General features: G+C 35.6%; 1 protein-coding gene and 1 pseudogene across 3 annotated transcripts; one reads left to right on the top strand and one right to left on the bottom strand.

Moving 5' to 3' along the window:
• Nucleotides 1-51,976: 51,976 nt before the first annotated feature.
• On the bottom strand, nt 51,977-270,253 carry LOC150105075 (endoplasmic reticulum lectin 1-like). Of its 3 annotated transcripts, none has more exons than XM_090396132.1 (15): nt 270,090-270,253; nt 258,855-259,135; nt 230,342-230,431; nt 218,443-218,526; nt 198,246-198,323; nt 184,116-184,173; nt 163,741-163,784; nt 152,467-152,690; nt 145,036-145,156; nt 107,562-107,696; nt 100,161-100,220; nt 95,595-95,695; nt 90,578-90,655; nt 76,539-76,617; nt 51,977-52,666 (listed from the first exon to the last, which is right to left on the bottom strand). In XM_090396132.1, exons 2-15 carry the CDS (start codon nt 259,026-259,028, stop codon nt 52,589-52,591), a joined length of 1,404 nt encoding a protein of 467 aa, XP_090252258.1. In that variant the 5' UTR covers nt 259,029-259,135; nt 270,090-270,253; the 3' UTR covers nt 51,977-52,588. The 3 variants fall into 3 exon arrangements, with proteins under 3 accessions (XP_090252258.1, XP_090252260.1, XP_090252259.1); XM_090396134.1 differs by lacking the exon at nt 270,090-270,253 and adding an exon at nt 269,939-270,016; XM_090396133.1 differs by lacking the exon at nt 270,090-270,253 and adding an exon at nt 269,870-269,953.
• Nucleotides 254,804-254,967, top strand: LOC150105076 (U2 spliceosomal RNA; annotated as a pseudogene).
• Nucleotides 270,254-271,055: the final 802 nt, after the last annotated feature.

Genomic DNA, 271,055 nt, shown 5'->3' with positions numbered 1-271,055 from the left:
AAAACACCTAAACCAAATTATTTTTCCTTTGTCAAGATTTTTTTTTCTTATTAAGAAAATGTATCCAATTTTTATAATTATGTATATTAACCACACTACCATCCATAAGGTGCTTAGATATCAATCAAAACATGGATACAGAATGTAAGTTGGTTGATTGATATATTTCATTCAACTTGGCTGGTTAGGTGATTAATGAAAAGTTAATATAGTATTTAATTTAAAATTACTTTAACCGTTACTGTCTACATTTTTAAATGCAATGAATAATTATGATATTTGAAGTTAATTTAAAATTTATTTAAGAAAAAAAAATTAAAATGCACTATTTTAGTTTTTTTATCATACAATTAATTGTGATAATATAGTCATATAAAATTTTATAATGCAATAACCTCACTGCCACTATAATATATTTTGAATCAGAATTTTTCTAATGAACTTTTTGTTTCCTAATCTCTGAAGCAGTCTTGAAGTTTCTAGGTTTTACAGATAGTTCAAGACAATCACCTTTATTTGGCCAACATTATCTTATTTGTTGCTAATTTAAATATCCTCTTAAGTTTCTCATATTAGTAATGTAAGCTTATATCTGAAACTACCTCCATTGTTCTAATACAATTTTTGTACTAAGACTATAATATGAAGGGAGGCAAAATATAATATTTTTTTGCATCAATATCAGTATCAAGGCAATTTTTTTCATACAGTAATAAGTAGGGGGGGGGGTTTCAAAAGTAATACCTCTATTGTGATAGTTTTTCACCCCAAAAAAGTGATATCAGTGCAAAATAAAACATAAAATATCTTTTTTTTAAAGTCTCTACTTTATTTTCACTTTATACACTATTTCTCATCACAGTTTCCCTTCTTTTCAATACACTGCATAACAAGTTTTTAAAAGCATCAGTAAAATTCCTCAGGTTTTGCTGATGTTTTTTCTCAGATTTTTGTTTTTGTTTGTTTATTTCAAACATTTTCTCACCTTTGACCTGTACATCATTTTTAAAATGATATACAGGTCAAATGATGAACTCTTAAAATATGTTTTTAATTTTGGAAATAAGCAGAAAGTTGACAGAGAGACAGGTCTAGGCTAGGGAAGATACGAATCTTCAAATCTAATCATTGTTGAACAGTCTCCCTACAATCTAGAAATGGGTATTCATTTCTGGGTTGTAGGGAGATGGATACCTATTTCTGGTACCCATTTGTCAAGGGTATCAAATTTGGAAATGAAAATAAGGTCAAAGCAGAGTGAGAAAATTAAAATACAATCTGAAGGATTTTACTAAAATGGCATTGAAAAACTTGTTATTCAGTGGAGAAAATGTACTGAAAGGGAGCAAGATTATGTTGAGAAATAGTGTATGAAAATGTAGGGACTTAATTTTTTTTTTTTAGTTCACTGATATCTCTCTCTTTTGGGCAGGGAACTATCATATAACAAGGACAAATATAATGATGAGAACAATGCTCTTTTAATGAGCAATGTTTTGGTTCTTTGTTTTCTGTAATTTGTAGAGAAAAGCAATATTTTATATATTCAACTTGTAAAAATGTAGCCCTATTACTTTAAAATTCCAACATCTTTATTACAATTTGTTTTGCATATTATAGTTTTGTGGGAAGAACCTCATATTTTCATTATTTTCATAATAATAAAATTACTTTTAGATTTAACCTGGAAGAATCAATGGGCAGACTTCCATTCTAGTAATCTGTTTTCATTAAGACTGTCACTTAACAAAAGCCTGAATGGTACTCATCTGAAGGCAGAAATTATATTGGGACCTCCATGGAGGTCTAATGATGATAATAATAATAAATTTTAACCTCACAATGAAGAAATCTTAATGTTTTGATTGGGGTTTTGTCAAAACTTAAATCTCAATGATCATTCAATTTCACTTCAGTTATTATTTTATTTTATTATTACTGCATGGTGCTTTCATACGCCCAGGACTATGGTGGAAGTGCCACTCGGCCCACTCCATTAATATTATGTCTCATGTGGCGTGGCTATTCCACATTGCACTAATCTCATATAACCACCTAACTGATACTGTAAATATATTTTGGTTTGTTACTATACCTGTTTTCTAGCTTGTTTGGTGGGATTAAAAACCAAGTTTCTGGGTGGGGAAACCCCTACTTCCCATCTAAATGAGACTGACTAATCATTTGAAAAAGCCCTTATAAAAATTCTTTACATTCCAGATGGGACTAATCTATAAAAGTACCTGTGGCATAATAATCAAATATAAAAATAACATGATAACCACAGTAATAAACTCTAATGAAAAGAACAAATATTTCATACTGAAATTAATAATACAATGTTAGTGGAAACAACAAGCATAAAAAAGAACAATACAAGGCAGTGGCGCACTGAGGATTTAATCTTGGAGGGGGGCTGGGCGCTCAGGAATTAACCTGGGGAGGGAGGAGTTGAGTAGACGATTTGCGAATACACATTACGTATCACATACGACCTATGACTGAGCATCTGCAGTGATCACTAATTCATAAGTAGTATAGAAATAGAAGACACGACACAACATACATAAAAAAATGAATTTTAATTAGGAAAAGATTTTTGGAAAATTTTCTAGTGTTTTTTTCCTTTTCTTTGGGAGGTGCCCGGGCCCCTTGGCCCCCCCTCTGGGTGCGCCACTGATACAAGGTAAACACAACAATCAGTTTTACCAAATAAAAACAGTTGGCATGTGCTAGAGAAATCATATCAAGAAATTAATTTTCATATATTTACATAAGATGAGAATCTCACCAAATATTGGGAGAGAGAGAGAGAGAGAGACAATCATTCTGAGTTACAGCTTTGCAAAGTGGCCAGTGTAAAAGGACTTTGCAAAAGTCCTTTTATATTCTGGCCTAACCTCTGCATTCTGCTTCTATGGAGAAGACTAGCTTCATCCTACAGGATACTGTTTAGTATCAATGCTATGCAGTGCAGACTTTTGAGGTTTCAGGTAGTGGAACATAGGAGCCAATTATGTGTTAGAGTCATAACCATTTAATTACATAAAGTTTTGATAGCAGTTCTTGTTGTAAGCCTAAAGGAGAGGAGCAAACAGTAATATTAGGAGCAAAGTCAAGAGTTCCACATCTGTGGAATTCTTGATGAATGATGTGGATTGTCCAGCATGTGCAGTTAATAGATGTTAATCAGCATTTATTGAAAATTTACGTTTAATGGTGGATATATACATCAAAAGTCTACTCATTACACTGCCCAAAAATTGGTGTCAAGTCATTAATTAATAGAGCACATAATGTTTGCCCCTCTCTTTCTTAGGCTTTTTGTTGAAAGTTTTCTCACTTGGTTATACTATAAATTAAAGATGCCAAGAAATCATATTCCCTTCCCATAGTGCATAGCATTATGGGAAGGACCACTACCCAGACTGGTTTAAACCTTTATTGAGGTCTCATCAGTGGAAGCCAGATCCAGAGGGTTGAAACCGGTCTGGGTTTCATTAAATGTTAAATGACCCTTCCCATAATGCTATGCATTGTGGGAAGGGTCATTACCCAGACCTTTCACTATATAAGTGAAGGGAAGTCTCCAAAAACTCAGGCGATTTCCCAGCTCACTCTAAACTCAGCAAGTGCAAGTGACCTGAAGGATCATTTTATTCAGCAGTGGTTCTACTAAGTGGCAGGCCTACCCTGCCACAGAGAGGAAACCCCCAGTGGTGGCTCTGCTCAATGGTAGGCTCACCCCCACCACTGAATAGAGCCATGACCTCAGTAGTGACCCCACTCAGAGACAGGCAAAGGCCCACTCCCAGGGAAAATCATTCACATCTCAGTGCAGCAACCACTTCTGTACAAAAGCACACCAGTGGGAGCCAGACCCAGAAGTGATACCAAGATACCAAGGTTGAAGTAATGCAGAAGTCATATTTCCATATACAAGTAGCCAAAAGGTGTCACACCTTATTACTAAAATACTCTGGATTAGAGATAGATGATGAAGTTTTTCCACTTGGTTATGAGATAAATTAACGATACTGAGAAATTATATTCTTGGTTTAATTCTTTATCCAAGTGTAAGCAAACAAAGTTTGTTCCTAAAGTAACTTCAGGACTGGGCCACTTGTATATAGAGGCTAATGACTTCACATCGCTTGCCTTAGCATCCCATAATGCAAAGCACATATCTTTACAGACATGGATATTGCTATGCATTGTGGGAAGGGTCACTACCCAGAGTGTTTTTGATCTTCATTGAGGTCTCATAATGCATAGCAATATACATGTCTGTAAAGATATGTGTTTTGCATTATGGGATGCTAAAGAAAGTGATGTGAAGTCATTAGCTTCTATGTAACAGTTGTCCAGTTGTGAAGTTACTTCATGTACAAACTTTGTTTGCTTACACTTGGATAACAGATTAAATCAAGAATATAATTTCTTGGCATCTTTAATTTTTTAGGCTTATGACAAGTATATCAAAATTTTAATGGAGTTGACACTGGGGAGTTCTTTCGCTTGGTTGAACAGCAGGAAGGAGTGATGACAAGGGGCCATCCCTGGAAGTTACTAAAGGAAACTGTGAGCAAGAGGTTGAGGTGTGGTTTCTTTGCATGGAGGGTGGTTGAACCATGGAATGCATTGCCTGATAGAGTGGTGAGAGCGAGAACAGTCAATGAGTTCAAGGAGTGGTATGATAGACGGTGTTTCCTAGGAGGGACCTCCTATGATGAGTCTTGATAGACTTTGTGTTTCTTAGGAAGGACCTCCCGCGATGAGTCTTTTGACTACATGAAGGCCTGAATAATAATAATAAATAGTTACACTCCTCATCAAATCCAACAGATAATTGACTCTTATGTTCTAACACCTAAGGATTCTTCACTAGACATCAGGATTCCAATCCCATATATTTCTGTCGTCTCTAAATCTATCAATAAAATTCTGAAGAAATTTCACATTTAATCCCACATATTTTCTTATCAACAAACTTCTGTTATGATTTACAGAACATAAAACTATACCAAATTCTTTGTGAATGTAATTTGACATACTTTGGTCAAACAGGCTGTTCTGTGGAGAAAAGGATTAATGAACATCAAATACTACATTGAATACATGAAACCTCCAATGTTTGTTCTGGCACTGCCAAATTAGATACTAAATGCAGTATCCTGTAGAAAAAGCCTCATCTTCTCCATAGAAGCGGTTTTAAACATGAATAACTAAGAAAGTTGTGAAGCCATTTTACATCCACCTAACCTGACTCGGAATAATTCTCTCTCTCTCTCTCTCTCTCCTAAAAGTGTGAGAGACTCTCATCTCATGTAAATATAGGTTTTTTTTTTAATATTATTTCTCTAGCACATGGCAATTGTTTTTGTTTTTAATTGGTCAACTGATTATTATATTTACTTAGCATTCCCATTCTATTAAGTGCTTGTTCTTTTTACATGTTGACAATGTACTGTTAATTTCAGTATGAAATATCTTGTGCTTTTCATTAATTTATTGCTGTGGATATCATTATTTTTGTGGTGATTCAAATCTGGTTCTTTCTGTTATGAAATGTGACCAACTAAGCTACAAACATCAGTGTGATGTACTGTTTTCATGGCAATGGCAGGTGGAAATCTGGACATTTAGTTCTCAATTGCAGACTTTTCTTTGCCTCACACCATTAATTAAACAAAAGCAGCAGCAATTGCATGATCTTGCTTGCTGCTCAATCCACTGAGATTAACAGCACAAAAAATGCAATATATATATATATATATATATATATACATATATATACACGAGGATCTTAACTTTTACCTTTGTCTCTTTACATTACATTCAAAATACAGTTCATATTTTTTCATATGACCAATGATGTTTTTTTTTTTTTTTTACTTGTATCACAAATGTAATTAAAAAAAAGAAAAAACAACAGCATTTAGAATAGCTAATGTTTCCAATAATGAACTAATACACAAACAAATTTCTGCACACCGTTTTAATATTCCACATGCTCTTGTTAATATCACCCAAATGAAGTCCTAACTGCAATTTTGGACACTAATGCAGGGATTATTATTATTATTATTATTATTACGGGCAACTCCAGGGAGTCATTAGACTCATCGAGGGAGGCCCCGAATCATATTCATCACAACTATTCGACATTCATACAGTATCTATCATACCTCGCCTTAAACTCATTCACGGTCACAGCATCTACCACAGACTCTGGGAGCGCATTCCACTCATTCACCACTCTAAAAGTAAAGAACCCAGCTCTAACACCTTTACTAACCACACTTTTTCCCAGTTTCCATGGATGTCCCCTAGTCCTCCCACAACCAGCCCTGTTCTCAAAAATATCTTCTGAATTAATTTTATAGAAACCCTTCAGTAATTTGAATGTCTCAATCATATCTCCCCTCCTCCGCCTATCAACCAATTTTTGCAACCCACAAATCCTCAACCTGTTCTCATAAGGTTCATTCCACAGACCTGCTATCATCTTGGTCACTCGCCTCTGGATCCTCTCCACCTCCTCCCCATCAAGAGATATCAATTCCTGTATTATGAGAAGTACTAAAATACATTGAGCACTTCCCAGTTATTGCTATGCAGAATGATTTAATACAGATTAACACTGATCCATATATGTTAAAATTATTTCATAAAGTGAAGCATATGAAATATCAATTATGGTTGAAACAACTGAGGTGCTATGAGGGTAATATATTCCACCTGTTAATTAAGTGTTCTTTTGACCAGTTTATCTATTTTGAGGGATGAAAACCCCCTGCCATCTCCTTATGAGGTTGGCTAACTCATCAACTGATGAGTTTTTTCCCCAGTATTTTCAGGACTGGGGCAACTCGTGGTAAAGATGGTATGACCTCACATCACTTGTCTTAGTATCCCATAATGTAAAGCACATCTCCTTGTGGACATGTATAAAGGTTCTTCACAGCCTACAAGATTTGAACCCAAATCTTTCCTACCAAAGGGTACTACTGATACTAAGCTATGCAGGGTGGTTAAGGATTTTTATTTTTATTAATTTTATATCTTATTAATTCTACACATCTTAAAGGTTTCTATAGGGTTAATATAAGGAAACATTTCAGCACTTGGCTAGAGGGGACAGAACAAGAGGTCATGCCTGGAAGATGGGCAAAAGTGTGGTTATTAAGGGTATAAGGACTAGATTTTCACTTGGAGAGTGGTGAATGAATGAATGGAATGGGTTGCCCAAGCCAGATGTGAGTGCTTTGTCTGTTAACAGTTTCAAGGAGGGATATGATAGATATTGTGTTAATCGTTTGGGCCTCCCATTATGATTTTAGGACTCCATTGAGGTGCCCATGCAATAATAATATTTTTGTATATTTATTTATTTTTCACATAATCTAGAACATTCTTTTTGAGTAAATTCAGGTCTCATGCTAGATGATAAAATTCATCTCATTGCCTTTTCTTCTCTAGCTCTTTTTATGCCATTTTTGGTTATAGGACTCTTATATTGTTTATATCTTTTTCTGTTGAAGAATTCTTGACACCAACATTCTCCAACCCATCTCCACTAGGTCATCCTTCTGTACAGGTATTTTGTCTTACTTCATATGGATACTGCAGGGCAATTGTCCATTGGTCACTTTTCATCTGCGCAATATGTCTTGCCCGTTTCTATTTTAATTTCAAAATATTCTCCTTTATATCAAAAAGTACCTCTGTTTATCTTCATTCTTAGTTTTATAGTTTTGATGTTGAAAGTTTTTCCACTTGGTTATAATATAAATTAAAGATACAAGAAATTATATACTTCATTTAATCCTTTATCCAAGTGTAAGCAAACAAAGTTTGTGCCTGAAGTATTTTCAGGACTGTGGCAACTCGTGGTAAAGATGGTATGACCTCACATCACTTGTCTTAGTATCCCATAATGTAAAGCACATCTCCTTGTGGACATGTATAATGTTATGCATTATGGGAAGGGTCACTACCCAAACCAGTTTCAACCTTTATTGAGGTCTCATCAGTGGGAGCCAGACCCAGAAGTGATACCAAGGTTGAAGTAATGCCAAAGTCATATTTCCTTATACAAGTTGCAAAAGGTGTCACGTTTTATTATTAAATTACTTTGGAATAGAGATAGTTAGCTGCTGAAAGTTTTTGCACTTGGTTATACTATAAATTAAAGATACCAAGAAAGTTTCTTTACACTTGGATAAAGGATTAAACGAAGTATATAATTTCTTGGTATCTTTAATTTAATCATGGGTGGGAACTACATAAAAAAATATATATATCTGTGAACCTAATGTCATAACTGGGAGGATACACTGGTTGAAAAAGTTTGGCTCTATTTTCAGATTTTATTTTGCTACAGAGGAGTTTTTTCAGTTTTCCAAAAAAAAGTCCCATACCTAGCTGTATCTTTTTAATTCCTCACAAATACTTCTTTTTCCAGATGTAAAAGTTCTTCTGAGGTATACACATTTTTGTATATACTAGGGGGGGGCTATGCCCCCTAGCACCCAACCTCCCATGCTCTGGACTGGTAGGCCAGTTCTCCTTGAATTCTGATGACTTGAATTTTGAAGACATCGACATTCAGGGTAACCCCTGAGTGTTGAGTCTTCAAAAGGGGAGCAAAGTGACAGCAGATGACTCAAAAGGGGAGCCCCCCCCCCAAGTTCCGAACTGGTAGGCCAGTTCTCCTTGAATTATGACTCAAATTTTGAAGACTCGACACTCAGGGTAGCCCCTGAGTTTCAAAACGTTTCAAAAAATGTGACATAAAAAGGCTTATCATTTTATATATATAGGGCAGATATGTATTGTATGACATTTTTACTGTCGAATCTTCTTTTGTTATCTGGAGTTTTCTTCAATATAATCCTGCTTTATTTGATACTGTATTTAGTTTATTCATCATTTCTTCTAGCTCTATTTTTTTGTTTGCTATTTCTATTACTACAATATCATCAATAATTTACTTCTTTTTCCATTGTTATTAATTCTGCTGTCACTTTGATCTAAATTCACTTAGGGCATATTCTAACACCGCATTGAATAATTTGGATAAAATAGTATACTCCTTTTTGTAAGGATTGCTTTGCTCATATATTTTGTTTTTAGCTATATACAATTTTGGCATAATCCAAGTTTCTTGATTGCTATTAGAAATTATAATTTTTCATCTGAATCAAAAGCTTTTTTATGGTATATTAAATAATAAACCTAAGTATGACAGTGTTATATTCTTTGTCTTTTTCTTCTTCTCTTCAAGGATTAGGCATTTGCCTGTTCTGGCTTCACTGGTATTCCTTTCTCTCTCCCTCTCTCTCTGGTCTGTATCTATCCACCTCTTTTGGTAGCCAGTATCTTTCCATTCTTTGCATTTTTCTCTTAGTTAATTCAGTGTCCGCCAGTCAATTGTGCTAAACCCTTTTCTGAAGAGAGCTTGTTCCTTAGGCTGAGATCTAATAATTTGGTTATTCTGTTTATTATTTTAATAAATACTTTTGACAGCAAGCTTAAAGGACTGCTATTTTCTGTCTTATGTTCCAGTCATTTATGAAATATTTCAGCATTTCTATTGTAATTCCATCTTCTCCTGGTGCATTTCATTATTTTTCATACTTTCATTGCTTCTTCCATTTCAAACTTTTACATTTCAGGGATACTCTTTCTGTTCTTTTGACTTCCATGTAATGCTTTCAACCGTGCTTGTGGTTATACAATTCTAAAATATACTGTCTACCCTTTATAATCAGCCATAATATCTTGTCCAGTTTCATTTCCTAACATTATTCTTATTTCCTATTGTGAGATTGTTACACAGTACTTTCATGTTTTTATTATTTTCCATATTTTCTTGTATTATTTTATCTTCTCATCTCATTCTTTCATATATTTCCTGATTAGTTCTATTGTATTTCTTTTTTCTCCTCTACAATTTTTATTATTTTTTTTTAAACCAATAGATTTGTTTTCTTTCACTTTTTTTTAATTTTTAATCTATATCTTTTGCAATCTTAAGTACACTTTCTATAATAATTAAATTAAGACTTTTCTGTATATTATCTATTTGTAGATTACTGTTTTCATTCTTCGAGGTTTCTATAAACATTTTTTTTCCCTTTGCAATTTCTTCCTAATATAATATGATATGATAATAGTGATGAGCTGAGCAGAGATATAAGATTCCTGCTTGAGGTAGTATGAAAGAAGACACAGAGAGGAAAGATAGTGTACATGTTGCCTAGGTATGATTGTGAGGAGCTGAGCAGAAGAGCAGTCATATTGAATAACATAATAGCTAGAATGTGTCAGAAGAGAGGATTTGAATATGTGGATGCTTGGACAGCATTTGAGGACAGAGAGGAACGGTATGCGAGAGACCGCTTGCATTTGAATGAGGAAGGATGTAGGCATCTAGAGAGATTGCTGTTCTGAACGAGTCAGTGTGTCAATACAGAGAAACTAGAATGCTCAGTGTGTGTGGTACCAGGGGTGGCCTCTTGTGGGAATGGGTACTTGGGAGAAGGGGGGGGATGACATGAGATAACTCTGAGCCCAGTGGAGTAATGAAGAGATAGTATTAAGTATAGAAACGGTGGCATTTTTATGCTTTATACTAATGCCAGGAGTATCCGGAATAAAGGAGAGGAATTAGTGGCGCTGATAGCATCAGCCTGGCCAAAGATTATTGGGATCACTGAGACATAGTTGACAGAAGAGGATATAATAACAGGAATAGAAGTAGCAGGGTACAGCATTTTTCGGCAGGATAGGAAGGGAACGCGGATAGGAAGGGAACGAATAAGTGACAACTTATGTCCTCTAAGAGTGGAGGCTTCGGAAGGCAGTGACACTTATGATTTTGAAAGCATATGGTGTGAGGCGGGCAATATGGGATATTTAGTGGGGTGTTGCTACAAACCAAGGAGCAGAGGGTGGGGACCAGGAGATGTTTAGACAGTTGAGCTTGGCAAGTGCAAGAAGAATGATTGTTATGGGAAATTTTAACTACAACAGTATAAATTGTAGCAATAAGAGAATGGAATTTCTAGAATTCTTGAGGGACAAATGGAATTTCTAGAATAATAGAGGGAACAAGAGGTTCCAGAGTTTTGGATTTGGTCATAGCATCAGAAGAGTTGAAAATAACTGAGATGACATCTCTCCCACCAGTTGGAGAGAGTGACCATGTGGTTTTGACTTGGAAGATGAATAGACATGCAGGAGTATCAAAGAGATGGGAACGTATGTAGAATTATAAGGCAGTGATTATAATAGTCTTAGACATCAAATTGGACATCAAACATCAAACTTTTAAACTGTTGAGAGGTGGTTAGAGGGTTGATACAGGGAGTTGTTTCACTTGGTTGAACAGTGGGAAGGAGTGATGACAAGGGGCCATCCCTGGCTGGGAAAATTGTGAAGGAATATTTGTTAGCAGCAAGAGTAAGCTGTATTCCACAAGTGAAGAAGAGGGCACAATTTGGTGTAAAGTGGATAACAAACAATATTAAACAGAAAGTGCATGAGAAAAAGAGGCTATGGAAGAGATATAAGGAGACAGGTGAAGAGCAGATGCATGAAGAATATAAGACACAGGCCAGGAGAGTGACTAGTATGGTAAGGAAGGCAAAACTGGACTATGAGAAGAGACTGGCCCAAAGAAAATTCTAGGGAATTTTTTAGATATGTGGCCAGTAGGACGAGAAATGACATTGTGGGATAGAAATGGGAATAGAGTGACTGATGCAGAGGACATAGTGGAATTGTTCAATGAACACTTTGTTCATTGAACAAATGAGAGTCAACTTGGATTTGTTAAGGGTTGCTCTTGTTTTAGTAATATGCTAGCCTTTTATAATATAATAAAGTTACAAGAGCAGTAGATGAGGGAAAGGCATATACTGCTATTTTCTTGGATTTAGTGAAGGCATTCGACAGGTGCCACATAATAAGCTAATATTTATGTTGTAGCACGAGTTTGGATGTCAGGTTGGTCAACTGGATTTAGGATTGGCTGTCCGATAGGTATCAGAGTGTTGTGTATGGTGGGGCAGCTTCAAGAAGTCAGAAGGTTACAAGTGGGGTCCCACAGGGCTCAGTACTGGGAGCTATATTGTTTAACCTTTATATCAATGACATTGTCAGTGGATTGCAGGGGGATATTCAGTTGTTTGCAGATGATGTGAAGCTGGGAAGGGTTATTAGTATTAGTGCAAACGTGGTAACCCTGCAAGAGGATTTGAATAAGCTAGACAGATGGGCAAATGAATGGGGGGTGTCAGTTTAATGCAGCAAAATGTAAGGTCTCGAGGTTTGGAAACATCGATGGGATGCTGCATACTCTATTGGAGGAGTTGTACTGGAGGAAGTAGGGGAGACAAGAGATCTGGGATGGATGATTGATAGAAACCTAAAATTCAATGGACATATTGCAAAGGTGGTGAAGGTAACCCAATGGATTGCTGCAATACTGAGAAGGATGCTGACCTGCAGAGATAAAAGCATTATCATTCTGTTGTATTAAGAGTCTGATAAGACCACACTTAGACTATTGTTCTCAGATTTGGTCCCCAGAATTTGAAAGGGATAAATTAAATGTGGAGAGGGTATAAAGGCAGATAACAAAGACAGTTTCAGGATTGTACAATGTTAGTTATGAGGATCAGATGAGGGAATGTGGACTGCAGAGTTTGGTAGATAGAAGGAGAGCTGATATGATTGAGACTTTTAAACTGCTGAGAGGAGATAAAAGCATTATCATTCTGTTGTATTAAGAGCCTGACAAGACCACACTTAGACTATTGTTCTCAGATTTGGTCCCCAGAATTTGAAAGGGATAAATTAAATGTGGAGAGGGTATAAAGGCAGATAACAAAGACAGTTTCAGGATTGTACAATGTTAGTTATGAGGATCAGATGAGGGAATGTGGACTGCAGAGTTTGGTAGATAGAAGGAGAGCTGATATGATTGAGACTTTTAAACTGCTGAGAGGTGGTTAGAGGGTTGAAATGGGGAGTTGTTTCACTTGGTTGAACAGCGGGAAGGAGTGATGACAAGGAGCCATCCACGGAAGTTATGAAAGGAAGCTGTGAGCAAGAGGGTGAGGAGTGCTTTTTTTGCATGGAGGGTGGTTGAACCATGGAATGCATTGCCTGATAGAGTGGTGAGAGCGAGAACGGTCAGTGAGTTTAAAGAGTGGTATGATTGACTTTGTTTCGTAGGAAGGACCTCATGCAGTGAGTCTTTTGACTCCATGGAGGCCTAAATAATAATAATTGTTTTGTGTCCTCTGACTAATCTGTGATCAGTTCATATGTTTATTTGATTGATGACTAAAACTTCTATAAATATTCTTACATGAGACAATAATATAGTCTGTTTCAGTTGTTGCTTGTCCATTTGGACTTAAAACATACCTATTTTCAGTTTTGTCTTTTCTTATAAAATATATTCATAGCATTATTCAACTGGTTCTTCATCATAAAATTTAAAATTTCTTCTTTCATTTTGTTTTGTTTTTCTATTCCATTTTTTCCCTATACATTTTACATTCTAATTTTTCCTAGTCATACATTAAAATCATCTAACTATTATGTACGCTGTAGGTCTTGTTATGTTGTATTGGAAACTATATCACAGAATTCTTCTACTTCTTCATAACTGCTGATCAGTGCATATATTTGTATGATTTTAAAGGTTTTCCTTTTCTGATGTTTGTACTATTATATATGCTATCTAATCAGAATTTCTGCATATTTAGCAACCTTGCTTGTTAAGTTTTGTTTATAAGGAAGCCTACTCTTCTCTAGTTGACATCTTGTCCTTTCCAGTAAAATATATATTTCATGATTTTAGTGTTATACATTCTAATTTTTCTTTTCTTCTCAAGTAGTGGCGGCTCGTCCATAAGGGCTGCAGCCTCCCCAGTATAAAACGAAAGTTCCTGTTTTATTATTGCCGTTCTTAAATGTTTATATATATTTATCTAAAAACTTATTTTCTTGTTTGTAATACAATACCACTCAATAGTATTTTATATAATTTATTTTGTAGCAACAGTTGTATTTTGCGATAGTCAATGTGCAGGCTAAGGCTAGTATACTCAATTCTGGAGCTGCATTCAATGCAGACTGCACCTAACCGCTACCTAGTGTGTGTGTGTGTGTGTGTGTGTGTTCGGGGGGGGGGGGGGGGTAATGCGTGATTTACGTGAAATTTAGGCTAGTAGCATTGCAGCTCAAGATACATTGCTACTCACATGCACAAATTTAATATCATTATCATAGGTAAATATTGTGCATTTACTAGCTTTTATTTATATCTTTATAGAAAAGAACAAAAGAAAAGAATTCTGTTTGCAAAATATAAAATTTTCATGCCTGGAACTGCAGAAAAACTTGAAATTAAAGCTTTGGGGTGTCTTACACCTGATTTAAACATTTCTCAGGCCTCAAAAAGTAGAGCACGGAGTTATGTGCAAAAATTTAATTCTGATATTTATAACAAGCATAATTGGTTAACAGGTTGTACAGAGAAAAACGCTTTTTGTTTTCTCTGTACAATGTGATTCATCATGGATAAAAACATGAGTAACAGATGTAAAACATTTAAGTGAAAAAATTAAAAAACATGAGAAATGTGCTGAACATTTAAAAAATGTGTGTAATCTTGGAATGTTAAAGACAGTTAATATTAAAACGCAATTAAGTGAAGCTTATAGGCAAGAAATAAATAAACATAATGAAAACGTGAAAAAGAATCGTGATATTTTGTCTGAAATTATAGAATGTATAGTGTTTTGCAGTAAATTTGAACTACCTATACGGCGACATGACGAAACCAAACATAATTTTATTGCTACAGCCCCCACCACTACAAATTCTTACAAGCCGCCACTGCATCCCATTTCATTTTGTTTATTTTATATTCCAGTTCTTCTACCTTTTCATTATCTGCAACAATCACAAAGTTTTTTTGCCGTTGCTTTTATTTTCTAGGTTCAAACTAGGTTCTTCAGAGATTTCAAAGCCCAACCATGCCAGAGAGTGTAGGCTCATTCTTATAGCTTGCATATTCATGGTTTTAATTGGGGGAGGGGGGGGGAATTCATCTTTTCTCTCATGATGACACATTGGCTTGCGAGAAGATTAACAGTAGCCCATTTAACTAGAGCTGGGGAATGCCTAATTGATATTTTCACACTTGCCATCCAAAAAGGATAGATAACCTGCCTCTGTTCCTATTCAGCCTACACTGCTCTGAGTAACCACGTGAGCTCTATAGTTAGCTGTCTCCACCATAAAGGGGAAGGAGAATAATAGATGTTATTGGCAGGCTGCTCATCCAGAGTACTAGTGCACCCAGTCAGAATCGTCAGTCTGGTTCCTGAGTATCATCCTATCTGGCCTCGTTAACAGAATATATAACCACTAGTTATAGCTCAATACATCTGTGAAACATACAAGCTCCCCCCTAATCATATCAGGATAAGAGTTCTACAAAGGGGCTTATTTTTTCTGTTTATCACCAAAACTGCAGGTAACACAGAGGTCGATCATGATGACTGAAGTTTAGTGATTCATGCTGCTATGAAGAAGATAATTGAATCTCAGCACTCACAAAAACAGAACATTTTTTCATTTTTTCTTACAACTTCAAAAAAGAAAAGACTATGTGAAGTGAAATATGATATGCTATATAACTCATTGCCTAGTTAATCTAAAAAAAATTGTTCCCCCTCCCCCTGCACAAACAAAGTAATTAATAAAATGCAGCTGAGGCATTATTAGCCATGGTAACCTATAAATAAAATAAAAACAAATGTTAAAAAAGTGAGATGTTGTTATTTAAATAGCCGCAAGAACTGGAGAGAAAAAAAAAAGTCACACTAATCATAGGACTTCCTCTGGTGGCTAACTATGGAATGTCTAAGAGAGAGAAAGGAAGGAATGGTTAACAGAGGACAAATTACAAAGAACATTTATAGTGCAAGAAATAGTACATTCAAGAGTCTACAACTCGGCTACACTGCTATTAACTTACGTGTATCATTGATCCTGAGTGCTTGAATAACATTATAAAGAATGAGTCCAACATGGTATATCATTATGAAGATTAGAAATGACTGGGAACAAAAGAGTGGATGCCAATAAAATGTTGCCAATTGATGCTCTGCACTGAAGATAGAAAAAGAGTTGATCCATTCAGTGTCACCCGTGTTCTAAAATATTGAGAAAGAATGAAACCTAGAAATAATTATGTAAGGAGCCTGATTTAGGTAGCCTGTTGCAAAGATAGAGATGACAACAACACAGGGTTAGTGTGCATTAGATTTGATCACCTACCTTTCAAGGAGACAAAGACACAAGGCACATATGTAAATAATGAAATTAACACTCCTTTTATGCAATGATAACTATGAGGGCAAATTGAGAGAATAAGTGCTCAGACAAATACAGAAATATTTCACAGGATAGATAGTAGGAGGGGTAAGAATAAAGAATAAGAACATTACTGAAGTTGGATAAAAACTTATCAGTAAGGAATGGGCTGAGTTTGTAGGAATTTTTCCAAAGGAATTAAAAGCTATGAAGCCAGTGCAATTATGTCTGTTAACTTAAGTGTTCTCTGGCTAGCTTGCTTATTAATCAGATAACAGACATATACAGAAATTTTTCTTGGGACATATCTCATGCCAGCCTGGTTGGCCGAGTAGTTAGCATATCTGCTCTCCAGCCAAAAGGCTGTGGGTTCGAATCCTGCCGTGGGCATGGATGTTTGTAATTGTCTGTGAAAATACTAGTGGTGGTGTACAGTAGATGCCATTGGTGTAGATGATGATAGTAGTTGTGACTGGTTGTAGTTGGTGGAGATAGGGAGTTGTGCTCTCCCTCAATGAGTCTTTGGACTTGCTGGAGGTGTAAGAATAAGTGCCATTCCTGAAGGATGGATAGACATTCTGTCAGCAAGAGAAGGTTAGAATTACAGCCTAAGAAGTCTGTGAATGTAGCCAGGTTATCATGACACTTGTTAACTGTGTATTCTCCAGCAGGTTTACATGTTTTGCAGTGTGAAAAACTTACATTTTCAGGAGAGGAATCAACCTTACTATGAAACTAATCCATCTTCAGTTGAAAATCCCCGATAAATGTTCCTCCTCCTGTTTCAAATAGGATTTGAACTTAAGTCTTTCTAACCAAAGGACAAATATCACAACACATGCAATTATATTATAGGAGCAAGGTGTACAGAGTAGATGTTTTTCATGGTGATTAGTGTAATGCATTAACTCTTAATATACAACTAGTAACCTGGATGGCTGAGCAGACAGCATCTCCACTATCTAGCCTATGGATCATATGAAATATGAATCCTGCTGTGGCAAGGATATCTGTATCACACTCTGAGATCATGTTTGATTTCTAGAGCAGGGCTCTTTTCTGACCTTAACCTATCCCAAGGTATTAATGTACACAATCTTTTGTGGGTGGTATTATCATTTAAAAAAAAAATATATATATATATACATACATATATATATATTAAGGATACCAAGTAATTTTATAAACTTGGTTTTTTATTATATATATATATATATATATATATATATATATATATATATATATATATATATATATATATATATATATATATATATATATATATATATATATTATATATATATATATATATATATATATATATATATTATATATATATATATATTATATATATATATATATATATATATATATATAATAAGCCTGATTTCATGAAGGTTAATGAATAAATTTATATTACAAGGCTGCTTTGATTTGGGCAGTGGAGTGACATAGGACAGTGGTATATCTTCATTCACTAATGTAAAAAAAAAAAAAAAAAAAAAATCCCAATTACAAATGGAAACCGCTTGGATGGCCACTTACAGTGATGGGGAAAAAAATAAAAATAAAAATAAAAAATAAAAAAATATATATATATATATAGTGCATTTATGAAGCTCTGCATTATAAAAAGGGCAATGTTTTAAATTTTGTCTGTCTTTATTTTGGATCATAATTAAAAGTAAAAAGTTGCATATTAAAGTATACTCAAAAATATTCACATATATATTTAATTGGCAATCATTTAGAGAAGCTAAATCAGGAAACCTAATTTCAATGTTAATAATATTAATAGAAGATGAACTGGTGCATTACTTTAGCAAATATCTTTGAATGTCGATTTTGCTGGAAAACCAGAATTTCTGTGGTTTTATGTTTTTCCTGGTAAGAATAAGATGGTTAATATATAAATACAAAAGCATTTAACTCCAATATTACTTGGATATCAGATCCAAATGAGATACTATAAGCACATAACACCACATTAAAAACTATTTTTCAAGCTATATACTGCTGATCAGCTTTGAACATATTATTAACAGAATTCCATAAAATGAATGAATGCAGGAGAACCTACTTTAAAATCATTCATTTTTTTTTTTTTTTTTTACTTATTCCAATTATCTAACTCTGCTAATCACTCCTCTGTTCACAATGTTCTTATACAACTACTTGGCTGGCCACTTGTTTCAACCCCTCCCTTCCACTGTATATATATATATATTATTAACAGAATTCCATAGAATGAATGAATGCAGGAGAACCTACTTTAAAATCATTCACTTTTTTTTTTTTTTATTCCAATTATCTAACCCTGCTAATCACTCCTCTGTTTGCGATGTTCTTATACAACTACTTGGCTGGCCACTTGTTTCAATCCCCCCCTCCTTCCACTATATATATATATATAACCCCTTCCATATTAATGTGGTGACCCTTCCCACCAATTAAACTCCACACATAAACAACATTCCAGAATTCTGATATTATTGCTACAGCTACATCTCTGGATACCTCTTGTTTCCTCATCCCAAGAGAAACTTAGTGATGAAATTGAATGCACAACAATATAGGTGTGATGTGTTCAAGACATGTACATTAGTATTACTTCCAAGTCTCCATGGAGTCCAGACTCATCGTGGGAGGTGGAATACTCACAGACCACAATAACTATCATACATTGCATTGAACATGTTCAACACATTCCACTCATTCACCACCTGCCAAGCAAAAAATCTCTTTTTCACCTCTTTACTCAGTGACCCCTGTATGGTCTCCAGGGATGACCTATGCAATAATTCTCCTGTATCTATTTGGTAGGCCCTTTCACCAGTTTATATGTCTCAATCATATCCCTCCTCCTATCTACCAAGCTCTAAAGACCACATTCCTTCAATCTAACCTTATACTCAACATTGCAGTCCTGAAACAGTCTTAGTTATTCACCTCTACACACTCTCCAATTTTTCCTATCACCAATATCTATCATTTATCTATTATCAATATAGCCAGGTGACCAGATCTGTGCACAGAAATCCAAATGAGGCCAAATTAGCACCTTATAGAGTGGAACTGTCACGTCCTTATCCTTACATGTCAGCATTCTTTGCGTTATATTAGCATTTTTGGGTAACCTTTACAATTTTTTCAATGTATCCCCCAGAACTTCAGTTTCCCCCTCTATTTGCTTGTCAGTGTCCTAATCATAGCAGCAGTATCCAGAATAATCTTCAAACCTATTGAAACGTCATTTCAGCATCAGGTCTCTATTAAATTGTATCTCCCTCTGCTTCTAGATCTTGAATTTCATCTATTTCCTAAAGCACACAGTTCCATATCAATATAGTAGCCTTACTCTTTTGCACTAAGACGTGCCAAAGTGTAAGGCTACATTGTTCTTACTGACATTAAAATGACAACTCCATTCAAGCTTAAAGTATATTTAAATCATCCTGAAGTGACTTGAACATTAATATCACTCCCCAAATGTGCATCATCTGAAAACACCTAAATATCTCCTGTCATTCCATATGAAATATCATTAACAAATAAGCTGAATAACAGTAGCCCTAAAATATCCTTGTAGCAAGCCATTATTGCCTTCCTTTTTAGGGTGTTCCATTTTGATGTTCTTCCATTTCTATATGTCATCCTCAATGAGCATCTGTAATCCAGTTGGTATCCTCTAATTGGAAAGATCCTGGGTTTAAATAATCCCACCTGATGGCTTTTCAACAGAAGGCAAATCAAATGGCCTCACATGGAGGTGGTAAGGTTTCCTCCATCTCTGAATCTTACATATTTCATCCTGCAAAACAGACAAACCAGGCAGAACAATATATACAATTAAGAAGCATAATACATTGGCCTCATAACTTTAGTTGATTCAGTTGTAACTCCGAGTAGCTCATCCTTGGTTAACTAGGTATTGCATATGCCAAAAATCCTTGGGAAAACTGATCAAACAACTTTTAAGAATAAAAAAAAAAAAAATAAACATAACCCCTAAGACAAGATTTCTAGTTTTGTAATCTGAAAGTCAAAGGATTAAATTTAGTGATATTACATGCTGATGAATATAATTACTTCATTCACAAAATAAATCTGCCCATCTTTAATGAATCATATACAGGGAAGAGAGTCAAGTTTTGTTAAACAAGTTTAGCCTTGAGAATTATAATTCATTATTTTATTTCTGAAAATCTTTCTTTTTTTCTCTCATCGTATAAAAATTCATGTATATCAAAAGATTTATTTTTCCTTTGAACATATTTTGCTCTTTAAGTAAGCTGCAAAAAATGGTTTAAACTTGCTTAGTTATTAGTTAAAACTAAGCAAAATGATGTGCACAAATTACGTTCACCTAGAACGTGAAATTCATCCACAGTTATACAGTATTTCTTAATCAACAGCAATCATTTGTATATTTTCATAATTTCTAAATATATTTCACTTTGTATTCCTTCTAAGACATTAGAGCTCTGAGTTTTGTATATTTAAATATTAATGGTGTCATTTTGTGAACTTTTAAAATGAAAAATTAAGTTATTAGATTCAATATTTTTAATATATATGTATATATATTTGTGCTTTATGAGTAGTGAGCTATATTTTGTTGTCTCTGAAATGAAAAATATTTTATGAAGTTAAAGAATAACACAATTTCACTTTTCAAAAAACTATTTGGTAAAGTGAAAAAAATTTTGCTTCACTGTGTAATGTTTATTTTATTTGATAACAGAATTTCATCACATTCTACAGAAAGAACAAAATAACCTAAATAGAAAATTCCATTATAATTTTGAAATAAAACACACTCAAAATTATAATTATAAATTATAATTATTATAAAGATTATAAAATTAGAAAAATTAGAAAAATTATAAAGATTAGGCTATCAATATAGTTAGTAAGGCTCTTCACAGTTTATGTATTAAGCATAATGAAAAATACATAAACTTATGAAGTTAGAAACACTATTCTGATATGTGAAGTGGTGCTATTCTTCATTTTAGTATTATCTGTTTATAGTATTCACATTAGATGGCTTTTATTTTCTGAATGAACATTTTATGCAACATGAAGTGTCATTTTTTTTCTTATATTTTAATAAATAATTATTTTTGTATAATGCTGAGAAAAAGCCCATATTTTTTATTCTGAGCTACTTTAGCATTCAATGGAATTGTGATATTCATATTTAAAAAAATACAGCAGATTTACTTATAATGAAAAATTTAAACATCTGGCATAACTCCTCTCAACAGCAAATACTGAAGATTCTTAATTTGTTATTTTCTATACTGTCATTTGCAGTGTAAGAACTATGATTTGTAATATGTAGCTGGTGTGTAATGTCTTCTTTGACTGAGTGCTGTGATTTCTTGGTATATAGAAAGTGTTTTTTTTTTCTTTTCTTTTCTTTTCTCCCACACTAAATGGATAAAGACCGCAATTCAATCATTCTTTAACTGATAAAACTATTATTTTGCCAATTTGACTTTGGCAAAAGATAGGAAATATTTTGTAGCTATTATATACACACATGATTATGAGTATTAATATCTGTTGAAAGTACTTCACTTGGTTAAAATATAAATTAAAGATGCCAAGAAATTCCATTCTTGGTTTAATCCTTCGTCCAAGCATAAGCAAATAAAGTTTGCACATTTAGTATCTTTACGACTGGGCTACTTGTATATAAGCCGGCAAAGGTTGGTCAATTGGTAGAGCCTCTGCTACTAATGGATCAGTTAAGCAAGTTTGAGCACGGTTAGTAGGGGACAATCGTTCGATGCTGTTGGCACATTCTCCCTCGATGAGCCTTTGGACTCCCTGGAGGTGTCAAATAATAATAATATAATAGAGGCTCATGAGCTTCTATATACAAGTATCCCATAATGCAAAGCACACAAGGTGCTACACCTTTTCACTACTTGTATATGGGAAATATATGACTTCTGCATTACTTCAACCTTGGTATTCCTTCTTGGTCTGGTCCCAAGAAAGGTCAAACCACTTTGGGTAGCAGTCCTTCCCATAATGCACAGCATTATACACACCCTAAAGTTGCTTTGCATTATGGAATACCAAGGCAAATGATGTGAAGTCATTAGCTTCTATATACAAGTTGCCCAGTCTGAAATTATTTCAGGTGCAAACTTTGTTTGCTTACACTTGGACAAGGTTTAAACCTAGAATATAATTTCTTGACATTTTTAATTTATAGTACTAATATTTACTTATTGATATTTAACTTATTTAAATGATCATGCCACTAAAGAAAAAATAAGCATAATGCAATTTTTCCTTACTAGCTGAATTTGCATATCTCTGGGAATGATTTTTATATTTTCAAGATTTGTAATATATATATAAAGATTTAATATAAATTTGAATTACTCTTCATTAAATTCATTTTTAAAATAATTTATAAATATATATACTAACAAAACATATTAGTGACAAATAGCAGAATTTTTTACTTGCATCTGAAAGTTTAATGGCTATTTTCTCCTAAAAGCTGTCATTTTTTTTTTTTTAAGTTAGTTCTGAGAAGCAAAAGCACAACTATTATGTTTGAGCTATATTTCCTTCTTAAAGCAACAAAGTTTTGTACATATTTTATTATTTTTTTAAATAAAAATTCACACCTGCTGCTGCATTAAATTAAGAGAAGCATGTCATCAATTGGAAAAAAAATATATATATATAAATTTGTAAATATGCTGCACTCTCTTCTCTGTACATCTCTGTTAGTAAATAAGGCTGTGTTTTTCCAGTTGGCTATGAATGTAAAAAACAGTTTAAAAAATATCTACTTCCTGTTTGTTCAGAAAGATTAAAATACTTCTAAATGTAAGAGCTGCAATTGAAAATTACACTATATTTTATTGTACTTTTTTTTTTTCCTTTTTTAATGTTGACTTCCTAGTGTCTTATTAGAGGTGCTTTTGTTGTAATAATTATAGTATACAGTAGTGTACAGATACAGTAGTGTATATGAAAACAAAAATTAAATCTCAACTGCATTTTCATGTCAGATATGATTTTTGTTGATTAAAGTGAAGCATCTGAAATTTTAATTAACAATGATCAGTGTTCATAATGACACAAACTGGTCCTTAATAATGACAATTTTGTGAACTTCCAAGTTCCTCTTCATACAAAAAATTTTAATTAAATGTCACAAAAATTAAAATAAATAACTATTTTTATGACATTTTGATCATAATTTTAGGAAAGATGGTGTAAATGACAATTAAAATAACTACTATCCTATATTTTTTGTCAAAGTCAAACTAACATAATCTATGAACAATATGTAAGTAAAGTTGGGTACTCAGGACTACACAGCTCACCATTTATGCTACTTAATTATACATCTGCCAATCAATAATAGTATTTCTGTCTGTTAACTGTACATAAATTTAAAAAAAAATGGTGTGTGACCATTTCACTCGATGTGACACAATCTTCTCTGTAAGTAGGCTGAAGGAAAGTTAAAACAGTGCATTAAAATTTATTTAAGATAATCCGTGAGTTTTTATGGTTCTGTATGGCTTAAGCTACTCCCAGAAATAGTCAGTGATTTGAAATTAGATTTATATGGTAGTTTTGCATTCTTCCATCTAATGACATGATCATTTTCTAGGTTGAAATTATGATTAAATAAAAAAAAAATATCCTCAGACTACCTAGCATAAATAAATCTTGATTCCTGTGGTGTCCCATTTGATGCTATTAATTATCCCACCTACCTAAATTCTCAGCATGCAAAATTAACACAAATATTGGGTGTTAAGATTACCAGCCTGGCTAGCTGAAGTGGATTGCACTTCTGTTCTCCAACTAATCCCATTGTAAACATGGATGATTGAAAATGCCTTTATGTAGTAGATGAATTTCATTCAGCGAGAGACCAATACCCTGATTACTGGAAGCTAGAAATGGCTTGAAAAAAAGTTCCGTATTGGTCAAATGAATATGGTTTACAAATCACTAACCTTGAGTCCAACCACAGTATTAACATACAACAGGTTTAAGTGTTTGTGGATAGGATTCACATAAAAGAAACCTCTGCACATTTTTAAAAGAACTATTCAAAACTTTCAGTTGGAGGAGAATTATCACTTAATTTACTCAATATGCTGTTCCTTTTTTGACTTCTCAACTGCATAAATGTTATCACAGTAAAGGGTAGACGATTTTTTTTTCTTGGGAGGGGGGGGGGGAAGAGTCTGAGTAAATGAATATTGGTGACAGAAAATGTTACAAATTTGTCCAAGAAGGGAGATCTAACTATTAAAGATAAAAAGAAGTGCAGTATGATTTTCTTGCAAAAAATAATCAGTAGCAGTAAGTTGACTTCACCACTCTGGAATGTAGCAAGATCACTGTTTAAGGTAACAATTATGGAGAAGCTTGTGGCTTAGGATGCCTCAGCACTATTTTTTTGCACTATTTTGTGAAATTAAAAAGATGGAGTATACTATCATCAGCAAACCTACAGATACAGTTTGATGTTTGTGAGCAAAAGCCCTTTATGCATAATAGGAAGAGCATGGACAAAAATACAATAATACAGAATTACTGCCTTAGGAAATCTGAAGAAAGGAAGGTATTATCTATAAGGACCGAAGACTATTGCAGTGAAAACTGACAATCTAATTGCAAATAGTGGAAGATGGTTTGGTAAGTAGGCCTTTATGCCAGCATTGATTAAATACTCTGGAAATGTCAATGCACAAGTTCCCCCAATCCTTTTCATAACTTGTGTTCAAAAGTAAGTGATGTTGGCTAGGAGACATGATATGGAGATGTACCAATTACTCAGACCACCAATATGGTTAAGAAGTTGACTATTGATGACTTTTGCCATTAAATTTAAGTGAAATGAGGTGAGATAACTGGCTGACTTATCTCCTCTTTCTTTTTGAGATTAATAATTTGTAAAGATGACACAGCATGTATATTAATTCCAGAGCTCAATCATGAACATAACTGAGAGAACATACAAGCAAGATCAGAAGACCTTATGGGTATCCAACAAATCTTTCCTTAAGCTATTAATAATTCTTCTGATGGCTTTCTGGTTTATTTATTTCATGAGCAAACTACAGAAAATGTAAGAGCATACATATAAATGATTAAAAGCATACATTAAAAGACAAAAATGCCACTTGCATTTCATTACGCTGCATTAAATCTTCTCGGGTACAATAGTGCTTCATATTATTAATGTCTATTAATAGACATTAATAATATGAAGGACACAAACCATGAGTCATCTTCAGCATTGCAGAAGATGACCCATGGTTTGTGTTTCACCATATGAGCAGCTGTCATTGTCTGTGTAGCCTCACCCGGCCATATTCTGCCTTGATCTGCCCATTCCGTAACGAAGTCTATTCAGTGTCTTCCATCTTTGCCAGTCAAGATGCAAGCTGGAAGGAAGAGATTCGTTTAAGTTCAGAGCCTCTGGAGATTGTTCTTCTTACCCTTGTAGCTTTTATGGAATCAACCAATGGTTCCACTGAGTGAAGAAAACTTTTCCTTGATCTTAGCCTCTTATGTACTGCAACATGTCCATACAAAGGATGCTGTTCATCATTTAGTTCTTGTTTCTGCTCTGTGTAGTCCTGATGTGAGAGGTGCAATACCAGACAGTGGGTATAGATGGTCAATTTTTGTAAGCTTAAGGCAGCTGGTAATGTGCCAACATGTTTCATTAAGAACCTTATCAATAATTTTGACATGTGATGATCTTTCCCAAACAGGGCTAGCATACTCGGCTGTCGAAATGCAGAGTGCCAGTGCAGAGGTGTGCAGTACTTGTGAATTTGCACCCGACCGAGATGATGTTAATCAGCGCAGAATATTACGTGTTTGAGTTTTAGCTGCTGTCTTCTCTATGTTTCGCTTATAATTTAAGGTCCTATCTAGTGTAACACCTAGCTAAGTTGGATTTGGATAATTGACCAGTTTCACATCATTCCATTCTATATTCAACTCTCTCCTCGCCTCCCTATTATTGAGATGGAAAAAACACACTTGGGTTTTACTGGGATTTGGTTTCAGTTGGTTTTCCTTATAGTAAACTGTAAGGGTTTCTAGCTCTTGTGTGAACTGCTTCTCAATGTCATCAAAGGATTTTGCTTGATAAGCTATTGCCAGGTCATCTGCATATATAAGAAGGTTCTTGACCATGGGTTTATAGATTGGTCATTAGTGTATACATATATATATATATATATATATATATATTGAAGAGGAGGGGGAGATAGCACACTTCCCTGGGGTAGACCATTTTTCTGGATACGCCATCTGCTCTTTTTTCCTTGAAAATCAACAAAGAATCTCCTGCTGAACAGCAGCGACTTAAATATCTCCCCTAACTGATAGCTGTTTGTCATGCTGTAAATTTTGACTATAAGCTTTCTAAGATTTAGTGTGTCATATGCTGCTGTGAAATCTATAAATACAGCTCCTGTTGCTAACTCCCTTTCAAAGCCATCCTCAATAAACTGTGTTAAGTTTAATACTTGTCCCAAGCATGATCTTCCTGGTCTAAATCCTACCTGTTCTTTTATCAGCACTTTCTCTATTTCTGGGCTTAGTCTGTTCAAGATTAACCTCTCATACAGTGTTGTGCATAGGAGAGATAGGCCTGTAGCTCTTTGGATCCTCAGCAGGTTTACCCAGTTCCAGGATAGGTATTACTTTCATTTGCCTCCATATGCTGGGTATTTTAGCAAATTTCCAACAAAAGTTGAAAAATTCTAACAACCACTCTGTTGCCTTTTCTCCCAAATTCCTTAGTATCTCGTTTCTGATATCTATACCAGCAGCTTTTCCTAGGCTTTTAGGGCATTTTCTAGTTCCTTTTTAGTAAATGGCTTCGAAGAGATTATTTTCTGAATCCCTATTCTTGGTATAGCAGCAGGTAATTTACCTTGGTTGTCTGTTATGTAGCACCTGGATGTGTATGAGAGGTGGAAATACAGAAAAGCTGTTTCCATTCTCTTTCTAACTCAACTCCTAATTTGATTAGGAAACAACTTTTTCACAATTGGACCTTTCAAGGTGGAATTTGGATTTCTTAGTAGTGTTTATTGTAGCTGTTGCGATTTCCAGTGCAGGCCAAGTGATATGCCAATTCCATGACCCATATTGGAACACTTTTTGGAGAACTAACCTGGATAGTCTATGTGTTTTGAGTGAAATGAAGGACAAAAAGCCTTCTTTCCAGTAAGAATTATTTAGTTATACGACCAGAAAAGATGGATCAGAAGAATGTAATTAGCCCCAGAAAAAGAGAAGGAGCAGAAGTCAGTGTTATCCCAAACGGCATAGGACAGAGTTTCATGATAAAAGAAGCTCCACAGAAAAGGAAATGAACCAGGTTATGGTCTATGTTACTAAGGAGGGAGGGACCTGAATCCACAGTATATCTGGAAAGAGAACTGGCTAGGAAGAGGTAAAGGGCTTCAAGAGGAATTATCTAGTATTCTATTGGTAGATGAACAATTTCTGTTAGTTTATTGCTAACAGCTGATATCTCAACATCTCTTTCAATTTGACTTTTGCATATTGAAGTCCCAACTGAAGACAACCGCAATGCTACAATCTAAAGACTGAAAGAAAAGAAAAAAAAAAGTTGGAGTAACTGTCAGAATTTGAAGAGAAACAGAGAGAGCAAATGAATGAAACAAGAAGGATTCTAAGTTTGAAAGAATCATCCAGTATTCTTAAATAGGAAAGGCACTCCATGTAGATAACAAGCTATAATGTAAGAAGAGGCAAGATAGAGAAACTAAATACATTATAAATTATGCTGTCTTCTCCAACATCACAAAAGCAAACCAGTCTACAAACTCTTGAATAAAGTCTGTCCATCTAAACAGATCAGACTGTCAGAATCCTCTGTTTATGCCAGGAGTGTATAGATTCTCCACAAATATCTGGAGCAGCATTTTGAATAGACAAGATGAATGACCAGTTAGAAGGAGAAAAATTATATGGATAATCCAAGAGTAGACTTAGTTCTCACCTCATAAAGATGGAAGCAAGCAAAGTTGTTGTTGCAGTTCCTGAGAAATATAATAGAACTGCTGGATTATTCTTAAATAATTGCCAACCTGGTTGGCCATCTCTGTTCTTCGACTAATGGGCCAAGAGTTTGAATTCTGACGTGGGCACTGATGTTGGCAATTGTCTTTAGGTGGAAAATGAATTTCATCGTCTGGTGTAAAACTACCACCCTGCTTATTGAGGCCTGACTTGGCTTCAAAAGTTCATGTTTAGTCTTTAGAGCAGGGCTTCCAAATTATGTAAAAAAAGAAACACAAAAAATTCAAAAAAAAAAAAAAATTAAATAGAAAAAACTCCTTAGCCAAACACACACACTATTAATGTACTACAGGTTTACAACCTTTCATGAATGGGAGTCATAAAAAATTAAATTTTGGTTCACTGCCTAACTGCAGCCCAGTTACAGAACAATGACACATTTACCATGTAACTTTTTATTTTCTTGAGGTCACTGCAACTTTGTCTTCATAGTGTGTGTCTTGCTAGCTTGCACCAGTAACACACTGGCATACAACCTATTTAGTTACATTTTTAGTTCCATGCAGTGTTCCATCCCCAGAAAATGTATTATTTTCAGGTGATGGAACATTAATGGATTATTTTCAGTTTTGTAAATTGCATTCATGTATTTTCACCACACTTATTATGTCACATAAAAACTGTCTTGTTTACATATATATATATATATATAAATATATTACTTTAACTATCTCAGACATTAAATGATATCTTCTTGTTAGATAATGAAAAATATGGCTATTTGTTTGTAATAAAAGAAGAAAATAAAACACTATTATGAAAATTTCTGTTTACAAAGCTTGGCTGGCTGAATTTTTTTGGATTTCCATTCATGAACTGAAAACTTATAATGCATATGTCAGTCTAATATTAAAAACAAATATGATTTCTTTCATTCCACATCATGCTTCCAATAAGCAAGGGGATGTATCCTACTGCATGACAAAAATCATCTACTATCCAGAAACATTCACAGCCAGCATGAAAGATTTTGAAGTGGGGATTATACCCACTTGGACCACAAGGTAAAGATCATGCATAGCATGGTTTTATGATCACATACACTGATTATATCAACTCTTTTGTGTTTATCTTTCTGTTTTGAAACATGGAACTAATTTAAGTGGTGGTCAAAAACCATCTTCTTCATTACAGTATGTCTGGATATCAACATATCAGAAACATGATCTTAGGTGTAGCTTGAAAAACAGAACAAAAATAAGTTGGATCTTAAATTAAAGATGTCAAGAAATTATATTCATGGTTTAATCCATTATCCAAGTGCAAGCAAACAAACTTGCACTTGGATAATGGATTAAGTCAAGAATATACTTTCTTGACATCTTTAATTTAATGTAAGTGAAAAAAAAACTTTCAGTGAGTTCGATTTTCTTTTTACATTAACAAACATGATGCTTTTTGAACTAGTGTGTCTCTGCCAGAAGTACTGTGATGTGTAAAAAATTTCATCATCATCAGTAATTTCCTTATAAGTACCCTTAAGGGGTGTACAAGCTACAACAGCATTACATGATTAAGTTTACATTATTATTAATCTCTTATTAACCATTTTACTTCAAATTTAGTCTATTGCTTGTCAGTACTCTAATATATTGTTGCATCTTAACATTCTTTTTTCTAAGGCACTTCAGAATGAATCAATTCACCTAGATAGTCTTCCTCTGGAAGAAATCTTTCTTCTCCTGTTCTGTTTAAGTAATCGCACCACATTAGATTAGCCCTGCTCACACATTCTTCTTCCTAACATGGATTTTAGGCCAGGTGGCCTGTTCTGGTCTCATGCCATGTCTTTCTTGGTCTTCCGATTCTTATTTTTGTATATGTATAATATTTTTTGGTAGTCTGCTGTTGTCCATTCGATTTAAATGTTCTATCCATTTTTGTTTATACTGTCTTATGTAATAATTAATTGGTTTTATATTCAGGGATTGTAAACTTTCATTTGTTTTATGGTCCCACTTGGTATATCCAGCTGTTTTTCTGAGAAATTTCATTTCTGCTGTTTGAAATTGTTTTTCATCTTTCCTTTTTTCACTTCCATATAGTAGAGTTAATTTTGACAAGACATTATATAGTCTGATTCTAGTGTGTTTTTGTACTAGGGATGGCTTAAATATATTATTTATTATGCCGTTTACTTTGACAAAGTTTGATATTTTTGTGTCTATGTCTTTTTCTTCTTTGTATGATAAATCACATCCCAAGTATCTGAAAGTATTTACTATCTTCTAATATTTTATTATCTATCACTATTTTACTTATTGGGTTTTTTCCTTTGAATATGGTCATATTATATTGTTTTGAGATATCATTTAATGATCTTTATAATCAAATAATATTTGCTCATCTGCAAATAGTAGTGTATCTATCTTCATTTGTAGGGTTATTTGTATACCAAATGGGTTAAACTGTTTCCAGATTGTTATAATTTTATTTATACATATATTGAATATAATAAATTTAGTTTAATCTTTTATCCAAGTGTGAGCAAACAAAGTTTGCACCTGAAAGTATCTTCAGGACTGGGTTAAGGTGGTACAACACCAGGGCAACTCGTTGCAAAGGTGGAGCAAGATCCACCTTTGCAACGAGTTGCCCTGGAGCTTGCTCCACCTTAACCCAGTCCTGAAGATACTTTCAGGTGCAAACTTTGTTTGCTCACACTTGGATAAAAGATTAAACTAAATTTATTATAGTCTAACCAAGTGAAAAATAAACTTTCAACATCTTTCTCTAAATCCAGAGTAAATTATAAAAAAAAGGGTGGCACACCAATTGGCAATTCCTATAGGTAGAGATGACCTGCTAATGCTTCTGCCTAATATCTCCACTTGGGCCTGGCTCCCACTGAAGATCACATCCTTAAAACCCACAACAACAGAAAGCAGGAGGATGTAAGCCTTGCTTAACAGGCAGACAAGTCAGTAGATTCGTTGTACTGAGCGACCAGACTCGGGGGGGGGGGAATTCCCCTTTTTCTCTTTCCATTTCAGATTAGAATTTTTGTTATGAAAAGGTATTTGTCTATTCCACAGGAGGGGGTACCCTGAGAACCTGGGCTGCGAAGGCCTACATCGAGGCGGTGCAGCTCCTTGTGAGCTGCATCACCCAGGCCAGGCTCTTCCCCCGCTCTTCTGGTCATTCAGTTTGAAATTCCGAAATTCACCTAGTTTCTTATTTCTTTGGTTCTGTCTTACAAATTGTTATATGTACGTTTTAATGTTATTTACCAGTTTCCTTTTTCATGTGTTGCTTCTTTCATTTGTTTTTCCCCCGCTTTCCTCGGGCGGTCATCTGAAGAGGTGACCGACCGAGGAAAGCTGAAAAGAACGGATGGAGGGAGATAATGTCGGAGATCTGCTTGGTGCTGACATTTAAGTCAGGCCAAGTAGATCGACTGAGGCCTCTTTTAACTATCTACTACTATCCACTCTACCTTTCTCCTCCTCTCTCAATATCAAGCTGACTCTCAGCACAACTTTTTTTTAAATCTAAAGAGGCCAGTGATGAAAGGCATGAACTCCCATTCGACCTCAATAAAGGTCGAAACTAGTCTGGGTAGTGGCCCTTCCCTTAATGCATAACATTAGACATATCCGCAAGGAGATGTGTTTTCATTATAGGAGATACTGAGATAGGAGTGTTGGTAGCTTGCTCCACCTTTGCAACGAGTTGCCCTGGTGTTGTACCACCTTAACCCAGTCCTGAAGATACTTTCAGGCACAAACTTTGTTTGCTCACTTGGATAAAAGATTAAACTAAATTTATTATACTCTAACCAAGTGAAAAATAAACTTTCAACATATATATTGAAAAGCAGAAGCGAGAGGGTACATCCTTGTTGTACTCCTCGATATATTTTTCCATTCTGAGATGTGTTCTAATTTAACTGCTATTTTATTTCCTGTATATATTTCTTGAATGGATTGTAAAAGTTGGTTTGGTATATTTAAATCAGTTAATATTTTAAACAATTTTTGTCTATTAATTTTGTCAAAGGCTTTTTCATAATCAATAAAGCCCATGTGTTTCTTTTTGAAATTCTCTTCTCTTTTCTATTAATAATTTTAGAGTAAAGATTAGATCTATGCAGGATCGGCCTTTTTGGAAACCATTTTGTTCTTCTAGTAGTTTGTCCTCTACAATACTGCTTAGCTTCTCTTTTAATATTCCTGGATATATTTCATTTTTTATAGATTGGGATAACCAGTGCTTTTTTTCAAGAGCTATGGTTTGGATGTCTGGAAAAACTCCTATTAAAAAATTTCAGAAGTCTTTCATTAAATTTTTCACCTGAATTTTTGTATTAGTTCTATATTTATATTATCTTCTCCTGGTGTTTTCCTATTTTTCTTCTTCTTTATTGTATTTTTCAGTTCTAACATTGTGATATTTTCTGTTAGGTCATTCTTTGTTTTATAAAATTTTATTTCATTGTTCTCATCTGTCCAAAGATTTTGGAAATAGGTCACCCATTTTTCTAAATCTGTTGTTTTTATCTTTTCTTTTATTTCTTTATTCATGTATTTTATTACTTTATAGGTTTGGGGTTGCAGCTTAAATAAATCCTTTTCTAGTTCTGTTACGAAATTGTTCCATCTCTCTCTGTTTTTTCCTTACTTTGTAATTGCACTGTTTCTTTTATACTCTATTTCTGCTTCTATTGTTTTGGAATTTAGCCATTTCTGGTAACTGTCCTTCTTAGTTTTAATTATATTTTCTATTTCTTTGTTCCAGTCTCAGAGTCCTCTTTTCCTAATCCATTTGCATTTTATTCCAAAGATTTCTGTTGCTGCTTTTGCGAGAATTTGTTTCAAATTTTCCCATTCCTCTTCTATGTCACTTGATTCGTGTGTGGTTTCTGTTTTAAAGTTTGTGCATTTTTGATATTGTTGTCTAACTTGGGGATCCTGGAATGAAGAAATTTTGTAGCTTGGTTGGTAAGAATTTTCAATTTTATGTGTTTTAGCCACTTTGGTTTAAATTGAATTTTTGCTGATACCATATAATGATTACACCACATTAGATTAGCCCTGCTCACACATTCCTGAATGCAAATAATGTCAAGTTCCTTTCTAATGTCATTTTTAATATGATTCTTCCATTGATACCAAGTATTAAGTCCCCAATTTTTCTTGGGACTCTCATTATTGTCTCTAATTTTTGATCAAGTGCTTTATTTCTAACCCAATGCTCAGATCCATAACTTAAACCTAGTCTGAACACTATTTTGTTTATTGCTTTGGCTAATTTCTTTCTTAATTAATCTATCTATCTATATATATATATTCAACAGGCACCCCACCATACCAGCTTTGCTTATTCAATAAAATTTCCAAATTTAATTGCCATCTTCACTAAAAACTGTGCTTAAATAGCTGAAATATTTTACTTGTTCTATAGGTTCTCCATTGAGAATGCAGATGAAGTTTTCCATGTTCCTATTTTTATAATTTTGGTCTTTTAGTGTAGATTTTCATGCCAGATTTGTTATAGCTATTATTCAATTTAGTTAGAAAAACTGAAGACTTGCAGTGGATGTGTTTTAGAGTACATCATCTGCATAAAGCAAAGAGTTAAGTTTGGTAACTCTGATTATAATATCAGTCTTTTCTTTTAGACTTATACAGTGATCCGAATGCATTTTTGAAAATTATGGAGACAACTACTGTGTTTGAATAAAAACTTTAGTTTAATATAACTAAAATCTACATTCGACGTTTCAACCTTTATGTCAAGGTCATCTTCTGGAGCATACAACTATACACAGAAAACAAGCTGCACTACAATCAAACTGGTTTGTTAAAGACACTGACCAACTGCTACAACAATTGTTGGCCTGACCTCTGGTGGAAAAAAAAAAAATTATACATCAATGCTAGAGTCCTATTATTAGTATTATCTGTTGGTTGTAGAAATACATTGGGCACAACAAGTATCTATCTTGTTATATACAAGTATCTATTATGTTAATATATATATATATATAGATAGATAGATAGATAGATACTTGTTGTTGTTGTTCCCAATCTACAACCAACAGATAACACTAATAATAGGACTCTAGCACTGATGTATAATTTTTAAAAATTTTTTTTATTTTTTTCCGCCAGAGGTCCGGCCAACAATTGTTGTAGCAGTTGGTCAGTGTCTTTAACAAACCAGTTTGATTGTAGTGCAGCTTGTTTTCTGTGTATAGTTGTATGCTCCAGAAGATGACCTTAACATAAAGGTCGAATGTAGATTTTAGTTATATTAAACTAAAGTTTTTATTCAAACACGGTAGTTGTCTCCATAATTTTCAAAAATGCATTATATCAGGTTTAATGCTGCTCTTTCATAATGCAATTCATATAGATGCAAAGAGTGGAGATAATATGCATCCTTGTCTTACACTTGATTTTGCATCACCATCTTCCTGTATTTCTTTCAATTGTTATGTACAATATTCCATTTACTTGTATTTTTATACAAATAATTCAAAGAATTGTAGTGTTTTTGAAAAGCTTTTATCTGGGCATCTTGTGATATGCCTTTTCCAGATCTACAAAACTAAAGTACAGATCCTTCTTACATTCACATGATTTTTCAACTATTTATTGTAAGGTGAAAATCTATCTTGTAAAAAGTCTAAAATGTCAAAATTAACTTTTATGTAACCATTGCTTCAACAGTGCAAGTCAACTGAGCACATTTTATCTCCCTTACAAAAAAGATATTTTTTGTGCTGTCATGAGCTCTGATGCCATCACTTATTTAATGCACCCAATACTAAAACCCTAGAAAACAACCACTTCATGAGATATAAGAATGTTATTATATAAGTGGTTATTACATAAATCTTTTTTTTCAATTACAAGGACTGCTCCTGGATGTGGATCGAGTCTAACAAAACCCTGGAAAAAGCAATTGAATCGTTTGAATATTTGAATATACAGGTAACCCTCGTATAATGCGGATGTTAGGTTCCACAGAAATGCTGCGTTATATAAATTGCGTTATATGAGACTTAGATCACATAGAAAAAGTAGGGTTAAGTTCCGAAATCGTTGTTTTTTTAAATTATATAAACAACGACATATCCAACAAAAACAATATTTTTATTTAATTCGGGTAATTCGTGTAAGTTAAGAAAACAAACTATGAGATAAATACGTAGTATAAAATTATAAAAATTACAAATTGTACATAAATTTCATTGCACATAATGCATAAATATTTCAGACACAATAAAATAAAGCGCATATTTTAATCGTCATCACTGTCTTCAGAAATAACATTTCGCAGATGTTCTTTAAGTGGCCGGAGGTCATTACCACTTGAAATCTCTTGGACATCATTTGTATAATTCTCATTGCATACTTCTGCTGGTTTAGTCATCAAGAAGTCAGTAATAAGACTTTGCTTTCCACTATGCTGCAATTTTTTTAATTAAGTTCATAATATGGCGCTAAACAAATATCCAATTGTCTCGTGAATTTTCCTGAGTGCTCCATTGAGGGATTATTATCTGTAAAATAACTTCCTTTCTTGCCAAATCCAATCCTTCTGCTAATTTCTTTAAACTGAATTCTTTAACGGATTCATCACAATCAAAATCTTCGGCAGAACTTTCCCAGCCATTTGGTTCGACGCCACCTATTAATTGTACCAGTTCCTAAATCTGTTTCTCCATCAATTAATTCACTAATTTTGTTTTCAACCATATCGAGCCCTCTCCACCAAAAATGTGTGCAATGTTTATTATACCACATAGCTCGGCATTCACTATAGGTATGAAATTTTGTTCCAGAATGGCTTCAGACCATATTTTTTTTCCAAGCAAGCATTCAGCGTAGAGGGTTATAATTCCTTAATGGACAGAGAAATAATTTTTACACAATTCAATATTGAAAACTCTTTCCACGCTTGAGGCAGTGTCATGTTTGGATCAGATTCCATTTTTTCGAAAATTAATTGAAATGTTCTCCAAATATAACTTAAATGTTGATATTATTCCTTGGTCTAGTGGTTGAATAAGTGAAGTAGTATTAGGCAGCAAAAAAGTTATTTTAATATTCGGATAGCTTAAATTTGTTGGGGTGGCCTGGTGCGTTATCTAAATTTAGTAGAATTTTGAAGTCATATTCTTTTTCTTTGTGTAACTTTCTACATCGGGTACAAAACACTTGAAAAATCAATTTTCAAACATGCTAGCTGTAACCCATGCCTTTTTGTTGGCCCACCAATAAACAGGTAGGGTGGACTTGTCGAGCCCTTTCATCGCATGATGCGGATCGGTTACTAAACCTTGGTTTTGTCATGTAATCACCTGATGCATTACTACAAAACAGTAGAGTAATTCTATCTTTGGAACTTTAAATCCAGGAGCTGATCTTTCATTTTTCAAAATATAGGTGTGTTTTGGCATTTTTTTCCAATATAACCCAGATTCATCCGCATTGACCATCTGGTCTGCACTGTAACTATCTTCTTTAATGATTTTTAAAAGTTCTGCTGGGTATTTCTGGGCAGCTTCAACATCTGCTGATGCTGATTCTCCCTGGATTTTAAGATTATACAAAGAAAACCGCTTTTTAAAGTTTTCGAACCAACCCTTACTGGCATAAAATCCATGCTGAGAGATTTCTTCTGAAGAATCTTGTTCGAGTTCTTTTAAATGTTTATAAACTTTGAGAGCTTCTTAATAAGGCGTCCATCCAATGAAATTTTCTTTTGAATGCAATCTTCTATCCAAATCATTAGAGATTTCTCCATTTTTTTCTATTAGAATATCGCGAACACGAGCAAAGCGCTTTGCACTTACCGTTGACCCAGCAATAACACTTTCTCAGATTTTATGTTCATTTTGTTTGATTGTTCGAATTGTTGATTCATTTAAACTCAGAGTCCTTGCAACAACTCCTGGTTTTTCTCCAATTTTCAACCGATCCAATATTTTAATTTTTTCTTCGAGAGAAATGAATTTCCTCTTCAATGTGGTTTTCCCCCTTTCGTTGCAGTTTTAGTGGCCATTACAATAAAAATAAACTTTTACATAAAAAAAAAAAAGCATTACATATGTATGTAACTCACCAGAAAATAAACCGCTCAGCTTGAGAATAACATACTTATGATTTTAGATGTGCTTTCCTGGCAGAAAACGAAGAATTTTCAACAATAAACACTTTATACAGTAAACCCTAGATGACGAACCTATGGCACTCGTGCCAGAGGTGGCACATCTGAGAAGTTTTTGCTGGCATGTCAATGATTTACAGGTGATATCCTTTTATACGCTTATAAATTATTCAAGTTTTTTTTTTTTTAAATTATTGCAATATGTACAAGCTGAATTTTATTTTACACAAGACAGCAGATATAAAGATGTGCATATGAGTGGTATGGTATTAACAAAAGATCACACGACCCAAAGACAAAAGCAACCGACAAGTGTTGAATTGAAATGCTAATTCTCTTCAATCGAATTCCATAACATCTGAAACTATCATAACAACATTCACTATTAGTTTCAACACATTCACAACAGGGTGTCATTTATAGTTCGATGGAACTTCTCATTACTGACTGGCTCAACTCATACAAACGTTTCAACCCTTGGTTGAATTTTATGGCTTCTTGGCAGGCGAACTCACACATTCATTATATGGCATATTTCAATTCTTGGTAGTCTTTTATTTTAAGTTAGCCTTTGTGATCTGTCATAATGACATCGAGAATTTCAAATGCAATAAAATAAACACTTATTTCATAATTGAAAAATTGGACAACAGTTTTTAGTTAGATACTGTGTTTCGGTGCAACATATGGTTTTGCTTAAGTCTATATAGCACAGTTTCTGTGAGAGGGAACATGTGATTTATTTTAGTTAGCGCTGTTTTTATTCCAGCTGTCTCTAATTGCACTATTTGTTGAGAATGACACAGACTGCAAAAGCCTCTGTACCTTATTCAGTGATACAATAAAACTAAATTCGATACTTATAACTACTTGCACGATACGGGCAGACACAAATTTAACGAAGATAAAATTTGATTTTTAAGTCCTGTGGTGAAAAATATGAAAAAAATAAATAAATAAAGGGTTACTAGAAATTGTAAACCGTGTTGAACAAGGAATACTACAGTTTGTAGACCGCGTTGTATAAGTACCACGTTATACGAGGGTTACCTATATATATGAACTAAATAAAGGAAATTTAAGACACCTCTTATGTATTGAACTGGGATACTTCATTTAAATAGAAAAGCATACAAACTAAATAATGGATCGACAAATGGGAGCAGAGAATTTTTATACAAAGATATTTAAACAAAGCATTATCATCATCAACATACCTCCATGGAGTCAAGAGATTCATCGAGGGAAGTCCAACTCTCGCATGCACAGCTCATCATACCTCGACTTAAATGCATTCACTCTGCCTGCACTCTTAAAGCAATGCATTCCAATTACCTACCACTCTCTATGCAAAAAATTACTCCTCACTCCCTTGCTCATATTTACCTTATACATCTTCCAGGGATGGCCTCTCATTCTCCCATCTCCAGATATTCTATGAAAAATCTCATCCATGTTCATCTGATAATTATCTCTTACCAACTAAGACGTCTCTCAATCATGCCTCTCCTCTTCCTCCTATCCACCAGGCTCTGTAATTTGCATTCTGTCAATCTGTCCTCATATTCTACATTCCAGAAACCAACTTAGTGAATCGTTGCTGAACCCTCTTCACCATCTCATCATCCTTTTGAAATCCTGTGCATCGTAATCCATATGAGGCCTGATCAATGTCTTTTACAACAGAATCAAGCATCATTACTTTGACACATTAATGTTCTCTGCATCATCCTCATAATCCACTGTCTTCCTCACAATTTTAGTGAAATTGTCCACGAAATTTCAAGTCCCTATCCACCATCACCCCTAGATCTTTCATCTCCTCCACCTCCTCTAAAACATCTCAACCAATCCTATACTCTGCATCCCAAATTATTTACACTTTGCAACATTAAACTGACATTCCCACACACTTGTCCATTCAGACAGTCTATTTAGGTCCTTTTACACCAACTGCAAACAACTGACAACTGTATATCACCATTTAAACCCATTCTGCTGTGATTTATATACAAATTAAACAATGGCCCCAAAACAGACCCCTGGGGAATACTACTAGTGACTTTCTTCTTCTGGGATATCACTTCCCCATACACAACCTGCTGATTGAATTTCTAATCCGATGCACTAATCTACTATCCAACCCCAGTTTAACTACTAGCTTGTCATGTGTGGTAATCTATTGAAAGCCTTTGAAAATCTAAATATATTACTATATATGCACTCCTCCCCCGGTCCAATGTATTCATCACCTTATTTGTTATTATAAGTAAGTAGATTGCTAAAAACACATTATCAAAACCATGCTGTCCATTATTCTACTACTCTCCACCCAGTTCTGAATCCTTGTCCTCACTAGCTTCTCCAACACCTTGACCACAACTCCAGACAAGCAGACTGGTCTATAATTTGAAGCCTTAGTCTTATCATCTCCTTTAGGAAGCAGAACAATTTTGCCATCTTTCCACTCCTTTGGAACTTGGGCTAATCTAAGACTCATGTTACTCCCTGGAACATTCCCTCAAGACATGCGGAGATATACCACCAAGTCCCATGGTCTTGTTGACATCAAGTTTATTTAATTCCTCATATACCTTCTGCTCAGTCACCGTGAGTGGTTCCTTCCCCCATTCCCAATTGCTCTCAAGTTCTACATGTTATACTCAGAAGGATGGAATACTTTAATGAACTGCACATTAAACACCTCTACTATATCCTCCCATAATCATTCTTCCTTCTACTGGCCACATATCAATAAAACTCACCAGGTCTTTTAGCATCATTTGCTAATTGCCACTCATACCACACTTTTGCTACGATTATTAAGTGAGTCACCTTCCTTGCTCACTCTTTGTACTCCTCATGTAACTGATTATCTCCACTCATCTTGTGCCACCTCCACAATGCCTTTTTCTTCTAGATTGCATGCTTCACCTTTTCAGTCATCCATTATACTTATCTTATTTAATCTTCTGACCTTTGGAATACACTCAGTCATTGCCTCTGACAGATACCTCCTAAGTAGAGACCAAGCAACACTGATTTCTTTTCCATACAATTCCTCATTCCATGATGTTGCTGTAAGCTGTGTCCTGAGTTTGCCATAATCACCCACCTTATAGTTCCACATATAACCCTTTCTCACAAAAGTCCTGATATGGCTGGCGACCACCCAAGTGATCACTTCATGGTCACTTTCACCAACCTGAGGAAGATGTGATACTTCATTTCAGTTTGTTCCTCACATTTAATCTCTTGCCTCATCTTTACCAACCCTGCTCTCACATCTTCAGTTAGTTTTTCACTGCCATTTATGCAAATTGTATCTTCACTACCCTGCCCATCCGCTGTCTTACTGCTCACTGCCGTTACCCATGCCCAGCCTTACAAATCAACATCACTGACTCATTGCCACTTCTGCTTGCTGTCTTACTATTACTGTTCAAGCACTCAACTGTACGATTAAGTCCGCTTACTCTTGTAGCTACATCCAGAATTGTTTGCCTGACACTGCTTACATTCAGTGATATCTCATAATCCATAAATATGCTACACTTCTTACACATCCAAATTCTCTTATCTCTCCTGTTAATCATCTCCACATAAATATCTTCAAATCTCTCCCCAAGTATGCATACTGCAGAAAGTATTTTTAACTTGGGTATAGTTATGTTAAAGATACCAAGCAATTTTAAACCTGGTTTTATTCCATTTTTCCCAAGTAAGCAAACAGACAAATGTCAAGTTTGCGCCTGCAATATATGCAAGACTAGCTGATCCCACAGGTAGTGCAAGACCAAGGCAACTCGTGGTAGAAGTGGAGCAAGCTCTGATCACTAATCTTAATATTTACCCTAAGGGTAAATATTAAGATTAACCCTTAGGGTAAATATTAAGATTAGTGATCAGAGCTTGCTCCACTTCTACCACGAGTTGCCTTGGTCTTGCACTACCTGTGGGATCAGCTAGTCTTGCATATATTGCAGGCGCAAACTTGACATTTGTCTGTTTGCTTACTTGGGAAAAATGGAGTAAAACCAGGTTTAAAATTGCTTGGTATCTTTAACATAACTATACCCAAGTTAAAAATACTTTCTACATCTATATCTCCTCCTGAGATTTTTATTTAATAAGGTTATAACACCTTATGGTAACTCGTTTTGGTAAAATACTTACAAGCTCTACATTACTAATTCTTGGTATTTTTAGCCTCAGGGTAAATATTAAGATTAGTGATCAGAGCTTGCTCCACTTCTACCACGAGTTGCCTTGGTCTTGCACTACCTGTGGGATCAGCTAGTCTTGCATATATTGCAGGCGCAAACTTGACATTTGTCTGTTTGCTTACTTGGGAAAAATGGAGTAAAACCAGGTTTAAAATTGCTTGGTATCTTTAACATAACTATACCCAAGTTAAAAATACTTTCTACATCTATATCTCCTCCTGAGATTTTTATTTAATAAGGTTATAACACCTTATGGTAACTCGTTTTGGTAAAATACTTACAAGCTCTGCATTACTAAATCTTGGTATTTCTAGCCTGGCTCCCACTGATGAGGCCTCAATAAAGGTCGAAACCGGTCTGGGTAGTGGCCCCTTGCCTTTAATACAAAACATCATACATCCCCTTCTTGGAGATGTGTTTTGGAATTAAGGGTAAATATTAAGATTAGTGATCAGAGCTTGCTCCACTTCTACCACGAGTTGCCTTGGTCTTGCACTACCTGTGGGATCAGCTAGTCTTGCATATATTGCAAGCGCAAACTTGACATTTGTCTGTTTGCTTACTTGGGAAAAATGGAGTAAAACCAGGTTTAAAATTGCTTGGTATGCATACTGCACTCATGGCATCTCACCATTTTCAAAAAATCCATGCCACTTGCATTCATCTTTTGCACCATCATTTTACTCAATCTCAAAGCTGCACACAAGAAACAAGGAAACTTAATAAATACAGAATTATAACTACACCAAACACTGCCTACTGATCATAACTATCATACAACAATATTTTAAAAACTAATTATCACTAATGCAGCACACAATTTTAAATTCTATACTTCTCTTTTTGCAGTGATCTTGATGAACACAGCTCGCTCTCTTCACTACCTAGTGGAAAGCATCACAAAACATTACAACTTACAAACTGAGAATGCTGACTTAAATTCTCCAGTTTGGTTAGAGCATAATTTGTTACATCTTTATGCAGAGAAGGCGGAACTATCTCTCTGCTCTTTAAGATCATGTTAGTGCTGAGATTTACACCCTGGTCAAAGATAATGCCAATTTTCCACCACGTTCTCTTAATACAAGTACAGATATCCCCTTCCGAGATTTTATAATATTTTGAGAACCTCTAGTTAATCCACTTTTTCCATATTTTCCCATTACATCAGTCACTGTACTATCTTCACTTGATATTGGCACGATTAACGATTGCTCAGTAATTCAAATATTTCTTCTGCTGGTATCTCCATCTTAATATTTGCATTCATTGAAAGAACTTGTGGTACTCTTTGGGCCTATTTAGCTTTGCACTGTTCATGTTGCTTTCATAATCTTCCTGCATGCAGCTGAATACTGCTTCCCACATCACCCTTGACTGTTTTCTATGCACTGCTGTCTTCCCTTGCAGTTTTCAATACTAGAATACTGATCCATGTCACTCTGTTTCATATATGCATCCCTTCTTAATCTAAACTGTACAAGGATAGCCAACTTCCAAGGTTAAGACCACATTACTCTGTGAAATTAACAGTAAAGTGGCTTGGTTACATATCTCAGTCATGGACTAATCTGATTCAGTCCTCAGATTCTTCTTCTGTATGTCCTTTCTCCTTTTAATTTACACCCCTATGGTTAGAATCTCACTCTCTCCCTGAGCTAATGTTCCAATACATTCCTTAGCACTTGCAACCCTATACCACAACTGACTATACATACTTTGTGGTCTCTGTTTCATACAATACAGACTCGCATGATTCCCCCCCCTTAAAATTCAGGATAATACCGCGCCATTCACTTTATGACCACTATTAGGGGGGCTCCCCCCCCCGATGCCTATGGTGCCCAACCCCCTCGAGTTCCGGACTGATAGGCCGGTTCTCCTTGAATTCTGATGACTCAAAAGGGGGTTCCATTCCCCCCTCCCGGCGCCTACAGCACCCAACCCCCAGAGTTCCGGACTGGTAGGCCGGTTCTTCTTGAATTCTGATGACTCGAATTTTGAAGACTCGACACTCAGGGTAGCCCCTGAGTTTCAAAACGTTTCAAATAACTTGACACAAAAATATTACAAAAAAAGCTTATCGTTTTATATTATACAGTAGATTAGAACAGTATATTCAACATAGTGTTCTTGTACAATGTCTACTTTTTTTTTAATTGCAAATAGTAAATTCTTTATCAGTTCATGCCATCTTTCAATTTTTAGATTTATCAGAGTTTCTCACAAGTATATAGAAGTACTGGCAGAAAGCTATAAAGTGCATCTCCCAAGACATTATGTGGCCAGCGTGGGAGATGTTAGGACTGCAACGACATGCTGTTTCATCATTGGCGGAAGAATTCGTATATCAATGGCAATTTGAAACAACTGGCAGGCGGAAGATTCTGAATACAGATCAATGGCTGACAGAGTGAGCTAAGTTAGCTGGCTATTGCAGATGTGGAAGAGATCAGGGCCTCACCACGTTACTATCCTCTATCCTATAGTCGACCATGGAGAAACGGAAATATTTTACAAGCTATGCTTTGGAAGTTAAAACCTCTGCAACATCCCAAGCTGTAAATAGTTACAGGGCAGAAGACACTGAAACTGTGATTAAAATGAGCGCTGCAAGTGCACACCATGATGATGTCAACTTAAATCCGAAAGGAAGGTTGGCATCTGATATTCCTCGTTTTGAAAACAAGAAATAGAGTCTTGAAAATTGGAACGTGAGAACATTATATGAAGTAGGGAATTTTGACAACCTTTTACAGGAAATAAAAAGACTTAAAGTTGATGTGATGGGAATTAGTGAAACAAGATGGCCTAACATGGGAAAACTAGAGAAAGAGGGATTTACATTTGTATATTCTGGTGGAGAGAAGCATGAACATGGAGTGGGTTTCATGATTAAGAAAGACATCTTTAAACGCAGCTGTGGCCCATAAATGAAAGAATAATACTTATTAAATTAGCAGCAAAGCCTTTTAATATCATAATTATCCAGGTTTATACCCCTATGATGACTCACAATGATGAAGAAATAGAAGATTTTTATAATAACTTACAAAAATCTATAGAATATGTAAAATCAAATGAGATACTCATAGTGATGGGTGACTTGAATGCAAAGGTTGGAGAAGGGGAAGAAAATCCAGTTGTTGGAAAATTTGGACTAGGCGACAGAAATGAAAGAGGTGAGAGATTGATACAATTCTGCATTCAAAACAACTTGCGCATAATGAATACTTTCTTTCAACATCCAAAGCACAGACTGTATACTTGGACAAACCCAGACAACTCTATAAGAAACCAAATAGATTTCATAATGATAAATAATAGATACAAAAATAATATAACCAACATAAAAACATACCCAGGTGCTGATATAGGTTCAGACCATAACCCTGTTGTGTCCACTTTAAAAATTAAACTAAAAAAATTTCTAAAAACAATCATACTGAAAGACTTGACTTCACAGCTCTGAATATACCTGACAACATAACGTTGTTTAACTCAGAAATTAGATCATGTAGGATATAAAACAGAAGACAATATACTTTGTAACACAGAGGAAATTGAAAACAGGTGGTCAAATTTTAGAAGTGCAATATATAAGACAGCTAACGAGGTTATCTCAAAAATGAAATACAATAAGAAAAAACCCTGGATGACAATCAATACTAGAACTTATGAATGAAAGACGAAAAAAGAAAAGTACACAACAGTATAGAATATACTGTTGTTTAACTCAGAAATTAGATCACGTAGGATATAAAACAGAAGACAATATACTTTGTAACACAGAGGAAATTGAAAACAGGTGGTCAAATTTTAGAAGTGCAATATATAAGACAGCTAACGAGGTTATCTCAAAAATGAAATACAATAAGAAAAACCCTGGATGACAATCAATACTAGAACTTATGAATGAAAGATGAAAAAAGAAAAGTACACAACAGTATAGAATACTCAGTAAAATTATAAAAAAATGAATGCAGGAAGGCTAAAGACAAGTGGCTAAATGAAAAATGTAAAGAAATAGAGGAACTGGACAAGAAACACAATAGTAAAGAAATGCATAAATCAATCCAAGCCCTGACAAATAAAAAGAAAAATTTCAACCATAATTCTTGTAAAAAAGATCAAAATGAAAAAATGCTACTAGAGACACAAGATATCATGAAAGATGAAAAGAATATGGAAAAGAACTGTTTGACTCTGATCGCACGGATGCACCTGATATACAAAAGATGAATGGTGACCAATTACATATGAAGAAATAGAACACGCTCTAAATCAAATGAAAACAGGTAAAAAACACCAGGCCCTGATCAGATCCCTATTGAATTGTTAATGAAAACACACTTAATGACCTAAAGGTTATTTTTAATAACATCTATGATTTAGGATACATCCCTGATGATCTAAGGAAATCCATCTTTGTCACTATTCCCAAAATTCCAAGAACTTTTGAATGTACAGAATATAGACTAATAAGTTTAACAAGCCATGTTACAAAATTACTACTGAGAATAATCCTAGAAAGAATAAAAGGCACTTTGTCAGTAGAAATAGAAAACATTCAATCAGGTTTTCAAAAAGATAAAGGTACAAGAGAAGGAAACTTCAATTTGAAAACATTATGTGAAAGAAGCCTTGACAACCAGAAAAGCATATATCTTTGTTTTATTGATTACACCAAAGCATTTGATTCAATAGATCACAAGAAATTAATATATCCTACAGAATAATGGGTTAAAAGGAAAAGATCTATGTATAATTACAAATATATACTGGAATCAAATGGCCTCAATAAGATATAAAAATACATATTCTGGCAACTTTGAAATCAAAAAAGGAATAAGGCAAGGATGTGTCTTATCACTCTTACTGTACAATATATATAGTGAGCAAGTTTTGAAAAAATATTTCAGAACTGAAGGGTGTAAAAGTCGGAGGTAGGAACTTCAACAACTTCAGGTATGCAGATGACACGGTTATAGCTGAATCTGAAGATGATCTTCAAAACTTAATCACAGAAATTTACAACAGAAGCTTAGACATGGGACTAATTATTAACCTAAAGTAAACAAAGTGCATGATTATATCAAAAGAACCAATAAATAAGAAACTGAACATAACTGTTAACAAAAAGAAAATTGAACAGGTTCAGTCTTTTATATATTTGGGACAAATGTTTACAGACAGAGGAAATTCCCTTAAAGAAATAAAAAGAAGAATAGAGATAGCAAGAAAAGCCTTTACAGATATGAAAACTGTTCTAACATCCAGAGACATTAATATAGACACAAGAAAAAGATTAATAAAATACTATATCTGGTCAAGCCTTCTCTACAACAGTGAAACTTGGACTCTAAATAAAGAAGCAGAGAAAAAATTAGAAGCTTTCGAAATGTGGACCATCAGAAGAATGTTGAAAATACAATGGACAGAAAATGAAAAACAAAGATGTTTTAAAGAAAGCAAAACTGAAAAGAACATTAATGAAAATAATTAAAGAGCAAAAACTTAAATATTTTGGACATCTAACTAGACAAGAAGGCATTCAGAAATTAATATTAGAAGGGAAATTGGATGGAAAAAGAGGGAGAGGTAGACCCATAGAATGTGGTTTGAAGACATTAAGAATTGGAATGGCTTGAATTACCATAAATGTTCCAGAGCAGCAAAAGAAAGAAAAAGGTTCCATGACATGGTTGGCAACCTCCGTCTAGGGGATGACACTTGAAGAAGATATAGAAGTAAAAATAAAGCAACTGAATTAATTTCATCTATTTATATTGTGTGATACTGAAATTATAATCATAAGAATAATATAATATTTAGTGTAAAATAAACAATTATAAAATAAACATTGTAAATTTTTCGATATATAATGTAGACTATGGTTTACACTGTGGCCAGAATTTGCTGGTAGTACTCAAGGCAAAAACAAAGAAATTTTTCATAAATCCTTTGAATACCTAGCTACAACAAACTCCCAAATGACATAAAATCAATAACTTCAGAATATGCTTTCAGAAAAAGATTCAGAGACTACCTCATGGAACTAAATATTGACCTTTATTTTAAATGTATATCATAAGAGATCATTATAAATTATATATCATGTTCAATTATGATTCTCATATATTATGACAAGTATATACAATGTTGCGTTAGCCCTCAGATACAGTCATTGGATTTTGCAGTGACTGTATCGTGCAAATTTAATTTTCTAGTAATTTTTAAGTTTCCAGTATGGCTACAGCCCTTGGTTACACATTAAAAAAAATAAATAAATAAATAAAATATTGTTAATTTTTCAATATATATTAGTTTATATTGTGGCCAGAACTTGTTGGTAGTACCCAAGGCAAACAAAGAAATTTTTCATAAATCCTTTGAACACCTAGCAACAAGCAGCTACAACAAAGCCTGGCTGGTTAGCCGAGTGCTTAGCATATCTGCTCTCCAGCCAAAAGGCTGCAGGTTTGAATCCCATCGACGTTTGCGATTGCCTGTGAAAATACTAGTGGTGGTGGTGGTGAGTAGCAGTAGATGGCGTTGGTGTAGATGATTATGCTAGCTATGTTTCATTGTAGTTGGTGGATTGTGAGTGGTGGAGACAGAGTTGTAGAGTAGGTGCCCTCCCTTGATGAGTGCTTGGACTCCCTGGAAGTGTCATGTAATAATAATAACTTATTTTAAACATTTGTATAGATCATGAGAACTATCTCATAACATATTTTACCCTATTTGTGTGTGTGTGTGTGTTTGTATAAGGAAAATATTTTTATTTGTCTATAAGAAATAATCAGCCCAAAATAAATGTAAAAACCAACAGAAAATGTTGATAATATACTTGAATAGTATATTTATGAATAATGTATGTGTGATGAGAATAATAAACTGGCATATAAAAAATAAATAAAAAATAATGCAAACCAAAATAATTTTTTTTAAGACACAGAATGCAATGCAATTAGGATTAACTGCCCTATTCTCAGGTTTCTAAGACTTATTTTTAGCATCAATTCTTACAAAAGTAATCTAAGCATTCATTTTTACATTAGCAAAATTACTTGCCATCATTGAAGCCTCGTGTTTTTATTTCATTTTTTAAAATAGATTATAATGAGAATCTTCCAATCTTTTTGTGATTGACTATGATTAATATTTTATATTTAATGAATTATATAACTAAGGACATAAAGGTAATGTTGAAAGATTTTCTGAAAATTTATTTAAAGGTATGTTCTTGATGTAGTAAAATTACAGAATTTAGTTGTCAGAAAAGACTGAGCAAAAATTAGGAGCATTATTACTAATAAAGGATCTAAATTATGAAACTGAGGAATCACTAAATTCATATATTATTGTGATCATCAGACCACCATGGAGTCTGATATATAGGGAAGTAGTTTGATTATATTAGTCTGTAATTTGCTCTACCAAATATCCCACCCCAACTGAACACAACCAGAGTTCAAGATCAGTATTATCAACATAAGAAGCCAGAATGGCAAAGAATTGGAGCTAGCTGAGGAATTAGATAAGTATCAGAGATCGACATAATAGGGGTGACTGAAAGAAAAAAGACAAAAGCTGGTGAGATCTTTCTGAGCAATAAATACAAAATGTTATATTCAGGCAATGATGACCAAGGAAAAGGAGTAGCGATATTATTCAATACTAAATATGAGGCTAATGTTCTTGAATGGCAAGCCATATAAAGTAGAGTAATGTGGGCAAATATCAGAATGGGAAACTGGACAATGAGACTTATTTGTGCCTATGGTCCCACAGAAGGTTCTACTAAGGTAAAATAGAGGAATTTTTTCAGGCTTTAGAGAAAGCAACTGACCCAATGAAAAATTGGTCCTTGTTGAAGATCTAAATAGCAGAGTAGGAAATTATTGTCAGTCATACAAAAATATTTGAGGAAAATTTGGAGAAAACAGCAAAGCTAATAACAATGACAAATACCTGTTGGATTTCTGCTCAGGACATGGTGGACTGGTTATTACTAACACAATGTTCCAACATAAAAATGTGCACAAATTCACATGGAGAGAAGAGGCAAGGAATAAGAAAGTCGCATTGACTATGTTATTGTTGATAGTGATGTTTTCTCCCTGGTGCAGGACACCAGAGTGTACACAGGATTTGAAATTGGAAGTGATCACCATTTAGTCCTGAGCAGAATAAAACTGAATTTCATATTGGAAAGAAGAACATGTAAGAAAGTTTTAAAGCGAATAAAAGTTGAGCAGCTCTCAAAAATGAAAAAGTTTGAGAACAGGAACCAAACCTTGGAGATTCAGTGGCAAGCCCTGAAGAAAACACTGATTGATTCAGCAAGAGAGGCATGAGGTGAGGTTGTCTGCAAGGATAGAAAAATCAGATCTCCATGGTGGACATAGGAAGTTAAAGAGGCACTGAAGGAAAAGAAGAAAGCATATCAAAAGTTCCTGGCAAATAAGTCAGCTTTTGCTCTTAGAGAATAACAGACAAATATAAGAAAGTTAAACACTGTGTAAAACTAGCTAAACAAAAGTCATGGGAAGACTTTCAAAATATTCTGGAGGCTGTTGAAAGAAAGAGTGCTGTAAAAGGAGTTAGAGATGATAAAGGTGTCATGAAAAATGGAGAAAAAGATATCCTTGACGTATCGAGTAATTACTTCGAAAAATTGCTAAATGAAACGATCAGTGACAGAACAGTGGTAAAAAACACTCAAATGGGGATGCAGTCAGGAATAAATATCATACTTGAAGCAGAAAAAGCCATCAAAGGCCTGAAATGTGGAAAGGCAGCAGGAATAGATGATATTCGACCAGAAATGCTCAAGTATGAGGTATAAAAGTCTTACAGTAGCTGCACTGCATAGTTCAGAAGGCCTGGACAGAGGGACGAATTCCGGATGACTGGAGTAGAGCTTTCATAGTACCCTTTTTTAAAATGAAATAAACACTGTTTTTATGCTGTTATTGTTTCAAATATACATGCTCCATTATTTTGTGCTATTGTAGTTTATATACTTCTCCAGCTAGTTTTTAAAATGCATATCCATTAGTGAATTTATATAGTGCTTAAATGTACTGTCACAGTTTCATACTAAGAAAAGCCACAATTTTCTTTTTAATATAAAAATAGATCTCTAATGCTATTTTATTCCCCAAAGGGAGTAGGTGGGACTCCTTGAGCCCTAATGAATTTTTTGAAGGTAGGATGACAGCCAGCCTCTATCCTTCAGCCTTCACTGATAGTGAGCTCAAGCTGCTAATGAACCACAGCTTTCAAAGAGTGTACGACAGACAACTGCCACATCTCATGGCCCTAAACACTAATACTCTTATTACCATTTGTAGCAGTGTGATCTTGTCCAAGATTGGTAAATCTGGGAAAAGAGCTGAAGAAAAATCCTGCTGTCAGTGACTAGAATAGAACCTATAATAGTCTTTCTTCAGGCAGCCTAGCACTACAGAAGCAAAGAGATGAAGCTAAACAAGCAAGTCTCTTAACATAATACTTTTAATTTGTTGCAAGCTTGAGGTTAGCTGTGTTGGTACTTTGGAGATGCTCTTACCACAGGCTTGGTATCTTCCAATATAAAAAAAAAAAACTTTTAAAAGATACCTATTAACTAAAGACTTATCAGATAAGTGTTTACTAAGTGATGCTTTCTTTTTCTTCTTCTTTAACTGAGTATAACCAACGATTTTCTGAAAGCTACCAACTACATCAGAAGTTAGTTAATCTTTAACATTATGTACTCAAATTACAAATTCGCATTTCATATGAATTCTATAAATCTCTTTCATTGATGCATGAATGCATTCCCCCTCACCTACACACAACTTTAATACTTTTTTGGATGACAATGACATGTACATCGCAGTGTTATACACATAAGAACTTAGTCATTTAATTAACTCTGAAAACTATATGTTTCTTCTGTTAAGGGAGATCCTAGTCTTTTAATATTAGTTTACATGTGGAAAGTATTGCATATTAAATGGTCTTATAAAAACCTCAGCTTTATTCCTTCTTGTAAAAGGATGTTTTAAGCACTAATGGATTTAATATACAGAACCTGCAAGATATTGGCACATATTTATTGAAAAATATGGTATCCAGTACCAAAAATACTTAGCAGCCATATATAACACAGTGCTAGTATAAAAGTTCATTATATATTACAATAATTTTACAGAATCACTTACAGGTTGCTCCAAGGAATTAAACAATCTTATATATTAAAATAAAGGATCAATCTGCTAAATCTTCAAGAGGTTCAAATAAATTGTTTTTAATGACAATTATAACATTATTTGGGATTAGAATTTGAAATAAGAGATATTTATTGTATGGAAATAAGTCATTAATTATCATGTGTTTTATTACAAGTTAGAAATTCAGTTGTTTTTTTTTAAAGTAAGCTTTATATTTCAATAAAGTGAATAACATTACCATTTTATAACAATGATATTGAGTGTATATTATTTTATCATGGTATTTTAATATAATAATTTAACTTCTGTACCTTCTTAATTAGGAAGTTTGTGACAGAGGATTCAAAAACATTTTATCAGAATTAAAAAATGCATATTAAAATAGTCTGTGGAGCAAAATTAGTAAGTAATATTATCACAAAAATTAAATACATCTCCTTCAACTTAAATTCAAAGGAAGCACTTATTTCATTTTCATGTCATTTTTTCAAAATGTAGAAGCCCATCTTGATCTGCAGTCTCCAATAATGGACAAATAATAGGAGACTCTACCTACACAAAAAATAAAATAAATAATGTCTTATATAAAATCAGTATTTGGCAAGTTTTTAACTGTTATTCTCTGAATCTATGTTATCAAAAAATATGTGAAAAAAATCTGTTCTGAGAAATAACAGAGCTCAAATATGATAACCCAATTACTTTCAGTAAGAAGATAATTAAGTTATCACTCCTAACTGAAATTAGGTTCTAGAAATCAGCATTTAAGGAGTGAAAGTAAGTCAGTATTCTTGAAGTTCTGTTTATTTGCACAATACAAGGTATGTCAAATGAAAAAGAGGACTGTAACACAGTACCATCATCAAAACTATGGATTGTATTTATATTAAATTGCAGGCTACTTATATAAAAGGAATAGAGTAGACGAAAGAAATTTTTTGAGTTACAACCAAGGGAGTTTAATCTTTGGAATGCTAATGATGCAGGTGAGCTAAGAATTAAACAAACAAGAGAAAGGTTACAGACATTTATTATTATTATTATTGCACAGGCATCTCCATAAAATCAGAAGACTCAGTGCAGGAAGCTCACACAATACTTATGATCACACTCCTTGAACACATTCACAAGCTTTGGCAAACTATTCCATTCCACTCAATTACCACTCTCCAATTGTAAAATATTGTCCTGAATCCCTAACTAATCCCTGCTTACTCAATTTCCATGGTTAACTCCTCTTTTTTTACCCTCTCTAGTCCATCTAAGTGCTAAAAATTCCCCCTGCATTTGTCCTATAAAATCCTTACCAAAATAAGAGAATTTTTTTCCAAAATTATCATATCACCTTTTTTCCATCTATCAACCTAGATGACTAGACTAGGTGACTGTGTTAAAAGCCCTACAAAGAGGAATGCTAATTTTCTTCTCTTTGTTTCTTGGTTTGTTCTTTAATTACGTTTTCCATTTTTGTGATGTCCTCTGAACTTCAACTCTCTATCATGAAATGTGAAGACACCATCGGTGATACCCAATTCGGCTTTAGAAACAGTTTGGGAATGAGAGAGGCTCTTTTCTGTTCTCAAATCTTATTCCAAAAATGTAGTGACCAAAACATGGACGTATTCATAAGACATATTCCAGTAACTGGACCACATTTTTTTTTGATTAAGCTAAAAGCACAATAAAGAAATAAAACCCGACAAGTTTCGTAAGTCGTTTGACTTACATCTTCAGGGGTAAAAGGTAACTGAAAGTTAAAACAACAAAAAAGAGAAATTAATAGTTCATACTATACAGTTGTAGCCGTCTGCCTGTTTATAAAATTAAAAAATCAGAATGCAGATTCAAAGCAGTGCTAAGTTTAAACAATGCTAAATAATGTCACGTTCTGTTGTTCACGATCATAATGTCCGAGGTCTGACTGAGGTATATATATATATATTTTTTTTTGGCTGACCAAACTTGGTGTAGAATTAAGCCTTGGTTTTTATTGCACTGTATTGGAATTCTAAGCATGTTTGCAGCTTCTTTAAATTTCCTTATGTAACAGTTTTTTTCTATATAAGACATGTTTGTTTTCTGCCAGAGTACATTGTGGCCAGTGGAAGTGGTATGGAAAGCTAGACTGACCTGATCTGTGTTCTCTTCTGTTTTGTACATCTTTTTGGTGTTTGTTCATGCATATTTCCCCAGATCTTCCTGTCTGTCCTATGTAGCAGATGTCGCAAGAACAATAAATTTTATAAACACCTGCTTTTTTTTTAAAGGATTATGTGGAGGTTTCAGGGGATATATAAATGTTGAAATTTTTTCCAGCAGCAGAAAGGCTACTTTGATGTCATGTTTGTTTAGTAATTCAGCCATCTTGTGTCTAACATTCTCGATATATGGAAGCATGATGGAGTTTTTGAAATCTTGTTTCTGTGGGATGCTTGTAGGAGATGTTTGGAGGATTTTTTTGATGGTCTTGGGTTCATAACCACTTTTTTTGAGGATCTGTGTTAAATATTCCAATTCTTCATTTCTCTGTTTTTCTGTGCTGGAAATATTATAAGCTCTGTCCCTCAGGGTTTTTATTAGACCTATTTTTTGCGAAGGGTGGTGGTGTGAGGCCGCATTAAGAAATCTTCCTGTGTTGGTGGGTTTTCTAAGTTCTTCTTGTTCTAAAGTAAATTTTATATTCTTATGTAAATTATTCAGGTAATTTTTGAAAGCAACGAGTTCATCTGTTGTTCCTGGCCAAATGATGAAAATGTCATCTACATAGCATAGCCAAATTTTTGTTTTTTTATGATAATTGATTAAAGCATTATTTTCAAAATGTTCCATAAATAGGTTAGCTGAAGCCGGAGAGAGGGAAGAGCCCATAGCTAATCCTTCTTTTTGTTCCCAAAATTTGTCTTGATACATGAAAAAAGTATTATTTATACAATGTTTATAAAGATCTACGATGTCCGGAGGAAAGAGGTCTTCAAAGAGATTCACAGTTTCGTTTCTTGGAACATTTGTAAATAGGCTGATAACGTCCAAACTTGCTAAGATGTCTGAATGTCCAATGTAAATATCTTTTACCTTCTCAATAAAATGTGTACTGTTCTTGATGAAAGAAGATGTTTTTCCTGTGTGAGGTAAAATCATGTTAGTGAGATGTTTTACTAAATTAGAGGTCGAGAGTCTCTTCCATCCACTATCGGTCTTAAGGGAATACTTATCTTATGTATTTTTGGTACACCATAAATTCTTGGAACTAATGGGTGTTTTGAGTGTAGAGTTCTTTTAAGTTCTTCAGTCCATTTAGGCATCTTTTTAATTAGATCATTGGTTTTATTGTGAGCACGCCATGTGGGATCTCTGTCTAAAAGTCTATAGGTATTAGAATCTTCAAGAAGAGTTTTCATTTTATTATTATAATCTTCAGAGTTCAAAACTACTCTTGTAGTTTTCCCTTTATCTGTTTTGATTATAACGATATTTTTGTCTGATTTTAGTTCTTTGAGGGATGTGTATTCCGTGTAAGGAAGGTTCCTTTGAGGTAATTTGCTTTGCAATAGTAAAGCTGTGCTCTGTATGCAGATGAGATCTGATGTATCACCAGGTAAATTTCTTATTCCTTTTTCTATTTGAGCCATTGTGTCAATTTTTGGTAATTAAGGAGGAAATGATTTCGTTATCTCTGCATCGGATTAATCATTGTGCTATCGCCTCTTCTTTTAAACATATACTCAGAAGCTGTATTTCAAAAAAATCTTAAAAGGAAGAGAGGAAAAGATTAATGTAAATGGTGAAATCATCAGTAATAACACAGCTCTCCTGACTGACCATATTCAGGATCTTCAAAATCTTCTAGAACTAGTGAACGAAGAGAGTAAAAAAATGGGATTAAGAATAAATATCACCAAAACTAAATTCATGTTCTAAGCAAGAAACCAATTCTTAATTCAGCACTTTATTTGAATGGGAAACAAATAGAAAGAATGACAAAGTTTAAATATCTCGGATGCTGGTTAAATGAAGAATGCAATCCAGAAATGGAAATAAAAGTTAGAAATGAAATGGCAAGAAAAAATTGTCTCCTGATGAAATCAACACTGTGTAATCGCAATTTAATTTTAGAGCAGAGTATGCATGGTTAAATGCTATGTATGGTCTGTACTGCTGTAGAGTGCAGAAACTTGGATCTTGAAGTCAACATCAATAAAAAAACTTGAAGCCTTTGAGATGTGGTTATATAGACGAATGTTAAAAATCCCATGGATATCAAAAACGTCCAATCAAGAAGTACTGGAACAAATGGGGAAATCACGTGAGCTTTTAGATGCCATAAAAAAGAAGGAAAACTGCATATTTTGGTTACCTACTTTGTAACGAAAAATATAAGATACTTCAATTGATTATAAAAAGGGAAGATAAATGGAAGAAGAGGGCAAGGAAGATGAAGAAAATCTTGGCTGGCAGACATCAGACAGGCATGAGCTCTGAGGGACTGTTCAGAGTGGCTGAGGATCGCTCAAAGTTTGTCAAGGTAGTCGCTGACCTCTGATAGGAGATGGCACTCAAAGAAGAAGTCCATTTTTGTGATATGCCCTCTGAACTTCAACTCTCTATCCACCCATATTCCAAATAAATTCCTAGCATAATAAATTTCCTGAAATGCAGTTCCACCAATGTAGTATACACCTTATAATCTTTATGCTTTGTAATACATAATTTTGCACTTTTTCCACATTAAATTGGTATCTATTGTAGTTTGCCTATATGTCAGTCTACTTAATCATTCTACAAGTTCTACATCATCCAAATTAATTGTTACATTACATTACTAAATTTTACATCATTGTCAAGTAACTGAATATTTCTCTTAAAATCATTTCCTATATCATTAATATACAAACAGCAACAGTCTAATCGCAGAGCACTGTGGTAAAAATACAGGGCTGCTAGTCACCTGCCATTCCTTAGACTCTGCTTCTTCATATCCTATTCTTTGGCATCAGTACAGAGACCACTCTTGTAACCATCCCTGTTTACTAATGAGTAACAGTTCCATATGGTATCCTGTCAAACATGTTTGCAAAATTTGGCAATATTACTGTGTGGCCATATCTTTAATGTGATTGAACTATCACTGTTTTTATAAAAAAAAAAATTACTAAGATATGACTTATCCTTTCAAAACCCAAGAGTGTATTACTCATATCCAACCATTCCTGATTTTGTCTTTGACCAATGTCTTCAATACCTTTACCACCACTCCTAAGATACTTACAGTCTTTATGTCTACCTTTATGCAAGATAACTATTTTTGCCCCTTTTCCACCTCTGTTTAGTGCTTATCTGAGCAAACTACTCAGAAATAATGCCAATTTCTTTTCACATTCTTATAATACATGGGCTGAAATCCATCTAATCTCATGGCTGTATTTGCATTGAGATTCTGCACTATCCAAAGTATTTCTAATTCATTTACCTTTATTCCCACATCAGTTCCTATTGCATCCTTCATTGTAATATCTTAACCTGGATGACATTACATTACACTTGTTATTCCTTTCACTTGTCTCATAGCAAAAAAAAACTGGGGTTTCCTTTGGCCTGAGTGGCTAATTTCCTCTCATAATTTGATTTTGCTTTCCTTACTATACTGGTCATTTTTCTTGCCTGTTTTTCATGTTGTTTACAAGATAGTTGATCATGTTTCTCCTCATATATCCTACAAAACATTTTTTTTGTTTTGTTTTTTGTTTGTACTTAATCATACTACATATCCATTTAACTCCTAATTTATCCTCTGACTTTGGGTATACACAGTCTGATATTGCTTTCTTTGGACATCCTTTTACTATTCCATGTAATGCTAACTCTTTCCCTTGCAGATTATTCCACCATGACACTGCTTCAGGTGTCTCCTAAGGTATGTCATAATTCACCTTCCCTGCATCTCAACATACCCCTTCTTAAGTGAAAATTCAACATCTATGGCAACTTCCCAGAGTACGTGATCACTCTCCCAAATCAGAAGCAAATATGCTATACCAGATAAAGTATTTACAACCCAAAGTCACCTCCATTTATATATTGTTTCAAATAACTACCTCTTAGCAGGTGTATAGAAGCTATTTCCTTCCCACCATACGATCTTTCCTCTTTCCAACCTACAATGCTTGGAAAGAAGTCAACAGACACACCCCATGGGCAAAGTGCATCATGCCATATAACAAGTCACGTGTTCATAGCCAGTATAAATTGGAGGAACATAATGCTCCCAAGTCAATGCAATGGTGTCTGTATGAAATGGCTGCAAGAAGGGATGAAGTCAGTTCCCTTCCATGGATGCCATGTTGCATATCTATCTGTTCAGCAAATTGTTGACAAATTAGGCCATCCCAAGTCAACAATCAGTGATATCATACTAAGATAGAAATGTAGGGAGTCAAATGCAAGTGCATGCTACCCACAGTGCATGACCCACTGTACTCATCGATGACAGTAAGGTACTACAAAAGATAATATATAAAATGTGCCATTCATCAACTGCATGCAGAGTTCCAGGCATCGACTGGAAGACAAATCTGCACAAAAACATTCAGAATGGAGGATCACAACATGGATTTTCATGTTGTGATCATGAAGGTTGAAGTAATGCAGAAGTTATATTTTCATATATGAGTTGTCAAAAGGTGTCACACCTTATTATTAAAATACTCTGGATTAGAAATACTTGTTGGAAGTTTTTCCACTTGGTTATACTATAAATTAAAGATACCAAGAAATTATATACTTGGTTTAATCCTTTATCCAAGTGTAAGCAAACAAGTTTGGACCCTTCCCATAATGCATAGCAGTATATATATACAGGATATGTGCTTTGCATTATGGTATACTAAGGCAAGTGATGTGAAGTCTTCAGCTTCTATATATGAGTTGCCCCAATTACCACATCCATAGTTAAAGTCACTCATCAACACCACCTTCCTGTCATTTACTGATCTCATGTAAACATTTCAGATTCATTAGAGATAGTTGCTGGAAGTTTTTCCACTTGGTAACACTATAAATTAAAGATACCAAGAAATTATATACTTGATTTAATCCTTTATCCAAGTGTAGACAAAGAAGTTTGGGGCTGAACTATTTTCAGGACTGGGGCAACTCATATACAGAAGCTGAAGACTTCACATCACTTGCCTTAGTATACTATAATGCAAAGCACATATCCTGTATATATACTGCTATGCATTATGGGAAGGGTCCAAACTTGTTTGCTTACACTTGGATAAAGGATTAAACCAAGTATATAATTTCTTGGTATCTTTAATTTATAGTATAACCAAGTGGAAAAACTTCCAACAAGTATTTCTAATCCAGAGTATTTTAATAATAAGGTGTGACACCTTTTGGCAACTCATATATGAAAATATAACTTCTGCATTACTTCAACCTTGGCATCACTTTTAGATCTGGCTCCCACTGATGAGACTTCAATAAAGGTTAACACTGGTCTGAGTAGTGGCCTTCAATGCATAGCAGTATACATACCCATAAGGATATATGCTTTGCATTATGGGATACTAAGGCAAGTGATGTGAAGTCTTCAGCTTCTATATACGAGTTGCCCTAGTCCTGAAAATAGTTCAAGCACAAACTTATTTGCTTATACTTGGATCAAGGATTAAACCAAGTATATAATTTCTTGGTATCTAATTTATTTCAGATTCATCTCCCTCTTACATTTCCTGACCTGTAGCAATACCACACACTAAAATTTGTGCTCATCTCAATCATGCAACAAATAGCCTCGAAGCCATTATCACAACTGCTTTTTTCACAATCCCCCATGGAAAGGACACAACTCTTCTGAAATCAACAGTAACATCCCACCTCCTCTAACTTTTCCTGTCTTTTTGAAAAATGCTATAACCAGTGAGTTGCACATCCTCTGTTAATCAACTCCCACTAATGGCAACTGTTTGTGGACTGACAAATTGTATCAAGGCCATAAAAATTCTGTACTCTTTATTCCTAACAGTCAAACACTCTAAAATGAAAACAAACACTACAGTGATACCAAATAGAAGTCACAGATGACTCTCCGACTTCCATGGTTTCTATGGAATTATTGTCTTTCCTTTTCTGATCAAACAAAGAATAACAGAAATCCTTCATGTTGAGATGAAGACTTTCATCTCCATGTGCTCAAAATGCCAGCAACTGTCCTAACCATAGTTTTCCAACAAGTCTGAAGTTTTGGTCTCAAGTCAACACAGGTGGCTCAAGATTAAAACTTTAAACTTCATATTCGGCATACACTACTCGACAGCAGCTGTAAAAAAAAAGACGTCAAGAAATCCAAATAAGCTTTTCAATGAGCAGTTGTAGAAAATTTAAATCATGTACTGAAATAGCAAAAAAATCATTTATCTCTCTTCAGTGCTAATGAAATGTTACTTGATGCTTTCCTGAATTGCTTGGATATCAGCGAATTTTCTGGTCCTGATAGTATCCTCTGGATGAACTCAAATTTATGTCCAGAATTAACATTCATCCTGTATCATCTTTACAATATTTCATGCACATCAAGCATCTACTCTACAGCTCAGAAGCAAGCCTATTATTTCAAAAAAAGAAGATAAAATGCACTATCACACTATCATCCATGTCTCTGTTCTCAGTAGAGACTCACTGAGAATAGCGACCCTACTTAAGTGGGACAAGCTGCAGAAGAAGAAGAAGTGGAGAATGTCATCAACAGTCAAGTTCTTCACAATGTAGAGACATACCAACAAGTCACTGAATGTCACCATGGATACCATTCTCAATCAGATCTCCTTGCCAACATGACCCACCTGCAAAGGTTTGATTAGGTCTGGCACAAAGACCTAATTACCAAACTGCCATTTATTCTGCCTTTTATTTTATGTAATTGGATTTCTGTTTTTTCTCTCTGGTTGTTTAACCTGTGTCATTGTGAATTGCTTCCTTTTCTTCAGATTTCTTCTTCATTGCCAAAGTGCTCCAGGGCTCTGTACTTTCACTGACATTTTTTCTTCCATAAATAGCTTTCTTATTCTGATATCAAGTCATAGCCATAGTTTGGGTGGTGACAGTTAAATTTTGTTCCTCTTTCAACAAACCTTCTAGTGCTCAAACATCTTAGGCTACAAGATCCTCCAATACGAGGATGGGCTGAAAAGTTCTTGGCCTAATAATGAAAACAAGGATTTATAATTTCAAAATTATTTTTATTTTTCAACATTCAGTTACCTCCCTGCTGATGGCAGGGAGGTAACTGAATCAGTCAAAATAGTAGAATTACTAAGTGAACACTTGGCAAGAATATATCATCTAGGTGATGATATTGCAGGAACAAAAGGGCCAAAGGCTTATATGGGAACTTAAGTAAATGAAATCAGAGGGAGCCAAATCTGGGGAATAGGGTGGATGTTTCAACAATTCATAGTGCAGATCCCTTAATTTCCCACTGCCAAAACACCTATGTGGGTAGGTGCATTGTCCTGATGAAAGATGATTTTTCTCTTCTGCAAACCAGGTCTTTTCTCATGAAATTTTTCATCTAGTCTTGTTAAAAGATCGGAATAATATTCGCCAGTTATTGTTTTACCCTTTTCAAGATAATTAATAAATAACATGCCATTAGCATCCCAAAACCTTTCCTGGTGATGGAACCAACTTTGTCTTCTTTGGAGCTGAACAACCAGCTTCTGTTCACTGTTTCGACTGCTGTTTGGATTCTGGTGTAATGGTGAAGCCAAGTCTCATCCATAGTAATAAATTGACACATAAATCAGTTTTAGTCTTGTTAAAATGCTCCAAGCACTGTTCAGAGATTTTCATGCGAGTGTGTTTTTGATCTGCTGTGAGCAAGCATGGCACCCATCTTGTGCAAAGCTTTTTCATTTGCAATTCTTCATGCAAAATGCCTATAGTCTCAACAATTTTACGCACTTTGACTCGCCGGTTATCAAATACATATCATGCACTTGATCAAAGATTTCTGGTGTTGTTACACTTTTTGGACATCCTTCACGTGGATCATCTTCAAGGCTGATACTACCAAGTTTAAACTCGGCAACCTATTTCTTAATTGTCGAAAACGAAGGAGAAGAGTGCCCATAAACTTTTATGAACTTCAAATGAATTTCTTTTGGTGTTACACCTTCTTTTACAAAGAATTTTATAACTGCATGATACTCTATTTTATCCATTACAGACAACACTTTGGCTTCCGACAGCTGTATTAAAAAAAACTACTTGATAGAAGACTTGCAATTTCACATGGATGCTTATGACAGATGTACCAACTTAGAAAAAATAATCTTGTCGATAGTGTTGCCATCTATGGTCGAGGCGAGGCCGAGAACTTTTCACCCCCCCCCCATGCATTAAACACTGATCTCCTTACTGTATTCTAGTGGAATGAAGACAACCTTTTGATTTCAGTCATAACAAGAAAATATCGTATGTTATTGTACAAGAAAGATTATACTTCCCCTTTCCTTACCTTTGATATAGTCTTTAGATCTCCAGGAAAAATCAGGTCTCCACCCCCCTTTCCTTGGCATTTTGCTTAAGCCATCACCCTAATAGTATATCACATCCATAACCCATTCCTTCTAAAAACTAGGTATCCTTTTCCTTTCAAGATATTCTCATCTACGGCATCTAACACTGCATAAATTCTAAACCTCTTCTTTAGAATACTCTTCTCAAATTTCGGATAGCATATCAAAAACTCCTCTGAAAATGCTCGTGCTATCAATCAGAGAGAGTTTGGATATATGGATAAATTTGAAGGTAGGAGGGGGAGGGGAGACTGTTTGCTTTGCTGTAGATGGTCTACCTTTGAGCAAGAAGCAGCACTGTGACTGGGTAGATTGTTGATGAGAGAAGGAACTGTACAGCCAGTCAAGGAAATGAAAACTGTATTGAGTGCAAGTGCAAGCAATCAGGATTAGTGCAAATTAAATGATGAATGAATTCAAAATAAGGTCAAAAAACCTTAATGGAAGCAACAAAGTCAAAAGGACCAGATTGATGTAGTGAGGAATTGTGGATAGGAAAGAGGGACCAGGTACAAGCTACTATGTTTACAATAGTGATCTCAAAACAGTATCTGTTCTATTGGACTTGGGAAAGTCTTTCTGCAGTTTGTTATAATGGTGTTCACGCTATAGTGTAGTACACCTCCAAATCAAAAAATTAGAATAATCAAAGAAAATGTGCTGAATGATTTGCAATTCTAATTTATTGCATAGAAAATAATTATTACCAAATATGAATTAGCATTATCTAAATCTAAGTACTTTGTAGATTATATAACTATGTGAATGCATAAAAATGAAATATAAATTATAAGAAACCTGTTATTTGAAAACACACACAAAATTAAAAAAATTTTTTAACATGGTTCAAAATATTAGAATAATGCAAAAATAAATGCACAAAAATTACATCAAAGGAAAGCAGCATGATAATTAGCACTTTGTTGCATTTCCCTTAGCTTTTATGACAGTTTGCAATGGTTGGGCATATTATTTACTAGCAATTCACAGTCTTTTTTTTTTTTAATATCAAAACATGCCCATATGGTCTGCAGACTAGAAATAAGTTCATTTTTGTCTCTGGGACAACTTCTTGAAGATGTTTCTCCATAATTCCCCACAAATTCTCAATGGGGTTTAAAATCTAGTGAGTTTGCCAGCCAAGGAATTACAATGATTTGCCTTTCTTTGAGCCATCTAGTAGTGTTCTTGGAAGCGTGACAAGCTGAATCTTGCTGAAAAAGGAAATCACCATCACATAATTCTTGATAATCAAGAATTTCTTGGTACACTTTGGAAATGATCCTTTCATACACAATACATAGCCTACCTGGACCCTCTGCAGTGATACAAACCCAACAGATATCCCTTGATTGCCATGGGACACACAAAACATACTTCCATTATAAGTATTATTTCTGGGAAAATTCCCATATTACTCCTCTAAAATAAACTATTATTTTAATGGCTAATATAGTCTACTTTCGTTTAGGTGTGCCCCCACCCTTTTTTTTTTTACAATGTTATTGGCTCTTTACCCAAAATTCTAGGACATTACTGAAGTGTTATAAAACTAATATATGAAGAATAAAAATAGGAGAAATTTTGGACATACTTTTTGGATGTTGTTTTCTGCCTCCTTATTCTGGCGATGTGGAGGAAAAAAACGTTTTTTTTTAACATATGTATAAATATCATTATTATTATTAAGTTGGGTAGAGAGCGTTTAGGGACGGGGGAGTGAGAGAAGGATCTGAAGAGAGGATTTTTTTGGGTGGGGGAAGGGGGGATTAAAGGGAAAAAGTCAGGGGTGGGAGCAGTTTCAACAACCATCGTCTTCGGGACTCATGGGAGAAGTGGATCTACTTTCATTTAGGAGTGTCCCCTTTTTTTTTTTTTTTTTTACTTTCATTATTAAAAAGAAGTACCTTTTTCCAGTCCTCTTCACCCCACAACAGTTTTTGCTTACACCATCACACTCTAGCTGCCTTTTGCTTGGAAGTCGTAAGCAGCTTCGTCTTAGGCACAAGTGACTTAAAACCAAATTTGTGAAGTTGTGTCAATATCATAGATTTAGACACATCGTTCACACCTAGTTCTTTCCATCTCCTGAAAATACCTTACACTTTAGAAGCTGTTTTTCTTCATAATATTTTTTAATCTCCTCTCATCTCTCGATGTAGTTATTACCTTTTGACCACTATTGCAGCGATTATTTTGAAAACTCCAGTTATTAGAATATTGTCTCAATACTCTACTCATGCTTGCTTGAGAACATTTCAATTCCTTAGCAATAAACTGTTGAGTTTCCTTCTTTGTGTAGAGAGACACCATAAGAAACTTCTTAGCTTCCAATATGTCACCCATTTGACCCATGTTTAACTGAAATCCATGCACACAAACAATTCCTCACACACGAATCTGTCCTGCAGTTGCTGAAATATATGCCATTTCTATGCTCTCTCCTCAAAACAAATCAGAAAAATTTGGAATATTCTAATATTTTACACCACGTTAAAAATTATTCTAATTTTGTGAATGTTTTCAAATAACAGTTTTCTTAATTTTATATTACATTTTTAAATGCTTACATGGTTATATAATCTACAAAGTACGTAGATTTATATTATGCTAATTCATATTTGGCAATAATTATTTTCTATGCAATAAATTAGAACTGCAAATCATTCAACACATTTTCTTTGATTATTCTAATTTTTTGATTCGGAGGTGTGCTTGTGGTTACACAGGAATCGATCATGGGGGGGGTACTAAAAAATGCAGTCACATACTGTATTAGCAGTCGGGATGAATAAATCTGGAAAAAAAAAAAAAAAAAAGGAGAAAGGTAATCAGCAGCTCAAAGCAGAGAGAAAAAGGGTAAAACAGCATGGTGAAGAAGGTAAAATCAGCAAATGAAGCCACAGGAAATCCCAAACAGTTATCCTGCTGTGATCATTTTTATTTCACTACAAATAAAAGAAAAATTATTACAGAAAGATAACTTTAAATAAATGTTCATAGCAGAGAGGTGACAGAAGCAAAAGAACTAGTTGTATCATACACTTGTAAAGTGATCACTCAGTATCATTCAGGTAGAAAATACTGTGATTGATGTGGGTGATAATAGCATTTTCTACCAGAATGAACTTAAGGTGTTTAGGATATTAAGAAATCTTAATATAAATGCATTCATGGGAATAGATATACTATCAGCTCATCAGTTTGAGGATAGTGCAAGAAAATGATAATGCCTCCACCAAGGCTGTTTGTCTCTTTACTGATAGTCCTAAAGTAGTAAAAAGAGGCCAATAAATCCTGTTACATAAAGGAAGTTCCAGGAGAGAGGCAGATTAGACCAATATAGATACAGATTAATATGCTAGAGTCAAATAGACTTTTTAATGAGAGGATATGAAAAGCAAGAAATAGCACTGAATTGTGGTACAATGTTGAGAGAATGTGCACGGTATGAAGCATTAGCCAAGATAATGCTTTATTCAGATGACTTTTAATTTCTTAAAAGTCATCTGAATAAGTATGTTGAAGTAAAAGTGGATACTTCAACATAAGTATGTTGAAGTATCCACTTTTGACACTGCTTCAGATGCCTTTTCAACATTTAAGGTAAGATAGGTATTAATGTTTTTCTAATAAGAATACTAATCACCAAAAGTCTTTTTTTTATCCTACACAAAATTCATGCTCTGTTTGTTTTGTTGTATACAACAAAACAAACAGAGCATGAATCTACTACATCTCTAATCTTGTTTTGCTGTATATAACAAAACAAGAGTAGATATGTTTAAAAAATTTTTGTCTAGTTTATATAGATATTGTAATCGTATGTTATATATAAGTACTAGAAAGCAATACTGGATTTATGTAACTTTCATATTGTGTGATTGGTATCAGTATACAACTGCAAAAATTTTATTGTTGAACTAAAGGTTATACACATGTAAAATGTGGTTCAGTGTTTAACTCAGAATGCAATTTAGATTCTTCTGGAAGAATGGCATATGCAGGTACATGTTAAAATTGAATCTATACCTCTGTCAGGACAGTTCAGTAATGGACAGTTTGCATCTTGTATGGTAGAGGTAGACTTTTTTTTTGTGATGATCCTAAACACGAAAGATTTATTTTTGACCTATAATATATATTTCTATTGCACCTACTAAGTAGGAATTCCTCACCTTACTTATTTAATGTATCCTATGAAAACATGTTAATTGAATATAATAGGCAATGAAAAAATTCTAACTCATCCAGATTTTCAAAATCTTTATTATATTTTTTTAAATATTTATTTTTACTGCCAGTAAAGGATAATAAAATGTTTCAAACTATTGAAAGTTTATTAATGCATAATAATAATAAAAACTCGCTAATACTTTTTATTCCTAACTTTTGGAGACTAAGTGAGCAGTTTGATCTCCTCTGGTAGCCAATCAGAGATAGCCTGCCCAAGACTATCACTAACTTTAATCAGCATTCAGTGAAGAGACAGCAAACATTATACATACAATGTATTTAAAGAAAAATTATTTTTTTATTGAGAAAGACATTATCACTCATTATTATTATGTCACCTCTAAGTACTCATTGTGGGAGGACACGCTACTCTGCTACACAACTTGATGTCTATTACTCAATCATTCAACTGCACACAACATACTACTACCATCAATACATAATGCCATCTACTGTCCATACCACTACAGTAGTATTTTTTGTCTGTAAATTGCATGTGTTCTCTTGGCAATTTGACAAGAGAACAATTTGCAAAACTGAGTTTATCAACTCAGTTTTGCAACTTGTTTTGTCAAGTCTTGACAAAAATGAGTTGATGGGTTTTATGCCTTGTTAAATAAATTGCATCTCTTTATTAATCAATCAAGTTAATTCATAAAATGTTTATTAGAGATGATGTAAAGTAAGAGATTCCTGTATGTTAATATTGACTTTGCTCACACTGGACAAAATATCATGTACTTACCCACATCCCAACATGAGATAGGAGTATATTTATTTCTTTATTTCATTTTTTTTTTTTTTTTTTTTCAAAATAATATTCCTATACTACCACTAATTCCCCCCCCCTCCCCACACACCATATTGTGCAGCAAAACAAAAGTAGAAGTTTTAATTTAGCACTAAGTACCTTAAAATGTCCTTGCAGCATCTGTCTCAAAGGAACTGATAAGTAAAATTTATTCTAAGAATTTTCAAAGTTATTTGTATCCCAAGAATTTGCTATTAGTTTTCTGAGTTTATTTCCAAGAAAAGACTCAATAATTCTTTTTAATATCTTTAATTTTTTTTTTGGAAGGGGTGCTTAAGGGTCAAAGCTGTATAACTGAGAGGAGACCTCCAAATAGCCTTTAATGGAATGCAGAGAACCAACCAGGGCTTCTGACCTAATGTCTAATCCTCACCTTCTCATTGTGCACCCTGTTGGGTATCTACCTGGATACTGAACAAACGAGGATGGGCTGACAATTTGGGATGTAGCTGACCAAATTGTATTCTTATTGGCTTAAACAAAATAAAAAATGATGGTACAACATGACAAAATTTCATGCTGGCTGGGGCGTCGCCCTGTTAAACAAGGCCCCTGTTGTTTTTGCCAGGGAACCAGAGTGAACAGTGAAAAGTCAGCTACTGGAACAAACCCTAAAACACACCCCAACTTGATATCATCAGAGTTGAAGATCAGCACTATCAACATAAGAGGCCTGAATGACAAATGGAGCTGGCTGAGGAATTGGATAAGTGCCAGATCGATATTATAGGTGTGACTGAAGCAGAAAAAACAGGAGCTGTTGGGGTCTTTCTGAGCAATGGATGCAGAATGTTGTATTCAGGCAGTGACAATCAGGGAAGGGAGGGAGTGGCCATGGTATTCAACATTAAATACGAGGCTAATCTTCTTGAATGACAAGCGGTCTCAGGTAGAGTGATATGGACAAATATCAGAATGGGGAACTGGACGATGAGAGTTATTTGTGCGTATGGTCCCACAGAGGGTTCTATTAAGGTAGAAGTGGAAGAATTTTTTGAGGCTCCAGAGAAAGCAACTGACACAATGAAAAAGGAAAAGTTGGTCCTTGTTGGGGATCTAAATAGCAGAATAGGAAGTGATTGTCAGACATACAAAAATATTTTGGGAAAATTTGGAGAAGGGAGCAAAGCTAATAGTAATGGCAGGTACCTGTTGGATTTCTGCTCAGGACATGGACTGGTTATTTGTGCATAGATTCACATGGAGAGAAGAGGCTAGGAATAAGAAAAGTCTCATTGACTATAGTGATGTTTTCTCCCTGGTGCAGGACACCAGAGTGTACAGAGGATTTGAAATCGGAAGTGATCACTATTTAGTCTTGAGCAGGATAAAATTGAATTTCATATTGAAAAGAATGACATGTAAGAAAATTTTAAAGCGAATAAAAGTTGAGCACCTCTCAGATGTGAACTGTAGACTAAAATACACAAAGATTATTGAAGAAAAAATGAAAGAGTTTGAGAACAGGAGCCGGACCTTGAAGGGAGCACTGATTGATTCAGCCAGAGAGGCATGTGGTGAGGTTGTCTGCAAGGATAGAAAAATCAGAACTCCATGGTGGATACAGGAAGTTAAAGAGGCAGTGAAGGAAAAGAAGAAAGCATATCAAACGTTCCTGCAAATAAGTCAGCTTGTGCTCTTACAGAATACAGAGACAAATGTAAGAAAGCTAAACACTGTGTAAAACTAGCTAAACAAAAGTCACTGGAGGACTTTGGCAAAAACATTAAGATATATGCAAGTATACTTGAGAAGAATTGAGGAAGATAAGCTTGGTGAAGAACATGCTGGATTCAGACCAAATAGAGGCTGTCAGGATCAGATTTTCATTTTACGACAAATAGTCGAGAAATCATGGGAATATAACAAAGATCTGTATTTAAGTTTTATTGTTCTGGAAAAGGCATATAACAAGGTGCCAAGAGAGAAGCTATTCGATATGCTACAGTTATATGGTGTCAATGGGGCATTATATCAAGCAATACTTAGTCTTTATTTGATTTGTAAATCAGCAGTTAGGATTGAAGGAAGTACAGGAAGATGGTTTAATGTTAAATCTGGTGTGAGACAAGGATGTACATTATCTCTTCTGTTATTCATTATCTATATAGATCATATTATGAAGGAAAGTGGTATTAAACCTGATATCAAAATTGGAGATGTTATACTTCTAAATAAATCTGCTACGTCTGCAAGATTCCCTGACTAAATTGAACAACTGTTGTAATAGATATGGTATGAAGGTCAGCATTAAAAAGACAAAGACAATGAAAATAGGTAGAATCGTTGAAAATGTCAACTGTGTTGTGAACGGGGAACATGTGGAACAAGTAAAACATTTCAGCTACTTAGGCACGATTTTTAGTGTGAAGATGGTAAATTAAATATGGAAATAGACAACCAAATCAACAAAGCTGGTAAAGGTAGGAAGTCAATTGAATAAATTCATATGGAATAAGAGAGCAATTAGTCGGAACACTAAATTAGCTGTATACAAGACAGTGTTCAAACCAATTTTAACTTATGGATTTGAGAGCTGGGTCAGAAGTAAAACGCTTGACTAAAGACTAGAGACCGCAGATATGAGCGTCATGAGAAAGATTGGAGGCGTTAACAGATGGTATCAATGGCAATATCATGTATAAAATGAGGATATTAGTAAAGAACTTGACATTGTCAGCATCCAGGAATGCGTTAGCAGAGCTAATCTCAGGTGGTATGGTCACTTAAATAGAATGGGTGAGGAAAGATTAGTAAAACAAGTGTTCTCTGCCAGGTTGGCAGGAAAACTGCCCAGAGGAAGACTAAGATATAGGTGGATTGATACGGTAAAAAGTGCCCAAGACGATAGAGATAAAAGATCTGATAATGTTGGAGTCTTGACAAGTAACAGACTGATTTGGAGAAAAATTGTAGATAGGAAGTTAGTAATAATGTAAATTTTTCATGTGGTACTATCAATCCTGTACACCCTCTTGAGGGTACATGGCAGGAATTTGATGATGATGAGTCAAATTCAGGAGAAGGCATGTGAATATCAACTGACAGTAATTTTTGAGCCATTCCTCTTTAATTGGTATATTAATAATGCAAAAAGTGGCGAGGGTAATAATTAATAAAGGTGGTATATAGATTTTGCAGGATGATCTGAACAGAACTGTAGTTAGTATCTCAGCAATGGTAGTTAAGATATCGGAAAACTTGGTTAAGGATAGAAATCAGAATGGAATTCTAAGGGTGGGGGAGATAGTTTTTTTTAAAGAGAAGTCTTGACACAATATTTTACTTATTTTCTACAGTACAGCTACAGTTAAGTTAGATATGGGAAATGACTACATGATGATAATGATAAATTTGAAAAGGTATTTGACAGGATATTGCAAGAAACTTTATGAGGTAAGTTGGGGCAAATTGGGATGATATGAAGCGTGAAACAAGGATAAGTGAGTGGGTGATGGACGGACAGTGGAGTAGTATATATGAGTATATACTTGTAATGGCATAGAATCTAGGGGATAAGTGGTATTACAGAGCTCTTTTTTTGAGTTGCTGCTACTCAGTTTTGTGCTAATAATGTGATAAGAATGAACATGCAGATTCTGTGAGCTGATTGACAGATGTAGATTAGTATGCTAGAGTCAAATTTAGAAGAAGGCATGTGAACATCAATCGATAGTCATTTTGGGCCATTCCTCTTTAATTTGTATATTAATAATACAAAAAGTGGTGAGGGCAATAATTAATAAAGGTGGTATATAAATCTTGCAGGATGATCTGAACAGAACTGTAGTTTGAAAAAAATATAATGATTATCAGTTCACAATATCAAAAGTGTGAAGTTATGCACTACAAGATGAAAAACATTAAGCTGTGAATTACAGAGTGCATATATACACATCTGAGAGGAAGTGTGGGATATTTTCCATTATGGGATACTAAGGGAAGTGATGTGAAGTCAACTGCCTCTATATATAAGTAAACTAGCTGTGAAAATACTTCACATGCAAACTTTGCTTGCTTACACTTGGATAAAGAATTAATCAAGTATATAATTTCTTGGTAAGTATAACTGACCATACTGGGATCCTGAGAGATTCTGAGGAAAATTATTGACAATAAGTTGGTCATAATGTAAACTTTTTGTATTAGTATTATCACAGTATATTGTACACCCCTTGAGGATACATAACAAAATTATGATGCAACATGTTTTATTTTGTTTTGTACAATTTTTTTGTAAAGAGAGCAAATTGGCTGGCCTAGTTGGCAGAGTGGTTAGAATAGCCATTCTCTAACCAACAGGTTGCATGTTTGTATTCCCCCCCCCACCATCGACATGGAAGTTTGTGATTGTCTTTGTGGGAGATGAATTTCTTTGCTCAGTGTGAGACAACTTCTCTACTTATTGGAGGTCTGAAGTGGCTTCAAAAAGTTCCATGTTTGATCTCTAGAGCAGGGTTTCAGGACTACATAAAAATAAAATTACAAACAAAAAATTATAAAATTAATAAAAATGGGGGGAAAAAAAATCATTAGCCCAACCACAATATAAACGTGCTATAGGTTTACTGATAAACCTTTTGTGGGAGGGAACCACATAAAAAAAAAGTTAATTGAAATAACATGTTCATCATGACGTGCAACTAAATAAATAAATTTATATCAAAGAGAGAACTAGTAGTGCATAAAATAATGGCGTGAGAGTAACAGATGCAGAAGAGGTTCTTCAACTAATGAGTACCCATTTTCTTAAAAGCTATCAACCTGGTGTATGCAACATTGAGCTCACTGCTACCTCTTTACTAGATGAAGAAACTCAGGTGTATGAGGAGGAGATATTAGAGCCTGTTGAACAAACTGAATAAGAATTCAGCAATAGGAACTGATTGGATATCAGCACATGTGCTAAAAGAGTGTTCAGCTGAACTGGATGTTCCTTTGACCAGGCTGTTTAATATGAGTCTCAAAACAGGGAAGATTCCACAGGAATGGAAAGAATGTATGGTAATTCCATTGCATAAGGGTGGTGCAAAAACCGATGTATCCAACTATCGACCAATTAGTATCACAGGAGTGGTGGTGAAGAATTTGGAAAAATTGGTTAGGGCTGGCATTCAGAAATGGGTTAACAGTGAATTTCTACTTTGCAATGAGAACCATGGGTTTACTAAGGGAAGGTCATGTTTTAGCAACTTTCTCACATTCTACAACAATCAACAATGTTAAAACTGAACCAGACAAGGGGAATGGATACACCTTTTGGATTTTGCCAAGATTGGCAGAATATAGCATGGGTAGACTGTTGCATAAATTGGAGAATATGGGGTTTGAATTAAGAATATTAGCATGGATAAGAGGAAGGCTGACTGACAGATATGAAAAAGTGGTATACGGGGGATACAAGTCTGAAACATTTTAGGTAACCAGAGGTGTACTACAAGGATCAGTTCTTGGTTCACTGTTATTCAATCTGTACATTAATAATATTGGGAAGAATTTGATAAGCAACATACAGCTATTTGCTGATGATGCAAAGATAGGTATGATGCAAAGGATAGGAATGCTGCTAATATGCAGTACTTAAAGAATGATTTGAATAGGATGGAATTGTGGGCATGGGAAAATGGATGTCAGTTCAACGTCAGTAAATGCAAAATCATTCACTTTACATTTACATTCACTTTTGGCGTGATTAGATATCCAATGTCGTATTATATTGGTGGAATTATGCTAGAAGAAACAGATGAGGCTAGGGATCTTGGAGTATTAGTAGTTAGGAAGTTGAAGTTCAGGGGACATGTAGAAAAGATTGCAAATACAACCAAAAGATAACTGCAATGGTGAAATGAACGTTTGCAAGATAAGTCTAATCTTTAAAAAGATACCTGTGGCATGACTATAAACAATAAATTATATGACAAGCACAGAAACTTTAATGAAATGAAAGTACAGATATTTCATACCGAAAATAACAGTACATCATCAGTGCATAGAAACAAGCAAATCAAAGAAACGGGAATACAAGGTATATACAGCAGTCAGTGGTTTACCAATTAAAAACTTGCCGCATGCTAGAAATTAATATTAATAAATAACATTATTAAAAACTATTTTTGATGGTTAAATAAAATAAGAATCTCCCAAACCTTTGGGAGAGAAAGAGACAATTGTTCCAATTCAGATTAGTATTCAGTGGGATGAAGCTCGTCTTCTCCATAGAAGCAGGTTTAAATATGAATGCCTTTTCAAAGAAAGTTTGCAAAGCCCTTTTACATTGGACAAACTTTTGAGGTTTCATGTATTTGATATAATATTGATGTTCATTAATTTTTTTTCGAAAGAAAGGCCTGTCTGCCCATAGTATGTTAGATTACATTCACAAGGAATCTGGTAAACACCAGCTAATGATAGAGGTGACAGTTTGTCTTTTGTAGATGGCAACAAATGAGAAATTTTGTGGATAAGAAAATATGTGGGAATGAGATGATACTTCTTCAAAATTCTACCTATCGGTTCAGAAATGCCAGAAATATAAGGAATTGGAACCCTGCAGTCTGTTGAAGAATCCTGTAATGTTGGAACATAGGAATCAATTATCTGCTGGATTTGATTAGAGTTGTAACCATTAAATTCCATTTACACTTTGATAATGAGAAGTTCTTGTTGAAAGCTTGAGACAGAAGCACACATTATGTGCTTTATTAATTAAAGACTTGATAACACTGGTTTTTTGAGAGGTGCGATGAGCAGACTTTTGATGAATGCATCTGCCAGTAAAGGTAGGTTTTCAATAAACACTGGTTGATGAATTATCACAGGCTGTGCATGTAAGAAGGATGTCCAAGAATGGTAAACTACCAGCTTTTTCTTTTTCCATGGTGAATTGAATGAATGGGTGAAGGCTACTGATCTGTTGTAGGAAAGTGGTAAGTTCATTTTCAGAATAAGGCCAAACAGCAAAGACATCATCAATGTAATGAAACCAATGAAAGGGTTGAGGATGAATGGATGAGAACAGCGCATCATCCAGATAGTTCAAAAAATAGTTTGCCAAAGGTGGAGGCAGAGGGCTACCCACTGCAGTGCCTTCAACTTGTCTGTTCAACTTATCTGACACTGTTAATTTACTATATGATGATTACTGTGATATTGCAAAGATTTTTGAATTTGTTATAGAATCAGGATATTTCAGCTGGAAAAACAAGATCTATGGACAAGTTGAGAGCACTGCCATGGGTAGCCTTCTGTCTCCAAAAGTGGAGACAGAAGGCTACCCATGAACCATCTGGAAGATACTTTGTTCTCATCCATTCATCCCTAACCCATCTCATTGGTTGCATTATGTTGATGATGTCTTTGTTGTTTGGCCTCATTCTGAAAATGAACTTACTGCTTTCCTATAGTAGATCAATAGCCTTCAGCCATGCATTCAATTCACCATGGAAAAAGAAAAGGCTGGTAGTTAACCATTCCTGGACATCCTTCTTATGTGCACAGCTTCTGGTAATTTATCAACCAGTGTTTTTCGAAAACCTACCTTTACTGGCAGATGCATTCGTCAAAAGTCTGCTCATTGCACCTCTCAAAAAACCGGTGTTATCAAGTCTTTAATTAATAGAGCACATAATGTGTGCTCCTCTCTCTTTCTCAAGCTTACAACAAGAACTTCTCACTATCAAAATGTTAATGGAATTTAATGGTTAAAACTCTAATCAAATCCAGCAGATAATTGATTCCTATGTTCCAACACCACAGGATTCTTCAACAGACTGCAGGGTTTCAATCCCTTATATTTCTACCATCTCTGAATGGATTGGTAGAATTTTGAAGAAGTATCATCTCATTCCCACATATTTTCCTATCAACAAAATTTCTCATCTGTTTCCATCTACAAAAGACAAACTGTCACCTCTATCCTTTCAGGAAGATTTGAATAGACTTTTTACTTGGACAAAAGAGTGGGGTTGTAATTTTAATATCGATAAGTTCAAGGTGTTGCATTTTGGATTACAGAAATATAAGGTTGTGTACTATAGTGATAGTGCTGTACTGCAGGAAATGGATGAGATTAGAGATTTGGTAGTGATGGTTGACAGTAGACTGAAGTTTAGAGGGCATATTGCTAGTGTCGCAAAGGCTGCACATCGCAGTGCTGCTATGATAAGAAGTACTCTAACATATAGGGATAAGGAAGTGGTTGTGCCACTGGTCAGACCATACTTGGACTACTGTGCTCAAATTTGGTCACCTGGTGTTCAGTGTGATGTGGAGACATTAAAGATGGTCCAGAGGCAAGTGACTAAGAAAATATCAGGACTTTGGACTGTTGACTATGGAGAGAGATTGAAAAAATGGGGATTGCAGAGTTTGGTGGATAAGAAGAAAAGAGGTGATATGATAAAGACTTAAGTTAGTGAGAGGATTTTATTGGATTAATTCTGATGAAATTATAAAAAGAGTAGAAAGCAACAGGGGAAAAATCAGACATCATCCCTGGAAGTTATGTAAGGGTGTGGTGAAGAGTAGATTTTTTATGTGGGGAATTGTCAGTGAATGGAATGTATTACCAGGATGTGTTGTTAATGCAAGAAGTGTTAAGGATTTTAAGATTCAGTATGATATGTTGTCAGTTGAATGAACCTCCCATGATGAGAGTGCCAACTCCATGGAGGGTGCAATAATAATAATAAAACGTCAAATAAAACATTTCATGAAGGTAGTGTTAATTTCCTATTTCTTTTCAATATTTAAAACTTTTAGGAAAAAAATAATATTTAATTGACTGAGCACAACTCACCCCTAAAATATATTCACACAGTTTAGGTTCAAGTAAATACATTGACACAGCATTTGGATGCCCTTTAGATTCTTTACACCTAGTAAGAACAAAAGCACTATTTCATTGTTGAACTGTGGGATTGCTAAGGTGAAACAATAGTGATTAAAAAATATTTTTAAAAAAAATCAATTCATAGGACTTGAATGGCTATTTCCTATCATATATAAATATTTTCATATTCATACTCAGGAAATACATATGAAAAAAATAATAACAGGGAAGGTGAAAAAACAATTTTCCCTTAAAGTCTGTAACTGGTAAATAAAACTTCATTTTTTTTTAATTTATTTTTTGAATACATGTAGTGCAACATAGGAATTATTTTGGCATATAGATAAGAAATCCTATCTTTACACAGGGAGTGCTTAAGCGTCAAAGCTGTATAACTGAGAGGAGACCTCCACATAGCCTTTAAAGGAATGCAGAGAACCGACCAGTGCTTCTGACCTAATGTCCAATCCTCACCTTCTCGTGGTGCACCCTGTTAGATATCTACCTGGATACTGAACGAAAGAGGATGGGCTGGCAATTTTGAATTTAGCCGACCAAATTGTATTCCTATAGGTTAAACCAAAATACAAAATGATGGTACAATGACAAAATTTCATGCCTGCTAGGGCTTCGCCCAGTTAAACAAGGCCACTGTTATTTTCACCAGGGAATCAGGGCGAACAGTGAAAAGTCAGCTACTGGAACAAATCTGAAAACACACCCCAACTCAACATCACCCCAGAGTTAAAGATTGGTACTATTAACATAAGAATCCTGAATGGCAAAGAAATGGAGCTAGTGGAGATATTAGATAAGTACCAGATTGGTATAATAGGGGTAACTGAAACAAAAAAGACAACAACTGGCGAGATCTTTCTGAGCAATAAATACAAAATGTTATATTCAGGAAATGACAATCAAGGAAAAGAAGGAGTAGCCTTAGTATTCAACACAAAATACAAGGCCCATCTTCTTGAATGGCAGGCAGTGTCAAGTAGAGTGATTTGGGCAAATATCAGACTGGGGAACTGGACAATGAGACTTATTTGTGCCTAAGGTCCCACAAAATTCTCTACTAAGGTAGAAGGTGGAGGAAGTTTTTGAGGCTCTAGAGAAAGCTACTGACACAATGAAAAAGGAAAAGTTGGTCCCTGTTGGGGATCTAACTAGCAGAGTAGGAAGCGATTGTCAGACATACAAAAATGTTTTGGGAAAATTTGGAGAAAAGAGCAAAGTTAATAACAATGGCAAACACCTGTTGAATTTCTGCTCAGGACATAGACTGGTTATTACTAACACCATGTTCCAACATAAAAATGTGCACAAATTCACATGGAGAGAAGAGGCAAGGAATAAGGAAAGTCTCATTGACTATGTTATTGTTGATAGTGATGTTTTCTCCCTGGTGCAGGACACCAGAGTGTACAGAGGATTTGAAATTGGAAGTGATCACTATTTAGTCTTGAGCAGGATAAAATTGAATTTCATATTGAAAAGAATGACATGTAAGAAAGTTTTAAAGCGAATAAAAGTTGAGCAGCTGTCAGATGTGAACTGTAGACTAAAATACACAAAGATTATTGAAGAAAAAATTAAAGAGTTTGAGAACAGGAACCAAACCTTGGAGATTCAGTGGCAAGCCTTGAAGAAAAGCCTGATTGATTCAGCCAGAGAGGCATGTGGTGAGGTTGTCTGCAAGGATAGAAAAATCAGAACTCCATGGTGGATACAGGAAGTTAAAGAGGCAGTGAAGGAAAAGAATAAAGCATATTAAAAGTTCCTAGCAAATCAGCTTGTGCTCTTAGAGAATACAGAGACAAATGTAAGAAAGCTAAACAGTGTGTAAAACTAGCTAAACAAAAGACATTGGAGGACTTTGGCAAAAACATATAAAATAAATATCAAGAAGGTGGCAAAATATTCTGGAGGTTGTTGAAGAAGCTTAGGAATGGAGGAAAAAGTGCTGTAAAAGGTTAGAGATGATAGTTAGAGATGATAAACGTGACATGAAAACGGGAGAAAAAGATATCCTTGAAGTATGGAGTAATTACTTCGAAAAATTGATAAATGAAACAAGCAGTGACAACACAGTGATAAAAAACGCTGACAAGGCATGCAGTCAGGAATACATATCCATACTTGAAGTAGAAAAAGCTATCAAAGGCTTGAAATGTGGAAAGGCAGCAGGAGTAGATGATATTCGACCAGAAATGCTGAAGTATGGTCGTATAAAAGTCTTACAGTGGCTGCACTGCATAGTTCAGAATGCCTGGACAGAGGGACGAATTCCCGATGATTGGAGTAGAGCTCTCATAGTACCCATATATAAAAAGAGAAATAAAACTGAATGTGAATATTACAGAGGTATATCCCTACTGAGTGTTCTGGGGAAACGGTTGAGAAGAATTGTGGAAGAAAAGCTTGGTGAAGAACAAACTGGATTCAGGCGAAATAGAGACTGTCAGGATCAGATATTCAATTTACAACAAATAGTAGATAAATCATGGGAATATAACAAAGATCAGTAAGTTTTGTCGATTTGGAAAAGGCATATGACAAGGTGCCAAGAGAGAAGCTATTCAATATGCTACAGTTATATGGTGTCAATGGGACATTATATCAAGCAATACTTAGTCCTTATTTAAGTTGTAAGTCAGCAGTTAGATATGAAGGAAGTACAGGAAGATGGTTTAATGTTAAAACTGGTGTGAGCCAAGGATGTACGTTATCCCCTCTGTTATTCATTATCTATATGGATCACATTATGAAGGAAAGTGGTATTAAACATGATATCAAAATTGGAGATGTTAATGTCAGCTCTTTGCTTTATGCAGATGATGTTATACTTCTAAATAAATCCGCTACAAATCTGCAAGTTTCTCTGATTAAATTGAATAACTGTTGTAATAAATATGGTATGAAGGTTAGCAATAAAAAGACAAAGACAATGAAAATAGGCAGAATCATTGAAAATGTCAACCCAGTTGACATTTTCAATGAACAAGTAAAACATTTCAGCTACTTAGGCATGATTTTTAGTGATAAATTAAATATGGAAATAGACAACAGAATCAATAAAGCTGGTATGGTAGGAAGTCAATTGAATAAATTCATATGGAATAAGAGAGAAATTAGTCGGAACACTAAATTAGTTGTATACAAGACAGTGTTCAAACCAGTTTTAACTTATGGATCTGAGAGCTGGATCAGAAGTAAAACACTTGACCAAAGACTAGAGACCACAGATATGAGAATTCTGAGAAAGATTCGAGGTGTGAACAGATGGCATCAATGGCAATATCATATTAAAAACGAGGATATTAGGAAAGAACTTGACATCAGCATCCAGAAATGCTTTAGCAGAGCTAATCTCAGGTGGTATGGTCACGTAAACAGAATGGGTGAGGAAAGATTAGCAAAACAAGTGTTCTTTGCCAAGTTGGCAGGATTGACATTATATCATGCAATACTCAGTCTTTATTTGAGTTGTAAGTCAGCAGTTAGAATTGAAAGAAGTACAGGAAGATGGTTTAATGTTAAATCTGGTGTCAGACAAGGATGTACATTATCCCCTCTGTTATTCATTATCTATATGGATCACATTATGAAGGAAAGTGGTATTAAGCCTGATATCAAAATTGGAGATGTTAATGCTGAAAGTTTATTTTTCACTTGGTTAGAGTATAATAAATTTAGTTTAATCCTTTATCCAAGTGTGAGCAAACAAGTTTGCACCTGAAGAATTTAAGGATTAAACTAAATTTATTATAGTCTAACCAAGTGAAAAATAAACTCTCTCTAAATCCAGAGTAATTTATTAAAAAAGGGTGGCACACCATTTGGCAACTCCTATAGGTAGAGATGACCTGTTAATGCTTCTGCTTAGTATCTCCACTTGGGCCTGGTTCCCACTGAAGAGACCTCAATAAAGGTCGAAACTAGTCTGGGTTGTTGCCCTTCCCTTAATGCATAACATTAGACATATCCGCAAGGAGATGTGTTTTGCATTATGGGAGATACTGAGATAGGAGAGTTGGTAGCTCGCTCCACCTTTGCAAGGAGTGCCCTGGTGTTGTACCACCTTACCCCAGTCCTGAAAATACTTTCAGGCGCAAACTTTGTTTGCTCACACTTGGATAAAGGATTAAACTAAATTTATTATGGAGATGTTAATCTCAGCTCTTTGCTTTATGCAGATGATGTTATATGTCTAAATAAATCCACTACAAGTTTGTAAGATTCCATGACTTAATTGAATAACTGTTGTAATAGATATGGTATGAAGATCAGCAATAAAAAGACAAAGACAACGAAAATAGGGAGAAGCATTGAAAATATCAACTGCAATGTGAATGGAGAACCTACACAACAAGTAAAACATTTCAGCTACTTAGGCACGATTTTTAGCGAAGATAGTAAATTAAATATGGAAATAGACAACATAATCAACAAAGCTGTTATGGTAGGAAGCCAACTGAATAAATTTATATGGAATAAGAGAGAAATTAGTCAAAACACAAAATTGTATACAAGATAGTGTTCAAATCAATTTTAACTTATGGATCTGAGAGCTGAGTTATAAAGAAAATAATTTACCAAAGACTAGAGACTGCGGATATGAGGGTCCTGAGAAAGATTAGGGGTATGAACAGATGGCATCAATTTCAATATAATATTAAAAACCAGGATATCGGGAAAGAACTTGACATTGTAAGCATCTAGGAATGTGAGCAGGGCTAATCTCAGGTAGTTTGGTGTCACTTAAACAGAATGGGAGAGAAAAGGTTAGCAAAATAAGTGTTCTCTGCCAGGTTGGCAGAAAAAAGACACAGAGGAAGACCAAGATATAGGTGGGTTGATACAGTAAAGAGTGCCTTAGAAGACAGAAATATAAGGTCGTACTATCATATCCTCTATACCCCTTTGATGTGATGAAGTTTATATTGATTTCAATATTTTCTAATGTGTTTTTCTTTTCAATATGATGATCAATTTTATTCTGTTTCAAAAACTTGTGATGATCACCCTCATTTCAAATCCCCCATATACTCATGACCTGAATTAGTGTGAAGCTATCACTATCTTCAATAATATAGTCAATGAGACTTAATTCTTTGCATTGTTTTCTCCCTTTAAAATATCAGGTTAATGATGACTTAGTATCTTCTGAAGGTATTGATTATTATTATTAGCTTTGTAATTTTCTCCAAATTTCCCCTATACTTTCTATATGTCTGGTATTCATTTCGTAACTTTCCATTCAGCCAGAGGTATACAATAAGTCTCACTGTTTGATTCCCCATTCCCCAAACCTTTCCAAGGCCCTGCATCCATCCCTCATGTTCTATGTTAAAAAAAATTAACAATCTTCGTGAATAATTTTTGCTAGTAAAATTATATCATCAGCATTATGATTATTTTTAATTTTTCATTTTTAATTTGTATTCCACATTTTTCCATTTTGTTCACTTCTTTGATTATTTCATCCATCATTATATTAAGTAAGGCAGGAACTTAATGAGTTGCATACTCCAATTCCTTTGGTAATTTTGATTTCTCTAGCATGTCCTTTGTTCTGTATTTATTATAGAACTGTTACGTGTGTGTGTGTGTGTGTGTGTGTGTGTGTGTGTGTGTGTGTGTGTGTGTGTGTGTGTGTGTGTGTGTGTGTGTGTGTGTGTATCCTGATATGCGCTCGCTCGCTGACACACACACATTTTCATTACATAAGAATAACTAACACTGGGTTTATAGGTCATAATAATTATTTAATAAACCTACTAGTTTCTCCACTTAAGCTAGTAGCTTCATCTCGGTTAGGATAAACACAAATAAATATATAAGAAGTGTTAAATATGAATCATTATATAACTAAAAACACTGAATGTGTAGGAACTGTTACACAAAAATACAAGTAAAATAGAAACACGTGGAGTGTGGAAACTGGCATGTGGTCAGTCATTGTTCAGTAGGCGCACCTGATAGTTAGCAGAAAAATTAAAGTCCGATGTGTTTCAAGATCTAATGAGTGACTTCCAAATGTCACACAAAATCATCCTTGATTTCTGTTGAGACTGCTTGTGAGTGGATTACCATTGTAGCCTCTGATGTTGTGGGCACTGAAGTTGTCTTCGATATATGGCATGGAGCTCTTGTCCCATTCAATTTTTTTTTGGGGGGGGGGGGAGTGTAGGAGAAATGGAATGCAAGCGTGAGCCGTCTTCTCTGTTGTTATTGATGTCTCCAATATGCCCCTTTTGTCTTATTTCTAAACTTCTCGATGTTTGGCCTATGTAATTAATTATTATTATTATCTGAAACCTCCAGGGAGTCAAGGACTCATTGAGGGAGGCTACAAATCACTCAAACCAGCTGTCACACCTTCCCTTAGATTCATTCACACTAGTTGCACTCACTACCCCTAAAGGCAAACTATTCCATTCACTCACTGCTTTCTGGGAGAAAAACCTAGTTCTTACCACTTTCATGACTACAAATAAATTTAACTTCCATGGATATCCCCATGTTCTCTCCCCACCTGCCATATAACGAAAAATTTCATCAGATGACACCCATTCAAAAGTTTATAGACCTCTATCATATCTTTCTCCTGTTAACCAGGGTCTGCAATCTATATGCTCACAATCTGTCCTCATAATTTAAATCCCAAAATCCAGATATAATCTTTGTAACTCTTCTTTGCACCCTTTCCACAGCTTCTTTATCCCCTTGGAACCCAGAAGACCAAATCTACACACAATAATCATAATCCAGGTGTGGTCTTACCAAAACATTATAAAGAGGCAAAATGATTTCCTTATCCTTACACGTCAGGTTAGCTTCAACATCGCAATTATCCTCTGCGTTGTATTTGCAACTTTTGCTATGTGACCTTTGAACTTCAAATTCCTATCCACCAATACGCCAAGATCCCTTGCCTCCTCAATTTCTTATAGCACAAGCCCATTAATATAATATGCCTCTGGAATTCTAATCATGCCAAACTTTACACTTACTAACATTAAATCAACAGCCATTTTTGTTTGCCCAAATTTCCAGCCTATTCAATGCAGCTTGGGGGATTTTAAAAAACTGTCTGGTAGTTGCAATATCTAAATGTATTCCAAGGGTGAGAAGATTAAATAAGGTAGGTGTGAGATGGATGAATAAAGAGATTAAGCATGTGATACAGAGAAAAATGGAATTGTGGAGGCAGCATAAGAGAAGTGGAAATAACCAATTCCATGAGGTCTACAAAAAACATGCAAGGAGGGTTTGGTTGGTGAAGGTAGCTAATGAGAGGTATAAATAGCAGTTAGCTAATGAAGCCAAAAAGAATCCTAAGGAGTTTTTTCGATATGTAGCCAGCAAAAGAAAGAATGATTATGGAAGGATGACATTGACTGTATAAAGACTGTTGCAGAAGGTGTGGTGGAGATACTGAATGAGCAGTTCATAAAGGTCTTTAAATCTTGTGAATGTGACTTCATGGAGAGAGAGAGAGAGAGAGATTGAGAGCAGTTGATGATGGGGAGGAGAGACTGACTAAATAAGCAAGAGGTGTATGGTGAGTTGAAACTAGATGTTAATAAGGCTGTGGGACTTGATAATATATCACCACGTATTCTGAAGGAATGTGCCAGGGAGTTGACACCTGCCTTGACATATTTTTTTAATACGAGTCTTGCACTTGGTCAAGTTCCTATGGAGTGGAAGGAGGGCAAGATCGTGCCACTTCATAAAGGAGGTGATCGAACTCAAGCATCAAACTATAGGCCTATCTGTGTGTCAGGTGTTGTGGTTAAGTTGTTGGAGAAGCTTGTGAGAACTAGGATCCAGAGTTGGGTTGACAACAATGGTATTATTTTTGATGAACAGCATGGATTTGCTAAAGGGTGGTCATGTTTTAGTAATCTACTTACTTATTACAATAAAGTGACTGCTTCCTTGGACAGAGGAGAAGGATACACAGTAATATACTTGGATTTCGCAAAGGCTTTTGATAGAGTACCTCATGATAAGTTGACAGTCAAACTAGAGCAGACGGGGTTGGATATTAGATTAGTGTATTGGATTGGAGACTGGCTATCTGATAGGTATCAACAAGTTGTGTATGGGGGAGCGATATCTAGGAAAAGGAAAGTCACTAGTGGAGTGCCTCAGGGGTCTGCTTTAGGGCCATTACTGTTTAACTTGTATATTAATGATGTTGGTGAAGATTTGGATGGAGATATTCAGTTGATTGCAGATGATGCAAAGTTGGGACGAACCATGAAGAGTAGTGAAGATGTTGTAGCCTTACAAGAAGACTTGAATAAATTGAGTGATTGGGCACGAAAAAAGGGATGCGAGTTCAATGTTGCAAAATATAAGGTTTTAAAATTTGGAAAACAAAGATGGGATGCAGAATTTATGCTTGGTGAGGATATATTGTTGGAGGTGGAGGAAATAAGAGTTCTGGGGGTGATAGTGGATAAGGATCTGAAATTTAAGGGACACATAGTCAAAATTGTGAAGACAACACAAAGGCTTCTGGGAATGATGCAGAGGACACTGACTTGTAGAAGTAGGGAGATTCTTGTTTCGTCGTATAAGGCTTTGATTAGGCCACACATGGACTATTGGGTTCATATTTGGTCACCTGGAAAAGGTCCAAAGGTGACTGACTAAGGTAGTTTCTGACCTCTGGAATGTCGAGTATGAGGAAAGATTGAGAAGATGTAATTTGCAGAGTCTGGTGGATAGGAGGAAGAGGGGAGATATAATAGAGACCTACAAGTTGGTCCTGTCAGGTGTCTTCTCCCTCCAGGAGATTGACTATCATGTGTCTTCACCATGTCCTATTCTGCGCCTCTGCTGCATTCCTCATAATGAAACAAGTTGGTAAGGAGTTGTTATAGGATCAATGCTGGAGAAGTTCTACAGAAAATAATGGGAGATTAGGGGAGAACTAGGTCATCCCCGGAAACTCTATAAAGAGGATGTGAGTAGGGGAGTGAGATGCAGGTTTTTTTCGTGCAGAGTTGTAAAATGAGTGTGTTTAAGACATGGTATGATGAGCTGTGTGTGTGTGTGTGTGTGATAAAAGGACCTCCCAGATGAGTCTTTGACTCCATGAGGGCTTGTGGTAATAATAAGAAATCATTTTGTAAGTGCTGAATATCAGTAGCATCCTTGTTGCCCTGCCTATCTTCGCATCATCAGCAAACGATTGCACATATGATGTTAGACCCTGCCTGATGTCATTAATGTACAGATTGAACAATAATGGCCCAAGGACTGAACCCTAAGGTACACCACTGGTCTTTTTTTTTCTTTTTTTTTTTTTTAAATCTTTGTACTGATTATGGGCAGAACTACTTACATCACGTCCAGACTTGATATAGGCCTAAGCCTTTACAAGTGTTTTACCCTCTGCCTGTTCTAGTTATCATTGTTGTCATTCTCTGGTGGGCAACACCATGCCACCACTGTGCCCTGTAAGGCTCTCAAAGAAAGAACTTTTATATCCTTCTACGTAAGCCCAAGTCCTTATAGCTATCTGCGCTCCATACACCATGTAAAGAGATGGTGGCGCTGGTAAACCTCGGTGTTGCCCCATGCTCCTCCCGTATCTTACTTACTAGATCTTGGTTATTCTTATAATAGTTTACCTTATTATAATGGCTATAGGCTAGTGGGTGCCCTGTTTGCACCACCTGGGCATCAACTACCCAAATGTCACCATCTTTTTTAATCACTATGTCTAGCTTACGCAAACCCATGGAGGTCCTATAATGTGGTTCCATCGCAGTCTCCCAACCTTTGTTCTTAAAGCAGTTGTTCAGAATGGAGATCACGGCATCATGCCTCCACACGCAGATCCCATGGGTGCAGAAGCAACACTGGGCTATATGAGACAATGTCTAACTGTAGTGGCAATCAGCCCTACAGTTTGAGTCGTCACTACCCCCATCGAGCTGTGCGGGCAGGGCATTGATCCTCGTCCTGATAAGGTCAATATACTCGAACCCAAGGGAGCAGTCTAGTGCAATCCCTTACCTAATCATGCTTGGGAGGCACCAGAAATGACTCTTTTAAAGGAGCACCATCTACAGAACAGTGCTGCAGAGATGCCCATCTCGTGTTCTGTGGGTGCTGATTCAATTAAGGTACCTTGATAATGGGACCAGCCTTTAGCCCGCCTTAAGTCTTCTTGTATTAATGGGCTATAGAAAGCCTCTCTGCAATAGGGGAAGAAGATAGTTCTAACTTCGATATAACCACGCAAGGGTGAAGGACGGCGGGCTCAAGCCCGCCGTCCTTCACCCTCGCGTGGAAATATGCAGTATTAGGGGTGTCAGGCAACGGTCGGAGTCGTGATCTCACGGCTGAACGGATAGCCCTGTCCATTCAGGACAGTACCAAGATATATGTCCTACCAAGCACCAACTTGTGGTAAAAGTGAGGTAGGAAATAGTAGGAAAGGAGAAACAGTCTTTGCTGGGGCTTGAAAGGAGCTTTCCTCAAAGTAGCGATCCCAGCTTCTAGGATAGAAGGGACAGAAGACCTTTCCTTTGGGGTGAACATGATACCGAGGTATCTCCAATCTTCCAGGATGGTCAAAGAATGCAACAGCCTCCTGTGCAGGGAAAACTCTATAGTCTCGACCTTAAGCTTCTTGTCACGACCAGAGGGGGACAAGAGCTAAAGAGCAGGACTCCTCTACATTAATAGAAAGGTCTTGAATAGAGAAAAAGTCAATAGCCTGGTCAAGGAGTTCCTGCAAGGAACTCCTTGACCAGGCTATTGACTTAGTAGAAGCTATGAGAATAAGATCGTCTGCAAAAGCCATAGCATTAAAGGAAGAAGCGCCTGGAGAGTAGCCTATATGGCTAAGAAGAGATTGAAGAAATTCATCTGTGACACAGTTAAAGAAAAGGGGAGATAGAGGATCACCCTGGCGAACACCCCGCTCTGTGGGAATAGAAGTCATGATGGAGCTACCCAAGTATAGCTCCATAACATAGGAAAGAAAGAGTTCTGGACATCCAGCAATACACAGCACTCGAAGGAGAGCAGGGAGAGAGATGCTATCAAAGGCCTTTTGGAGGTCCAGCGACGCCATATATAGAGGCTTAAGGCAGCATTGGGAATCTTAAATCTGGCAGATTCACACCCACTATATACCACTTTTTGATGTGTCTGTGACATCCATCCCCTGATCCAAGTCAAGAGTTTATATTCAAATTCCATATTCTCCAGTTTTTGCAAGAGAATTTTGTGTGGTATCCTATCAAATGCATTAGAAATATCCAACATTATCATAGTGTATCCATTCTTTGCCCAACTCAGCCGTAACATTGTTATAAATATGAGCAAATTGCTAAAACATGACCTTCCTTTAGTAAACAATGCTGCTCCTTGCAGAGTATAGCTTGTTGGTCTACCCATTTCTGTATGCAAGTTCTTATCAACTTCTCTAAAATCTTCACTACCATACCAGAGATACTGATAGGTCAGGAGACACGTCAGTTTTTGTGCAACCCTTGTACAATGGAACTATCATATATTCCTTCCACTGCTGTGGTATCATTCCTGAGCTGAGACTCAAGTTATACAAACATGTGAAAGGCTTAGCCAATTCGGCTGAATATTCCTTTAGCAAACAGGCTGATAACCCACCTATCTCTATAGACAAATTCTCATCTAGGTTATGCAACAGCTCTTCAACCTCATTTTCACGAACCTCTAGCACTTCATTCAACATAGCAATAGTCTTGTGCTGGGGTGCTTAAGGGTCAAAGCTGTATAACTGAGAGGAGACCTCCACATAGCCTTTAAAGGAATGCGGAGAACCGACCAGGGCTTCTGACCTAATGTCCAATCCTCACCTACTCGTGGTGCACCCTGTTGGGTATTGAACCTGGATACTGAACGAGGATGGGCTGGCAATTTGGGATTTAGCCGACCAAATTGTATTTTTATTGGTTAAACCAAAATAAAAAATGATGGTACAACATGACAAAATTTCGTGTGGCTGGGGCGTCGCTCGGTTAAACAAGGCCCCTGTTGTTTTCGCCAGAGAACCAAGGCAAACAGCAAAAAGTCAGCTACTGGAACAAATCTGAAAACACCAACCAACTCAACATTACTAGAGTTAAAGATTGGTACTATCAACATAAGAAGCCTGAATGGCAAAGAATCTCAGGTGGTATGGTCACTTAAACAGAATGGGCGAAGAAAGATTAGCAAAACAAGTGTTCTCTGCCAGGTTGGCAGGAAAACGACCCACAGGAAGACCAAGATATAGGTGGATTGATACGGTACAATGTGGCTTAGACGATAGAAATATAAGATCTGATAATGATAATATTGGAGTCTTGACAAGTAATAGACTGATTTGGAGGAAAATTGTAGACAGGAAGTTAGTAATGATGTAAATTTTTCATGTAGTACTATCATATTCTGTACACCCCTTGAGGGTACATGTCAGGAATTTATGATGATGACGATAGTCCTGTGCTACATACACCTGGTTGATATATCTTAGCAAAGTGATCACTCATTAACTGAACAATTTGATTAGCTTCCGACACTCGAGTACCATCTGCATTCAGTAAAGTTATTCTTTCACATTCATTCTTTCTTTTGCTTATGGTATAATGATAAAATTCTTTTGGATTGCCTTTAGCTTGCATGGCCAATTTCTTTTCATACTCAGATTTAACTTTCTGCACAATATTCATTACTTTTCTGGCCTGAGCTTTATATATTTCATAACTCCTCTCACTTTTATTCTAACGATATTCTTTCCACATCATCTTCCTCTTGTAGATCTTTTGTTTAATAAGGAAAGTTGCACATTTATTTCACTCCCAATATATTTATTCTTCAAACATTTAGGGATCCATTTAGATACTGCCTCATTTTAGTACTTATTTGTTTTCTGTCTATTATAAACTGTTTACTGTGCACGTAAGTGTTGTTTACACACACACACACACACACACACACACACACACACACACACACACACACACACACACACACACACACACACACACACACACACAGGTGGGGCCTGGAAAGTTCTAATAAACATCTAGAACAAAAATGTTTTTTCATATAAATTTTTTTTTATAAAAAACATTTATTTTTCAAAGAAAAATGTTCAATTAATTAATTGAAAATTTTCAATTAATTAATTGGAATTTAATTAAAAATTTAATTTGATTAATTAATTGAATTAAGACATCCAATTAATTAATTTTTGTTCTAGGTATTTATCAGAACTCCCCCCCTTATATATCTTTAAAGAAATAATCTTTCCTAAAAGTAACTTAAATTCTAATTTTATTTTTACTTTATTTTTAATGAAATTAACTAGGTAACTTTCTGCTATAATATATGATCCCATTGATCGCTACAGAGAATATTTCAAAGGCTGTGCTCCATTCAAATCCAATCCAAGCAAATTGTGACAGAACTAGTCTCAAAACAATATAATAGAAAAAAGAAACCAGAGAAATAAAAAATATTTTCACATGTGCAATTTCTTAGATGTGTAATATCTCCCATTTCAATGGTTTATGGTAAAGGACATTCAGCTAAAAAAACAGTGCTTTTGTTGTTAAGAAATAGCTGTTTTCTTATTTCTCTTTGAGAATATGAAAGAGAATTTCAATAAAATAACCTAGATCGTAGATCTTGGTATGAATATAAGTGTTAAACAATATGCTGGCAATCACCACATCCACAAATTATACTTTTTTTTTTCTTTTTTTTTTTTTTAGCAAATGCCCAAGATCAATTTGGGCATTTGCTAAAAAGCAGTTGAGTTTGCTAAAAAGCATTAGCACTTTGCATTAACTGTTGCAAACTGCTAACGAATTTAATGGTAATTACCAATCTAAGCAAGCCACAAAATGAGAATTTCCCTAAACTGTATAACACTCATCATTATCAAACAGTGCAGACTCTAAGTTACTCTAGATGGTTTAAATATCATTGAAAATGAACCTTACTTTAATTTGACTTCCACAAGCCGATGTTTGCCAACAGCATCACAGAAACTTCCAGAACTATACAAGTGGGAAACTTGCCTGCAAAGACAGAATTATACTAATAATCATATTAAATTATAATTTATTCATAAATAATAAGTAAAACAAAAAATTCTAACACTACTGCTGCTTTTCAATGGAATGGAAATGGGGAAAAATGGGTGTATTGAAATTGTGGTTTTAGGAGCTGAAAAAGAAATGTTTTTATATATAATAATTTTCAACATTTGATTCATTTTTACTGAATTACTATTTTTGTGAGTATTTGTTTACTTGTTTGTAAGAGAAGAGTTATTGGCTCATTTGTTTGTTTCTAAGAACTATTACTTTTATTATACATATACTATATTGTATGTCACATGCCAATGAAAAGAACAATGGAAGCAATTTCAATATGCATGATTTTATTCCATGCAGTATGTGCAAAATGTATTTGCTTTATAGGGTGAAAGATTTGAAGAAAGTGAAATTGGTGAGTACATATGGAAGTGTTTTGAGAGCAAGCTTCTTAAGTGTAATGAAAGTATGAAGAATGACAGTGAACAACTGAACAATGAAATATGAGAAAATGCAAGTGTAAATGTCAACAATGTTGTTGTCAAAGTGTTGGATGAAAGTGAGGGTGTATACAATACATCACAGAATGAAACAGTAGAAAATAAAGAGAATGGCCAGATGGTAATGAAAGAGAGAGGGCATGCTTACATGAAGTACTTTACAGGACAAAATGTGAAATAAAATCGAGAAATACCTGATAAGTAATATGCCAGAGAAGTGAAAGAAAGCCAAGTCTGAATTATCCTTCTTTTGTTATTCCATGATAAGAAGAGTATAATGAAATCATCATTCACTGGAACAAAGATTAAAGATGTTAGTGACTGGGTAAGTATGCAGAGAGAAAGTGAAACAGATGATTTTAGTAGGTACAAATCAATTTAGCAGATGCCAAGAGTGGCAATGCAAGAAGATATGAAAGTACAGCTGACCCTTGAAGAACATGGGTTTGAACTGTGCAGTTCCACTTATGCACGTTTTTTTTTTTTTTTTTGAATAAATGTATTGGAAAATTTTTTGGAGATTTGCGACAATTTAATAAAACTCACAGACAAACCGTGTAGCGTAGAAATATCAGAAATAGTAAGAAAAGTATTAAGGTACGTCATGAATGCAGAAAATATATGTACACATTAGTTAGTCTATTTTATCATTTACTACCATAAAGTATACACAAATCTATTATAAAAAAAAGTTAAAATTTATCAAAATTTAAGCAAACAAACACTTATAGTCCGTATATGGCCCATTTGCAGTTGAGAGAAATGTAAACAAATGTAAATGAAATGGCCAACACATGATGTTGCTGGCCCTGGATATATTGTTATGCCGTTGTTCTTCATACTTTTCTATATTTTAGTTCTATTATGTTTGCCTTACTATACTATAATTAACTCTCTTCTAATTCTCGATTATCTTTAACACTCGATACAATTTGCATCTATATTCTACTCAATCTATAATTTGGGCCGTTTCTTAGACCAGTCACATGTATTCTTTAATTATTAGAGGCTTTATATCTTAGTTAGGAATGAAGCCCCTAATTCTACTATCTGAGACTGTCTCCTGATCAAATATTGACGAATTTATTTGATATGCTGCACCAGCCAATATCCTAGGATAGATGATGCTTATCCAAGGAGACCTTCTCAGAATAATATACAGAGGTGAAAGGTCTAGCACTTATACACATTTACAATCTACTTCGATTTGTCTATATCTAACTTGGTTTGCAGTCATGGCTTATAAATTCTACTATACATCTATATCTCTCCTGCTTAGGTTCAGTTTTATGAGTGGTAATTTGAATTCGTATCTCAGGCCAATATCAGGTATAAAATACAAAGCATGTTTATTGAGGTCTAAAATTCATATACAATAAAAGCATCAAACACATAGTTAATTCAATTTCATTCTAAGTAAAATTAGATATCACAGCTAAACACCCTTGAACATGATCACTAACTTGCTCTACAAAACACTCATTAATAACACAAAATGCAAGTTTAGAATTAATCCATTCAATTATTTCTAAGTTATGTAAATTTCTCACATTAATCATTGTCATATCAGATACAATTTCCTTCTCAGACATTTCTTTCCAGTTGGGACAGGTCACTGCCAAATATGGTAATCACTTAAAAGTTCACATCAAATGTCCACACTTTAAATTACATACAGTGTCCATTCATTTCTTTAACTGGAAACATAAAATAAATTCTGTACTTTACTACCATTCCCTAGTATGATTATCTGGTCTGTCCACAGCTTTGTATAGACATCTCGATCCTTCCGCTGGCTTTCGTCCACGTGGTCACTTACGATGGTCTCACAATATGGCCTTTCCGAACGACCTTGGCAATATGCCTGCCCTGGTCTCGTTCCGTTGCTGCTTGCAGTCATCAGCATTGCCGGTCCTTCGATCGTGCTCCGCTACTCTATTATGAAGATATAGCTAGCCGGGACTCCGGGTACTGACTCATAACTTCTACGGGCGGTCTGGAATCACTCAGGAGACGAGAGAGAGAGCCAACGTCCAAGAAACAGGAACCAGGAACAAAAAAAAGCCTCTAGAGAGGCGGGGGGGACAAACCCCTTTTATATCACTTCTTTTGGCGCCCTCTTTCGCTATGTTTTTCTGCATGCCACTCATCTTCCGTGCTTAAAGTCTTCCGAGAAACGCGATTGAGCTTTGCTTTCCATATAATTCTCTTTGCCTTAGGCCATAAATTACACTGGACGGCTAATACGTGACCTTTAGACTTTTGCTTACATTCAATTAATTCATATACATTACATAGGATATTCTCTTTTTAACTACATTTATACACAAAATTCCTTTCATGACCTTGGGTAAACAAGATTAATTTCACATCTCTAAATCAATGTTTTTACAGCCTTACTTAAGGTTAATATATGTGTATTTTCTCTCTTGCCCAAGTACAAGTTTTCTCCTTGTTTACATTTCAGACTAGTTAGATCCTGAATGAATAATTTCTTTTAATAAATGTTTCATTCAGGATGTAACAATATTACTAATTTTTGTTCCTTTTTTGTTCTTTAATTCTTAATCATTCGAAATCTATAGTCCATTTGATTTATCTTCCAAGGAATAAAATCAGACACAACTGAATTTCGAAACATAATAAACTGTATTTCATTTACTGCTATATGTATAACAAAAACTAATTATTTTTATCTTAATATACAGACAACATATTATTGATTTATTTGACCATATAACAAGTGTGTCTCATTATAAACATTCTTTTCCAACTTGCACATAACATATGCAGAAGTCATTCCTGCCTCTAGACTACAAGGTCATGCAAAACACTTCACACTGTTACTGTGCCAGTGTGATATCTTTAATTTTAAAACAACTGATCCTTTACTCTATAAATTTATATCTCACCTTACACACAATGGGCTTCAAAGTTATAGCAAATCAATGACAAATGAAAGGCAAGGATAAAGAGAATAGTAATCTACTGATATTCTTTTTCTTGTAGATAAGCTTATATATTGGTTAGACATACTTCTAATTTTTTAGGAAATGATGTTTTATGTTGTCAGTTGCTAAAAAATTAAAATATGATATTCTTTTTGAAAAGCTGGAGACTGCAATCTTGAGGAAGTACTTCATAGAAAAGGCAATTTTACAAAAACAGAGGAAGATTAATAGGAATAGTGTATCTGGTAAGTAATTGAACTTTAATGAATATTGAGCAGCGGCTTATTAACATGCATCCATCATGGGAGACATGATGGATGCCAATTCTAATTAACAGCCACCATGGAAACATCTGTAGGAGACACACACACACACAATGTGGAAACTGACCATGCGAGCGCACGCGTGTGTGTGTGTGTGTGAGAGAGAGAGATTGTCAATTAGCCAAACTGCTCTTTTCAAAGTATCATAAATTTTTAGAGAGGCTTTAAGTGCCCCACTGCAAATGTGAGAGCAGTAATCAAAGGTTGGGCAGATTTGAGTTTTGTACAGAGTTAGTAGCTGAATAGATAAAAAAAATAGCACTTTGAGTGAAAAAGAACCACAGAAGTGATGCGTTTATGCCAGGAAAGGCTAAGGATAAGCATAAGCCTGAAAAGAGAGAGAGAGAGTGTCAGGGCTTGACTATTAAATCTGAACATTAATTAGAAGCATTGAAAGTATGGAATTTATCATTCAAATGAATGACTGTAGGGAGATCAGTGTTTTAGGCACTGATTGTAGATGATCTTGAAGAGCTTGAGATGTTTGAACAGTACAAAATTTGTGTATGAGGAATGCAGTGTGCCATCATCAGCAAAACTGGATAGTGTCTGAGGTCAGTGAGAGGATCATGTATATGAGGAAAAGGTATAACATAGTGCAGTAACAACAAGCATTACTTCAGGAGTACTTCTCATGAGCATAATTTGGGACACCATCAGCATCAGAAGCATTTTTGGTATCCTGGTTGTTCAAGATTGTTCTAATGTCATTCTGTAAGAAGGCCATATAGCTTGCCCAATACCCAAATAATTAGACAATTTCTTGCATTCTGCTCCATAAATAGGCACATACAATAAAATGCTGCACAAACAAGTGCAAGATTTAGAGTTGATCTTGTTCAGCCTGAAGATTAAAATACAATTACTTCATTGGCATATAGTTATTTTAATAAGCCTGAATGATGTGGCATTTCAATTTCATATAAAGAAGTTTTACAACTTTATTATGGTGAAGCAATTTTCTCTTAGGTGTATAAAAACTAGCAGCGATTGAAATTGCATATTACAATTACATATACACAGAGTATCAATAAATTTTCGAAGCAATTTCAGTAGATGCATTAAAATAACATTAATAAAGCTTTGCTAAATCTCCTAAATATGATTAGCACATTATGATATCAAAGATATAAAAATTAAAGCATACCTCTGCTTGGGCCGCTTTTGAGGATTTTCTGCTATCCATCCTAAATGGTCTTCAATGTTCCATAAACCCAAAATGATGGATGTTTTTTCACCATCTTTTTCCTATAAATAAAAGCCACAAGTCTAAATTACTGAATTAAAAGCATTTCTTTGTGAAAAATGTAGATAGGCCAGTACTATCATAATTAATCATCTCTCATGAGATAAAAAGAGATGGCTGATTTGACCATGTTTTCTCATCATCATCAAATTCCTGACTTGTACATTCGAGGGAGTGTATAGGATATTATGATAGTACTGCATGAAAAACTTACATCATTACTAACTTCCTATCAACAATTCTCCTCCAAAATCTGTCAAAACTCTAAAATTATCAGATCTTATATTTCTGTCTTCTAAGACACTTTTTACCGTATCAATCCATCTATATCTTGGTCTTCCTCTGGGTCTTTTTTCCAGCCAACCTAGCAGAGAACACTTGTTTTGCTAATCCTTCCTCTCCCATTCTGTTTAAGTGACCATACCACCTGAGATTAGCTCTGTTAACATTCCTAGATGCTTACAATGTCAAGTTCTTTCCTGATATCCTCATTTTTAATATGATATTGCCATTGATTCCATCTGTTCACGCCCCTAATCTTTCTCAGGACTCTCATATCTGTTGTCTCTAGTCAAGTGTTTTATTTCTAACCTAGCTCTTTCCAAAAGTTAAAATTGGTTTGAACACTGTTTTGTAAACAACTTCTGAACTATGCAGTGCAGCCACTGCAAGACTTTTATACCTCTATACTTGAGCATTTCTGGTTGAATATCATCTACTCCCGCTGCCTTTCCACATTTCATGCCTTTGACGGCTTTTTCTTCTTCAAGTATGGATATGTATTCCTGATTGCATGCCTATTGAGTATTTTTTTACCCCTGTGCTGTCACTGCTTGTTTCATTTAGCAATTTTTTGAAGTAATTACATCATACATAAAGGATATATTTTTCTCCAGTTTTCATGTCGCCTTTATCATCACTAATTCCTTTTACAGCACTCTTTCTTTCAACAACCTCCAGAATATTTTGCCACCTTCTTGATATTTATTTTCTATGTTTTTACCAAAGTCTTCTCATGACTTCTGTTTAGCTAGTTTTACAAAGTGTTTAGCTTTCTTATATTCTCTAAGAGCACAAGCTGGTTTATTTGCCAGGAACTTTTGATATGCTTTCTTCTTTTCCATCACTGCCTCTTTAACTTTCTGTGTTCACCATGGAGTTCTGATTTTTCTGTACTTGCAGACAACCTCACCACACGCCTCTCTGGCTGAACCAATATAGGTTTTCTTCAGGATTTCCCACTGAATCTCCAAGGTCTGGCTCTTGTTCTCAAACTCCTTCATTTCTTCTAAAATAATGTTTGTCTATTTTAGTCTACAGTTCACATCTGAGAGCTGCTCAACTTTTATTCACTTTAAAACTTTCTTGCATGTTCTTCCTTTCGAAATTCAATTTTATTATGCACAAAACTATACGGTAATCACTTCCAATTTCAAATCCTCTGTACATTCTAGTGTCCAGCACCAGTGAGAAAACATCACTATCAACAATAACATAGTCAACGAGACTTTACTTATTCCTTGTATCATCTCTCTATGCAAATTTGTGCACATTTTTATGTTGAAACATTGTGCAAGTAATAACCGGTCCATGTATTGAGCAGAAATCCAACAGGTATTTGGCATTATTATTAGGTTTGCTCTTTTCTCCAAATTTTCTTGGTTGCAGAATTACTGATATTTCTAGAGAGTTTGGAATCTCACATAGTGTTGTATCCAGGCTCTGTGCAACATTTCAAGCCAAGGGACTGCATTCTAGACATTTGCTAAGAGGTCACCCTCACTCTACCAGGGAGTATGAACACAGATTTTGGGTTATAGCAGCAAAACAAAATCAACACCATGGTAGGTCAGCTTGCAAGTCAGCTCAATTCAAGCACAGGTATGTGGATATCTTGACAAACTGTGGTAAGATCTCTGCAACAAGTAGGCGTATACACCAAAAGGGCTGTAGTTGTGTCTTTTATCCACAGATCATCATAGAGCACGTTTTCAGTGGTGTTGTATCCATAAAAATTGGACAAAACACCAATGGGCTAGTGCTGTACAGATGAGGTAATTTTAGTATTTTCTCCAATTCTAGACAACACTTGATCTGGTGTGAAAGTGGTACTGCTTACCATTGCAAGAATGTTCTTGAAAGGGATAGACATAGTGGAGCTAGTATCATGGTGTATGCTGGCAATAAATTTATGTCCACATTTGGTTGTAATCATGAAATTTTTTTTTCATAAACAGGTAAAAATGTAGTTCACCTCAGCTTTTGGACACCAGTGTACATCCACTGCTACAACTATGGTCAATCTGGTCTAGCAGACCATGCCTTGGATTACACAGAAAAAATCCACCATACTCCATCACATCAAATACAAACCCAAAAGACTCTTTTTAGAACCTGCATCATATTTAAAATACCAGCCTAATCTTAATATGGTTGTATTAAATTTTAATTCTTACGCATCCTGCTCAACATTTAAGGCTAGCCAACAGCACCAAAAGAGGATACCCCTGATAGGACTTTAGTCTTTATTTATTCATCTAAATTCTTCTTGTTGCATGTTTTTATGTGTGTTATTACAATTTTAACATTGTATTCTTGTATTGTGACTGAGATGAAATGAAATCTATTAAACATGTTTAATTATTTCCCTTTGTGCTGTAAGTTATTCCATTAAAGTGCAACACGAATGTAAACCAGCACCTAAGCCTAAATATTCGTGGTATGGTTAAGTGAACAGAAATGAAGAAGAAATGCATCTCCTTGCAGACATGTATAATGTCTATGGGTAAAAGTGGCCCTTCCCTTAATGCATAACATTATACATGTCGACAAGGAGATGTGCTTTGCATTATGGGAGATACTAAGGCAAGTGATCAGAACTTACTCCACCTTTACCACAACTTGCCCCAGTCCTGAAAATACTTCAGGTGCAAACTTTGTTTGCTTACACTTTAATAAAGGATTAAACCAAATATATAATTGGTAGGACTCTAGCTTTGAAGTAGTAGGTTCCCCTAACCAGATGTCAGGTTAGCATGTAAACAATTGACCAAATTAGTGTGGCTTTAGAACGTTATGTGTATTATAACATAGCTTGTCTTGTTGTATATATGTGTATACTCCAGATGATGACCTTGATATGAAGTTGGAACGCTGGGCAATTATTTTGGTTTGTATTAAACTGACATTATTACTGTAACACAGTAGTTGTCTGCATAATATGTTAAAATGAATGATCATGTAACTTTCTTTCATAGTTTAAGAAAGAAAGCTTAAACATGTTTCTTTTTATGCAAGATTAGGATTAAGAATTCTATTTATCTGGCTTATAACCTGTAAAATATTTGAAGTGTTTAATTTGATGTCCTTTTCTCCTTCACATGATATTTCACATCCAACATAATTTAAAGTATTTATATGTTCTATAATTTTAGCACGTGGTTAGCCTAGTGGCTATGCACTTCGTAACCATATGCCTGGGAAAGGAGTGTCCTAGGTTTGATTCCTGTCAACGACGTGAGGAACTTAAGGATCTTCCTCAGCCATAGCCGAGTTAGCTGGTCTTGGGCGTGGGCAGCAGGCCCCCCCCCCCCAGTTTATGTGGGGTTTTTCATCCCACAAGCAGGCAAACCGGGCCCCGTAAACATACACACACACGGATACAGTCACGAATATCATCCTTAAGGGACGCAGCAGAGGAGTGGCAAACCGGCTGCACTAATATGCTAGTAACCCTCATTAGGAGGAGACTCAACCTGTCCTAGACGGATGAGAAGGATAGGATAATTTTATTATTAATAATTATTTTACTTCTAACTGGAGTTTGTCCACAAAATGCCATTGTTTTAATTTCATCAATAGATATGTTCATTCTTAATTGTTTTACTATGTTGTAAATTTAAATTATATATTGCTCTGTAAACCGTCTTCCTTATCTGATATTATTAAATGATCATCTATTATTTAACATATTTTATCTTATTGCAGGGAATTTCTATACCTAGGTTGTTTAAAGTGTTCCACTAGTATTTCATTAATATAAACATTAAGTGTTGGACATACATGTCTTATAGTTTGGTTTATAGATTGTTTTTTGTTTTGTTTTTTTTTTATATATTTTTTCATTTATTTTTATTTCATTATTCCAGCAAACTTATATAGTTCAGAGTTCATCCTGTCTTCTCCTCCTGATTTACTTTAACACTTAGGCTGTCCCCTAATTCTTTCATTGTTATCATATCATCTAAAATAATTTTGTAAGTGTCTAGTGTAATTTTTTTTCCTTATGATATTCTTATGTCAGTAACTTGGAATAGAGAAAGAAATATTACTTTCAAGCCTCAATGACATCTAGCACTGTTAAAATAATATGCACTGAAGATGAAGGAATTGCCATTAACATAAATGAAGAGCAGAAGGAATGTGACAATACTTTTTTAATCAATTCAGCAGTATGCACATACTTACCTCATGATACTGTTCTACTTTCTTTCCATAACAAAACTCATATTTCCACCATCCTGAACCCTATAAATAAAGACATCTTTAACACAATTTTAATAAAAATAGAGATAATTTTTGTTTCATTTTTTTTTTTAAATACACAATAATTCATGAAATGCATCGGAATTTGAGAGATCTATTATTATACTGCGGGCCTGATTGGCTGAGTGGTTAACGTATCCGCTCTCCAGCCAAAAGGCTGCAGGTTCGAAACCCGCTGCGGGCATGGATGTTTGTGATTGTCTGCAAAAATAGTGGTGATGGTCAGCTGTAGATGCCGCTGGTGTACATGATAAACGTAGTTACGGTTAGCGGAATGTTGGAGAAGGAGAGCAGGTGCCCTCCCTCGATGAGTCTTTGGACTCCCTGGAGGTGTTATGCAATAATAATAATATTCACAAATTGTCAAGGAGAGGTAATAAAGGACTCCATGCCAGAGGTCTCACTTAACTTATATGCATGGTTCACATTCATAACACACTCACAATGCACTGCCACTGAAAATCTACTCTTCACTTCCTTCTTCACCTTATTCTTATACAACTTACATCAGGGATGGACTCTTGTCCTACTCTATGTATAATCACTTCTATATTAATCCAGTCAAGTTCTTCAACTTTAGTCCTGATCACTATATACTTGCACAATGATCAAGACCGTGAGTCTAATATGCTCTTCATTTTTCACATAATGTCCCAGACAATTCTGGTATCAATCTGCTTAAAGAATATTTTTAATTAGATCATATAAGCTCTGTTTTGAGCTTTCTTAGTTGATACGAATTCTACTTCCACCACGGTTTGTGAAAATATGAAAATTGATTTGAGTTTTTGGCACTGCAATTGTGGCAGCTAGTATTATGTACTCTGGAATATGATTTGCTAAAAGACTGATAGAGTACATGCTGTTACAGAATCAAATTCTACTAAAGATCAGAATATGTTATAGTCAGCATGATCGATTTTCCATCATGATATCTGTGATGAAGTATGTGGTTGGCCATGTGAAAGAGTTGATATCACAGGAAAATGATTACGCCATATATGTTGCTCTCTACTTCCCAATTAGCTAATGAGAAAATAGACAAGAACAGAAGCCAATTGTTGAAAATGTTTGGGTAACATTCCATGCTTCTAAGGCATTCTGACTGAATCAATCCACCCCAACCTTGGTCTTCTTCTGGGTCTCTTTTTTTGCTAAGAAAAGTTGGACAAAAAATACAGAAAGAAAACAAGAAGTGGAAGAATGAAAAATGTCAGCACCATCAGTGAGTGGTCATTAACATCATGAGCCCCACATTGAATACTATTCCTACGAGGATGGTCTGAAAAGTTCTCGGCCTCAACCATACATGGCAATACTATTTGCAAGATTTTTTTTTTCTAAGTTGATGGCATATCTGTCATAAGCATCCATGTGAAATTGCAAGTCATTCTATCACAAGTAGTTTATTTTATATAGCTGCCTGAAACAAAAGTGTTGTCTGTATCCCTTGAAATAGATAAAATTGAGTATCATGCAGTTATAAAATTCTTTGTAAAAGCAATTCAATCGAAGTTTATAAAAGTTTATGAACTTTAAATGAATCTTTGAACACTCTTCTCCTTCGTTTTCGACAATTAAGAAATGGGCTGCCGAGTTTAAATGTGGCCATACCAGCCTTGAAGATGATCCACGTGAAGGATGTCCAATGTGGGCCTGGTTGGCTGAGTAGTTAGCGTACCCGCTCTCCAGCCAAAAGGCTGTGGGTTCGAATCCCGCTGTGGGCATGGATGTTTGTGATTGTCTGTGAAAATATTAGTGGTGGTGGGCATTAGATGGTGTTAGTGTAGATGATGAGGTTCGCTGTAGTGGAAATGGAGAGTTGTAGAGTAGGTGCCCTCCCTCGATGGGTCTTTAGAATCCCCGGAGGTGCCATATATAATAATAATAATAATAATAAAGTGTAACAACAACACCAAAAATCATTGATCAAGTGCACAATATCATATTGGATGACCGGCGAGTCAAAGTGCATGAAATTGCTGAGACTATAGGCATTTCAAAAGAACGTGTAGGATATATTTTGCATGAAGAATTGCAAATGAAAAAGCTTTGTGCAAGATGGGCACTGTGCTTGCCCACAGCAGATCAAAAGCTCACTTGCATGAAAATCTCTGAACAGTGCTTAGAGTGTCTTAACAAGAATAAAACTGATTTTGTGTGGTTGATTTATTACTATGAATAACACTTGGATTCACCATTACACACCAGAATCCAAACAGCAGTCAAAACCAGCCTGGTTGGCCAAGTGGTTAGCGTATCTGCTCTCCAGCCAAAAGGAGAGTTCGAATCCTGCAGTGGGAATGGATGTTTGTGATTGTCTGTGAAAATCTAGTGGTGGTGGTGAGTGGTAGATGGCACTGGTGTAGATGATGGTAGTTGAGGTTGGTGGAGACACTTGTAAAGTAGATGCCCTCCTGCAATGAGTCTTAGGACTCCCTGGAGGAGTCACGTAATAATAATAATAATAATAAAAAACAGTGGACAGAAGCCAGTTGTTCAGCACCAAAGAAGACAAAGTCGGTTCCATCAGCAGGAAAGGTCATGGCATCATTGTTTTGTGATGCTAAAGGCATTTTGTTTATTATCTTGAAAAGGGTAAAACAATAACCGGGGAATATTATTCCAATCTCTTAACCAGACTAGATGAAAAACTTCGTGAGAAAAGACCCGGTTTGCAGAAGAAAAAGTCATTTTTCATCAGGACAATGCACCTGCCCACAAAGGTGTTATGGCAATGCAAAAATTAAGGGATCTGAACTATGAATTGTTCGGACATCCACCCTATTTCTAATTTGGCTCCCTCTGATATCTATCTCTTCCCAAAACTAAAACTCTTCCTCGCTGGTCAGCATTTTTCTTCAAATCAAGAGGTGATTGCAGATGTAGAGGGGTATTTTGCAGATTTTACTGAGAACCACTACAGGTATGGGATAATGGCACTGGAGCATTGCTGGAATAAATGTATTAGTCTTTAGGGAGATTATGTTGAAAAATAAAAATAATTTTGAAATTATAAATTTGTTTTTTCATTGTTAGGCCGAAAACTTTTCAGACCACCCTCGTATACCTCTCCCTCAAAGCTGGATGAAGTTTCGATGTAAATAGTGTTAGCAGTTGCAAAGGTGTGTTTTGAGTAAAAGGGACACTGATGTTTTTGGAAGCTGAAAAGGTTATGGATGTATGTGTCAAGCAAAGAAAGCTGATTTTGTTTGGAAATTTCATTATTACATTTAATGGAAATGTGGTTATCTTGAATTACAGGTAAAGAAGCTAAGGATATGATGAGAAGAGAGTATTATATCTATAATGTGTGTGTGTTTTCCTGGAAACTTGAATTTTTCATTCTGCAAAATAGGACAAACAAGTGAGATGAAAAACTAAAGTTTCCAGGAAGGGAAGCTTGTAATTCCATATTGAACTAGCTCGCTCATCTTTAGATAAAAGAAAAACAAAGATTCTTTGTATCCTAGATTGGATTCCAACCAAACAGCATTACCGATACCTACTAAGCTAGAGAAATTTAACAGGGAAGTGAAGAAATATCTCTTAAGAAATAAAACATGACTGTTTTGATAGTAACTAAAGTAAACAAAATGTCCCAATCCCCGTAAAGAATGGCAAGATGACTGGAGCTTAAGAATGGTTGTGGAAGATACTTAAAGCACAGGCTTGGCAAATGAAGAGGAATGGGTGTACCATTACAGACAAAGCTATGATACAGGATTTGTGGTCAGTGAGAGAATGTTATTCATGTTTATGTAGAAGTTTTTTTTTCTTCCCCAAATATCCAAAAGAATTTTTTCATTAAGTAGCAAGCAAGAGAAAGAATGATTATGGAAGGATAACTTTATTTAATGCTGGTAACAGAAGTAGAAGAAATAACTGAATTATTAAGTGATCACTTTGCAAGGGTGTATCATCCAGATGGACACTTTGCAGTTGCTGATGTGAAACAAACCGAAGGTACTCAAATGTATTGAAAAATGTTAAATATGAACATAGTAGATGGACTGGACAGTATCTCAACTTGAGTATTTCAACTACGACAATGCACGATAGAACTGGCAGTGCCCTGAAGTTGTTGTTTAATCTGTCTCATTTCTGGCAAGGTACCACGGGAGTGGAATTAGAGTAAGATAGTTCCAGTACATAAAGAAGCTTCAAGACAGAAGTAGCAAATTACAGACATAAATCATATAATTAAATCCAATGGTGGACAGATAAGAATACTCTATGGCAAAGTATTCAAGAATACGGCATGGCTTTGTAAAGGGTAGGTCCTAGCTTAGTAATTTACTCACATTTTATAATAAAGTGACAGCAGAATTGGATAAAGGAAATGGCTACACTCTGATGCTGAAGGACTATGCAAATGCATTTGACAGAATACCACATGAAAAACTATTACATAAGTAGGAGCAATGGGAATGGATATGAGGCTGGTGGCATGGATTTTCTGATAGGCAGAAACCAGAGTAGTATATGGCGGAGTACTCTAATGCTCAGTACTAGGGCCACTGCTTTGTAATTTGTACATTAATGACATAGGGAAGATTTAAGGGAAGACATTCAGTTGTTTTCTGACTATGCAAAACTGGAGGTCAATAGTTCATAGAGGCAATCTAAACATCCTGTAACATAATTTAAATAAACTGGCAGTGTGGGCAAAGGACAATGGTTGTTAATTTAATGTTGCACTTTGGGATGAAAATATTAGAAACTTTGTATCATACTGATGATATTGAATTACACATAATGGATGAGGCTAGGGATCTGGGGATGATGTGGAGAGAGTTGGAATTCAGAGGACATCCTACACAAGTTGGAAAAATAGCTTAAAGTATTACTTGAATGTTAAATTGATAAGTAAAGATAGGGAGGTTATCATCCATTTTGTCCTATGCTGATTACTGTACACAGATTTGGTCACCAGAATTTCTTGGAGATTAAGATTCATAGATGAGTGGCCAAACTGGTGACAGGGCTGTGGAATGATCTCTATGAATAGCCCATCTTTATTTGTTAACCTCTCTCTCTATCTTTACTTGTTAGAATGTTTTCCAATATCTTTATTTGTTAACCTCTCTCTCTATCTTTACTTGTTAGAATGTTTTCCAATATCCAAGTAAGCCTCTCAGCTATTTTATCGACTTTGGCAATATGCCCTTTACACTTAAACTCTGTCCACCATTACTAAGTCCCTAGCACTCATCAATTTCCTGCAATCCAGTACTATCAATGATACTCAGTATGTAACCTTTTCAACCCAAAGTGCATAACCTTACATTTTACAACATTAAATTGATGATCATTATCCTTTGCCCACAATGCCAATTTATTTAAATCATTCTGCAGGATATCTACATCACCTTTATCAATTATTATCTGCCCCAGTTTTGCATCATAGTAAACAAATGAATATCCTCCCTTAAATCTTTTCCTATATCATTGATATACAAAGTAAAGAATAGTGGCCTTGGTACCACTAGTTACTCTCATTCTCCTAGATTCCACTCTGCCTATACTCCTGTCTGGTGTATCTGTCAGTCAGCCACTCTCCCTTAACAACCACTCTTGACATATTAATTAGTCTGCAATTTGCTACTTCTGTCTTCAAGCTACCTTTATGTGATGGAACTATATTACTCTCTTTACACTCTCTTGGAACTTTGTCAGAACTGAGACTTAGATTGAACAACTTCAAATACAATGTTTTTTTTAAACTTTTGATAGTTTAATTAATAATCAGTTATGCAATAATTATCCCAAATATATTAAACTTACAGTTGATCCACAAGGAGAAAAGAACTCAAGGAAGATTAGATGCTGTTATCTGCATTATAAATAGATGCTTCATCACAAATTTTATTCTGTTAATTTTATGATTAACCTAATCATAATATAATCAAACTTCAATTACACTTGATATCTTATTTCACTGAATGAGGTATATTAATTGTCTGATATGTATATTTTATTTATTATATTATATTATATTATATTATATTTATTTTATTATATTATATTTTAGAACGATAAGTCTTATAACTCACACAGCAAAAATTCTGGTGCAAATAATTTTAGAGAGAATTAGGAATAAAATAGAAAAAGAAATGAACGAGGAACAGTTTGGATTCAGAACCAACAGAGGAACTAGAGAAGCTATAACTTGTCTAAGAATTATTGGGGAGAAAACACTAAACCATGGTGGAAAGTTATTTTTGGGATTTCTAGATTATGAAAAGGCATTTGATACAGTGAAACATGAAAGGCTTTTTGACATTATAGAAAATATTGATACTGACTCTTATGACCTGGAAATTTTAAAGAGATTACATTGGTCACAAATAGCATCAGTATGTGTAAATGGAGAGGAAACAGGAGAATTCCTGGTGGAGAGAGGTTAGACAAGGATGCAAGTTATCACCGTTATTGTTTAACCTTTATAGTGAACAGATGCTTAAAGAGGCACTTGAGGATGTAGAAGGAATAAAAATAAATGGAAGAATCATTAATAACTTAAGATATGCGGATGATGTAGTGGTGATGACAGAAAGTGAAAATGGGTTACAACAAATTGTTCAAAGAATTGAAAACTCTTGTCAAGAGTATGGACTAAGAATTAACACAAAAAAGACCAAGATAATGGGTAGAAAAATAGGAGATAATGTAAAAAATAAGATGTGGAGGAAAGATTTTAGAAGAAGTTGAAAGATTTCAATATTTAGGTAGCTGAATCTCAGAGAAAGGAACTTCAGAGTTGGACATTAGAAATAGAATAGGCAAAGCTAAATCAGCATTTATGGAAATGAAGAGAATTTTAATAAACAAGTACACTAAAATAGGTGTTAGAATTGGAATAGTTAAAGCAACAGTTTGGAGTACTGCAAGTTATGGAAGTGAGTCATAGACACTCAAGAAAGAGAGATATGGAAAGAATTAATACATTGGAAATGTGGTGTTATAGAAAGATGGAAAAGATTAGCTATACAGAAAGAATATCAAATCAAGAAGTTTTAAGACGAGTTGGGATGGAAAGAACACTGCTAAAGAATATTATGCAAAGAAAGACCAGATTTGCAGGACATCTTCTGAGAGGTTCTTCGGGACACCTGACAAGAACTATATTACAAGGAAAAGTTAAGGGGAAGAGAAGACGTGGAAGACCAACTAGAGAGTGATTTAATGACATCGTGGAATGGACTGGTTTAAGAATGATGGAAGTGACAGACAGAGAGAAATGGAGAAGAGCTGCTCATCTGATGCAACCCTCTTGCTAGAGGATGCTACCGGACAACGATGATACGTATATGTACTCACACCTTGTAAACAGTAATCTCCACTCAGGAAATCCAAAATCAGTTTTGGATCATAAGGAGCTATGGTTGGATGTTCTCTTGGATGACTCTCACTTAATGATGGTGATGGTTCACTATCCACAGACCTTGTGTGTAACTTAAAAAAAAAAAAAATGCAATCAATTATTTTTTTCAAAAAAGTCAGCAAAGAAAATTGTTTACACTGTGAAAACATAATTCATTAATAATTTTCAGTACTTTCCTAGTGACAGTTAATTTATTTGAATTCTCTAAAACTATGGTTGCACAATTTGCCTATTACGAGTAGATTGCTTGAGCCCCAAAATTTTTGTTACTATATCATTTCAAATGAAGGAGAACTGGGTTATTTATGGGAGTTAGCAATTATAGTCCTGATGGTAATCACGCTCATGCAAACAAATGTGCTGTTATAATAGCTCCATTACTCTATAACAAAAGCATATAGTTTCCTAGTAGTGAACACCATGCTTAGCTAAGAGATGATCAAATTATTTATTCATTAATTTATTTTAAAACACAGTCCCTAACATCAGAAATCTCAAGATCTATAACATGACAGCCCCATGTGCAGGCATGATGCGAGAGAGAGAGAAGAAAGGAATCAATGTTTTTTTCATTGGAGGTGGCATTGTTAGAGAAAACAGTATGGAGATGATTGTTCCAAAGAACAGATCTGAGTGAGTCCAGAGCTGAATGGTATAGATATTGATCAGCAGTTGCCCATATTCAAAACATGATTAGAGGAAGTAGAAGCTATCTTTCTACAGTTATTTTCCCTCTTACTTGTCATAGAATGAAAGAACTTTAGAATTTCCTTTGGCCTGCTTGGCTACTTTCTGCCCATAATCATATTTTATTTTTCTTTCCATCCTGGTGACCTTTCAAGCCTGAGTTATGTGTGTGTTGATCACCTTTCTCCTTATATACCCTCCATAATATTGACTTTTCTTTTTGCAGTTCCTACTGAATATCTGATTTAGTCTCCTATGCACTGCTAACATCCTTCACTTGCAGATTCCTAGGCCATGGCACTACTTCATCAGTTGATCCTAATTACCTATCCTGTAGCTCCACATATTTCCCTTCTTAACCAAAAATTCTACATATTTCATAATCTCCCAAGTCAAGACTGAATGATCACTCTGCACAACTAGAGGCAATGTAGCTATCTTTGTTATGGACAGACCTGCTCCTATGACCAGATCCAACACTCTGAAACCCTGCACCCACTCCTCCACATACTGTTTTAAGTAGTTATCTCTTAGCAGGTGAATAAATTCCATTTCCTTCCTGCCATGTGACCTTTCCTCCTTCTGATCTATCTCTACTTGCAGTCCTTCATAATAATTACTCAAATGCTAATTTGCTGATGCATGCCATCATTCCTTGCGTTTCCTGTCTATAGCAACAAGCAACTGCATATTTTGTTCTATTGGTCCCTATTTCAAACCACATTGCCATTCATATCATTGTCTATCTGATCTACTCTTTTTGACTGCAGTTCATCAGCTACCATCAGCAGCAACACCCTCCCCCATTTTGTTCTTTTTATCCTCCCTCACAATACTATACCCCTCACATTCTATCACTGTAACTACTTCATCTGCTATCAGCCAAATATCACTTATGCCTATAACTTCTGGCAAGGTTGCACTAACCAGTGCTTAAAACTCCTTATTTCTAATAGTTCTGGCATTAGTAAAAAAATTTAATCAGGTAGCCAATACAAGGTATGCTACAGTGATTGGTACCTGATTAAATTTTTTGCTTGACTAGATTCCAAAAATTTTTTTTTTTGGTCATTCTCACACTCGCTAACTTCATGGGTAGCGATCCTGATGGCTTTAATCAGAGTGGATACAAGTGATTGTATATGTAGACTTTGCATTTCCACTGTCAGTGAACTAAGCTATCTCTAGACATATAAATCCAAATCCATTAAGTGAAGTCCATCAGCTAACAATTATATGTCTTTCCATCCATTAAATGCAGTCTCCACACTATTCCTTCTGCACAACCTGTACATTCATTCATTTGCAATCACTGCCCTCCTGCTCAGCTGGACTCTATTATACAATATTTTTTGCCTTTCAAGTCGGTAGTGCCAGCAAAAAAAATCAGTTCTTAGCCTTACATTTTTGCATCCTTACAGCTTCGCTAATATTTCTTCGCCAGGGAAACAAGATTTAGTCATGCTCTCCTTAAGTACTCCTTTGGAATCACCATAAAATTTTGTTTTCCTCCATACCCCCTTCCCTTCTCTTGCTTGGTTATATGTTCCTGCTTCTTACCTTACACCTCTTACTTTTTTATCTTCTCAGCTCTACCAACTGCCTGATATTTCTGCAATCACATGATCTTGTCTTGTAAAGGCTTCTTTCTTTTGTGAGGTTCTCTTCATTCTCCTGACCTTCCACCACTGCACTTTCAACAATATCAATGACATTAACATTTTCTGGACTTCTGTCAATATTTTCTACTACATTATTACATGTTTTATTATCTCTGTAGAATTGGCACTCACTATCAAAATATTTCCTACATATTCACTCACTAGTCTCAGTTTCCTTTCAAAAATCTTTCAACTTTTATTGCATTATGGCATATTTTACTCGTTTCATTTCAACTTTTGCAAGACAGTTCACCTCACACATATTGCATGCAACAAAATCTTGCACATTCAACTCTCCCAAATTTGAACAAATTGTTTACCTTTCAGCTCCTACTCAAAACAACCCATCTTTATAATGTATATAATAGCATATATAAGAATACACTGCAAACAAATGTTGTAATAAATCTTTTTCATGTGTTTTTCCTCATCTTGCTTATAACAAATGATCTCTCTTTCTTTAATATGTTTAGTCGTAGTAATTTTTCTTCAGATTTCCAACTTATATATCTTCCGCCTCAAGTAGTTTCTCTCTAATATATGAATTGTTTTACTTGTTCAATATTCTAACCTCAAATCACTATTTTATCTTAGTCTGTTCTTTAGATCCTACCACAATTATTTTAGTTTTTTTTTTTTATCATTTACATTCGATAATTATTTCACAAGGTGACAATACATTGGACAAGGGGAATGCATATACAGCAGCATACTTAGATTTTGCAAAAGCTTATGATAGATTGCAACATGACAAACTAGTAGTTAAATTGGAACAGGGGTGGGGGTTGGACAGTAAATTAGTGTGTTGGATTGGAGATTGGCTATCTGATAGGTATCAACAGGTTGTGTATGGAAGAGTGATCTCCCAGAAGAGGAAAGTCATATGTGGCATGCCCCAGGGATCTGGTTTGAGATCACTGTTGTTTAATTTGTATGTAAATGACATTAGAAAGGGATTAAATGGCGATATTCATTTGTGTGCAAGATGATGCAAAGTTCGGGAGAGTTATGAGAAGTAGAGCAGATGTTGTCGCATTGCAAGAAAACCTAGAGGCCATCCCTGGAAAATGTATAAGGTGAGTGTGAGCAAGGGGGTGAGGAGTAGATTTTTTACATGGAGAGTGGTAGGCAATTGAAATGCATTGCTTGAGAGTGTGGTGAGTGCAGGCAGAGTGAATGCATTTAAATCGAGGTATGATGAGCTGTGTATGTGAGAGTGGGCCTCCCATGATGAGTCTCTTGATTCTATGGAGGTCTGTTGATGATAATAATAATTATTTAGGCTATAATCAAATATGACATCATTCATCCTAAATAATATCTGTTTTAAATTCTATTCATTCTTGACTAATACAGCTATATTAACAGCAAAGAGTATATGTATTTGTACTCAAAATGTTACCTCTTCATTCATTCTTTTATTACTTTCATTACATTCTTATATACTGGTTAGAAAGCAAGGGTGATAATGTACAACTTCTTTACTTCTGAAGTTGCATAATTTCCTGGTATTAATATTTTTATTTTCTGGCCAGCATACAATCACTCCAGTTAATTTCAATTCATGTGCAAAAGCATTTTCCATTGTAAGTTATCGAATTATTTTCCAAATCTATGAAGGCAACGTATGTAGTTATTTACTTCTGTTCTTCGGTGTATTATTGTTCTTAAGAGTAGTATTGTTTCTCTAGCTCCTTTTCCATTCCGGAATCCTAACTGGTCATCATCTGAATAGCATTCGGTTTTTGATTTTTTTATATTTCACTACGTTTACCATAATCTTTGAAGCTGAGTAAGGTAAGCGTTCAATAAATTATTCCATATGTTGCATTCCCTTTGATGAGTACTGTTACCAGCAAACTAATAAAAAAGCATGTAATTATTTTGCTTCCTAAATTAACCTAATCACTTTAAATAAAGCTTCATGTGTTGCATCAGCTTTTTTAAAAGCTCAGTTGGTATCTTATCTGTTCATACAGTTTTCCAGTTAGGTAATTCATTAATAGATTTTTAATTTCTTCATCTAGCAACTCTGGTCCAAGTCTTTCTCACTATTATATTTTCTCCATTATATGTCTTCAAGAAATTCCTTTCATCTCCCCATAATTTTCCTTTTTTTCTCTTGTATGTCTGTTTTGGAATCACAGGTGAATGCAGCAATTGTTCGATAGGTCTTGTCAGCAAATCCTGTTTTAATTGATCAACTTCTTGACATGTTTTTCTATCCAAGACTGTAAGAAAGCAAAGGAAACCTTTTGCTTTTTTACAATCTTCCTTAATCTTATTCCTCGGTCTTCAATTCTTATATTCTGTAATTTTCTTTTCCTTGCTTTATACTGTTCTTCTATTGTATTTGATCTGATTTGTAATCCACAGATTCCACAGTTGTAATCTCAAATCCAAATACTTTGTCTTCCGATCTCTAACTATTCCACCTTCTCTTCCTTATTGTACATATTTTTTATGTTTGATTTCACATTTTTGAATAAGTGAGTGGTCACTATTTCAATTCCTGGGTAGCTGTAATATGGCCTTAGTTGGTTTCTGTAATCCTTCTTCATTAGTATGTAGTCAGTCTGGTATTGTTTCACATGTATAGCATCTTCATTTTGGTAGCATCTATCTCAAAATCTTTAAAGTTACATGTTGGGATACACTTCAGTTATGACAAGATCCACTTGGGTTGCTGTTAAGGTTATCATCAATATTCTACCAGTCAGATGTATTTTTTTACTTTTTTTCTCCAATATTTTCTTAGCAACAAATTCATACCACTATGTCCTCTCTTTCTCTCTCTCCTCTACTACAGATGATTTTACAGTTTCCACTCTAGCAAGTGCCACTTCCCTTCCATCTGATTTCACTAACTCATAGAATCCCTACATATTTTCTGCCTTTGCTTTTCAATACTTCTAATTTCCTTATTTTAACATTGTTCCCATATATCTGCACTGGTATTTCTTTAAATCTCATGTTACTTTCCCTTTATAGACAATTTTCTGTATTTTTTTTTCTTGTTTCTTTGTTAGAAACATTCAATATGTTGCCTACAGCTCTCCACATTCTTGTCCCATTAAAGGGATGTAAAGAACTCTAGAACATGGTTTGAAGTTCCTCCTTGTTTTCGTAACTGTAGTTTCACAACAGTTTAAGTCACTTGACATATTTTCAGATATGTTTAGAATTGCCAACATGGCGAGCCAGCTCTGTATCAGTACTAACTTTTAACAAGACTACTGCATTTTATTATTTTTCACCTGTTGGCATTTAACTAACAAGTGAAATGACCTTTACACTTAGGTGGACCTCTCAGGAGTGTATAAGCCTAACCTGTTTACCCATTCAGCACAGAGTCAATCCCCCACACCACTACACATGCACTCCATTATTGAGGGAGCTAAAAAGACTGGTGGGCGGAGAGGATTAACAACCTGGTAATAATGTTAGCATTACAAATTACAAGCTCATGCATGAAATTGTATTCACCGACAAAACTGAATTCTGTTGGCATTACAGCCTTGATGTAATATAGATGAAAGCAAAATATATAAATTTTTTATATATGTAATTAAAAAAAAATTTACAACTGTCTTTCAGAGAATTGAGTAGCCAGCATGTTATATTAGTACAAGAGTTTTTGAAAAGTTTGGTAAAAAAATAAGTTAAACACTTTTTGGAAAGAAGCATCTTTATTTCTCAACATAATCTCCATCAAGGTCTATACATTTGGTCCAGCGAGTTTCCAATTTTTTCAATGCATCAAAAGTATGATTTGTCAAATTGTGCAAAATAGTCATTGACAATCTTGATGACATCCTCGTTCGAAGAAAATTTTTTCCCACCAAGCCAAATTTTTAAGTTTGGGAACAAGAAGTCATACGGGGCCAAGTCCGGAGAATACGGTGGATGTGGAACCAATTCGAACTTCAATTCGTTCAATTTTGCCGTTGGAATGGTGCAATGTCTTGATGAAAGAGCACTTTTTTGTGCGGCGGCAATCTTGTCCAGTCGGCTTTTCTCAAGTTTCATGTCCTCTTGATTTGCTGTTCTTGATCAATCTTGAAATTAAGTGTTGTTATTATGGGTCAGTGGTGACTGATGGAGTTTCCCAAAATTTTCCATTGTGCCCTGATGCAATGCTATAATTACTAGCTGTGATGTCGATGGCAGATTCAGTTCCCATAGTTTTAGATAGATAAGTACTCTGTCCATTGTTAATTGTTGCGAGTTCCAAATCTGTAAAGAGGTCTTCCAATTGTTGACCTTTATAGTCTAAATCGGTGGAACCCCCACGTTGGGCTTTTTGCATTTAGGTCACCAAGTATGATGGCTGTGTCAGTTAGAGCTTCGCTTGGTTTTTTAATGATGTTGTTGTCAATATTTGCATTATCAGGGTAGTAGAAGATTGCAATTGAAATAGAAGTTTGGTAGATGTATTTCAACAGCTTGAGCTTCCGTTGAACTGTTATTATTTAAATACTGATTTAGAATGATTTCTTTGAATTTGATTTCTGGGGTCTTCAAAAGGATAGCAACCCCTCTACCAGCTCTTCTCTCTCTCTCTCTATCTTTCCAGTCTGGGCAGTGACCCTTCCCATAATGCATAGCATTATACATGTCCGCAAGGGGGATACTAAGGAAAATTATAAGAACTCAGTCCACCTTTGCCACGAGTTGCCCCAATCCTGAAGATACTTCAGGCACAAACTTTGTTTTCTTACACTTGGATAAAAGATTAAACTAAATATATATTTAGTTTAATCCTTTAAATCCAAATACTTTAAATACTCTAACCAAGTGGAAAAAACTTCCAACATCTTTCTCTAATCCAGAGTAATTTAATAATAAGGTGTGACACCTTTTTGCAACTGGCATATGGAAATACGACTTCTGCATTGCTTCAACCTTGGTATCACCTCTGGGACTGACTTCCACTGAAGAGACCTCAATAAAGGTCAAAACTGTTCTGAGTAGTGACCCTTCCCATAATGCATACCATTATACATGTCTGCAAGGAGATGTGCGTTGCATTATGGGATACCAAGGAAAGTGATGAGAACTCAGTCCATCTTTGCCACAAGTTGCCCCAGTCCTGAAGATACATCAGGTGCAAACTTTGTTTGCTTACACTTGGATAAAGGATTAAACTAAATATATAATTTTTGTAAAGTATGTATTTAAGTTCATCTGTTTTTCTCTGAGTACCAATTGATATTGAGTTGCAAAATGTTAATATGAGTCCTCGTAGCATCAGCAGCCCAGACTGCAGCCACAGACGTGTCAGCTGGATGGTACACTCCTGCAAAATACTTCCTCAGTAATTCAACTATTATATGGTTTTCTTCTGTTACTTCCATCATCAGCACTCTTTAAAGTCATCCTTCCATAGTCTTTCCACCTTTTACTAAAGGTTGCCACATAGCAAAAGATCTCTTTAGGATTTTCTTTGGCCTCATCAACTAGCTTTCTCTCATAATTATCTTTGGTTTTCATAAATTTAGTTTAATCCTTTATCCAAGTGTAAGCAAACAAAGTTTGCACCTGAAGTATCTTCAGGACTGAGGCAACTCATGGTAAAAGTGGACCAAGCTCTCATCACTACTTGTCTTAGTATCTCCCATAATGCAAAGTACATCTGCCTACAGAGATGTACAATGCTATGCATTAAGGGAAGGGCCCAGACACCTTTATTGAATGTTCAAGTACAGGTCAAACTCCAAAAACTCAGCATTGTTCCCCTCAGTAACAGGCCCACCCTGCCACTGAGAAGAACTCTCAGTGTTGGCTCTACCCCGTGGCAGGCTCACTCCACCACCGAGCAGAGCCGCTCATTTGCTCATATGAGGGGTAATAGCAACAGCCGTGCCTCAGTTAACTTCATAGGCCACAGTATTGCCATTCATTACCCCCCACCCCAGGACCTGGTTGACAGCAACAGCCGAGCCTCAGTTAAAACTTCATGGGCTACAGCTTTGCCATTCATCATCACCAAAGCTTCCAACTAGTTTCGACCTTTATTGAGGTCTCTCCAGTGGGAGCCAGACTCTGAGATTGAGGTCTTGTCAGTGGGAGCCACACCCAGAGGTGGTGATATTAAGGTGGAAGCAATGGAGAAGTCATTTACCTATATGAGTTGTCAAAAGGTGTCTCATTTTATTATTACTTTATTATTAAATTACTCTGGATTTAGAGAAAGATGTTGGAAGTTTTTCCCACTTGGTTAGACTATAATAAACTCAGTTTAATCCTTTATCCAAGTGTAAGCAAACAAAGTTTGCACCTGAAGTATTGAGATAAAGTTTGCACCTGAAGTATTGAGGTCTTCCTTTACCATGAGGGAACTCATGGTAAAGGAAGACCAAGCTCTGATCAATACTTGTCTTAGTATCTTCCATAATGCAAAGCACATCTCTTTGCGGACATGTATAAAGCTATGCATTAAGGGAAGGGCCACTACCCAGACCAGTTTCAACCTTTATTGAGGTCTCTTCAGTGGGAGCCAGACCCAGAGGTGGTGATACTAAGGCGGAAGCAATGGAGAAGTCACATTTACCTATACAAGTTGCCAAAAGGTGTCTCACCTCATTATTAAATTACTCTGGATTTAGAGAAAGATGTTGAAAGTTTTTTTTTTTTTCACTTGGTTGGTCTGGGTAGTGGCCCTTCCCTTAATGCATAGCATTATACATGTCCACAAGGAGATGTGCTTTGCATTATGGGAAATACTAAGACAAGTAGTGATGAGAGCTTGGTCCACCTTTACCACGAGTTGCCTCAGTCCTGAAGATACTTCAGGTGCAAACTTTGTTTGCTTACACTTGGATAAAGGATTAAACTGAATTTATTATAGTCTAACCAAGTGGAAAAAACTTCCAACATCTTTCTCTAAATCCAGAGTAATTTAATAATAAGGTGAGACACCTTTTGGCAACTCGCGTAGGTAAAAATGACTTCTCCATTACTTCCACCTTAGTATCACTACCTCTGGGTCTGGCTCTCACTGATGAGACCTCAATAAAGGTCAAAACCTGTCTGGGTAGTTGCCCTTCCCTTAATGCATAACATTATACATGTGCGCAAGGATATGTGATTTGCATTATGTGAGATACTAAGACAAGTAGTGATGAGAGCTTGGTCCACCTTGGTAGAGTTGCCTTAGTCCTGAAAATACTTCAGGTGCAAACTTTGTTTGCTTACACTTGGATAACGGATTAAACTATTTAAGTTAAGGGATATTATATCCCATATTGTTTCTTAGCTGAATAAGAAACTCAAAGAGTTTCATGCCGAATATAGAAACTATATAAAGTTCGGCGATTCCAAGCGTAAGCAAATACCTGGATAGTGCAGCAACTGACCCTTGAAGGTAGTGCAAGCTGAGGCAACTCGTGTAAAAGGTGGAGCAAGTTCCAATCACTATTCTTGATATTTACCCATAATGTGAACTTAACTCCTAGGAGCTGTATTATTGTTCAACATTATGAGAGAAGGTCACTACGTCAACCTTTTTTGAGGTCTCATCAGTGAGTAGGTAGACCATGTTAATACCAAATTTGTAGCGAACAGAACTTACATCCCTTTAATGAGAATTGCCAAGAGGTGTCCTATTAAAGTATTAATTATAATGAAGAGCCAAAGGCTTCAATTTGGCGACACGAAGTTATTTAAGTTAAGGGATATTATATCCCATATTGTTTCTTAGCCGAATAAGAGAAGGTCACTACGTCAACCTTTTTTTCTCATCAGTGAGTAGGTAGACCATGTTAATACCAAGTTTGTAGCGAACAGAACTTGCATCCCTTTAATGAGAATTGCCAAGAGGTGTCCTATTAAAGTATTAATTATAATGAAGAGCCAAAGGCTTCAATTCGGTGACATGAACTTATTTAAGTTAAGGGATATTATATCCCATATTGTTTCTTAGCCGAATAAGAAACTCAAAGAGTTTCATGCCGAATATAGAACTATATAAAGTTCAGCGATTCCAAGCGTAAGCAAATACCTGGATAGTGCAGCAACTGACCCTTGAAGGTAGTGCAAGCTGAGGCAACTCGTGTAAAAGGTGGAGCAAGCTCCAATCACTATTCTTGATGTTCAACATTATGAGAGAAGGTCACTACCCAGAATATAGTTTCTATATTCGGCATGAAACTCTGAGTTTCTTATTCGGCTAAGGATTAAACTATATTTATTATAGTCTAACCAAGTGAAAAAAACTTCCAATATCTTTGGTTTTCCTTTTCATACAAGGTCATTGTACCTTGTACTTCTCTGATAACTTTTTCATTATAATCCCTTTATAACTTTTTCATTGTAGGAACTCCTTATAACCATATAAGGAGTTCCTACAAAGTGTAGGCCTAATCTACACTAATAACCTCCCTCTGGATTATAGCAGCAACCCTGATTAATGAAGCTATTCACCCATCTAACTCCTACCTGATTTATCCTTCTGACTCTGGGCATACATTCTGATACGGCTTTCTTCAAACACCCCTTGACCATCTCCCATGCACCACCTACACTATCCCCTCCAAATTCTTATGGTATGGCAGTGCTGAAAGCTGACTCCTCAAGCTTGCATAATCACCTGCTTTGTAATCCCCACATATCCCTTCTTAAGAGAAAATCCTGCATGTCTGGAAATCTCCCAATTCAAGACTACACCATTACTTCCCCAAGCAGAGGAAGCATAGCTAGATAGGCTATAGTTAAGTTCTCTGATGCTAAAATTGGATCTGGTACTCTCAAACCTCATGTCCCTTCAATTACATGCTGCTTCAGGTAATTATCTCTGTGTATATTTATAGCCATTTCCTTCATTCCCTGTAACCATTCCACATCCCAATCTATGTCCCAATAGTTGAAATCTCCCATAATAATTACTCGACCAGAACTCATTGTGCTAATTTGCCAGTACATGTCATCTACATTCTCATTTATAACCTCCCCCTGGATTATAGCAGCAACCAATTATATATTTGATCCTGATGGCCTCTATCTCACACCAGTAGCCTCAAATGAACTGCTCTCTACATCCCTCTCCTCTTGATGTACTTCTATTCTATTCTTATTGGCTGCTTTCATTAGCAAAATCCCTCTTTCAATCCTGTTCCTTCTGTCCTCTCTGAAGGTACTATATCATACTTGGTCAACCAAGTCTCATTAATGCTTGAAACTTTTGGACAATTAGTTCAGTTGGGATTGGGGGGCTCTAGAAAAGAGGTGTCAACATAACTCCACCACTTTTAATGAAACCCTTTAAGTTGGAATGACTGCTACATGAAGGACCTTTATCAAAGTTTTTCAATGGAAAGGGAGTTAGCTAATTTTATACAGAGATGGCAGAGTTTTTACTCCCAGAAATTTTGGTTTTTCATCTTGCAATTGGACAACCCAATCAGGAGAACACGTGCAATATAAAAATACATACTTAGTATAGGGCTCAAGGTCCTGTAAGTACTGTAGATTTATGATGAAAAACTATAAATCTACAGTATTTACAGGGAATTAAGCTTTTGAAATATATCTTTCATCATATTAAATATTTTTAACAAGCTTATCCTGATATCTTTTATAATCACATTTCATCCTTATATCATTTCCTTTTAATAATGTAAAAAGGATTTTCAACCTAGTATAGTTTAAATCGAACATTCGGAAGCTTATTTCTTTTCTCTTTTGAATTTTAACAATCATGCTTATCTAGTGTGTGTCAAAAGCCATGCAACCACTTGCATGGGATCTATGAAAACATAGGCAGCTGTAGAAATATTTGTTGACTTATGCAGTAACATATTACAGTATGTAAAATATATTTTTTTGTTTTCAACCATCTTACATCAAAAATAGTGACAATAACACGTTGCCATCTTCAAAAGGAACTTACAAAAAAAGGCACGTGCATGTAGGCACTACAACATAGTAACTGAGAATGAACAGATGAAGCTATTGTTCTCCAAACAGTCCTGATGGTGCCCTCTAGCGGGCTAAGTAGGTGTTCTTGGTGGTTGGGGTGAAGGTCTGCTGATGTAAGCCTTCCAAATTTGGGGCAGTCGCATACAACCAAATTTGTTGAGGTTTGGAGAGTTTCTTAGGTCTGAGGCTGATTCTATAAATAGTCTTTCGAATTTGTATTTGCTGTGGTGTATTACTGTAGCTTTCTTCCACCATATTCTGTAGCGTGTATCCAGAGCATGGTCTGCAAGACCAGAATGGCTGTACTTGTGAAAACAGATGTAGTCCTCGTGTTCAGAAATTTTGATATTCGCTGTCCTGCCTGTTTGGCCAAAGTAAGACAGTTTACAGCTGCAAGGGACCTGGTATACACCAGGTAGGTCTAGGGGAAGTGGTTGGTCTTTAGTGGAGCAGATAAGGGATGCCAATTTTCTGTATGGCCTGTAACAGGAGGTCAGGTCATGTTTTTTTGTTTTTTTAAGAATTTGGTAATTTTTTCCAAGGTGCCTCGGATGTAGGGAATAATAATACAGCTGCAAGGCACCTGGTATACACCAGGTAGGTCTAGGGGAAGTGGTTGGTCTTTAGTGGAGCAGATAAGGGATGCCAATTTTCTGTATGGCCTGTAACAGGAGGTCAGGTCATGTTCTTTTGTTTTTTTTAAGAATTTGGTAATTTTTTCCAAGGTGCCTCGGATGTAGGGAATGGTGATGGATTTAGAGTAATCCTTGTTGTGGAGGGGGGGGGGCTGTGGTTTGTAGGTTTTAATAGTTTTTGGATTTTTTTGGGGGGGGGGATAGCCATTGGCTGAGAAAGTGTTGAGGATGTGATTTAGTTCAGTGTTTAGGGCCATGTCGTTAGAACAGATTAGTTTAGCCCTGTTGTATAGTGTTTTCACCACTCCATATTGTTGTAAGGGGGGGGGGGATTGTTGGTGAATGTACCTGCCTGTATGGGTGGGTTTTCTATAAACTGAGAAAACCAAGGTTCCATCAGGCTGGCAGATGACAAGTGAGTCTTGAAAGGAAGACTGTTGTTTTCCTCTTTTTCCAGGGTGAACTTGATTCTGGGGTGTTGGTTGTTTAAGTGTGTTAAGAAGGAGAGGAGTGTATCAGAGTCATGTGGCCAAATAGCGAACACATCATCAACGTAACGAAGCCATATGGTTGGTTGTTGTGGGACAGAGGCTAAGGCTTTTTCTTCAAAGGTCTCCAAAAAGAAATTGGCCAAGGGTGGGGAGAGTGGTGAACCCATGGCTGTCCCCTCTATTTGTTTGTAGAATTTTCCCTGCCAAACGAAATAGCCTAAGTTCATTATGAACTGAAATAGGGTTGAGATATCGGGAAAAAATTTAGTTTGGATTAGTTCTAAAGTTTCCTTGAGTGGGACATTTGTGAATAAGGAGGAGACATCAAAGCTGACCATTATGTCAGTATGTTGGAGTGTAAGGTTTTCTATGCTGGCTTTGAAGTGGGCTGAGTTTTTTTTATGTGTGATGGTGTGTTGCCAGTATAGTGTGTGAGCTCTTTGGCCAAACGTTTAGCTAATTTGTATGTGGGGGAATCATTGCCATCCACTATGGGACATAATGGCACATTTTCTTTATGTATTTTTGGGAATCCTTAAATATGGGGGGGGGGAGTTATAGAGTTAAATGGCTTTAATCTGTTGGTAACTTCTACAGGCCAAGAACTGACTTTCTTAAGGAGCCTGTGAAGGTTTCTGATCTGTGAGTTGGTGGGATCGTATTCGATAGGGAGGTAAGTAGCCCGATCTAATAGAAGAGAATTAAGCTTACCTGTGTAGTCCTTTTGGTTAAGTACTACAGTTGCATTTTCCTAATCTGCTTTGGTGATAACTAATTCTTTATTATTCATCATTTCCTGCAGAGCTTTATATTCCTCATTGGATATGTTGGTTTTTGGTGGTCTTGCTTTGGAGAGGACACAAGCTACATCCAGTCTTACACTGTTGCGATTTGATGTGGAAGGTGGCGGATTCCGCGTTCGATTTGGATCATAATATCATCACTAGGTATTTTTCAGGGAGCAATGGTGAAGTTGTGGCCACGTGAATGTGCGTTGAGTGCTTCAGGGTGACTGAAGAAAGGTTGATTACGGTGTTGGTAGGAAGTTTTGGATTGACAGTAGAGTTCTTTTTTAATTTTTTGAATATTTTCATATGTCGGCTTCGTATTTTTTCAAATTCTTTGTCTGCAGCAGTACATGAGACGTCATGTAAAATTGACCAAAGCTCGTGATTTAAAGTGCACGAAAGCTCTTCTTCGAAGGCACGAACAGCTTGTTAACGTCTGCTAAGAGAAACCGCATGGAGGTGATTTGTTCGTGAAGCAACGCGTAGCTGGCGTGGTTATATATACGGAGAGCTTTTTGTGAAACAAAACCGTGCTTGAATTTTACACAGTTCGGGATTACCTGATTATCCCGGCAGCGTTTCAGGAAAGTTAGATGATTTAATTGTCTAGACAACTTCAACTTCATTTACCGTATTGGCAGGCCTTCCCATGCGATCCAATCTCTGTGGATGATGTTAATTCTCATAGACAGGCTTATATGTTGGTTATGCATTACTAAATCACTTAAGGAATTGAACAACGTAGATACGTATATAAATTAAATTACACTTTAATAAATATTTCCGATATTTCGGCAACGTCATGTTGCCATCTTCAATAGGAACTTAAAAAAAAGGCACGTGCACGTAGGCACTAAAACATAGTAACTGAGAATGAAGAGATGAAGCTATTGTTCTCCTAAAAGTCCTGATGGTGCCTTCTAGCGGGCTAAGTAGGTGTTCTTGGCTGTTGAGCTGAAGGTCTGCTGATGTAAGCCTGCCAAATTTGGGGCAGTCGCATACAACCAAATTTGTTGAGGTTTGGAGGGTTTCTTAGGGCCGAGGCTGATTCCATAAATAGTCTTTCGAATTTGTATTTGCTATAGAGTATCAAATCGCCAACAGTGTAAGATTGGATGTAGCTTGTGTCCTCTCCAAAGCAAGACCACCAAAAACCAACATATCCAACAAGGAATATAAAGCTCTGTAAGAAATGAGGAATAATAAAGAATTAGTTATCACCAAAGCGGATAAGGGAAATGGAACTGTAGTTCTTAACCAAAAGGACTACACAGGTAAGCTTAATGCTCTTCTATTAGATCAGGCTACTTACCTCCCTATCGAATACAATCCCACCAACTCACAAATCAGAAAACTTCACAGGCTCCTTAAGAAAGTCACTTCTTGGCCTGTAGAAGTTACCAACAGATTAAAGCCGTTTAACTCTATACCCCCCACCCCGTATTTACGGACTTCCAAAAATACATAAAGAAAATGTGCCATTACTTCCCATTGTGGATGGCATTGATTCCCCCACATAAAAATTAGCTAAACATTTGGCCAAAGAGCTCACACACTATACTGGCAACACACCATCACACATAAAAAAACTCAGCCCACTTCGAAGCCAGCATAGAAAACTTTACACTCCAACATACTGACATAATGGTCAGCTTTGATGTCTCCTCCTTATTCACAAATGTCCCACTCAAGGAAACTTTAGAACTAATCCAAACTAAATTTTCTCCCGATATCTCAACCCTATTTCAGTTCACAATGAACTCAGGCTATTTCGTTTGGCAGGGAAAATCCTACAAACAAATAGAAGGGACAGCCATGGGTTCACCACTCTCCCCACCCTTGGCCAATTTCTTTATGGAGACCTTTGAAGAAAAAGCCTTAGCCTCTGCTCCACAAAAACCAACCATATGGCTTCGCTACGTTGATGATGTTCGTTATTTGGCCACATGACTCTGATACGCTCCTCTCCTTCTTAACACACTTAAACAACCAACACCCCAGAATCAAGTTCACCCTGGAAAAAGAGGAAAACAACAGTGTTCCTTTCAAGACTCACTTGTCATCTGCCAGCCTGATGGAACCTTGGTTTTCTCAGTTTATAGAAAACTCACCAATACAGGCAGGTACATTCACCAACAATGCCCCCCCCCTCACAACAATATGGAGTGGTGAAAACACTATGCAACAGGGCTAAACTAATCTGTTCTAATGACATGGCCCTAAACACTGAACTAAATCACATCCTCAACACTTTCCCAGCCAACAAAAATCCAAAAACTATTAAACCTAGAAACCACAGCTCCCCCCCCCCCCACCACAACAAGGATTACTCTAAATCCATCACCATTCCCTACATCCGAGGCAGCTTGGAAAATATTACCAAATTCTTAAAAAAAACAAAAAAACATGACTTGACCTCCTGTTACAGGCCATACAGAAAATTGGCATCCCTTATCCGCTCCACTAAAGACCAAGCACTTCGCCTAGACCTACCTGGTATATACCAGGTCCCTTGCAGCTGTAAACTGTCTTACTTTGGCCAAACAGGCAGGCCAGCGAATATCGGAATTTCTGAACATGAGGACTACATATCTGAAACAAAACAAACCCCAACTCAACATTACCAGAGTTAAAGATCGGTACTATCAACGTAAGAAGCCTGAATAGCAAAGAAATGGAGCTAGCTGAGGAATTAGATAAGTACCAGATCGACATAATAGGGGTGATTGAAACAAAAAAGACAAAAACTGGTGAGAACTTATTGAGCAATAAGTACAAAATGTTATATTCAGGCAATGACAATCAAGGAAAAGAAGAAGTAGTCATAGTATTCAAAACAAAATACGAGGCTCATCTTCTTGAATGGCAGGCAGCGTCAAGTAGAGTGATTTGGGCAAATATCAGAATGGGGAAATGGACAATGAGACTTATTTGTGCCTATGGTCTCACAGAAGGTTCTACTAAAGTAGAAGTGGAGAAATTTTTTGATGCTTTAGAGAAAGCAACTGACACAATGAAAAAGGAAAAGTTGGTCTTTGTTGGGGATCTAAATAGCAGAGTAGGAAATGATTGCGAGACATACAAAAATATTTTGGGAAAATTTGGAGAAAAGAGCAAAGCCAATAATAATGACAAATAATTGTTGGATTTCTGCTCAGGACATGGACTGGTTATCACTAACACCATGTTCCAACATAAAAATGTGCACAAATTCACATGGAGAGAAGAGGGGCAAGGAATAAGGAAAGTCTCATTGACTATGTTATTGTTGATAGTGATGTTTTCTCCCTGGTGCAGGATACCAGAGTGTACAGAGGATTTGAAATTGGAAGTGATCACTATTTAGTCTTGAGCAGGATAAAATTGAATTTCATATTGAAAAGAATAACATGTAAGTTTTAAAGGGAATAAAAGTTGAGCAGCTCTCAGATGTGAACTGTAGACTAAAATACACAAAGATTATTGAAGAAAAAAAGAAAGAGTTTGAGAACAGGATTCAAACCTTAGAGATTCAGTGGCAAACTGTGAAGAAAACATTGATTGATTCTGCCAGAGAGGTATGTGGTGATGTTGTCTGCAAGGATAAAAAAATCAGAACTCCCTGGTGGACATAGGAAGTTAAAGAGGCAGTGAAGGACAAGAAGAAAGCATATCAAAAGTTCCTGTCAAATAAGTCAGCTTGTGCTCTTAGAGAATATAGAGACAAATGCAAGAATGCTAAACACTGTGTAAAACTAGCTAAACAAAAGTCATGGGAGAACTTTGGCAAGAATATAGAAAATAAATATCAAGAAGGTGGCAAAATATTCTGGAGGTTGTTGAAGAAGCTTAGGAATGGAGGGAAGAGTGCTGTAAAGTTAGAGATGATAAAGGTGACATGAAAACTGGAGAAAAAGATATCCTTGAAGTATGGAGTAATTACTTTGAAAAACTGCTAAATGAAACAAGCAGTGATGACAGCATAGTGGTAAAAAACACTGACCAGGCATGCAGGTAGGAATACATATCAATACTTGAAGTAGAAAAAGCCATCAAAGGCTTGAAATATGGAAAGGCAGCTGGAGTAGATGATATTTAACCAGAAATGCTGAAGAAGTATGGTGGTATAAAAGTCTTACAGTGGCTGCACTGCATAGTTCAGAAAGCCTGGACAGAGGGATGAATTCCGGCTGATTGGAGTAGAGCCCTCATAGTACCCATATATAAAAAGGGAAATAAAACTGAATGTGAGAATTACAGAGGTATTTCCCTATTGAGTGTTCCTGGCAAGATCTATGCACGTATACCTGATAAACGGTTGAGAAGAATTGTGGAAGAAAAGCTTGGTGAAGAACAAGCTGGAATCAGGCCAAACAGAGGCAGTCAGGATCAGATCTTCACTTTACGACAAGTAGTCGAGAAAGCATGGGAATATAACAAAGATCTGTATTTAAGTTTTGTCGATTTGGAAAAGGCATATGAGAAGGTGCCAAGAGAGAAGCTATTCAATATGCTGCAGTTATATGGTGTCAATGGGGCATTATATCAAGCAATACTTAGTCTTTATTTGAGCTGTAAGTCAGCAGTTAGAATTGAAGTACAGGAAGAGGGTTTAATGTTAAATCTGATGTGAGACAAAGATGTACATTATCCCCTCTGTTATTCATTATCAATCTGGATCACATTATGAAGGAAAGTGGTATTAAACATGATATAAAAATTGGAGATGTTAATGTCAGCTCTTTGCTTTATGTGGATGATGTTATACTTCTAAATAAATCCGCTACAAGTCTGCAAGATTCTCTGCCTAAATTGAATAGCTGTTGTAATAGATATGGTGTGAAGGTCAGCAATAAAAAGACAAAGACAATGAAAATAGGCAGAATCATTGAAAATGTCAACTGTGTTGTGAATGGAGAACCTGTGAAACAAGTAAAACATTTCAGTTACTTAGGCACAATTTTTACTGAAGATGGTAAATTAAATATAGAAAAAGACAACAGAATCACCAAAGCTGGTATGGTGGGAAGTTAACTGAATGAATTCATATGAAATAAGAGAGAAATTAGTCGGAACACTAAATTAGCTGAATACAAGACAGTGTTCAAACCAGTTTTAACTTATGGATCTGAGAGCTGGGTCAAAAGTAAAACACTTGACCAAAGACTAGAGACCGCAGATATGAGAGTCCTGAGAAAGATTAGAGGCGTGAACAGATGGCATCAATGGCAATATCACATTAAAAACGAGGATATTAGGAAAGAACTTGACATTGTCGGCATCAAGGAATGCGTTAGCAGAGCTAATCTCAAGTGGTATGGTCACCTAAACAGAATAGGTGAGGAAAGATTAGCAAAACAAGTGTTCTCTGCCATGTTGGCAGGAAAACGACCCAGAGGAAGATCAAAATATAGGTGGATTGAGACGGTTCAAAGTGCCTTAGACGATAGAAATATAAGATCTGATAATGTTGGAGTCTTGACAAGTAACAGACTGATTTGGAGGAAAATTGTAGATAGGAAGTTAGTAATGATATAATTTTTTTTCATGTAGTACTATCATGTCCTGTACACCCCTTGTGGGTACATGGCAGGAATTTGATGATGATGAGGACTACATCTGTTTTCACAAGTACAGCCATTCTGGTCTTGTAGACCATGCTCTGGATACACGCCACAGAATATGGTGGAAAAAAGCTACAGTAATACACCACAGCAAATACAAATTAGAAAGACTATTTATGGAATCTGCCTCATCTCTAAGAAACTCTCCAAACTTCAACAAATTTGGTTGTATGCGACTGCCCCAAATTTGGTAGGCTTACATCAGCAGACCTTCAGCCCAACCGCCAAGAACACCTACTTCGCCCACTAGAGGGTACCATCAGGACTTTTAGGAGAACAATGGCTTCATTCTCAGTTACCATGTTGTAGTGCATATGTGCACATGCCTTTTTTTGTAAGTTCCTTTTGAAGATGGCAACGTGACGTTGCCAAAATATCGGAAATATTTATTAAAGTGTAATTTAATTTATATTCGTATCTACGTTGTTCAATTCCTTAAGTGATTTAGTAATGCATAACCAATGTATAAGCCTGTCTACGAGAAGTAGTAACAACAGTTTGTGCATGAAATCATATTCAACATAGCAGGTTGAGAACAAGCTTTTTTCAGTATGAATGATATAAACTGTGCAGTAGATACTAAGGTATTCAAGTGCAAGAGAGCATGCTTCCTCCGTACAAGGGATAAGAGGTCTCAATGATGTTATTGTCTGATAGTGATACCCTCATATTGATTCAGAACACAATTGGGTGTGTGTGTGTGTGTGTGTGTTTAAAAAAAAGTGTGCAAGAAAGTTTTTTTAAAAAATCAAAGTCAAGCTGCTTAGAAGTCAATTATAGGGTCATATATACAAATGTTATTCAAGAAAAAATGCAAGACTTTGAAGAAAAAAAAATTTACTAATTTAGCAAGAGAGACAGATTGCAAAGGTCAGCAAGGATAGACAAAATTTCATGGTGGATTCAGGAAGTTATGGGGCAGTCATGGAAGAGGAATCATATCAAAAGTTTTTAGCAAGTAAGTTAGCATGTGAGCTGAGAGAACAGAGAAAAAATGAATTAAGTGAAGCAACGTATAAAAGTAGTTAAACAAATGTCAAGGCAAAACTTTTTTTCCCACTAATTAATCTGCTACTTGTAACGACTCCAATATTATCAGATGATCTTCCATTTTGGACTTTCAAAGCACGTCTTACAATAGATCTTGCTTGGCCTTTTCTATGTGGCTTTTACCTGCCATCCTTGCAACAAACTTCTTTTGCTAATCTTATTATTATTATTTATTATTATTATTAAACAAGACCTCTGGAGTCAAAGACTCATCTGGGAGGTTCTTTTATCACACACACATCTCATCATACCATGTCTTAAACACACTCAAACTCCTTGCAGACACCACACTCTCAGGCAAGGCATTCCAATCATTCACAACTCTGCATGAAAAAAACCTGCCTCTCACTCCCCTATTCACACCCTCTTTATACAGTTTCCAGGGATGACCTCTGGTTCTCCCCTGATCTCCCACTATTCTCTGTAGAACTTCTCCACTATTGATCTTATAACAATCCCTTACCAACTTGTAGGTCTCTATCATATCTCCCCTCTTCCTTCTCTCCACTAGACTCTGCAAATTACATCTTCTCAATCTTTCCTCATACTCAACATTCCAGAGGTCAGAAACTACCTTAGTCAGTCGCCTTTGGACCCTTTCCAACATTTCTTCATCCTTCTGAAAAACACGGTGACCAAATCTGGGCACAATAGTCCATGTGTGGCCTAATCAAAGCCTTATACAATGGAAAAAGAACCTCCCTACTTCTACACGTCAGTATCCTCCGCATCATTCCTAGAAGATTCCTAGACTCCTATCATTCTGTTTCAAGTGACCATATCACTTCAGGTTAGCTCTGCTCACACATTCCTGAAAGCTAACAATATTGAGTTACTTCCTAATATCCCCATTTTTTTAAAATATGATCCCATCACTGATGCCATTTGTTCACTTCCCTAATTTTTTCTCAGAACTCTCATATTTGTGGTCTCCAGCTTTTGATCAAGTGTTATTTCTAATCTAACTCTCATTCCCTTAAGATACACTTAGTTTGAACGCTGTCTGTACATAGCTAGGTTAATGAATTGACCAATTTCTCTCTTATTTCATATAAATTTACCATCCCAACTTTTGCATCGAGGGAGGCCATACTATCAGCACTAGTTATCATACTTGTTCTTGAATTCATTCACACTACTTGCACAAGCCACATCCAATGGCAATCCATTCCAATTATGCACCACTCTGAGAAAAAAATCTAGCCCTCATCCCCTTCTTGACAGCATTCATTCTCAACTTCCAAGGATGCTGGTAACTATGCTACTATGCTGGTAACCTTCCTAGGAAGGTTACCAGCATAGTAAGAAAAGCTAAATCAGATTATGAGAAGACCTTAGCCAAAGAGATCAAGGGTAATCCCAAAGAGTTCTTCCGCTATGTGGCAAGTAAGAGGAAGAATGACTTCGGAAGGATAACCTTAGTGGGTGCTGATGGTATTGAGGTGACAAAATCAGATGTAATAGTCGAGTTACTGAGTGATCACTTCTCAAATCGCTTCTCAACTTCTCAGATCACTTCTCAACCCCTCTTACCTGGATATTTAATTTAAGTTTGAACTCTGGTATGGTCCCTAGGGAGTGGAAGTTAGGCAAAGTGGTTCCTTTGCATAAGGGTGGCTCTAAAACTGCGGTATTGAATTACAGACCAATCACCATCTCAGGAGTAGTGGTAAAAGTATTGGAAAAGTTGGTTAAAGACAAAATTCAAGAATGGGTGGATCAGGATATGATACTCTATAGAGGCCAACATGGTTTTGTTAAAGGTAGATCCTGCCTTAGCAATCTATTAACTATTCATAATAGAATAACATCCAAGTTGGACAAAGGAACTGGCTACACAGTGGTACTTCTGGATTTTGCTAAGGCTTTTGACAGGATACCCCATAGAACACTGTTACGCAAATTGGAGCAGATGGGAATGGATATTAAATTGGTGATATGGATAGGAGAATGGCTCAGGGAGAGATACCATAAGGTGGTGTATGGAGGAGCCGAGTCCAGAATGAGGCAGGTGACCAGTGGTGTACCTCAGGGCTCTGTGCTTGGGCCAATGTTGTTTAATTTGTATATAAATGATATAGGAAACGGCTTAAAGGGAGATATTCAGTTGTTTGCTGATGATGCAAAGTTGTGTAGTGCAATAAAAAATCAAGCTGATGTTGAAAGTTTGCAGGAGGATTTAAATAAGCTGGTAAAATGGGCAAAAGAAAATGGATGTCAGTTCAATGTGGAAAAGTGTAAAGTCATGCATTTTGGGATTAAAAGATTACCAGCTGTGTACTACATCGATGGAAAGGTACTCCAAGAGATTGATGAGGCTAGGGACTTAGGGGTATTGGTAGATAGGGAAATGAAGTTCAGAGGACACATTGCTAAGGTGTCCAAGATTGCACATAGGATTACTTGGTTGTTGAGGAACACACTGACATCCAGAGATAAAGAGGTTATTATTCCCCTTTATAAAGCATTGATACTTCCACATTTGGATTACTGTGCTCAGGTCTGGTCACCTGGATTCCTTGGAGATCAGGAGGCTGTGGAGAGGGTTCAGAGAAGAGTGACCAAGTTGGTGAGTGATATAAAAAATACTCCCTACATTGATAGATTGAGAGCTTGTGGATTGCAGAGATTGGTTGATAGGCGAAGAAGAGGTGATATGATAGAAACATTCAAATTACTAAAAGGTTTTTATAGGATTGATGCAGGGGAAATGTTTCAGCTGTGTGATAGTGATGGAAGAACAAGAGGTCATCTCTGGAAATTAAAGAAGAGTGTGGTTAACAAAGGTGTCAGAACAAGGTTTTTTGCCTGGAGGGTGGTGAATGAGTGGAATTCATTGCCTGACTTAGTTGTGAGCTCTTCGTCTGTAAATGAATTCAAGAAGAGATATGACAGATATTGTTTTGCTAGTTTGGGTCTCCCGCGATGAGTCTACTGACTCCATGGAGATACCCGTAATAATAATAATAATAATAATAATAATGCTTTTGCATCCTTTCACCACCCTCCATGAAATGAAAAATTCCATCTATTGAAATTATCTATGACCCTTTCGGAAGTTTATAAGTCTCATATCATCCATCTTTCTCTTGTTTGCTAGTGTCTACAGTCTACAAATTCTCAATCTGTCTTCATAATCAGTATTTCACAATCCTGATATCATTTTTGACACTCTCCTTTGCGCTCTCTCTCTCTCCACTGTATCAGAATCACCACGGAAACCAGATCGGCATGTAATAGCCCAAATGAGGTCTTATCAAGGCCTTGTAGAATGGCAAAATGACTTCCTTATCTTTACATGTCAGGATTTATTTCAGCACTGCCATTATTCTCTAAGTTTTATTTACATTTTTGCTATATGACCCTTGAACTTCAACTTCCTGTCTACTAAAATACAAGACCCTAGCCCGTTCAGTTTGTTCTATTGAAATGACAACCATTTTCACATGCCAACAATTGCAGCCTATTCAAATCATTCTGCAAGTATAGCATAACATCAGCACTCCTGATCACCCTATCTTTGCAACCTCAGCAAATAGTTGTATATCATATGTCAAATATTTTTCAGTCATTAATGTAGAGTGAATAACCATGGATCAAGGACTGATCCTTATGGCACATTCCCCATATACCACCACTTTTTGATATCTGTCAGCCCATGCTCCTTATACATGCTAATATTTTATAATCCAATCCCATATTCTCCAATTTATGCAGCAGTCTTCCATGATATATATTGTCAAAACCTCATCAAAGTCCAGAAGTATTATGCTGTATCCATTCCCCTTGTCTAACTCAATGTTAACATTATTACAAAATGTGAGCTAGTTGCTTAAACATGGCCTTCCTTATTAAACCAATGCTGTTCATTGCAAAGTATAGTTTCTCTCAATCCATTTCTGTGTGTGAGCCCTAACCAACTTTTCTAAAATCTTCATTACTACTCCAGAGATACTGATAGGTGAATAGTTGGATACATCAGTCTTTGGACCACCTTCGTGCAATGGGATTACCATACATTCTTTCCACTCCTATGTAATCTTCCCTGTCCTGAGACTGAAATTATATAGCCTGGTCAAAGGAATAGTTACTTAAGCACAACATTCTTTTAGCATTTGTGCTGATATCCCATCAGTCCCTATTGCAGGATTCTTATTCAGTTTGTGTAACAGTTCAGAAGTAGCAGTGAGCTCAATGTTGCATACACCAGATGATAGCTATTAGCAAAATGGTCACTCATTAGTTGAACAATTTCTTCTGCATAAGTCACTTGCATACCATATGCATTCTGTAGAGTTATTCTTTCATATTCATTCTTTCTTTTACTTGCAGCATAATGATAGAATTCACAAGATTTATGTAAACATATTTCAAAGATGCTAAGAAAATCATTACACTTGAACAAGCTGAGTTTAGGCCAAATAGAGTTCAGGATCAGATTTTCACTTTAAAACTATAACAAATCATGGGAATTTTACATGGTTTTGCATTGTTCTATCAAGTAAAGGCATAAGACAAGGTGCCAATTAAAAAACTGTTCAAAATGCTACAATTATATAGTGTACAGACAAACTCAAATACAGGCCAAACAATACATGCTCTATATTTGAGATGAAATTCACTGATTAGAATAGAAGGTATAGAAAGATGATTTGATAGCTGTTTGCAATCACCTTTAGATCAATTTCAGTGCCTGATGTGAGACCACCACTTTTATCTGATATTACTTGAAAAAAGTAATATGTTTTGTCAATAGAGTGGATTTTTTGGACTATGTAAAAAAATAAATCTGAAGCCCATTTATAATACTAATGTACTAAGATTTACAAACTTTTGGGGAGTGATAAAAAATTTATCACATTAATAAGGAAAATGGGATTAGACCTGATAAAAAAAAAAAAAAAAAATGGGGCTGTTAATCTTAGCTCTTTATACTGATGATCAGGGTTCGACAAATACACAAGGTGAGTAAATTGCGCCAACTGGCAAGTAGCTACAGACTGGACAAAATGGAATATATTTTATTTAATAAAAAATAACTTTCTAAACAAAACATTTTTAACTTTAAGAAAAATACAGAACAAAATGCATTATATATTCTATTATATAATATTATATTACATATAAATACATTAATATGAAAATTACATTATATAAGAAAGGTGTCAGAGCTAGATTTCTCTCTCACAGAGTAATGAATGAAATAGTTTGAAGTGGTGAGAAAATCTAGTGTAAATAAGTTGAAGAAGTGTAAATGAGTTGAAGTATAACAGCTGGTTAGGGTAACGTATAGCCTCAATTGATGATTCCTTGAATATCTAGAGATCTCAGATAATAATAATATAAAGTGCCATTTAACATTTTCTATAAAATTAATGCTGTGTTTACAGTTCTTCCTATTATTATTTATCACCTTTGATAATATTAAATGATAATTAATAAACCTCTTTTGCTGCTGACTCTGTATGTATTTATACCCACACCTGTTTATAACACACATGTTATTCACAAATTATATGTTATAGATCAAGCTTTGTACCAAATATCTCTGGTTTCCATCCAATATACTCATCAAGTAATGAGTTTCATTACTTTTTCCAAAACTAATGAAACTCATATTACTTTCACTTATCTTTATCTCCAGGGTGCTTAAGGGTCAAATTTATATAACTGAGAGAAGACCTCCACATAGCCGTTAAAGGATTGTGGAGAACCGATCAGGGTTTCTGACCTAATGTCCAATCCTCACCTTCTTGTGGGGAACCCTGTTAGGTATCTGCCTGGACACTGAACAAATGAGGATGGGCTGGCAGTTTGGGATTTAGCCAATCAAATTGTATTCTTTATTGGCTTAAACCAAAATAAAACATGATGGTACAACATAACAGAATTTCATGACAGCTGAGGCGTCGCCAGGATAAACAAAGACCCCATTGTTTTCGCCAGGAAACCAGGGTGAACAGTGAAAAGTCAGCTACTAGAACAAATCTGAAAACACACCCCAACTCAGCATCACCAGAGTTAAAGATCGGTACTATCAACATAAGAAGCCTGAATGGCAAAGAAATAACTAATTGAGGAATTAGATAAGTACCAGATCGACATAATAGGAGAGACTGAAACAAAAAAGACAAAAAAAATAGTGAGCTCTGATATTTCTGAGCAATAAATGCAAAATGTTATATTCAGGCAATGACAATCAAGGAAAAGAAGGAGTAGCCATAGTATTCAACATTCAAGAAGATTAGCCTAAATACAAGGCTAATCTTCTTGAATGGCAGGCAATCTCGAGTAGAGTGATGTGGGCTAATATCAGAATGGGGAACTGGACAATGAGACTTATTTGTGCCTATGATTCCACAGAATGCTCTACTAAGGTAAAAGTGGAGGAATTTTTTCAGGCTTATGAAAAGTTGGTCCTTGTTGGGGATCTAAATAGCAGAGTTGGAAATGATTGTCAGACATACAAAAATATTTTCGGAACATTTCGAGAAAAGAGCAAAGCTAATAATAATGACAACTACCTGTTGTATTTCTGGTCACAACATGGACTGGTTATCACTAACACCATGTTCCAACATAAATATGTGCACAAATTCACATGGAGAGAAGAGGCAAAGAATATGAAGAGTCTCATTGACTATGCTATTGTTGATAGTGATGCTTTCTCCCTGGAGTAGGACATCAGTGTATAGAGGATTTGAAATTGGAAGTGATCACTATTTAGTCTTGAGCTAGATAAAATTGAATTTCATATTGAAAAGAATAACATGTAAGAAAGTTTTAAAGCGAATAAAAGTTGAGCAGCTCTCAGATGTGAACTGTAGACTAAAATACACAAAGATTATTGAAGAAAAAATGAAAGAGTTTGAGAACAGGAACCAAACCTTGGAGATTCAGTGGCAAGCCTTGAAGAAAACCCTGATTGATTCAGCCAGAGAGGCATGTGGTGAGGTTGTCTGCAAGGATAGAAAAATCAGAACTCCATGGTGGACACAGGAAGTTAAAGAGACAGTGAAGGAAAAGAAGAAAGCATATCAAAAGTTCCTGGCAAATAAGTCAGTTTGTGCTCTTAGAAAATACAGAGACAAATGTAAGAAAGCTAAACACTCTTTAAAACTGGCTAAACAAAAGTCATGGGAGGACTTTGACTTATGAAAATAAATATCAAGAAGGTGACAAGATATTCTGGAGGTTGCTGAAGAAGCTCAGAAATGGAGGAAAGAGTGCTGTAAAAGGAATTAGAGATGATCAAGGTGACATGAAAACAGGAGAAAAAGATATCCTTGAAGTATGGAGTAATTACTTCAAAAAATAGCTAAATGAAACAAGCAGTGATGACAGCACAGTAGTGGTAAAAAACACTGACCAGGCATGCAGTCAGGAATACATATCCATACTTGAAGTAGAAAAAGCCATCAAAAGCATGAAATGTGGAAAGGCAGCAGGAGTAGATGATATTCATATATCATCTACTCCTGTATGGAGTAGATGATATACGAATGGAGGTATGATATCAAGTATGGAGGTATAAATGTCTTACAGTGGCTGCACTGCACAGTTCAGAAAGCTTGGACAGAGGGATGAATAACAGATGACTGGAGTATAGCTCTCATAGTACCCATATATAAAAAGGGAAATAAAACTGAATGTGAGAATTACAGAGGTATTTCTCTACTGAGTGTTCCTGGTAAGATATATGCAAGTATATTTGAGAAACATTTGAGAAGAATCGTGGAAGAAAAGCTTGGTGAAGAACAAGCTGGATTCAGACCAAATAGAGGCTGTCAGGATCAAATCTTCCCTTTACGACAAACAGTTACGAAAACATGGGAATATAACAAAGATCTGTATTTAAGTTTTGTCGATCTGGAAAAGGCATATGACAAGGTGCCAAGAGAGAAGTTATTCAATACGCTACAGTTATAAGGTGTTAATGGGACATTATATCAAGCAATACTTAGTCTTTATTTGAGTTGAAAGTCAACGGTTAGAATTGAAGGAAGTACAGGAAGATGGTTTAATGTTAAATCTGGGGTGAGACAAGGATGTACAATATCCCCTCTGTTATTCATTATCTATATGGATCACATTATGAAGGAAAGTGGTATTAAACATGATATCAAAATTGGAGATGTTAATGTCTGCTCTTTGCTTTATGCGGATGATGTTATATTTCTGATTAAAACTGCTACAAGTTTGCAAGATTCCCTGACTAAATTGACTAACTGTTGTAATAGATATGGTATGAAGGTCAGCATTAAAAAGACAAAGACAATGAAAATAGGTAGAATTGTTGAAAATGTCAACTGTGTTGTGAACGGGGAACCTTTGGAAGAAGTAAAACATTTCACCTACTTAGGCATGATTTTTAGTGAAGATGGTAAATTAAATATGGAAATAGACAACAGAATCAACAAAGCTGGTATTATAGGCAGTGAACTGAATAAATTTATATGGAATAAGAGAGAAATTAGTCAAAACACTAAATTAGCTGTATATAAGACAGTGTTCAAACCAGTTTTAACTTATGGATCTGAGAGCTGGGTCAGAAGTAAAACACTTGACCAAAGACTAGAGACCACAGATATGAGAGTTCTGAGAAAGATTAGGGGCATGAACAGATGGCATCAATGGCAATATCATATTAAAAACAAGGATATTAGGAAAGAAATTGCCACTGTCAGCATCCAGGAATGTGATATCAGAGCTAATCTCAGGCGGTGTGCTCACTTAAACAGAACGGGAGAGGAAAGATTAGCAAAACAAGTGTTTCTGCCAGGTTGGGAGGAAAAAGACCCAGAGGAATACCAAGATATAGGTGGATTGATACAGTAAAAAGTGCCTTAGAAGATAGAAATATAAGATTTGATGTTGGAGTCTTGACAGGTAACAAAATCATTTGGAGGAAAATTGTAGAGAGAAAGTTAGTAATGATGTAAATTTTTCATGTAGTACTATCATATCCTGTACACCCCTTAAGGGTATATATATCAGGCATTTGATGATAATGATGATCTTTATCTCCAAAATAAGACAAGAGAAACAATGTTCAATTAAATGGTAAAAATGTGTTTGAAAGTTCAGCTATGGTATGCAAACATGATAGTCTTTGAACATGGTTACGTATGTATGTGATGGAGTAGAAAAATATGCTTTGGATTCAGATGTTTTGAATATGTCTGGAGAGGGAAAAGATAAAAATTCTAGAACAAAATCAAATAGATTGCATATCTAATTATAAGAATAGGCTAGGTGGTAATTTATTATGTCTATACACAAATGCCAGAAGCATTAGAAACAAAGGAGTTGAGTTCATTGCTTTATTGAATATGATGTGGCCCAAGATTGTTGGCATTAGTGAAACCTCGCTATCAGAATCAGATTAGGTAAGTGGGATCGAGAGTAATGCGCATACTATTTTTAGGAATAACAGAAGAGATAGGAGAGGAGTGCTACTGATGATATCAGATGACTTGAATCCAGTTAGGGTAGAAATTAACTGGTAACAATGTCCCATGTAGCAGTGAGTTTGAGTCTATCTGGTGTGAAGTAGTGGTTAACAGAATGAAATATATGGTGGGTGTTGATACAGACCTGGTGACTCAGTTGCAGTGCATGAAGAAATGCATCACCAATTTAGCCTTATGGGTATCAAATGAGCGATCATTATGATTGACTTTAATTTTCCAAACATAGATTGGATAGAAGAGAAATCTCATGATAAGAAAGAATAGGAATTTATTGAATTGTTGCGAGAAAACTTTCTCAAGCAACATGTGAAAGAAGGAACTTGAGGTCAAAGTGTGTTGGATTTGCTCATAGCATAAGAAGGGGTCTCTGTCAAGAATATGGCTATTTTACTGCCAGTTTGTGACAGTGATCATGCTGTGCTTTCTTGGGAAGTATCTAATTGTGTTGATGCTCTGATTAGAACAGGTTATGCTGAAACTATCTTTGGTCCCATTCTATCAGTTACTGAATGGGAAAAATGTCAACAATGCATAGGAATCTTTGAAAAAGTGCTTAAATGACTATCTGAATGTAGTGAGAGAAGTTATGAAATATATAAAGATCAGGCCAGAAAAGTAATGAGCATTGTGCGGAAATGATGAAAGAATAACTTTATTGAGTGCAGATGGTACCGAGTGTCGGAACCAAATGAGATTGTTCTATTAATGAGTGTTCACTTTGCTAAGATATATCAACCAGGTATACTTAACATGGTGCACAGTGCTAGTGTTACATTGGATGAAGAATTAGATGTGCATGAAAATGAGGTTGAAGAGTTGTTACATAACCTAGATAAGAATTTGTCTATAGGAACAGATGGAATATCAGTCCGTTTGCAAAAGGAATGTTCAGTCAAGCAACTACCATCATCATCTACAATTGACTACCACCACTAGTATTTTCACAGAATCACAAACATCCATGCCCGCGGTAGGATTCAAACCAGCAGCCTTTTGGCTGGAGAGCGGATATGCTAACCACTCGGCTAACCAGGCTGGCATTATCACACATACCAAAATGTAAGGGGGGAAAACTTGAAGAAAAGAACAAAACTAATAACAATGGTAAGTACCTGTTGGATTTCTGCTCAGAACATGGACTAGTTATTACTATCACCATGTTCCAACATAAAAATGTGCACAAATTTACATGGAGAAAGATGCAAGTAAGAAGAAAAGTCTCATTGACTATCTCATTATTGATAGCAATGTTTTCTCACTGGTCAGGACACAATAGCATACAGAGAATTTGAAAATGGAAGTAAGTGATTACCATTTAGTGTTGAGAAGACAAAATTAAACTTCATGTTGAAAAGAAGAGTGTGTAAGAAAGTTTTAAAAACGAATCAAAGTTAAGTAGCTTTCAAATGCGAACTGTAGACTAAAATATACAAACATTATTCAAGAAAAAATAAAACTGTTGTTTGAAAACAAGAACCAAATCTTGGAGTTCAGTGGCAAACCCTGAAGAAACTGTTGATTGATTCAGCTAAAGAGGCATATGGTGAGGTTGACTGCAAGAATAGAGAAATTAGAACTCCATGGTGGAAAGTTAAAGAGGCAGTGAAAGAAAAGAAGAAAGCATAATGAAAGTTCCTGACAAGTAAGTCATTTATGCTCTTTGAGAATGCAGAGACAAATGTAAAAAAAAGTAAAGTACCGTAAAACTAGCTAAATGAAAGTCATGGTAAGACTGGTAGTAACAGAAAATAAATATTAGGAAGGTGGCAAAATATTCTTTAGGCTATTAAAAAAATTTAGAAACAGAGGAAAGAGTGTGGTAAAAGGAATTAGAAATCATACATGTGACCTATAAACTTGAGATAAAGATATCCTTGATATTTGATTGTATTTTATTTTATTTGATGTTTGATTTAATAAAACAATTAACAGGCATGCTATCAAGAATACATGTCAATACTTGAAGTAGAAAAAGCCATTAAAAACATGAAATGTAGAAAGAAATGATATTCAAACAGAAATGCTCAATTATGGAAGTATAAAAATTTTACAGTGGCTGCACTGCATAATTCAGGCCTGGCCATGCGATTGAATTCTGGATTATTTAGAGCTCTCATAGTACCTATCTACAAAAAAGGGAAATAAAACTGAATGTGAGAATTATAGAGGCATTTCTCTACCAAATCTTCCTGGTAAGATTTATGCAGTATGCTTGAAAAATGGCCAAGAGGGATTATTGAAGGGAAGCATTGTGAAAAGCAAGCTGCATACGGGCCAAATAGAGGAATCAGATTTTCACTTTAAGACAAATAGTTGAGAAATCATGGGAATATAACAAGAATCTGTATTTAAGTCTTGATCTGGAAAAGGCATATGATAAGGTGTTTAGTGGAAAGCTTTTCAGAATAATACAGTTATATAGTGTAAATAGAACATTATATCAAGCAATACTTAGTCTTTATTTGAGGTGGAAGGTCAAAGTGAAAGTGGTTGTAAGTCAGCAGTTAGAATTGAAGGAAATGCAGGAAGATGGTTTGATATTAAATTAGATGTGAGACATGGATGTACATTATCCTTATGGGTAACAAACGAATGATCATTATTGGCGACTTTAATTTTCCAAACATTGATTGAGTAGAAGAGAAATCTCATGATAGGAAAGAAGAGAAATTTATTGAATTGTTGTGAGACAACTTTCTCAAGCAGCATGTGAAAGAAGGAATTCAAGGTCAAAAAGTGTTGGGTTTGCTTATAGTATCAAAAGGGTCTCTGTCAAGAATATGGCTATTTTACCACCAATTGGTGACAGTGATCATGCTGTACTTCCTTGGGAAGTATCTGATTGTATTGATGCTCTGATTAAAACAGGTTACTTGTCGAACTACAAAGATGGAATTATGATCAACTTAGGAGAATATTGTCTATGGTCCAATAGTATCAGTTATTGAATGGGAAAAATGTCAGCAATGCATGGGAATCTTTGAAAAAGTACTTAAATGGGGTATCTGAATGTATCCCTAGTGTTCGAAGAATAAATAGGTTGGGAGTGAAATAAATGTGCACCCTTCTTTATTAAACAAGAGATCTACAAGAGGAAGATGATGTGGAAAGAATATCGTTAGAATAAAAGTGAGAAGAGTTATGAAATATATAAAGCTCAGGCCAGAAAAGTAACGAGTATTGTCAGAAAAACTAAATCAGAGTAGGAAAAAAAATCGGACATGCACAGTTAAAGGCAATCCAAAAGAATTTATTTTTATGCCGCAAGAAAAAGAAAGAACGAATGTGGATGAATAACTTTATTGAATTCGAGTGTCAAAAGCTAATGCGCTTGTTCAGTTAATGAGTGCTCACTAAGATATATCAATCAGGTGTATGTAACATGGTGCACAGGGCTATTACTACATTGGATGAAGAGTTAGAGGTTGAAGAACTGTTGCTTAACTTGGATAAGAATTTGTCTATAGGGACAGATGGAATATCAGCCTATTTGCTAAAGGAATGTTCAGCCAAATTGGCTAAACCTTTCACAAGTTTGCATAACTTGAGTCTCAGCTCAGGAATGGAAGGAATGTATGATTGTTCCATTGCACAAGGGTGGTGCAAAAACTGATATGTATAACTACCGACCTATCAGTATCTCTGGTGTGATAGTGAAGATTTTAGAGAAGTTGGTAAGAACTCGCATAGAGAATTGGTAGACAAGCATTTTATACTCTGCAGGGAATAGCATGGGTTTACTAAAAGGAATGGATATACTATGATAATGTTGGATTTTTAAAAGGAATTTGATAGGATATCACACGAAAGGCTGTTGTATAAACTGGAGAATATAGGATTGGAATACAAACTCTTGACTTGGATCAGGGGTTGACAGACAAATATCAAAAAGTGGTATACAGTAGTTGTGAATCTGCCAGATTTAAGGTGACCAGTGTTGTACCTCAGGGTTCAATCCTTGGGCTATTATTGTTCAATCTATACATCAATGACAACAGGAAGTATCTAACATCAGACTGCTCAGAACTGTTTGCTGATGATGTGAAAATAGGCAGGGCAATCAGAGATGCTACTGATATTCAGCAATTGCAAAATAATTTGAATAGACTGGAAATTTGGGCAAATGAAAATGGCTGTCAATTTAATGTTGGTAAGTGTAAAGTTATGCACTTTGCCGTGATTTGAGTTCCAGCAGCATATTATATTATGGGGTTGGCTACAAGAAAATGAAGAGGCAAGGGATCTTGGAGTATTGGTTAATAGGAATTTACAAGTTCAAAGGCCACACAGAAAAAGTTGCAAATACAACTCAGAGGATAATTGCAATGTTGAGGTGAACCTTGCATATAAGGAATAGGGAACTTGAATATATATAGGGAAGTCATTTTGTCTCTTTATAAGGCTTTGATAAGACCACACCTGAATTATTGTGCGCAGATTTGGTCTCCCGGGTTCCAATGGGATAAAGAAGCTATGGAAAGGGTGAAAAGAAGAGTTACAAAGATTATATCTGGTTTATGGGATTTACATTATGAAGACAGATTGTGAGTATGTGGATTGCAGACTCTGGTTAACAGGAGAAAGAGGGGTGATATGATAGAGGTCTATAAACTCAGATAATAATAATAATAATCCCCTCTGTTATTCATCATCTATATGGATCACATTATGAAGGAAAATGGTGATGTCAAAATTGGAGATGTTCATCTCAACTCTTTACTTTATGCAGATGATGTTATACTGCTAAATAAATGCAGTATAAATCTGCAAGATTTCCTAATTAAAATAAATAACTGTTATAATAAAACTGGAAAAGTTTTCCCCATTTCAGCAGTTCCATTGTCAAGTTTACGGATAGCCATAGACATAACTAGTGTAGTACTTTACTTTTAAAAACTTTATCTTTGATTTTAACAATTTTATAACAACAGCAGTGCAAGGTATATTTAGCCTATCAGCCTATCTTAGTGTTCAATACACCAGTGTCACTAAATTTAATGATTTATATCTCAGTAACACTCCACCACCTCCATTTGACTTTCTTATTCCTGCCAAAATATGCCATACCCTTTCATTTCTGCAAGACATCTTCTATCAACTCTGTTTTACTGATTCCAAAGATTATGAAATCAGTAAAACAGGTGAGGTTATAAATGTGACCAATTCATTTCCTTTATTCCTGATACTCATCATTTACATAAAAGAAAAAATCTATATATTGTCAGCATTTCTATACCTATTATTACTCTCTAAACTCCATCTGACTCTGCAATATACATACATTCTCTCAAGTGGCTATCCTGACAAGAGGCCATCCCTGCTACTATTCACTTTAACAATTCTGGTTTCTCTGCCCTAACACTCACTTGTTCAGAGAGCAACAATCTCTTCAGATGCCTATGCCTTTCCATGTTCAAACGCAGTCCATCTCTTGCATACAGATCTTTCTCTCTTCAAATATACTCCAAGTACATTGGAGTACTCAGACCTCTGACACATTCTTGCTATCATCATTCATTACTGCTCTCTGCCTCAATTCTGCAATATCATATCTGGTCAATACACTCTCTTTTATGCTGCAAAGTTCCTAACATTAACCTTAAATCTTGCCACCCAATTCATACTACCTCTCAGATCATCAATACCAAGCAAGCACTCATTTAACATTCTATTCTGCACACCACGAATCACAATCTCCATACATCACTTCCCTCATATGCCTATTCATTCCTTGCTCACCTGCATCCTCACTCTCCCTTGTTGCTCTCTCACTTATCAGCCTTCCTCTCATTTCTCTTTCCTTTGTTCTTGTACTCTCTTGACTTTCTCTCATTCCCTGTCTTTTCCTGGTTCAACCATTCTCTCTTCTCCTCTCATTCCATAACTTTCAAACTTCTTGGTCATCTCATATTAATCAGCCTTTCAAGCATTCTTATCTCTCCCTTCACGAGTCATCCTGCCTTCATTCAAGATTCACTGACACAGATGTCACCATTCTTCAGATCATCCATCTCTACAGTCACAATCAAGTCCATCACTACTTCATTCTCATCATCCATCTCCTAGATTATATCACTATTAATTCTCTTTCCCAGCAAACACTTGTTTCTGTTGCATCACTATTTATCACTACTGAAACCAGAGATACTGATAGTGAAATCACCAGCAATTCTTATCGTCTATATTTCATGAAAACATGCATTGCTATAGCTTATCTGCCATATTTTTAAATGACAGGAACCAGATATGTCACAGGTGCATGTTACCAAATCTTGTATAATAATTTGAAAAATTTAATCTTTAAATAGTATCGGGCTGGGAAATAATGTACCAGTAAATGGAGGTATGATGGCAGCTGCCATAATCAACAGAAGGAAATGGTACAATACACAAAGAAGCATACGAGAAAGTAATTTACACTCAAATACTTCCAAACACAAACAGATCACACTCAATCATAACTAAGTCCAGCTAAAATTTACTTTACAGTTATAATAATCTGCTAATAAAATTAATATAATTTTTTTTTCTTTCACCTCATGCTGCAGAACACTATATTATGTCCTCTAGAGACAAATTTTCAACAGTGTCTAAGAGCTAATCTAAGATAGTATAGGTATTTTGAATAGGAGAACAAGAGTAAGAAAGCAGGTATTTGAGCAAAAATGTCAGGAAAAAGATTCATAGGAAGTCGAAAATATAGGTTGCAATTAGAATGATACCTCATATCAAAACTGTTAGAGTTGATCAACCGATGTACTTGGCAATAAATAACCAATTTTTTAAAGACATTTATTGATATGACACTAATCTTTTAATTGTCTATGGTATTGGACTATTTGGTTACACTAGAAAATGATATCTACCTTTCCAATTTAAGTATCTTAAGCAACTATGCATGCCACATCAGCAGACTGATAGATGATGGAAGGCATCATTTTCTGTCAACATAGAATGAAACAGATAAATAATCACAGGAATGGATATACCTTGTATGTCCATTCCTACTTTAAAGCTCTTGAAATGCATGAAGTTATGCTCTTAATTATGCTGTTTCCAAAACCTGAAATATTAAAATAAGTATGTGTAGTACAGAATTCTTACTTCTCCTACTTCTTCAAGAATATCATCAGAAACTTTCTCCAAAGCTAATAGCTGATGAGGTTTGTATGGAGATCCATTTAAAGAATGACAATAAATGTCATTTTCAGGTGTTGTTTTCATCCTAGAGAGAATACGTTATATAAATAACAATAAATACACATTAATCTTTATTAATTATACAAAGTTATAAGACATGGGAAAATATTCTGCAATTAGTTTAATTATCACCTACAGATATTTCACTATACGAGACACTATCAGCATATATTTCCATGGAAATAATCATGAATAGCCAATGCATAAGCCTTTCTACCAGAAGATACCAGAAAGAAATTAAAATTAACTGACTACACATAGTATAAGTTGAGAATTTACATGCCAATGTAAATCAAATGTAAAACAAATCTGAAAATCTGAAAACACACCCCAACTCAACATCACCAGAGTTAAAAATTGGTACTATCAACATAAGAAGCCTGAATTACAACGAAATGGAGCTAGCTGAAGAATTAGATAAGTACCAGATTGACATAATAGGGGTAACTGAAACAAAAAAAGACAAAAACTGGTGAGATCTTTCTGAGCAATAAATACAAAATGTTATATTCAGGAAATGACAATCAAGGAAAAGAAGAAGCCATAGTATTCAACACTAAATACGAGGCTAATCTTCTTGAATGGCAGGCAATCTCGAGTAGAGCGATGTGGGCTAATATCAGAATGAGGAACTGGACAATGAGACTTATTTGTGCCTATGGTTCCACAGAATGCTCTACTAAGGTAGAAGTGGAGGAATTTTTTTGGGCTTTAGAGAAAGCAACTGACACAATGAAAAAGGAAAAGTTGGTCCTTGTTGGGGATCTAAATAGCAGAGTAGGAAATGATTGTCAGACATACAAAAATATTTTCGGAACATTTCGAGAAAAGAGCAAAGCTAATAATAATGGCCAATATCTGTTGGATTTCTGCTCAGGACATGGACTGGTTATTGCTAACATCATGTTCCAACATAAAAATGTGCACAAATTCACATGGAGAGAAGACGCAAGGAATAAGAAAAGTCTCATTGACTATGTTATTGTTGATAGTGATGTTTTCTCCCTGGTGCAGGACACCAGAGTGTACAGAGGATTTGAAATTGGAAGTGATCACCATTTAGTTTTGAGGAGGAAAATTGAATTTCATATTGAAAAGAAGAACATGTAAGAAAGTTTTAAAGTGAATAAAAGTTGAGCAGCTCTCAGGTGTGAACTGTAGAATAAAACACACAAAGATTATTGAAGAAAAAATGAAAGAGTTTGAGAACAGGAACCAAACCTTGGAGATTCAGTGGCAAGCCTTGAAGAAAACCCTGATTGATTCAGCCAGAGAGGCATGTCATGAGGTTGTCTGCAAGGATAGAAAAAGCAGAACTTCATGGTGGACACAGGAAGTTAAAGAGGCAGTGAAGGAAAAGAAATCATATCAAAAGTTCCTGGCAAATAAGTCAGCTTTTGCTCTTAGAGAATAGAGAGACAAATGTAAGAAAGCGAAACAATGTGTAAAACTAGCTAAACAAAAGTCATGGGAGGATTTTGGCAAGACCATAGAAAATAAATATCAAGAAGGTGGTAAGATATTCTGGAGGTTGTTGAAGAAGCTTAGAAAGAGTGCTATAAAAGGAGTTAGAGATGACAAAGGTGACATGAAAACGGGAGGAAAAGATACCCTTCAAGTATGGAGTAATTACTTCGAAAAATTGCTACATCAAACAAGCAGTGACAGCAAACTGGTAAAAAACACTCCACAGGCATACAGTCAGGAATACATATCCATACTTGAAGCAGAAAAAGCCATCAAAGGCTTGTGGATCAAATGTGGATAGGCAGCAGGAGTAGATGATATTCGACCAGAAATACTGAAATATGGTGGTATAAAAGTCTTACAGTGGCTGCACTGCATAGTTCAGAAAGCTTGGAATTGAAATTCTTGTAATTCTTGAAACTAAGAATTACAGAGGTATCTCCCTACTGACTGTTCCTGGTAAGATATATACAAGTATACTTGAGAAATGCTTGAGAAGAATCGTGGAAGAAAAGCTTGGTGAAGAACAAGCTGGATTCAGACCAAATAGAGGCTCTCAGAATCAAATCTTCACTTTACGACAAACAGTTGCGAAAGCATGGGAATATAACAAAGATCTGTATTTAAGTTTTGTCGATCTGGAAAAGGCATATGACAAGGTGCCAAGAGAGAAGCTATTCAATACGCTACAATTATATGGTGTCAATAGGGCATTATATCAAGCAATGCTTAGTCTTCATTTGAGTTGTAAGTCAGCAGTTAGAATTGAAGGAAGTACAGGAAGATGGTTTAATGTTAAAACTGGTGTGAGACATGGATGTTCATTATCTATATGGATCACATTATGAAGGAAAGTAGTATTAAACATGATATCAGAATTGGAGATGTTAATGTCAGCTCTTTGCTTTAAGCGGACGATGTTATATTTCTGAATAAAACCACTACAAGTTTGCAAGATTCCCTGACTAAATTGACTAACTGTTGTAATAGATATGGTATGAAGGTCAGCATTAAAAATACAAAGACAATGAAAATAGGTAGAATTGTTGAAAATGTCAACTGTGTTGTGAATGGGGAACCTTTGGAACAAGTAAAACATATCAACTACTTAGGCACGATTTTTAGTGAAGATGGTAAATTAAATATGGAAATAGACAACAGAATCAGCAAAGCTGGTATTATAGGCAGTGAACTGAATAAATTTATATGGAATAAGAGATAAATTAGTCAAAACACTAAATTAGCTGTATACAAGAGAATGTTCAAACCAGTTTTAACTTATGGATGTGAGAGCTGGGTCAGAAGTAAAACACTTGACCAAAGACTAGAGACCGCAGATATGAGAGGCCTGAGAAAGATTAGAGGCATTAACAGATGGCATCGATGGCAATATCATATTAAAAAAGAGGATATTAGGAAAGAACTTGACATTGTCAGCATCCGGGAATGCGTTAGCAGAGCTAATCTCAGGTGCTATGGTCACTTAAACAGAATGGGAGAGGAAAGATTAGCAAAACAAGTTTTCTCTGCCAGGTTGGCAGGAAAACGACCAAGAGGAAGACCAAGATATAGGTGGATTGATATGGTACAAATTGCCTTAGACGATAGAAATATAAGATCTGATAATGTTGGAGTCTTGACAAGTAACAGACTGATTTGGAGGAAAATTGTAGATAGGAAGTTAGTAATGATGTAAGTTTTTCATGTAGTACTATCATATCCTGTACACCCTTTGAGGGTACATGTCAGGAATTTGATGATGATGATTTTAATACTGAAGGTGGAAGCAACAACAATATAACACAAAGATTGACATAAAAGCAATACTGCTATCAGAAGATTGAATAATAAATAGAAATCATGAAAATATCATAATAAAACCAAATTAAGTATCTTGAATAGCAAGGTGGAGGCCATATTATATGGGTCAGACACAAGGAAGCCAAATTAAAGTTTTCAAATATAGTATTTTTCACGAAATACTAAAAATATCATTATTATAAACTATGGCCAAAATGAGTTATAAATAACAGACAAAGCAAAATAAGTATCCAATGAAATAAAGATATACAGAAATGGATTGGACATGTGCTGAGAATCTACAGAGGATTCCAAGTGTAGTAGTTTTGACATGGATCCAAGAAGGAAAAAAAACAAGGAAAGGCCTATATTAACTTGGTTAGGAGAGATGAAGGGAAGCTGAATTAGTTGCAAAAGATAGGATTAATGGAGAAGATGGATCTTGGCCTCATGTGCTATGATGCATAAACAGGCTAGTAGGAGATGGAAATGAACTATTACTAATCTTCCACTATAACAAAGTATGCCTTCGGTACTTATGAATTTGCTACAGTTAGGATTGACTGCAGTAATCTAAATCTCGAGGGAACATAATTGCCTAAATATGATTGGTGATAATGATATTAAGATTTTGCACTTTCAAAAACAATGCATACATGTAATTACATAAAGGAAAAAAACAACTAATATTTTATTTATCAATGAAGAAAATTGAAATTCATTTTTGAAACACAAATGTAATTTTCTTACAATGATAAAAAAACATAGATCATATTTTAACACATTTATCTTTTCAAAAAAATTGTATTCTGCTGAAACTAATTTAATTTTTGTTTGAAAAATAGATGTGGTTCACAATTTAGTCATAACAAATTATCGAAAGCACCATTATTTTTATTTTTGAGTATGTTCTATAAACATTGTAAATGATTTTCACTGGCTGGTCTAAGGCTTTCCTTAATGGAAGTCAATGGCTTGAAAAAGCTCCATTTTGATTTCTAGAGTAGAATCCAGATAACACCTATCCTATTCCTTATTACTAAATTACTACTTACAACCGGCTTCTGTCCACTGTTTTTTTTATTATTATTACGACTCCTCCAGGGAGTCCAAAGACTCATTGCAGGAGGGCACCTACTTTACAAGTGTCTCCACCAAAACCTCAAGTACCATCATCTGCACCTGTGCCATCTACCACCACCACCACCACCACTAGATTTTCACAAACAATCACAAACATCCATGCCCATGGCAGGATTCGAACCCACAGCCTTTCGGCTGGAGAGCGGATACGCTAGCCACTCAGCCAACCAGGCCAGTTTTGACTGCTGTTTGGATTCTGGTGTGTAATGGTGAATCCGAGTCTCATTCATAGTAATAAATCTATGCACAAAATCAGTTTATTCTTGTTAAACACTCCAAACACTGTTCAAAGATTTTCATGCGAGTGCATTTTTGATCTGCTGTGAGCAAGCGAGGCACCATCTTGCACAAAGCTTTTCCATTTGCAAATCTTCATGTAAAATATATCCTACGTGTTCTTTTGAAATGCCTATAATCTCAGCAATTTCACGCACTTTGACTCACCAGACATTCAATACCATATCGTGCACTTGATCGTGTTGTTGTTACATTTTTTGGACATCCATGTGGATCATCTTCAAGGCTGGTATGGCCACATTTAAACTCTGCAGCCAATTCCTTAATTGTCAAAAACGAAGGAGAAGAGTGCCCATAAACTTTTATGAGCTTCGAATGAATTTATTTTGCCGTTAAACCTTCTTTTACAAAGAATTTTATAACTGCACGATACTCAATTTTATCCATTTCAAGGGATACAGACAACATTTTTGCTTCAGACAGCTGTATAAAACAAACTACTTGATAGAATGACTTGCAATTTCACATGGATGCTTATGACAGATGTACCAACGTAGAGAAAGAAAATCGTGCCAATAGTGTTGACATTTATGGTCGAGGCCGAGAACTTTTCAGATCACCCTCGTAGAAGTTGCCCAAGTCCTGAAAATACTTCAAGCACAAACTTTGTTTGCTTACACTTGGATAAAGGATTAAACCAAGAATATAATTTCTTGGCATCTTTAATTTATATTATAACCAAATGGAAAAACTTCCAACAAGGTAGCTTGGTAAGTAAGCCTTAATGCCGATCAAATGCCATAAAAATATCAAGAGTGACTTAAGAAGTTTCCTTTCCATGGTTGGGGTCCAAAGTGAGGATAATATTGCCTTGGAGACCTGCTGTGTTTATTGATAGAAGCAAAATCCTTATGGAAGGTCGCTAACTAATTGGTAAGCATCCAAGTGATAGTTATTGATGACCTTCTTCATTGTTGAAAGTTTTTCCATTTGGTTACAAAGTAAATTAAGTGTGAAGGAAATTACGTTTTTCTTTAATTGTTTATCCAAGTGTATGCAAAGTTTGTGTATGAAATATCATCAAAACTTATCAAGTGTAATTTACTTTGTAACCAAGTGAAAAATCTTTCTATGACTATCCAAAGTAATTTAATTACAAGGTGATACATCTTTTTACTACTTTTATATATAAAATATGACTTCTGTATTAATTCAATCTTCATATCTTCCTAAGTCTGCCTACCACTTTTAAGACCTTAATAAAGGTTGATAATGGTCCTTCCCATAATACTTACCAATATACACTTCCAAAAGGAAGTGTGCTTTGCATTATGAGATATTGAGGCAATTGATGTGAAATCAATAGCTTCTGTGTATAGCAGCCTAGAGTGAAGTTTCTTCAAGTACAAACTTTGTTTGCTTATATTTGGGCAAAGGATAAAACTAGAATATAATTGCTTTGTCAAGTTTAATTGACCTTCTCCATTATATTAGGGAGAAGTAAGGAAATGCAATTATAGTTTGATGCAACTTTTTTTTTTTCTTTCGTGAGATGAACTGAATATAGACAGACTTTTCATGCTGTGGAATAGATGTCAGATGAAAGATTGAAAAGACAAGTAGGATGGGCGTATCTTGATCCCAGAAATATATGGCTTGTTGTTGCTAGTTAGGATTTTTTTTTTTGTTTACATTTTTCTATTTAATTTATTTTATAATCATGAACACTGATCTCAGTCCTGGAAATAGTGTTATGTTCACTTCAGTATACGAGGGTGGTTCCATAAGTTTCCTGCCTGACTAAGTTTTAGAGGTGATAGAAAAAAAAACCCTGTGTCACTTTTCAACATAATCTCCCTTACTTCAAGATGAAGGACTAGTCTTTTGTTCATGTGTTTCAGTTAGTTCTGTGCTGCTTTTGTGTGTGTGTGTGTGTGTGTGTGTGTGTGTGTGTGTGTGTGTGTGTGTGTGTGTGTGTGTGTGTGTGTGTGTGTGTGTGTGTGTGTGTGTGTGTGTGTGTGTTACGAGTCTCATTTTGTACTCCTTGACAATGTCTCTGTAACCGTGATGAAATACTCGAAGTAGTAAATACTATTTTCAATTGTTTCCTAGTAACAGGTTTATCAACTTTCATAAGTGGGAGTTGGATAAAAATAGTTTTTAAAAGGTAAACAAGAAACATTGGTAGGTGGCATTAAGCATAGACCAGTATCTGGGTATGCAGAAATAAGTTTTCTATAAATATGTCATTCAAAAATAATAACATATAAAATGAAGGTCTGAAAATGTCTTAAACATTTATCAGAAAGTAGTCTCCTTTATCGTTCATTTTATGAAAATTATTTTATAACTCGTGAAAGAAAAATAATTTTACAACAATAAAATTTAAACACACTAAATATGACATGCTGATAACCTCTGTTTTTTTTTTTACACAATATCATTATCTTTACTGAAATTAAGAACTAAGTTAATACTGAAAATAATTGTCCATCCCATGCCATTTCCAAAAGTTCATCAGCATTACATAAGTTAAGAAAAATAACTAACTAGTATAAGTGAAGTTTCAATTTAGGATCAATCAATTATGAATGCTTAGTGAATAGTTAATGAATTTTTTAGACTTCTATTCACAATGATGTTTTCTGGAAATGGAACAGTTTCTAATAAATAAAATAAGTTTGATACCTATAATAAGGATGATCACATAAAAGTGGAGATAAAATTATGACTTCATATTCACATGTTGATGTTTCCTTTAAAGAGTATATCTCATGTTTTCCATCTTTGTGACAGACATAAAATACATGCGTCAAACGAAACTTGCCACTTAAATCACATAAAGTGCCATCTGTCATGTTCACTTCAAAGTATGGCAATTCTAATCCATCTATTTTTATCAAATGAATATTCTGCAAGTCAAAAACATTTCCAATAATTAATGCCCAAAAATAGCAGCAAAAATGAATCTTTATAAATTATAAATATCAATTTTAAAAAAATTGTTTTGATGGCAAAACACTGAAAATTACTGAATTAAAAATAAGGTTAGTAACTTAGCAATTTATGATATCTTTTCATTACGAATAACTTCTTAATGCTAGTGTACAGTTTGTCAACTATTATCCAAAATGAAGAGAGTATATTTAATTTGAATATTCTCTTTTCATTCTGAATAAAAACACCAGAGATTTTATATATCTATTATACTTTAATCCTTTCACGATAAGTTTCCCATTAATGGGATTTCCAATACCACAGTCAATGCAAGTTTTTTTAGTAACTTGGAAATTGGATAAAAAATTAAAACGATGTACCAAGGTAATTTTGTAGATTTTTTTTTGTATTTAGTTTTTACACCTCAGTAGTGCATAGATTTAAAATGGATTTAATAGTTCTGAAAAATAAATTCAATTACAGTAGAGGTGCAATTATGGCAAATCTCCAGGGAACTAAGAGTTTGTTATAGCCCAAGAATATCTATAGTGAATTTGCTTTTCAAAAGACTCCATTCCATTCACAGGAAATAAATATCCAAGAAGGCATTGACATTCAACTGGGTAATTTCCTGAACTTCTAACACCAAGCTTTAGCAGATATATTAAAATCATCATCATCCAAAGCATATTAATCAGTCTTTATGTTCTCTTCAGACAGCAAAGAGTGTCAAATAGTAGTAGATAGCAGCACCCAAGTATTTTAAACTCTGAAAAACCCACTAAACATGATCATCTACTGAAGAGTGATAAAATTTGGAGAGAAATAGCCAAGGTCGATAAACAAAGAGAATGGGTGGAAAGAATACAGGAAATGGTGGGAATCATATGATAATGATAGAACACAAAAGAGGCAGGAACTATGCATAAAGCACACAAAACAATGTAGAACGTACAAATGCAAACAATAACGTGATATATATGAAAGAAGAGAACTAGAAAAGTATGAAATTATAAAAATGAAAATCCAAAATTAATGTTTAAATTTTGAACTGTTACAATACTATACAATAGAACATGGGAGTTTTCCCAGAAATAATGTACATAATATACACAATACCATACTTTATTTTAATATAGTGAATCTTCATAGTGAACTAAATATGTGTACTCTATACCATTAAAATCAATAATGTGAAAAATTTAGCAGTCATTTAACTTTATAATTGGTCATCTCTAATTACAAAGAGAGAGGGGGGGACAGGTAATGAACAGCTAACCTGCATTGGTCAGCCTAAGGACAGGGATTAGCACAACTGGTATGAGCAAGTCTGCTTCCTAAGACAACTGTTCTTAAGAAGCTGACTTGTTCAAACTAGCAGTGTGAATCACCCCCCCCCCTCATCTGACTAATTCAAGCTACATGTTCATCACTTGAATTTTCCTTCTACGCTTTGTAATTGGAAGTAACCAATAAAAGTTAACATGGAAAATTCAGCAGTCAGTTATCATCATGGGTAGCTCGTGCATAGGCACTGCAAACCCCCAATTTTTCTCGATATATAAATATTTTTATTAATTTATTTATATTTGCTTGTAATATTTAATCTTATCATCACCAATCCTATACAATTCTCTTATTTTGTAAAAGAAAATAATAAAAATCCATCTTGTTGCACTTAGGAGGGCGAAGGATGCTAGCGGCACTGTGTTTTCCACAGTGTCATATTGCTATGTGCGCAAGCATATGCACATGATAGTGAGATGAGAGCTATTAGTGTAATGTGGCACTGTCCGTCGCACAGTTCCACTGTTGTTTATATGCAGTTTGCAGCTGTAGTAGAGTGTTCATAGTGCTTATTGTGTTTACTCCGCCTCTTTAAATATTTGGACATTACAATTAAAAATTACTATAACATTTGTTATAGTAATTTTCAAGTAATTTTGAATTATACTAAGCTTATAATTTTATCGATAATAAACAATATTTTTTCATGAAACAAAACAAGAAGAATATATTTTATTTTCAAGTAATTTTGAATTATACAAAATTGTATATTTTTATTGATAATAACATTCTTCCATGTTTAAATTTTTTTTTAAATTTTTACCATCATTTTGATATTTTATCCAAACATGTATATACTGTACTTACAGTGTGTATGTATATTTCGAAAGTTGCAGCACCCCCACGATTTCAAGCCACGAGCCGCCACTGGTTATCATTAATTTTAATGGTACAGACGACACATATTCACCATGAAGATTTCAGGTGAGTAACTATATAAGAAATAATAGAAATGGATGGCTTAAACTTAAGTGACCCATTTCTTTTATTTCTAGCAATTAGACTATTTATTTTCTTCCAAATCTAAAACATATCAATTTCAAGATACTGTAACATATAAAAATATCTAAACATTATTTCTGGATTTTCATTTTTATAAATTCATCATCATCAAATTCTTGCCATGTACCCTCAAAGGGTGTACAGGATATGATAGTACTACATGAAAAATTTACATCTTTACTAACTTCCTATCTACAATTTTCCTCCAGATCAGACTGTTACTTGTCAAGACTCCAATATTATTAGATCTTATATTTCTGTCGTCTAAGGCACTTTGTACCATATCAATCCACCTATTTCTTGGTCTTCCTCTGGGTCGTTTTCCTGCCAACCTGGAAGAGAACACTTCTTTTGCCAATCTTTCCTCGCCCATTCTGTTTAAATGACCATACCACCTTAGATCAGCTCTGCTAACGCATTCCTGGATGCTAACAATGTCAAATTCTTTCCTAATATCCTCATTTTTAATACGATATTGCCATTGATGCCATCTGTTCACGCCTCTAATCTTTCTCAGGATTCTCATATCTGTGGTCTCTAGTCTTTGGTCAAGTGTTTTACTTCTGACCAAGCTCTCAGATCCATAAGTTAAAACTGGTTTGAACAATGTCTTGTATACAGTTAATTTAGTGTTCCGACTAATTTCTCTCTTATTCCATATGAATTTACTCAATTGACTTCCTACCATACCAGCTTTGTTGATTCTGTTGTCTATTTCCATATTTAACGTACCATCTTCACTAAAAATTGTGCCTAAGTAGGTGAAATGTTTTACTTGTTCTATAGGTTCTGCATTCACAATGCAGTTGACATTTTCAACAATTCTACCTATTTTCATTGCCTTTTTAATGCTGATCTTCATACCATATCTATTACAACAGTTAGTCAATTTAGTCAGGGAATCTTGCAAACTTGTAGTGGTTTTATTCAGAAATATAACATCATCCGCATAAAGCAAAGAGCTGACATTAACATCTCCAATTCTGATATCATGTTTAATACCACTTTCCTTCATAATGTGATCCATATAGATAATGAATAACAGAGGGAATAATGTACATCCTTGTCTCACACCAGTTTTAACATTAAACCATCTTCCTGTACTTCCTTCAATTCTAACTGCTGACTGATCAATGGACCCTCAACACTGCAAGGTAAAAGAGGGTATAAGGAAGATGATGAATGAAGACTTACAACTCAAATAAAGACTAAGTATTGCTTGATATAATGCCCCATTGACAACATATAACTGTAGCATATTGAATAGATTCTCTTTTTGCACCTTATCATATGCCTTTTCCAGATCTACAAAACTCAAATAGAGACAGCCTCTATTTGGCCGGAATCCAGCTTGTTCTTCACCAAGTTTTTCTTCTACAAATTCCTCTCAACCGATTCTCAAGTATTCTTGCATATATCTTACCAGGAATACTCAGTAGGGAAATACCTCTGAAATTCTCACATACAGTTTTATTTCCCTTTTTTATATATGGGTATTATGGGAGCTATACTCCAATCATCGGGAATTTGTCCCTCTGTCAAGGCCTTCTGAACTATGCAGTGCAGTCACTGCAAGACTTTTATACCACCATACTTCAGCATTTCTGGTCGAATATCATCTACTCCTTTCCGCATTTTAAGCCTTTGATGGCTTTTTCTACTTCAAGTATGGATATGTATTCCTGTCTATATGCCTGTTGAGTGTTTTTTACCACTGTACTATCACTGCTTGTTTCATTTAGTAATTTCTCAAAGTCATTACTCCATACTTCAAGGATATCTTTTTCTCCCATTTTCATGTCACCTTTATCATCTCTGACTTCTTTTACAGCACTCTTTCCTCCGTTCCTAAGCTTCTTCAACAACCTCCAGAATATTTTGCCACCGTCTTGATATTTATTTTCTATATTCTTGCCAAAGTCCTCCCAACTTTTGTTTAGCTAGTTTTACACAGTGTTTAGCATTCTTGCATTTGTCTCTATATTCTCTAAGAGCACAAGCTGACTTATTTGACAGGAACTTTTGATATGCTTTCTTCTTTTCCTTCACTGCCTCTTTAACTTCCTGTGTCCACCAGGGAGTTCTGATTTTTTTTTATCCTTGCAGACAACCTCACCACATGCCTCTCTGGCTGAATCAATCAAGATTTTCTTCAAGGCTTGCCACTGAATCTCTAAAGTTTGGTTCCTGTTCTCAAATTCTTTCATTTTTTCTTCAATAATCTTTGTGTATTTTAGTCTACAGTTCACATCTGAGAGCAGTTCAACTTTAATTCACTTTAAAACTTTCTTACATGTTATTCTTTTCAATGTGAAATTCAATTTCATCCTGCTCAAGACTAAATAGTGATCACTTCTAATTTCAAATCCTCTGTATACTCTGGTGTCCTGCACAAAGGAGAAAACATTACTATCAACAATAACATAGTCAATGAGACTTTTCTTACTTCTTGCCTCTTCTCTCCATGTGAATTTGTGGACATTTTATGCTGGAACATGGTATTAGTAATAACCAGTTCATGTCCTTAGCAGAATTCCAACAAATATTTGCCATTATTATTGGCTTTGCTCTTTTCTCCAAATTTTCCCAATATATTTTTGTATGTCTGACAATCATTTCCTACTCTTCTATTTAGATCCCCAACAAGGACCATCATTTCCTTTTTCATTGTGTCAGATGCTTTCTCTAAATCCTCAAAAAATTCCTCCACTTCTACTTTAGTAGAACCTTCTGTGGGACCATAGGCACAAATTAGTCTCATTGTCCAGTTCCCCATTCTGATATTTGCTCACATCACTCTACTTGAGACTGCATGCCATTCAAGAAGATTAGCCTCGTATTTTGTGTTGAATACTAAGGCTACTCCTTCGTTTCCTTGATTGTCATTTCCTGAATATAACATTTTGTATTTATTGCTCAGAAAGATCTCACCAGTTGTTGTCTTTTTTGTTTCAGTTACCCTTATTATGCCGATCTGGTACTTATCTAATTCCTCAGCTAGCTCCATTTGTTTGCCATTCAGGCTTCTTACGTTGATAGTACCGATCTTTAACTCTGGTGATGTTAAGTTGGGGTTTGTTTTGAGATTTGTTCCAGTAGCTGACTTTTCGCTGTTCGCCCTGGTTCCCTGGCGAAAACAACGAGGGCCTTGTTTAACTGGGCGACGCCCCAGCCGGCATGAAATTTTGTCATGTCGTACTATCATTTTTTATTTTGGTTTAACCAATAAGAATATGATTTGGTCGGCTAAATTCCAAATTGCCAGCCCATCCTCGTTCGTTCAGTATCCAAGTAGATACGCAACAGAGTGCACCACGAGAAGATGAGGATTGGACATTGGGTCAGAAGCTCTGGTCGGTTATCCGCATTCTTTTAAAGGCTACGTGGAGGTCTCCTCTCAGTTATACAGCTTTCACCCTTAAGCACCCCTTTTATAATTTCATACTCTTTTAGTTCTCTTTTCTTATTTTTCCAATATTGCATGCATTTGTATTATTTTATATTCTTCTGTGTGCTGTATGTTTCATATCAGTGCATTGTGTTCTGTTGTTATTGTAAATGAAGTAAATGATTTCCATCATTTCCTTTGTTTACTGACCTTATTTACATTTTTCTGCCTAAATTTATTACTCTTCAGATCATGTTGTCTTGACTATAAAATATCAGATATTTTTTTAGACTTTAAAATTCTAAATCAGATCAACCTTTAAATACTACTTGTTGCTATTCGGATGGCAAATCTGATTAAATGATGGCCCTCTTCCTTACACATTAACTCCAATCACACTCTCTTATAGGCATTCTGTTTTTGCTTTTATGTCTCTTCTACAGATATTTCCATGGACAACATTCTGCTAGACTAGATGCTATCATTCCTCCACTTTCTTCCAAAACTGTAAGAATATGAGCAGCTGCTCGTCAATATCAATTTACTGTCTTAAGCTTCACTTAATAAACCGACTTCTTTGTCTCATCTTTCATTCCATCTACCTCTCTTCTTTAGAACAGTCTCATTGTAATATTCCTTTTTACTCACTTTACATTTATGTGCTATAGGTTTGGCAACTTATGTGTGGGCCTGACTGAAACAAAAATGTAAACAGATAATGGAAGAATTAGCATTTTAAAATACCTACATGGAGACTATCATTCAATTCTGAATCAGATAATCTTTCAAATAGTGTAAAATGAAAATTTTGTCTGAATGGTTATAAATTTCAGTTCTATGGAAAAACAGCTGACTCTTCTCAAATGGACTCGAAGGGACCAGAAACAGTTTCTTATGATGTTCAGTTTGCTATAATGAATTTCTTTGAGCACAGCATTAGTACCTATGGAATTCTGGTTGGGACTTTTCAGCAATTTGTTATAGCAATGTCTGCTACAGTGAGTGTCAATTGTAATTTTTTTTTTTTTAGTTTTATTTGAGGATGCTTATTTTATTGGTACAAATTGCAAAAGAATGTATAGCTATGTTAAAAAAATTTTGTTTTTAAATAATTTTTAATTTTGACAATATAAAAAATAATTCTGGCCTATTAATAGGCCATATGTTGGAAAAACTGATCCATATTTGCCACTAGAGGGTAATACTTACATAGCAGATGATTTGAGTTGTTTTAATATTGGTACATAAGCTGACATACTTGGAAAAATTAAACATGAAAACTAAAACTTGCATAGAAGTAAATTCCTCATAGAGTGCTTACATAAAGAAAGTGCGAGACCTTTCTACACCGACCAAACTTAAACAGATTGATGGACTTCGGTTATCACCTTTATGGGAAATATTATTACATCATTTTATGCAAATTCCTGATTATTATATTATTGTAAATTTATTATAACTGGGAATTTTACTGACTGTTTGTTGTCCGATTAATGCTATAATAGCACTTTTTGAAAATGATTCTTTAATTGCAATTTTATATTGTGTTCCATTTTCAATGTGCTGAAAATGCCTACGATACATAGGTGAAAATTTTACAGCTAATAGATTTATTGACATAAGTTTTAGTTTCTGTGTTTCATTTTTCAATGATTTGAGCAGTGCAGAAAATTAATTTTTTTTTTTTACTTTAGTTAATCCGCTGTTAGTAAGGTGGGATGTCATAGGCCCCAAAGATTTTAAATTGACTATAACTTTTTAACAATGCATGGCAGTGAGCCATGCCTCAGTATAGCTCCCCCCCCCCCCACACACCATAACCCATTACTCGACGCCACAGATGACAGGCTGTTGGGCACAGGCAAGTTTAAGTTTAGCAAGCAAAATATGTGTGTCTCAATCACATAATTCTAAGGTGCCCGGACTGTGCAATTACAGAAAATTAAAATTTTTAGTTAGTGATATCATTGGAATCTCAAGGCTAAATGTTTATTATTGTATTAGCTTCTTATAATGTATATGTTCCTTTTGTAAACCAATACCAAAGTGCCTAAAAAATACTGATTTTTTTAGTTCATTCATTATATAAGCTAGGAAGAGTATATTTTTGTTGAAAAATAAAGATGTTTAATTAGTTAAGTATTTTTGGGTAATAAAAATTTAATTTTGTGGATCTGTTTTTATTCTGTAAAATTAGGACACTTAAACAATACATAATATAATATTGATTAAAAATATATGGATTTCTATAATGCACTACATTATTTGGATGAGTCTGTAGGACCCCAACAACTTTTGTTACATTTTCCAGTTTCACCAGCACTGGGTTAATATTAGGTTAATTTGTTATAGTGCTTATTTATTTATTTTTTTTGAGTATGTCATAGACCAAGTTGTTTAGCTTTTAAGAAAAGTTTATACATTTTATATTAGATATTGTCTGCATGGCACCCATGTGTAATAGAACAATAACAACTACAAGTCTTTGTTAAGGATGTTTAATATGCAAGATTTTGTTTGGTTCAGTGTGCAAAATGTATTTGTTATGAAAGGTGAAAGCGACTATGCAATACTGAGATGGGAAGTTGCAAAATATTGACCTCTCAGTTAAGAAGAATTATATTTAGAATTAAAAATTGCTAAATGAAACAAACAGTGATGACAGCACAGTAGTAAAAAACACTCAACAGATATGCAATCAGGAATATATATCCATACTTGAAGCCATCAAAAGTCTAAAATGTGGAGAGGCAGCGGGAGTAGATGATATTTGACCAGAAATGCTCAAGTATGGAGGTATAAAAGTCTTACAGCAGCTGCACTGCATATTTCAGACGGCCTGGACAGAGGGACGAATTCCAGATGTTTCTGGTAAGATTTGTGCAAGTCTACTTGAGAAACGGTTGATAAGGATTGTGGAAGGGAAGCTTGGTGAAGAACAAGCTGGATTCAGGCCAGTCTTTATTTAATTGTCTAGTCTCAAATAAAGACTTAGTCTTTATTTGAGTTGTAAATCAGCAGTTAGAAGTGAAGGAAGTAAAGGAAGATGATTTTATGTTAAATCTGGTGTCAGACAAGGATGTACATTATGAAGGAAAGAGGTATTAAACATGATATCAAAATTGGAGATGTTAATCTCAGCTCTTTATTCTATGTACTGATGCTCCAGATGCTCCATATGCAAAGGTTCTCCATTCACAATGCAGTTGTGAATGGAGAACCTATAGAACAAGTGAAACATTTCAGCTACTTAGGCACAATTTTTAGTGAAGATGGTAAATTAAATATGGAAATAGACAACAGAATCAACAAAGCTGGTATGGTAGGAAGTCAACTAAATAAATTTATATGGAATAAGAGAGAAATTAGTCAACACATTAAATTAGCTGTATACAAGACAGTGTCCAGACCAATTTTAACTTATGGATCTGAGAGCTGGGTTAGAAATAAAACATTTGACCAAAGACTAGAGACCACAGATATGAGAGTCCTGAGAAAGATTAGAGGAGTGAACAGGTGGCATCATCATATTAAAAATGGGGATATTAGGAAAGAACTTAATATTGTTAGCATTCAGGAATGTGTGTTAGTAGAGCTAATCTCAGGTGGTATGATCACTTAAACAGAATGAGAGAGGAAAGATTAGCAAAACTAGTGTTCTTTGCCAGGTTGGCAGGAAAAAGATCCAGAGGAAGACCAAGATATAGGCGGATTGATACAGTAAAAAGTATCTTAGAATATAATATAAATATAAGATCTGATAATGTTGAAGTCTTGACAGGTAACAGGCTAATTTGGAGGAAAATTGTAGATAAGAAGTTAGTAATGGTGTAAGTTTTACATGCAGTACTATCATATCTTGTACACCTCTTAAGGGTATATATCAGGAATTTGATGATGATATTTAGAATTACAGGACATACTCACATATTACAAATGTATACAGCCAAATTGGCACTGCTACTAACTAGACAGTGTTTAACTTAATTAAATCTCAGCTCTGGTAAAGTCACAGTGGAGTGGAAGGAGGCAAAATATTTCCACTGTATAGCAAGACTGAAGTATCAAATTATGGATCAATCATTGGTAAAACTAGAAAAGTTGGTCAAGACAGAATTCTGGAATGGTTAGTTAAGAATGTGATACTTCATTGGTTGGGGGAGGGGACAGCATGGCTTCATAATGGAGAAGTTATTCCTTAGTAATTTACGAATTTTTTGTTTTAATAGAGTGATGGCCGAGTTGGATCAAGATAATGGCTACATAATGATACTGCTGGATTTTACAAAGATGTTTGATAGGGTACCATATGGAAGTATGGAACAAAAGGGGATGGATAGAAACTAGTGACGTAGGTACAAAGGTGGCTGATAATCAGATACCAAATAGTAGTATACAAAGGAGCAGAATCTTGGCAAGTGACCAGCAGTGTGCCACAAGGCTCAGTTCTTCGACTACTTTTGCTTGTGCATGAGTGATATAGGAAATGATTAAAAGGGAAATATCCAATTGTTTGCTGATGCAAAATTGGTAGCATAAAATTAATCAAGGTGATGCAGAGATGCATCAAGGATGATTAATATAGGCTCACACTATGGGAAAAAAGATGATGGATATTGGTTTAATGTAGCTAATTATAAATATATGCATTTAGAGATGAAAAGAGTACAAGCTGTGTACCACATTGATGGTAATGTTCTCCAGGAAACTGATGAAGCAGGGATGAGAGAGTGCTGGTGAAAAGAGTTGTAATTCAAAGGACATACTGAAAGGATTACAGGAAACCACAAGTACAGATAAGGAAATCATCATTTCTCTTTATAAATCCTTGATACAGCCACATCTGGATTACTGTGCTCAGGTCTGGTCATGTGGGTTTCTTGGGTATGAGGTAGTGTCAGAAAGGATTTAGAAGCTAATGACCAAGTCGGTGAGTGGTCTGTGGATGTTCCCTATGTTGATAGCTTGAGGATTTCTGGAATAAACAGGCAGAAAAGAGATAGACAGAGAGAGAGAAAAAAACTAGATCAATCCCATAAAACTAAAGGATTTTATAGTATATGTGGTTAGGAAGAGTGCAAGAACTAGATTGTTCACTTGGAGAGTAGCAAATAAATGGAATGGGTTGCTGCATTCTACTGGTGTTTAGTTGGTCAATGCATTTAGGGAGAGGTACGATAGTAATGAGTGAATAGCACCGTCTCTTCCACAGAGTCTTCAGACTCATGGAGGTTCCCATGCAACAACACAGCAATGACAATTTAGGTACTACATGAAAAATAATCTACCTTTTTTTCTTTCCATTTACCTTCCTGTTTATAGTATTCCATTTCTGCAAGAAAATAAAATAATAAATAATAATTCAAGTATGTTGTAGATATCAAAAGTACATTATCATGTGGTTCAGAATTTTCAAATTAAAGGATTAAAAGATTCAAGATCAAATATATAATACTATATTTACTTTCACTATATGATATACAAACAGCTTGTTTCAATGGATATGTTAAAATTAAAGTTCAGTAAATGGTAGGTAATTAGCCCGAGAATTTCATATCTTATAAACAGATATGAATTCTCAGGCTAATTACTTATCCTTTATTTCTAAGACTGACCAAATAAAGTACGGTAAACTTTATTTTCAGCTTGCCATATATTAATAATCAGCAGGTTACCAATTTTATGAATTTTTTTTTGTGTTAATGGTGTAAAAAACCATTCTGGATAGGCAATAATCACATTTCTAATTTCCAGACATAGAAGAAAAATGCTCTTATCAGAGGATAGACAGTTGATTGGTTGGTGTTTACTGGAATGTAGACAGCAAAGTTCATACTGCCCTTACAAGGTAATAAATAACTTCTTATGTATAAGAAAACAAATGTAAAAAAAACTGAGCAATGCCTTATTTATATATAAATTGCATTTATAATAAAATATATTTGTATAAATTCATTATAAAATGTTAAAAGCATCATGCAATTTCAGTCTGACAAGATCTGGATGGATGTACATGGCTCAGCCAGATTACTAAAACCTGGATTTCATTCTCAAGTTCTCCACCAGAACAAGTCACATGACAAGATGAGTATTACATTCTTCATGCTTAGGTGGGTCATCAGCACCCTCAATAGATAGGAACGTGTAAGATGAATGACCTATGCGGAGCCTAGCAAGAATGACTTCCTCTGTCTCTGTTCTCTCTAAGTAGACTAGATCAATGCTTAATTTGAAGTTTTATTTTATCCAGTTTATTTGTTATTGCTTCCTACCAGAATGACTTCCACTGCTTATGATTTCTATTCCTATTAACTGTCTGTAATCTGTATTATAGGAGAGTGAGAAACAGTACACTGAGAAAGTACAAGCTAACCAAGTGGCAACTGCAATCAAATTTTTCTTGATTCCAATGTGGCTAGCAATCCAACACAACTGAACATCAAAATCAAGAGGCTTCATTTGATACAATGACTGAAAACACTTGATACACATAGATAAAGGATTAAACATGAATATAATTTATTGGTATCTTTAATTTATAATCAAGTGACAAAATTTTCAATAACTAGCTCTAATTCAAAGTATTTTAGTAATGAGGTGTTACACCTTTTCACTACTTGTATATTGGAAATATAATTTCTGCATTACTTCAACCTTGGTATCTCTTGTGTATATCTCACACTAATGAGACCTCAATAAAGATTTAAATCTGTCTAGTTAATATGAAAAAGCAATCGATAGCAGTACTATCAATACTTGAGTAAGTTCCACTATCGGTGGAACTTACTCAAGCATTTGATAATATCCACATCCCTTTCTGTTCCATCCTCCAGCATTTTTGGGCAAAAGCTTACTATCTGTTATTAAAGGAGTCCTTGCCAATTCAACTACATACCCCCTAGTTAATGAGTTTCTATCACACCCAGTCAAAATTCAAAAAGGAGTCAAGTAAGGATGCTCTCTTAACTGCTCTTTGCATTGGTTCTTGAACCTTTCTTGCAGGAAGCTGATAATTCACATGCTATGCAAGGGACAACAGTTCTCTCAACTATGAAGGAAAATAAGTATTAGCATATGCTCACAATAATTTGATTTTGCTGAAAAAATTCAGAAAAATCAGCAGATTAACTGCTAATGCTGACAAGACAAAATTAAACGTTTTTGGAAAGTGGGATCTCTGAAACATTCCCTTTGGACTAGTCCAAGAGAAAGCCTCTCACTATACTTGGAATTCCATTCTCCACTTACCCAATATTACCAGCTTAAGAACTTCTATGCAAAAAACATTGAAACCTTGAAAGACTGGAAAATTGGGCCACTTTCCTGTTCTTCTGAAGCACATAATCTTACCTGCTCAGTTGTACATAATATTATAGAAGCTAAAGAAAATCAATTATTATTATGCCTTTTTCTTGACTACTAGTATTAATAAATTAAACTTAATTCTGTCTCCCATGAAGTATCCCATCTGTGGATCTCAAATTAAAATTTGAGATCCACAGATGGGATACTTCATACTCACTTAGTGGAGTTATACTGGAAGAAGCAAGAGATATCGGGGATGATTGTGGACAGAGATTTGAAGTTCTGAGGACACTGACAACGAGAGATAAAGGTGTGCTGGTCCCATTGCATGGAGCTTCGATCAGAGCACATTTGGATTTCTGTGCTCAGATCTAGTCACCGGGATTTGAAGGGGATAAAGTAACCTTGGAGAGGGTGCAGAGACAGATGACAAAAATTATAACAGGACTGTACAATTTGATGAATAGAAGGCAAAGGGGGGATGGGATATAATCGAGACATTTAAGCTATTGAAGGGTTATTATCATATTAACACCGAGAATTTTTATATGGTAGAATGAGGGAAAGGAGCAAGGACAAGAGGCTATCCCTGGAAGTTGCAAAAGAAAGTGTTTAGTAAAAGGGTAAGTTTTTTTTGCATGGAGAGTGGTAGGAGCATGGAATGCATCGCCTGAGAGGTTGACGAATGTGCAGACTGTGGATGAGTTTAAGGAGTGGTATGATGGACTTTGTGTTGACTAGTGTTGTTGACCTCCCACAACGAGTCGTGATTCCATAGAGGTCAGGAAAATAATAATAATTGATAATAAATTAAACTTAATTCTGTATGTTAGTCAAGTAAATATTAGTTTAATATCTAACGTTTCACAATTCTTTCAGCCATCGTACTGCTGCAAGCTGGTTTCTAAGTCTTCACAAGATATTTAGTGAGATATTGCTACATGCCAGGGAATATAGATGGTGATGAGCAGGAAATGTTTAAGCTAATTAGCTTGGCAAGTGCAAAGCAAGCAGTCATTATGGAAAACTTCAACTAGAGTGATAAAAACTGGATAGAGGAGAAGACAGCATGCAGTAATAATGGAACTGAATTTTTGGATTTCTATTCATTCTCCAAGTCAGGATTACATGGCATCTCTCACAGTCGGGGGCAAGCATGTCATGTCAGCAACAATCAGATCCTCTGATGCTATGACAAAATCCAAAACTCTTGATCCTTGTGTTCCCTCCACCACATGCTGCTTAAAACAGATGTCCTTCAAGAAATCCAAAAATTCAGTTCCATTATTACTGCATGCTGTCTCCTCCACCCAGTATAATGATATAAATCACTATAGTTGAAGTTTCCCATAATGATAGCTCATTTTGCACTTGCCAAACTAATTAGCTTAAACATTTCCTGCTCATCACCATCTATATTCCCTGGCCTGTAGCAATATCTCACTAAATATCTTGTCTTATAAAATTATCTCACACCATACACTCTCAAAGCCATTGGTGTTATTTCCACTGAGATTCTCCACCATGAAAGCAACACAATTCATCTCTGATAATGAGAGACACTCCACCACTATGTTTACCTTCTCTATTCTACCAAAATATGCCATATCCTTCAATTTTCATCTCTGTTAGAATATTCTCCCCAGTTAACCAAATTTCACTGACACCAACCTTTGGAGAGACAATCAATCAATGCCACAAACTCATTCCCTTTATTCCTAATGCTCCTAACATTTATATACAGAAAAACCAGTGTATTAACAGTATTCTTATAGCCATTATTATTCCCCTCATACTTCACCTGGCTCTGTAATAAAGTGTACATCCCCTTATTTCTTAAGTCACTATCCCCACGAGGCCATCCCTGCGACATTACACCTGTGTAACTCTAGTTTTTCTGTTCCAACACACTTACTCGCCTAGAAAAAAACAGTTACAATTTATAAAATCTTACAATTGTATAGTAAACCTAATTAATATCTTTAATGGAAAATGTACATATGACATATTAAAGTAAGTTTCATGGCTTACACATGTAACAAAAATTATATAGAATTTAACCAAAAACTCCAATATATTTCATTCCACATTATGTGGGCATCGTCAGGGAGATAAACCAACAAATATATTCAAAAGATGAATCAAATAATGAGCCATAAATAATGCACATACTAGCTTGTGCCTCAGTTGCAGCTCAAGTATATGATATTATACTATTAGAGTTCAAAGGAACAATTGTAGTAAGTTGTATAGATTTAAAAAACTTGTGAACAATTAATGGTGATCACTTCCTAAAACTTGGATATTGGCATATAGTCTGGTTGGTTCAGGTTTGGATGATTTCTTAGTTTCACACATTTCAAAGACGAGATAGTCAAATTTGAACTTGCTGGAGTGAAGAAGTTTTATCTGGGTCCAAAAAACTCTTTATGTGAATCCAATAATCTACACTTTTTTGGATACCATAATAATTTGTTATCCCACAGGTAATGTTGAATTTTCAATTTATTGGAAGCCAACCTTTACTGGCAGATACATTCACTATCTTCCCATCATCATTCATCACAAAAAATAGATATTACCAAGAGTCTTGTACACAGAGCTCATACAATCTGCTTTTCAATCTATATGCTTCCTTCAAACCAGCTCAGAAACTATCTTCCTTCCTTCCCACTATCAACAAAAGATACATTACCGTCTCTTTTCTTACCAGGTGTCTATCAAGTATCCTACTCATGTCATTTTTCCTATTTTGGACAGCCTAACCATTCTGCCTTGATTAGAATTGAAGAACATCAAGACTAATTTTGGAATCTGACAAGTCTGGCCTTGCTTCTCACACTATTGACACTAGGCGCAGAGTTCTTTGGAACCAGATAAAAGCTTCTTCACTCCAGCAAGTTTAAATTTGATCATATTTTCCTTGACATGTGAAACGCTAAGAAATCATCCGAACCTGAATTGATCAGACTGTATGCCAATATATAAATTTTGGGAAGTGATCATCATTAATTGTTCATAAGTTTTTTAAATCTATGCAACTTACTACAATTGTTCCTTGAACTCTAATAGTGTATTATCTGCGACCAAGACATGAGCTAACATACACATGATTTATACTCATTATTTGATTCATCTTTTGAATGCAGTTAATAGTCTATCTCCATGACGATGTCCATGTAACGTTGGATGAAATATATTGAAATGTTTGAATAATGTCTTGCTATTTGGAGTAAATGATTATAAAGCTCCAAAAGCTGAGATTATTCCTGAATACTACAACATTCTGTGTTTAGCTCTAAGAACTACTACAACACCCACTGTGGAAGTTCGTGGCAACTTCTTTTGCCACGAACTTCCACAGTGGGTTACTAACAATAACACTTTGTTTCATAACTCAATGAAGTTCCAGTAGGGATCTTGCTTGGAGAATTGCATATGGTCACCTTCCAGTAAATGCCATCAAATAGAGGGTACTTTAATATTAGAGATTCAATCTGTGATATCTGTTATAAACTGAAAACAGGAGAGCATGCATTCTACAGCTGCTGTCTTGATCTGCATATTTGTAACAGATTATGTAATGTGTTGGGCATTGCATTACTTACAACAAGTTCTTTTTTGCTGTACTCGCCCCACCCCCAATCTATCAGCAATGGGAAGAGAATTTTGATTTTTATAATTAATGAGTTAAAATACCATTTATGAAAAGTTAGTAGAAAAACATGGATTTGAAAACCAGCAATATGACATACAAATGCTTTAAGCAGAGGCGTAGCTAGAGGGGGGGGGGCAGAGGGGGGGTGGTTCGATTTTTGAACTTTTGCAGTTAATTCTAAAATACAGTCTCAAGAACTCAGTTCCAACTATTGTAATACTACAGCGAATTTTCCTCACAATTGCTATAAGTGTTGCTAGTTATGAGAGGAGTTTTTCTAAATAAAATTGATTAAGAATTACCTACATTACTATGAAATAGACTTCAACAATGTCATCAACGATTTTGCTAACAGAAAAGCAAGAAAAATAACATTTTAGAATGTTTAAATTAAAGTTTTTCTTCAAAAATAAACAGTTTTTAATTTATTTCCCTATATGTCGTTTTGACTTTTTGTAGTATTTTTGGTGTGTGTTGAGAGGGGCAGCAAAAGCTCTAGCTACACCACTGGCTTTAAGTATTGTATTATGGAGAGTTTATTTTGACTAGGTGGTGTAGACCACCCCCACATTGTGCAATATTCACTAAAGAGAGATAAAATTCTGTCTGTTTTTAGTATTAGAGATTTTTTAAATGGTTCCATCCTCTGGAACCATTTAAAAACCACTTATGAAAATGAAAAAAAAAAAAAAAAACAGCTTTGGCTACATGATGATATAAAAGAGATATTATTTTTCAGAAAATAATGCATGCTAAAATATTAATTATAAAAACTTTAATACTTTCCTATACTTTGGCAAAGTTACATTGCCATCATCAGGGATCACAAAAAACAATGATATGTGCATGCAGGCACTAACACTGGGCAAGTAAGGCTGAAGGCCTTGAGGAATAGCCTTTCATATTTGTATTTGCTGTAGTGTAATAGAGTGGCCTTCTTCCATCATATCCTATGGTGGGTGTCCAAAGCATGGTCAGCAAGGTGCTTCAGCATGTCTTCTAAAGCACTTTTTACTACATCAATCCACCTATGTCTTCGTCTTCCTTTGGGTTTTTTTCCTGCCAACCTAGCAGAGAACCCTTGTTTTGCTAATCTTTCCTCTCCCATTCTATTTAAGTGACCATACCACCTGAGATTAGCTCCTCTAACAATGTCAAGTTCTTTCCCAATATCCTAGTTTTAGATATGATATTGCCATTACTGAATCTTTCTCAAGAGTCTCAATATCTGTGGTCTCTAGTCTTTGGTCAAGGTTTTTATTTCTAACACAGCTCTCAGATCCATAAGTTAAAATTGGCTTGAACACTATCCTGTATACAGCTAATTTAGTGTTTTTGACTAATTTTTCTCTTATTCCACATAAATTTATTCAGTTGGTGGAATTCCTACCATACCGGATTGTTGATTCTGTTTTCTATTTCCACATTTAATTTATCATCTTCACTAAAATTTGTGCCTAAATAGATGAAATGTTTTACTTGTTCTATAGGTCCTCCATTCAAATGCAGTTGATATTTTCAATGTTTCTGCCTGTTTTCATTGTCTTTCTCTTGTTATTGTTGATTTTTGTACCAAATTTATTACAACAGTTATTCAATTTACTCAGGGAATCTTGCAGACTTGCAGTGGATTTATTTAGAAGTATAACATCATTTGCATAAAGCAAAGAGCTGACATTAACATCTCCAATTTTAATATCAGGTTTAATACCTATCCTTCATAATGTGATCCATAATGAATAATAACAGAGGGTAATAACGTATATCCTTGTCAAACACCAGATTTAATATTAAACCATCTTCTTACTTCCTTCAATTATAACTGCTGAATTACAACTGAAATATAGACCAAGTATTGTTTGATATAATGCCCCACTGACATCCTATAACTGTAGCATTTTGAATAGCATTTCTCTTGGCACCTCGTCATGCCTTTTCCAGATCTATAAAACTTAAATACAGATTTCTGTTATATTCCCATGATTTCTGAACTATTTGTCGTAAAGTGAAAATCTGATCATGACAGCCTCTATTTGGCATGAATCCAGCTTGTTCTTCACCAAGCTTCCCATCCATTTCTCATTTATACTTGCATAAATCTTACCAGGAACACTCAGTAGGAAATTAACTCTAATTCTTGCATTCAGTTTTTTTTCCTTTTTTTGTATCTGGGTACTATGAGAGCTCTACTCCAATCATCTGGAATTCGTCTCTCTTCATTATGCTGTGCAGCCACTGCAAAACTTTCATATACCTCTATACATGAGCATTTCTGGTCAAATATCATCTACTCCTGTGGGCTTTCTACATTTCAGGCTTTTGATCACTTTTTCTACTTCAAATATGAATATATATTCCTGATTGCATGCTTGTGGAGTGTTTTTTACCACTGTTGTTTCATTTAGCAATTTTTCAAAGTAATTTTTCAAAATAAAAGTCAATGGAAGACTTTGGTATCACCTTTAATTCCTTTTACAGCACTCTTTCCTCCATTTCTGAGCTTTTTCAATAGCCTCCAGAATATTTTACAACCTTTCTGATATTTATTTTCTATTTAATACCAAAGTCTTCCATTGACTTTTGTTTAACTAGTTTTATACAGCGTTTAACTTTTTTAGATTTGTCTCTGCATTCTCTAAGAGCACAAGCTGACTTGTTTGCCAGGAACTGTTGATACGCTTTCTTTTCCTTCACTGCCTCTTTAACTTCCTGTGTCCACCATGGAGTTCTGATTTTTCTATCCTTACATACCACATACCTCTTCTGGCTGAATCAATCAATGTTTTCTTCAAAATTTGCCACTGAATCTTGAAGGTTTGGTTCTTGTTCTTAAATTACTTCTTGAATAATGTTTCTGTATTTTAGTCTACAGTTCACATCTGAGAGCTGCTCAACTTTTATTCGCTTTAAAACTTTCTTACATGTTCTTCCTTTCAATATGAAATTCAATTTTATCCTGCTCAAGACTAAATGGTAATCACTTCTAATTTCAAATCCTCTGCACACTCTAGTATACTGCACCAGTGAGAAAACATCACTATCAACAATAATCTAGTCAATGAGACTTGACTTATTCCTTGCATCTTCTCTCCATGCAAATTTGTGCACATTTTTATGTTGGAACATTATGTAAGTAATAACCAGTCCAACGGGTATTTGGCATTATTATTATTAGCTTTGCTCTATTCTCTAAATTTTCCCAAAATATTTCTATGTGTCTGACAATCATTTCCTACTCTGCCATTTAGATAACCAACAAGGACTGTCCAACTTTTCCTTTTTCATTGTGTCAGTTGCTTTCTTTCTCTAAAGCCTCAAAAAATTCCTCCACTTCTACATTAGTAGAACCTTCTGTGGGACTATAGCCACACATGAGTCTCATTGTCCAATTCCCCAATTCGATATTTGCCCACATTACTTTACTTGAGACTGCCTGCCATTCAAGAAGATTAGCCTCGTATTTAGTGTTGAATACTATGGCTACTCCTTCTTTTCCCTGATTGTTATTGCCTGAATATAACATTGTGTATTTATTGTTCAGAAAGATCTCACCAGTTTTTTTCTTTTTTGTTTCAGTCACCTCTTTTATGTCAATCTGGTACTTCCAATTCCTCAGCTAGTTCTATTTCTTTGCCATACAGGCTTCTTATGTTGTTAGTACTGATCTTGAACTCTGGTGATGTTGAGTTGGGGTGTGTTTTGTTTGTTCCAGTAACTGACTTTTTGCTCTTTGCCCTGGTTCCATGGTGAAAACAACGGGGAGAGTGAATGCTGATTAATGCATCGAACTGTATGTGCAGGTTTTCTATAAACACAGAGAATGCCAGAGATCCATAAGGCTGGCAATTGGAGATTGTTGTTGTTTTCCTTTTCTAAGGTAAACTGGATCCTGGGGTGCTGATTATTCAGATGTGTTAAAAAAATGTGGAGCATATCCAAGCTATGTGGTCAAATGAAGAAAATGGCATCTACATAGCATATCCAGACAGTGGGTTTATGCAGGATAGCAGAGTTTAAGGCTTTTTCTTCGAAGGTCTCCATGAAGAAGTAGGCCATGGGTGGAGAAAGTGGAAAATCCATGGCTGTCCCCTCTGTTTGTAGAATTTTACTTGCCAAACAAAATAGCCTGAGTTCATGGTTAACCGAAACAGGGCTATGATATCTTTGAGCAGGACATTAATGAATAAAGAGGAGACATCAAAACTGAACATTATGTCAGTGTGTTGGAGTGTAAAGTTTTCTATACTGGCTTTAAAGTAGGTCAGTGTTTTTTTTTTTTTTTTTTTAATGTGTGTGAAGGTGTGTTGCCAGTATACTATATGAGCACTTCAGCTAAATGTTTGGCTAATTTATATATGGATGAATCAATGCCATCCAACAGAATGTAATGGCACATTTTGTTTATGGATTTTTGGTAGTCCATATATCCTTGGGAGTCTAGAGTTATAAGGTTTTAGTTTGTGACTTCCACAGGCCTCTTTAATGTTCTGATCTGTGTACTGGTGGGATTATAGTCTATGGTGAAGGTAGGTAGAACAATCTAGAAGTAAGGAGGCAAGCTCATCTGTGTAATCTGATTTAATACCACAGTGGCATTTTTCTTATCCGCTTTGGTAATTACTATTCTGTTATTGTTTTTCATTTCTTGCAGAGCTTCAAATTTTTTGCCTAACAGGTTGCTTTTTTGGTGGTTTAGCATAAATGAGTACATTGGCTACATCGAGTCTGATGTTCGTGGCAATGTGGTTGGGAAGGCTGAGGATACCTTGTTTTACTTGGATAATTATTAGAACGAGGTATGTACCAAAACATGTCTTGCCTTCACTTAGTTTATTTCTCTCGCCTTGAAAAAATTGTCCTTTTGAAAGATGTGCAATAGTTTTACCATCAATCCTCTGTGACTAGTGGCCTCAATTTATACTATGAAAAGCACATATAATTACACTAACAAATCATCATACTAAAATTTCATGCAGTATGACTTGCTAAACAAATCATCAGGCTGAAAATTTAGCAACTCAGGACCAATTTCTATTGTTCCATGGTTCAGATTCTGTGTACCTTGGCCCATTTCAATCAACTGCTTCATTGTTGTTGAATGGCTGTGGATATAGCTCTTCAATGAAAATTCATGGCATGCAACTCTTGTGGAAATATTTATGGGGACTGATTGTGGCTGCTCACATATACCAACATAGTTTTTCTCTAGGGTCTGAGAGCAAGATGAAGTAACAAGCCTTTTAAAGGAGCATCAGCTTACTCCTGTCTCCCTGGTAGCAGTAACCAGTATTATTTCAAAGATGGTCCACCAATATACTAAAAGAAGAAATACTGAGAACTATAGAGCAAATGAAAGAAAGGAAAGACACTGGGTCAGAATGGCATTCATATAGAAATGCTAAAAGCCTCAGAAGAAAGTGGATCACATATATGAAAACAGACATTCCTAACCAACTCAATGTATCTTTATAAAGATCCTGAAAAAAAGGCTAGGGGACAGTAGAATGCAAAGATTACATTCAACTAGCCTAATAAATCACATAACAAAATTGCTATTATGAATTATGCTGGAAAGAATAAATTCAAAAGCTGCAAATGAAATAAAGGTAGTCCAAAGGGTATATATGAAAAATAATCGAACAAGAGGTTATCTGCCACTGATGCCATCAGTTCACTCTCCTAATTTTTCTAAGAACTCTCATATCTTTGGTCTCTAATCTTTGATCAAGTGTTTTATTTCTAACCGAACTCTTAGATCCATAACTTCAAACTGGTTTCAACATTTTTGTATGTTTTGTATACTGCTGGTTTAAAGTGTTTTGTATACTGCTGGTTTAGTATTATGGCTAATTTTTCTCTTATTCCATATAAATTTATTCAGCTAACTTCACAACATACAAGTTTGCTTATTCTGTAATCTATTTCCAGATTTAATTTGCCATCTTCACTAAAAACTTGTGCCTTAATAGTTGAAATATTTTACTTGTTCTATAAGCTTTCCATGTTCCTGCCTGTTTTCATAGTTTTAGTCTTTTTATTGCCGATTTTCATGGCAAATTTGTTACAGTTGTTATTCAGTTTAGTTAAGACAATCCTGTAGATGCACTACAGAACCATCATTTCTGTGGTCTCTAGTCTTTGATCAAGTACTTTATTTCTAACCCAGTCTCAGATCCATAACTTAAAACTGGTTTGAACACTATCTTGTATACTGCTAGTTTGGTATTTTGGTTAATTTCTCTCTCATTCCATATAAATTTACTCAGCTGGATACTCACCATACCAGCTTTGCTTACTCTGTTGTCTATTTGCAGATTTAAAGTTAAAAATATATTTTGCAAGAACAGTGAGGTTTTATGGTCCACCAAAGATCCATAAGAAAGACATTCCTCTCGGTCCAATTGTAGACTGCATTGATTCACCTACAATACCGCATAGCCAAATATTTAGCAAACTTATTGAAATCACATATAGGCAAATCTCGCTCTTTTATAAAAAAAAAAAAAAAAACTCAGATTTCTTAGATAAATTAAAAAACGTCTCTATACAACCTACTAATTTTATGGTGAGCTTCGATATAGAATCCCAATTTACAAACGTATCTCTCAAAGATAATTTACAACTACTTTCTGAAATATTCCCACAAGATATAGTAAAATTGTTCAAATTCGTGTTGCATTCTGGATACTTTGTTTCAAAACAAATTCTACAACCAAGTAGAAGAAACTGCCATGGGAAGTCCACTCTACCTTGCTTTAGCCAACTTTTATTTAAAACATTTAGAAGACATCCACAACCTTCATTTTGGATTAGATAAATAGACGACATTCTTGCGATGTGACCTTACAATATAGATACCTTACCAACTATTTTAGATAATATAAATACTTTACATCTTCATATCAAATTCAGTATGGAAATTGAAAGAGACAACAAATTATCATTTTTAAGATATTCTTCTCATCCACTATCAAGTAATTTAACAACATCAGTTTATAGAAAACCCACTTTCACTGGATGTTACATTCTTCAACAATCAAATCACCCTTCTCAAAAGATAGGAATCATAAAGCGTTTAATTCAACGAGCTAAGACTAATTGTTCAACTCCCCATCATTCACAGGAAGAAGTCTCAACCATCAAACAACATATGAAATTAAATGGCTTCTTCAAAATGACTACACAATATCTGTGTGACTCCAACAAACCTAACCTAAACAACAAGGAATCAATGTCAGGATCCATACATCTCTGGCATTTCAGAAACAATTTCAAGAAATCTGAAGAAATGTGATTTAGTAGCAACTTATATTCCTATTAATAAACTCTCAACGTATTTTCCCTCTTCTAAAGATAAACGCTCAACTATGTTTCTTCCAGGTGTATATCAAGTTCCATGTGACTGCTCTTTCCTACTACCCCAAATTGGCCAACGTTCTTAGGAAATATAATAATAATATTATTATTATTATCTGAGACCTCCAGGGAGTCAAGGACTCATCAAGGAAGGCTATAAATCACCCAAACCAGCTATCATACCTTCCCTTAAATTCATTCAAACTAGATACTGACTTTATTCACACCTCTACCTAAACTCCACTCCTTATTGAGCTGACCTAAACCTAGACATAACCTCAATAATAAATTTAGTTTAATCCTTTATCAAAGTGTAAGCAAACAAAGTTTGCACCTGAAGTATCTTCAGGACTGAGGCAACTCGTAGTAAAGGTGGACCAAGCTCTCATCACTCCTCGTCTTAGTATCTCCCATAATGCAAAGCACATCTCCTTGCAGACATGTACAATGCTATGCATTAAGGGAAGGGCCACTACCCAGACCGGTTTTGACATTTATTGAGGTCTCATCAGTAGGAGCCAGACCCAGAGGTGGTGATACTAAGGCAGAAGCTATGGAGAGGTCATATTTACTTATACGAGTTGCCAAAAGGTATCTCACCTTATTATTAAATTACTCTGGATTTATAGAAAGATGTTGGAAGTTTTTTCCCACTTGGTTAGGCACAAACTTTGTTTGCTTACATTTGGATAAAGGATTAAACTAAATTTATTATAGTCTAACCAAGTGGGAAAAAACTTCCAATAACAACATCAAGTATCCCGGTGTCGACCAGATTTTGTGCAACTGTGATAAACTATATTTTGGGCAGACAGAGAAATCCATTGAGTTACGTATCGAAGAACATCAGAGGGACATAAGTTATGGGAGAATGCGAGCCGGTGCTCTGTCAAGCCATGTTCTGTTTTCTGTAAATTCTAATGAAGAGAACCACACCCATCCAGTTCTATGAAACAAGTCTACTAATATTTTCTGGTGTTACGATGAACTAGAAAGTAAGATAGTAGAATCTAAAGAAATCATCCTTAATCCTATACATCTCAACAGCAATCTAAGCTATAACCTGTCTGACTGTCATTGTGCTGCTATCCAATATTAGGTACATCAGATTGTGAGTACATGCATGCATCCATCCAACAATGAGGTCAGAGAGAGAGAGAGAGAGAGAATGTTTTTAAATACACAAATGTCAACACATTAATGTTGATATGTATATGCTAACTTTTTTGTGCTATTTAGAGATATTTCTTTTACGGTTCTTGTTGGTTATTTCTTTTATTTTTTTGTACCTGATTTTTAATGGCACGACTAGTTGTCTGTTAAAGACAAAACTAGTCGTGCCATTAAAATTTGTTTTTACTTCTTATCTCGGTTTCCCAGTCATTTAATTCTAAAAAAAAAATGTATTTCAACCGAGTAAATCAGTCTTCTAACAAATTATATATGTGCAATTTATTTTACACTTTTATTAACCTTTTCTTCAGTGAAAGCATAATGCTGTTGGCGATTTAACATCATACAGCTCGTTTTCTATTTCGAATAAATCGTTTACATTCTGTTTTGTAAAAATTGTTTTTAAGCCACTGACAATGGTCTATTAATTTTAAACTGAAATTTATGGAAGTATATTTAATAAATAATCCTTTATCATGTGTTTTTTTTTGTGTGTGTGTGTGTATATATATATATATATATATATATATATATATAGATTGCAATATAACTAGGGCACAAGTTTCTCTTAAAACTAGATGTACAGAAGAACAAAGATCTTATAGGTCCAAAAGAAGAGAGATGAAGTTTTCGAGTTGATAGGTACTAAAATAGATGTAATAAAGAACATAGAAAAAAGAAAATTGTTATATACAGGTTATATTGTTAGAAATGCAAGTCTTCAAAAAAGATTTGCTAGAGAGAACTTTGGAAAAGAAAAAAGGAAGCGCATGACACACACACATAGAAAGAACTAGCTAGGCCTGAACTATGCAGAGAACAAAAGAATAGTCTATGATAGGAATATATGATATGGATGTTCAAAATATCCAACCTCTTAGAATGAGATGACATAACAGGACGGGATAGCAGTATTTTGAGCTTAATGTCACTGGTAGACTGATTTCTTCAGTACACTGCCAACTGTGAGCCCTATCATTTTTAATGCCATGCAATAGCACATACAGAAGTTTTTTCTTAAATGACATACCATTTACCTCTGAAGTGCTATTAACTCCTTTGTATACAAGATCAAAATGACTTTCTGAGAGAACTGTTCATCTCCTTTATATACGATCTTAATAATCACCTTTTTTCTGCAATCAGAGGGTGTTCCATGACTTTTTGGTAACACCATATATGTCTCATCAGCAAGGCTAAACCAGTGCCTTTGTGTGTGTGAAACAATAAGTGCCAGTACACATTCTTTGCTAGCAGGAAAAGTTGAAAATTAAAATGATACATTCGTATGTCACATCACTATTAATAAAGGTGATGGTACACTATACCATTTCCTTCCCCCTCTTCCCCAAAAAAATAAACCACTACTATAACAGACATTAAAGCTATCTGTTATAAAATACATAAGAAACAAACAAATAACAAAAAGGATATAATAAGATCTGTTCCTATCACATGGAAATAATAAAAAGGACATCATCAACAACCATGGGTCCAATGCCCGTAGGTGTCTGCTGCCATCTTGATATGATTCTTCCATTGCATTCTGTTTTGTGCAAGATGACTCAATTTGTGTATAGAGTTTCCACCCCATTTGACGATGTCATCGCCCCATTCTCTGTTTGGTCTTCCTCTTTTGTTCTGTCCTTCAATCCTTCCAAACAGCAACGTTTTTAATTTTCTCTCATAGTTTCCTTTTGATTATTTTCTGGATCAGGTTTTCTTTTGGTTGTATTCATCTGTAGATTTCCTCATTGTTCACTTTCTGTATCCAGTTTATTCTCAAGATCTTTCTATAGCACTTCCTTTCAGATTCTCTCAGGAGTACCCAGGCCTTGCATCCATAGAGCATGCTGCTGAAGATACAGGTTTCTACATGCACAGTTTAGTTTGCATCTTTATAGCTTGGCTCTTCCATATTTTGTCCATGACTTTTAAAATAGTTGTTGCTCTGGCTATTCTAATTTTCATCTCTTTTTTGGTGTCCAAGTCATGCGTCATGTGGCATCCAAGATACATGAAGTGTTCCACATTTTCCAGTTGAAATCTGTCTATCGTAACTCTGTTCAGTAACTCCTGTTGTCTGAATATAGTTTTTTCAAAGTTGACATTTAGTCCATATCTTTTTCCTTCTGTGTATAGTGTTTGCAATGTCTGTTCCAGCCTTGCTGCATCTTCTTCAATCAGGACGATGTTATCTGCAAAGCAGAGGTAGTTTATTCTCATGCCATTTATTGAAATGCCTCCACCTTCTTCTTTAATCTTATCTAGTGTTCTTTCCAGATGTGTGATGAAGATAACTGGTGATATTGGGTCCCCTTGTCTTGTCATGTGCCTTGACTAGTGGCAAACTAATCTTCAGTCTCACCGGCTATTCTCATTTTTGCTTGTGCTCGGCTGTTTATATCTTTCAGCAGACGGATCAATTTATTGTCCACACCACAGGATTCCAAGACAGCCTATATTATATTTTGGTCAATATTATCAAATGCTTTTTGGAAGTCCATGAAACAGCAATATATCTTTTTGTTCTTTCTTCGAGCTTTCTCTGCTATTAGTCTTAGTGCGAGTATTTGTTGCCTGTACTTCGATCTTTCGAAATCTGGCTTGTTCATCCAGAAGATGTGTCTCCATAAAAGGACATGGCAGAAAAAAATAATTTGCAAATTATATTTCTGCATTTTTAATATAGCTATGAAATGATGGCCTCTTGCACTGACCTGATTCTCAACATTAATGAAGTTTAAGAGTTTGAGTAGAACCAAAAAAAACTGAATGGACAATAAGCAGAAATTAATACTACTGCAGTAATATTGTATTTACTTTTATGTGCCATGTATTGACGACCTGCTTTTCAGACTAAATAGCATCTCCACTCTAAAACTAACAGGCTATCGTAGATTCAAATATATAAAATACTTCAAATTTTGTTATAACGATTATATTTTCTAGTAAGAAGCTGGATTTTTTTTTTTTTTTATTGTAGTTGCAGATTTCTATCATATCATAATAAATTCAACAGCATTTAACAGCAGATGAATGTTTATCGCCACATGCCAGGATGCTGCTGAATAAGACAGCCAGCAACATCCTAAGATATGTCCGAATTTTTTCCTCCTATATATTCTTCATACATCTATCTACATAAAACATCAGTAATGCCCTAAAATTTGAGTAAAAAGCCAATGACATTATAAAAGTACATTACAAAAATAGGCTAAATAGCCATAAAAATAATAATAAATTCATTTATATATTTGTTTCAAATGTGTAACATATATGGAATTTATACTTTTCTTGTTATTTGAACTTATTTTCCATCTGCAAATCTCATTTTAAGTATTTTCAAAAATATAACATTAGAAACATATCTTGATAATACATGTCTATGGGAGGGGGTGCATTTATTCTGGTACAATTTCAATTTTTCTTGTGAACAGTGTTTTATAGCAGAAGGTCTTCAAACCTTTCAGACAGAGAGGCCACACTAAAAATTTCAATGAACCCCACTGGCCACTAAGCTATACTGCGGTATTTAGAATTTTAAGATACTTTCCAGATTCACAAGGAACACTGTGCTTTCCATACTTTACATAAAATCCTATAAAAATAAACAAACTCAGCTTTAAGAGCATAGGTAGGAGTCAGGTTCATGATAAGTAAATACAATCAATACTTGAATAAAGATAATTTAATGAAGAAAACATTCATTTTTTACAATGTCAATGGACAACTTGGCAATGTTTTTCCTTGACCATCTTGTCGATGTTGGCATCAATGTTGGAAGTTGCTGTGTGCCAAGTATTCTTGAGATGTAGGTCCGTAATCTGAGTTCTTGTCTTGGACTTCAAATGCTTCATTCCAGAAAAGAGGAACTGCTCACAAAAGTATGCACTTCCTAACAAAGTGCATATCTTCAAAGCATGCCAGTGAAGATTAGGGAATGCATCCTCAGAAATGTAATCTTTGTAAAATGTATGGAAAGGCACATTGAATAATTTTTCACTCAAAGAAGAGTTGTTTTGGAGTTCAAGCAGCTCCATTTGTACTGAGCCTGGCATTTTGGCAGCATTAACACTGAATGACATTAAAAATAAATCTAAAGAACACTGTTGGTTATGAAAATCACTAAATCTCTCTTCGAAGTCATTTCACAACATGGCTAATTTTGTAGCGTATTCATCAAGAGAAGAACAGTTGGACTCAGCGAGAAGCTGAAAATGAGTAAAGTCTTTTTTTGCAAGTTGTGCCTCCCAAAGTTTGAGCTTGGCCACAAAAGCTTTGGTATGATCAAACAGAGTGTGCACCGGTTGATCTTTGGATTGTAGCCACGTATTTAGGTCATTCATATGCAACGCGATGGTCACAAAGGCAAAGTCTATCATCCTTACTTCGGATCGTTAAATTCTGCAATCGGATTCCCCCTTGGTTTGCATGAACTGCTGTATTCTGCTCCTTAAGTCAAAGACTCTTAAGAACCCTTCCCTCTGCTCAACCACTGCACATCATTATAATAAACCACATTGTCGTGATCCACTTCGCAACCTTGGGTCAAAACTCTTGGAATTGACGATGATTCAATTCTCTTGCCCTAATAATGTTGACGACAGTCACAATAACTTTCATGACATTCTCAAATCCAAAAGTTGTCGTGCACAAATTCTCCTGGTGGATTAAACAGTGGTAATGGACAAAATCTTTTCCTTCTGGTTCCAGTTCTTTCCGTAGCAGCGCAACAAACCCTTCGTTCTTTCCCACCATAGCAAGGGCACCATCAGTTACCACACCCTCGAGGTGGTTAAGCTGAGGTCAAAATACTGGAGAGTTTTCATGGCGGCTTCAAAAAATATCAGTGCCTTTCGTCGTTCCCTTCATAGGCACAGCGCTAGCAGTTCTTCTGTCACACTAAATTGTTGATCAATGCCAATGACAAAGATAGCCAGTTGTATTGTATCCTTCACATCTGTGCTCTCATCTAAAGCAAGTGAATATGACATAAATTCGGACGACAGTTTTATTAAAGTTCCTTCAATGTCATTGGCAAGTTCTTTGACACATTGTGCTACAGTTACCCCAGACAAACTCTGTTTTTTAAACACTTCCTTATTATTTGGGTACAGAATATCCCTAGCAGTGATGAGACACTCTTTCACAAACTCGCTGTCCAAGAAGGCTTTTGATTTTTTAGCAATTTTTTCAACTATTACATAACTTAATTTGATGCACACTTCACTCTTTTCCCTCTGCCTTTTAAACATATCCTGCTGGCATTTTAAATCAATTTGGAGATGGTCCACACGAAACCGCCCTTGAAGGGGATTGAAATTAGATGCATGCTTTATTTCATAGTGTTGTTTTATATTGTATTCTTTTGATACTGACACTGATTCACAACAAATTAAACACACTGGCTTATCGTCGATAGGCACAAAAAAGTACAAATTGGTCCACTTTTCATTAAAAACCCGACAAGAATCACTTGATTTACACCTTTTACTCATAGATGCCATAGTGATGGAAGGTGAACCCAAAAAATGATCCAAAATGGCCATGTAATGGTATTATTATTATCCACTGAATATGTCTCACACTAATGAAAAAAGTCTGGCAGCATAAAACCACAATAGGCCATGGCTGACACGACGAACCTGCATGCGCTCATACACGAATATCACACTGTTCACGACTGACTGTGGATGAGATCCTCTTGTATTTATATGAAAATAACAAAGTATCGAGAAGTATCTGGAAGGCACTAGACAGCGCACTTGAACGAACTACTGCTTCAGCCATCTACCTGCAACGTTATTGGTAGATGGCTAAAGAAGCATGTCTATTTAATATTTATTTTTATAGGATTTTATGTAAAGTATCAAATGCACAGCCTTCCACATGAATCTGGAAAGCATCTTACAATTCTAAATACCGCAGTATAGCTTAGTCTTAGTGGCCCATGGGCTTCATTGAAATTATTTTTTTTATTTAATCGCGTTTTAATGTTAAGTAGTTATTTTTTCAAAATGGTTGGCGGGCCACAGCAAAGAGCTCTGTGGGCCACAGGTAGCCCATGGGCCATGCATTGAAGACCCCTGTTTTACAGGATAAATACACTACATTAGCAAGATACATTGTCTGAGAACATATTTACGGATAAAATAAAGTTCTCCTTACCCTGAATATCAAATTTTGATTTATCATATTTTCCAAGGATATATTCTTGTGAAGTTCGCTACAGAAAAATCAAATGATAAATTAAATGAAATCCTTTTTTTCATAAGCTTAAGAAAATATATTAACGTTGCAATTTAAGTGAGTTATAATAGTAATGATCCTTAAGAATCATGAAAATGTCAATTTTCCAAGGACATTGTTGTAACAGTGATGTCATTCATTATCAGAGAAACTGAAATCTAGTTACCACTTCATTTACTGTAATTTGTTCATATAATTTTGTATTTTATTTTTTAAAAATCAAGATGATTAAATATTGACCATCTGTAGTGAAAGTCAAATCAAAATGGATCTAAAATTTTAATGATTGTAAATATCAAATGCCATTAATTAACATTATTATCAACAGATCTCAATGGAATCTAGAGATTCATCACTTGAGGTTCCGCCCTAACATTTACAGCTCATCATACCTTGATTTAAATGTATTCACTGCCCCTGTGCTCACCACATTCTCATGGAATGCATTCCAATTACCCACCACGCTCTATACAAAAAATTTACTTCTCACTCTCTTGCTCACACTAATCTATCCACTAGGCTATGTAATTTGCATTCTTTCAATCTATTCTCATGTTCCACAAACCAGAAACCAGCTTAGTCAATCCATGGCTGGATCCTCTCCAATATCTTATGATCCTTTTGAAAATCAGGCAACCAAATCTGTGCACATTAATCCATATGTTACTGATCAAGTCCTTGTAGTATGGAATCTAAACATCCTTACTTCTACACATCAGTGTTCTCTGCATCATTCCCATAATCAGCTGTGGTGTCCCTATAATTTTAGCAAAATGTCCACTACATTTCCAGTCTCTGTCCACCACCACCTCCTCTGAAATATCCCTACCAATCCTATACTCTGCATCCCATCCTTTCTTCCCAAATTACAAAATCTTCCACTTTGCTACATTACACTGACATCCTCACACACTTGTCCATTCAGCAGAAAAACATTTTTTCCTCAAGCTTCTTGCAAAGCTACAACATCTGCTCTACTTCTCATAACTTTCCCCAACTTTGCATATCATTGGCAAACAAATGAATATCACCATTTAAGGCCATTCTAGTCATTTACACACAAATAAAACAACAATGGTCACAAAACAGACCCTTCAGGTACACCACTAATGATGTTCCACTTCTGGGATATCACTCTCTAATACACAACCTGCTGACACCTATCAGACAGCCAATCTACTATCCAACCTCATCTGATCCAATTTAACTATAGTTTGTCATACAGCAATCTATCTTTGCAAAATCGAAATACACTACTGTATATGCATCCTCCTTATCCAAAGTTGTTGTCTTGTTAAAATAAGTAAGCAAATTGCTAAAACACGACCTTCCTTTAGCAAGCCTATGCTGCTCGTTATGATAATTCTGCTGCTGTCAACCCACTTCTAAATCCTTATCTTCACAAGCTTCTCCAAACCTTGACCACAACTCCAGAAAAGCTGACTGGCCTATAATTTGAAACTTTAGTCTTATCACACCCTTTATGAACAATTTTGCCATCTTTTCACTCCTTTTGAACTTGGGCTAATCTAAGGCTCATGCTAAAATATAAGTTACAACTGCTATTAACTCTCTGGAACATTTCCTCAAGACAAGTGGTATAAGTACAAGAGTAGAAATTCAACTGCAGGACAGTGAAAATAGCACATTTGAGGGTATCTGGTATGAGATTAAGGCCAGTGGAACAAAATATACAGTTGGATGGAAGCTATAGACCAGGGGATGGAGATAGTATGCATCGGCAATAGACTCAATGAGTGGAGGACAGTATTATGGATGATTTCAACTATGGGAACATAGATTGGAAGGAAATGAGAACACATGGGAGGGGGGGGGATGAATTTTATGCAGTTACTAAGGGATAACTACTTGAGCCAGCATGTAATGGAATATACTAGGAGTTTGAGAGTGCTTGCCCTAGTAATTGCATCTGAGAAATTGACTATTATGAATATGACCATATTGCCACCAATCGGTGAGAGTGATGTGATTTTGACCTGAGAGACAGCCAAATGTGTGGAATTTTCAGTTAAGATAGGGTATATGTGGAATTACATGGCTGGTAAGCATGAGAAGCTTAGGAGATTGTTTGGATCGGTGCCATGGCATGTAAAACTGCAAGGGCTGGATGTTGATAGTGCATGGGAAGTAGCAAAGGAGTGTTTGAGGGAGTTAATGCAGACTGCACACCTAGAGTCAGAAGAGTAAATCAAGTGGGAATTAAATGGATGAATATCATCATTAAGCCTGCAAAAAAAAGAAATAATTGTGGAGGGAATTAAAGGAAAAAGGTGACCTGCAGGCACATGAACAGTACAAGACACAGGCCAGAAGGGTAACTAGTGTGGTAAGAAAGGCAAAAGCAGATTATGAAAGGAAGTTAACAATGCAGGCTAAAGAGAATCTTAAACAGTTCTTTTGATATGCTGCAAGTAAAAGAAAGATGTATATGGCTAAACGATTTTGATGAATGCTGATGGCAGGGAGGTAACTGAATCAGTCGAAATAGTAGAAAGTATTTTTACCTTGGGTATAATTATGTTAAAGATACCAAGCAATTTTAAACCTGGTTTTACTCCATTTTTCCCAAGTAAGCAAACAGACAAAAATGTCAAGTTTGCGCCTGCAAGTGATGCAAGACAAGCTGATCCTACAGGTAGTGCAAGACCAGGGCAACTCGTGGTAGAGGTGGAACAAGCTCTGATCACTAATCTTAATATTTACCCTTAATGCCAAAACACATCTCCAATAAGGGGATGTATGATGTTTTGTATTAAAGGCAAGGGGCCACTACCCAGACTGGTTTCGACCTTTATTGAGGTAGAATAGGAGTTCATGCCTTTCATCACTGGCCTCTTTAGATTTAAAAAAAGTTGTGCTGAGAGTCAGCTTGATAGTGAGAGAGGAGAAGAAAGATAGAGTGGATAGTAGTAGGTAGTTAAAAGAGGCCTCAGTCGATCCACCTGGCCTGACTTAAATGCCAGCACCAAGCAGATCTCCGACATTATCTCCCTCCATCCGTTCTCCTCCGCGTTCTCTGGCCAGCCACCTCTTCAGATGTCTGGCCGATGAAAGAAGTGAAAAAACAAATGCAGGAAGACGCACATAAATTGAAAATCAAAAGAACTAGGACACACATAAACAGAAACAACAAAGGAGCTAGAACATGCATAAACAGAACAACAAAAGTCGGTGAATTAACAGAAAAGTACTGCAAGAACGGGGGAAGAGCCTGGCTCGAGTGATGCAGCCCGCAAGGAGCTGCACCAACTCGCTGTAAGCCTTCACCGCTCGGGTTCTCAGGTCTGCCCCCTCCTATGTGGATTAAGTGTGAACATACAGAAACAGAACCAAGAAACTTGGAAGGGGCTTTTTATGTCATATTTGCCCTGCTATCTCTTACCGCTTCCTCATAGTCTTTTACCACGTTTTCCATCACTGTGAGTACGTGTACTGACTCTTCATCATTAAGTTGCCATATTCTCTTCAAGCATTCATTCCATTCCGCTCGGTCGTAAGTGACTTTCCCAAACTTGAGCCATATTCTAAGACTCTCTAGCTCACCTTCACATTGCAAAGCCACGTCTCTCTTTTCCTGTACAGCTGTGTGGACTTTGTTTTTTATCTCGGGTTTATTCCTAAGATAGAATAGGATTCGTTTTGTTACATTCGAATATTCATATAGGGGTTCTTTTCTTTTTACCGGTTTTGTAATGGGGTGAGAAGAACCGGTGTTTGTATCTACTGGTAAAGTTCTTTTTTCAAATTCCTTCATCATCCCTGGGTATCTCTTTTCCAGATCTACTCGTGTCAGCGACTTCAATGTGTCGCATAGGTGTTGTTTTTCTTCCTCTGTTAAGTCCAGGTGACTGTCCAGTTGCTGGGGCTCGATGTTGGTTATATCCTTTACATAGAGTTCTCCCCATGAGTCTATTGCTCCTTTTAAAGAACAAGAAAGTTGGCTCTCCTTTTGTGGTCATTATCTGAAATAGTTTTTCTGCCGTTTTAGGAGATCCCTTAAAGTTCTTCAGAATGACAGAGCCGTTTAGAGTATTGCTTTTAACAAAGTCTGTTCCTTCCTTAGTTTCTGGATTATTTCCTTGCTCTCTGTCTTCTTCTTCTGATGAGGTTTCTTCCTCATTTTCTGTGTTGTTTCGCGATATTATCTCATTTCCTTCCTCATCCTCATCTGAACTTGAGACTTCTATTTGGCTTTCAGTGTCCTGTTTATTTCGTTTCATTTCTCCTTCTTCTTCCGGCGTGATGGGTCATTTAGTTGTACTGGTGTTGATTTCCATTTCCTCTGTTTCTGTGCTGTCATTGTTGCCTTCCGATTTCTTAGTGATCTGTTTCTTTTTCTTCCTAATTCTCCCTTCTGCATTCCTCCCAGTTATTGCCCGATTTCCTAATGTAGTCGTTGCAGTAGCTGGCGGTTGGAGGGCTGGAAACTCTTCTGGTTCAGTTGTTTGTGGTTCGTTTACTGTTTGGCCGGTAGCTCGAGAGTCCTGTGTTGTGAGCTTAGGAGTGGCTACTGCCACAGGTGTTATGGCGCCTCCTGCTCTTTCTGCAAGGGTCCTATTAGGACAAATGTCTATTTTATGGGATATGTTCCTACAGGAAGCTGTAGGAACATATCCCATAAAATGGGATATGTTCCTACAGCTTTAAGCTGATCCTATTAATTAAGCTGATCCTACAGAAAGTGCAAGACTTGCACTTCCTGTAGGATCAGCTTGTCTTGCATCACTTGCAGGTGCAAACTTGACATTTTTGTCTGTTTGCTTACTTGGGAAAAATGGAGTAAAATGGAGTCAGGTTTAAAATTGCTTGGTATCTTTAACATAATTATACCCAAGGTAAAAATACTTTCTACATTTAGATCTCCTCCTGAGATTTTTATTTAATAAGGTTAGAACACCTTATGGTAACTTGTTTTGGTAAAATACTTACAAGCTCTGTATTACTAAATCTTGGTATTTCTAGCCTAGCTCCCACTGATGAGACCTCAATAAAGGTCGAAACCAGTCTGGGTAGTGGCCCCTTGCCTTTAATACAAAACATCATACATCCCCTTATTGGAGATGTGTTTTGGCATTAAGGGTAAATATTAAGATTAGTGATCGGAGCTTGTTCCACCTCTACCACGAGTTGCCCTGGTCTTGCACTACCTGTAGGATCAGCTTGTCTTGCATCACTTGCAGGCGCAAACTTGACATTTTTGTCTGTTTGCTTACTTGGGAAAAATGGAGTAAAACCAGGTTTAAAATTGCTTGGTATCTTTAACAGTCGAAATAGTAGAATTACTAAGTGAACACTTGGCAAGAGTATATCATCCAGGTGATGATACTGCAGGAACAAAAGAGCCAAAGGCTTATACAGGACGAAGTAAATGAAATCGGAGGGAGCCAATTCTAGGGAATAGGGTGGATGTTCCAACAATTCATAGTGCAGATCCCTTAATTTCCCACTGCCTAAACACCTTTGTGGGCAGGTGCACTGCCCTGATGAAAGATGATTTTTTTTCCTTCTGCAAGCCGGGTCTTTTCTCATGAATTTTTTCGACTAGTTTGGTTAAAAGATCAGAATAATATTCCCTTGTTATTGTTTTCCCTTTTCAAGATAATTAATAAACAAAATGCCTTTAGCATCCTAAAACACTGATGCCATACCCTTGTCTTCTTTGGCACTGAATAACCGGTTTCTATCCACTGTTTTGACAGCTGTTTGGATTCTGGTATGTACTGGTGAATCCAAGTCTCATCCACAGTAATAAATCGATGTACAAAATCAGATTTATTCTTGTTAAATCGCTCCAAGCACTGTTCAAAGATTTTTATGCAATTTGCAATTCTTCATGCAAAATATATCCTACATGTTCTTTTGAAATGCCTATAGTCTCAGCAATTTCCACACTTTGACTGGCCGGTCATCCAATACCATATTGTGCACTGATCAATGATTTCTGGTGTTGTTATACTTTTTGGACATCCTTCATGTGGATCATCTTCAAGACTGGTACAGCTGCGTTTAAATTTGGCAGCCCATTTCTTAATTGTCAAAAACATAGGAGAAGAGTGCCCATAAACTTGTTGGCCTGGCTGGCTGAGTGGTTAGTGTATCCATTCTCCAGCCAAAAGGCTGCAGGTTCAAATCCCACTGTGGGCATGGATGTTTGCAATTGTCTGTGAAAATACTGGTGGTGGTGGTGGTCAGCAGTAGATGGCGTTGGTGTAAATGATGAATGTAGTTATAGTTGATGGATTGAGTGGTGGAGACGGAGAGTTGTGCAGTAGGTGCCCTCCCTCAATGAGTCTTTGAACTTCCTGGAGGTGTTATGTAATAATAATAATAAAAAACTTTTATGAACTTAGAACGAATTTTTTTTTACGTCAAACCTTCTTTTATAAAGAATTTTATAACCGCACGATATTCAATTTTAAAAGTGTTGTCTGTATCCTTGAAATGGGATACAGACAACACTATGGCTTCCAACAGCTGTATTATAAAACTATTTGATAGAATGACTTGCAATTTCACATGGATGCTTATGAAAAAAAAAAACATCTTGCTGATAGTGTTGCCATTTATGGTTGAGGCAGAGAACCTTTCAGACTACCCACATATATATATATACAGGGTGTTCGGGATAAATTTGACATATTTATAATTAATTATATTTTTCCGTAAGTTACATGTATTAACACACACTTCTCTTCATTTAAAAGGTTGGACCCTTCTTCATTCATATACAAGATGTCAGAAAGGATGGATAGCTGGAACCCACCTGAATCATGGAAGAGAATAACTTGTATCATGATGATTCGTGCCGGCCATCAAAATAAGGATATTTCGACTGCTGCCCAATGCTCCCTGAATACAGTAAAAACAATCAGGCATGAACTAGAGACTTGCAATGGTGACTACGAGGATGTAGCAAGAAGAAAGATCCCTAGCAGACGATCTGATTGCGTTCGTACAGCAGAATTCCTCGCAAATCTGCAGGAACAGGTGTTGAAGATCCCTGGCATTGGAATTCGGGCTTTGTCACGTGAAATGAATGTTGCAGCCTCTACTATGAAGCTTGCACTCAATGAAGACCTCCGCTACTACTCATACAAGCGCCGCAAAGGTCAGCTGCTTACAGAAAAGGCCCGTGAAAAACGTTTGATAAACGCGAAGAAACTTCTAAGCAAAGTGAAACATCCTGCGGAACCACAAACAATCTGGTTCTTTTCCGATGAGAAAAACTTTTGCCAGGATCAAAAACACAACACGCAGAATAACAGATGGCTTGCATACAGTACAAAGGACATTCCTCGTGTAATGCAGACTAAATTTCCCCAAACTGTGATGGTTTTCGGATGTGTATCCTCTGAAGGCAATGTGATGCCTCCGCATTTTTTCCAAGAGGGCCTCAGGTTGACTTCAGATGGCTACGTGGAGTTGCTAAACACTGTAGTCAAGCCCTGGATAACAAGGGTAGCCAATGGTAGGCCGTATGTATGGCAGCAGGATTCGGCCCCTTGCCACACCTCTGGGAAAAGTCAAAAATGGTTGTCTGAAAATTTCTACGACTTCACCAGTCCAAATGTTTGGCCTCCAAACTCCCCAGACCTTAACCCCATGGATTATTTTGTATGGGGCGCAGTTGAAAAAGACACCAATCGCACTTCCAGTAATATAAAAGCCCAGTTAATGGATAAAATTAAAACAGTTTTTGCGGCCCTTCCCAGGGAGACTGTAGCATCAGCTTGTTCGAGGTTCCGAAGCAGGATTGAAGCTGTGATCGATGCTAATGGTGGTTATTTTGAGTAAATCTTGTTGATAGTATTGTAATCAACTCTGCCTGTAATGTTTTTTGTCAATTCATTAAATTTAATAGATACAAAGAAGATTTTCTTTTTCCTTACGAAACTGTCAAATTTATCCCGAACACCCTGTATATGTGTGTGTGTAGGAAGATTGATTTACTCAGTTGATATACATTTTTTTAAAAATTGAATGTTTTCACTTTTCTTGGTTTCTAGTCATTCAATTTTAAAATATATATATATATATATATATATATATATATATATATATATATATATATTTTTTTTTTTTTTTTTTTTTTTTTTTTTACAGAGCCTTGTTATTAGAGAGGTCATTCACAGAAAACTCTTTTTCTGTAAAAAATTACTCTTCAAAATGCCTTAAATTTTTCCAAGTTATTTTTATACACAGTTCTGTATAAAACTATGTATTTTAAGTTTGTTTTCTCCATTCTGTGTAGTTTAAGATTTCAGTATGTATGTATGTATGTGTGTGAAGGAAATGCACTGAAATATGCACATTAAACAATGGTTGGAATTCTGCAAACTGTCACATAGAAGTAAAATGCTTTCTCTGTCTGGATGTATTTTTTCCTTCTTTCTACTCCCTTTTCTGTGTTCTTGATTAATGGCTTTAATAACATTAGTTTTTTTGGGTAGTAGAAGGGCTGTTTATGATACAGTTACTGTTTCATGTTTTTATAAGTCAGATATTATAATGGACACTGAAGAAACAGTTGTGGCATGTGCTCTCTCTAAGAATTTAAGACATGTCTCTTCTTACTTTAGGAGGCAGATGAATTTCATCACTAGGTGTGAAGTCACCAGCCTGAAATCCATGTTTGGTCTTTAGAACAAGATATAAATATTATCTAACCCTTCCCTACACTTTGATATATATAACATATATAGCCTTTTATAGAGGGAATTCACATATTAAAAAACTTAGTTGGTCACTTCAGGATAATGACTTACTGATAGCAACTATTATGCAGAAGTTTAAGTTGTGTGTTATTATAGTAAATGTAACTGATCATCGTCTGCTTATCAGCACCATATTAAAGTAACGTATTCTAACTGAGCAACAGTTAGAACACTGATAATTTTTGATTGGGACAGAATTGTAATACAAGGTGTACCAGTCAAACTTTGTATTTCCAAATGAATGTTATGACTAGATTGCTTTTTGTGGATTTTTAAAAATTACTGTGAATATTAACACAAGCTGAGACATTTCTGTGAGCCTTTCCCTTTCAGGTGGTACAAGATGTGATAGTGCAGGAAGTTACCCATGGCCCTTGTTAATTTTCTTTGAATATGTTTATGTTTGTTGTTTAGCATCAATAAAAGCACAACTGCACCAGAACCATGAGCATGTGTGATGAGCTGTGAGAGAATTAGTTTGTTGAATCATGTGGCATATTGTAAATGCCTAGAAATTTTATTCTGATGATATATGCTAAGTAATTACAATTAAAGTAATGTGATATTTTCCTTAGTGACTAATGAATATCAGTGTGCAATTTGCTCAGTTTCTTCCCTTGTACTGATCCCACTGCAAGAGATGTTGAATTATTTAATAATAGCAAATGATCAACAATAGTACATGTTGTTGATCATTTTCTAATTTATACACTGCTTGGAAAGAAGTCAACAGACATCCTGATGGGCAAGATGCACGGTGTCATGTAACAAGTTATGTCTTAGTGGCTGATATAAATTGGAGGAATATGGATGCTCCTAATTTAGTGCTACTGTGTCCAGGTGAAATGGCTGCGAGAAGGGAATTTACGGAGTTTGAAATAGGCATTGTGATAGGATGCCATGTTGCAGGCCTATCTGTTTAGTAAACTGTTGACAAATTGGGAAATCCCAGGTCAATAATCAGTGATGCTATACTGAGATGGAAGTGCAAGGAGTCAACTGCAAGTGCTACCTGCAGTGGATGACCTACTACACTCACCAAATGTGACTGTAGGGTGCTATGAAGGGGTAATATATAAAAACTGCCATTCATCAGCCGACACATTGAATGCAGAGTTCTGGGCATTGAATGGAAGATGAATCTGCACAAGAACATTCAGAACAGAGCCTCACAACATGGGTTTCCATGGCAGAAGTGCAATATGCAAGCCCCACATTACACAAACCAACATGCAGCATCACTTCAATGGTGCTAAGAGCATGTATAGAGGGAAATGGAAGCTTGGAAAGCTGTGTTATGGAGCTACGAATCAAGGTACACCCTTTACCAAGCAGATGGATGGGTATGGATGTGGTGGATGCCCGGTGAATGTCTCTTACCAGAGTGTGTAACTAAACTATGAAATTCGGAGGTGGTGGTGTGATGTATGGTCCTGTTTTGGCTTTGGTTTGTGGTGTCACAAACATTGGACTTCAGAGAGATTTGAACATTCTGGACAAAATGCTTCCTGCTTTGTGGTGTTTCTATGGAAATGATCATTGTCTCTTTCAGCAAGAAAGAGAGACCATGTCATTATGCTGCTGCTGTAACTGCATGATTTGTGGACATGAACATCACCATGTTTGACTTGCCTACACAGAACCCTGATCTATACCCTAATGAAGTACTGCATGAGGTCAAGAGACATCTACCTCACAACAGTCTAGGACCTCATTACATGTCTATAGTAATGGTCCAAACTTTCCACTGAACGCTATCATACACTTGTGAAAGTATGACTTATAGGATTGCTGCAATCATCGCAGTGAAAGGAGGTCTTATATCTTATTAAGATGGGTACCATGGCTGTTTGTTCCTCACACTATGGTGTCTATTGACTTCTTTCCAAGCAGTGGATCATACATATGAAGGAAAAACTGAAGCTAGGAATTTCTGAGTGTGATAGGTGAGAATAACGAGCAAAATATGAATTAAAAAATAAGAGTGGGGAGTATGGAAGGTTTGAATGATTGTAAGTTTTTGGAGATGTCATGATTGGAAGGATGACTGGCAAATATGAGTGGCTAACTTGCAGACAGACAGAGAGAGAGAGAGAGGGAGGGAGGGAGATGAGCTGAAAGAGATGGTGGAATGTCTCGGGAATGAGATGAGAAGCATGAAAGATGAGATTAGTTGAATGGAAAAGACAAATGCAAGGTGAATCAGAGTAGGAGTGAGAGAGAGAGTTATGGGGATGATAAAAGAAGAGAGAATAGAAACAGTAGAAGAGAGTGAATGAAAGAGGTGAGGAGTAAAGAATAGGAGCAGTAGAAGAGAGGGAATGAGAGAGAATTATGGGAACGATAGAAGAGGAGAGAATGGAAACTCAGAGAGAGAGAGAATGAGAAGTATGCGAGGTAGTGCTGGAATGAAGGACAGAGTGATGCCAGGTCAGCAGATAAGTAGGGTAAGACAGAGTTAAAGAGTTAGAGGAGAGAGAGAGTGAGGGATGCAGGTGAGCAATCAAGGCACAGAGTGGTAAGAGCTGTGATGTATGGAGACTCGATCCATGGTGTGTAAGTAAGACAAATGCCAGAGGAGTGTTTGCCTGGAAGAACGACAGAGAGTGTGGCTATGGCAATTAAGCGAGGTGAAAGGGTGAATGAGATGATTGTGATGGTGGTCACAAATGACTTGAGAGGCAATGTAAATTGGGTGGCGAGAGATCTGAAATTCCTGCTTGAGCCTGTACCAAAGAAAATGCAGAGAGGAAAGATTGTGTGTATGTTGCCCAGGTATGATAGTGACGAGCTGAGCAGAAGAGCAGTAATAATGAATAGCATAATAGCCAAAATGTGTCAGAAGAGAGAGAGGATTAGAATATGTGGATGCTTGGAGGGCATTTGAGGACAGAAGGAACTGTATGCAAGAGACCGCTGGCATTTGAATGAGGAAGGATGTAGCATCTGGAGAGATTGCTGTTTTCTGAATGAGTCGGTGTGTCAGTGCATGGGAATTTAGAATTCCTAGGGTGGATGGTAGAGGAGAAAATGGGTGCTTGGGGGGGGTGACATCAGGTAACAATGAGTCCAGTGGGGTCTGGAGGAGATAATGATAGGTATAGAATCAGTGACATTTTTATGCTTTATACTAATGCCAGGAGTATCCAGAATAAAGAAGATGAATTGGTGGCACTGATGGCATCAGCCTGGCCAAAGATTACTGGGATCTCTGAGATGTGATTGATGGAAGATGGTATAACAACAGGAATACAAGTAGCAGGGTAGGCATTTTTCGGCAGGATAGGAAGGGAAAAAGCGGTGGTGGTGGTGGTGGTGGTGTACTGCTTATGATAAGTGATGACTTATGTCCTCTAAGAGTGGAAGTTTTGGAAGGCAGTGACACTAATGGTTTTGAAAGCATATGGCGTGAGGTAGAGATGGGCAAGACAGGATATTTAGTGGGGTGTTTCTACAAGCCAAGGAGTACAGAGGATGGGGAGCAGGAGATGTCAGGCAGCTGAGCTTGGCAAGTGCAAAAAGAATGATTGTTATGGGAGATTTTAACTACAGCAGTATAAGCTGGGAAGATGAAAATGCATGTAGTAATAAGGGAATGGAATTTCTAGAATTCTTGAGGGACAAATGTCTTAGGCAACATGTAATAGAGGGAACAAGAGGTTCAAGAGTTTTGGATTTGGTCATAGTATCATAGCATAAAGGCAGGTGATCATAACAGTCTTAGATATCAACTTGGGACAGTTCCATGGAAGAATGGAATTGGAAGGGGGAGATATCATTATTGCTTGGAAAATTGTGAAGGAATATTTGTTAGCAGCAATAGTAAGCTGTATTCCACAAGTGAAGAAGAGAACACAATTTGGTGTAAAGTGGATGACACACAATATCAAACAGGAACTGCAAGAGATTATGGAAGAGAAATAAGGAGAGGGGGTGGAGAGCAGATGCATGAAGAATATAAGACTCAGGCCAGAAGAGTGACTAGTATGGTGAGGAAGGCAAAACTGGCATATGAGAAGAGATTGGCATTAAGATCCAAAGAAAATCCTAGGGAAATTTTTAGCTATGTGGTCAGTAGGAGGAGAAATGATCGTGGAAGAATGACACTGTGGGATAAAAATGGTAATAGAGTGACTTGAGCAAAGGACATAGTGGAGTTGTTCAATGAACACTTTATTGGAGTATTTCATCCTGGAGAAACAGGTTTTAATACTAGATGGATAGGGCAGGTTCGAGGTGCAAGAGGAGAGTGTGTTCCAAATACTGAGTAGTCTGGATATCAGTAAAGCTGTGGGACTGGATGCTATTTCACCAATGGTTTTGAGAGAATGTGCTAAAGAACTGACAGCTCCATTGACCTGGCTTTTCAATGAAAGTCTGGCTACGGGAAAGGTAGCCAGACTTTCATTGAAAGTCTGGCTACCTTTCCCGTAGGAAGGTAAGATAGCGACATTGCATACGGGTAGTGCAGAATGGAAGTGTCTAATTATAGGCTGGTTTGTGTGTCATCAGTAATTGTTAAGATCTTGGAAAAATTAGTGAGGGACTGTATACAGCATTGGGCAGATGAGGATAATGTTATCCGTGCGAATCAACTTGAATTTGTTAAGGGGATATGTAATATGATTGCCTTTTATAATAAAGTGACAAGAGTAGCTGATGAGGGAATGGCATATACTGCCTTTTTTTGGATTTTGCAAAGGCATTTGACAGGTTACCACATGATAAGCTGATACTTAAGTTGCAGCACATGGGTTTAGATGTCAGGTTAGTCAAATGGATTCAGGATTGGCTGTCTGATAGGTATCAGAGAGTTGTGTATGGTAGGGTAATATCAAGGAGGCAGAAGGTTACAAGTGGGGGTTTCCACAGGGCTCAGTACTGGGACCTATATTGTTTAACCTTTATATCAATGACAAATTGTCAATGGATTGCAATGAGGATATTCAGTTGTTTGCAGATGATGTGAAACTGGGAAGGGTTATTAGTAATAGTACAGACGTGGCAGCCCTGCAAGAGGATTTGAATAAATTTGAAAAAAATTTGAATTTGAATAAGATGGACAGAGAGATGAGAAGGAGATATTAAATTAGTAAGAGGCTGTTACCTGATTAATGTGTTGGAGATTTCACATAGGATGGATGAAGACAAGGGGATAGAATAAGAGGCCATCTTTGGAGGGGCAAGTGAATGAGTTTAAGGCACAGTTAAGTGGTCAAGCAGGAAAGTGAGGAAACTCCACAATGAGTCTTGATTCCACCTGTCTAATAAATGGTAATAATATTAATGAAGTTGAAAAGAAAAAAAAAGATACCCCTTGCACAGTGCTCTCCTCATGATACTGCCTAAGGAATCTACCATGACACAACTCATATGTCCAGTACTGTTCTAGCTAGAGAAGGGAAAAAAAAAAAGAAATGAAAAAGTGTGCTGGTATAATGATAACAAAAATTATATGAATAAACTTTTTTTGATCTCTAAGAAAGTTAATAAAACTTCAATACTTTAATAACGTTTACTTTAATAAAACTACAAAAAGGTTAGTTCATATCCAACTGCAGGAAAACAGCAATGCCCAAACTTTTTACACACTGCACCTAATTTAAATTTACTTTTAAAGAAAGATGCTATCTGCTAGAATGACATACCTGAAAACTGAATGCAGCATCCATCACAATTAAATATAGTGCTCAACTGAAAAAATTTATCACAAAAATGACCATATAATTCTCATACTGTCTAAATTTTACCAGAGAAAATGGTAAAACAAAAGTAGCTAAATAATTATTTTAATTACAAAGGTTTATTAATATGCTTATATTAATGTTTAGTGTATTATATGGAGATACTGACCTGTGAAGTACTTCAAATTTTCAAAGCAACTGACAGTTTATCAAATGGACATGTTAACACTCTAAACAAAGTTACACTTATGTAACACTTAAAGATTTACACAATAATTTGAATGTTTGAATATAAAGTGCTGAATTAAAGTGAAATACCTCTTTGTGGTGCACCTGGGCGATGTCTTTGGTGGCTAAACTTTCAAGACTATTGGGAGCCGAACCGGTCATTTTTTTTTTGACCTACCAGCTAATATGTGCAAAATGAAAGGAAAGTGTTACAGGAAGAAATGAAGTAGACCTATTCGAAAAGGTTCCAAAACTGACCAACATCCTATGGATTCTGCATATTAATATAGAGGGTGCCTCCCAAGCCAAATGTGAACTTCTTGGAAAAATCTGCAGGACAAATAACATCAATGTAATCTTTGTCCAGGAACTATATATCAGCCAAGAAGATGAGATTACCACAAGAGCTAATATCACTGTATATCCTGTAACCAATACATGGTTCTGCCATCTACGTACGAGAGAACATGGAAAACTGCAAAATACTATCTTTTTCTAATCATAATAACATCGAGATCATCACAGCAAAGGCAGCTGGCATAACCATAGTGTCAGTTTACAAACCACCAAAACAAACTTTGTCTATCCCAGCTCTTCCTGCTCACCAACATCCAGCAGGCTGCATAGGAGATTTTTTTAACAGTCAACATTATTCCTGGGACTATTGTAGAAATGATATCAACAGTACTAGACTAATGGAATGGGCCAAAAGCCTTGGGCTATCACTGGTTTTTGATGCAAAAGACTGGAATTTTTAAATCAGGTAGACAGAAGAAAGACTCAAACCCTGACCTCTGCTTTGTCACTTGCAACACCGAAGATAACCCTTTACCTACTGATAGGAAAGTACTTGAAAACTTTCCACAATCTCAACATAGACCTGTTATAGTCACTATAGGTCATAGGTTCCCAAAGTGGACGGTACCGCCCCTCCCCCAGTGGGTGCTGAAGCCTTCTAGGGGGGCTATAGTGGGATCAGAAGCATTTGGGGGCGTTCGGGCAGTCTAGGGGTCGGTGGCTCTTTATAGAAGAAATTGATAATATATATTTAAAAATTAATCATTTTCGTGATTTTGCGATTAGATAATCATTTAAAATTTAAATATTGCATTTTAATTCATCTTATGCCCGTCTTACATGATCGATTTTTTTATCCATTTTCTATTTCAATTATTTAATCATTTGAAAATTTACCATGTCAGATTTTTAATGAAAGTTGAACCCGATATTAACAAAAAAAATGCACCAGGCTCATCCTTCACATTAATTTGGTATTTTTACTTTGTAAGTTCGAAATAAACCATCTAATACATTTGATGGTGTTTTAATTATTACAATAAGATTCTTACTAATGCAATGCAATCTCTTAATTGTATTCCACATTTTCATATTTAAACCATTGTATGAAACTGTGCATAATGTTATTATAGAATACATTTTACAATCTTTACATATGGGCTACGTTTCACCAAAATCGGTATAGCAATAACTGTGTTCAAGATGAAGCGCATATTGGTCACTTCTTTTTAAAAATTTAACGGCATAAGCAGTAATGTATCATTAGTTGCTATTTACGTCAAAAATATCCAACGGCTTGAATGCAGAAAACTGTTATAATGGAGGGGTGTTACAAAATTTTTTGTCTTGCAAAGTGGGCGGTGGCCCGAAAGAGTTTGTGAACCTATGCTATAGGGTACACAAATCCCAATTATACAATCTGTGAAAAGACCAAGATCGAATTTTTGCAAACAAAACAACTCTAAACAAATTGAATCTAACATCCATTGGGTCCAACCTGAAGTCAAAAATTACAAACATTTTGTAGGAGTGATAGGTGCTGCAAAACCATGTATATCAAGAGGTTTCCAGAAACAGTACACCCCATGCTGGTGTCTGGAAACTGAGGAACTATTCAAAAAAATACAAAAAAGATCCAGATCATGAAATTGGAAAAAGAATTTTAGAAATGCTTAATGAACAAAGATGGCAACGTTGGAAAACCACAACCGAAAATTTAGATTTCACCCACTCTAGCCGCAAGGTTTGGGCCTTGCACCAAAAAGTCGGAACTGCATCAGTTTCTAAGCAGAAAGTCACACAGATCACTCCTAAAAACATAACAACCAGAATCCAGAAAACATCTAACAACATAAGAATTAGTGCATCCTATTCTAAATAAATTAGGACCAACTATATCCATGTTTATAGAAGTGTCAAACAAAATAACCACCTCTCAATGCCATTCACTGAAAGCAAACTGATTCAAGCACTTAAATCACTGAAAAATAAAGCAGCAGGCCTTGATGGTATATACCCTGAGTTCATTAAACATCTTGGAACTAACGCTTGTAAGTGGCTTTTGCAGTTTTTCTGTAAAATTCTAGAAAGCAAGAACATCCCAAGAAATTCCTGAGGAGCAAAGTTATAGCTATCCTAAAACCCTGGAAAACAGTCTACTGATGCAGCAAACTGTCAACCAATATCGTTACTAAGTATTCCCTATAAACTTTTTGAATGATTATTCTATAATCGAATTTACCATGATTACTCTATAATCGAATACCCATTGATTAATGCCATAGTACTGAATAAACAAGCCAGATTCAGACATTCGCAGCTACTGTGACCAAGTGCTTGCCCTTACTACACAAACAGAAGCTGGTTTCCAAAAAAGCTTAAAACCTCAGTAGCATTCATAGATCTGTCCGCAGCATATGGCACAGTTTGGGTGAACAAACTCATACTGAACTTTGCAACTGTAATACAAGATCCAAAGATGATTAAGATTATAATAAATTTAGTTTAATATTTTATCCAAGTGTAAGCAAACAAAGTTTGCACCTGAAAATATCTTCAGGACTGAGGTAAGGTGGTACATCCCTTGGCAACTTGTAGCAAAGGTGGACCAAACTCTCATCACTCCTTGTCTCAGTATCTCCCATAATGCAAAGCACATCTCCTTGCAGACATGTATACTGCTATGCATTAAGGGAAGGGCCACTACCCAGAGTGGTGATACTAAGGCAGAAGCAATGGAGAGGTCATATTTACCTATACGAGTTGCCAACCGGTGTACCACCTTATTATTAAATTACTCTAAATTTAGAGAAAGATGTTGGAAGTTTATTTTGCACTTGGTTAGACTATAATAAAGTTAGTTTAATCCTTTATCCAAGTGTAAGCAAACAAAGTTTGCACCTGAAAATATCTTCAGGACTGAGGTAAGGTGGTACATTCCTTGGATAAAGGATTAAACTAAATTTATTATAGTCTAACCAAGTGCAAAATAAACTTCCAATATGATTAAGATTCTAAAGTGCATGACATCAAAGCACAAATTCAAGGTATAACTGAATGGTAAAAATAGCCCATTTAAAGTACTAAAATATGGACTACCACAGGGCTCTGCACTAGCTCCGCTCAAATTATACATTAGTGACATGCCACAAACCTCCTCCCGAAAGTTCACATATGCAGACGATCTGGTGTTGGCAACTCACACTGAACACCTGAAAGTTGCTGAGACTGTGCTCAGTTCCAACCTTGAACTTCTGTACAACTATTACACCAAATGTCATCTTTGCCCAAATCCCTCTAAGACTGAACTTTGCACTTGAACAATCATCAAGCTGATAAATGGCTGAAGGTCTCTCATTCAGAGGAGAGACTTTGAAGCACAACCCCAACCCAAAATATCTGTGTCACATTAGATCATTCTTTAACCTTCAAGAAACAACAGGAAAATATCTGCCAAAAGCTAAAAATTAGTAATAATATCATCAGGAAGCTTGTGTGTTTGAACTGGGGGGAGCGGGGGGACAAAATCTAACACTTTAAAATCTGCTGCCTGTGCCCTAATTTACTCCTGTGCAGAATTGTTCTACTGTGGTATTCGAGTCATCATATCAGCACGTTGACATGCAACTTAATGATACCATGAGAATCATCACCTGTTGAGTGGCTACCAACACTCTCCAACATCATACCACCGGACATAAGGAGGAAAGCTGCCGCTAACAGAGAGTGGATAAAATGTATGGGAAATAACTTGCCCATACATGAGGACCTTCAAAATCTACCACCTAATCACTTATAGTCTCACAATCAGATCTGGAAAAATCATCAACCAGATACATATTCTCCTAAAACTGGCTTACTTCAACAATAAAAAATGGACACCTCATTACAGATCCCACAACAGAACCCCCTCTCTCTCCTTGAACTCAGCGACAAAGCATAAAATTGAATATCATATTAAAAAGAAAAGTAAACAAGAAAGTTTTAAGAACTATTAAAGTTAAATGGTTTTGAGGTGAAATGTAAACTCAAATACACAAATTTTATTCAAGAAAATTAAAAAATTTTCTTGAATAAAATTTTTCATTTTTTCCTTGAATTTTATTCAAGAAAAAAATGAAAGTGTAAATTCAGTGTGAATATTCAGTGGCAGACCCTAGAGAAAACATTGTTTCAACCAGAAGGGCTGAAACAATGTTTTCTCTAGGGTGAGAATGTCTGCAAATTAAATCTGGAAATAGACTACAGAATTAGAAAAGCATGCATGTTGTGGAGCCAGATGAATAAATTTATATAGAATAAGAAATAAATTAGCCAAAATACTCAACCAGTAGTACACAACACTGCTGAAACTAGTATAACTAAGATGAAAAGCCAAACGGCTATTTTTTTTTTTCCCGGCGAGGTTGATAAGTTAAGGGGATAAAAATCCCTTATTGTTTTTCAGCCAGTAAGCGAAACTAAGATCGAAAACTACGATCTGTAACATTTCATGCCGACGAACTGTCGGCGTATCCAAGCGTAAGTGACCACTTGGTAGTGCCACACCACAGCAACTCGTTGCAAAGGTGGAGCAAGCTCCCTCACTGTTCTTGATATTTTCTCATAATGTAAAACACACAGCTCTTAGGAGATGTAGTACTGTTTTACATTATGAGGAGAGGTCACTACCCAGACCGGTTTCAACCTTTTTTTTTGAGGTCTCATCAGTGAGTAGCTAGACCTGGAATATCAGAGTTTAAGTGAAAAGAACTTACAAATACTTTTGTTATATGATTGCCAGAAAGGTGTGTCACTATATTATATTATTATAACATAGTATAACTAAGATGAAAAGCCAAACAGCTATTTTTTTTTTTTTATGAGAAAATATCAAGAACAGTGAGGGAGCTTGCTCCACCTTTGCAACGAGTTGCTGTGGTGTGGCACTACCAAGGGGTCACTTACGCTTGGATACGCCGACAGTTCGTCGGCATGAAACGTTACAGATCGTAGTTTTCGATCTTAGTTTCGTTTACTGGTTGAAAAATAATAAGGGATTTTTATCCCCTTAACTTATCAACCTCGCCAGGAAAAAAATAGCCGTTTGGCTTTTCATCTTAGTTATACTATAATATAATATAGTGACACACCTTTCTGGCAATCGTATAGCAAAAGTATTTGTAAGTTCTTTTCACTTAAACTCTGATATTCCAGGTCTAGCTACTCACTGATGAGACCTCAAAAAAGGTTGAAACCGGTCTGGGTAGTGACCTCTCCTCATAATGTAAAACAGTACTACATCTCCTAAGAGCTGTGTGTTTTACATTATGAGAAAATATCAAGAACAGTGAGGGATCTTGCTCCACCTTTGCAACGAGTTGCCGTGGTGTGGCACTACCAAGTGGTCACTTATGCTTGGATACACCGACAGTTCGTCGGCATGAAACGTTACAGATCATAGTTTTCGATCTTAGTTTCGCTTACTGGCTGAAAAACAATAAGGGATTTTTATCCCCTTAACTTACTGCTGAAACTAGTTTGAAGTTATGGATCTAAGAGTTGGGTTGGAAATAAAACACTTGATGAAAGATAAGAGACCACAGATGCGAGAGTACTTAAAAAAATTAAGAGCCTGAGCAGATGGCATCAATGGAAGAATTATATTAAAAATGAAGACATTAGGAAGGAACTTAATACTGTTTGCATTCAAGAATGTGTAAGCACACCGACAGTTCGTCGGCATGAAACGTTACAGATCATAGTTTTCGATCTTAGTTTTGCTTACTGGCTGAAAAACAATAAGGGATTTTTATCCCCTTAACTTACTGCTGAAACTAGTTTGAAGTTATGGATCTAAGAGTTGGGTTGGAAATAAAACACTTGATGAAAGATAAGAGACCACAGATGCGAGAGTACTTAAAAAAATTAAGAGCCTGAGCAGATGGCATCAATGGAAGAATTATATTAAAAATGAAGACATTAGGAAGTAACTTAATACTGTTTGCATTCAAGAATGTGTAAGCAGAGCTAATCTCAGGTAGCATGGACACTTAAACAAAATGGGAGAAGAGAGGCCAGCAAAACAGGTGTTTGATGCCAAGATGGCAGGAAAAAGATCAATAGAAATACCAAGGTCTTGGTGGATTGATTCAGTCAGAAATGCCTTAGAAGAATGAAATGTTTGATATGACAATAATATGGAATAGACTAATTTGGAGGAAAACTGTTGGTATAAGTTTATTAATAATGTAAACTTAATCATGTAGTGCTGTCATAGCAGTCTGAACACTCCTTGAAGGTATATATCAGGAAATTGATGAAGATGACATTTTCTGTTAATAAATTTGGGTCATACCATAATCCTTATAATATTCCATCCATTATTTCTGGTGTGTTATGTTGATTTGTGCTGTTTCCCTATCTTCACTGTTTAATTTCATTAATATTTTGTCCATTAATAAATCTGTCCCAAGAATCTTGGCGTTTTCTGTACTATGGTTTTAGCTATATTTGTTTCGTTTCTGTATATTTCTTCCGTTTCCTTTGTATGTTGTTGAAGGAGTGATTTATGATTTATGTGCCAAATGTTCTTTTTCTTTTATTGCATTTCCATTATTTGTTCTAAATTTTTAATGATTTAATATCTGAATATTTTATATTAAATATTAAATTATAATAATTTTAATATTTTAACATTTTTTAGATTCATGCTAGATGCCGTGAGTTAAACATCGGTCATCGTATGAACTTCAGCAAGGTAAGTAAATTTTATATTTAAATCATCATCATCATCAAATTCCTGATATATATATATATATATACCCTCAAATGGTGTACAGAATATGATAGTACTACATGAAAAATTTACATCATTACTAACTTCCTATCTACAATTTTCGTCCAAATCAGTCAGTTAAATGTCAAAACTCCAATATTATCAGATCTTATATTTCTGTCTTCTAAGCACTTATTACTATATCAATCCACTTATATCTTGGTCTTCCTCTGGGTCTTTTTCCTGCCAACCTGGCAGAGAACATTTGTTTTGCTAATGTTTCCTCTCCCATTCTGCTTCAGTGACCATACCACCTGAGATTAGCTCTGCTAATGCATCCCTGGATTCTGAAAATATCAAGTTCTTTCCTAATATCCTTATTTTTAACATGATATTGCCATTGATGACATCTGTTCATGCCCCTAATCTTTTGAAGGACTCTCATATCTCGGGTCTCTAGTCTTTGGTCAAGTGTTTTACTTCTAACCCAGCTCTCAGATTCATAAGTTAACATTGGTTTGAATACTGTCTTGTATACAGTTAATTTAGTGTTTTGGCTAATTTCTCTCTTATTCAATGTAAATTTATTCAGTTGACTTCCTACCATACCAGCTTTGTTGGTTCTGTTGTCTATTTCCATATTTAATTTACCATCTTCACTAAAAATCGTGCCTAAGTAACTGAAATGTTTTACTTGTTCAATAAGTTCTCCGTTCACAATGCAGTTGATATTTTCAATGTTTCTGTCTATTTTAACTATCTTTTTTACTTTTTAATGCTGACCTTCATACCATATCTATTACAGCAGTTATTCAATTTAGTCAGGGAATCTTGCAGACTTGTAGCAGATTTATTTAGAAGTATAACATCATCTGCATAAAGTAATGAGCTGAGATTAACACCTCCAATTTTGATATCAGGTTTAATACTACTTTCCTTCATAATGTTATCAATATAGGGGATAATGTACATCCTTGTCTCACACCAGATTTAACATTAAACCATCTTCCTTTACTTCCTTCAATTCTAACTACTGACTTACAACTCAAATAAAGACTAAGTATTGCTTGATATAATGCCCCATTAACATCATATAACCATAGCGTTTTGAATAGCTTCTCTCTTGGCACCTTGTTATATGCCTTTTCCAGATCTACTAAACTTAAATACAGATCTTTGTTATATTCCTATATCTCAGCTATCTGTCGTAAAGTAAAAATCTGATCCTGACAGCCTCTATTGGCCTGAATCCAGTTTGTTCTTCACCAACTTCTCTTCCACAATCCTCGTCAACCATTTCTCAAGTATACTTGCATTTATTTCTAAAATTTCAAATGATGGTTTATATTTAAATGTCTGTTAATATTGTCTAATTTGTAGACTGAGTGTTACTGTGAGATATATGAGAATGAAATGCAATGCTTGGATAAATTTCTTAGGCAACATTATCATATATTCATTGTTTTTGCTAGCAAACTGATTTTGGCAGTGAAAGACAAATTGTTAAATTGTGAATGAATACAATTCACTAAGGAATGTTTCATTCATAATTTGACAATTAAAACCCACCCTTGAAAAGGATATGCTTGTAAATTAGTATAAGTTGTATATAGTCTCACAAATATTGGATACAGTAATTAGTGTAAAATTTGTGAATAAGGCCCGTGTAAAATACTTACTAAATTGTATGTTAGACAATGAATTTGTTATATACATATTTTCTGTTATAATTGATATAAAAGAATTCCTGTGTATATTGCATATAACCAACTGAGATTATAAGGTCAAAGTACCCGGGGAAGACATTGGATTAGTAAGTTGCCTCAAACGGTCAGGCGCGCATACGGCACGTGACGACCTAAGTTTTTGGGGAAGAAGCAACGAAAAGGCAAGACCCACGAGTGCAAAGGAATAATGTGTCGGGTGAAAATTTTGGGTTACAAGGAGTCCCGGTAGGGGTTGATATAAAAGGGCTGGAAACCACCCCAAAGGACTTTTTGCTTTTTATCTGGAGTCTCTGTTCTCTCTCGGTGGCAGAAGTCGGAGGTCTCGGGGTCGTGATTAGAGGGCTCACGGATTCCAAGCATGAATGAATAGAGGATTTTCGAAGCAACGGGCAACTCCCGGAAAAGATAGTAGCCAAGTAGCATGCCTTATGGAAGCAGAATTGCCTCACGCTAAGAATATTCTAGGCATAGATGATCGGTATGCAGACTCCATGAGGACCAACCTAAGCTGAGAGAAATTTTAGCCTTGACATAGAGGAATGAAAATGTTTGGAAGGAAAGGAATCCATGAATCGAAAGGACAAGCACAAGGAATCCTTGAGTTCGGTATAGTAAACCTTTAATCAAGTAATGTGCGAGAGGAAGGTATATCATAGACCTTCATAAAGTTTTGAGATTATCTAAAATTGAGACAGAACTGTGATATTTTAATCGTAGTTGGTGAGCAATATGTACTATGTATTATAATTGTACTTGTGTTGGTTGCTAGCTATGTTTAAGAGATGTAGAGATGTCTAATCCAGACAGCTTGATTAACACCTAAAAGTCATTATTGGTTTTATAATCTAAGAATACGAGCTTTGAATCTTTGAACATGTTTTTGTAGTATTAATTACTGTGTGATGTATATTGATTAATTTTACTTTGTAATCTAGTAGTACAGTGATAACTGAAAGTTCTTTATTCTGTATGATGATCATTATGTTAAATAAACCTTTTGCTCTCATTAATTTGGTTGCCTGTGTCTAAGAATCTGATGCACCACTCAAATTATTTGTATCTACGCGAGAGATAATTTTTAATTAAGACCACGACTGCAAACATGGTTGATAATATAGAAATAGATTAGATAAACCACATGCATATCTGGAGGTTCACTTCTTGACTGAGAAGTTCTTCCAATCTAAGGGTTCTGGATGGCCCAGCGGAACAAATAAATTTTCCCAGAACCTTAAGAGAAGTTAACTTCAGAAGCTTTGTTACCAAGGAGTTGGCTTAACCTCGAGACAATCCCTTTGTAGATCAGACTCGCGCACGTAATAATCTAAGGGGCTGAAGTATATAATAGTAAGACAAAGACAGACACATTATAGGCACTGCTGAGATAGGACAAATTACTCAAGAGATAGTTAAGTAAAGGAGTTAAGCCATATTAAGTAAATATTACCTACTACTACGACGACAACGTTATAACAAAATCATTGCAGAGACAAAGTAAACATTGGGGATTTTTTAAGAATGGTACAGTCCAGTGAACGTAGTATGCGTACATGGAAAGATGTGAATATTTTGTAAAGATGTTGAATAAGACAAAAGAACAATTGTGGGTATGTAGGAAATGCGATATTCTGAAGGATATGAGGCTTGCTTAAACAACAGTTTAAATAATTTAAGTATGAGTAGAGAACATGTCATTGTAACTGAGATGGCAATCAAAAATTGTGAATGTTCAGAGAGAGAGAGAGAGAGAAAGTGTGTGGAAGTGGCAATGAGGAAAAGAGTTTGACTGACAGTAAAGTGGTCGATAATTAAGTTGAAAAACAGTGAAATGAATGATAAAGTGGTTAATAATGCTGCTGAAAAATAGAGTGCAATTAATGGTAAGGTGGTAAGCAGGGATGATGGTGAACAAATGTGTGACTGGCAATAAAAGAGTGAGTGTGAATGATAGCAAAGAAAGAACACAAGATTTGAAAGCTGAGTTGGTGAAGGTGAGGCAAAAGATGAAGTGGATGTGGAGTGAAATGAAGAGAATTGTAGATATGTATGGAAGAGTGAAAAAGATGAAAACAAATAATGATGGTATGAAAGAGGTAATGAAAGATGTGCGAGTAGCATTGTATGGCAATTTGATTATTACAGGTGTGGTAAATGAGAAGATGTACAAAGTTTGTTTTCTGGGAGGTAAAATGGATAAAGTGATTGCTGAATATAAGGAGTAAGCGAGCAAAGTAAACGAGTTGGCAGCGGTAATAGGGACAAATGACTTGACTGGGAACAAGGAGAATGTAAGATTGGATATCAGAAGGTTGTTGAGAAAGATAAAAGATAATGTGATAGGAAAGGTAGTATGTTAGCCAGGTATGACAGTGTTGAGATGAGGTAGACAGCAAGAATTATGAATAATGCGTTAGCAGAAATATGTGAAGAGAAAGGAGTGCAATTTATTCGTGTGCGGAATGAGTTTGAAGGAAGAATTGAACTGTATGAGAGTGATGAACTGCATTTGGATGGTTTTGGTGTGAGTCATCTGGAGAAGAATGCTGCTGGAAGGGAGAGTAATGAGTGCAGAGAATGAATCTGAGCAAGTAAGAAGTGATGTGAAAGAACACGAGAATAAGGAAGGAGAGACTGAAGTGGCATTTATGAATGAAGAAGTGTATGAGTGTAATAAGTGTGCAAGGCAAACAGAAAAACAAGGAGAAGACTCAGAGTCAACAGGGGAACACAAGCATTCACATTCTCTTGGAGCATCACGTGTATGCTAAATGGAAAGGGAATGACCTGAAATGTAGGGAAACAGATGGATTTGCAGAAAGTTCTGGGATAAATAACAAGAAAAAGAAATGGCTCAAGGAAGGTATGGAGAATTCATCTCTAATAAGTAGTATCAGCAAAATTTGTTATGAATTCAGGAATGAATTATTACGTTTGTACATGAATGCTCAAAGTATCAGAGACAAGTGAAATGAAATGGTTGCATTTGTTGAGTTCATTCACTCAAAAATTGTTGGAATAAGTGAGACATGGTTGGATGAGGATTACATCCTGAAAGGAATAGGGATAGAAGGGTATGATAAAAAAAAAAAAAAAAAAAAAATCAGCTAACGCCTTTTTATTCCCGTATATACGGGAGTAGGCGAGGCCATTTAGCCCTATCTAACTTTTGGAGACTGAGTGGGCAGTTCAATCTCCACTGGTACCCAATCAGAGACAGATGGCCCAAGGCTATCACTAATTAAGCGGTACGCAGTGAAGAGAGACGGCTCAAATGTGCCGCCATCTCGTGGTCTCTAACCCTAACACAATATATTTTAATGTCTGAAATAATGTGGGTTCTACGGTCGATTTTCTTGAGTTTACAGGACGAAAAACCCGAGTTTCCGGGAGGAAAAACCTGCTTGCCCGTGCCAGAGATCGACTTACTCGGGAACCGGTCGAAAAAAGGCTTAGAAAAATTTCCTCTAGTCGCCGACTAGACTCGAAACCAAGACTTCCTTCGTGCGGCCTAGCGCGATGGTGTGCAAACGCCACATCCACTGAGCTACACAGGCTCAAGAAAATGGTGTATTTTATTAAGATAGAAATGGTAAAAAGGGAGGTGAAGTGCAATTGATGATAATAACAGTTACGTCCATACAAAAGATGCAAGGGAGAAATAGTGGTAGTGGTTTGAGACAGCATGGTGTGAAATTGAGATGAAAAGAATGAAATACTTCATTGGATGTTGCCATAGACTGGGTAATGTGGAGGGTAGTGACAAGTAAATGCATAAGTAAATAGGAAAAGGGTGATCATTATGGGTGATTTTAATTACAGAAATATAGATTGGGAGGACAAGATAGCAAACAGAAGCAAAGAAAATGAGTATGAGTTTTTGAGGGTGCATGAGGAATGAGGGTTTTGGATTTGATCATCTCCTCAGAGGATGTTATTATATATGATGTGTGAAGTCTTCCACCAGCAGGTGAAAATGACTATTAAGTGATTACGTTGGTAGTTGCCAACCATGTGAGGACTTTTGTGAGGAATAGGTAAAGAAGCTCAGGAGACAGCTAGCAGCTGTAACATGAAATTAGGAGTTGGGTGGAAAGTAGATCAATGCTGATAATCAAAAACTATCTAGCAGAAGGTTAAATAAGCTAGGTGTGAAACGGATGAATGACGAGATTATGCATGCAATACAGAGAAAAAAAAAAGAGTATTATGGAGGCAATATAAGAAGAGTGGTAATATCTCCATGAGCAATACAAACAGACAAGGAGAGTGACTCGGTTGGTAAGGATATCAAAAGTTCAGTATGAGCAGCAGTTAGCTAATGAAGTGAAAAAAAAAAAAAGAATGATCATGGTAAGATGGCACTGATTGGAGAAAATGATACAACTGCTGCAGAGGATATAGTTGAGATATTTAGTGAGCTCTTCATTAAAGGTCTTTCATCCTTGTGAATGTGACATTATGGAGAGTTTGAGAGCAGTGGGTGATAAAGAGGAGAGATTGACTGTGAGTCAGGAAGAGATATATTGGGAATTAAGCAAACATGATGTTAATAAGGCTGTGGGACTTGATGATGTATCACCGCATATCTCGAAGGAATGTGCCAGGGAGTTGACATCTGCTTTGACATATTTGTTTAATATGAGTTTTAAACTGAGTAAAATTCCAAAGGAGTGGAAGAAAGGCAATGGAGTACCCATATAAATAATATTAATAAAAATCTCAGAGAGAATGTGCAACTTATGCACCTTAGGTAGCTTTTCTTTTTAAATGTGAAACTGCAAAGCAATTCAGCAGTATAGCTACTGCATGCCAATGGAATCTGGTAAAAACAGCAGCAAACTCAAAACATGATTCCAAACCCAAACTCTCTGTACAGACTGGTACAAAATCATCAGTTGGTGGACTGAAGATTAAGTGCAACTTTCTTAGGTGGCAGAACAGCATGGTGGAGTACAAATCTGTGAAGGGCCATGATGCCATACAGGCAATGGTTGTCAACTCTAGTATCTGGAGCTTGTATAATCTATGATGCTCATACCAAAAAGCAACTGCAATCTGACATGCTGAATTTCCCAGTATGGAGAAAATAGGTTGAGTCACATTGTTCCTGATGATAGATGAGATCTAATTAATGACTCTCCTTTGTACAATCATACATGCTTGAGAACAGCAATCTAGTTTTCAGTGTACAAGTGCACAGTATATAGATGAAGTGCATCAATCTGTATTCCATGTGGTAGCAGACAGGATATGGAGAATAACTAATGCTCTCATCGACTTTTTTCTTAACTGAAGAACGTGTACAAGAAATGCTGTAAGAGAATCTGAGAAACCCGTGTTCTTTTGCAACTAGGATATTAATCTGTTCCACTCTTAATTCTGTTTAAGGATAAAAAGCATTTTGTGGCACAGATTTTTACTGGTGAATATCTCCATCTATTAGTGAGAACCCATGAAATGGGATAATCAACAGCTTCTTATAGTCATCTTTCAGTGACTAACGTTATGCTACAGAAATATCAGAAAATGGTAAACATAAAAATGCAGAATAATGCCTATAGTTGTAGGATTTTCGTTATAGTTATATTTAAGAATAAAAAGGTTCCAAGGGAGAGGATACATTTTATACAGTTCTTTGGGGATGTTCTCCCTCTCTCTCTCTTTTCAGTATGGTCAAGCAAGTGCAGTTCCCACTTGCATTTGTAATGTGGCTGCATAGAAAAGTTTTAAGAGATGCCCTCTGAAATTAAGATTTCAAAAGAGCATTTAAGAATCCATATATCCACGTTGTTTCATAAACTTTTCCCATGGTAAAGAAAAACTGATATTACTATTCATGTTACAACCATAACTAATATAGATGTTTCTAGAGGAATCAAATGGTATAACGTTAGTTTTTACAGAACACTGGATGTGGGAAAACAGATCATTGCTTCCTAGATACCACAAAAAATGGGCATTTACTATTTTCCTGAAGACTGTAAAAAGACCAACTCCTTTTTAATGAAGGCCTGACTATATAATTTTAGTCATTCAAAGAGAAATTAAGCTGCTGTTTCTCTTGTTTTTTGAGGATCGAAAATAAAGCTGAATGTTGTTCTAGCAAACCTCTCACCTAATGTCTGCCATATCCATTAATATTTTAGGATTATGAATGATGTATATCTATTTTTCTTCAGAATTTTATTGTACACCATTCTGCACTCTTTATAAAATTTATACATTACATTAAAGCTAGGAGGAGGGACTAATGTGATGGGATGTCTACAAAATATACCCAGAAAGATTTTTTTTTTCCCTTTCTTTTTGCTAATTTGCAGAAGGCTCCATTGATTTGAAAAGAATGAAAATAACTGATATTTTTGTAATTATAGTTACTGCTTCATGGATATTATTATTCTTAAGAGAGACCTCCAGGGAGTCAGGGACTCATCGAGAGAGGCCACATTTTACATGCACCAGCTATCATACTTATTCTTGAAATCATTCACACTGCTTGCACTCAACATCCAATGGCAATCCATTCCAATCATGCACCACCCTATGAGAGAAAGATCTAGCCCTCATCCCCTTCTTAGTGGCATTCATTCTAAGCTTACAAGGATGCCCTCCTGTCCTTTCCCCACCCTGCATAAAATGAAAAACTCCATCAACTGAAATACTGCATAACCTTTAAGAAGTTTTTAAGTCTCAATCATATCACCCCCCTCTTTCTCTTGTTTGCTGGTGTCTGCAATCTACAAATTTTCAATCTGTCTTCATAATCACTATTCAGCAATCCTAATATCATTTTTAATACTCTTCTTTGCACTCTCTCTCTCCACTGTATCAGAATCACAATGAAAACCAGGAGACCAAACTTGCACACAATAATCCAACTGAAGTCTTATCATTGCCTTGTAAAGAGGCAAAATAACATCCTTACATGTGAACATTCGTTTCAGTATTGCAATTATCTTTTGAGTTGTATTTGCAATCTATATATATTAATATCATTACTGTTATAACATAGTAATTATATTATGCATGTCACTGCTTCAGTGAGAGGTTTTCGACCTTTGTAAGATGAAATGATACAAACTGTGAAAATTAATCTTATGTGAGCCCGGGAAATTTTCCACTATGTTACATGATGGAATACAGTTTCCTAAAGATATATTAGAGAGGATAGGAAACTGAACACTGCAATATACAGGGTGATCATAATTAAAGTTCACATTTCGAAAGGCTGTAACTGGGTAACTACTCAACAGAACGATTTAATATTTAATATGATGATGTGTGCAGCAATGGAATTTTATTCTGTGCAAAAACCAATATTAGTTTTAAAAGTTGGCACTAGGGCAATACATGTAATTTATGTATGATATGCAGCAAAAAGCTGCAACCACACCATTTATGCAAATGACAAATGTTCCCAAATGATGTATGCTTCGAAAGCAGCTTCTATAAAAGCAGATAGCTGCAAAATGTGTCAGTTCATTTCCTGTGAGTAGACATATTAAACCACAATGTCACTATTATGAAAGGATCATGCACTTCTCGTGAAGTTTTTACCAAAATAACTGCTGTGCCTTGACAGCATCATGAAAGTTCAGAACATTAATAGGGATTAAAATGAGTCCTATGAATGCAAATGGTTTACACAAAACGATCTGGAAATTTGAAGCCAGGTTCCTTAGCTGTCAAATCTGGCAGAGGACAGAAGCTCGTCGAATGGCAGACAGTGGAGAAAATAGCTACAGTGCTAGAGGAAGAAAGGATGGCAAATGTTGTAGAAAGCAGCATATTGCATGGTCTTTAGACAATCCCCATAAGCACAGTTCACAAAGTTGTAAGCAAATTCTGTGCTGCTATCCTTACAAGATTTTCCATGTTCAGCAATTACTTATTCATGACAGGGGTGCTTGAGAAACATTTTCCCTTCAATTTCTTGCTTGGACTGAACTGGACGACTGGCAATGGAACATTTTCTGGACTTATGAAACTCATTTCCATCTGGACAGTGCTGTAAACACACACAAATGAGAATTTGGGCAAACTGCAAACTCACATGTTGTGCAATAGATTCCACTTCAATTCTCCAAAGGTCACCATTTGGTGTAGTCTTACAGTGGAATTCATTACTGAACTTTTATTTTCGAGGAGCTCGGTCCTGCTGGTCTCATTACCTGCACTGTTAATGGCCAGCAATGTTCATCTCTCTTAGTCAATCAGGTGATTCCGACACTTCAACAGCATCAATGCTAGATTCAACAGTTTTTTTTTTTGCAGGATGGTGCCCCTCCTCACATTGCCACCCCTGTCAAGTGATTGCTTCAGGCACATTTCACTGAGGACAGAATTATCAACTGCCATTTTTGTACAACATGGCCAGAATGCTTGCTAGATCTGAATCCCTACAACTTTTGGCTGTGGGGACATCTCAAAGCTGCTGTTTATTGTGGACACATAGCCAACTTAGTGGACCTCAAGACCAGCATTACATGCCATATCCACAACATTTCGAGTGAAACTCTACATTCTGTGGTTGGGCATGTGATTTTGTGCTTTCAGCATGTTGCCGACAACAGAGGACAGCATATCAAATGTGTAACCACACAATGTGCTGTGTGTACCCAGTTAGCCTTTCAAAATGTGAATTTTAATTATAATCACCCTGTACATTTTTTTCTACTTTCTGAAAAAAAAAAAAAAAAAAAAACTGTTTCCCTTGATGAAGGATAGCCAGAGAAACAGATCTCCTGCAAAATACAAGGGTGTGCTGAAAAGTTGTGACAATCACCATGAAGGAATTGAGGTAGAACCATGTAACATACACATTTCCCACAGAGTGTTACACACTTCTTATAATGCTGCTGCTGCATCAGTTGGAATCCTCAAGAAAAAAGTCATTCCCTTGTTGCACAAACCAGTCTTCAGCTGCAGATATGACTTCATCATCTATGGTAAATTTTGTTCCTTTCAAGTGTCTTTAAATCTGAGAAAAGAAAATAGTCAGATGGGACAAGATCTGGCAAATAGGGTGGGTGAGACAGGCAATAAAAGCTCAAGTTGTGCATTTCATGAGCAGTGTGAGCAGGTGCATTGTCCTGCAAAAGCAACACGCCTCTGTTCAGTTTCCTACAGTGTTTTTCCTTCAGTACCTCCTTCAATTCCTTCAGAGCTGTTGAATAAACTGATGCTGTAACAGTTTTACCTTTTCTTTTTTAGGTACTTAGGCTTTGAAATCCTTAATCTTTGGAATTTGGGCTTTGAAATTTAATCCTTACTTGGTAAGGATTACACCATCCATATTCCAAAAGACAATAGCAAGAACCTTCCCTGCTGACTTCTGGTTTCGGAACTTCTCTGACCATGAAGAACTTTTGTGTCTCCACTTCACTGACTGTTGTTTGGTCTCTGGATCATAATGATGAAGTCTTGTTTCTCAAGAGTTCAAAATATGAGCCAAAAAATTTGCATTTGATTTCTCAAAATGACTGACCCAAAATCCCTTGAGATGACAGCACATTCTCTCGTTTGGTCAGCAGGCAAACATTTGGGAAGCCACTTTGCTGAGAGCCTCTGCATGTCCAGATGTTGGTGAATAATGACCCCAACTTATTCCTTGGATATCTCCAGGCTGGTATTCATCTATCATCTCCAGTTGCCCAGTTTTAAACTTGCCCACCCATCTGGCAACTGTTGGATATGCTGGGGCACAGTCCCCTGAAGTCTCACACAAAGGTGAATCACAGTTGTGAATTTTTCTTGCAGCAAAAAAAAAAACTTGATGAGAGCCTGCACCTCTGTGTCTTCGAATTTCTTCAAAACCTCTGATGTTTTCTTATATATCCTAAAAGAAAAAGAACAAATGATCAACAATTTGATGAAACATGGGGGTTAAAGAGTTTTAAGATATGTTCTTTCTTGTGGTTATATCACTTCGTTTAATATCATTATTGTTGTAGGTGTTTATCAGAACTTTTCAGCACCCCCTCCTCGTACGTATATATATCATCATCAGCAGCAGCCATTGTCGATCCACTGCTAGATGAAGGCCTTTCCAAGATTACACCAGAACTGTCTGTCCACGGCTCCTTTCCCATGTCAATCCTGCAAATCTGGTGATATCATCAATCCACCGTGATTTATTATTATTTATTATTATTATTATTCGTGACACCTCCAAGGAGTCCAAAGACTCATCGCGAGAGGACACCAACTGTACAATTCTCCGTCTCCACTACTACACTACTCTATTACCAATCACTTACATCCCTTGTATTAAAGATGGTACTGGTACCATTATTTAAAAGGGGTCAGTTTCATCAAGTGTTTGATCAATAATTCAGTCTTACTGGAGTTTACACAGAATATTGTCCAAGTCTCCTATAAAGAGACAGCTGCAATGTACAGTCAACACCTTGACTGTACATTGCAGAACCTAGTAAGAGTATGGAACATATCATAATAAGGAATCTCACTGAAAGATGAATGGTCACAGCTTCTAGAGTAGTGCTAATTTGCAGATGTGGAGTTTGGTTTTATATGTGTCTCCTGCAGAAACAGAGAAGTTTAACTTCTACAGAAGGAATTTACATCCAATATTTTATATCTAATTCATAACAATTTCCATTGTAAGACATGAAAAAAATCAATTAGGACAGAAATACACACATAATAGCCAAAGTGTAAATTACATAAGGTTTCAACAATAACCAATACTGGAGGAACAAATAAGCTTAATTTTGCATCCTTTCTAATCAATTTCCTAAATGAAATTATTTTAAAATTAAGGTTACATATGTCAAAAACTTAAAAACAAAGTCTTACTCGGTATGAACAAGTGACTTGAGTAAAAAGTGGCTTCAATAACTGCAATGGTGATGGTCCATCATAATTATTCCCATCAGCTTGCTTTAAACATAAAAGTCAAAGTAAATTACTGACTGCACAAATTTTGCAAAATCTGTAATAACCAAGTATATTTTATTACTAACACAAAATACAAATCATCACTTATTCAATTATTTTTTATTGATATTTCTAAGTATGATTTTTATGGCTGTTTATCATAAGGAATTTATAATGATCTAATATTCCAAAATACACTTGCAAAAAATTACACAGGTCAACAAATGTGGGTGTGTGAAAATAAGTGTTGGAATGCAGGGGCATCCTTAAAGTGTTAGAATGACTAAAAATGCTGAATGTAGTCACTCGTATAGTGAATTTGAATGAGAGTCAATACAAATTTAGTACACAAACTGGAATATCACCATGGACCTAAAAGGTGTATTGCAGTTTATATATATTACTTTTATATATACTTGAGAGTAAGAGAGAGAGAGAGAGAGAATACAGAGAAAAATGTAAAGAATGTAATATATATGTAAAAGAAGCTAAAAAAATCATGGTAATTGGTAAAAATATAGAAATATCACGAAAGTGAAAATTAAAAAAAAATTTTTTTTTATTATTATTATTATTACATAACACCTCCAGGGAGTCCAAAGATTCAATGAGGGAGGTCACCTACTTTATAGCTCTGCATCTCCACCACTCCACTAACTGCAACTACCTTCATCATCTACTACCGACCACCACCACTAATTTCACAGACAATCACAAACAACAATGCCATGGCAGGATTCGAACCCGCAGCCTTTTGGCTGGAGAGCAGATAAACTAACCACTCAGCCAACCAGGCCAGCAAATTATTATTATTACGTAACACCTCCAGGGAGTCCAAAGACTCATTGAGGGAGGGCACCCACTCGACAAGTCTCCATCTCCACTACTCCACCAACCAAAACTACCTTCATCATCTACACCAACCAGGTGGCAGTGAAAACTCTCACACTGAACGTTGCATTGTAGATCAATGGACCATATCTGGGAAACATTATGGAGAGGATGGAGGAAACAAATGCCAAAGTGACTGTAACGACACCGCAATGGACTCCCGGCACCCTCTTACTACTATTATATATTAATATTATTCTTTCTACTCTTTACTACTATTCAGTGGCTTGCTATCTGCTATAGACTCACTGCCAAATATTGTCGCCAAATATTTTGCCACCTTTCTGATACTTATCTTCTATATTCTTACCAATTCCCTTATTTTTGTTTAGCTAGTTTATCACATTAGCTTCTTTACATTAACAATTAAAGATGCCAAGAAATTATATTCTTGGTTTAATCATTTATCCAAGTTTGTGCAAACAAAGTTTGAGCATGAAGTAGCTTCATGACCAGGACCAGATTACTTGTATATAGAGGCTAATGACTTCACATCAACTGCCTCTGTATTCCATAATGCAAAGCACATGCCCTTTTGGACATGTATAATATTTCCCACAATACTATGCATTGTGGGAAAGGCCTGTTTCGACCATTACTGAGATATCTCAGAGATATCTCTCCAAAAACTCTGAGTGACCTACAAGATCAGTCTAAAATCTCACTAAGTGACCCTAAAGGATCACTACTCACTCCTGACTTGAATCACTCCAGAACAGGAAACTCAGTGGTTGGCTCCACTCAGTGACAGACAAAAGTCCACCACTGAGCAGAACACTAAGAAGCAAGCCCAGAGATAAACATTAATAAACATCATCATCATCAGTTCACTACTTGTACATATCAAAAGATATGTACAAGTAGTGAACAGGTGTATCAACTTATTATTAAAATACTCTGGATTAGAGATGGATGTTGAAAGTAGACTATAAATTAAAGATGTCAAGAAATAATATTCTTGGTTTAATTCTTTATCCAGTGTAAGCAAACAAAGTTTATGTGTGCAGTATCTTCACAAATGGGCTATTTATGAAGATACTGCATAATGCATTACTTCAACCATGTTATCTCTTCTGAGTCTGGCTCCCACTAACAAGACCTCAATAAATGTCGAAGCCGGTTGGGATAGTGGCTCTTCCCATAATAACAATATTATACACATCTGAAAGGGTGTGTGCTTTGCATTATGGGACACTATGGCAATTGATGTGAAGTCATTAGCCTCTACAAGTAGCCTAGTCATGAAGATACTTCACGTGCAAACTTTGTTTGCTTAAGTTTAGATAAAGGATTAAACCAAGAATATAATTTCTTGGCATCTTTAATTTACAGTCTAACCAAGGGGAAGAAACTTTCAACAGCCTCTTTACATTTTTCTTTATATTCTCTCAGGGCATATGCTGGTTTACTTTCTAGAAATTTAATATTCTTTCTTCTTTTTCAAAAGAGGAGATCTAACCACTGCAAGCCCATCATGAAGTTCAGATTTGTCTATACTTACAAACAACCTCATCATATGCTTCTTTGGCTGAATCAAGGAATTTGCCACTGAGACTCCAAAGTTTTGTTCTTGTTTTAAAAACTTTTTTTTTCTTCCAATAATGTTTGAGTTTACAGTTCATCTCAGAAGGCTGATTGATTCATTTTTTTTTAATTTGTATATATTTTTAATATGATATTTTTATGCTACTCAAAATTAAAATGATGATCACTTCTTATTTCGAATCCTCTTTATATTCTTGTATACTGAACCAGCAGTCATTTAAAAAAAAAAAAAAAAAAAAAATTGCTCACACACACAAGAGGTTAAGAGAACCTACAGCACATCAGTACCATGTGTGAAGTTGTGTGTTCTCTCCATATGAACCTGCAATATCTTTATGCTGGAACATGGTGTTAGTGAGAACTAGTCCATGTCCTGAACAAAATTCAGAAGATATTTCCCGAACAGATAAGCTTAGGTGTTGATGGTTATTCATGACTTATTTTTCACGGTATTAACAACACCACACACTTTTACCACAAAGATGTTTTATTAACGCTTATATTTCGCTGATTTTCAACTCAGCATCATCATATTGGATTCTGAATATATAGAGATTTGAGTCATTAATATTTACTTCAGAATCCAACATGATCTTCCATCACATAAGCTAGACTTGTAATTATTATTTAATGTAAATCACTTGTTTATAAATTAATACTCGTGTAACTACCTTTAAGTTCTATTAATAATTAAATAATTAATCAAGGACATATAATAATAGTGAAAGGACTCTGTATTAAAATATTATTGAGTTTATTTTATTTATTGCTATGTTAATATTATAAGAATTTGTATTCAACATTTTAACTGCATATTAATCGAAATGTAAATATTCCTTATTTGTTCCTGTATGTAGAGGTATAACGTTGTGCAATGCCTCAGTTTTATTATATTTTGTTTCAGTTGTCATGGAGACGTATGTAAGATAATGAGCACGAGTTTAGAACAGAGCGTGGCAGATTGGTATTGAAGGGCTGGAAAAGGATTTTAATAGAAGTAAAGCATGAGAATAATTTCGGCAGGAAGAAGGAATATATAAGCGAAGAATAGACAAAACAATTCATTCGGGGGAATCAGAGTGAGATAAGGAGTAGAGAGATAACAGCGATTCGGCGAGTGAGTCAAGTAGCTCACTAAGGTCTACTAGTTGAGGAGCGAGTTAGCTAGTAAGTTGCTTGCAGAACAACAAAAGTAACAGAAGATAGCAAAGTAGCAACTGGATGACTAGCGATAATTTAGTTTGGATTTTGACTCAAGACCGACCTTCAGGGACACACAGAAACTTGAAGAATAGCATGGAGCAACTAAGAGAATAAGTAGAGGCAGCAAAGTAAAATTTAAACGATAGCTGTGCTAAGAGATATAGTGCCTGAAAGATTAATTAAATGCTGGAAGAATAGGCAACTGTGCATAAAAACTTCAAGTTAAAGAATTACTGCTTGTTACCTTAGTTCATGAGTTATTGGTAGAATACTGAATTGGTCAAGTGATGTCAAAGATAGTACAAGCATTTTGCTCCAAGCAAGAACCTTTTAACTATGTGAATTGCGACGATTAATTTATTCAGTTATTACTAAGAGGATTTGTTTTGTTTTTAATGAGTGCTGTTAATTGTTTTAAGTGAATACAGTTATGAAAGGTATCTGTACATAAGTAGATGAACAAGGAAAATTACCGGTAAGAATTAACCAACTTTGTTACTCCTATGCAGAGATATGCGTGTGTTTCTTCCTAAAATATCCCTACATTAACAGTAACTTTTGCGGAGAATAGCTGGAGTGTGGATTTAAGAGTGTATACTTGTGAAGTATTGCCGCCCTCATATTGTATTTGAAACTTAAGTAACTATAAGATATTAATGTAGTTGGTTACTAAGGAACTTATGACATTAAACTTTTTTTCAAATGGTTAATTGAATTTTGTAAAAGCTGTATTTCAGACAACAGATTAACCATTACCTGAAATTATATGACTATATTACCAGATGAGCTAAAATGCTCATAACACCTTATTCAGTGATTTAAACTAAAGTGTATGATTTGTAAGCCTATATTAAATGTTTGTATTATTGATCTAAAGTTGTACTTTGCCTGAATCTCTTTTTCTGCACCATTCATAAAATAATCTAACCAAAGCGGGTGAATTAAATAAGTTAAATAAACTCGGCCTGTATACATAATAACAACACATAAAAAGGAAATAGTTGAGAGTTGGTTTTACTTTAATTCTTTGACTAATTTAGATATAGAGTGGCACAGTCAATAAATACAAATTTTCTCTATATTTGGATTAGAAATCAACTGGCAACTTATTTTATTTTGTTTAAGAACATTGTAGTGACAAATTGACGGATCCAAAGTATAGGTTAAGATGAAATAGGATCCAACAATCAGAGCACAACACACTTGTACACATGACAGTGAGTGAGTGAAACAATATAATTGCAAAAGACAAAAGATCTAAAGTCCTATTTTTGGCACCCTCTAAAAAAAAAAAAAAAAAAAAAACTATGCAGGAGTTTTTCTTAGGATAACTGTCACCCAAATTTTTGGCAAATTAATGCAACCATATTTGTTAAGGTTGGGAGAATTCTTCAAAGCCATTGCTGACTCAAAAAATAATCTTTCAGATCTATAACGACTCCTAAATAGCACGTGTTTTCCTCCATCTAATCCTGTGTGAAGGAGTGTCCAAAGCGTGGTCTGCCAGTCCCGACTTGCCATAGTAAGAGTAGCGAATGTACTTTTCATGTTCCTCCAGGTGGATGTTCACTGATCTTCCTGTTTGCCCATAATAGGCCAAGTCACAGTCACAAGGAACTTCATACACTCCTGGGTGTGCTAAAGAGTGAAGCTTATCCTTAAGCGAGTGGATCAGAGTTGCCAGCTTGACATGAGGTTTGAAAGTGCCATGTTTCAACAATACTTTGGCTATCTTTTCCGATGTACCTCTGAAATAGGGAATAGAAATGGTGGTCATGTTGTATTCTTGTGTATTAGGGGAGGCAGAGTAATTGGGAGATGGTTATCCTAAGAAAAACTCCTGCATAGCTGGTTTTTTTTTTTTTTTTTTTTTTTTTTTTTTTTATTAGAGGGTGCCAAAAATAGGACTTTAGATCTTTTGTCTTTTGCAATTATATTGTTTCACTCACTGTCATGTGTACAAGTGTGTTGTGCTCTGATGATGCCGAGTTGAAAATCAGCGATAAGCATTAATAAAACATCTTTGTGGTAAAAATGTGTGGTGTTGTTAATACTATGAAAAATAAGTCATGGATATTTCCCATTATTAGCAGATTTGCCTTTTTCTCCAAATTCTCTCAAATTTCTGTATGCCTAAAATGAATTTCCTACTCTGCTGTTTAAATCAACATGGAACAGCTTTTTTTTTTTGTCAAATCTCTACTGATTCTTCAAAAAATTTCTTCAGCTCTTTCTTAGAACCTTCTGTGAAAACTGTCATAAATAAGCCTTGTGCAATTTTTCCCAATTATAAATTTACCCACATCACTGCATGAAACTGTCAACATTCAAGAAGATTAACTGTGTTTAGTGGTGAATACAATACTATAGCTCCTCCTTCGCTTCCTGTTTACTATTGCATAAATATAACATACATTATTTAGCTAAATTTCACATATTAGCCTTTGTCTAGGTAACACTATGTTGACATGATCCTTCTCAGGTTCTTCTGTCAGCTGAAACTACTACTTGTCAAATGAAATATCTTGTGTTATGACGTTAATCTTGAATTAATCTGTTCAGTTTGTTCTAGTACTTAACATTTTACTGTTTGCCTTGATTTCCAACCAAAAACAGCATAGCTCTTATTTGAAATATACAATGTCCCAGCCAGCAAGACATTATAATTTTGTTTTTTGGTTTAAGCCAATACAGAATACAATATGGCTGGCTAAGTTCTGAACTACCAGCTCATCCTTGTTCTTTCAATGTTCAGATGCATATGGGAGATGGTCATTTTAAAGTCAAATTGAATACTTGTTAAACTTCCTTTATTTAACAATAGATGGTGCCAATTAGGACTTCAGTTCTTTGTGTTGTCCATTTTACAATTTTAAACTGTTCCCTAAGCCAGCAAAATATCAGCAACTAAGTAAATACATTTTCTTATTATTTTGTCTTGTGTTGCAAATTAAAACGGTTTATTAAAAACAAAATGCAACATGAACTGCCAAAACATAAGCCTTCCTTTTTTACTTATGTAATTCCATAACCAGTAGCAACTGACGTAGTTTCACTGGTATACAATACATTTATCTTTAATATATTGTATACCAGTGACACAGCTGGAGGTTGAGCAAATATCAGTGCTGACAAAGCTTGTGTCCCTGTGTGTGTATTTACTTTATTACCTTGATATACAGGTTTAAACTTTGAAATTATGATTACCTTTATATAAAGGTTGAAACTATTTTATTCTAATTAAAGTAAGTGCTCTAAAATAGTAATTTGTCTTCATAATTCTACAAAGTGAATGCTGATCTGTACTGTAAAAGAAAGAATAATAAACAGTCAATTTCTTGATGCTTTGAGACCCACCATATGAACAGTCACAGTAATCCACAGTTGATTCCTTAACATACATAACCAGTATATAATGGAAAAGTTGCAAAAATATCCTTCTATTCTTGACTTGGCCAGAGCATTTGATTTGCATCTAACTTCAAGGCTTCAGAAAAACCTTCACCCACCCAGTTCACAGTCTCATGTTCTTTGGCACTACAAGGGTGCCAACCGGGAGAAACTCCATGACTTCTATTCCTCCTTCCCGTGATCTAAATACAGTTTCAGTTCCAAACACTTGCTGAGCCAAATAACAGAAATCATCATCATAGGAATGAAAGCTTTCATCCTTTGTTCCATTCTAAATTCTCAGCCTTAGTTCTCAAAAAAAGTGTGACAATGCTGTGAAAGATAAAACCTCTGCATATCACAAATGGTTCAAGACCAAAACTGTAGCTGCTCACACTGCAGCTCACTACAGTTGTAAAAGAATCATCACCAAGTCCAAGTCAGACTTTGAAAGGGCCAAATGCCATAAACTCATCTGCTACCCAATGGCAGTTACTCTTTCTGGTCCCTTACCAAGGCCACCCAGGTTTCCACCACTCTCACATCTAGCTGGTACTGAAATTAACTCACCTAAAGACAAGGACAACTTACTGGCATCACTCTTCTCTTCCAATTCCTTATCAATGTCCCTGGACATAAACAAGGCATCTGGTCTTGATGGTATCCCACCTATTGTGTTAAAAAAATTGTGGCCCAGAATTAACACCTATCCTGTATCGCCACTTCAATCTATCCAATTTAACTGGCATCTATCCTACAACATGGAAACAGATCCACATCCAACCCATCCCAAAAAAAGGTGATAAAAGTCAGCTGTCAAACTACCGTCCAATTGCTCTCACTTCTGTTCTCTCTAAAATTATGGAGAAGGTCATCAACAACCAACTCTTGAACCACCTACAGTCATACTGACTAATCACTGACCAGCAGCATGGATCCTGCCACTGATGATCTACAGATGATCTTGCTTTCACCACTTACCTCTGGACTCAAGCCATGGAGAAATATGGAGAAACTCATGTAGTTACCCCTGACATTTCAAAGGCATTTGATCAGGTTTGGCACAGGGGTCTACTAAACAAATTGCCATCCTATGGTCTGCTTTCCTCACTCTGCAGCTGGATCGCCAACTTTCTCACTGGTCGGTCACTACATGTCATGGAGGAACAGTTTACTTTTTCCTCAAATTTCCCCACCAATGCAGGAGTGCCCACTCTCTTCCTCTTGTATATAAATGACCTACTCTCACAGACTTACAATTCCATCCATAGCTTTGCCAATGATAGTACACTCCATTCCTCCTTATCATTCAGCGAATCTTGTAGTGTTCAAGTATTAGAATCCTCAAGATTTACCACGGTCAGTGACCTGAACTCTGATCTCCTAGCAATATCCCAATGGGGCAAGCACAACCTCAAACTTCAATGCCATCAAAACTCAGTTCTGTCTGATTTCTTGCAAAGAGCTCACATTACACCCCCTTACCTTCAGTAATATCGAGATATCCTGGCACAACCACATTTCAACTATAGCTTCTGCAGTTGCCAAAACACTTGGTGCACTTTTTCGCATAAGACACTACTTCCCACTTTCAAAGCTGAACAAACTGCTCAATACAGAGCCCAAATCTGCCCAGTGATGAAATATTGCTTCCATATTTGGGGTGGTGCATCAAGATCCTCTCTAAGATTGCTTGATTCTATCCAGAAGAGGGCAAACACTACTGCATGAATTAGACAACTACTGATGGGAAGTGGACTCTGAGAAACCAGATGGACTGGAAAAGGAGAATTCCACCATGGACAGTGCAAAATCTTAACTTCAGGCAGGGAGGACAACAAACACTAAGAAGGAGTAGCACTTATATTAAAACCAAAGGCTCAAAATTCTCTATTGTCCTACAATCCTATCTCACCTAGGATAATTAAAGCAAGATTTAAAACATCAATCAGATTACTAACTATTATTCAAGTATACTCACCAACTTCGACATCATCAGAAGAAGACTTTGAGGAGTTCTATATAATTTACAAAAAGCAGTACAACAGACATCAAGTCAAGATCTCTTAATTCTAATGGGGGACTTACATGCAAAAGTAGGCAAAGACTGGGATACCTAGCCAAGAGTAATCGGAAAGTTCGGATATGGAGAAAGCAATGAACGTTGCGAAAGACTGTTAAACTTCTGCTCAAATAATAGACTAACAATAACCAACACTCTCTTTAAACAACCAAAATCTCAAAGAAAATGGACATGGATATCAAAGGCTATATTATTGTAAACCAAATATGGAAATCAAGTAGCCTAAACTACAGATACTTCTCTGCAGAATGTGGATCAGACCATAAGCTAGTATTAGCAAACCTAAGAATAAAGTTAAAATCTGGAAGCACATTTAGAGTCAAAAGGAGACAATGTAAAAAAACTACAAGATAACAATATTCTAAGAAAATATCAACTAGAGCTAGATAAAAACCTGAAGGAACTACCAAAACAGAATATAAACATCGAAGAACATTGGTGCAAATTAAAGGAAATAATATTAAATTCGGCAGAAAAAATGGGTTACACAGAAAGAGAAAGTAAAAAAGATTGGATGTGGAATGAAGTAAAAAGATTAAGCGATCAAAGGAAAAGCATGAAACTAAAACAGAACTATAACAGAAATGAATATAATAGATTAATCAGAGAAATTAGAAAACTAGTTAAAAGAGACAAGAATAATGGTTAGAAGAAAAATGCAAAATGGCAGAAAAGCTATCAAAAGAAAATAACCTTCATGGATTATATAAACAAATAGACCAAATTAGTAAGACATGAACAACAAAAATTATAATGATCAAAAACAAAGAGGGACAACTAATTGCAAGTAAAACAAAAAAAAATTGTCAGATGGAAAGAATTTCAAAGATTTATATAACAAAAACAGCTCCCAGGATATTACAATTCCAGCCACTGAAATAGAAGAGGAAACAAATATCTTTATCAAAGAAATAGCACACAGCATAGAAAAATTCAAAACTAGGAAAGTACTTGGCATTGATCAAATACATGCAGAATTCTTAAAAGCAGGAAAGGAACAACTTTTGGAACCATTAAAAACATTATTTGAAAGGATCTACAAAAACGAAACAGTGCCTACTGATTGGACCAAATCAGTCATAACTCCTATATACAAAAAAGGAGATAAAACAGAATGCAATAATTACAGAGGAATTATCCTCCTCAGTATTCCAAGTAAGGTTTTTATGGAAGTACACCAAAAACAAATTAAGCCATATATAGAACTGGCACTAGGAGAAGAACAAGCTGGTTTCAGACCAGGCGAAGCACAATTGATCAACTATTCACCTTAAGACAGCTAATAGAAAAGACACTAGAGTACAACCAAAGTTGCTACATAAATTTCATAGACTTTCGTCAGGCATTTGATTCAATCCGTAAAAGAGAACTATGGAAAACTATGGAAGAATTTGGAATTCCCAACAAAACCATAAAAATAATAAAGAATCTGTATGAGAAATCTAAAAGTGCAGTACGAGTGGAGGACAGCTTAACCAAATGGTTCCATACAGAGAGCGGAGTAAGACAGGGATGCAATCTGTCACCAGACCTGTTCAATCTTACATTGGAGGAAGCATCCAATAAGGCCTTAAACAATGAAGACTGGGATCAAAATATATGGGAAAAATGTGACAAATTTAAAATCTGCAGATGACATTGCATAGCTTGCAAGCACAGAAGAAAATCTACAATGAATTTCTGATAAAATAAAGGAGGAGTGTATAACATCTGGATTAAACATAAATATAGACAAAACAAAAATTATGCAAATAGGAAAAAGAAGCACAAATCTGAAAATTGAAATTGATAGTAAGAATCTAGAGCAGGTAGAAAACTTCACCTACCTTGGAGGAGTTATTGAGTACGAATCAGTCAAGCATCCCAAACTTTTGGATGACTTAATAAAATATGGAAGTCAAGAGACATCAAACAAGTAACAAAAGTAATAATCTATGAAACAATGGTCCTCCCAATACTCCTGTATGGAAGTGAATGCTGGAATCTCAAAAAGGCTGAAGAGAAAAAATATTTAGTTACTAAAATGGGTTGGCTAAGAAGATTACTTGGAGTCTCTCTGCTGGATCGACTAAGAAAAGAAGACATAAGGAAACAACTAAAACAAGAAATAACAATAATAGACAAAATCCAAGAAAGAAGACTGCGATGGTTTGGCCATGTGACCAGAATGGGAACAGAAAGACTACCATCTAAAGCTCTGAATACAATGATGGAAGGTAAAAGATCCAAAGGACAGCCCAGAATTAGATGGATAGACAAAATAAAAGAGGACCTGAAAACCAAATCACAACAAGCGACACCAAAATGGACAGAATTGTTCGGACTCTCCCAGAACAGACAGAAGTGGAAAGAGTTCATTCGGCCTCATCATCATTCACATAAATGATGGAAGAGAGAAGAAGAAGAAGCCTCAAAGCTTGTACCAGTTTTGAGTAAAGTTTGTACAAACAGCTTCAAGAGCAATCATACTGTAAATCTAGTTAGTGCACACAGATAGGATAATTTGGGCAATAGGCAAGCTTGAACTTTCCAAGTGCCATTACAAGAGTCCTCTGTTATGGTCTTTAAAATCACTCCTGAGATAACTCTTTTTTTTTTTTATATTTATTACAGAAAAAAAAAGTAAAATTTCTGAAATAATAAAAATATGAAGTAATTTCAAAAAAATTGAACTATAATCTGTTTATGAAATAATTTTATTCTTACATTTTCAGTTGAATAAATGACTGGTAGCATGCAGTGATATTTTTCGTTATCAGCTGAAGTCATCCAAAGTGAATTATCTTCTTGGTGGTCCTAAAAATTAATGCATTAAAAATGAACAAAAATATTTTGCTGTCTTTCTGTAAATGCATAATCAAAATAGCACACATTTCATTTATGTTATTAATACTCTTCAAAAAATTTAAAATAAAACAGTATCTTATAAAAAGAATAAATATACCTAATATTCTACTACATGCAATATTGAATATATACAAAGATAATGAAATAAAAATAAATCAAAAAATGTCTGAAAACCAATCTATAAACCAAGGAGTAAGACAGGGATGTCCTCTGTCTCCAACACTTTTCAATATTTATATTAATGAAATATTAATACAGTGGAACACCTTAAACAACCCAAGTATAGAAATTTCTTGGAATAACAAAACAAATACGCTATTATTTGCAGATGATCAGGTAATAATATCAGATAAGGAAGACAATTTACAAAGAGCAATATATAATTTAAACATTATAGTAATAGATAAAGCTAAAACAATGGCTTTTTGTAGACAAACTCCAGTTAGAAGTAAAATAGTTATTAATAATAAAATAATAAAACAGATAAATACTTTCAGTTATCTTGGATGTGAAATATGAAGGAGAAAAAGACAAAATTAAAAACTTCAAAATTTTACGGATTATAAGCCTGATAAACAAAACACTCAATCCAAATATAGTACAAAAAGAAACACGCTTGAAAATATACAATACTTTAGCAGTGCTCATATTATTATATGGCAGCGAAATTTGGACAATAAACAAACAAGATAAAAAAGAATAAAAACAAGTGAAATGAGATTTATGAGAAGAACTGTAAAATACACATTATTAGACCAAAAATGGAACAAAGATATTTTAAAAGAACTAAAAACAAAATCAATAGAAGAAAAACTAAACAATTATAAACAAAAATGGATAGAACATGCAAACCGAATGGCCAACACTTGGTATCCTAAACAAATAATAAAATATAAGCCAAAATGGAAAGAGAAAGCCAGGTAGACCTCAAAAAAGGATATTAGACAGATGAGACCGGAACAGACCCCAATATGGTCTCTATCCATAATTAGTGTTATGATGATGATGATAAATATCATTTGTCTAAATTGTAACTATTTGTTATGTAAAAAGAGAGAGGCATAAACTCTACATTTTTCAGAAAAAAATCTAGAATCTAATTTTTTGAATCTAAAATCTCGAATTATACCTATAATTTATAATTATAGCTTATAACTATGTCCCCTCTATAAACCTTTACTATAATTCTACTATAATCTACTCTTTCCCCTTCAATATACCCTATTCCTCCTATGGATTTAAATTTGGAAGAAGACTAGTTCGAAAGCCTTAAGGTAGCAGCCCAACCACTGAACTATCCATCGTCAGGCTAGTCACCTGAAATGGAGAACATAATTCTACTTTTAAGCTGACAGAAAAAGATAAAACGAAAATAGAAACGACAAAATATAATACAAAATAGAATAGCAAATAAAGAAATAGAATTAGACCAAATATTAAATGAAAGAAATTTTAAAATAGCAGTACAATGAAACAAAAAAGAAATTAAAAGGAAACATGAGAACCGAAAATTTTAATGTGATATACAGTGGAGTTGACAGACACCAAAGAGCACAAGCAGAAGTCATGATTTGGATTCATAACTCCCTTTCAAAACAGTTAAAACATTATAAATTATGGAATGAAAGAATAATAGAAACAAGAATAAAAATAGATAGAGGTTATTTAACAATAATTGGTTTATATGCCCCAGAAGAAGGAAGAGAACAGGATAATATTGAATTTTATAATCAGCTACAAAATATATATAATAAAATAAATAAAAATGATTAGGTAATTATTATTATTCAGGCCTCCATGGAGTCAAAAGACTCCATGGAGGTCCTTCCTAAGAAACACTATCTAGAAACACAAAGTCTATCATACTACGCCTTAAACTCATTGACCGTTCTCACTCTCACCATTCCATCAGGCAATGCATTACATGGTTCAACCACCCTCCATGCAAAGAAATAACTCCTCATCCTCTTGCAAACAATTTCCTTTCATAACTTCCAGGGATGGCCTCGTCATCACTCCTTCCCGGTGTTCAACCAAGCGAAAGAACTCCCCAGTGTCAACCCTGTAACCACCTCTCAACAGTTTAAAAGTCTCAATCATATCACCTCTCCTCCTTCTATCCACCAAACTCCGCAGTCCATATTCCCTTAGCTGATCCTCATAACTAACATGGTACAGTCCTGAAACCCTCTTTGTTATCTGCCTTTAAATGCAAAAATTAATAATAATATAGGAATACATGGTGAACATACTCTAAACAGGAATGGTAAAAAATTGATCGACTTTGTTGTAGTTTATAATAACCAAAAAATAATGAATTCTTTCTATAAACATAAAGACATACATAAATATACTTGGGCAGTAAGAGAATGGAAATCAATATCGGATTATTTTATCTTAAACGAAAAGACAAATTTTTTGTTAGATGTTAGAGTTCACAGAAGATATGAAATAAGTAGTGACCACTTCTTCATTAAAATAAAATTAAGATTACCACCTAAATGGTTACAAGTAACAAGAACAGAAAGAAAATTTAAAACATTTGTTTATAAAACTAGACTATTAAATGACACAAATATACAATGGCTATATGAACAAAGAATTAACCAATATCTAGATAAAATAAAACAAAATGAAGAAATAGAATGGCTTAATATAAAAACAATACTAAATGCAGCAGCAAATGAAAGACCAAAAAATTTAATGAAAAGGAAAAAAATTGAATATATGGGATGATATAATCAAAGAAATAATCAAAATGAAAAAAGAAGCCTATCATAAATGGTTAAGCAGTAAAAGATTAGAAGATGAAATAGAATATAAAAGAATAAGAGCTATAGCTAAAAGAGAAGTCAGAAAAAGACAGAGAATCATGGAACAAATTTGTTTCTAATTTAGAACATGATTTACATAAAATAAGACCTAATGTATATAAGATTTTTAAACACTTAAATGCAGATACTAAAGAAAACATAAAATTAAACACCAAATTGAAATTAGAAGAATTTCTAAATTTCTACACAGAACTGTGGACAGACAAATATTTTAAAAATGACAACTGGCAAACAATTAATGAAAATGAAAAGGAAATAACTAAAGAAGAATTAGAAATCAGCCTGAAAGAAACAAGAAAAGGAAAATCACCTGGAGAAGATAAGCTATATAAATATGCAGGAACAAGATTCAAAGAAAGACTCCTATTATTTTTAAATAAAATTTTTTCAACTGGTAACCCCACCAATAGAATGGAAAAAAGCAATTGTGATTCCTATCTTTAAAAAAAGGTAGTAGAGATGATCCTAAAAACTATAGAGGTATAAGTATACTAAATTCCTGTTACAAAATATATAAGCAAACTAATGAAATTTTTTTTTTTTTTTTAAAATAACAAAACCTGTGGTGTGATCATAATTAAAAGAAACACACGTATTAACCACAGTGAAAATTATTTAATTGTAAATATTTCATCCTAAGTATCTTAGGACATCATCAGTACAGTAGTTTTAAACAATAATAGGAATAACATATAGTTAGGGTGCATGATTACAATAGAATCTCATTAAAAAAAAAAAAAAAAATTATTTAACACAATTTTGTATGACAATTTCCCATACTTTAGGAATAGTAAGAACGTCGTTGCGGTTTAAGTTTGGTCTGTGTAGTAGGGCTTCAGAACTTTCTTTGTATAAACGTTCATGTTTATATAAAGTTCTATGTAAAAGTTTAGACTTTTCCCAATGGATCCTATGGTTTGGATTTTCAATTCCGTGTTGAGAGAGGCCAGATTTCTGGGGTTTAAAAAGACGAATGTGGTCTTGATGTTCCGAGATGTGTTTCTGAACAGACCTACCTGTCTGTCCAAAGTAAGATAATTTGCATGAGCATGGAATCTCATAAACGCCAGGCAACATCAAAGGTGAGAGTTTGTCCTTAGGAGAAGGTAACAAGTTGTAGATTTGGTTAATAGGTTTGTAAGTAGTGGCAAAATTGTATTTCTTCATAATTTTAGAAAGATGTTCTGAAATGCCTTTAACGTAAGGTATGGGAATCCTATGGACTTCTTCCTGTCTGGTTTGAGGTGTGGAGAAGTGACTGATGATTTTTTGAATCATCAGTCACTATGTAAATGGATTATATCCATTTACATAGATCTTTATATAAACATGAACATTTATACAAAGAAAGTTCCGAAGCCCTACTACACAGACCAAACTTAGACCGCAACGACGTTCTTACTATTCCTAAAGTATGGGAAATTGTCATACAAATTTGTGTTAAATATTCTCATCTCCTTTATACCCTCTTTTACCTTGCGGTGTCGAGAGTCCATTGATCATCGGACCTCACTCCGTTTACAGGATAAGGTGGTCAAGTCCTATGCCCCGGTGTATCCCATGGCCTGTAGTGTTAAGTTCTCAAGGCCAGTTTTCCTGCTTTGCGGGATGAAAAACCCCAGAATAAACTGGGGAAAAAACCCTGCTGCCCACGCCCAAGACTGGCTAAATTGGCTATGGCTGAGGAAGATCCTTCAGCTCCTCACGTCACCGATGGGAATCGAACCTAGGACACTCCTTCCCCAGGCATATGGTTGTGAAGCGCATAGCCACTAGGCTAACCGCGCGGACTTAAATGGTTATTTCTTTTTTAATGTGCACCCAAAGGAGGCTGATACAAGCTGAAACTAGTTGTGCTAATAAACTTTGTTTTCATTTTTCTAGGTTTCTAGTTATTCGATTTAAAAAAAAAAAATCTATCTATTTATCTATATATATATATATATATATATATATATAATATATATATATATATATATATATCATCATCATCATCATCAAATTCCTGCCATGTACCCACAAGGGGTGTACAGGATATGATAGTACTACATGAAAAAATTATATCATTACTAACTTCCTATCTACAATTTTCCTCCAAATCAGTCTGTTACTTGTCAAGACTCCAACATTATCAGATCTTATATTTCTATCGTCTAAGGCACTTTGTACCATATCAATCCACCAATATCTTGGTCTTCCTCTGGGTCGTTTTCCTGCCAACCTGGCAGAGAACACTTGTTTTGCTAATCTTTCCTCGCCCATTCTGTTTAAATGGCCATACCACCTGAGATTAGCTCTGCTAACGCATTCCTGGATGCTGACAATGTCAAGGTCCTTCATAATATCCTCATTTTTAATATGATATTGCCATTGATGCCATCTGTTCACGCCTCTAATCTTTCTGCATGACTCTCATATCTGCGGTCTCTAGTCTTTGGTCAAGTGTTTTACTTCTGACCCAGCTCTCAGATCCATAAGTTAAAACTGGTTTGAACACTGTCTTGTATACAGCTAATTTATTGTTCTGACTAATTTCTCTCTTATTCCATATGAATTTATTCAATTGACTTCCCACCATACCAGCTTTGCTGATTCTGTTGTCTATTTCCATATTTAATTTACCATCTTCAGTAAAAATCGTGCCTAAGTAGCTGAAATGTTTTACTTGTTCCACAGGTTCTCCATTCACAACACATTTGACATTTTCAATGATTCTGCCTATTTTCATTGTCTTTGTCTTTTCATTGCTGACCTTCATACCATATCTATTACAACAGTTATTCAATTTAGTCAGAGAATCTTGCAGACTTGTAGCAGATTTATTTAGAAGTATAACATCTCCAATTTTGATATCAGGTTTAATACCACTTTCCTTCATAATATGATCCATATAGATAATGAATAACAGAAGGGATAATGTACATCCTTGTCTCATACCAGATTTAACATTAAACCATCTTCCTGTACTTCCTTCAATCCTAACTGCTGATTTACAAATCAAATAAAGACTAAGTATTGCTTGATATAATGCCCCATTGACACCATATAACTGCAGTGTATTGAATAGCTTCTCTCTTGGCACCTTATCATATGCCTTTTCCAAATCGACAAAACTTAAATACAGATCTTTGTTATATTCCCATGCTTTCTCGACTATTTGTCGTAAAGTGAAGATCTGATCCTGACAGCCTCTGTTTGGCCTGAATCCAGCTTGTTCTTCACCAAGCTTTTCTTCCACAATTCTTCTCAACCGTTTCTCAAGTATACTTGCATAGATTTTGCCAGGAACGCTCGGTAGGGAAATACCTCTGTAATTCTCACATTCAGTTTTATTTCCCTTTTTATATATGGGTACTATGAGAGCTCTACTCCAATCATCGGGAATTCGTCCCTCTGTCCAGGCTTTCTGAACTATGCAGTGCAGCCACTGTAAGACTCTTATACCACCATACTTCAGCATTTCTGGTCGAATATCATCTACTCCAGCTGCCTTTCCACATTTCAAGCCTTTGATGGCTTTTTCTACTTCAAGTATGGATATGTATTCCTGCCTGCATGCCTGGTCAGTGTTTTTTACCACTGTGCTATCATCACTGCTTGCTTCATTTAGCAGTTTTTCAAAGTAATTACTCCATACTTCAAGGATATCTTTTATTCCAGTTTTCATGTCACCTGTATCATCTCTAACTCCTTTTACAGCACTCTTTCCTCCATTCCTAAGCTTCTTCAACAACCTCCAGAATATTTTGCCACCTTCTTGATATTTATTTTCTATATTCTTCCCAAAGTCCTGCCATGACTTTTGTTTAGCTAATTTTACACAGTGTTTAGCATTCTTGCATTTGTCTCTATATTCTCTAAGAGCACAAGCTGACTTATTTGCCAGGAACTTTTGATATGTTTTCTTCTTTTCCTTCACTGCCACTTTAACTTCCTGTGTCCACCAGGGAGTTCTGATTTTTCTATCCTTGCAGACAACCTCACCACATGCCTCTCTGGCTGAATCAATCAGTGTTTTCTTGAAAGCTTGCCACTGAATCTCTAAGGTTTGGTTCCTGTTCTCAAACTCTTTCATTTTTTCATCAATAATCTTTGTGTATTTTAGTCTACAGTTCACATCTGAGTGCTGCTCAACTTTTATTTGCTTTAAAACTTTCTAACATGTTATTCTTTTCAATATGAAATTCAATTTTATCCTGCTCAAGTCTAAATAGTGATCACTTCCAATTTCAAATCCTCTGTACACTCTGGTGTCCTGCACCAGGGAGAAAACATCACTATCAACAATAACATAGTCAATGAGACTTTTCTTATTCCTAGCCTCTTCTCTCCATGTGAATTTGTGCACATTTTTATGTTTGAACATGGTGTTAGTAATAACTAGTCCATGTCCTGAGCAGAAATCCAGTGTTAAATTTTTTTTTTTTTTACTTCTGTAGCACGTTATGCACGTTTAATGAGATTCTATTGTAATCATGCGCTCTAACTGTATGTTATTCCTATTGTTATTTAAAACGACTGTACTGATGATGTCCTAAGATACTTAGGATGAAATATTTACAATTAAATAATTTTCACTGTGGTTAATACATGTATTAATTTTAATTAGATTAATGAAATATTCCGAAAACTTTATTTTAGAAGTACAGAATGGATTTAGAAAAGGACGATCATGTATAGACCAGACCTTTTGCCTAAAATTAATAATAGAGAAAAGAAAAGAATGCAATTTAGAAATACATATTGCATTTATTGACTTTGAAAAAGCATTTGACAAAGTTAAAAGAAGTTTATTTAACATATTAAAAGAAATACAAATACCAAATAATATCCTAAAAGTTATCATAAGTATATATGAAAATAATCAAATACAAATAAATTTAAATCATGAATATCATATATGAGAGAGATAAAACAAGGGGTCTGACAAAGCCCCACTCAGCAACTCTTTTTAATATTTACCTAAATGAAATAATAATAAAATGGAATAAAAATTTCCATCAAGGTATTAAACTTTCTCCTACTGTGAACTTAAACACTCTCCTTTTTGCCAATGACCAAATAATAATTACAAATTCTGAAGACATACAGAAAGCTATTTTAGATCTAAATGAGATATCCAAAGATTATGATATGATAATATCAACAGAAAAATAAAAAAAACTATGGCCTTTAAAGGACAAGATCCAGTAAGAACTAAAATAGTAACAGATAACAAGATCTTAGAACAGGTGAATTCATTTAACTACCTAGGATGTATGATCACATATGAAAATGAAAAAGATAAAAACCTAAAAATTGCAAAATATTTAAAAATAACAGGTGTAATTAACTCTATATTTAAACCAAAGCTAGTTCAAAAACAAACCAGACTAAAAGTGAACAATACATTAGCCCTACCAGTCTTACTGTATGGAAGTGAAATCTGGGCAATAAAACAAAAAGACAAATAAAGATTAACAACAGCAGAAATGAAGTTTATGAGAAAAACTGCAAAGCATACTCTATTTGATCACAAAAGAAACGAAGAAATTATGAAAGAATTAAACCAAAAATCAGTAATAGAAAAAAAATTAAAAAATATAAATATAAATGGATGGAACACATTCAAAGAATGAAAATAGAAAGATTACCAAAATAATCCTTAAAGTACAAGCCATTAGGGAAAAAAAACCAGGACGTCCTCTTAAAAGATTCAACGATGACTTCTAAGGCCGGAACAGGCCACGCTAGGCCTAAATCCTTGATATGCATGATGATGATGAAAGTCTAGTATCTAAAAAAAAAAAAAATCTACAGTCTTTAATGTTGTGAGGTTGAGTGAAACCTGTTGGCATTTTTCTTGAAGTGTAGGTCATAGTTACTGGGAACACTTCATGAGGAAGGCTATTCCAGAGGAGAAGGGTAGAAGCATGTTCTGCATGTCTGCAGCTGGAGTGAAAAGAGATGATGAGCTTGCATTTAATAGGTCTAATGGAAAGTGAAATGATGGATTCCAGTTCAGTGAAGCAGTGTCTGTGGAAGTACAGAAAAGAAAAGAAAAAATAGAGCAGAAACAGCACATCTATAAGATAATAGTTGAAGTGAGTCATTAAGGAAGGGTACATTTATCAATGGAATTGCTTTCTCCTCCAGACAGCATCAAGAAGTTTAGGGGGATTTTAGGTGCACCATCAAAAACACATGAACAGTATTTTAAGAATGGATTGATTTGGAATTTGTACAGAGTCAGTAAATGGATGGCCAAAAAGCAGAATTTTGAGTGGAAAATAATGCCAGCTACATGAATATTAAGGAAGCTAATGATGTGATGTATTTATGCAAGGAGGTTAGAAGTAAATGTCAGGAGAGGAAGATGTTCCTATTTGGTGATTGATGTGTTACTGAGAGTTAATGTAGGCGAGCTGGGTTCCTTACTGTGAGAGAAAAAGAGAAGCCTATCTCTTGCTAGAATTGACAACGATCAAGATATGCTTTTTCTCCCCATCAGAAGAAAAAGGGTAGATGATAAAACAAAACACCAGAGAACTCCTACATTGATAAAGAAGTTCAAGGAGAGGAAACCACTCATCATGATGTGCAGCTAACTACAGAGAAAGCTGGCTACCTAATTACATAGAGTGGAAGGTAGACTGAAGGCAATTTAATGATCAAGCCTTGAAGTTATATGCATATCAAATGCAGCAATAGAAGGATGTTTTTGCAACTTTTCCATTACATACTGGTTATGTATGTTAAGGAATCAACTGTGGATTACAGTGACTATTCATATGGTGGTCTCACATCAAGAAATTTACTGTTTATTATTCTTTCTTTCACAGTACAGAGCGATCAGCATTCACTTTGTAGAATTATGAAGACAAACTACTATGTTAGAGCACTTACTTTAATTAGAATAAAATAGTTTCAACCTTTATATAAAGGTAATCATAATTTCGAAATTTAAACTTGTATATCAAGGTAATAAAGAAAATACACACACAGGGACACAAGGTTGGTCAGCGCTGAAATTTGCTCAACCTCCAGCAAGAATAGTATAATTAAAGATAAATGTATTGTATGCCAGTGAAACTACGTCAGTTACTACTGGTTAGGGATTACATAAGTAAAAAAGGAAGGCTTATGTGTTCGCAGTTCATGTTGCGTTTTGTTTTTAATAAACCATTTTAATTCACAACACAAGATAATAAGATTCAAAATTCAATTCAAAATAATAAGAAAATGTATTTACTTAGTTGCTGATATTTTGCTGGTTTAGAGAACAGTTTAAATTGTAAAATGGACAACACAAAGAATTGAAGTCCTAATTGGCACTATCTATTATTAGATAAAGGAAGTTTAACAAGTATTCAATTTGACTTTAAAATGACCACCTCCCAGATTTCTGGTAAACTGATATAGCCATATTTCCATGGCATCCTGATCTTTATCAAAATTAAAACTAAGTTTCATTCAGCCAATGTCTAAGGTATTTACAAATGGGTTAAATCTAGTGCTAATACATGCATAAATCATGGCTACTCATAAGAAGCTATCAAAAATAAATGTTGCTATCAATGTGCTATGCAACAAACTGTAATATTTTATATCTTGAACTGTGAGCAGTCCTTCCTCCTTATCTCTGAAACCATGGCAGAGATAAAGAATTCAGAGTTAAAAGCCAGCACTAGACGAAATTTGAAATCCTTCGACATCATAGTACAATAGGATGACCACAATTACATCGGGATCACATCAAACTTATCAGTAGTTCTAATGAAAGAAGCTGTCAATACATTAAGTCAGTCATAACTTTGCATTACACCTAGATAAGTTCCAAAAGTAGAAATAATGGCATCTACTAAGTAGTGAATATACCACTTATTATAGATTCCTCTAGTTATAACCAACAGCATTCAACTGGAAGTAGCTAACATCCTAATCAAATCCAAAAACAATGTGCCAGTAAAAGAAATTATAGCAAAGAACTATATATATATATAAGTAAATAAGTTTTTTTACCTTGGGTAATGTATATTAGGGTTACCAAGTAATTTTATAAACTTGGTTATTTTTCACCTAATCCCAAGTAAGCAAACAGGTAAGTTTGCGCCTGAACGTAGTTCAAGTCTAAACGTGGTACAATACCAGGGCAACTCATTGTAAAGGTGGGTAAAGCTCTGATCACTATTCTTAGTATTTTCCATAATGTAAAGCACATCTCACTAAGAGATGTATACTGCAATACATTATGGGTGGGGTCACTACCCAGACTGGTTTCAACCCTTTTTTGAGGTCTCCTCAGTGAGTAGCTAGACCCTAAATACCAAGGTTTTAGTAATACAGAGCCTTATCAACTTTACCTATACAAGTTGCTAGTGTTTTTATTTTGAATAAGAATCTCTGGAGGAGATAGAGATGTAAAAAAGTTTTTTTTACCTTGGGTAATGTATATTAGGGGATTACCAAGTAATTTTATAAACTTAGTTATTTGACTCCTAATCCCAAGTAATACATTACCAAAAGGTAAAAAAAACTTATTTACATCTATATCTCCTCCAGAGATTCTTATTCAAAATAAAAACACCTTGTAGCAACTTGTATAGGTAAAGTTGATAAGGCTCTGTATTACTAAAACCTTGGTATATTTAGGGTCTAGCTACTCACTGAGGAGACCTCAAAAAAGGTTGAAACCGGTCTGGGTATTGACCCCACCCATAATGTATTGCAGTATACATCTCTTAGTGAGATGTGCTTTACATTATGGAAAATACTAAGAATAGTGATCAGAGCTTTACCCACTTTTACAATGAGTTGCCCTGGTGTTGCACCTTTAGACTTGAATTACGTTCAGGCGCAAACTTAACTGTTTGCTTACTTGGGATTAGGAGTAAAATAATCAAGTGTATAAAATTACTTGGTAACCCTAATATATATATATACAGGGTGTTCGGGATAAATTTGACATATTTATAATTAATTATATTTTTCCGTAAGTTACATGTATTAACACACACTTCTCTTCATTTAAAAGTTTGGACCCTTCTTCATTCATATACAAGATGTCAGAAAGGATGGATAGCTGGAACCCACCTGAATCATGGAAGAGAATAACTTGTATCATGATGATTCGTGCCCACCATCAAAATAAGGATATTACGACTGCTGCCCAATGCTCCCTGAATACAGTAAAAACAATCAGGCATGAACTAGAGACTTGCAATGGTGACTACGAGGATGTAGCAAGAAGAAAGATCCCTAGCAGACGATCTGATTGCGTTCGTACAGCAGAATTCCTCGCAAATCTGCAGGAACAGGTGTTGAAGAACCCTGGCATTGGAATTCGGGCTTTGTTCGTGGAGTTGCTAACTGTAGTCAAGCCCTGGATAACAAGGGTAGCCAATGGTAGGCCGTATGTATGGCAGCAGGATTCGGCCCCTTGCCACACCTCTGGGAAAAGTCAAAAATGGTTGTCTGAAAATTTCTACGACTTCACCAGTCCAAATGTTTGGCCTCCAAACTCCCCAGACCTTAACCCCATGGATTATTTTGTATGGGGCGCAGTTGAAAAAGACACCAATCGCACTTCCAGTAATACAAAAGCCCAGTTAATGGATAAAATTAAAACAGTTTTTGCGGCCCTTCCCAGGGAGACTGTAGCATCAGCTTGTTCGAGGTTCCGAAGCAGAATTGAAGCTGTGATCGATGCTAATGGTGGTTATTTTGAGTAAATCTTGTTGATAGTATTGTAATAACTCTGCCTGTAATGTTTTTTTGTCAATTCATTAAATTTAATAGATACAAAGAAGATTTTCTTTTTCCTTACGAAACTGTCAAATTTATCCCGAACACCCTGTATATATATAATAACAAGAATATTATTATGACCAAAGCAAACAAAGGTAATGAATGCTACTGTGGTAATGAAAGCACTTGGTGCTTTACATGAAATGGTTTACATTCTTTTACAAAATCATAGATTATGATCCTACTAATACACAAAATAATATATTTCTTAAATTATTAAAAAAAAAATAAAAAAATCACTTCTTGGTCCAAAGAAACTGTTAAACTTAAGCCTTTTCATGTAAAGCACCCAGAATATATGGAATACCAAAAATTCACAAACAAGATCTACCTCTATATCCAACTACTGATATCAAACAGTCCTACATACAACATTTGGCTAAATCACTAGTCTCCTCACAGGTAATTTCTTCATCCTTTTTAAAATTCTGCTCACTTAAAGTATATTAAAAAATCATATTCTAAAAAGTTCAGACATAAAGATTAGCTTATTACTTCACTATTTACTAATGTACCATTAAATGCAACTCTCAATTTAATAAAGTCCCATCTTTCTCCCTACATATATTTCAATTATTCAAATTTATAGTGCATACTGATTATTTCACATTGAGAGAAAGAATATACAAACTAGACAGGACAGTCATGGGTTCACCCTTTACTCCCCTTTGGCCAATTACTACAAAGAAAACTTACAGCCTTAAGCACTCAACACAGCCACACTCAAACCACTGGACAGTTTTCAACATCTCTGAAGCTGCACAAACAATTATACTATCATCCAGCTCAACAATATGTTGGGCTGGATGATAGTATAATTGTCAGAAAGCCACAGTTACCTGTTCCAATGATACTGCTATTAACACTGAACTCATCTACCTTGGCCAGACTTTTTTTTTTTTTTTTTTTTTTTTTTTTAATCAATGGCTATTATCCCCAGAAACCAGAGAAATTAGTGAATGTCCCATCAAATTCCTCCCTTTCCTAATACCCAAGACTACAGCAAAGCTGCTACTAACCCATGTATTCAGAGCACATCTGAAAAGATATGCAAAGTGCTTAAATATCAGCTAAGGACAACCTTTCTCAAGAAAGCACCCTGTACTTGTGACTCGACTTACTATCAACAAACAAGAACTGTTGTCATCTGCCTTGATTGGGGCTAGCAGGCCATGCCTTGGACACCTTCACACAGATTAAATGAAAAGGAAGTATTATACAGAAGTCATAAGTCAGAGAAACTATTTTTGGAATCAGCAGCAGCTTTAAAACATTCTTCCAACCTCAAGAAATATAGCAATAAATTTATCCAAAATCTAGGGAGACATTAATTTCAAGATCAAACACCTCCCCTTTCTTTATCCAACAATAGACTGGATTGGATTGTCCTGTCAATATATTATTTATATTGCTTTTATTGTCTTTTGAATCAAACTCATTACAAAGAACTCTATATGGTTATGGTTTAGTCTCCTACAGTCCTGTTATTTTTAAGTTCTGTTTATGGACTGAGAATCATTGATTCTCAGTCCATAAACAGAACTCTACCCAGGGAGAAAAGAAAATGGAATTTATCCAGTTACCAAGTAATAATTACCTGAGGCAGCATTCTCTGATGCAGTTACTAGATCTAGAATGTACTAGATCTAGTAATTGCAGCAGAGAATTTGTCTATAACCAATGTGACCACAATGCCACCAGATGGTGAGAGTGATCATATGGTTTTGACCTATGAGTGTGTGATATTTTCAGTTAAGAGGGATATATGTGGAATTACAAGGGGGTGAGTATCATAAGCTTAAGAGATTGTTTGGATCAGTGCCATGGCATTTGAAATTGCAAGAGCTGGGTGTTGATAGTTCATGAGAAGTAGTAGTAAATGAGTGTTTGAGGGAAGTAATAGATTAAATACCTAGTTAGGAGAATAAATCAATTGAGAGTTAAATGGATGAATACCATGATTAAGCTGTAACTACAAAAAAAAAAAAAAAAGAAGAAGAAAAATTGTGGAGAAAATTCAAGGAGAAAGGTAACCCAGCAGGCACATAAGCAGTATAAGCACAGGCCAGAAGGATAACCAGAGTGGAAAGAAAGGCAAAAGCAGAGTAGAAAGGAAATTAAGAGTGCAGGTCAAAGATAATCCCTAAGAGTTCTTTCAGTATGTTGCAAGTAAAAGGAAGAATGTTTATGGCAGAATGATTTTAATGAATGCTGATGGTAGGGAGATAATTGAATCAGATGAAATAGTACAATTACTAAGTGAACACTCTGAAAGAGCATATCATCCAGGTGGAGACACTGCAGCAACAAGAGAGGCAAAGGCTTATATGGAAACTGAGGTACATGAACTGAAGGTACAATCGTATACCAGCTTGAGTTTTAGGTGAAGGTGCTATGGAAATGGCAGTGTCTTTGACCTAGTTGTTTTATCTAAGTCTCAGCAATGAGTTAGTCCCAAGGAGCTGGAAAGAGGGGAAAACAGTTCTATTGCATAAATGGTAGGGAGATAATTGAATCAGATGAAATAGTACAATTACTAAGTGAACACTCTGAAAGAGCATATCATCCAGGTGGAGACACTGCAGCAACAAGAGAGGCAAAGGCTTATATGGAAACTGAGGTACATGAACTGAAGGTACAATCGTATACCAGCTTGAGTTTTAGGTGAAGGTGCTATGGAAATGGCAGTGTCTTTGACCTAGTTGTTTTATCAAAGTCTCAGCAATGAGTTAGTCCCAAGGAGCTGGAAAGAGGGGAAAACAGTTCTATTGCATAAAGGATGCTCCAAGACTGATGAAGCTAATTACCAACTGATCAGCATATCAAGAGGCATAGTCAAAGTACTGCTGGAGAAGTTGGTCCAGAGCAAAATACAGGAATTAACAGACAGAAATGGGATGCTATATGGCGGGAAACTATGTTACCCCCCAAAACTTGCTTATGTTTTGTAATACAGCGACAGTTGAGCTGGATAAAGGTAATAGTTTTTTTTTTTATTTATATTGATCCCAAACACGAGTGAAGAGACCTATTAGCACATCAGTGCCATGTGTGGGATGCAGATGAGGCCTGAGATAAAAAAGAAAAATCATCAATAAATTTCTAAGAGATGCATTTTGTAATTGTTTGGGAATACTTCATTCTGTAAAGAGGAGACAGAGGTGGACAGAATAAAAGAGGAAGAAGAGAAGTAGATTCGGTGCATTTGCAGTTGCACAGTAAAGGGATGCTAGGTAGCTGTGCTCCTGTATTAACAGGTGCAACTGAAAGTGAAGGAATGATAATTGCCAATTCACTGGAGAAGTGACCATGGAAGTACTTAATGAACAGAATAGACACAGTGCTGAAACACTGCATTTGTGAGATAGGTTGATGTGAATATGTAAGACAAGGATCATCAGTGAAGCTAATTGTTTATCTCTGACAGCATCAAGGATTTTAAGGAAATTTTTAGGTGAACCACCCCAAAAATGTGAGCAGTATTCTAAGCATGGACAGATTTGGGATTTGTATATAGTTAGGAGTTGGTATGGTGTAAAATAGCTTTTTGAACGAAAGAAAATGCCAAGTTTCTTGGATGCTGAGGAGGTTATTGATGTGGTGTATTTATGCCAGGAGAGGCTGGAGGTAAATGCCAGTCCAAGTAAAGAGATCTGATCTTGGTGATTGGTGCGTTACTGAGGGTAAGGATAGGTGAGCTGAGATCTCCTGAGAGAGTAGGCAATACTGTGTTTTGGTAGCATTGAACATGACCTTGTCATGTTCAATGCTACCAATTCATCCTCACCTTCATCCTCACCTCACCTCATTGAAGGATAGTATGAAGATCAATGTTTAGGGCACTCATTTTAGATCTTGTAGCTAGCCTGGAATGTCAAAGTACTGCATGGTTGGTCAAATGAGTAAGATGAGTGAAGAGTACTATCGTTAGCAAAGCTATGGATAGGATTAGAATTGATTGTAAGTAGGTCATTTATGAACAGGAGAAAGGGAGTAGGTGATAGGACAGAGTCTTGAGGCACTCCAGCATTGATGGTGAAGCTCAAAGAGGGAGAGCCATCTACCATGACTTGCAGAGAATGACCAGAGAGAAAGCTAGCTACCCAATTACAAAAGGGTGGCAATTTATTGAGCAGGCCACGATGCCACGTACTGTCTAAGAATTTGGAAATGTTTGGTTTCTTGGGGATGAGGAGAAGGAGAAGATCCAGAGACAAGTGATCAGGATGGTAGCAGGTCTATGGAATAAACTTATGAGGACAGGTTGAAGATTGGTGGATTAAAGAAACTAGTTGACAGGCAGAAAATGGGCGATATGATTGAGACATGCAAATTACTAAAGGATTTTTACATGATTAATACAAAGGAAATTTTTCAGAACAAGTCTGGCAGATGGAAGAAGAAGAGAAGGGACCACCCTTAGAAACAGCAAGAGTGTAGTTAACAAGGATGTCAGGAATAAATTTTTTGCTTTGAGAGTGATGGAGTGGAATAGGTTGCCAGAGTCTGTTGAGGGGGGGGGGGGTTAACTGTAAATAAGTTCAAAGCAAAGTATGACAGATACTGCATGAATATTAGATAGTGCCTGGTATGATGTTTAGGGCTTCCCCCTCAACGAGTCCAAAGGACTCCATGGAGTACCCCATAATAATAGTTTCTGTATCTAATATATAAATCATTTATGCTTGTTTTGTTAATTATTTCAAACTTGTTTTTCAGAGCTGGCTTATCTGAGCAAATTACTAGAGCTTTATTTTTGAGGGTGCTAATATCCTTAATTTTTAGGTTGGTTTGTGGTGGAGTCTGTATGTACTGGATGTCAGTACTGGCCACTGTGTAAAGGTTTATAATAAACAGTGAAGCATGGACAGCCTGAGGGAATGTCTCTCTAGATAATGAAGTGTATAATTCCATGTGTTATGGTTTAAGTGCTGGGAGAAACTCATGTTAGAGGTTTAACTGAGTGAAACAGCATTGAGAAAGGATTAAAAATATCATTTCATTTTTCCAATATTTTGTCTCGGTCACTGAGAAATCGGAGAGTACATTATGAGACTTGTAGCACACACACAACACAAAACTAAGTGAAACATGGGGACAAAAGACTAGAGTCCTAACTAGGTGGGGGCAACTGCTGGCAATTAGGGATGTGAACAAGCCAAAAGCTTGCTATACTTATACATTTCACTAAAGATCAGCTCTCTCTCTCTCTCTCTCTCTCTTTGTGCCTGGAGTATATAAAATGCCCAGTTCCTGCAAGTTGGCCTACCATGAATAGCAGGAAGATCAGCCAACATCTACATGGAAGAACAAAAAAATACATCTGCAGTCATGACTATGGTCAATTGGCCTGGCAGACCATGCTTTAGATATAGCTCATAGAAGCAACTGGAAAAAGACCACCATGCTACATTGAAGTAAATTTAAAAGAGAAAGTCTATTTTTAGAATCTGAGGCTGCTCTCAGAAATCAACCTGATTTAAATAAATATGGTTGCGTTAAGCTTCACAAAATATGGGAAACACTAATCACTTTGAGTTCCCAGTTTACATCCTAGACCACCAACAGTTGCCCATAGAGGATACCCTACCTAATTAGGACTAGTGTTTCATCCACATGTTTCATTTAGTTTTATCTTGCCTTGTGTGTGTGTGTTTTACAAGTCTCATATTGTACTCCCTGGCGATGTCTCAATGACAGACAAAATATTGGAAGAATTAAATAATATTTTTAATCATTTTTCAGTGCTGTTTCACTCCATTAAGCCCCTGACAAAGTATTATTGTTTGCAATTTCAGTTGGTGAACTAAAGCTGCTGTTTGTCCAAATGGCTTAGGAAATTGTTTAAAGCTTGGAAGCCATGAGGCCAAATAGTAAATATGTCGTTGAGATATCTTAGCCAATCTTTAGGTTCTAGAGCAGTTGAATTTAGAACTTGTAGCTCAAGATGTTCCACATAAAAGTTAGCTATGGGGTAGTAGAAACAGTAGTTTGTCTCCATAACTACACAATGAATGCTGATCAGTAATGAAAGAAAGAACAGTAATAATCCAGGGCTATTTGACTCACGAACAGTGTAATCAGTATAATAAGCTAAAAATTCTGATTTCAGAAGTGAAAGAGTGCAAGTGGCAGAATTATGAGTGGGCTACAAAGATATGACTTTATGTGTGGGTTATGCATGGAAAGTGATGTGGAGTCAGTTCGATGGGCGAAAGGATTTATATAAGATGGATGGGTTACATTTGAATGGATTTGGTTATGGAGGCTTGAAAAAGTGTTGATGAATGAAGTGGATGTACAGACTCAGGGAAACTAGATTTATTAAGGGGGGGGGGTAGATATGCAGACATTAGGGAGGCAGTTGAGTGTATGAATGAGTAATCAGAATGGGATAGTTAGTATAAGGCATCAAACTAGGGATGAAACTATTGGGCTTCTGCAATTCATGTACACTAATGCCAGGAATATTAGTAACAAGAAAGAAGAGTTTTGGGCCTTGGTTGGCACTTCCAGACCACAGGTTGTTGGTATTAGTGAAACATGGCTGACAGAAGATGATAAAGCTAGTGGGATTGAATGCGACGGGTATAGCGTGTTCAGGAGTGACAGGGAGAATAAAAAGGGGAGAAGTGTTATTGATGATAGCTGATGAGTTGCAGCCAAGGAGTATAGAAGTTGAACTGCAGGATAGAGAAAAGAGCACATTTGAGGCTATTTGGTGTGAAATAGAGTCTAGCAGAACAAAATATACAATTGGGTGCTGCTATAGACCAGGTGATGGAATAGATGGTGGGGATAGTATGCATAGGTAAATAGAAGAAATGAGTGGAAGGACGGTAATTATTATGGGTGATTTCAATTATGGTAACATTGACTGGAAGGAGGAGAGGGCACATGGGAGGAAGGAATTGGATTTTATGCGGTTATTAAGGGACAACTATCTGTGACAGCATGTAGTGGAAAATACTAGGGGGCAGAGAGTGCTTGACCTGGTAATTGCATCTGAGAATGTGGCTGTAACGAACATGACCATGTTGCCACCAATTGGTGAGAGTGATCATAAGGTCATGACTTGGGAGGTGGCTAAAGTAGTGGAATTTACAATTAAGACAGGGTACATGTGGAATTACCGGGCTGGTAAGTATCACAAACTTAGGAGTGTGCTTGGCTCAGTGCCATGGCATGTAAAACTGCAAGGGCTGGATTGATAGTGCATGGAAGGTGGTTAAGAAGTGTTTGCAGGAGGCAATGATTGACTGTATACCAAGAGTCCGAATAATAAATCAAGTAGGGGTTAAATGGATGAATAACACTATTAAGCTTGAGCTGCAAAAAAAGAAACAGTTGTGGAGGGAATTTAAGGAGAAAGGTGACCAGCAGGTGCAGGAACAGTATAAAGCTCAGACCAGGAAGGTAACAAGTGTGGTAAGAAAAGCAAAAAGCGGATTATGAAAGAAAATTGGGCATGCAGGCTAAAGAGAATCCCAAACAGTTTTTTCAATATGTTGCAAGTAAAAGGAAAAATGTTCATAGCGGAATGATGTTAAAAAATGATGAGGGTAGGGAGGTAACCGAATCAGTCGATATAGTGGAATTACTGAGCGAGTACTTTGCAAGAGTATATCATCCAGGTGGTGACATTGCAGGAATGGAAGAACCAACAGCTTATACTAGAATTGTGATGAATTAAGTAGAGGTAAATAGTCTATTACAGAACCTCAATATCAATACATCTGTGGGATTGGATGGTATACCAGCTCGTGTCGTACGTGAAGTGGATAAAGAATTGTCAGTGCCCTTGACCATTTTGTTTAATTTGAGCCTCGGGTTCGGGTCAGTCACAAGGGGGTGGAAAGAGGGAAAAATAGTTCCACTGCATAAAGGTGGTTCCAAGGCTGCTGTTGAAAATTACCGGCCAATCAGCATAACAGAAATCGTTATCAAGGTCTTGGAGAAAATTGTCAAGAGGAAAATACAAGATTGGATAGATGAAAATGGGATACTGTATCGGGGACAGCATGGTTTTGTGAAGGGTACATCGTGCCTCAGTAACTTGCTCACGTATTATAACACAGTGACGACTGAACTGGATAAGGGTAATGGGTTTACAGCGATTCTACTGGACCTTGCTAAGGCCTTTGACAGGATACCACATGGAATTCTAATCAGTAAAATGCAGCATATGGAGATGGATATAGGGTTAGTGAGATGGATAGGAGGGTGGTTGACGGAGAGATATCAGAGAGTGGTTGATTCAGGAGTAGAGTCCACAAGACGGCCTGTGACTAGTGGTGTGCCACAAGGATCTGTTCTTGGACCACTGCTGTTTAATTTGTTCATTAATGATATAGGAAAGGATCTGAGAGGAGCGGTTCATTTGTTTGCAGATGGTGCAAAGTTGGGTAGGGCAATAGTGAATGCAGATGATGTCAAAATTTTGCAGGATGATTTGGATAGATTGGAGGTCTGGGCTAAGGAGAATGGATGTCAATTTAATGTGGCAAAATGTAAGGTTATACATTTTGGGGTGAAAAGATTAGCAGCAGTTTACTACATAGGTGGAACTGTACTCCAGGAAATCGATGAGGCACGAGATTTAGGAGTGTTGGTGGATAAGGAGTTGAAGTTTAGGGGGCACATTGCAAAAGTGGCCAAATCAGCTCATCAAATCACTTGGTTGCTGAAGAATACGTTGACAAGCAGGTTATTGTTCCTCTGTATCGAGCCTTGATAAGACTCCATCTCGACTACTGTGTCCAGATTTGGTCACCTAGGCTTCTTCTTGATGGGGAGGAGGTGGAGAGGATTCAGAGGCGAGTGACCAAGATGATAGCAGGTCTGTGGAATGAACCTTATGAGAACAGGTTGAGGATTTGTGGTTTGCAGAAATTGGTTGATAGGCGGAGGAGGGGAGATATGATTAAGACATTCAAATTACTGAAGGGTTTCTATAAAATTAATTCAGAATATATTTTTGAGAACAGGGCTGGTTGTGGGAGGACTAGGGGGACATCCATGAAAGCTGGGCAAAAGTGTGGTTAGTAAGGGTGTTAGAGCTGGGTTCTTTACTTTTAGAGTGGTGAATGAGTGGAATGGGTTGCCAGAGTCTGTGGTGGATGCTGTGACAGTGAATGAGTTTAAGGTGAGGTATGATAGATACTGTATGAATGTCGAATAGTTGTGATGAACATGATTTGGGGCCTCCCTCGATGCGTCTAAAGACTCCCTGGAGTTGCCCATAATAATAATAATATGATAATGGAGAGCTGAAGAGAACAATAATCACAAATAGCATGATAGCTAGAGTGCAGAAGAAGAGAGGACTTCTTCTGCACTCTTAGTGGATGTGTGGGATATATTTGAAGGTGGGAGAGAGAGCTGCTACAGTCTGCATTTGAGTAAGAGCAAAAGTGAGAAGCTGGGTAGACTGTCAATGAAAGGAGGCGAGCGTGTGTAGCCAGTCAGGGAAATGGAAACAAGACGGTGGGACTTCAAATGTAAGATACCAAAATTGTGAGATAAGGGACAAAGGAAGACAAGATAAGAATGCATGGATAGGCTCAATGGGATCAACAGAGTCAAATTACTAATGATGGGATAAGGAATTGCGAAAAGGAAAGGGGGAACTTGAGAAGAACTGCAAAATACAAATTATTAGACCAAAAAAGGAACGAAAATATTTTAAAAGAACTAAAAGCAAAAATCAATAGAAGAAACACTAAACAATTATAAAAAAAATGGATAGAACATGTAAACCAAATGGCCAACACCTGATATCCTAAACAGACTAATATTAAAACAAATACTAAAATATAAGCCAATTGGAAAGAGAAGGCAAGGTAGACCTCAAAAAAAGATACTGGATGGATAATGAGACTGGAACAGACAAATATGGTCTATACCTGTAATTGGCATTATGATGATGATGCTTATATGCAATGCAAGGAGTATTAGTAATAAGGGTGTAGAGTTTGTAGCCTTGATACAGTTAATCAGCACATGAATAATTGATGTCAGAGAAACATGGTTGACAGAGGATAACATGCTTACAAGAACAGAATGTGAACATTACCCAAACCAACACAGCTTCATCAACATCAGTGGTGCAAAGAACGTGTACAGTGAGACATGGAAGCTTAAGGAGTGATGAATCACACTCCACCCTCTACCCAGCAGATGGACAAGTGCAAATGTGTTGGATGCCCAATGAGCATCTCTTACCAAAGTGCATAATCCCATCTATGAAATTCAGAGGTAGCAGTGTAATGGTATGATCCTGATTTTCCTGGTTTGGCCTCAGACCTCTGTTTGTGGTGCCACAAACAGGGATGCCAAAAAAAACGGACAATGCAATGTTTCCTAGTTTATGGTGTTTCGATGGAACTGACCATTGTCTCTTTCAGCAAGACAATACATGGGGTCATAAGGCTTCCACTGCTATAACTGCGTGGTTTATGGAGACGAACATCACCACACTTGACTGGCCTCCACAAAGCCTGATCTCAATCCTACTGAACATTTGTGGTATGAACTGGAGCATTGGGAGAGGTCAAGGGATGTCTGCCCCCCACAACAAGTCCAAAACCTCATCACATGTCTACAGGAAAAACGGTCCAAAATTCCCATTGATTGCAATCGCACACTTGATGAAAGTATGCCCGTAGGATTGCTGCAGTCATCGAAGAGAAAGAAGGTCCTAAATCTTAAGGTGAAAACCATCACTGTTTGTTCCTCACATTATGGTATCCATTGACTTTTTTACAAGCAGTGTATAGTGTCTGTGGGAGGAAAGTTGTTTATCTTTATGGAAAGTAAAGATGTCTCCAATTTACACTAATTGTTATATATTATCAAGTACACAGACTAACTGTGCAGAAACTATATTTAGTGATACAATAAATCTACTTGTTTTTCTTGCATTCATAGTATGTTGTCTGTTGAGGGAAGGGATGTTTATCGCTATGAAAGGACATTTTTATTTGTCATCATCATGACACTAATTATGGGTATAGACCATATTGGTCTGTTCTGGTCTCATTATCCATCCAACATCATTTCTTGATGTCAACTTTGCCTTCTCTTTAAAAATGGCTTATATTTTAGTATTTGTTTAGGATATCGGGTGTTGGCCATTTGGTTTACATATTCTATCCATTTTCATTTATAATTGTTTAGTTTTTCTTCTACTGATTTTGTTTTTAGTAAAATGTCTTAATTCCTTTTTTGGTCTAATAATGTGTATTTTGAAGGTCTGTTCTTCTCATAAATCTCATTTCACTTGTTTTTATTCTTTATCTCGTTTGTTTATTGACCAAATTTCACTGCATTTTCATTTGTCTTCCCAAATAATAGGTATTGAGAGCAGAACTGCTTATTCCTATGAATGAAAATTAATCCTATTTTTTATTTTTATTTTTTTATGGCAAGCACACCATTGGGACTGAATAAAATATTTCCTAAATTTTGTTTTAGTTGCTTATTTTGAGATTGAGTTTTTTTTTTTTTTTTTGTATAATGTAATTAAATATAAAATTCATGTTTCTTATGCTTTTGATTTTACTTAATTACATGTAGTGAGTAAACACCATTTTGTGAAGCATCTGTTTCAGTTTAGTATATACATGCTTTCGTTTCTTCCCAATGGAGAGAGCTGACCTCTCTCTCCCAATGATATTTAACTGATAAGAAGATATATACTACTTTTTTTTTGCTTTTTGGCTAAAAAAGAGTATAATATCTATTCTTATCAGCTTAATATCTGACATGGGTCACATATTAAACTGATTTATGAAAGTGTTCAGAGGCTTGCTCCACCATGCACTGCCTATATTATATAACCTCATTCCCCTCAGGGTATCACTTTTCAGCCTTTGTGTGTGCGCGTGCACGTGTTTTGCATTATTATTATTATCATCATCATCCTAAAACTCCAATGGCATCACAGATCTAGGAGGTCCCTTTTGTCATACCATGCCTTACAGACACATCCAAATTCTCTGCAGACACCACCTCTCTCTCTCTCTCTCAGGTAATACATTCCAATCATTCAAACTCTCCATGCAAAAAACCTGCTTCTTGCTCACCCTCCTGCTTTACAGTTTCCAGGGATGACCTCTCATTCTCCCCCAATCTCTCACCATTTTATAAAAAAACCTCTTCAACGTTAATCCTATAACAACCCATTACTAACTTGAACACTTCTATCTTATCACCTCTCTTCCTCCTATCCATTAAACTCTGCAAATTGCATCGTCTCAACCTTTCATCATATTCAACATTCCAGAAATCAAAAACGATTTTGGTCAAATCACTTCTGGCCCCTCTCCAACATCTCTTCATCATTTTGAAAACCAGGTGACCAAATCTGTGCACAATGGCCTAATCAGAGCCTTATACAATAGAACCAGAATCTCCTTACTTCTACAGATCAGTGTCCTCCGCATCATTGCCAGAATTCTTTGTGTTATACTCACAATTTTGGCAATTTGTCCTCTGCATTTTAGATCCTTATCAACAATCACTCCAAGATTTCTTATTTTTTTCTCCACCTCCAACAATATCTATATAATACACCAAGAGTAAATTCTACACCACATTTTTGTTTTCCAAATTTTAAAATCTTGCATTTCACAACATTGACCTGCATCCCCACTCCTGTGCCACTCACTCAGTCTACTCAAGTTTTCTTGTAAAGCCACATCTGCTCTACTCCTCATAATTCGTCCCAACTTTGTATCATCTACAAACAATTGTACATCCCCATTCAAATCTACCCCAATATCATTAAACATTCAGGTTAAACAGAAATGGCCATAAAATAAACCCCTGAGGCATACCACTAGTGACTTTCTTCTTGTGGGATATTGCTCACCCATATAAAACTTGTTGATAACTATCTGAGTCCATGTTAGGTCAAGATGTAAAATGTATTTTTTATTGTGGGTGTCAGAAAATTTTGAAAATCACTGCTTTAATTTAAACAACACGAACTTATCTAGAAGCCTATACATCTGTCTTTTATTATACATTGATTAGGTTTCCTTTGCCTGGATACTGATGGGTTTTCATCCAAGACCAAATTGTTAAAGTTTGAAAATTTACAGCTACAAGTGGAAGACAAAATCTCATTCAGCACTGGTAAAATTCAGCAAGGGAACAGCCCTGGAACCTTTTATGCACTGGGCCCAGACCAGGAACATTTTTCTGTTTTGTGACTTTTTTCCCCTTTACAGTAATTACATTATTATTCGACAATTGTTTACTGTTTTCAATGTGTATATAAAGTCAATATCAACAGTCACCTGATTACGGATGCATAATGAAAGGGATGGGAAGGTTTTGAGCTTCCTGTAATGTGTTATCTTGCAGCAATTAACAAGCAAACATTATTGCAGCATAATGTAGCAAAATTTTGACAGACTTGCAGCAATATTTTGTCTTTTCTGGTTAGCAACACTGTCAGTAACCAATAATAGAACAGCAGATTAGAAGTTGTGTATCCGAGCTCGTGACTGACTGTGAGAAGCACAAAGAAAATAGTGTAATATTTTATAATAGGCTTACATAAACACATAATTTCACGATTATGTGTTTATGTAAGCCTATATTTCAACTATGGATAAGTACATTGGTGCCTTCTTTAAATGGAAAAATAGCTCGAATGACAGTGATAATACTAAATGAGTTTGTAATGACAGTTTGTGTGTAGTTTCTGAAGAGAAAGAAGTATGTAACGAATCCACAGAAACACAGGATTCCCATCAGTTGCAATGCGTTAATATTAATATGTTGAACGAAAGAAAAGATTTGCCGACTTGCTGGTCACTCGACCAGTGGATAGCATTCAAAGGTAAATACAATTGGTTATTTTGTAAGGACGAAGGCTTGGGGTGTATAACGTGCAGTGGTACAGATCCTAGGTGCAAGTTCTTCACATCAGGGTATTCACTTAGCATCAGAGTGAATAAATGGATTAATATGTATTAAAGGGAAAGGGTTCAAACAATGGCAACAAAAGCAACTCAGAAAGAAAATTTACGAACATAGAGATACACATACATAGAAATTTCACAAAAGTGCAGAAGCAATTATTAGAAGTGAGAATGCATTGTGAGACATTGTAGAAGAACAGAACTCTTTAGCTCACAAAATCACATGCCATGTGTTTCGCACTGCGTATTATATTGCAAAGCATAATTGTCCTTTTGTAGATCGCCCAAAATTAATTGATCTTCAGATTCTTAATGGGCTAGATGTGGGGCATGCTTTTATGATCATAAAAGTACGTAGATTTATGATCCTTACTTTTAGTGCCCCAGACCTTATTCGTTTAGAATTTAACCATTGTCATTCAGTACTACAAGACAACCATGTCAGAAAGTTAAATTAATCATAAGTGAACTCTCAATGGGTACATAATAAGATATTCAAGTATAGAGCTGGAAGGCTTACATTTTTCATAATGTAAGATATCACAATAGACGATATGATTAATATATCCATATTTTATAGGTAAAATGTAGAAAGAATCTTTTCTTTATACATTTCTTAGTTTTGAAAATATACTAGAGAGCTTATGAGAAGATTATGTTGTCATAAATTCTCTGGTAAATTTTTGAAATGTTTAAGTTTCTTCCTCTCACCTTCTACTCTTTTTATAATCCCAATCATTCTAGAAATACACCCACCCACAGAAACTCGGAAAGAAGTTTTGAATAAAGACCAGAGAGCTTATGAGAATACAATCCTTGGCACGGCATTGGAGTTGCCTTAGCTTGAACAACTTAAGAAAAACTTTCTAAGTTATGATTTTTATATATAGAGCCTCTGTAGCTCAGTCAGTATACCCGAAGCCCTATGGTTGGAAAGACCTGGGTTCGATTCCCATCAGTGACATGAGTAACCTTGATCTGGTCTCTTTCGATTAAAGGTGAGTTAACCGGTCTCGTACAGAGGTGAGGGTTTTTCTCCTGGTAACTCACGTTTTCCGTCCCTCAAAACAGGCAAATCGGTCCCATGAACACCTATGGCTAGTCATAAAATATACTACGGCAAGGAAGGCAACAGGAAACCACCTTGCTCATAATCATCTCCCTAGCATAGCCGCATATAGCTACCCCCACCAGCCGTGTGTATATATATATATATATATATATATATATATATATATATATCCTGTTCACTCAGCCATACGGCTGGTGGGGGTAGCTATATGCTACTATGCTAGGGAGATGATTATGAGCAAGGTGGTTTCCTGTTGCCTTCCTTGCCGTAGTATATTTTATGACTAGCCATAGGTGTTCATGGGACCGATTTGCCTGTTTTGAGGGACGGAAAACGCGAGTTACCAGGAGAAAAACCCTCACCTCTGTACGAGACCGGTTAACTCACCTTTAATATATATATATATATATATATATATATATATATATATATATATATATATATATATATATATATGGACTGATCTGTTTATTTTACAACACCAAAATGAAAGCTTATGCTTAGTATTATGGACTTCTTTGGTATCAAATGAGGTTTCTTGCCATTTTATGATTTTGCCTTCGGAGAAATATTTGGTATTCAGCACTTCATGGTTCGACACATCCCTACATAAAACAATAACATCACTGCATCTCTGGTGACAAGGCTGGAAATAAATGCTTTTGATATCAAATATTCCAGATATTTATTTTGCAACTTACTAAAAGGAATAATAGAGCATCTCATAATTTGTAAGTTATACTTACCATATAATGCTTTACACCTGACTGTTCCAAAGAGTCAAAACCACTGGGAATAGTTTTTAGTGGACCTGGCCAATGTAGTCGGAATACTATACTGTCATCAAAATCTTTAATGTAACTACCATCCATGAGTACTTTTTGTAGCAACCAAAATAGCAAAAATTTCAGGAACCACATTGCTTAAAAATCCTGATTGAAAACAACACCTATTTACACTTAGTTTTGTAGGCTGAAAATTATCACTCAACTGTCCTTTATTCTTTCAGATATCATGATGGCCTTACCTGCATGGATAAATTTTGCTGAATTAGCTGAAATACTGAAAATTTCATGATATTAAGAAAATTCATCTCCAATTTAAAATGATACACAATCCATCTTACAAAATCAACTGAAGCAAAACATTAATTAATAAATAAAAATTGAACTGAAATTGTTATAAAATTGTCTAAATTATCTATATTACAAATTGATCCCACATCCATTCAAAAGATTCATCACTAGAAGTCCATATACCTAATTGCTACAATAACCATCACCATTATTATTACACTCTCTATGGAGTTGACACTCATCATGGGAGGTTCATTCAACTGAAACAAATCTATCATACTGAATCTTAAAATCCTTAACACTCCCTACATTAACATGTTCCTGTTATGCATTCCATTCACTGACAATTCTCCATGTAAAAAAATCTTATACAACTACTAGGGATAGCCTCTGGTTCTTTCCCTCTCACCTTCTACGCTTTTTATAATCCAATCTGGATGAATCTGATAAAATTCCCTCATTAAAATGTCTCTATCATATCACCTCTTTTCCTCCTATCACAAACTCTCTCTCTCTATCACACATCACACTGAAAACCAAGAGACCAAATGTGAGCACAATAGCTCAAGTGTGGTCTGATCAGTGCTTTAACATCTAGGGATAAGGAGGCACAACCACCTCCTTATCCCTAGATGTTAAAGTACTTCATTTCATACTGGCATTATGATGTGAGATTGCATCTTAAATTCAATCCACTCACTTATCCACTGCACAAAAAAACCTTCAACTTTCTTGCTCCTTAAATCTTTATCTCACCACAGATGTTTTCCCCTGCTCTCATCCTATCCCTCTCTCCAGCAATTTAGTTTGTAAAGTGTTCTAAAATTTGGTAAGTAACAATGAGATGCAAAGTATACACTTAGTGAGAAATTTTGAAGGAGGTTGAGGAGACAAGGACCTGAAGTTCGGGTGTCACATTGCACAAGATGTGAGGTTGTGGCAATGATGCAAAGAATCCTAACATGCAGAAATAAAGAGGTTATGTTCCATTGTATAAGGACTTGATCAGTTCTCATATGGATTAGTGTGCACAGATTTGATCACCTAATGTTCATGGTGATGAACAGGGCTTGACAAATCAAGCAAAATCCTACATGACAAAAAAGTACTAGTCCTAGAGTCACCTATCTACCCACCCACCAACCATTTTAATAATATTTCCCAAAACTTCAATACATTCTATAAAGCGATCAGTGGTGCTTTTATCGCTGTTTAGAGAACAATCCCTTGTATAAGAACCATTTCAAGAACAAGTTAATAAATAATAAGAATAGAAAGAACAGTAAAAATAATGTTTGCTTGTTTTTACTAGACTGGGCAAAAAAAATTACTTAGAAATTGTTTAAAAGTTTTTTTTTTTCAATTAAATAAAAAATATTGTATTCTGTCCTATGTGCAGCAACTTTCCAGCTGACAAAACCTACTTGTGATGGGTGAGTACGATTGTTGAGCCCTGGTGATGGGAACATATTAGACAGGGTCCAGAAAAGACTGACTACGGTAGTAACTGCTCCTACATTCCAAAGAGCAATTGCTAAGGTAATTACTGCTCTTTGGAATGTAGGATATGAAGACAAATTGAGCAAATACAATTTGCAAAGTTTTGTGAATAGGAGAAGTCGGATCAAGACATTTAAGTTGGTAAAGATTGTTACCAGGTTAATATGGAGGAAATTTTTCACAGAATGGGGGGGGGGATAGAAAAGGATTCAGTAAATTCTGGAAACTGCATAATTAGGGAGGGAGAGAGTGTATGCTGGGGCAGGGCTGAGAGGTGGCTTGGGTAGTACTAGTTATAAATTCAAAAATGAATTGCAGTTTATTTACAAAATGCCAGGGATCAGAAATAAGTTAGATGAAACTATTACAATGAATTTATCATAATGTTCTACTAAGACATGAAGAATGATCTATTACAAAAGGCAGTTGACGAAGAAAAAACAGTTCTTGTAGATCTAACAGCAGAGCCAAAATGAATACCAGTGGTAACAGAAAGGTTTGTGGAAAATGACTAAGCTAATAATAATGGTAAATACCTGCTATAGCTTTCTGTTCAGGACATGGACTAGTCATTACTAATACAATGTGTTCCAACAAAAATGTGAAAATTTTTACGTTACATGGAGAGAAGATACAAAAACTAACTCATTGATTATTATGCATCAGTTCTCCGTGTGAATTGGTACATAAGGTAATATCGTCATGTATGTTCCTCACACTGCTTGGAAAAAAGTCAGTTGATCATAGTGTGAGGAATAATAAGATGTAGGATCTCCTTTTGCTGCAATGACTGCAGCAATCCTAAAGCGTATACTTTCCACAGGCATATGATAGTGATCAATGGGAATTTTGGTCCATTCTTCCAGTAGGCATGTAATGAGGTCCTGGACTGTTGCGGGGCAGATGTCCCTTGACCTAATCTGATATTCCAATTCATCCATAAATGTTCAATGGGGTTGAGATCAGGGGTCTGTGGAGGCCAGTCAAGTGTGTTGACTTTCACGTCCGCAAGCCATGTAGTTATAGCAGCAGCAGCTGTATGATACGGTAAATTGTTTTGCTGAAAGAGACAATGGTCAGTTCTCTCGAAATGCCACAAAGTAGGAAGCATTGCATTGTCCAGAATATTCAGCTACCTCTAAGAGTTCAATGTTAGTGGCACTACAAACAGTGTAAGGCCAAACCAGGAAAACAGGATCATACCATCACACTGCTACCTCTGAATTTCAGAATTAGGATTATGCACTTTGGTAAGGTAATTCACCAGACATTCACCAGGCATCCACTGTAGTGGATGCCTGGTGAATGTCTACAGTCAAGTTCAATGAGTGTGGTTGGTTATCCACTGCAGATAGCACTTGCAGTTGACTCCTTGCACTTCCATCTCAATATGGTATCACTGATTGTTGACCTGGAATGGCCCAACATGTTGAACAGATAGGCCTGCAACATGGCATCCTATCACAATACCTCTTTCAAACTCAGTTGTCTTCTTGCAGCCATTTCTCCTGGACACAGTTGCACTGACTTGGGAGCATCATATTCCTCTAATTTATGCCAGCTACAAACATGCAATTTGTTACATGGCACAATGCATCTTGACCACAAGAGTGTCCACTAACTTCTTTCCAAGCAGTTTTTTTTATTTATTTATTCATATGGAGTTTCCTCCCTTTTCTCCCCCATCCCTATTGGGTCAAGTTGAGTCTCCTCATGGGGGTTAAGTATTTATGGCTGTAGGAGGATGTGTTCACGGGGCCGGTTTGCCTGCTTTCGGGATGAAACCCCCAGATAAACTGGGGGAAAACCCTGCTTTCCACGCCCAAGACTGGCTAACTTGGCTATGGCTGAGAAAGATCCTTAAGCTCCTCACATCAGCGACGGGAATCTAACCCAGGACACTCCTTCCCCAAGCACATGGTTGCAAAGCGCTTAGCCACCAGGCTAACCACGCGGACTTTCCAAGCAGTGTGCAGTAGATATAAAACAGAATATGATGATTTCATTTTGAACATGAAAAAAATAATAAAAATAAATGAATATCACGTTTGTACATAAAGAATATGTACAAAAGTTTTAAAAATAAATCAAAATCAAACAATTTCAGTGGTGTGAATGGAAACTCAAAAATATCATTCAAGAAAAAATAAAAGTTTGAAAATAAGAACCAAACCTTGGGCAAATGGAAGATCACCCTGAATAAGCCAAGGAGACACAAAGAAAGAAAAATCCAAATTTCATGGTATACCGAAGATGCTGACAAGGCAATCCTGGAAAGGAAGAAATCACATCAAAAGTTACTGGCAAGTTAGTTAAATGCCCTCAGGAAATACAGAGAAAAACAACAAGGTTATGTGTAAAATATTATCAGAAGGGTATCTAGCAAGAATACATAAGATAAATATCACAGGTGACAATGCTCTGGAGGTTACCAAAAAATCTTAGAGATGGAGGAAAGAGTACTGTAAAAGGAATCCAAGATGATAAAGATGGCATGAAAACTGAAGATAGTTATTTTTAGATGTCTGGAGAAATTACACAGGAACACTTAAATAAGAGGCAGTGACAGAACAGTGGCAGAAAATATTCAACAACGATCAGTAGCACACATCAATACTTCAGGTAATAAAAAAAAAATATAATATGGAAAGCTACAGCTAGACTACATGCTATCATCATAGCTCCTATTTGAAGTCCAAGTACTCATATGAAAGGGGGGGGAGAGAGAGATGGCTCCCTTTTAGTCACTGACACCTAAACATCTCTTTGAATACATTAAAGATGCACCCAAACATTACCGCATCTAACAGCAGCCCGTGATGATACCAAGTTCTTACCTGGCATGCCACTTAAGACGTGTTCTATCATATGTGCTCTCTTTCTCTCTCCCCTTGTTCTTTTCTCTTATGCTTTGAAGACATGATATGCCCTGACATGAAGACATGATATTCAATATGTCCTCATGTGCAAATTTTATAGATTAGCTATTATGTTGGTTATCCACTGCTGGATCTACCCACCTCACTCACGTGACATATTTGAAAACTTAGTCAAATGGTCTTATCAAAGTGGGAAAATAAATATATATAAGTTAGTGTTCTCTTCAATACTACAATCAGGGCTGGTTTTAGACTGTTAGATGCCTGCGTGCTAGAGATAATTGGCCGCCCTTGAGGGTAAGGCTACACTAGTGTTTTTTTTGTTGTTTTTTTCGAAAATGTACAGCAATGAATAGAACATATGTAAGAATGATGATAGTCATGTTGACGGAAAAAATTTGTACAGTACATCACCATTCTTGTGCATATGTTCTATTCACTGCTGTACATGTTCGAAAAAAAAAAACTTTTTTACAATTTTGCATATGTTCTACACTCATTTCATGTGGTGATAAATTAGTGGCCAAATGTCGCCAATCTGAAAACCCCCTGACTATCTGTTAATTTGTTTTTCTTTAAAGCAAACAGCAAAATACACTATTAGATTTTTCAGAATAGATTAACCAAGTTCTAATAATTGATTATTAACGATAGATGGCAAGGTACAAGGATCCCCTAAATCACATTCTGTCATGAATTCACCACAATTAACAGAAGGCCTACTTTGTAAATTATCCCCACAGCTTGATTTTGGCGTTGACTCTTCCTCCTGGCACAGTTCTGAACAAAATTCAAACTTTTCATTTGATTTTTCACATTCCACTTTGATTTCGCCCTTACTGTCTGGAAAAGGTTCTGAAGCAATTGATGTTGTTGAGTATCTTCGTCTAACTTTACATATTTCAGTATGGATCCTCGTAATTTTTCCTTTTCCTCATCACTTTCATTCTTTCTTTTGCAATAAAAAGCACCAGACAGACGTTTAGTTTTCCTATCCGACATATCTAAACATATAATAAAAAACATTAATAATAATGGTAATAATAATAATAATAAACACAAATTATTTTTTCTCTTTTTGAATGAATAAATAAATGTTGTAATGACCCAAACAGACTTGAGCCTTTCTGTACAGATTCCGAAAAAACTTTGATCTGTCCATCCATCTGTCTGTCTGTCAGGTCTATCTGAAAGATGGTAGTATATTTTATAACAGGTACAAGAAAAAAAAAAAGAAAGAAAAATTGTAATTCCATTTTTTTCCCAATTATGTATTTTTAGTAGCAAAAAACTAGGCCAAAACTATAGTTCACTTGAATGAACATTCCTTGTTAAGTGAGGTTTTTAAAGAGATAGAGAATGAAACTCAAAGAAGATATTTCGAAGTTAACATCGCTATAAGTTTTAACAATGTTACATTCCTATTTCATCGAGAATATTTTAAAACTAACTATAGGCTATATCGAATTTATTCCATCGGCTGCCCTAGAGATTTGGCCGCCTGCGTGCACACATACCCTGCACACCTATTAGAACCGACCCTGACTACAATTATCTAACATGTCTTAACCACCTTAGCAATGTGGCCATAAACTAATTCTATCCATTATAACCACCCAAATCTCCAACTTCACTGAATGCTTGTAGCAAATTCCCATTAAATACTCTGAGTGCAATGACTTCAGTCTAAAATGCGTAACCTTGCAAGTCAAAACTTTAAACTTGCATTCATTAACATATGTCCTATAGAACTAATCGGTTCAAGAGAGCTGCAGAGATGTTGCTTACTGTTTGTCCCAAATCAGGATCAGCAAATAACTATATATATCACTCTCTAGATAACCACCAATATCATTAATATACAGTTTAAACAACTTTATTGTACAGTGGCCCAAGTATAGGTTACTCTTTAGACTCAGATATTAGAAAGTGATGTATGGAAGTGCTATCAGTCTGCTTCAATGTAGAATCCTGTCAAGTACCTTAGTAAAAACCAGAAGTATCATGGTATATCAATTTCTCTTAGCCAGCTTTGCTGTTACTATTACATAATGCGTAATGTTACTAGTACATAATGTTACTATTACATTACTATTACATAATATTACATAGCGAGAACGGTCAGTGAGTTTAAAGAGTGGTATGACAGACTTTGTGTTTCTCAGGGGGGGACCTCCCCTCAGTGAGTCTTGACAGACTTTATGTCTTAGGAAGGACCTCCCTCGATGAGTCTTTTGACTCCTTGGAAGCCTGAATAATAATAATAATAATAATGTGAGAAGATTGCTAAAGAAAGGTCATCAACTCTTCACAAAATCATTTGGTGCCCTCTACAGCAAAAGAGTAGTCTACCCACCTCTGGATTCAATTCCTAATCAGCCTTTAATGATGATTTGAATAACCTTGATGATGACACCAAGATGAGTCCAATTTCATTTCATTAGACAATGGTCAAATGAAATTAACTTACTCTCCTTCCACTCATCAGGAATCATGTATATGTTCAGACCTAAGTTGAACAACCAGATCAAGGATATTGCTAACTAACTCTTGCACATTTCTTCAGCACCTATGTCAATATCCAATCTAATCCCACTCCAGCATTCGTATCAACCTCTTGCAACAGATTTAACATCGCTACTCATCTACCTGCATCTTTCATCCAGTTTCCCTTTAGCATGGGTCTGCCTTGGAAGTATAGCTTACTAAATTGAACACTTAACAATTTGGCTATCTTTATGCATCAAACATTTTATTACATTCCAAATTCACCAAGGCCATTCATGGTGATTGTTTCTTTTACTTGCTATATTGTGATAAAAGGTTCTTTTGGATTTTTCTTGGCTCATTTAACTAACTCAATCTAATTTCACCATTCTCACTGTAACCATCATGCTCATGGCCTGATTTACATAACCCAGCATGGTCAGGTTAGGATTCCTGGCTCTAACCCAGGAGACCCAGGTTCGATTTCCAGTGCTAGAATAATGTTAGCAGGTGGTGCAATGTCTAGGGAATGAGATGAGAAGTGTGAAAGACAAGATTAGGCAAATGGAAGAGAAGAATGCAAGACGAATCAGTGTAGGAATAAGAGAGATTTATGGGAATAATAGAAGAGCAGAGAATAGGAATAGTAGAAGAGAGGGAATGAAAGAGAGAGTTATGTGAATGATAGAAGAAGGGAAAATAGAAACATTAGAAGAGAGGGAATGAGAGAGTTATGTGAATGATAGAGGGGGGGGGGGGGAATAAGAACAGTAGAAGAGAGATATTGAGATAGAGTTATGTGAATGATAGAAGAGAATAGGAACAGTGGAAGAGGGGAAATGAGAGAGATAGAGAGTTATGGGAATGATAAAAGAGGAGACAATTGAAACAGCAGGAGAGAGAGAGAGGGAATGAGAAGAATGCGAGGGAGCACTGGAACGAGGGATAGCGTAATGTCAGGAAGGCAGGTAAGTAGGGGAAAAGAGAAAAAGTGTTAGAGGAGAGAGAGGGATGCATGTGAGCAACGAGGAACAGGGTGGTAAGAGGTGTAATGTATGGGGGACTCAATGATCCGTGGTGTGCAAGATAGGGTGCGTGAGGAGTGTTTGCCTGGAGGAACGATAGAAAGTATGGCTATGGCAATTAAGAGAGGTAAAAGGGTGGAGATGATTGTGATGGAAGGAACAAATGACTTGAGAGATAATGTAAATTTGGCAGTGAGAGATATGAGCTTCTTGCTTGAGGTTGTAGGAAAAAAGACGCAGAGAGGAAAGATAGTGTATATGTTGCCCAGGTATGATAGTGACAAGCTAAGCAGAAGAGCAGTAATATTGAATAACGTAACAGTTAGAATGTGTCAGAAGAGAGGATTGGAATATGAGGATGCTTGGAGGTCGTTTGAGGACAGAAAGGAATTGTATGCGAGAGACCACTTACATTTGAATGAGAAAGGCGTAGGCATCTGGAGAGATTGCTGTTCAAATGAGTCAGTGTGTCAATGGAGGGAAACTAGAATGCCCAAGATAGATGGTAGAAGGAGTGGACTCTTGTGGGAATGCATACTTGGGAGAAGGGGGATGACATGAAGTAACTCTGAGCCCAGTGGAGTAATGAGGGGATAATATTACGTATAGAAACAGTGGCATTTTTATGCTTTACACTTAATGCTAGGAGTATCCAGAATAAAGGAGAGGAATTGGTGCATTGATAGCATCAGCTTGGCCAAAGATTATTGGGATCAGTGAGACGTGGTTGGCAGAAGAGGATATAATAGCAGGAATAGAAGTAGCAGGGTACAGCATTTTTCGGCAGGATAAGAAGGAAAAGCATAGTGGTGGAGTACTGCTTATGATAAGCGATGACTTATGTCCTCTAAGAGTGGAGGATTTGGAAGGCAGTGACACTAATGATTTTGAAAGCATATGATTTTATCTGCTTCTGTCAGCTTCATCACCACCAGGTATTCCTTCATAGCCATTTTTCCTTTTATCTGCCACATAATGAAACATGGGGATTTCCTTTGGCTTGCTCAGGTAGTTTCTGCTCATAATCTGATTTTGTCCATCTTACCATGATGGTCATTTTTCTCCTTATTACCCTCCACAACATTTTTTTTTAAGCTCATGCTTAATGATACTACTCTATCTATATATCCTCCTTAACTTAGGTATACAATTTAATACTGCTTACTCTGGATGCCCCTTATCCATCTTCAATGCAGTACTAACAACCTTCCTTTTGCATGTTTTATGCTATAGCACAGCTTCAAGCCTATCATAATCATTTACCTTGTAGTTCCATATATTCCTTTCTTGACAGAATATTTCTCGTGTTTCTGCATGGTAACTTTCTTCAATTGAAAGCAATGTGGCCACCCTGGTTATGGATAGCTCTTCTGATCCTATGACCAGGTCCAATACTCTCACACCCCTAGACTCATGTAATTATCTCTCAGCAAGTGTATAAATGAAAAAAGGCCTAATGAAAGTATAATAAGTCAACTAAAAATCAAGAGGTGACTATGTGACATTGTTATTATTATTCGTGACACCTCCAAGGAGTCCGAAGACTCATCGCGGGAGGACACCTATTGTACAACTCTCCGTCTCTTCATTGTAAATGAAAACATTTTCAAATATTTCGATCACATTTCAAGACATCAAAATGATGACCTGGAAAAACTTATCAACCTGAAAGGACAAAGAAAAAGGGGACGCCCAAGACGTCAGACCAGATTAAAAAGATCACTGGGTTTACTTTGAAGTTGGCGAATGCTGCAACAACAGACAGAAAGAAATGGAGACATTGTGGCTATAGTCACGTCTTCAGACATGAGGAGACTGACCAAGAAGAAGTGTATAAATTCCATTTCCTTCTTGCCATGTGATCTTTCTTCCAGTCTACATCTCTGTAGTTGAAGTTCCCAATAATAATCATTCAACCTGCACTCATTGTACTAATTTGCCAATGCATCTCTTCCAGATCATACCTGGAATCCTAGTGTACAATAGCAGCAATATCTGTATATTTCATCTTATGGGCCTAGATCTTGCACCAGGCTGCTTCAAATGAACACCCTCCTACCTTCTCCTATTTAATACTGCTTCTATTTGGCTGCAAGTACTGATTTACCTGGGGATACATTTCGACCAGAGAAGATTATTTATTATCATAGATAAGGAAAAAAATAATAATAATTCTAGACAAACATTTTGCCATTTGGTACTCTCCCACATACTGCAGCCATGTCCACAATTATGTATTAATATATTGCAACATCTCCATGAAGATTTAATACTGTAATATGGAATTTCAAATACCATGACAGTTGGTACAAATAATTAAGTGACTTATAATTAGTGCCCGCTCACAGTGAGTCCTTAGACTCTTTGGAGGTATGACATAATAATTACATGAAAATAAAAATTACAATGAATGCAAACATCAGCATTCCAAAATACTCAGGCACACATAAATGGCATGTTATTGAAATTACTCTAAAAAGTGTGATATTCGAGTGGGAGAAAAGGAAAACTTCAAAACAAATATTACAAAATATAAAGTGGCCTACAGAAATAATTTCTGTAGGATTTAGAATGTCAATTTATCATTAGCATTTGACCAATTAACCCATAATCTATGCTGACTTTACAAAAATAACGATAATTTTATGGGAAGGGGGGGTGAGAGAGAACCGAAGTTTTCTCACCAAATACGGTTCAAAACTGTAAAATGGTGAACTTAAAATAACATATACTATCATGAATTGATCAAAATAATAATAAAATACTTGATGCTCTAAAAGACTTATGAACATACTATTACAATAATATCGATTATGATCAGGATAACCATTCACTATATTACTATATTAAAACCATAAGTTACTTTTTTTGTGGAATTGTGCTATAAAATGTAATTCTACAAACTACTATAAACGATTTCGCAATTTCCACATATACCCAATCTAGCTAACTAGGCAAAACTCCCTCAATTTTAAAATACATAAGCAAGAAAATTAATAAGTCAAAGTACAAACCTAAATTAATACTTATACAAAACACACATCACAACACAATTTTGCTGGAAACAGAGCACATATCAACTTCAAATATTTTCAAGCAGACTACATTCATGACGTAACAGGACATGCCAACATCAAATTTTCAAATGTTTTTAAGAGCACTTGATTTTTATAAGCTAAAATGATCATAAGTTTTGCTTTATTAACAGTTAGTGTATTTATTTGAATATAATTTACGAATATTTTAACATAATTCAGTCATGTTAATTTCATTACAACTGAAGTTGACGTGTCACAAACTTTGTTGCTATAGTATCTCAAATAACATCGTTTACCGTAATCATAAATACTAAAATATATTCCTAGCATGTAATGCTGATTTTTTTAGCTGATATATTATGTTGCTCCCACCCACGAAAGGTCATAAGGCTATCGTTTCTTCTATTTTTATCAAATTTATATATTTTATTGTATTTCAATTTATTCTTTACATAGTGCAGAAGCCCTACTCCAGAGACCAAATATGGAACATTTACAAGTCACTTCAGGCCTCCAATAAGCGAGGCCATGGTCTCACACGAATGATGGAATTCTTCTCCCAAAGATGAAATACAATTCATCTCCTAAAGACGATCCCAAACATCCATGCTGACGGCGGGATTCGAACACGCAGCCAACTGGCTGTGTGTGTGTGTGTGTGTGTGTGTGTGTGTGTGTGTGTGTGTGTGTGTGTGTGTGTGTGTGTGTGTGTGTGTGTGTGTGTGTGTGTGTGTGTGTGTGTGTGTGTGTGTGTGTGTGTGTGTGTGTGTGTGTGTGTGTGTGTGTGTATTATTAGACCTTCAGGAGTCAAGAGACGACTCGTAGTGGGAGATTCCACTCTTACACGCACAGCTCATCATACCTTGACTTAAATGCATTCACTGTCTCTGCACCACCCACCACTTTCTATGCAAAAAATCTGCTTCTCATACCCTCCTTATA

This window comes from Typopeltis vanoorti, chromosome 7 (genome assembly GCF_054136105.1).
Source record: "Typopeltis vanoorti isolate ZY-2024b chromosome 7, IOZ_Tvanoo_1.0, whole genome shotgun sequence".
Lineage (NCBI taxonomy): Eukaryota > Metazoa > Arthropoda > Arachnida > Uropygi > Thelyphonidae > Typopeltis > Typopeltis vanoorti.
This window is presented reverse-complemented; position numbering and strand designations above follow the sequence as displayed.

Excerpts from the sequence above, each read along its gene's own strand:
- LOC150105075 (XM_090396132.1), bottom strand. The coding sequence starts at position 259,028 with ATGTGGTTCCTGAAATTTTTGCTATTTTGGTTGCTACAAAAAGTACTC. Across the intron at positions 184,174-198,245 it reads AGGAGAGCACTGTGCAAGGG|CGAACTTCACAAGAATATAT; the intron begins GTATCTTTTTTT and ends ATTTTTCTGTAG. Across the intron at positions 90,656-95,594 it reads CAAAAGCGGCCCAAGCAGAG|GCAAGTTTCCCACTTGTATA; the intron begins GTATGCTTTAAT and ends CTGTCTTTGCAG.